The following is a 216,363-nucleotide window of genomic DNA, read 5'->3' on the forward strand; positions in this document are numbered from 1 at the left end:
GTTGTACGGAACAGGCACATTTGTATCCAGTAGAGGGTGCTAATCTGTCATGGTTCCACTTTTGTTTCATGGCTTTCTCTTCCTTCCAAGGATTCCATAATGATTTTGAAAATTTCACACAGGACATCTTTGATCACCACTCCTAAATGTGGCTACCTGACATGCATGGGTAGGTCCATGGTCATTTTGAAAATCATTGCCTCTTTCTAGGCAACTGGTATTCCAGTTTACATGCCTGGCAGTAGTAAGTCAGAACTATTGTATTTTTTAAAAAATAACTGATGTAATTTATACTAGAGACTCATTTAGATCATATTCTTCATGGAAATCTGTCTCATCATACTGTATGTACTTGGGCAAGTTCAGGCACGCCCAAGCATGTCTTAAAGACATTGGTTCCCGGGCAGAAGAATGTTGCACATGAGCCACTGGTTGATCCGCAGAAAATATTTCTTCCACTTTTGCATCAAACTTGGGCTAATGAAAAACTTTGTTAAGGCAATGAATAAGCCAGGCAAAGCCTTTGCGCACTTGCGACCTACTGGATGGTTGTACGGAACAGGCACATTTGTATCCAGTAGAGGGTGCTAATCTGTCATGGTTCCACTTTTGTTTCATGGCTTTCTCTTCCTTCCAAGGATTCCATAATGATTTTGAAAATTTCACACAGGACATCTTTGATCACCACTCCTAAATGTGGCTACCTGACATGCATGGGTAGGTCCATGGTCATTTTGAAAATCATTGCCTCTTTCTAGGCCCTTCAATTGGGATAAATACCTACAAACCTTTATTACACCTCTCTGGAGACAATCATGCAATTCTTTATTAGGATTTTGGTACACGGTGCTGAAAGAATGATGCATGAGCAAAATTCACAAGCGTTTGTTCCAGTCATGTTACAGATGATGGTGGCCATCCATTTTGTTAACTGTTAAAAACAACAGTAAACCACAGTGTTAGACAAGTACCTACCTGTATTTGTATCTCTGCCAGTTTGTCAAAACTTAAAGGTCTTGCCTTGTCAAACAATTTAGTTAAATTGGCTCAACTTTAACATTTTCAGATCCATGTGGTTTATGTTAGTAAGTATATCAATGTTATATTGATTCATTACATTTGTTTTAGTAAACTAAAGATTAAACCAATCAACCATATTATATATGGTCTGACAGTCCATTGCTGAAATGCTCAAGCATCGAGGAGAGTGAAGATCATACTCATCTGTCAGGTGGACGATGAATCTGCAGGGGGCTGGAACGATCATCTGTGGCCCAGAACCTGGAAATTCCACTGAGTTACAGGGTTCTAACTTCTCAGTGTTGCAGGTGTAGATAATTCAGAATATGTTTTGGTAAAATAAAATGCTTTACATCTTTTTAACCAACAGTTTTTGGAGGAACATACTGTACAGTTGGATAGAGCCTACTCAGTGTATACATCCTGATTTCCTCATTTATGGGAAATTATTGGGCGGAGAAGCCATCAGATCAGTCTTTCTAATTATTAAAGGCTAATTTTGCATAAATAGTTGCAATTTTTAAATCCATAATTCTGTAATGAAAAATGAAGGAAGAGCGATTATCCTGTATCAGCATAGAATCCTTTCAGAGTACTTTCTGAAAATGTGGAAGGCACCAAAATCAACTTTAAATTATGGGTTTATTTTAATTTAACATAAAGTACAAATATCCACAGTAAAAGTGTAAACAAAATACACGGCTGAGCAAAATGTAAGAAAAAGGAAGTCGACATTAATGTTTGTGAAAAGTCAGGTTTCATAGCTTACTGTTAACAAGGGAAACATCAAGTAGACAATACATTCAGCTACTCTTAAAAAATGATATTTGTATTGAAAATACAAATATTGTGAAGAACTTCAAAAAGTGTATCGAATTAGAAAAGGGAATCGACTTATACAATTCTACCTTCATTAGCTTGCTAAGTCAGTGCTCCCTCGTAAGATAGTGCCCTAAGCAGCTGCCTATGTCACCTAACCGATTGATCGGCACTGTTACAACAACCAGAAGAGCTGCATTGTTATATATTCTGTTTATTACCATATAAAATGAGCTGAAAAATCTGTTCTTCTATTTGTATAATACTATGTTTTTTTTTTACTGCTTATAGCTTTATTTTAAGCGTACAGTTGTATAAAACCACATAACGTGAATTATGCTATAAAATATGTTCACCTTATAGGCCTATGTATGATTTTACATAAGGGAAATAAACAGGCAGACTCAAGTCTACACTTTTAAAAATAAGCGTGGTTTATAAAACCCAGATATGACAGGATCACCAAAGTGTTTACAGAAATACAAATTAGACCATCAGTAAAACCATCATAAGCGCAAAACACTCAACATTTACAAACTACTCTGTAAAAGGGGGGGAGGGGGGGTTCGTAAGACATTTTGTTTCAATTTTTAATCTTCATGTCTTTTAAAACACCTAACCACATAATTAGCATCTGTTTTTTTAACGTCTTTAAATACAGATTTCAAAGTACAACCATCTATAAACTACAGACACTGTCACGTAATCTATCTTCCAAAGGAAATTGTAAAAAGGGCACACTAATTAAAGCGGAGGAGGGATGCAAACAGATATCGAGCACTTAGCAAGCAGGAAAAGCAACAAATCTGATCACATAAAAATGTTAGGTCAGGACTTGCGTGTCGACCAAATCTCTTAATATCAAAACAAGAGCCATTTACAAAACTACCCTCAAGTTCCAAGCATGAGGAATTATGCCACCAATAACCCCATAGGGTTAATCTGGCCAGCTATGCTGTAATCATTCCACCTGTTTTTAAGCTATTCTACTCATGAAGCATCCCAGTGTTCCCCATTCTCCAGCCTGCCCCCTCACCACAAACTATATCAATACACCCCACTATGAGCCTCTAACCCCCTCCCATCATTGGCCTTAGACACAAGCCCTGGGGATGAAGGAGCCAATAAAAAAATCAGTTTTTCACCTACAAGAGGACCAATCACAATCCATTTTACTTATTGTCACTTCTCAAAGTTTTACTCACACAAATTGACAGGTTTTACAGTTAAAATGGAGGATTGTGAAAAATAAAAATGCTCCGCATCACCTAAATAAAATATAACAAAAGCATGATTATCACAATTGTATCTTGGACTGTTTTTCCCACATAATGAAAAATATTTCTATTTACACAATGGTATCTAAAACTGCATGCAGGCAAGACAGCTGTTAAAAACAATTGGGCTGTTTTAAGAGAAAAGGGGGTGGGGATTTCTGCTTGTAGGTTTGGGTGTGATTGGTCACAGAATTGTGGGGCTTATTGGGTGAAGAGACTGGTGTATTAATGGTAGTGATGGCCAAATGAACCATTTTCTGTATTTTTGACTCCACTAGATGGTGCTTTTGGTTTGCTTTGGGGCATGAATTGAGCCCTTTTTTGAATGGAGAGCACCATCTAGTGGTGTCACAAAATACAGCAATTGGTTCATGAAGCTTTGCCCACCACTAGTGAGTGGGGATTGGGCCTGATGTCTGGGGGGGGGGGGGGGGGGAGCTTCCGAAGGCCTCAGAGGGGCTAAATGAAATGTAAGCAGGGTGATCTTTGGTGATATTCAGTAACTTTAGTAAATGTGGTGCCCTGCGCCAAAGGCTCCCCAGCAAACATTCCTCAGCTGTACACTGAACATGTTTCTGTAGGCGTGTCAGTCAGCGCTGGGGTCTTGCTGCGGAGATCCTGGACATGGTCACGCATTCAAGGGTCTCGGAATGGATTTAAAAATCGGTGTTGTGCTTCTGACTGAGGAAAGCCATTTCTTCATCCACAATCAGTAGAAAAATATTCTCCTTCTAAGTTGACCTGGTTTAAGAGATGTTTTTACATTTCAGATGGTCTAGCAAGAGGATGTCACTCACGTGTCTCCACCCCGTTTTCGCAAGGTTTACTACAGTAAAAGCACATGTAATACCACCAAATAAAAACGATCATAGACCACCACTGATACACAGACTGTTCACTGTACATCTATCCCATGACATTACAACCAAAACAACACTCTGGCACAGAGCGGACAATAGAAATGCAGTTACACAGAGCAGGCAGTAACAGAGAGTGCAGTACAGTAAACCTTTCTTTGAAAAGAAGTCCAGCTACCTAAAGGGAGGCAGCGGGCAGGGGGGTGGGGGGGCGGCCACTTTCAAAGTTACAGCTGAACAAGATTGTGCTCGCAAGGTGTGGTTGGCTGCGTTTTCCTGTGCGGTTATGATTGCAGGTTTTTACAGGTTCATCGTGTGTTTGAGGAGATCGATTCCAATAAGACAACAGAACCAAACGGCAGATGCCAGCCATACGTTACTCATTTTCGTGTTAATAATATGAGGAAATAAGGCTTCAATACTGCCAAAAGGAATAGCAACAGCCAATCAAAATAATTCCCCTAAAATCTATGAGAAATCGATGCAGGGAAATGCTCTCAGAGTAGCAGGAGTGCTCTCTGCACCTCCGCTGTGTCGTTAATGGTATGTCTATGGTGATCAACGTTAAGGGCGGGTCAGGAGGACTGGAGGGACGTCACCGTATGGGCGAGGACGACGCATAGCACCAGGCAGAAAGAGATCTGCAGTCCGAGGATCCCAGCTGAGAACAGGAAGCCCACTCAGGAGCCTGGTGTTGTGGCACAGCCTTATCTGTGTCACTGGTAAAAAAGGATGGTTCATGTCCTGCTTCTCAAAAGCTGTGGATCTTAGTGGCAGCCGGATGCTGGAATAGGAATCCTTCTGAGAGACGGCGTCGTCTGCCTAGCTGTCATGCGGACACTGGTATGGAGGACACGATTCCTTTGGTCCTCCCCCATCACTGCTTGTAGGTCATTTAATTTTCTCTCAGCACTGATGTCACCATGCACCTCATGCCCCTAATCCATTTCTGTACAACCTAGGAGAAGTCTGACCTAAGAGATCGCTTCACAGGACAATCAGCAGAACGAAGGGGTCGTATTTGCTTCAAGAAAACTATTTTGATAATTATGAAAAGCTACTGGAAGAAGAAGTAGGATACAAAAACGAAAACTGTGTTTGAAGTCTTCCTTAGGAGGCATGGAGGACCTGGCGTTGGCGCTGTGTTCAGGATGCTAACGGGACTTTCTACCAATTAGGAGCACAGCAGGTCCTTGTGAATTTCATTCCGGGGACTGTCAAGTGCTCCGCTAATCGAATCACAACAGGCAAATTGTTTCTAATTGACAGAAGACGATTAAACTGGGGAAATTAATTCCCTCTCTACCTCCATTTCTGTCCATGCCCCTGCCAGCGCGTTTTTAAAATGCCTCAGGCTAAGCTATTGCAGCCCTGGACAGCAGATCACTGCAGCATTTAGACGGTACCTGTGGATCCCGACAAATCAGGAAGTTTCCCACAATGCATTGCTAGAACCCAGAGTTTAAAGAGAAGATGACCAGTTTTCCTTTGCTGCAAGCATGAGTCTCCTCCCATGGCCCATCAAAACAAGACTACACTGGGATGCTGGACACCATGTGTTACTTCCTTTACAAACAATCCCCTCCAACTATGAAATTTACATTAAACTCTCCTGCCCAAATCAATGTAATGTGTTCTTTATTAACAGTATCTTAAAGGATGGTGACAGGCCTAATTAAGGTGGTCAGGACTGATTTTGCCTATGATCATATTTTTATCAGCTGAAATATTGAATATTGATGCCAATAATGCAAACCAAAGGCTGAGGAAAGCTTGTAGACTGTAGAGGATAGAAAAACACCAATCCTGCAAAGCCTGACATCAAATTTACCCTCCTCCCCTCACATTCAGGGGAACAGTTTTGAAGTTCCTTCAATGACTTTGGTCAAGCATAAGTAACTCACACCAAAGATGGAGACGTGGTAAGCCATGTCAGTGAAACATACGGCAGATTTCTGCTTTCTGTGCTTATTTTCCTCTGGCGAGAAGGATGATGGCTAAGATGGACTACAGTAAACGTACTTCGGGGGAATTCTATGATTGTTCTCATAAGGTACAGCTAGTTACATTGATTTAAGACAGAGGACTTGTGGTAAGCAGTGCAGTATCTATGGCAAAAATTCTTAAAACAGTATAAAAAGACAACAGCCGTTTTTTCATCATCACAGGAAGAAGAAAGAATCTGAGAGGTACCTCTGTGACTATTGTCATCTGTCTCCAGTCTGTCCCAAGCAGTTTGCAGTCTAGATCTTTTGAAGAATGCAAAAGGATTTTTTTTATTGCTGTTGCTGAAATGTGATTCTACCTTATGTCTTTAGCTTGTGGTAGGAGTGCTTGACAACCAGACACTGAGTTTTGGGAAGAACGGGCACGATACGGGTGCCCACCATCGAGCCCTCAGCTTCAGATGAGACATCAATCTGACAGTAGCTGTACCAGCTGTGTTCATGGAAACATACCAGGACCAATGGCTGGAGAAGAACGACTTCCTTCGGTGTTTAAAAGCTCTTACGGTGGCATCAGTTGACAGGCTCGTTTCGGGGACAGAGCCTTCTTATTCAATGCTTCAAAATCTTCAGCATTGTCCGCAGAGTGGAAAAATCATAGAAAAGATCCTAAAAGTGAATGTTTCAACAAAGAGAAGTGTCCTGAGTGTTTTAAGACAATACAAAACAGAAAAGCATATTTCAAACACTTCCCATCCAATGGGTTCCTCAGCCTTTTGCCCTGTACAGCCTGGGATTGGTTACAGGCCCCTCCCCCTGGGACCCTAACCAGTGGATAGATGATGAATGGATAGATGGATGGATATTATAAAGACCAGTAAAGCCAACTTGAGGGAACAACGTCAGGAATAACCCATCTTATATACCCTCCTCTAGGTCATAGTTTGGTCCCCTTTTCAATCATTTGTATAAATTCAATAAAAACATTGAAAACTCAGACATGCAGCATGCCTGTGCCCTGATTTAAGAAAAAACTGGTCATAGCAAAAGCAGATAGAGTCTGTTATTCAAAAATCAAACTGTTGACGAAAGGATGATGAGAACTACAATGCAACAATCAAGTGAATCAATCAGTTGAATAATTTCCTATGCAGAAATGATTCATATCCACAGCTACACGTTTGGTCCGTGATGCTACACTTTCAGGAACAGTGGCCACGGTTGTAGGGGAAAACACAAGGCATCCCCGGATGCGACAACGTACAACAATGACAAACATCTGAGTCTTCAAACGCTGGCAGCCTGTTCAGACCTGCCTGTAGCTCATAGACAGACAGCATCTCCTTGGCCACTGTGGACTGGCAAAGATGTCAGACCTTTAAAAAGAGCAACCATTTTTCAATGGGAAAAACCTTATTAAAAAGTGTTTTAGCAACCAGACAAACAACATTCTAAGCAGAATGCACCATAAACAGGTAAGGTCTACTGAAGTCTGAGCACAGAGTAAGCTAGCCACTCTTCTAAGGCAACTTAAATGTACAGACTAATGAGTCATCTGACATCACAGGGCCCGGTAATGCCTCTCTGAAGAGTGCTACCCTGACTCGTTTGATAGTAGTCATGAAGAAGAGATGTCAAAAACATCATCGTCATTCAGCACCAATCTTCTGAAGGCCTGACCAAGGGTGAGCTTCCTCAAGCCTTCTTAACTCGTTCGTAAGTAAAACATCTCTTAACATAGAAATTACGAACATCGTAGCGTTAAGAAGGCTTTGGGAAACTCACCCCAAAGTGAATACAATGCTTTAGCAAACGTTTGTCTTTAAATCTTCATTAAAAGGAAGTGAACGCCCTTTTCCAGTTATTTTTAAACTTTAGCAAAATTAGCTGTTTTCCCATTCCAATTCTCAACAAGGAATATTATGAAATTCTATTTGTTACTAATTGAGGTGACAGCCATTTTAAAATCTAATGGTCTTAAAGAAATGGATTCCTCAAGGAGTGAAGCCTGACCCATCTTTGGTTTAGAGGAGCGACGGGTTTGTTCCAGAAGGAATCGCTTTCTGGGACTGGCGTTAACCGGCACCACGTAAAAGCTTTTAAACACCTGAACAGGAAAGGTACCCACTTCCTGAGAAGTGTGGCAGGAGAGTGTACTCCACAGCGCCACCTTCTCAGCTCGACGTCGGTGCAGACGCTATAGATCAAGATGTTTCACAGAGGCTATAGCTTTCATAAATAACAACAAAAATGTCTAGAAAATTAACAAAATGTACATTAAAAAAATAAAAATAAAGCACCTTCACATATGAAGTACATATATAGCTTTTTTTGATTGTTTTTTTTCTTTTTTTTTTAATCTAAAGCGCACTTTTCCTGCAAGTGCAGCCAGAGCTGTACACTGACTTGATAGCAACTTACCCAAGACATTTAACAAAATTGATAGAAAAAAAGACTTAAACCAGTATGAACCAGTGTTTTGTCTGTAAGAGCCTTGGTTGTTGTCCAGCTTCTGAGTCCATGCTTGGGGTTCTGTTAATATCAGTCCTTCGGTTATTGAATGCCTCTTCCTTCTTGATCCTGATGCTTAGAAATGTTTGTAAACAATCACTTGATTTATACCGACACATGTTAAAATAATTCGTCTGATAAATAAACCGGAGATGTGAAACTGAAGAAACCAAAGAGCATCCCAGAAAATCGAGGCCTTTCTGAGTGTTTCTCTGTGTGTGCCTTTTGTGTGTTAGTTTTGTTTATGTCTCCCTGCGATGTCTGTCTGGGGGGGTGTTTGGGTGTCTGTGTTGACGTCTCGTGTGCGAGACGGAGCAGTATGTCTGCTGCGCTGAGGGTGTGTATGTCGGGGTGTCTGTCGCTGTGTGTGTAAGGTGCAGAGAGGCTGCTTAGTGATTGGACAGCTGGAGAGGAGGCGTGGCCCTGCGGGGCAGACAGGTGCCGGGGTGCTCATGTGAAGGCCTCGTCGTCGGTGTCCTCTATCAGCACCTTGGTGTCTCGGATCTTTGATCTGTGAGAGAAAGATCCAAAGCGACTTAGGTTATCATCTGTCCAGGGAGTCCCAGGGAGCCTCCAGCCAATCCCTAAAAGCACAGGGTACAAGGATGGGGACAACACACACACTGGGATGCCAGTCATACACACACACACTCACACACAATGTCACACCGCGGGCAGTTTAGAGACAGCAGTACACATAGCCTCCACGTCTGGACTGCAGCGAAAATCCAGAGTCCTTGGAGAAAACCCACGCAAACATGGGGACAGGCAAACATATGGCACTTTTCTACTGCTACCAGGAACCGAGCCGTATCCAAGCCGCACCGTGAGCTGGTGCTTTTCCACTGCAAAGTATGTGAGCCATACCCGAGCTGTAACCATGCCGACATGGGCCTGCTTTAATGGCAGGGCCGAAAGCGTGACTAAACTGAGCTGGCTGCATCACCACCATGTGATTGGTCGAAATGCACAGATACCCGTGTTCTGCACATGGATTGTTTGAAATAAAAAGCATATATTCTATATATTATTCATTATTAGTAGTATCCCACATTACGATGCAGGGGACAGGAGCTGACCCCTGAGGTTACTACCCACCATTTAAGACGCTCACACTTCATAACAGACCAAAGTTCTCTGAAACCCCCTGTACTAAAGCTACGGCACCGTCTCCAAGAAGCAGAATCATCACACTCGTACTGTGAGGACAGCAGCGGGCGCCTCAGGGACAGGCTGTAGCTCCGCTTCCAGCTTTTCTTGCCCTGCCGGTTGCGCACTCCGTCCTCCTGGTCCATCATCTGCTCCAGCAGTGTCTGGTCGTCCGCGTTCAGCGGCGCCACCGAGATGTCGCGAACCGCCCGGAACTCGCCACAGTTGTTCAGGTGTTCGTTCTCCAGGCGGAAGAAGTTCCACACGAAGCGCCTGTTGACCGGGGGAATTTTGGTCAAGGACCAGACGAAGGATCACCCAAAACTTTACCGTTGTTTAGCTGCTTGGCAGCTTAAAACTTTATACTTCACCCTTTCACACAAGTGGCTGCTTTGCTTCAATGTTTCCTGCTAACTACATGCTATTATTATTTCACACAAATACGATGTTTTCAGTCTCATATCACTGGTTACCATGAGATGCTCCGTCTCACCTGAAGACCTCCAGGGGGGCCAGGATGGTGGCCAGCATTTCTGAAGAGGAGGGGATGATATTCATGGTGGTCAGGGAGATCTGAATGGTCCAGGCAAAGCGCAGTATGACATCCTCTACTATGGCGCAATAGTAATAGGCCTGCAGAAAGCCAAAGAGAAGAGGTTACCCCAACAGCTGCAAGTCATGTCACTTGTGTGCAAGAAGATCACTGCAGCTTGAATCTGTCCAGGAGATGTGGACTTTGCCAAGGACCAATCAGTGGCTGCAGGTCAAGGAGCTGGGATGGGTCTAACAAGGGGGCGGGGCTGAATCTCACCTTCTGTGGGTAAACAATCTCCTCTCGCAGGAAGGTGTTCTCCCCAGCATTGCGGTCAAACAGACCCCAGTCCATCTTGAGGTCCCAGATAAGTGTGTACAATGAGCTGATCACCGAGAAGACGATGAGCAGGTAGAAGAAAATCTCAGCGTCTGAGTGTCCTTGGTCTGAGGGGATACAAGCAAAAGGGTCCTTTCATCCTCATATACATATCAGGATGATGAGCCTCATTGTTTAAGATGGGACTTTATACATCATGGGACTTTGCACGTCATGGGACTTTGCACGTCATGGGACTTTACACACATGCATGTTAATTTACACGTTTGACAAGGAACCCTGCTGACTTCATGAGGACTTAGATTCCTGTGGATTCAAAAAGTTGTATCCATGCAGAGATTTAACCAGCATGTTAGAAAGATTTCCTCTTTGGTGAAGCCTCTTCACCAATGATGGCCAAAAACAACTACTTTGAGCAGACAATTATGTGTACTTTCTTTGCAAAGTGATACCTATAACATACAGATTAAAAGCGTGAGTGTGCTATCAGTCTGGTTTCAAAGGGCTGAACCCTCACCAAACACATGAGTCCCCTTAAGTGTCCCCTTTGATGGTCATGCTTGGATTGTTTCATGCTTGGATGAACAGAAGGAAATACAGGGGAAACAGACAAAGGCTACACAGCATGAGCTTATCTGACAGCCTAGGAACCTTAGGGACAGTGTTATCCTCTAAAACCTATTGCTCTTCACTCCACTAGAGGGAGAAGGTCCACCATGAAAATTCTTTGCAATACTTAAAATTGTCAGCTTAAGGGATAACTCTTAGCTATTAAATCTAAGAAGAAAATATTGACCACAATCCATTTAAGACTCTCTCCATCTTTTTTTTTTTATCTGCATAAATACAATAACAAATCTCAAGAATAAGCTAGAATATGTGGATTTCTGCATCTGTGCAAAAATGACACACAGGTTAATTAAGCCAGTGTATGCCCAGAGATCTCCTGGCGAGCCGAAAATGGGGCATTTGGAGGTTAAAGGTTAATTTCCTGGCAAAAAAAGTCACACGTATCTTTGTATACGCCAAGTGATTCAGCCGATCCCTGCCGGACTATTTGGCTATCAGCACACAATTCACGTATTTTACAGTGACAGCTATTAGAATATCCATGTGTATTGAATAATTTCCTCTTGATTATCCATACAGAAATAATGTAACTGCCTGTATTACTCAGGGTGGTTATTGAAATCCAATGACAAAATTAGAGGAATATGGTAATATTTAAAGTGAAAAACTCTTCTAAGGTGGATCTCTCTATCTGTCCATTACAGATGCCTTTATAACGCTAATCCATGCTGCACCGCAGCGGCATTGAGTCTCCGTATTCGTACCATGACTCACCAAACTTAACATTTCTTAAATGAGCGATTTGTGACTCAGTTATACTTTGCTGACTGTGTGTAACAGAATATGCAGAACACCAGTACAGGAGACCAGTGGCTACAGCACATTCCCGGGTACTTAACCGCTCTGATTTGTGGTTTATGCCAAGAATGTGATCAGAAACCGAGCTACAGGAACAGTTCTGTCTGCCCCATTACTTCACCTGTTTTGCCAGAACCCACCACCCAGGAAGCACCCTTTTTGTTCTCTGTTTGTATTCTATGACTGAATTTTTGTTTGAAAGGGTGTTTTTGGGTAAACTCATTTATATTCATGAGAGAAGCTACCTGATTGGCCAGTGAATGTGCTCCCATCTCAGGGTAGTAGGAAAACTCATTAATATTCATTATATTGAATATTGGTAAACTCTAAGGCATTCACTGGCCAATCAGGTAGTGCTTCTCTCACGAATATAAAATAGCTTCCCACAACCACCCTGTAGAACAAAAATTCACTCTGTGGCTCAGTTGTTAGCATGGCTACTGTGAGTTTCAATATGGCCGCCAATATGGTCACCCTGGGCACTGTGCCTTCGCCCTATGATGAGCGTTTCACTCGAACTGCTAGCATTATAATGCCTTTAGCTCCAGTATGTGTGGGTACGGCCGCTCAAGCTGGACCCGCATACTCTTCAGCTCTAAACTCCTCAGGTTAGACTCAGACTCTCCGTGGCTATTATCAAATTTTGTGGTTGGTGGTTACAGTTCCAGGGGTGACATCTGGTACAGTTGTTGGGCAGCACACAGTATGAGCAGCATTTGCGTCTGTAGTAGGATTTGAGTTGGTTTTTATTGTGGAGTCAGTGACGAACAGCCAGACAGGCCGGATCCTAGCTACCACCTGCCACCTGGTTTCGGCAGCACAGATCTGTGTAACCCTGTGTAGTCAAAGTTTCTGCAATAGTTGTAATAAATATTCCTATTTTATTACACCGATTTGTAACTGTTGAAATCAGAAACAAATGAGTCTGAAATGTTTGGGCACATCAGTGGAGGTAACGTTTACCAACACAGTGTGACCCCGTCAGATAATGGAGGGTAAAGCAGAATAGAGGAGACGCCCATCCTGTTTGGGGTGTTTTCCTCCGTCAGGCTGCTCATCGGCACTGTGAGGCAGCAGAGGGCCCAGGGGTCCAGGCAGGGTACAGATTACGATTCTCCCCCCAGGAGCGGCAGTGTTCCTGGCCTGGAGAGCCGAGCTATGTGAGCATCAGAAATCGTACCCAGTCACGCTTGCAGCTCATTGCTATTCTTGTAGCGTTGTGAGGTGTGTTCACAGTATGCTGGCAATTACAGCCCGGCCTCGTCCGGAAAGTCCATTTTCCCTCCTATCCCCCATCGCCCCCCCCGTCTCTGATCTCTCAATCTCCCCCCACCCCCTCTCCTTCCCTCCCTCTCTCTTTCTCTCTCTCCCTCTCTTTCCCTTTCTCTCTCTCTCACACATACACACTCGCTTCATAAATACAGCCTCTATCTACGCTTTGCAGTCTCCATTCCTGGTTTTCGTTTTCCCTCTTATAATCCCCCCCCCCTTCCCCTCCATGTATCATGATCCATTTACTGCTTGTCATTTTATTTTTTCCAACATCGAACCTATTCCTGACATCCGGTACATCTGGATCCATCTGCCCTATATTCCCGTTTTCCATTGCCTTTAGATCCATCCGATCTCACACACTGAATCTCTCCCAGAGCTCCCATTTACATTCATACCTAACCTATTCCCAGACATCCTAGAGCTGGGAAAACTTTGACATATACCTAGTTTATCACCATTAGTATACAAAGACTGAACAAAGGCCACCATATCCTCAGACTTACATCCGTTCCTGGCCCAATGCCTGAGCAAAGTGCACTCAATACATACATTTTCACATACAACCTCAGCATCATATGACCTGTGGCAACCTTTTTTCCAATCACTCCCCACTATTCCCATGAGGAGAATGTCCGCCCCCCCCCAGCAGGAGGCGGTGTGGAGCCGGCAGGCCAATCGGCCCTTATAATCAGTCTGCTGACAGTGCCCCTGATTGCTCGGTCCCCCATTAGCATGTGCTTCCGGCTGAGGTTGATCCATCTGCTTCCCAGCTGCCTAACAGAGAAGCTGCATACATGCAACGTGCAAGTTGCAAGGGAGCAGACATGCGACAGGAGCAGACGTGACCCATTACTCATATAAAGTGCACCACCATGGCGATTAAAATTATGCACTTATTCTCTTCTTGTTTCACCAGTATCAAAAGGTCATCTTTTCTTACAATAAAAAAGAACAAGTATTTTCAGAAATATAAAATGTGGACTGACGGCTATGTTAAATAACCTAAGATAAACATGGAATACTGTCATGCGTCAAACGTTTGATTGTCTCATAAGATCACAATGCAGCTGAAATATTCCTATCGCCTGGCTGTTGTAGCCGTCCTAAGGTCATAGTGTAATGCATTACTCACGTGTTTGTGGTGATGCTGGTGTAAGCAAACCTACTGCATTGCCAGTATATATATAAATATAATAGTATAGCACGTACAATTATGTACAGCACACAATGCTTGATAATGATAATAACTAGGCTATGTTACTGATACTGTACTTTTTATCGTTATGTAGGCTATACTACACTCAGTGACCAAAAAAGTTAAGCATCAAGAAGTAATGGTCTGATTTGGATGTAATTTGGCACACGTGCAGACCAGTGATGGGCAGGTAAATGATTCGATTTGGAAGGAGCTGGCATGTCTAGTCACCAGACACAGAGGATGCCTCGTAGACGCATTAGACAGCTTTACCAGCACTTGACGGAGTTTGATAGGGGTCACATGGTGGGTCTTCATGAGGCCGGGTGGTCTAATCAATTGCCTGACATGTGGGGCATGCAGATGTCAGAGTCGCCTGATATTGGAACCAATGGGCACATGAGGGCACCCACACACGTCATGAAGGATCCCGTTGCCCAAGACAGAGCACACCTAGGGAGGATCGTCTGATTGTGCACCAAGCATTACAGAGCCCCATGACATCTGCGCCTGCCAATCGGACACAGATATTGGACTCTCTACAGCACCCTGTCATCCAGCACTGTGTCTCGATGACTGGCATCAGCCGCACTACAGGTTCACCATCCCTTGTGTAGCCGTCCACATGTCTTACCCCTCCTGAGACAGTGCCCTGCTACAGTCTTTCAACAAGCCAACGCCCGTCCACACACAGCATGTGTGTCTATGGATTGCCTGCGTCATGTCCTCCCGTGACCAGCCAGGTCCCCCGATCTTTCCCCAATCGAACACGTGTGGGATCAGCTTGGACGTCAACTCAGACCCAGTGCCAATCTGCAGGATCTCAAGGGCCAGTTACAACAGCTGTGGGCCGCAGGAGAGGATACAACGGCTGTACGACTCCCTTCTCTGCCGTATTGCCACATGTATCCTGGGGGGGGGGTTGGAGGGTGCTGCACCCTACTGACATGGGACCAGCAGCCCATACTGCCTCTGTTTGATCTTATATTATAATCATTGCGATACAGTCACATGACCTTTCACCACGTGCAGATTCATTTCATTTCTACCACTTTAGCCCCCCCAAATAAATGTAAACTAATTAGTTTAAATAATGTGAGGCATTTCCATCAGACCCCCCCTAATAAAGGCTTAGCCCCCCTTGCAGAAATCTCTAGTGACGCTCCTGGTCAGAATGTTTTCCTGTTATTGAGTGACACATAACTGTAAACGTCAATACACCACCATCTCACTTTGAAGGGAACAGAATCACATGGACGGTAACATGCAACTTCCGGGACCCGCACAGCCCCCCCCCCAGCTGTGTTCGGCTGTGCACGTCTCCATTACCCGCAGAAATGCGGTGCATTTTCAGGCAGCATCTCAAATGATCTGGAAGCATCTAACAGAATGGCTACTAAAGTCGATAACAGCACAGCAAATGAAAAAAATCACATCCTGTTAACCTAACCTAATCTCCGGAGTGGGTGAGCTTCAAAATTGGCTTGTTACAAGAAAAAAAACCTTCATCATTAATAGATTAATGGAAGCTATCAAAGGAATAACAGGAAATAAAATGTAGCTTGGAAGTATATTGGTTATGCAAGTAAATGACTTCGCTGATGTGCAATTAAATCAATTTCTGGCATCAGGCAAGTAGAAATAATAAAATATCAAACACTTTATGAGACTACATTGTAATAATTGAGTGAAAGATTCATTTCAACAAAGATAATAACTGTCACCAAGCCTGTGTGTTGTGGGAGTAGATTTTAGCTGATATCTTGAAAAAGGGCAGCCTTCTTAAACATTAACTGACGGCTGATATCTAATGTTAGTCTTTCCTATTGTTTTGGGCCTTTATGAAGGTTTTCTATTGTTTAACCCAGGTCCTCACAGGCTTCAATTTTAAAAACTAGGATACTGATATAGGGAATGTATTAGCTGCCTCTCCCAGCTCAATTGGCCTGTTTTTCAGTTTTCTCCTAGTCTTCTAAGTCAAAAGTAGCCCCATTTCAGGTCCACACTGTCCTTCTTAAGCAAAGGATATATGACTAACATTGTCAAATTCTGTTAGGTTCAAGAAAACCAGCATGACTTGGTCGGATTCCTAACAACTCCAACCACAGAAATATCATTACTGACTGGCCTCATCTGATGATATCACACCCTGACACACTCACGTTGGTTCTTCACGCACTGCTCCGCGGTCTCACCTTTGTGGGTGTGGTAGAGGGCCATGAAGGTGACCACGAAGAAGGTGGTGGAGTACTTGCCGGCGTTGACCAGGTGGGGGAAGGCGCGCTTGGTGTCACGGTAACGGCGCAGGCACTGCACGAACCGGAGCCAGGCCGGGAGACACTGGATGATGGCGCGCACTCCATACGCATCGCTGTAACACACTGTTTCTTCTGGAGGGACAATGGGATGCAAGTTAACCCATAATCTGGGAGTAAGTGGCATTTATCACTGGCTAGCAGCCGAAACAACCATGAAGCCAGGGGGCAAACTTTGCAGAATGTAAGAATGAAAAGGAGGCTGTCGGCCATCTTGAATAGCTCTAAATAATAATAATAACATGAAAGAGTTTGCGTATGTCCCTCAGCCTCCAGTCCCCTTAACTTTAGACCCAGTATCTGTCTGTTTTTAGCTTTTTATTCTTGGTCCACCCACCATAGCCCTCCTTTTGTCTCCAGTGCCAGTGTCATGTAGACCCATTTGCCTGGAGGAAGACCTACTCAGCGCTTGTTTACTTACTTACAACTTTATGATTTTGTCATTAAAATTTGATCTTTCATTGATTGCATCCTGAAAGCCATTACAGCTTACCCCGCTGAATGAATTCACTGGGCTCAGAGGTGAGGTGAATTCAGCAGTTTATGAAGATTTATGATCAGGTCTGATACCGCTGCCTGATAGACGCAACAGGCAGAATGAGAACGGCAAACACACCAAACATGGACCGCAGAAGGGGGGGGGTAGCAACCTGGCCCGTGACTGCGTAACTTTTGGATTCCATTAAGAATGATAAATAATCACAAAAACATTATCACAAATAATTTAATGCAAAACTATATTAATAAAAGCCTGAATTATATCCATGTTTTTGTGATTTTTAGTTACAGCAAATGATACCCTGTTACTCACTGGGTGTTACAGTTTGATATCTATCAATCAACTATATTTTTACACTATATTTTTTGTGTTGCCTCATCACCAGCATTAGCCAAATCTCAGCATGCATCACGGCCAAAAAAGTGTATCATGAGGTGAGCAGGCTTTGATAATTTAGAAAAAAACTTGGGGGCAGAAGGTTATATCTGAGCGTTTCCAAAGCAAACAGCCAGGTGTACATCACATTCAAGCACATTCTGTGGTCTATGTCACCAAAACTGGAACCTGGACTGATGCAAGGATCAAACCAGCCGTGTGTCCAAATCATTCACATAGCAAACAAACAGCACACAGAACACACCGCTCACTGTGTGCTGGTACTATGCTGTTATCAGTCAGCTGCATGCTCAGCCATGCATAATCACATTCAACTGATTTCTAATGGGTGGGGTTTAATGGCTGTAGACAGGAAGGCAGGATGCACAAAGGGTGTAACATATAGCCGGTACATGGCAGATACCAGACAGGGCACAATGTGGCGTTACAGGTGTGTACAACCCTGACAGCCGCCCCAGCGGCCTGCATTTATGGCTGCCAGCCTAAAGTCCTCTTCCACACCAATACAAGGGTCCAGAGTGGGAACACAGCCGAAAACCCCACAAATCCATCACGTAGATGCTGCTAAGAGCAGCAATTCCCTATTTAAAGGGGGGCGGGGGGAGTGATCGTTTTCCTGGTACGGATGATTTGGGCTTTTCTATTCCTCTACGGTAAATGGCCATGAATCATCGTTGACTACTTGGTGATGGAGCTGCCTGCAGAAGTGCTCTGTTTTGAATAAAATCTGACTTGTCGATCGAGGGATCAATCACCCGGTTGTGAGGCGCAAGCTGAAATCCAGTATCTAATGCCCCGCCCCCGCCCCCCCCCCCCCCCCATGATGGAGACCCTCGGCTTGCGGCCCCATCTGCCGCGGGGGTGTTTACCCTCTGGATGTTCTCCGAGTTCTTGGGAAGCTGGGCTGCAGCCAGCGATGCCACCGCGAGGAGGAGGGGGGGAGTATGAGGGGGCAGAGACCACGGTCACCTTCATTATGAGCCGTGGTGGCTGTGGGTCTAAACCTCACCTCAAGGTCACTGGACTTCCTGTTGGACTTTCGAGGGTCTAAATTGATTTACTGTAAGACTCTCTAGGTGCATAAATGTGTGTAATGATGAATGTGCCATTTACGTTTCCTTCGATGAAACAGTGATTATGAATAAAGCAAAATAACAATACTAACAGTTCCCACAATGAGAGAGCAGTGAGTTGACTGGGCGTGGGGCCAGCAAAGCAGCCTCTCCCCAGTCCCAGTCCCTTACCGGAGCCCCTGGGCAGCAGGCCAGTCTTCTCGCCCCAGTTGAGCTCGAAGCTGTAGAAGCAGACCAGGTACTCCAGGTCCATCAGCACAAACACCAGGGAGTTGAGCTGGTCTGCCAGCCAGAAGTCAGCAAACTCCACCCTGTGGAACGGAGCCGTGAAGACGCGGAACTGGAATAGGAAGACATGGGGGGAGCAAAAAGACCCAGAATCAGAGTTTCAATCAGTCCCTAAATTATATTCTGCCACTTGTCTTGGGCTGCTGGTCTTGCCACTCGCGATTCTGCTTGATTTAATCCTTCACCGAATCAGCAAATCACTTCCCCGTCGGCCACAGTGGGATTCTCTCCCACTGGCCGGTTTCTCCGACCATCTGAGTGGGCGTAACCAAAAAGCCACCTCAGAGCCCCCAGGGCTGCTAGGGGTCGTATGAAATGCAGGCCTCACACGATATTTTACTTTTTATTAATAACGCTTCCCTCCTTTCATGGAGGGACCCTCCTGGCACCTCAGGCCTCTGCAGCGTGGCACGTGATCAAGGAAACGATGAGAAATAAGTGGGTTAATTTAATGACTACCCAACAAACGAGCCGGTAATGCCATGCTTGGACCGGTGAGCACGTACGCCGGATTATGCCGCATAGGGACACCGCCTACCGCAACGGAACTCGCCCGCTTTCTAACACTGTCATTTACATCATTACCGATCCTCCGTGGGGGGGAGATGAGGCAAGAAATGGTGCAGAAAATGGGCCAGAACGGGGCCCAGAGGCCCGCTACAAGGCCAGCTTCTTAAACGGCCTGATGTGTGCACCCCAGCGTATCCTAACGACGGCTTAATAAGAGCCCCGGAGCACCGCTAGAAAAGCCACACCCCCATCAGAATGCAAACGGCAAATTTACTAGATATCTGTCATTTTCTGCCAGTCTGCTGAAACATGCCCCTTTATGGCAGTAAGAGAGAACCATCGCTGACACTGTTTAAGACACTTAATCTTGAATGAGATTTTAATAAGGGCACACAGATGCACTGCTCTCTTGTCTCTTTCCGATGAATTAATCAGATGAGTTAATTAGCGGCGGTGGGCACAAAGGCAACTGACGATGCCTGAGTGTCTCTGGTTCGAGTCTCTGGGGCATGGCGCCCCCTGCTGTGCATTCAGTGTGCCGCCCGCTCGCCTCTGATAGCCCGCTGCAGCTTGACGGGTGGCCGGGCGGTGGGGGCTTCACGTAGACGCCGGCCCGCCTGTCATGCCCTCGGGGCACGGCTGACATTTGTGAGCTGTGGCAGTTTGCATGTGCACGCTGGCGAGGGCCGACCAGTGCCGCGAAAGGCCAGCGGGTATCGATTCGGCTTCCAGGATGTGTGCATTAATTAGTGGCACCCCACTGTGGACCCCGCCTGACCCCCCCCCCCACAAGGCCCGCCTACCTATGGCCAGTGTAAGGAGCGACCCTGTTTGTCACAGGGAAGGACAGGCGTGTCAGCATGAGGCCACCACAGGGCAGTGCACACCCAGGGACCTGCCCGTCCATGTGGACCTCAGAGCTGTCTGCAGCATGGTCCCCACCCTGACTAAACCTGATTTAGGGCTGGGGGGGGGGGGGGGGGCTGACTCACAGCTGATCCCGGTAATGATTGCACGATCATGGTCCCTGGATGGGAAAGGCGCTTGGCTGCTGTGTATCTTTGGGTGGGTGGGTGTAGGGAGGGGGGGGGGGCGGGAGACACGTTATCTGAAGTGGCGTCTGGCTGCAACCTAACAAGGACCAGATTATAATATCAGTCTGCGATAAGCAGATATCAAATTCATAATAGCTGTCATAATAATACCCCCCGCACCAGCAAAGGCCCCGGAAGGCTGCGCTGCTCTTACACGTAACGGCACAGCCTCATCCCGATCCAGGAAGGCTGCGCTGCTCTTACCCGCAACGGCACAGCCTCGTTTCGACCCCGGAAGGCTGCGCTGCTCTTACCCGCAACGGCACAGCCTCGTTCCGGCCTCGGACGCAAGCCCCAGGCTCTGCTAATATACATACTGGTTATACCTTGTTAGGGCTGACAGGCGTTCACACTTGGCTAGCAACTGCTCGCAAACGTAGACAGAATTAAGCTCCATAATTCCCAATTAAAGGAAACCAGCATTAGCGGCACCCAGTTGCTGTCTCTGGGCAGACAATGCTGAGCAAACTGCACATTTTACACAAAACAGCTGATTGAGAAGCTTCCGAGTCAAACCATGGTTTGGGAGGTAATTACCTGACATGACAGCATTTTTTTCTTCTGTTACACAGTGTGGGGATTTCCTCCAAAATGTAAGCACATACAGGCTGGTTTAAGGACAAAAATAAGGAACATAAAGCCACCCTGTAGCCAAAGGTCGATTAATTTGACTCCACAGACTCAGTGTTTTTACAGCCAGTGAGTAAGTCAGTCACAGCTTTATCATACCCTGACCAGTATCTACATCCTGGGTGTAATGTTTTGCGCAAAAGGTTTCTGTTTTGAGATTAATTCCAAATATCTGTGGCAGGTGCAGCCTAGCAGGGATATTATTACAGATAGGAAGGCAGAGACTCGCAATCATAGCTCAGTCCTGTCCCGATGCGGAAGGCTGACCGGAGGGCGGATCCTGGATCCGTCTGCTTTCTCCTCCAGAGACGTGGCTGCGCTGATCTGCCTTATTACTGTGGGTATAACTGGCTGCCTACTGAGTGATGCTACAGTCTGCCTCCTACTGATTGGACAGCATCCAATTCAATTTACTTTTATAGAGCACCTATCCTAACATGGTTATCCCAGAGCATCTAACATAAAATCAAGGAATTATGGTACAATGTTAACAATAAACTGGTAAGGCAGTAGAGGGGCAGCATGTGGCTTGGAATCTGGGTTAGCACTCTGTGATCAGAAGGTTGTTGGCTCAAATCCCATGGCTGGCAGAGGGATGTCACTGTTTCACTGTTGAATAAGGCCCTTAATCCCAGTTGCTCTGGAGATTGTCTGACCTGTTTTGGATAAAAGTCACTGCTAAATAAATGTAATGTGACGTGCAGTGAAGAGCCGGCTGCTGGGCAGGACTCACCAGCAGCTTCAGTAGCCAGAAGCGGGACTTGTAGTAACCGGTCTTGAGGGGGTTGACAAGGAAGAGGAGCATGAAGCCGTACAGAATCAGCGGGTTGACTTGCATGGGGAGCGAGGTGTACTCCGAGTAGAGGCAGGACAGGATGCTGATGCACCATAGCACCCCAAGGAACCCTGCGATCTGCAGGGAGCAGGTCAGACAGGTCACATGGTGCGACTCCTGCTGGGCTAATAGAGAAACCCCTGGTTTCCAGGTGTGTCCAAGCAACTAGAGGAGGTGGGACCGACCAATTAGATGCTGTGGTCCCATCTTCTCTAGTTGTTTGGACATACCTCTTCTGCAATCTGATTGGTTATGTCTCTGAATCAATCATTTTTCCTTCTGCCCTCAGAACATTATTGCGTAAGTAAAACTCCCACAAGTGAAAAAAACCTACCGCCAAGCTCTAAGGAAGGATTACCACTTTAAGAGGGCTCTGTGTGCGTAACAGGGGTGTAATAAGCGTATAAAGTAGGCCTTTTGGTCCGGAAGAACCCACTGCACTGTAGTGTGCTATGCTAACTGCCGTAATCGTCTCAATTTCTGGGTTATAAGCAGCTAAACACTTACTTGTGGTGCCTGACTGTGTGCTGTCAAGAAACCCTGTGCTGTACCTCCCCACAAACCGCCTCAAGTTGTCCACTGATGACTCAGCCAATCCCTAATCTGTGGATTGACGCCGCCTTCTTTTACCTCAAAGAGATGCTGATGGGACAGGTTGCTGCGAGGGTTCAGCTCGAAAATGAGCACGTGGTTGACCCCAGCCTGCCTCCAGCCGTAGGTGTTAATGCCCAGCAGGAAGAGGAACTCGATAAGCAGGAAGCCGCCGCGGTAAAGGCGAACCAGGGGCCAGATGTTACTGTTCTTAATCAGCACAACGCCTGGGTGAGAACGAGGCCATTTCAACAGTCAGTCCAAGCCATAGTCGGCATCCGCGTGAAGGTGATATAAAGAGAGAGATCGGCCATACCTGTAAGGATGAAGGACACCGCCAGGACGATGAAGACTCCACAGTACAGCCCAACGCGGAAGGTAGTCCAAGATGGTGCCGGCTGGAAGGGTAACAGAAGCGGTTGTAAGAGGACCGTCCCTGAGGGTCAAGCACTGCGAAGCTCAGAACAGGGCAGCTCCCGGAAAGATCCGGAACGTTACACTGGAACAGCAACTATCTGATTAATTTGTTTTCTTTGATACTGATCTTGAGATAAATAAAATGATGTCATTTATAGAGATGTCCACTGCAAAAAATTCTCCTCTGAAAGGTGCTACCCATTTTTACCCATATCTGAAGGGTTCTATTACTCTGCAGTGTGGAGCTGAGCACTTCACCAAAAACAGGAACACATGTACAGGCCTGATCCCCCCGATTCACACCTGCAGTGTTGGAGTGAGAGGGAAAACAACATCAATGGAAGGTTTGTAAGAGCTCCCTGTACCAGGTGTGCCTCACAATCGCCCCTTTGATACACGGTCCGACCCCGTGTGACAAAGACACCATGGCAACCTCAGAACTGCTGGCTATTGTCCCTCCTTACCGGACTAGCAGAAAAAAAACATCTCCACAGCAACTGGGTCCTCTACTCCATTATCTTGGACACAATGAAATCCTCACAGAGCTTTGAAAGTGAAATACAACTCATAGACCCAACAATGTAGCTGCCATAGACTCCGATTGGGACACCATGGCCGGAAATTAGAGCACTAGTACTCATCAGTCCATCCTCATCAACGTGCACATCCCATGGAGAGTCACATCCCAAGATGTGCAGGCCACACTGGGGTAGGAGGTCAGGCAATCGTAGGACACACATCCACACACTATGGACAGTTTGGAGATGCCAATGAGTCTGAGGACATTTTTGGACTTTAGAAGGAAGCCTGAACAACACGGAAACCCCCGACTCAGGAAGCGTGAGGCCCAGAAAAAAATATTAGCTGCAGACCTTGAACACGAACGGCTGCATGATAAGCAGCCTTTTAGATACAGTCTCAGCTTCAGGCCAAACAATTAGCTAAGCACTCAAGTGAATATTTACCGCCACGCCTATGCAGAGATTTCAAGATACACATCGGGCACAGGAAATTGCCTGAAGTGACACCAGAGAGAACCGGAGCTAAAGGAAGATCATGGAGACGGGAGACGGAGACTGAGCATGTCCAACCAAGGAAGCTACTTAGTGAGCCAGATAAATCTGGATAAATTTGGGCCTCGAACTCTAATGGAATGAACGTGTCTGAGGTAGGAGCCCCATCCTGTGATTAATCCAGCGACTGAAACGCAACAACAAGCACAATTGGTCATGTCTCTGGAAGAGGAACGAGCACATTGGCTAGATACACATCTAATTTTGCTCCAAGCTGACTTATTAACCAAGAAATTGTTCTGGACAACTAAGAAGTTCCAACTACATAAAGAGCCAAATTGTTTGGATAACATTTGGCAGTTAGCGGTGATAATTGTGAACAGATATGCAATCGCTGCTCTCTGGTTGGACAACAGTTAGGCGGAACGGGGTGCAGCTACCTCTGGAATGGAATCATGTGACTATGGTTGTTGATTCATTGCAAATGTCCCTTATGGATAATGTGTAAGTTGATAGGCCTCCTAGTAAACCCAATCTGACCCAGACACATACACCTCTGACACCAACACTAGATTATATTTCTGTCAAGTTCTTCTCGTTATTGCTCTTTTAGTCATCGTGGCCAGTGGCGTCAGAGGGGCACTGACACCCTGGAAGATTCAGGGGGGGGCAGCACTTCACAGGGATCCTTGGTATGGTGGTGTCCCACCCCTCACCAGCTACATTGTGATGACCAGCTTGGGAAAACCTTGATCCTGAACACGTGTCCTGGTTCGCTGTCCCAACATTGGGTACGTCTCCCAAAAGCATAGTTGCTAACAACAATAGCAACTTACATAGCCGGAACCTTGCAAGTGAATGATTCGAACTGTGTAAGTTGCTAACTTTTGGGAAATGTGCCCCAGAGCGATTCTCGCACTAACATACCCGGTCAATAGAGTAATTACTGTCATAAACAGCTAGCAATTTGACCCATATTCTTGCCTACATTTTGTACCCCCTACTTGGCAAACTTTATCATGATGGGCCTTCCCACTTTGCAGATTTAAATGGGGGGGGGGGTTAAGTGGGATCCCTTCTTTATTCAGAGGGCCAAGCCCCCTTGCTTGAATCACCCCGGACAGATGGGCTAAGTGATTTTTTTTGTCTAATCCTACCCACTTTGTTGAATGTCTTTTACCTGGGGCACTTACAATAATGATGCCCCTTTGATGTGTTTACATCCTGAACCCACAGCCCTAACCTCTTAATTTAACAGAAAATGTGAGCAGCTTAGTAGTAGCACGGGAACATAGGCCATAGTGTCTGGGGGGACCCCATGACTAAGCAAAGGTGGCATGACAGTGATATAGACGCTGCAGTAAGTTTGAAAGATATGCTGATGTGATGTAGAGCACTCCTCCCTCCCAGCTCCTCCCAGCTCCTCCCAGCTCCTCCCAGCTCCTCCCAGCTCCCCGGCTGAGCTTAGCTGGCGCACATTCAGCAGGCTGCAGGAGCCTCCGATTAGACGATCGATACGACGCTGGCACTGTCCGCAGACAGAGAAAGAGGAGATGTGCAGGAAAGGAGATAGACCATGGCCCAGTAGGAGCCTCCCGGGGGAACTGCAGAGGAACCTGCGAGACCCTCACTGGGCCTAAAACCCAGAAATGGGTTTCTTCACAATTGCTGGTTTGCTCCCACAATTGCTCCCACCTGAGCAGCTCCCAGTGGGGGGACTCGCAGCCTCTTCATGGCCTTCTGCCGATCGCCACCCTCCAGCTCTGTGGTCACCAGGGCCTGCAGGCCGAAAAACAAAGCAGGCGTTAGATTATGGCCTCATACCTTGGCCAAAACACTGCATTTTCCTATATTTACAAAACAAAAAGGCAGAGACAAATACAGATCAAGATTTTGTTTCAGCCAACCAGTTGAGTGTTCTGTGACTGTGACTCTTTATACTCAGCTGGTTGGTTGGAACAAAATCTTGGTCTGGATTTTTACTTTCTGAACCTGAACCTTTGCAAAAAGGCTAAAGTAAGGTGCAGGGGTGTGTAGTTCAGTGTTTTGGGGTCTATGTGAAGAAGGGCCTTTGGGTGGATGGAGGCCTCATCACCTAACCTCAGCCAATGCCAGGATGTCAGTGCTGCGGAGCAGTACCTCGGTCTCAGAGATCAGCTGTGTGATCTTCTTGCAGGTGTAAAAGGGGGCCACCTCCACGTGGGCCACGCGCCAGTCGGCGCCCCGCTGCGTCTCCAGGATCTTGTCATGCTTCTTCAGGATCTTCCGGAAACCAGTGAAATTCAGGTTCTGGAGGACAAGTTGAATAGACTTGGAACCATATGCACAACAGAAGAGGGGAGATTTTGCGAGTTTGGAACATCGAGCGAACCTGGTAGTTCTGTAGGAGGATCAGGCTGAGGTAGAACTCGCTGAAGGCCAGCTGGAGGTCCTTGATGTTGCGGTGCTTGACGCGCTCCTCGTGCGACAGGTGGAACACGGTCTTGCGTCGCCGCCGCAGGCCCGGTGCACTGCTTTCCCGCTGGGCGTCCAGAGAAGACTGAAGCTCATTCTGAAGCGTGGCGAACCTCCTCTGGGCCTCCGCCAGCTTCTCTGTGGAGGAGAACCAGCCGCACGTTCATGGACGTCATTAACCAACCACTGCTCAGTTTACTGCTAAGGTTCTAACCAACCGTGCCTGCTGGACAAATGTACACACAGTAACATGTCGATGAAATCCATCCTGCTTATCTGTAAGTGGGTCACGTTTAGCCTGGATTGCATCCAGAGGGAGCTCAGGGCTCATGGCACCTTGGAAAGGGATGCCAGTCCATCAGGCGAGACACAACGCACAAAATTTATAAGGAATGTGGGAGAAAACCCAGAAGACATCCACACAAGCGCACAGAAAACACACGAACTCCACACAAACAGAACCCGGGGGCCAGATTCTAACCCCCAGCTCTGGAGGTGTGAGGCTGCCGCACTGGGCCATCAAATTAAATTCTGATTACAAATTTCACAGATGTGATCTAGTGTTTAAAAAAAACCCATCAACAAAATGTTCATGTGGAAAACCAGTGTAACTATGCAAACTCATAAATGCAAAAGTACCAGAACTGCATTTGAATCCTGAAGCCCCACAGTCCTTTTCCCATGAGCAAATAAACTATTTTGGGACTAGGGAGACAGACATTGGTATAGTTTTACTCTACTTTGACTGCTTGGGGGGGGGGGCAGCCAGCCAATGACAGTGCCTTGGACTCCACGCTGTCAGGGTGATAGGGCCCCCGGTGTGAGTTTCTGACAGGGGTAAATGGGTTCCCCCTCGTAAAAGCAGCAGCGGGATCCTTTATTACATGGAAACGGAAAGGGCATATTGGCTTTTTCAGCCCCCCCCTCCCCCAGCGCGTCTCCGGTGACACATTCCTAGACACTCACAGGGCTGCCTCAGCAAGCCTATCGGCACACCCCCCCCCCCCAATCGCCACCCCCCCTGCCAGAAATCCGTGCCCTCCATCCCAATGGCCCAGCTCACTGTGCAACCAGCTCTATTCATAGGTCGACTGCTGGAGAACTCTCTGGAAGAGCAGCGCATTTACCAGAGAAACAGACCCAGCACATGAAAAACACCAGCAAGAAAACAGATTCAGCATTAATCCAAATTCAATGTGAATCCAAATTCACATTCACATTGGAATGACTATGAAGACCCATCAAACAGTACATGGCAAACTTAGAAGTCCTCCTACATTTATAATGACATCTCAAGAGCAAAATGAATCCACTAGTACAAAAAATACAACAGCAAACAGGGCGGTAACTCTTCTCAGCAGAACGGGGTGATAATATGCTAGGCAATAGTACAGGAACTTCAGATGGGGCTGGCCCTTTCCTCAGCATGTGGAGCGAGAGAGAGAGAGAGAGAGAGAGAGAGCAGCAACAGCCTCGCGCTTCAGACAGGGATGGCTGGGGCACGGAGATGCAGACAGAGATGCGAGTGGCACAGGATTAACTGTCTGGGATGTCGGTCCAGTTTCTTTGAAACGTCAGCATTAATAAAACAGCCTCCAGATCACACACCCGGCAAGGGGGCATACATTTTTATCTTTTAAAAAACCAGGGATACATTTTAAATTTCACTTGTAGAGGATGTATTAACGGGGTCGTCGACCCCTTTCAGACACAGAAAACTGCCGGAGACCCATTTGTCGTGAGAGGTGAATCTCACTCTGAAATTGGCAAATGATCAAAAAGGAGAAGCTATTGTGCAAAATCAGGCAATATAATTACTATAATTGTAAATTGCCAGAGATTTTAATACATTGATGTCTGTGATCTAGGTGACAAATAGGTATCGGGATTTATTGCAGATCTCTGGTGTCATGTAGTACATGGAGACCTAAAACAGCCAGAGACTCAGTTGCCACCAAACTGTCCCCTAAAGAGGAGCCGGGAGGGCTGCTGGTTTAAGACTCTCCTTGGGCCCGATCCTCTTGGGCAGACCGCAACATCGGCAGTGATTTCTGACAACAGCTGCTGAAAATGCTATCTCACACACGGCCAGTCGTTCGTCACTGCTGTTGATGAGATAGACAGTGTGTGTGTGTGTGTGTGTGTGTGCGTGCGTGTGCGCATCAAGGGTGAACACAGAATAAATCCCCGGACAGGAAACTGGACAAATCCATTACTGATTTCAGCCCTGTGGTTGGCCAACTGACCACAGCCTTTGCCGGATTAGTTACGAGAGAGAGAACAAATTGCAGTTTTATTACTTTTTTCTAGCTCCCATCTTCAGTAGTACAGCGAACGCATACATCGTGTCGCGCTTGATGTACGGGGGACATTGAGCAGGGGGGCACCAATGTTTGCTAAAACTCCATAAAGATCAGGTTCACCTCAAGAATGTCCCAAACGTAGCACTAGGGCTATCGACTTCAGAATAATGTCTTTCCATCAGTCGCCCTAAAATCAAATGACCTCAGTCTGCATAAAATACACCTGCCTGGCATGGTGAAAATCACCTCCATGATTTGGGTGGATCTGCTGTCAAGAGAAACTGAAACCATCCCCCCTGACACTCCCTACAGTGTCATAAATGTCACTGTGATATTTCCACTGGGGCATATTAGTCACACATATCAGAAAGTCCCCCAGTTAAGGTTTTATCCAGATCCATCCACTGGTTTCATCACTGATGTATCTACTAAACAAAATAATGATTTTTGAAACACTTTGATGAATACTCATTACTCAATACTAATTACCTGAATAAAACGTGTTGATTTTGGAAAGTTCCTTCTCACATGTCTGGAAAAACTTCTCTTCAAATTTAGCATAGTACCTCTTGACAGTGTCTTCATCTGTGACTGCAGAGAGAAAGAGAGAGAGAAAGAGAGAGAGAGGGGGAGAGAGGGAGGAGAGAGAAAGAGAGGACGAGAGGTAGCAGAGAGTGAGAGAGGGAGGAGACAGAGAGGATGAGAGGGAGGAAAGAGGAAGAGGAGAGAGAATAAGTGGTTAATAGGTGGTCAGGAAGCCAACATAACAGCATAACAGTCTTCTTATAGCCACATCTAAATCACATGACATTACATCTATTGTACCCAAAATGCAGTATTTCCTCTGGTATGTACTGAAAGGATCTAATTGGCTTTTTGAAGGCCTCCCCCACGCTACCCCATCAGACATGCATTACATGTACTCTGATTTGCCCACGCACAGTAAAACTATGTAATTTTCAAAGCATTGATATTCTCAGTCTCAGTGCCCATCGATGTTTAAAAAACATCATGTATTTATACTGCATGTGAACTGGTTTAAAACTGGTTTTCAATACTTAAATTTCCTGAATCCTAGAGCAACTGGCTCACTGGAAATGGTTTGTAATAAGGTAAATACAGACAGGTCCACCATGAAAAATAATAAATATTCAGAGGTGCAAATTTGTATATATAGTGAAATCTCCCGTAGTGTGTGATCATATGTGTCCTGTGATGGACTGACATCCCATCCTGGGTGTTTTCCTGTGCTTCCTGCAGTCGGCTCCAAGCTCCCCCCCCCCCCAACTCTACCCCATCACCCTGTACTGGATAAGTGGCTGGAAGATGGATGGATGGATGGATTTTTTTGTGCACTGGCCATTTTTAGCTGCTAATTTTAATGGCAGATTCACCTGGCAGTGATCCAGCCTTCAGCATCTATGTAAACCTGTGCGATCCATCGCTGGCACTGAACTCGCCACTTGAAGGGCATCCCCCCCCCCGCCGACACCTCGGCCATTCGCTTGGAGTGACCGCCAAAGCCACCACTGTCTGACTGGAGCCAACACGCAGGCTAGCGTTAGCGGAAGGCCTACCAGGACGCCACACGCCTTCACACACATTCTGCTTTGGGTCCTGCCCCCTGCCCCCCACTGACGAGGACCATTATGAGAAAAACTGGGGGGGGCAGGGGGCATCTCTAGGGAATGGGGGTGCCTTCTCAGCATTGTACTGGAGCCATTATTCTTATCCCACGACAAAGCAGTACAAGAAATACCGAAACCAGAGATTAGTGTGTCGACAGACAGGCTTTCTGATCAGCGGCGGCTTGGCTCTCGCTCTCGTCTGAGACACCCCTGACCATCCTTCCTGCCTTCGGGGGCATGAGACTGACAAACAAGGCCGGTTACCTTATCTGCAGGCCCTAGGCTGACATCAGCATGGACGCTCAGGTATTCCTGATTTCACTAACCATTCCCCTTATCCTGATGATTGTCACAGCCCTAGGCTACAGCCTAAATGGCCTATTTGTGCCATCTGCCCCTGCTGACAAACCGGCACAGGCTTATGGCATGGGTGGCACAATGACTCTTAAAGCCACGGTGCCAATGGAAGGGAAGCAAACACAGAAAAAAACACTCATGGGAGTTTTGCTTACACAAAAATGTTCTGAGGGCAGAAGGAAAAATGATTAGTTCAGAGAGACAACCAATCAGATTGTAGAGGAGGTGGGTCCAAGCAACTAGAGGAGACGAAACCAACCAATCAGATGTCTTGGTCGGTCCCACCTCCTCTAGCTGCTTGGACCCACTTCCTCTACAATCTGATTGGTAATGGTAAAAACCCTATACCTATACCGAGCTCTAAGGAAGGATTACCACTGTGTGCATAACAGGGGTGTAATAAGCGTATAAAGTAGGCCTTTTGGTCCGGAAGAACCCACTGCACTGCAGTGTGCTATGCTAACTGCCGTAACGCATGACCGAGTCACAGTTTCAGGGTCATAAGCAACCAAGCACTCATTTGTGGTCCCTGACTGTGTGCTAGAGACGTAAACACCGGAGGTCTCCTTACACTGGGGGGGGGGGACAGCCAAGTAAGCTGCTGAAACTTTAATGAGGACATTCTGGGAGTGCAGGCCAAGGGAGGCATTGACTGTAGCCCACTTTCCAGATAAGCCCATCATACTCTGCCTACCTCCTCTGCTGCCCCATGAGTGAAAACCCGAGGAATTAAGGAAAAACAGAATAGCTTCTTCATCTAAATGGGTGGGGGGGGGGTCTAAAAAATGATTATGGACATTAATTTAGCTATGGCAGTAATTCTGTAATTTGTAGCGATTAGCATGATAACTGCATTCGTTATTATTGGAAGCTAAAGAAAACCTGCCATTCTATTTCCACAGTTTAATTTCCATTTAATGATGTGATAACATGAATTATATGACACAATAACATTAACTTTAAATGTGCATCATTGAGTCTCCAGCCATAACTGGGGTGATTATGCGAATTGTAGAGGGCTGTGATGCCGTTATTGACCTGCAGGGGGCAGCTATGAGCATCAACCCATACAAACGCACCTTTGTGAAGTCTGACAGTGACCTTAACGTGAGGGGAAGCGGGTGGAGTAAACACAGACCGGCTGAAGCGGGACGTGGGCCGGGTGGCTCCGCAGGTGTTAGCGGCCCCGCCCCACCCCCACTGGGGGCGTGAGGAGCCAGACGTTCTGTTTGTAAACAAGTTCTGGGGTGGCGCGAGGTGGGAGACAATAGGCACGGAGAAGCAGGGTGGGCGGGAAGCAGATATCGGAGGGGAGGGGGGCAAACGGTGGAGGAATGAAAGGAGAGAGGGAGTGGCAGCCTCAGTCCCCGTGGCGGCAGCGGCACAGAAAAGCGGCTCGCAGCCTCGCAGGCGGCTAGACAGTGAGGAGGAGGCCCCTGCAGGGAGTCACAGCCCACAGTGGCCATTAAGAGCCTCCTGCAGCCAAGCAACCTGTGACCTTCCCCAAAGCCCCGCCTTCATTAACATTCGCATACCGAGGCACCAATCGGATTGGAGCGGCAGCTGGCAGGTCGATGGCTTCCTAGCCGAGGGAGGGAGTCTGGCCCCAGGTTGGCGTGTGGGACTCGCCTCACCTCGCTGAGCACATTCCGGTTTTCCTCGAGGTTCTCCGGTTCCCACACGTCACACGGACCGCTCCCCGGCGACCCCGCACCTCTGAAATCCGACCTATTGGTCTCCTTGGCTGCCTGCCTCGTCCTTCCCGTGGCCGTGAAGTCCCAGATGCCCTGGTGCACTGTCACCACGGTGACACTGGTGTCGGTGGCGGGGTGGCTGAGGAGGGCTGACTTCTCTCTCTTAATCAGATTTCTATGCGGGGGGGGGGGGGCAGGGGGGGATGAAGGGCTTTCACTATATGACCAAACTGCTGGTTTCGCGGCTTAAAAAACAGTTCTGTGGATGGATATCCTCAGCCTGGATGTTTGCCTTTGTTCTGCCCACCTGTGACTCCCCAACCCCCACCCCCACCCCCCCACCACCATTACTTCGCCCCCCCCCCCCCACTCCATCTGTAGTCAAAGAAAAGACTGCAGGGGTTTCACCCCGACCGCAAATCCTGTGTGAGAGTCTGCCGTTCCGGCTGCTGGGGGAGGGGGGGTTTATTTCACCTATATTGCTTCCAAACCCTCCCTCCCCCTCCCCACCCCCAACCCCGATATGTGGGCCGGCTGCCTTCTTAAATAAGTCAAAGCTGAACGAGACTGACTGCAGCCTTCAAGAGGAGGGAGGCCTTCTGGGATTTGGCTGTTCTCTGTGCGCTTCACCCCCCAGTCTCGTTATTGCTTTTCTGTGTTTCGACCTGTCGGCTGTGATGGCCGACACAGCCTGGTCGGGATGTGAGAGGCACGTTCGCGTTCAGAGGCAGCGGCAAACGCTTCTTTGTGTGAGTGTGTAAGACAAACACACCCGGGTTAACAAAAGAGTGGGAATCAGGGAGCAGGAACGCAGCCCGGGCCCAAAATCCACAGCGCGGGTAACGGCCCACGGGGCTGCTTCAGCACCGCGGACAGCTCCACACCGCCACACCGCCATAACCCTCAGACCCCTCCCTCGGTAGCGGGGGCCAGAAGCTCGAACCAGAGCTCGATGGGCCCTCAGAACGAACCACCACGACTGCTCTGCGAGAAAGAGGAGCACTGGGGGTCACTACTCATGCTCGATAAAAGGTCACAACCCTGGGGAGGCTTTTTACAATGGGAGGGGGGCAACAGCTACGTTACAGCAACATGATATGAAGACATGCTAGAGATCACACCATCATCTAATTAATAAAAACGTCCAACAACAAACCCGGCAGATATTTCCAACAGGATGTGCAATAGCTCCACATCCCTTCCATAAATAAGGGATGAGGAGGCAGAGCACACTTTCCTGACCGGCCTGAACCCCCCCGACCTCAGCGGGTGTTCCATTGAGGGCGGGGCTTTTTCAGCCATCCCTGTCACTCGCCCAGTCCTCCCCCATGTGGGACTGAAGTGGGATGGGAAGCAGTGCCTTGCACACACTCCATCAAGGCTGGTATGTGCGGGGGGGGGGGGGGGGGGGGGTCAACACTCAGAATTCAGAAACAGATAAATTCAATCCCTCCCCCCCACAAAACACAATTGTTCCCAGCATTTTATTTATTATTCATTTAGCAGATATTCAGTAGATTTAGTAAAATTCATTTAGTATGGCATTTTATTATTTAAAAAACGAATACATAATTTTATATCTGACTTTTTTATTTTATAATTAATAATTTATCTATCCATCACCCAGGCATTTATCCAGTCCATGTAGGTTGTTTATAATTTTTTTTACTTAAAAACAATTTAATAATATTACCTTTTTCATTTTTTTATAATTTTATTGTGTAGTGTTTATGATCCTCTCTGGCTTTGTTTCTTGGCATGACAGAGGTGCAGGTTAAAGGTCATTACCCAGCATCCTCTAGGATAACAGGCAGGGCTTTCAGATATATTCACAGGCTGTAGATGAATCTGACCAAGGAGCTGGAATGCCATAACACAAATGACTGTTCTTATCGCAAGGCTCTGTCTGTTTGTGAGGCCATTTTCTTCATAAACATTCTTTCGGCTATGGATTTCATAGCGACAGGATGCAGACCTGCAGCTTGAAGTCAGCAGTGAATAATTAATCAGAGTAATAATTTGATTGGTGCCTGGGGCTGTATGTTGAAAGAGCAGGACTCATCCCTGCACAGGCGAGCAGTGTCCCGCCCACCTGCCTGGCTGTGAGGATGGGCGGGGCCGGGCCAAATCTGCGCATCCGCACCACCACCCCACCCTCACACCCCCAATCCAATGCAGACATAAGAAAAGGGAACAAAGACCAGGCCCCCACCTCCCGTTCATCCCCCCCCCCCCCTCCATTCACCCTCCGGCCACAATTAATTCCAACAATCATCCAGCTCTGGGGGGTGGGGGGGTGGCTTGGGGGTCCATTAAAAATGTACATTTAATAGGCAAGCAGACCCTGAGCACAAATAACTATGATGGACTGAAACCACCACCACCACAAACTGCACCCTGCACAGGCACGCGAGGGGCACTGTGTGAATGCGGGGGGCACTGTGTGACCCCGGGCACGTGTGACCCTGGGCGCGTGTGTGTGTGTGTGACAGAAGTCCGCAGCCACGCACCAGATGAACACATTAATGGCAGGAAGACACGCTCGCTCCAGAAAGGGTACCAAACGGACTTCAAAAGCGGGCCAGAAAGGGGGGGGGGATAGCGTGGGGGTGCACTGGGGATATTAAACTGACTACGCGGCTCAGGCAACGTTATAAAAGATTCAGCAGTTCGCTACTCAATAAAACCCATCACCCCACAGCGCATTCATCTGCGGAAAGTTATAAATAAGGCATGGATTAACCACCATACACATCGTGTGTGAGAGTCCTATCTGAGGGGGGCTCTGTGCATCTACCTGAATGAGGCAATGTGCGCAATATGCAAGACTGCAAAGATTAGCCGTGATTTTAATTTTTTTTTTTTATTTTGTTTATTAGTAAGCCAAGATAACATAAATAAATACATATAAACATAAATTTGCCCAATTTTAAAAGTTGTCTAATTTAACAGCAGCATTGTTGCTCTGTTGGTAGCGATGCGTCGTTAGTTGCGGGTTCGAACCTCGCCCGCCCGTTCTGTGGATTGCGAGTGTTCTCCGAGTATCGTTTGGATTTCGTCTCCAGTTTCTGCTGCACTCCAAAAGCATGCGCTTAGGCAAACTGGTGTTTCTAAATGCTCCGCAGTGTGTTTGCATGTGCCCTGTGGTGAGCTGGCGTCCCATCCTGGGTTTTCCTGCATCCTCCCCTTCCTGGCATTACTTCCAGGCTCACCGTGGCCCAGCACTGGATAACCAGTATGGAAGCTGGATGATATCTGAGTTTTTTCATGCCTAAAATCCATCCATCCACCCATCTTCCAACCGATTATCTAGCATCGGGTCGCAGGGGGAACTGGAACGTATCCCAGGCAACACAGAGCAGGAGCGTGGGGACGAGCCAAACAAGATACCTCTACATGTATAACTTCTATATGCTTTAAATCAGTGTTTCCCAATTCGGGTGGGTCCACATTTTTGCTCCCTCCAAGCTCTGAAGGAAGCAAAAACATGAATTGTCTGTGGGTCCCTGAGGACCGGATTGGAAAACACTGCTTTAGATAGATCACAGCCCGTAAGTGACAGGTTGCTTAGAGGTTGGTGGTCCTTCATGGGGACCTTGATCTTAAGCCACTGCCCATCCTGCTGCAGCACACAGGAGGGCTGTTTGGAATGGCCGAAATGCACACCGGTCCCGAGGGCATGCTGGGAACACCCAGGCAATGAAAGTGCCTTCCGGGACAGTGATGCCACTTGCCTCCCCCCGAGCCACGCTCCCGGTCACGGCTGGCCGACAGAGCATGAGCACAAGTTGGCCCGGACCCACACCCGGGAAGAGCTACTCGGCATGCAGACGCTCCCTTAAAGGGACAGCAGCAGGTCCAATGGAACTGAACTGCATGCCGTGACATTGGCGACACTGCTCCCAGGGGTATTGGGACGGCTTCGACGATCCTGAATATCTGAGAAGAGTCACGACTGATGAAAGACCTGGAGTCAACGGCAGCTTCAGCCATCAGTGAGCTGGCTGATGTGGGGGTGTGGGGTGGCTGTGGGAGTCTGACTAGGATAGGATCATATCACATATCAGCGAAGTTCTAATGAACATCTGTACCTTAATTACTGCACAAGCTCACACTTTCATGAGTCATTAAAAATTCATTTTTGTGTGTGTGTGTGTGTGTATATATATATATATATTTCCATGAATCTGCCATCTGTTAGTCGCACTGAAAAAAATGTACAGTGTATAAAATTGCTTATATACAAAACTGCGCAAAACTCTTAGGCAATCAAAGAAAATATTTAAAGTCTTTTTCCTGGGTATTAACTGTGTGTTTGCAAAAAAAAACACGCAATTTAACCATAGAAAATATGCAAGCAGTAAGACAAGTATTTCATCTGCTCTCCAAAAAGTTACTAATATCTTGCTGGATGGCTAGATGAACACCGCTTTGGTTCCCAAATTTCTTCCTAGGGGTAACTCAGCCATTCCATGTATATGATGAATTTCACCACCAGCTCAATTAATTAATTAGGCTAATTTAATTACTTATATAACTCAATGAGGTATTGATTAGTCAAACAAGGTGGGGCAGTTTTCAAGTCAAAAAATATATTGGTGTATTGGATGGTTGCTGAAAATACTGGGTGACATTACTGTAGGAGAGGTTTTGAAATGTTTAAGCTAACACACTTTGACAAACATAATATCATAATTTTATGCCAACATGGAAAATATTTAAACACTGTTTTCTTTGCCTAAGACTTTTGGACAGTATTGTATATACAATTATTTTTCTATTGGTAAAGACAAAAAAATGATTAAACAGGAAATTATATCATACTGTTAGCTCAAGGAAAGATGTACAAATCAGGGACAGTAAAAATGTCTAAAATATTATTTACTGATTGAGTGTGTTATTAATCACTTGGATTGCTTCCAAAGGAAAGTTTGCTATTTCCTTGCTATGGTAAGCCAGTCTTTTAATTTGAATGCGACTTAAGCTGTTTTAGTCTTTGCAAAACCCGTTTCCCGGAAAACCACAAAGTGAGGTTCCTTGAGTCCATGAATGCTCAGATAAAACCCTCTTTTTCTGACAAACCCTAACAGAGCAGCAGCCTAATAAGATGAAGAATCACATTAAGGGGAACATAACGGGTTGGTGCATCTTCGCTAAAGGCAGCCCAAAGCTCAAGCCACGCTGTGTGTCTCCTCAGACGGGGCGGCTTTTATCTGGGACGCACCAGGAACACTGTCTCATATAAAGGAAAGTTCAGAGCCAATTATGCACAAGAAACTCTCTGGAAATCCCGGAATACACAATCTTCTGCTTGTTCATCTCTACCCACTCTATAGTAGACCCCCTGCAAAAAAAAAAAAAAATGTAGCATTTGTAGCATAATCTGTTATCCGATGTTCATCATTAGTGCGTTCTCCATAAAGTCGGAGATGCCGCTGTTATCGTTTTCGGAATTCCGGCAGGAGAATAACGAGATCGTAAAATGCTGACCCTACATGTTGGCCGATCCCCACATTTCCGTCTGCTGATGCCACTGTCCGGGCTTCCTGACAGCTGCCAGGACCGGGGAGATTCGAGAGGTCGGGCCTGTGACCCCGTGTTCAAACAAACAGACAGACCAAACACAGGTAGGAAAGGGGGGGACGTACCAGGGCATAAACAGAGCTGTTACTTGGGGTGCTGTCGCTCTTATACCTGGATCAGTTACACCCCCCCCCCAGTTAGAATTCACCGGTTCTCTTCCTGGGTGTCCACAGATATCCCAAGCGCAGAAGAGCAGCACAACAGATGCACTAAGTTGGCTGCCCCTGTGGACTCTGTCAAAATCCCTGCTGTTCCTCACACTACTCAAGCGCCATGTGACTACAGGAATGTCTACAGATGCAGCTGCCCGCAGGTCATATTCCTACTTGTGTTCCCCCATGTTGGCCATGTGGTTGCAGGTCACTCTTGCTCCCTGGCGTAACGCCCCCCCCCCCAACTCGCAGATGCTGAAACTCTTGATTTCAGAGATAAGCTTAACATCCATCGTCAAATCTTGGCAGTATGAGACACCCAGTCCTGCACGCGATAACAGCCCCCAACCAGACAAGAAACAGACCCGAGTTCCGTACAGTGCAGATATGGAGCAGGGCGGGGCGCCTCCCCCCTCCCACCCATATTCTGATTATCTGGAGGCTAAAGCTCGGCTAAGTCAGACCGTCTGGCCTCCCCAGGAGGAAACGGCAAACCAAAAAGCTGTGCGGTGAAGCGTTATCAGCAGGCCGCACAGTGCGGGGGGGATGGGGGGGTCAGCGGCGGTGTGCGGGCGCTTCTCTGTGGCTCCACATGCCGCTATTGAAGTTCCCGCCCTGCCTGTGCACTGCATAAAGTTTCCCGAAAAGTCAGGCTGATAACAGCCCACACTTGAAGTTCTAATCCCCTTCAATCACTCAGCTCCAGATCCCGGGCCGTTTCAGCTGGACGGACAGAAATGAGATTCCCGGCTTCTGCCATGTCCATCCTCATTCCGCTCTCGTTTATCCGCTTTCAAAGGGCCTTTGAAACTATTTGTGTTATCATACGGAATATGCCGGAGATATTAAATGGTAAAAGAGCAGACGCCGGTACCTCTAGTTTAAAAAACCACCTTGTGTGTGTGTGTGTGTGTGTGTGTGTGTGTGTGTGTGTGTGTGTGTGTGTGTGTGTGGGTCAGATAAACATTACATTGTGGGGCCAAATGATAAAAACATGATAAAACCCTGTTATTTTGACATTGTGGGGACCATTTTTTTCAGTCCCCACAAGGGGAAACTCAATTTTATAAAAATCAGTAACTGCAATCAAAAAACTTATGGTTAAGGTTAGGGCTGGGTTGGAGTTAAGGTTGTCCTAGTTGGGATTAGGGTTTTTCCCATGGAGATGAATGGATGGTCCCCAAAAAGATATGACTACACACACGTGTGTGTGTGTGTGTGTGTGTGTGAATGTTCTCCCCATCTTGTGTGGTGTTTCTCTTGCTGTCCAAAAACATGTGACTAGGCGAATTGACTTCTCTAAAATTCCTGTGGTGTGTTCTGTGTGAGTCTGCGCCCTGCAATTGACTGGCATCCCATCCAGGGCGTCCCCTGCCTTGCGTCCTTTGTTATTTGGAGTTGGCCCCAGGCTCACCATGATCCTGTACAGGATAAGCGCTTTTGGATGAAGAACAACAAGGCAAAAACACCATCGTCATAATCTGAAAAAAAATGTGAATAGGAACCCAAAGCTTGTTCCTGTTGTTTTGGTGCTGTTCTGTGTAACTGGCACTGGAAATAGTGTCAAATTAACACATTGCTTGCTGTAGATGAGGGGCACGTCACCCTGAATCATCATGATGCCTCATTCAGTGACATTTCCAAGGTGGATGGGGGGGGGGGAGATGTACCACCCACACCCCCAGCTCTGATGTCAAAACAGGGGAGATTTACGTCTCAGATGGAGGTTCTCATTTCTAAGGAGCCGCCACAGCTGAGGCAGTGAGGCGAGGCTGCTGGGAATGAGGCGCCTGCCTCCGATGGCGCGTGCGGCGGCCGGCTGCGCGTGAGTCAGCGCGGCTTCTCGCTGGTACAGGGAGTATCACTGAGGGAAAGTCACAGACGAGTCACTGCCTGGCCCCGAGGAAACTTCAAAATGATGGCATATTTAGTATCTGCATCCCAGGACCTGAGGTGAAATGTCTGATTCAACTCCTTGTGCTAATTACCACACAGCTCTTGAGCTGAATCATTCGTGGTGGAACAGGGAAAGAACTAAGCTACACAGGGCTACAGCCCCCCAGGACTGGAGTTTGACATCCCTGTTTTAAAGCATTTTCCTCCACCTCATTTCTAGGTACTCTGAATCGTGGAAAAGGCCATCCCATCGGATGGAGACCAGCTCGCCTGTTTCCCAGCATGCCTCTCTGTCAGATCCGGTCTGCGGTCGGCTTGCTCACTCCATTTCTCTCCTCAGGCATCGTTTACATCCGCCCACGAGGCCAAAAGACCTAGAGTATCGACTTTACAGACATGGGTGCGGGGAAATGTATCACGGCAACTCGGCAGGAGCTGGGGGGGGGGGGACCCTCAGCGTCAGTGTGCTTCCAGCAGATGTCCATAGTGTGAGATTGCCAGCACGTGGGGGGGGGGGGGGGGGGGGGATGTGACATGGCTCTGCCAGCCGCTGCGAGTGTGACAGACACCTGAGTCTGCTTACACACGGCTGTCAGGCGCTAATACGTTTGAAAATGGCCCGGCTGCCGATACCTGACTCTGTACCTCTGCTGGGATTCCCGTGATCTCGGTGTGAAGCTGCACCTGCTCAGCCCTGCTCCAGAGCAGTGTCCCCCCCCCCCCAAGGAAGCACCGTTTCAGGACTCCGACCGTCCAAATCTAGAACCTTCCATTACCATACAAGTCCGGCTATGTGATGTGGAGAGATGAAATAACCCTCGAAAAACACACTGGGACAGTCATACTATTTCATAATTTCACACAAAAAAACTATAATGTAAATTTAAAAGGCTTTTCCTTGAGGGAGCAGGGCAGTCTCACGCTCTTAGGGTTGTGGGTTCGAGTGCAGGTTTTGTCATTGGAAACGTACCCATACTGTCACTGATGACCAAAGACCCACGGATTAGCTGACTGAGCCTTGTTAAAAAAGCACCCCCCCCCCCCTCCATTAATAAGGGCACCGTCACCCGTACCTCAATATCAAACAGTAACACAGAGCAGAGGACACCTCGCGTCTCTGAGCGCTAAGCACTGTCTCATGCTCTTGATGTCTTCATGAGCATATGGGCGAGGGGGGGTGAGGGTTGGGGGGTGGGATCGAGCCCCCACCCAACTCCATCCCTCCGTCTCCTTGCCAGCGCACTGGAGCGGAAGGAGAACCTGTCGCTGATTCGGGATGAAAAACACGTGACCGTGAGGCCTGGGGGGAGAGCGGAGGGCAGGGACAGCGTGTGTGTGTGTGTGTGGGGGGGGGGGGGGGGGTTATGTGTCTGTATGACACCAGGAAAGTGGGCTCGCTAACACTCCAGAAAGTGACAAACTCTTCACACCTTTACAGAAAGTTTCAATCATGGCCTCTGATGAAAGGAGCAGCCAGCTGCCTGGAGGCTTAAACCAGCTGGGAATAAACAGCACAGTCTACAGACCAGTTATCGGGATTTAGGCCGTAAACGCGGAAGGGCGGTTCGGTCCCTCTTATCGGTACAAGAAAGAGCGGGGGACACGGGAGGGGGGATGCCGATAAGCGCGACCACCCCCCCCACCTTGCGCCGTGGAAACAGTGAGCAAGCACACTGTTGGAAAGGTCCTTCCACCTCATCGTTAGCCGGAGACATTTAAGATGAAGGAAGGCACATTAAAATCAAAACCCACAAGTGCCATCAGCCGTTCAGAAACATGCCCTTGATGGACGACCAGTTTTCCCAATTTCCCGGCACGTCTGAACGTGCCCATCCAAAGGCCCCGCTTCCCGTTTAACAGGTAACGTGAACCTCTGAACAAGGGCTTTGTTTTCCTCCTAAGAGCAGCACCGTCTGCGAGGACAGCCTGCTCCGCGGTCCCCTGGACCCTGTAGCCATTAGCAACCGTCTCCGAGCGATTTCTCTCTGAGGCGGCCAATCGCTTTCGGATGAGTGTGTGCGCATGCATGCGAATGAGCAGGTGTCTGTGGTCTGAGTGTGTGTGTGAGTGTGTGTGCGTGAGTGTGTGTGTGTGTGTGTGGGGGGGGGGGTTTTGCATGTGGAGGTGGAGTTCTGCATGTCGTATAAATTCATGATTTAAATTTTATCGTACTCTGTGAAAGCGAGGACAGAAACACCGACTTCAACACAAAAGAGAACCTTGATAAAGAAAAGACTTATTTGTATTCCTACAGCCTCTCAGGAAAATGACTGAGCGGCCGAACCAGCCGATAAACCAAGGCGCAATCGTTACCCGGACATCAAAAAGCAATCGATGGCGCTTTCATTAGACATTTCGCATTGACAGACACCCCTGCGATGCAGCCCGAAATCGATAAACTTCCATTGTGGAGAATTAAAATATGAACCCCAGAGGAAAAGCCTGCGGGGACAGAACTGGGGCATTTTACATTTCGCGCCAAAATGAAAAAGTGATGATCAGCAAATGATAAACCCATAAAGACAATACATGATTCTTAGTGCTACCCATCATGCTTAGAGTATGACTTAGGCAGTCAAAGGAAATGGAAATGTGAAAAGCTATTTATCTGGGTAGTAAGTGTATATTTGTACAGGAAAAAAAAAACGACTTTACCATATGAGCATATGCAACAGTAACTGATAAAGTTTCGGATATCCTGCTGGTTAACCAAACTTTCCTCAGGGGCATCTCAGTCATTCCATGTGTCCGTTACCATTCTCATTCAGCTCAATTCATTAATTACTAATGTAATTAGTTAACTAACAAAAATAAATAATACAGTTAAATAAGGTATTGATTCACCGAACAAGGTGGGGTAGTGGTCGAGTCAAAAAATCCACTGATGTATTGGACGGTTGCTGCAAATACTGGGGTGATTTTAGGGGAGGCTTTGAAATGGCTCAGCCAAGACACTTTGACAGGCATAATATCATTTACATTAAAATGAAGATCATTTAAACATTATTGACTGCCTAAGATTTTTGCGCAGTGCTGTATTTATGCATAATAAAATAGATCGTAGTTGAATAATTAAAAAATTACAGGTGTTATCTTTTACTTACTATGTGCTCTTAGCTGGGTTGTACCATTAAACTGCAAGTACAAACAATGTGACCAGTGTCATTAGATTACAGGTAAGACTTTCAGAATCACACACAACCAACGTGACCCTGAACACAGAGCCATTAAACTGTAGATAAGACTTGCTGAGTCACAAACCACCAATGTGTCAGAGTTATGCATGACCAAATGGACTCTGGGAGTCATTAAACTATAGATTAGACTCACACATGTAGATTAAAATCACACATGGGCAACGTGACGCGGATTAGAGTCACATGAAATGGCAAAAAATACTCTCAGAGTCTCACATGATTAACGTGACCCTGACAATAGTTACAATGAATTGTAAATATGACTCTCAGAGTCACATATGGCTAATGTATCCCTGATCAAAGCTGCAATCACACACGGCCAATATGACCACAAGAAAAGTGTCATTAAACTGCAGGTAAGACTCTTGGAGTTACACACGGCCAATGTAACCCTGAACAGAGTCTCATTAAACCCTGGATAAGAGTCACATGGGGCCAATGTGATGCTAACGAGTGATGCTAACGAGTGATGCTAACCAGCAGCTTATAATTACAGTGTCAGATGGGCCCTCGATAGCCACAGATGTCTCTGTCACCAGTACTGGGGGCTACAAAGCTCCATCCTGACACCAATGGGGGGGGTGGGGTGGAGGGGGGCGATCCTGGCACTTGTACTTGGTGTTTTTCATTGGAGCGTAAGCACACGCGTGTGTTTGTGTGTGTGTGTGTGTGTGTGTGTGTGTATGAGAGAGAGAGAGAGACAGAGAGAGAGAGAGAAAGAAATGTGGGGGCAGTGATGAGGTCCCCTCCTAAAACACATCTCTAAATAAAAATCGATGAGGCAGCAGAGCGCCCCCCCAGAGGGAAGTACAAACCCTATAAACCCTGTGATCTATGACACAGACTTGCCGGGGTCACGGCAGTACTGCGACCGGGGCTGTGAATACCCCTCCCTGAGCACAGCCTGTTATGAATGCTCGCTAATAAAAAAGGTCCAGGCATTGAGAGATATCAGACTGCTAACCAAACCCTTAAATTAGCAAAGTACATTATCAGAATAAAACACAAAGAGTTCACATGAAATATTCACCTCTAATGCAGAATCCGTTATGTTAGCTTGCTGTTTCGCTTCCCAAAGTGCTGTTAATTAATACTTAACACACACTGAAAAATCATCAGTATGCTTATTACTGAAATGTAATACTTATGTGTCCATATGTATTTCGGGGTTTTTATGCATTAGGGTCACATATCAGGACAGAAACTGAGCCTGGGACCATGCGGCCAGTGCAGCCAGTGCAGGGAAGACAGGTCCTGAATGGGATGCCAGTCCAACCATGGGCTCATACAATCACATTATCTGGGCCAATAAGAGATGCCAATTCATCTAGCAGCATGTTTTTGGACGGCAGGAGGGAGCCGGAGTGTGCGCGCCCAGCGATAGCAGAGAGGGGGGACCCTGGCGGGGCTGAGAATGTGCCGGAAATGGAAGGCTGACCTGGCGTTTTGTGCGGCTCGCGGCCGTTACGATTTACAACGTCATCCATTACGGTACGCCCTTGGTGAAGCCGTTTTTGAATAGAGCAGTTCTGCTGCACGCGCTGAATTTCTGTGGGCTTATGAGAGAGGGGGAGAGAGAGAGGGAGGGAGGGAGAGAGAGAGAGAGGGAGAGGGGGAGAGAGAGAGTGAGGGGGAGAGAGAGGGAGGGTGGGAGAGAGAGACAGAGAGAGAGTGAGGGAGAGAGAGAGAAGGAGAGGGGGAGAGAGTGAGAGAGGAAGGGAGGGAGGGAGGTATAGGCAAAGGGATAAACTCTCGAAGTGCCTTTGAGCCCCTGTGTGGTGTCACCAGCCGCCATTAATCCCACTGACGTCCACCAGCCCCATCTCTCTCCCCACCAGACTGCCCCCATCTCTCAGTGGCGCCCCCTGCCTCCCACCAGCAATGTGCCTGACTACTCACTTACACTTGGTTCCGTCCTGCTTGTGTTAAAACCTACCCTGTGACTGCGGCGTAATTTCCCTGGGGTCCTCGTGAAAAACCCCACTGGCTTGTGGGATTTCTGTCTGCCACCTTAAAACACACATTGGATACGTCCTCCCCGTCGCCATGGCTACTGTCGTCATTCCAATCACCGGACCCCTGATTATCGATTTAGTCTACTCCCCCCCACCACCCCCCAATTAAAAATCTTGACCTCCTGAGCGATTCCAAGTGACCCCTTGTCCTCGCTACAAGGCAGCGCTGAAACAGGGGCAGCCGGGGGGGGGGGGTGGGGGCAGCTGAGTCTTCTCAGTCTTCTCGGCAGTTTATTACCCCACATCACCCCGGCTGCAAGTCACAGTGGCGTTTGTAAGGGCTGCCGTGGTCGAGATCACAAGCGCTCACTCTGACTCACTCTGCTTCACGTTTCTACTTCATTACAGGCCAGTAGTGAAATGGAGCCGCACGTCCACAACGTGTTTACTCTGTGTGCCCCGCAGCACTGCTTCAACCCATCACTTTACTCTCACACAAGAGCTTCTTCCCTTCTACGCTCATTACCCAAGTCTTCGTGCATAACAGCTCTATCATGTTCCGCGTTCAGACTCCACGTTATAAACCAATAATCTGCTCAGAAGATATAGCATCCATAGCAACGGCGATCCCATGGGCAGTAGCTTACGATAACCGTCTTCCCTGCGCCGTATATCGCTATAAGCTTTGCTTGGTACCTTAAACATGTATTACGATTTTAATGAATCGCTCCTGCGCACATCACTGCATGCTAAACCGCTTATCCTTTCATAACCCTGAATGAATACTCAGGGCGGGGGATGGGCATGTGCCCATTAAATAACAGCAACCCCCGTGACCCCTATAATGAAGCCGTCACAGTGAAGGGGAGGGGCCAGGGAAGGGTGTCACTCACACACACTCACACACACAGAAGATGAAAGTGTGCCCAGGATATGCAGACATAAAGTGACACCAAAGAGCAGTCCGGCTCGGAAGTTCAAAGAACCTCTTTCAACTCCACATCAATGAGCACCCCATCAGCAGTAGGAATACATCACCCCCCCAACTCATAAGATCTGTCGGCCCATTGGTCCAAAGCATACACTCATGTGGTATGGAAGCCAGTCTGGCTTAGCCAATATGGAGTCAGTCCTCCTGACTCCCACAGAAATGGACTGAGGCTCAGTCTTCTCCCAGGGAAAGCAGGAGATAAACGTTCTGTAGGACAGACCAGCAGGAGGCACTGGCGTGCATGTCCCCAAAGGCGCCGCTTTCCCCCTCCCACATACTCTGGATCCATGATTAGTGGCGATTAGATGCATTGCATGTTTTTCAGAGCTACTAATGAGAGTCTCTCTCCTCCCTCCCCTTCCCTTTCTCCCCCCACCTGTCTCCCCATCGATACCCCCCCTCACTCAGCCAGTACCTCATCAGTCTAGACACTGCAATGTATGCTGAGCCTTATATAAGTCTTACTACTCGAAACAAGGGATGCAGGTTTTGGAATGCATCTCTATACAACACAAGAGAGGAGTCTCGTTCCACTACCGGGACTAACCGGAGCCTCGGAGTGAACACTTCTGCAAGGAGGAGACGGGCAACCGTGTCCGGCAAGCCAGCGTCCGCCAGCCAGACAAAATAGGCGCCCCAGACTGGCGGGGAGAAAATCGATTCTTGAATAACATAGCAACAGTGCATCCAATGAAATGCGTTGATAGGGGCTGTAAGAGCGTGCAGTCCAAGGCGCCCGAAGGACGTGTGGGCTGTGCTCTGAGCAGCAAAGGCATTCGGCAAAGCAAAGCACTCCATCTGGCTTTGTACGGGAATGTGAGCACCGTCTCCAGAGTACCCAGATTCATTGCTCCTACATCACAGGTCACCATGGCCCACAGTGAATTCGACAACAAACTGGACAGAACCAGAGACGTTCATCACTGTCACCTTCCCTCGACAGAAATCAAATGTTAATTGACTTGTGAGACACAGTGTAGATGTTTTGGGCACGACTGTAGTCTGTAATGAAATGATGACTATACAAAGGTATAGTCAGGGAAAAGTGGCCAGGCTCTAGATAGTTTACATTTTGCTTGTTTTTGAAGAGAAAACTGCTATTTTGGTTCACTAACTCATTATATATCTTGAAGGCCCCAATAAAACCACCCAGAGATGCCCCCTTTTCCTGTGGATCTTCAAAAGTTTTTTACAGGTTCATTGTCAACATGTTTGCCAATGTGGGTCCTTGTAGTGAATTTCTCCCAGTGTACCTTTTATGGTCGTATTTCTTGTGACTTGTCCTGTCGTCTTGGCAACACAAAAAAGGCTAAAGAACTTCACACACTTAATGGCAGCTACCTTGCTGTGACCTTCCCTGTTGTCCCCCTCCCCCAAAGAGCGTCCCCTGAACTTGAGGAGGGGGGTGGCACAGTGTTCCCAGAGATCTGTCTCTGAATTTGCCTCATATTTTGGGTATGAGGTTGTAAGCATTCAACCGGGGACATAAACATGTATCCGTGACTAAATTAAGCCGAACAGGATTGTACCGCAGGCGAGTTGTGCCTGGACATGAAAGAACTGATTTAAATACATGCATATTGAAATGTGCAGCAGAGAAGTGTCACGTTTCATCATGTTTTAAAAGGTCAGCATCTGCCGGGACTATCGAGGCTGTGCCAGAGGATAGAGGAGGTGCAAGTCACACTGGAAGGAGTAACACACAATGGACATAAGACCAGGAAAGCTTCAGCGGGTCTCACTAAGACCTGGCACCCGCCGCATTGCGCTATGCTTCTTTCACAGGCTCTGTTTGTATGCTGTTTGCATGTTCTCCCCAAGTTTCCATGGGTTCCCTGTTGGTTCCTGGATTTCTTCCCAAAGATATGTGGTTTACGTGCGTTGGAGTCCTCTTCGGTGTGCTTGTTTTGTGCATCCTGTGATGGTCCTGGGTGTTCCTGAAATACACTCCATGCCCTCTGTGACTCTAGGCTGCATAAGCAATTCCAGGAAAATGGGTGGAATGATACGGGAGGATATAAACTGACACCTTGTCAAGATGTAGCAGCAGATAATCTAAAGAGCCAAAGCAAATCCACGTGCCTATGCTTCTGAGAAATGGCTGCGGCTCGACAGAGGTGGACCAGACCCAATCATTGCTACAGGGCTGCCCAAGCGGCAGCACAGGTAATGTATGAGTTGGAAGGACCAGCCACACTGGAAGGCACCACAAACATCTAGTAAATCTGATGGTTTTTAACATGTTTTTGCGCTACCACTTTGCTAAATGTTTCTTTGGCAAACCAGGGGACTTTTATATATTTATGGACATGTGAACATATATATGCATCAGAAAGAGTCACTTGATGCATATCGAGTTTTGGAACAGGTGCTGTAAGCATCGAAGGGCACGATGTCGACCAGGAGCCCAGAAACAGACAAGGCGGAGCGCTGAACAATCTGATGAGTGCTGTGGACACGCTGATCGGGCAATTTTCGGGAAAAAAAACACTTAGGCTGGGAGACATTAGCATAATTACTCCACTTATCGCCACTTTATAGAATGTAAATTGGGCGGTGTTTTGTGGGGCCGTTGCCATGGTGACCGCGACAAAGGGTCCCCAACACAATGTGTCAGAGACCTTGGGAGTGAGGAGAGGAAAGAGAGAGAGATGGAGGGAAGAGGAGAGAGGCTAGATAATACTGTGAGAGAGCAGCACCGGGGCAGGGCAATGCCCTGTAATGAGCGAAACTTTCAGCTTTAATGGCATCAGTAAATAGGCACCCAGTGAAAATAACTCAGCAGGCGGATCTGGAGAATAACTTAATTAATTAAGCGGTCAGTTCTTAATAAAATGAGACGACTAGAGCGCTGGTAATCTGGCTGCGGCAGTCAGATGAGCCTGCAACTTGAAGACAACATGCTGTCTGTCTTGGGTCAAACAAAGATCAGCCTGTTCAGGGATCCTGTTGGCTATTTAGAAGGTACCAGCCCATAAGAGTGAGATCAGTGACTGATCTTCAGTCAGGAGCTGCCAGGCCCCTTACGGGAGACACGCTTCCATTGTTTTCCCCTTGTCTTGCCAGCTAGGAAGAGGAGGAAAGATGGGGCAGGCGGGCACAGAAGAGTGAGAGCTAAGAGATCTTAGAGAGTGGCTGTAGGGTGTCCTGCTAGCTGTCAACTGACAGCGGAGCATGTGGTTTAATGTGGTGCCCCTATGGACTGAGTGATGCACCTGGCATGGTAGCGGGGGTGAGAGGATTTGGCGGGATGAGCTAAGGGCAGAGTCGGAGATTCCATTGGAGGACAATAAGAAGGCTGGCACTAGGTTACTGCCCAATGGCTTCGGTCGGGATGGTCCATACCCCACTCCGAAGAAGCCGTCGCGCCTATATCCGGAGGGGAATGTCACCGGCTGCAGGGGCAGGCTGCTCGGGTCAAGGCAGCAGAGCCAGCATAGCCCACATGGGATTCTGGTCTCGACTCATGAAGGCCAATCACAACCACTTGCACGGGAAAACGTCACCTGTCGCTGGGACTTTGCCTACCGCCCCCTTCAGTTTCTGTCTTTAGATCCTTCACAGTCTGAAATCAATCGAGTGAAACGGAGTGCCGGAATGAAGCCAGAAAGGCAGAAACGATTTAGTTCAGCCTCTGCGGAATTCAAAATTACGACCCGCTAATTTGTTTGCAAAGGGAGCTGCTGTTCCCGACGACGGTCTGGGACGCTGGCAGCCTGTGTTTACTATGCCAAGGGCTCTGCCGCGGCGACTGCAACATCATCCCGCTGAGCTACCTCGAAATTACAAACATGGTATCACATGAAAGTCCATTAGATGCTGCAATTTTCACTATGCTAACAAATATGTGCTTGAGCGGGCTTTTAAAACAAGGTCAGGGCCATGTGTGTGTGCCCGGTAGCCGGCCCATCTGGGAGGTTAATCAGCCCCGTTAGTGATCACCGAGGAGCGGCGTTTACACGGAGGACCGCAGCAAGGCGGGGGAGCCAGATGCTTCCGCAGAGCACTTAGCACGTCAGTCATTCTCAAGGCCAGCTGTACAATGAGGGCTGGCGCTGTATCCAGGCAACACGCTGAATCGTTTCAGCCTCGCTCACCTTACCTGCCTTCTCTGCATGTAAGAGGTCCATTAGTGCTTCAGCTGTCAATTCCTGATTTTCCAGGACAGTGTGCATCCGGATCTCTTGTGTCTAACCAAGTATCAGCTCCTATTGTCTCCATCTGCCGAACTATTGACAAGTCTGTTGATGAGAAACACCAATCTACCACGGTTCAGGCTGTGGATAGTTCTGTCCTGCTATGACCATCTGAAATCGGGTATCGATGTCTGAATGCCCGAATTACAAACTAACACAGGGCAGAACGCATTTTTAAAATACTTAATCTTTCATCCGAGAGAACAGATTGAGGATCTGAATTATTGATGAAAATCACTTTAAACTACTTTAACATGCACAGCAATGGATTAATAATTGGTTTGGATGCCAGAGGGGGTCCAGGGAAGATCCATCGCAGTGTGTTGAAACCAATGTGCAACAGGATGTTTGAAAAATAAGGCCATGCTCCTGTGATCAGCACTGTTCTGTCCAGGGAGCCACAGGTATGCAATCCTACACAGACAGTCACAATCCATCCGTCTACTCATCCATTCTTTCCTTTTCTCGCATCACCCCACTCCTCCCCTCCCTCCGTGACAAAGACAACATAATCAGTTAGCAAAATGCTCTCCGACAGGTGCCAAGCTGCGAAATTCACCGAGCGTTTGATCCGGCAGGTAACAGGGAGTAAAAAGGCCTCAGGCTGGATTTTTATGTATTTCATTTATTTTTACATCTGGCTGCTGCTCCACTTGGTCGTCACACGGTCTGAGCTTCGCCCGCTGACACGTTGGCCCGTTCCAGCCCTGGAAGCGCAGCCCGGACGTTAAGGAGGCATGATTCTCCGACAGAGAATCAGACTGGGCTGCCTCCGCCTGGGGCTGAGACCTGAGGACAGTCGTCGGATCTGATCTTCAGTCTTAGAAGCAAAGCAGCTGTTTACTCAGTTCAGCTTCTAAAACATCGCTCCTACATTATCAGAATTAGAATTAGACGCTATTCCGATAAAGCTGGTCGAAAATCCGAAAAACCTCACAAGAGCTGATGCTGGGTAAACATGAAATTAAATACTGCCGTGATTCTCATAATAATGGTACAACCCAGGTTTTAATGATCACGTATCGTGTGAGAACAGAGAACAAAGTGTTTGTGAGACTGACGAGAGCAGCCTTCAGCGCAAACTGGAGGTGGATTCTAAGCACCCCTGTCGTCGGAGACAAAGGCCCGAACTCGCAGACGCGAGCAGACACTCCCCCGCTGACCCGGCTGCGCAGGCACTCCCCCGCTGACCCGGCTGTGGAGGCGCGATAAGGGGCCTCCCTTTGATGACAATTATAAGGTGAATTAGCAGCTCACTCGCTCCAGAAACAATGAACTGCCGATAAGCTGGAGCCATCCCACAAAGAGCGTAATTACCGGGCGCCTCATCTGGACAGGAAACAAGCTGATGTCTAAACTAAGAGGGACAATTCTCCGCAGTGTCATCTTTTCAAGGACACGCAAAAAATCTTTAATTTTGTTTTATTTTGTACCATACTTTGCACTTCCCATGTACCGGTGGACCGCCTCAAACTATCACCGTCAATTTTGTACTATACTGTCCTAATTATTTCAGACATAATTGCATAACTGCAAAGATATTACTATTTTCGTATTCAGTGCAATCGGAGGTCATCAATAACTGCTGATCCAATTAGCGTCCAGGAGATCCGGCGCCTGTGCAGGAAGGGACATGGCCTGGGCAGGGGACTCTGCCTGCTCGGTGTCAGCTCTGTCACACAGCTAATCCACCTCGGACACCAAAGGATCACCCAGACTAGGAGGCGCCAGTACACCTGGACTGTTTGGCATTGGGCCGAGGGAAGTCAGTGGGGTACCTGGAAGAAACAAGCATGGAAAACATGCAACCATGCAGGGCTGGGATGGATGTCAGGCGCCGCCCTGCAGGTAGGAGGGACAAACAACAACGCAATAGTGAAACCCTGGAAAACAAAATAGGTGGGTTTGGGGTGAAGCAAGAGACTATAAAGAGCCCACAGGAAACTCAAGGCTATTCCAGCCAAAGGGGGGACCTCATGGTACTGAATCACAGCTCACTGTAACACAACGAATGAACAATTACACAGCAAATTAACTGTCTGTTACTTGTCACATGAGGTTACATTTAATTACTGTTTGAACTCGATGATGACCAGAATAAGGTCAGATATGTCACAGAACTTCAGGGAATGCACTATATATACACATAGGGTATTTGCGTGTGTGTATTCATATATACACACACTGTATACTAACATACAAACCTTTTCCATATAAAATATTAAAAGGCTACATATACGGGCAGAGAAAGTGAGACATGGAGACTGTAACAAACTTGGAGACAAACATGTCTATACAGTAATAACCATCAATATAAAAATAGGACTTACACTGTCCACCATTACAGGGAGATGTCTCAGAACCAATGAGGAGCCTAATCAGCTGTCTGCATTCCAGAGAAGCAGCGAATGGAAAGGCATGTGATCCAGGGGGGCGGAGCCTCACGGGAGGGGTGGCTCTGCCCACTGGACCAAGGGGACACATATACACTGCGGATTCCAGGGCTCGTTGGCCATGCCTGTGTGTGTGTGTGTGAGTGTGTGTGTGTGTGTGTGTGTGTGTGTGTGAGTGAGTGAGTGGGGAGGGGTTCAATCCAAAATCCACTAAATCAGGTTCTGAGATCGTCAGAGGAATGTGTCCGGATTAAATACCACCGTACCTCCTGATGGTTCAGATCAGAGCGATTGAATATGCTTTTGAATTAGGGCCTTCGCTCAATTTCCAATCTAAAAAAGACAAGCAGAGCTCTGCAGGTCGGACGCGACCATAATTTCAATGCAATCACAAATTGATCAAAAGAGGGAGTGGGGCTATGTGTGTGTGTGTGTGTGTGTGTGTGTGTGTGTGTGTGTGTGTGTGTGTGTGCGGCACTGAGCAGGAAGGGGGGGCGCTGCAGTATTTAACCCAGGCAGTTAGAGAGCTCACACAGGTCTTCACTCCCCTCAGCTGTCCCTCCCCGACCCTCACCATAATCACCAAACAGGTCCCCCATCTCCAAAAAGCCTGCTGACGTCTGGCTACAAGCAGCCCGATGCGAGAGGCCGCAGGAGAGCAGGCCGTATAAATTATAAGCGGAGGAATTCCTTGGGGGTGTCATCTTTACGAGCCGCTCAGCAGCAATAACGAGGCCGCGGGTAATCGAAAGCACACGGCCGCCACCGCCGCATTGGCCATCTCCGCGGGGAGAAATGAAAGGGCCCCCTACTCAATCAGGAGATGAAACAGACATTAAAGACGGTAAATTACTGCAGGAATATGGGGGCAGACAAATACCGCGCAAGAGTATCAAGACATAAAACAGGCGAGACACTCATTTTTACAGACATGGCTCTTGTTCCAACGCTAACCGGCTGCACTTGTACCTACAGTATACGACTCCTGCCAGCCATCTGCCTGTAATGGGCTGTCTGCTTCACTCGTACGTCGCTTTGGATGAAAGCGACTGCTGAATAAGTAAATGTAAATGCAAGCAATTACTGCCTAGGCCACGTGTAAGAGCACAGGTACCATACGTGCAGCCCACACACACGGGTGGTTTGGAGGTAATCGCGTACTGCCTTTCCGTAAGCAGTTATGCGGTTACGTGAATTTAGGTGAATTACGATCAGTCTGCATCTCAGTTTAAGCCATGTGCTGCTGCTGAACATCTGCCGTCCCGTGAAGTATATGTCACACAAAAGCACGTTATGTAACGCGTAATGGTGAAAAATGGTGACTTTTAATTTCTTTCTCGAGGGGATAGGTTTCAGGTCCACCAGACATTAACCTCCATGCCGTTTCTTCCCCTGGAAGTGGCGCAACTTCGTTCTGCATGTGAAATGGTTATGTTTTTTTTTTTGGGGGGGGGGGGGGGGGGGGTCAAAAAGGGTGTGCTCATTGCTCCCCTCACACATGGGGAGGAACAGGCCAGTAGAACCCTTTTACCCATCAGCAAGTTGCTGAGAACAAGATATATAATCCCAAAAAAAACACAATGAAAAAATTTCAAATCCCCTAAAGACTTGTGTGGGAAGCACAGCCAGTGTGTGGAGGGTGTGGGGGCAGTGAGCTGCCACCAGGCTGCATGCAGGGGGCCTTTGTGATGGAGAAGGATGGGCGCGGCCTCTGTACGAGCCAGCAGGGGGCGCTCATACCCATAAACACAACCCATGCATCACTGTCAGGATGCACACGAGCCCAGTCGCTAACTACCCATTCATTACTGCCGTGTGCCCCCCCCCGAGGAAATACTACATCTGCTGGAGGATTAGGACTGACAGCTGCGAATCAATCTTATGTCCATGTAGAGATTAAATAAAAGCTCAATCATTTATCTAGCACATTTTCTGTGGTGTCGCTACATAACACTGACTGTGTAGCTGCTCATAAAATAAAGTATCATACAGCATATGTCTTTGTCTCAAGTAAGTCCAATCAGACACCAGCATTTGTAAGGAGACCATTCAGTGGAGCAGAACATAATTTTTCATCAAACAATCCACCCAAGGACACTTGCATCGCTTAGCAACCATTCGCTTTATCTGGATACGGTCGGATATTTACTAAAGCCATGTATCTGAAGCATTTATCTTCATTGGGTCTAACAGTGTCTTTCTGCAGTTCTCTTGTAGCTGGTCCTGTTTGCTGCGCCCCATATTTCATTCCCAAGTCCAGTTCACCAGGCTAATTTAACAGATCATTCCTTAAGAAGTTCCAGTAAGCAAGCCTTTTATTAAGTTCCAGAGGGAGACAGGGTAAATGTTAATAACTGTCAAAGAGCCTAAAAATCTTTTAAGGTTTATTAATGTCACCACAACTTTGTAGAAATGGATAGAAGATGGTTGGATGGATGTTTTATGAATAATTCTCATGAAAATATCAAAACAAAAACACAAAAACAAGAGTGAACAGTAAGTTCTAATATAACAGGGAAGCTTGCATTAAAGAAAAAAGGTATATATCTCTGCATATTTACTATCTTAATAACTAATAGTAATAGTGATACTTTATTTCTCCCTGTAGGGAAATTGGGTACCTCTCGGATATCCCATCTTACTCCCGTGAGACACGCAGACATTTACATAAGCGAGAGCACGTTATGTCAGCATGCGTCTAAAGCCTCTTCACGACAGTATTTCTGAGAACAGGTTCCACTGCAGGCTCCAAGTTCTGTACTTTAAACACTACAAACAATCACTTTGCGGGAATGCCAGGGCGGTAATGCCTGCTCTTGGCCGTCTCTGCCGCTGCACAGTTCCCACGGTGAGCGTACAGAAGTCATTCAGTCACTGGAAAAAGAAACCTTTCATGAGGCAGTCAGAGCTCCCTGCAGGGCCCCGGAGGAGCACCGACGTCGGCTCTCCTGCGTGCATGGAGGTGTTGCGCTTCTCAATAGTCCCGGCCGGCACACTTCCTAGAAATCCCTTGACGGAAGCGTTCCGGTTTCCCCGACGGGCTGGACAGCTTTCAAGACAGGACTGCCATCAACACACCTCTGTTTCTGTCAGTACTGAAGTGACCTGTTGCATCAGTTCTTCCCACTTATCATACTGAAATGACCTTGACTGGCTCAAATCGGGACAGCGATCGAAATTTCAAGGTGTTATGCTACTCCACTGTCCTCTCCAAATTTCCATCCATCCATCCATCCATCCATAACGGCTCATCCATGACAGGGCAGCAGTGAGTCTGGGGGATTATCCCAGGAAACTCAGGGAGCAAGATAGGATGCCACAGAGAAACTGGAGACATGTTATAAAAGTTGACAGCACATTAACAAGAAAAGCCCTTAATTATGAGGTCATTACATGACAGATCAATTGAATTGCAATTGAATTGAATTCAAAAATTATAAAGGGGAAAAAATGAAAGGACGCGTATTTCTGAATGAGAAGGGCAGCCCGATCCCCCATTGGCAAAGCCACTTTGGACCACAGCACTAACCTTCCCTTGCTGGGGAATAAGTGAATCCATAAGGCACCCCACATAGGTACCAAAGCTGCAGCTCCCTCCAGAGTCTAAATATGTATGATGGTAGCTCTCCATTAGCCTGCAACAGCAAAGGACAGCTGATCCCACACATCACACCTGTGTATCACATTAGCCATGATGGGTTGGTGTGTGAGCATACAGAGTAACAAGGTGTCCAGATGTGCACCACTGGGTGCGTTATGATGGACGCTGTGCTGCAGTGATCCCCTGTGTTGAGCTCCTCACGGACCATATCTCCATAAAACCAGCTGTGTGCCTTGAAGTTCATGCTCAATTAAGCTTTAGTTCTATACACATTTGGTTCTAGTGGACCTGTAGTACATCACCGTTTTCATCGTTCGGTGACCTTCCTTCAGAGGACCACCTCGACATGATGTTCTTACAGACCATCAGCTCCTCTATTCAAAAAGGGCTCCCATCAAATTCCTCCAAAAAGCCCCCCTTAAAAATCACTGAGGTCCCCTGTTTCCACTTCTATTACAAGTAATGCTCGTGATTATTACTGGCAACCAGTCCCGTCTGCCAATTATGCACAACGCTAAGTATGCTGGGATGTTATATGCATAATCTATCTGCTGACCACATGCAAGGGAAAAGCCCAACCTGGTACAAAGGCAGCATTCCCCTGTTTTCCATTTTTTCTGTCCTGCTCCCCTATAGTACAACTGCATCACAACTTTGCTGATCACCAGACTGAGCAGGGTCCATGTGACTTTGTTCATAACTGGGAACGAGGGACTTCAGTTTTATTTAGATTGCCCACCAGGCTTTGCTCTGGACCCAGTATTCTATCACAAACATGACTCCAGATCCAATACCAAAAACAGATCACCCTGAACCAGAGCATCCCACTCACAATTCCAGGTTTTCCTACTGGCCAACAGAACTGCAAACCTGGAAACAAGGTACAGTCTATCAGAACCACAAACCTGAAAACAAGGCACAGTCTATCAGAACCACAAACCTGAAAACAAGGTACGGTCTATCAGAACCACAAACCTGAAAACAAGGTACGGGCTAACAGGACTGTGAACCTGGGGTCTGTACCACAAAGCCATTCTTGCTTAGCCGGATAACTTGCCAGATTTAAGGTAGCCCAGTTTAAATCAGATGCCAATTAGCCTAATAGCATGTCAGTGGAACACAGGGAAGACACACAAGCTTCACATTCAGAGCATGGGCAAGATCGGAGGTGTGAGGTAACATTACATCTCAGTCACATGCACTCACACAACAGACAGGCCTATAATAATAGTAATAATAATAATAATAATAACAATAACAATGTGCTATGGCCTTTTTGAAATGCTTGGATAAACTTAAAAATGCATGTTAAATTAGCGAATTACATTTTTAATGTCCATTTCCATGACCGAATATGATATATTTCTAGGGCCATATCTGCACCATGAAAATATTTCTAAAATAAACCCAATTGTAGGCCACTATCGTAAGCCATTTGTGCGGAATAAAGCTGTCCTTTATGTACAAAGGGAATTATGTTGCTGTTTAATGGGCCGAACCGCGCTGGCACTCACCGAAAGCTGCCCTCATAAGGATACCCTCGGTTTTACGGCCGTCTGCACATGAGGCTGCCCTGCGTAGTTCTCTATTAACTGGGCATTATTAATTATGATCATGCGTATATTATCCACAGGCATGTAAAATCAAATATGCATTTCCCCCCGCCTACCATATGGCAGAGATCGTTAGGACTAAATGCCGAAGTTAAGCAGTGTCACAAATTGTATGACAGTGTCATAAATTCGTACAATAAAGATCAGAGCATTTGCGATAAAAACATAGAAGTCGCATGCAAAAATAGCCACTGCCTGCAAAAGCAGAACATAGTGTTGTGTTGATTTTTGGAGTTTTGGATCGTTTCCATGCATCAGTAACTGGTGTGATTTTATCACTGCATAATAGCTGTTCGAAAATACCTCTCGAAATCATTAAAAAAAAAAAGAAAAAAAAGACGACACACAACCCTCAATGACAGCCTACCGTTTAAAATCGCATTTTAATGATGATTGTTATTAATAAGAATAATACATAAAATGTATATACAGCGATTTAATAGCCCATAGTTGCTTATTTCAATTCTTAGATTGTCTACTTCTGATGTTAATAATGGAGCCCCACTCGCTTAAAAATAGATTCAATGACAGCTCAAGGAAAACTATTTTCGCTGGCCTGATTCCAAACACCAAACTATGGCACAAATCCAGCCCAGCAGTATCCACCTATCCGTACAGGCCCACGGACAGCCATGTCTGTGTGTTTAGTTAGGACAACAACAAAGAAGGCAATTTTGGTAACATTTACCTCTATTCTAGACCATGTTACACCTACTATTATTAGCAATTAACGCTACGTTTCAATTTGAAACCTATGTTTGTAATCGGCTTTGAATCTGTGCCTTATAGCCTAAAAACAATTCCGATTAAACGTTTATGAGATTCAATCATTATTCATTTCACTGGTATCAGTATCATTTTTGGCACTCGATCCTGCAACAAGTTACGTGTCTTTAATTGCTGACGTGTTACCTTACCATTCCCATCGCCTTTTAGTGGGTTCCCTTCTTCGTTCGGTCCTCCTCGATATATTTTGCATGATCTTTAGTGACTGGAAAGGGGGATCCAACACGGGGTAGCCGCCCCCACCCCCAGTCCCCTGCCTGGTGTTTTTTTGTTAATGAAGAGTAATATCGAGTAATTTTTTATATGCAGCGACTTTATTTCATACCACTTAGGCTACATATACTTTTCTGAATTGAACCGCTAATGAATGCACAACATTTAGTACGGATCCAAATACGCATCAAAACAAAATACGCCTATTATATACTGAATGTGATGCAGATACAAAAAGTTCTTGCATAGCAAATTTATTGCGCTAGACATGAATGTGTACATTTATGCAAACACACACATACACACACAGTCCATTACAGATGCAACGGGGGCGACTTCGTCTATCCTGAAAATTTCATTAAGGATGCAAATAACATACATGTTGTTATCATTTAAATGATGATATATATATGTTATATCCTTGAATGTAACGCCTGGGAAGTCTGTCTCCATGGGCCCCTTAGTGTTCGGGGGCCCCGGGCGGCTGCCTACCCTTGCCGGATGGTAAGTCCGCCCTTGGTCTGCATCTACTTTGACATATTTTTCCCAGCGGGAAGACCTACATTTTCAGCAGAAAGGCAATATGACAATATACATCAGTTTATAGGCCTGGTACGTTCTATATGATAATATAGCCTAATACACAGAGCAAAGGTCGATTTTGACAAAGGTCGACAAAATTCCCACTAACAAGCAACCTACTGAAATATCGCTAACGTTAATATCAGGTCGGGATAAAGAAAAATTTTACTTTCACAGAATATCCGCATTGGTAGGGAAAGTACCGCTACAGGCCTACGGGACACAAGCTATTTACGACTTCAGGAATATATTAGATATTTAATGAACTCATGATTGTGTCTTCAAGAAAATAGTGCAGTGTATGCGTACGCATAATGAAAGTGCGAATCCAGACCCAATAATGGTTACTTTTAATATTTATCAGGGGCTAAAATTTAATGTAGCCTATGTTCACAAATAAGGGCTAAAATTTTCATGGTACATTATGATATAAAAATTAGGCCTAATAAAAGTAGCGTATTATTAAGACCTATTATTTAATCCATTAAGATCGCAGAGAGCTGATCAGTCGTAAAAGCCTTCCTTCCTCATTGAGAATAGTCATTTAAAATTATGACCGATGTTAGCGTATTATGGGGGGGCGAAAGTAGCCTATTATCGAGGCGACTTGTTGCCAGACTCCGATCATTTGTAATCCCCTCACTTCGCTCCACCGCAATAACATTTACATTGGAGAAAAATAACAGAAAGCAAAAATAAAATGTTTTCTTCATCAGCTTGAAAAAATACAGCACTTGCCCGCTGGGCAAATAATGATTGAACAAGCTTGCTCTTTAGGTACCTGACGACGCACTGGAACAGAGGGGCTGAATCCTGCCAAATGCGTTTACCCGAGGTCGTCCCCATGGTTTTATTCCTTAAAATGGGACCTGTCTGTTGCTGCCAAGGCCATTCTTCACTTCAAATCATAGACATCGCCTTGCTGACGGGGCCCATTAGAATATAAATTAAATGTAAACCCCTGCAGACCATCCACGCCGGCTGCTTGATAGAAAGGGCCTCCAGAGAACGGGGCGGGTCAACCAGCATGTCTGTCGCGGAAACGGGTTCCGAAGGACACGGCTTTCCCAGCTCTCAAACAGGGATCAGACTGAATAAAGATATGCTGCTTGGGAAACAGCTTTTCCACGCCAGCTAATCCGCAAACTGCAACCGGGAGTAGATCCGCCGTTTTCCGCCATCGATGACTCGGGATTTTTCGCTGCACTCTAAATGAACCCCATATCAGACTGCATTTTCCATGCCTGAATATTATAGCAGCATAAAAGTCCAGTTGTTAAACTAAGAGATTTTATTTATAAATGCCGGGGGAGAATGGACGAAGATATTCCTGATTGCATTTTGCGACCCCTGGAAAGGAGCGATCCTTGAAAAACCCGGACATATGGCATCTCCTATAGCCCTCTAATATCACGCCTGCCCCCCCAACCTCACACACGTCGCAATCACACACTGTTTAATTCAGTCCTGCTTGCTCGGGCACCCACTCTGCATAAAATGTACATAATTATATAAAATAACGAATGAACAGCAAGCAGCTCTATGCTGCATGCAGGATCGTTATCACGCAAAGCCGTACAGCGATATTAGGTCAATTTAACAACATATTCAGTACCAAACTGCCCCACGCCTCAGGATTAAATCCTGATTTTGTTACTGATATTCCACATTAAATTATATTACTGCCGTCGTACAGTAACAATCATACCTAATGAAACGGAACAGAAACAGAATAGTTTATTTTATAAATAAAGATAAAACCTAAAAAAAGTCAAAAAGTTGTATTTCCCACTGTAATTTGAAAATTGCTAATCTGATCAAAATGTTGGAAATTATAGTCTGTACCTCTGAATGCACCCCGCATTGTCACCTACTCCTTACCCGCTAATGACAGCAGCATCTACAAGTCGCAGCGTCCGCGCTGCCATACCGGAGCACGCATTACGCTTCGCCTTTATAGCGTGAGTGTAATTGTAAGGGCTGCTTTCCTGCAATTTTCCGTGGCAGCACAAGTGAGGACCGTAATAACGATTAACGACAGACCGCAGCCCGATTTATTTGTGTGCACCTCTAGTAGCAAAGCGGATTTTATCTGGTGCTGACTTAAGTAAATATACACAGTAAAAGTATGTATAGGCCTAGTCCAGATTTCCCTTTTCTCTGATCTCAGATTAGTTTTCATCAGTTAATCTTCAGTTACTCCTTAGAGCTGATCTACCATGGTATTTTTTTACACTAAGACCATGTCGCCTGTATTCAATGTAGGTGAGACTCAGTCCTTCTGATACATCATGTACAGAAATGCATTTCTGACTGAAATCACTCCTTTTGATGTCACTCTGAAGCTGCATTACTCAAATTCTGCGATGGTTATCATAATAATAATAATAATAATAATAAATAATAATAATAATAATAATAATAATCATGGCAGCACCCAGTGCTTATTGGCCTGCAGAATACCACCAATCACACTGGTCCAAACAGAACTGTTGTTAGTCCCTTAAAATGGCACGTTGCTTCTCATTGGCTAGACAATCTTGTATGTGTGAACAGTGTATTCAGTGCATATTATTACCAGCCTTGTTCGTGAAACTTTAGAAAATATATCCAACATCACAAACCACATCATAAGGTTTCTGTCGCATGTCACTTGTCACTCAGACAAAGCCAATAAGTAAGTCACACGGCATCTTCCTTCACCATATTAGTGCAGACTGTCCTTTAACAATTGAGCTTAACAAGTAGCTAATCTGACCCTCCATAACCTTCACCTGTAACACAGTTATATCTAATTGTTCAGTAGCTGGTGGGTGGGGTGGGGGTGGATGTGTGTGTGTGTGTGTGTGTGTGTGTGTGGGGGGGGGGGGGGCACTATATCCCTTTTTATGGACAGCTGCTACATCAGCTGGTTTTCCAGGCTGGAATCTCAAAGGATTTCCGGAGTAAGACAATGATAGGGCAAAGTACAATAACTATAATCGTGTTTAGAACAACTGTGAAATACCAGCAGGCCCAACGGGCTGGGTTAGCTTTAAGATTAGCTGCACCCTGTCGCGCATCTGCTTTCAATATATCAGTATTGCACAATGAAGAAATGGACCCTGCAGTATTCCATTGGTATGTTCATTTGCTACATTCGGTTTGGTCTGGATCTCTGCTACAACAGTATTCAGCTGAATCTGTGTCGCATGGAATTAAAGCTGACTTAGTTCCCACAGTGCAGGACGAGATGCGTGCAGACAGGTGTTTTAGGGATGAGAAACTTCTCCGCAGTGTTACTGATCATATACGGGGGGACCGGAAAGCCTGTTTGTTCTCCGAAAGCAGGGCTTGACATTTTAAGTGGCCCCAACCCCCACTCCGAGAAGCTTGTCCCCCCTGCCACCCAGAAGCCCCTCCCCAAAATTCGTCCAGGCGAGATCTAATTCATAGATGAATAATAGATGGGACACTTTCATCTTGTTGTTTTGTTAGGTGCTTTGTGCACTGCAGCTGGAAAATAACATAGATTGTGCATTAGCCAAGAAACCGGGGAGAGTGGGTAGGGAACCCCCCCCCCCCCCACTACTGATGCTCTGGGCCACTGACCTCAAAGCCTGATCCCCCCAACCCTAACCCCATCCCGTCTCCGGTCTTCAATCACCGCCTGTTACTGTGCAAACCATATCAATCTCCCAAAATTTACAAGGCTCCATGCAGATGCTTTACTTCTTGTCACCCCCCCGTTTAGCAGGCAGTTAGTGCGGGCCGACCCTGACCTGGTGACCCCCACGTCAGCCGAGCCCCACCTTAGGGCCTGTGAATTTTGCCCCCTGAGCTGCTCGCCTGTGCTGCACACGCAACACGTGGACAAAGGAAAAAATACAGATTCGCAAACAAGGAGAAATTAACATTTTGATCCAAACGGGGGGGAGGAGTTTGCAAGGCTGCTCATCAATAATTCAGGCTGGGGGGGGCGGCAATTCAGGCTGCTAGGCTACCAGCCCCTCCCTTGCCGGTGTCCTTGGGCTGCTGGAACCAGGAAAGAGCCCAGATCAGGTGGTACGGGACCTGTGGCCCGGTCCGGCGCAGTACCAGCTGTGGCGGCCGGCAAACACATGCCTGGAATACCAATGTGCGTAATAACGGGGCATCGGCGGCTCGCCCACGCGGCGGAGCGCCAGGCAGCTGAGCGTAACGCACTTTCTTAAAGGGCCAGTTGACAGCGGATAGAAAGTGTAGCTCTTTAATCTGCTTGTTTCTTAATCAGTACAGGTGGTTTTGCATGAGGGGGGCCGTGCGGGGAGAGCTGAGCTGGGGGGCCCTCGCCATGCTCCGCTTCTGACGACCGGCGGGTTAATTACACCAGCGGCTCCCTGGCAGGCGACAAGCTGCTCCCTCTGATAGCGACTCAGTGCCACTCGGGAACACAGACAGCATTCCTTGGGATGCATACGGGTGGGGGGTACGGGACAGAGAATAATAAAGGGAGCACCCTGTCCCCCATTCCCAGGCATCCTCACATCCACGTCCTGCCCAGAATCACGGCTTCTCCAGCTGCCGCGTCTCCCGCTGTCGTCGACCCGGCTGAGGGAGACGCAGAATCGCCGCAGAGGCCAACCTCAAGCCCTTTGTTCCCCTGTTACGAGAACGTGGAGGCCCGAGAGCTTTAGCAGAGCCGGTGTGACCTTCATGGGGGGCCAAACTGGGCAGAGTGGAGCGGGGATTAAGTGGCATGTATACAAGTGGTAAACAGGCCAGTCTGCTGTACCGTTTTGTATTTTTTACTCAAAGACCCTAGTTATGAAAGCATCACTGAGGCCATTATATGCTAACTAATCCTACATATTACATTTTTTAATATTTATATAGAGTAAATAATACTAGGTGGCTTCACCTGCAGAGAAAAGCAAAATTGCAAACAGCAATAGGGATGAATATTCTGTCAGCACTGAATGGTGTCCAAGGTCTATTGCTGCAAACACAGACATTTCTGTTATCAGTGTTAAAATAGCCTTGGATAGGAATAAACTGCAGACTGTTGATTGGACAGTGGTCTCACCAGCAGCCCCACCAGAGCTGAGGCTCATGCAGTGGGAGGGGATGGGGGGGTCATGGGGGGGTCACTCCAGGGGGCTGCCAAGGGCAAGTGCGGTGCTGTGGTTCCAAAATAATGGTATGCAGCAGTGTGCCTTTAGAAATACAGGGGGTGGGTGTTAGAGGGAAACATGGGGAGAGAGAAAGAGAGAAGGAGGGGGAGAGGGGGAAGGGGGAGAGGAAAGAAGGAGAGGAGGGGAAAGAAAAATAGGAGGAGAAAGAGGGAGGGAGGGGGAGGAGAGAGGGAGAGGTGAGAAGAGAGAAAGGGAGACAGACCAGAGTAGAGAGAGATGAGAGAAAGAGGGAAGAGAAGAATGAGAAAGAGGGAAACAGAAAGAAAAGAGAGATAAAGTGGAGAGAACGAGAGAGTGCAAAATGGGTAGAGAAAGACAGAAAGTAGAATGGGTAAGGAAAGAGAAAGAGGAGAAAGGGGAGAAGGAGACAGAGAAAAGGAAATAATGGGGAGAAGAACAGAAAGAGCGAGGAGGCAGAGAGGAGGTAGGGAATGGTGGGAAATCAGGGAGCAGGGGGACCCAAGGCCAGCGGGGCGCTCCCATCGGCCCAGGGACCGGCAGCTACTCTCTCTAAATCACCAATAATCTAATTAGGCTACATTGCAGCCCATGTTCCGGCCGGAGGGGGGTCTGCGGGGTTGGCTCTCAGGACGCTGCCCCCATTTCTGAGGTGGGGGGGCGGGGCTCTGCCGCGGGTCACCACAAGCACCTCGGATTTGACCGGAGCTGCCGTGTCTCAGCTGTTGCCATGGCGCCTTGACGGATGTTGTACGGCAGCCGCAGCGTCGGCCGCCCATGCGTCAGTTTGGTCAGACTCCCAAAGGCCACACTGACAGAATAACGCGACGTGCGCGGAAACCGCTCCGTACTGCCAGGTCTCTGGGCTGCCACCGTTTTAAGGACTTTTGGGGCCATTTTAAAAAACAAACTGCTTGTCAGTGACCTGCCGTGGTTGAAGCATCACCACCCGTGCCTTTGATCCACCTGCATGGCTGCCCATGTGGGACAATGGGTCAGACAGGCAGATGTAGTTGGCAACCCTACCTGCAGGAGGTGCTCAAATTCTCACAGTAAAATGAACCAGATCATACCCCAGAGCAGGATACTGCCACTACAAATTCAATCCCAATTAATTAGTCTCTTATTGGATATATTCACTAAAATGGACCCTTTTAAATCGAACTGGATTGGCTGAAATGAAATACCCTGTTAAAGAGTAGGGAGTTTGAATTTTCTTTCGAGTGACACTAAAAGAAAGTGTGCTTTTGGCTGCTTAAAAACGGCAGATACGTTTAATTGGCTCCATTTAAACCTCCATGGTTCTGCAGTGCCCATCTTGGTAATGAGAAAAGCGGTGGGTGATGGTGGTGGGGGGGGGGGGGCTGTTTCACGCCGTGGGAGGGCTCTGAGCGAGGCTGGAGCCCCAAGAGGCTGGTTTTCAGCAGAGGGGACAGAGCTCTGAATGTGAGGGGCTTTTGCCAGATTGAAATAAATGTCTGCTTTTCCTGGGAGAGGGAGGGAGATTCACAGTTGGAAAAATACTTATATACAGGAGAGAAAATGTAGCAGACAGCAGGCTGCTTTTTTAATAATATCCCTCCCTTCTGGCTCCTTTCAGTCGGCAAAGAGCACAGTTCTAATATATTAAAGACAAACACGAGGGCTCCCAGGATGAGGCCTTGTCCGCCCAGAGCTTTAAAAGCCACTGAAGCTTCATGCCATGAAGTGAACCTCTGGCTTTGTACGCCCAGCAGTTTGTACAGCCTTTTTTCTGTCATTTTTCCTGGTAGCTATGAATCTCTGCTGTAACGGTAAGCCAGCCTCTGAGGACGGAACTCCTGTGGTGTCCATGCCAACAGGAACTTCCCATTGAGATCATGTGATGTGAGATCACAGGATGTGATGTCACAGGAAAGAGTGGAAATAATAACCAAACTTGTTAAAAGGCAATACAGGAAAAACAATCACTCTAAGCATATATGTATGATTGAGACAGAGGACACCACACCACGCTGAGAAATGCACTAGATGACTCTTGGTTATGACTCCTTGCAAAAGAAATTGGTTTGGCTAAGAAAAATTGTTTTGAAATATAAATGAATCCACATTCACACATAAGTTCATATCTGGAAGCCATTTTCCCAATGACCATTTACAGGAGACAGATACACTTCTGAGCTTTAGACACCCACATCCAGCATCCTCTAAGATATGCTTACAGTGGGGTAAGTGCGTGTAACCTAACCGCACGTGATATGCAGGAGATGCCCTCAGCTTAAGGTCTCAAATATCGGTAACAGTCTGAAAAGTGTTAGTGATAGACTGCAAAGATCTGCAAAGATGGAGGCCTGAGTGATGCCTTGACAAACTGCTCTGCATTCTTTTGAAGCTTTTCTGCTGAAGACACTTGTCTCATCTTCCTTTTCAATGGAGATCTGAGGTGACATGGGGTGAGGATCAGACTGATGGCCTCACCACCCAGGTAGGTGCTGTTTCATAAGAGGAAGGTGGCCCTCATGCCATGATAGAAAGGTGTGCAGTGGGGGAGGGGGGTGGTAGCTTGGGGGGGCTGGATCTGGGCCCTTCCTGATGTTCCTGAACCACATGTGACAAACTCAGACACCGAGATGCTCAGGTCCATTTGTATCTCTCATATTTCAGTCTTATCAGTCATATTCTACACAGTGGAATATTTTTCTGTCTCCACAACAGTGTATGGCAAACAACGAGGAAGATAACATGATGCCAGACCACATAGCATCAGGTAAACAGCCTAAGCAGACCAGCCCTCACATTTACAGACAATAAAAGCTTGAATAAACACCCATAGGCATGTCTCGGTTAAACTTGTCACAGGTTGAGGCGTGGGAATCGCGTTGGCCTGGGTATCACCATCCCGCCATAGAGCAGTAATTATAGCCGGGGGCTGAGCACGGTCACTGGCATGGGGTGGGGGGCCATTCCTGCTATATTTAGCCACAGTTTATTCCGGGGGCCCATAGACCAACACAGCATGACGCGCCATGAATCCTGTGTGGGCACTGGGCTAGGGTGTGTGCATGCTTGTGGGGGTGGGGGTCCATACCTTCTATGGAGGGGGCCTGGTCCTGGGCCGCATACAGCATCTCCTTGAATGCCTGAGAGAGAAGACAGGATCTGATTTCAGTGGATTAACACACAGAGACGGGAAATACGGGATCTCTCCTTAACATGTGTGAGAAAGCCCATTACACACACTCATCTTTAAATAGCATACACACTCATCCTTAAAGGGCTTGCATACTCATCCTTAAGGGCCATGCACACTCATCCCTAAAGGGTATGCACACTCATCCTTAAAGGCCTTGCACACTCATCCTTAATGGGTGTACACACTCATCCTTAATGGGTGTACACACTCATCCTTAAAGGGTATACACACTCAACCTTAAAGGCCATACACACTCATCCTATAGGGGCATGCACACTCATCCTTAAAGGGTGTACACATTCATCCTTAAATGGCATGCACACTCATCCTTAAGCGCCATGCACACTCATCCAAAAATGGCATGCACACTCATCCTTAAAGGGCTTGCACACTCATCCTTAAAGGGCTTGCACACTCATCCTTAAAGGTTGTACACACTCATCCTTAAATGGCATGCACACTCATCCTTAAACGTCATGCTCACTCATCCTAAAAGGGCATGCACACTCATCCTTAAATGGATTGCACACTCATCTTTAGAGGGTGTACACACTCATCCTTAAAGGGTATACACACTCAACCTAAAAGGCCATGTACACTCATCCTTAATGGGCATGCATACTCATTCTTAAAGGGTGTGCACACTCATCCTTAAACGGCATGCACACTCATCCTTAAAAGGTGTACACACCCATTCTTAAAGGGTGTACACACACATCCTTAAAGGGAATGCACGCTAATGTTTAAAAGGTGTACACAGAAGAGGCAGACAGATCTAAGGGGTACAAGCAGACAGCTCAATCTAGGCTGGGTCAAGCCCGCCACCAGTGTACACTGCTGACCCACAAAACACCCATAATGCAGTAAACTATAAGATAGAAAGTCATCATGTCCAAGTCTAGAAGCTGTTTCTATGTATCATGAGATAGCCGCTGTTGAATAATTTATATTGTGAACTAGCAAACGTAGAATCAAACTTGCAATGGAGATAGTAAAGTGCAAATCATGAATTGTCAGGTTTAAGGCAGTGATGAGACAAATGAGGCTTTCAGACAAGGAGTAGGGGGGATCGCTGGGCGCCGCCAATCACAGACCCATTTAGACCTACAGAACCCAGACAGAGGATTACTGAAAATAGTTGGTTTGGAAGCATAATTTCCCCATCACTAGACTTTGGAGAACAATAATAACAGCAACAACAACAAAAATAGTACTAAGAAAACTGGTTGTCATCACATGAACAATCTGGAACAATTTGGGACAAACAAGTTAAATCTGGGACACAAGGTAGCCTGGATGCTGAAACCCCAGTCAGATTGAAAGGGCTTAATTCTGAAGGAATACAGCTGCTTCTGGGGTGGAGGACAGGAGAGCTTTCCTCAGGGACCAGCCAGAAGCCCAGGCTGCACTTTCCACATGGAATATTCCTTAAGATAAAAAGGCTCTTCCTTCCAGTGACCGCACACATAGTACACGGCCCACACCCTGATTAATACACCAGCTAGTCTCCAGATTAAGGAAAGGGGGGGGGGGGTGATGGCATGATTGAGGAGGGGGGATGACGGCATGATTGAGCTGTCATCAGCACCTCAGCGGAATGGCCACATCGCCATGGCAATGATGCATCTGAGCAGAATCGAGACATCGCCATGGTAATAGCGGGCACCAGAGAGGGGAGGCATCGCCGTGGCAATTTTTAGCTTTTTGCCACTGAAAAGGCAAACCACGTCACGGTTCGGGTGCGAGGCCCCACCCTCCGTTGGCTCGCCCGGCACCCTGTGCCTTCTGCCTGTCCTGGCGGACTCCCGTCAGCTCGTTTCCCAGGCGGCCGGAGGAGATCCGCCCAGACAGCGGGGGGGTCGAGGGGGAGCAGATGCCGTCCCAGCGGGATGGGGGGAAGGGGTGGGGGTGTGCCATGTCCTCAGCCTATCTGCTCGCTGGACGTCTATATAAGGAACACAGGCCCTCATTGCCGACCACAGGAACGACTTTAACTGCAGCTATTCATCATGATGCTTGTTTTTATTAGCGTATAAAACATCTCCGCTGTTATCTCTGCAAATGGCCTCGCTGGGGGAGGGGGGGCGCTGTTGTCCATGTAGGCCTACAGTGTCCGCAAGGTTTTTGGGTTAACTTCCGGTTGCCAGATGATTTACACCTGGGCCAGCAGGTGAAGCAGGTCCTCTCATAATAACAGCTGCAACAAAGCAATTAATAACTGCAATACTGTGAAAAGCAGTGAACTCCTGCACCCACCCTCCACTGACATAAACAAAAGGGAAACTGGGGTAAATGTGCTTCATTTTTTTATATGTGCTTATACTGCTCTGGTACAGCATATTCAAAAACAGAACGCAGACATGCATGTCCAGTGACTTTTGGTATTAAATGCATTTAAAATTTTGACAATATTTCCATATATCCATCAATTCAGCCACCCGTCTGCTAATCCTGGTCAGGGTCGCAGAATAATGTCACACATCTTCAAACACGTTTTTCTTTATATGACTCAAACTCAAAATAAAGTCTGCATTGTCACACCATTTTTCATGTGATGCAAATGCCATTTTGGTTTATTCTAAAAAGCATTTACTCTAGGTACTTTTTATTGTCAAAAATGCTTCTTGAATGTAGATGTAAACAGAACGGAACAATGCCTGACAATAGCAACAGTTTTAATATATTCTGAAAGAAATACTTTGTTCCACGTTATTATGTAGATAGCCGTTTTTGAACATTCAATATCATAAATGACTCTAAACAGAAATGTGTTGTATTTGTTGCTTTAAGAAAGAGACATAGTTACATGTTAATGTATAAACCCTTGTTTGAAATTACTTTGGCAACTCTCTCATTCATTGAAATGGTGAGTGCATGTACAGTATCTGCCCATATTTCTTTAGAAGCTGCTGCATTTGCCTCTTAAAGCTGTTTTTTGTACACAAGTGTTTCCAGCAGGACCCTCCAGTGTAGTCCAGCATTCATCAGCATGGTCGCTGTTTGAGGATCACTTGTCATATGTCTGAGCCCATTGCCCATGCTTCTCTTTCAGCCTTGGGGAGGGGCGACTGACATGTCGGTCTACACACAGCCGCCAGCCACTGGAACAGCGTTTCCCAGTCTGGCTCCCTGCCAGACAGTCCAGAACATGGACAAAAACATGGACCGTCTGGGGGTTCGCAGGGACCGGATCAGAAACACTTCTCTGGACGATCCTGCATTGAGATGTTCTGGAATTTCAGGGACACCATTAGTTTCAAAATTTATTTGCTGCCCAACAGTGGATTTTTTTGCCGCTGTGCTTTTCCTAAGATTCATTTGCTGGCTAAAACGTTCTATAATAATCCTTTATCATTTCATGAGGCATGAAAATGAACAAAAAACAAGAAGATCATAGTAATTTTGTATTGTGCAGAAAAGGTTACTGATATGTCACTTCCGCAATAATTTGGAACCCCTTGTATTTGTATTGCGGGGGGATCAAGAGCGAAATCAAGGGAAAGAAATTATTGACCAAAATAAGAATAAGAGAGAACTTTTCCAGCTAACAGGACCACCCCCATTAAATGGAGTCAAAAGATTGAGTGGTTATTATTTTTAAAAAATGTTACACATAAAATTGGTTCCCATCACACTGGGACACTGGCGTTCTTGTGTTTACTTGGGGAACGTGACCTGCTTTTGGACACTGTAATGAATTACAGCAAAAGGTCCGCAGGGTCCTGGTTGACAATAATGGGGCTTTTGTCCTGCCACAAAACAATGACGCACGTGAGAAGCCCCCCCCCCCGCCTCGCGTCTGTGTTCCCACTAGCTGCGCTCAGCCTCCTCCTGCCCTCATAGCCCTTTCCTGAGACCCAAATCAGGCTTGAGACTGCAATACAGTTTTGGTTCTTCACTTAAACTAGAGGCCAAAATTGTGAAACACTTCCAGTTTTTAGAGATCGTAGAACTTTATCCCAGTTACTCTAGTTACTTCTTTAATCATCCAGTATATGATATTTATAACATTCTTTGAGTGCTTATAAACATTTCCGCCAATATTCGTGCAGTAATTATTTATGCATAATACCAAAAATGCTAGGTGTTTCCACAATTTTGGCCACTAGTGCACATGTGTAACACAGAAATGCCACAGTAGCCGTTCCTAGTTCCCCAATGATGTGTCATCATGTACAGTGACACTGGGTCCGCGGGGGGGGGGGGGTGTTTATAGTTAATGGAGACACACCCCCTCCAGACCTTTATGCAAAGATCAATCTATCACGTTTAAACATTCCCAATAGGCCAAGGACCTTCCTTCCCAGTTGTCTCTCTGGTTTTCAATAAACACAAATGACATTTGGCTTCACAGGCCTTAGGTTTTACTGTCTGTCCAGGCGATTTGCTCGCCATGGCATCTGACTCCATTTTATGGTCCCTAGCAGACTGGTCATCACAGCATCCCTAGACCCTAAGGACACCAAGAGCGATGAAAGGAGGCCATTAAGAGGCGGGCTGATTTCTAAAGAGGGTGTAGTAACCCCGCAGTCTTTGGGACCGTCACAGTGGCTCTGCAGTTTGCTTTTGTTTCTTTCGCCTCATAACACCTCAGCAGTGACAGTCTGTGTGACGGGGGCAGCGCTGATCACTCAGTGCCGAAGCGTGAGCTGCCATCCCAGAGCAGAGTGTCTACATCATGTAGATGTAAAGCGGGAGTCGGCATGCGTGCGCACGCCTGACGCCCCGGGGCAGTGGGTAATTAGGGGCCCACGGCGACCACACAAAGCCCTCACGCAGACCCCCCAGGTCTGCCCCCCTCCCCAACCCCCACATCGGCTTCTGCTGAAGGGCGAAGGCTGAGCAACGTGGCCTCTGAGGCAGATGAGAGTGTCCTCCCTGTGGGCAGTGGGCTCCGGCATCCCCAGACCCGGGTCTCGGGAGTTGGGGGGCTGCCAGCCTCAATGCATCAGTCCAGACCACCGCGCTGGGTGTCTTCACCGGCATAATAACCTGACTAATCGCAATCTAATCACCTGCTCGACTTTGCGCCAAACCTCCACACCTGCGCCCCCCCCCCCCACAACACAGCCTAATCTAAAAGCTAAATGTTTTTAAAGCCGTCAGACCTGCATGCTGATGCATTAATTACATGCAGTCAATGACGGTCTTGCTGCTGATCAGCGGTACCTTCTGGGACTGCTCATATCAGCATATCCATCCTCACCAGACCCCCCCCCCCCCCCCACCACCAGACCGTGCCCCATTTTAGCATCCATATGGTTATTGTTTAAAACCGCGGATTCCGTCCTGCCATTTATCTAAAAACCATTTATGGGCAGCAGACGACAGACTGAGAAGTAGGGGCCACTTACAGGTTGCAGGTATTGACAAACTCCTTAAAGCCTTTAAAGAAAGACGGAAGCTAGGGAGCTGTTTATTTATGGAGGCTTTCCTCGCCTTTCGTTGCCCGTTCATACCTATGTGACCCTTGTCCATCAATTCACATCAACCCGTGCTTGTTCGGGTGATGCAGATGTGTGATGTATGAGCACCGTGAATATCTTCAGTATGCGTGATATCCATCATGAGCACTGTTGGGTTACATGTTGGTGAGTAACCTCTGCGACGCCTCATCTTGTCTCCACTGCGTTCGCTGTACAGTGGCCCAGCGAGGTGTATCTTCCACTGCTCGGGTGTGGCGGGTGTGACCAGATCCCACAGGGTCGCTAAGTCAGTTATGCAGGGTTTTAATTAGTCGAGCCTCCCAGTGGAGCAGTGTGGGGTACTGGAGGGGGGGCTGTGTGTGTGGGGGGGGGGAGGGTGTGGGGTGTCAGTGGTCCTTCACAGCCTGACCCAGGTCCGCACGCGTGTCACTGTCCTGTCAAATTCACATCAGCACCTCGTACACGCTGCCTCTCATTGTGCTCTGTCTGCACACACTGCACACACTGCAGACACTGCACACACTGCAGACACTGCGGGATCTAAGAAAGTTTCGATTCTCCCTGCCTGCCCTGGAGTGCAGATCACACAACCCTCACTGCTGCCATTGCTGAACACAAGAAAGCTACTGAAGGGTATTTTTTACCTAAATAAAATACACAAAAAAAGGCTAAACACCAGACAATCCCAGAACAGACCATTTTTACACTTTACAAAAATGTCTCCAGAGTGATTAAAAAGAAAAAAGAATCAGAACAGGTGTGTGTTCAATGGCTCAACTGTTCATGATTATCATGATAATGAAATTATCAAATATCAAGCAGATTACAGCTGTGCTGCAAGCGTCCTGTTTCGCTTGGCATTCCTCATCTCGAGGCACAAAGCGGCAGGACTGAGGACAGCCACTGAATCCTTGCATTTCACCTGAAGGCTGATCTTTAACAAACAGTTATCAGCACTGATATTTTTATTGGAATCCACTTGCATATTACAGCTTGGATTAATAACTTAATATAAGCAGATTATATTAATTATATGCAAACTTTCACTTAGACTGAGAGCTAACCATAAACAAAGGAGGCATTATATAAATTATTAAATTTAACGTCCTCGCCGATATCGTCCTCAATTAAATTAAAGTGATAACAGCCCAGGTAAGTGTCAGAGATACCTGGAAATGGAGGAATCAAAGAAGCCATCCTTTGTAAAGAAGCCTCACATGCAACGTCCCTCCTTTGTCCCTCAATACTCAGTACTATTAATAATAATAATAATAATAATAGTAATAATAATAATAATAATAATAATAATAACATGCACATAGCATTTTATGTGCTTCAGTAAAACAACCAGGGCTCATGTATATCTCGCGCCAAAATGGAGAAACACAAAAACGAATCACAAAGACTCTGTAATGGACCTAAAATAACTCATACAGAATAAATGTAAAATCTCAAACCGTGCATTAGTTTCCCTATTAAGAGATACTGTAAAAAAAAATAAGAGGAAAAAAAATTAAATAAGAGATCCTGCTTAACTTAGGTATGTCAAAGGTATTAATAATTTGGATTGCGGTGATAAAAAAAATACAATCATGTTTCTGCTTTGATGCTTTCATACATCCACTGTAATAGAGAAGACGATTTAATCAGACCCAAGGTTTAGTCAATCATAATGACAGAAATACATCTAGATTTTGAAATTACTTTAACTGACTAGAATAAAACGCCTATATAACGTACAGTAAGTACTTGAAGTGGGGGGGAAAAAATCAATATTAAGCTTGCTAATAACAATAATTCCATTAACAAAAGAAAAGAAAAGGTAACGCTATGCAGTCATAAAAAGTTACAATACATTTCTATAATCGTGAATTCACTTTAAAAGGTGGTTTATATGGCGATAAAACACTAACATTGATGCAATTAAAGGGCGAAATTCATGGACTGACTTGGAAATTAAAAAATATGATCCATCAGTATTATTGATGAAACGGACAAAAGCTTCTTCGGATAAGCTTAAACTAATTAAATCTGAGTGAATCACAATTTGCACAACTATTACAAATGACATTTTATAAAAATGACTTTTATAAGAACCCACTAGTCCAAATTAATCTATAAGCGTAAACTCGTGTATGAACCAGACAAACAAAAAGACAAAAAAAAACCTTGTTGTAACATAATCTGTCCTGAATTAATAGCAGAACTTATATGTATATCAAACAATGGGCGATCATGTTGACAAACCCCTAAACACTGTTTAGCGGTCCTATAGCATGCAAACGACCTATTCTGCAGGGAACCGTCGGGGTCCGGAGGCTGGCAGGCTGCACTTCGGACAACTGCTCCGATCTGCTCTTAGTCAGGCTGCACAGAAATCTCACCCTGCCTTCACATACGCATTACTTTAATAAATCTCTCAAAGCCGCATTTCCACCGTCACAGAGCAATCAGTGTCCTGTCAATGTGCGCAGACAACTGCCGCCGATCGTACTTATGATCAAGCCGCTGTAGCGCACGCTTTTCTCGCACGGTGTCCATCCGTAGCCTCTTCTAACATTTACCTCATACTGGATGTACTGCTTCCTCCACTCCGGAGTGATATGAGCCGAGAGGTGCTCCGCGAATTTCATCCTTACTCTTCGCCTTGTTTAATCCGTGGCCCCGGTCGCTCTCTGGTTATTTCGGGCAAGATGATTACTGTGGCGGCGGATGCCTCGGTGCTTTAACAGTAGTGATCGTTGCCTGACTCGTTATCGTCCCGGTTACGGTGCTCCCCGTCCCGCATATTATTTCACGGGTTATGAGGACGTTTAAAATGCACGTACAACAGGACGCTCCCCCCGATCACACCGCTATATGGCACTGTAACGGTACGGGCACAGCTGATCTGCCGATCCGTCCCTGCAAGTCGTCTGTCTCTTAGTGGTGGGGACACCGACCGCCATCGTATCCCGTAAACAGCCGCTGCGTCACGGCTCAGACACACTTTAACACCGCCTTCCCCGAGATCCCATCGGCGCTGCCAAGATCGGGCAACAAAATAACAAACACACTGCAATTTAATAAGCAAAAAGCAGTTTATTCAAAGCATATCATTTTACAGACGAATAAAAACTTGACTGTTTTTGTTTACATTGTCCACAAGTGACTATCTTTGATGATTGATAGTGATCATGAACAGGATCTACTAGTGAAACATTTAAGTCTTGTTGTACACAGACTTGTTTTAGCCTACCCTAGATTTTTCATATAGAAAGAAATTGTATAATATTTTATGTACAAAATTAAATTCCGTACCTTGCTTAAGGTGAAACATAAATATTGTGTAACTACATAGCCACACCCATTGTTTTAAGAAATTCGGAACAACAGAGATAACCGTTATTTAATAACCAAAATAGAATTACGTCATGAGGTGGTCAGAAATAAAGTCATTATTCGCCAAAAAAAACCTCGTGTTTCTTTTGCTTGAATTGTTATAAGTGGAATTTTCTTTAATGTTATAAAAGTTTCCACACATAGGCCTACTTCAAATCGCTTAAATATAATATTGGCACCATCACTGCTGAGAATGACAATGCGAAAGATAATATTTCCAGCCTAATCTGAATATACCTGAATCTGCCCACACTGCCAACACCCTTCGACTAAATACCGAGACCACTGTCAAACATTAACTGCTGAATCAGATACCTGTTTTTTATTGTTTATCTTTAATTTTGGAAACAGTACCCCACATCACACACATACATACACACTAATTTCCATGAGTATAACGACCTTAACCCCTACCCAACCCTAATCTTAACCATAAGTAACCAAACAAAATACAAGTCTTTTGGCATTTTTAGTTTTTTGATAGATTTTAATAAAAAACTAATTTAATTTAAAAAATGGTCCCCACAGCATCGAAATAACATGCTTTTGTCACACTGTAGGGACCAACTGTCCCCACAATGTAATGTATATCTGACCAACACACACACACATATCGATAATTGAGAGTTAGATTAAATAACACAGCCTTAGTTAAAGTCTGGCCCGTTTAACGACGCTGAGACGCGGTCTACCAGACGCTCGATTAAGCAAGAGTAAACATTTATAAATACAACAGCGCTCCTAGCGGTCTGACAGTTAAAAATATTTGAAATACAGCAGTACCTAGGCAAGCATCACTGCCAGCGCCCCCCACTTGTGGCAAAGTGAAATAGGCTGGCAAGTCGGCGCCCCCTCAGAAGGTGGTGCCCTAGGTGGCTGCCTATCATGCTTATAGGATTGACAAGCCCTGGAAGACCATAAAGCATATTCTATATTTATTCAGAATAGACATGCATATTTTCATATTTATAAAGGCATTGTTTGTACTTCTTAAAAATAAATAATCTTCTGTAACATCATAAAAATGCAGGATGACACCTACTTTTCTAAGTGCATGTTTGGAGAGGATGGAGGGGGCATGCCAGTGCCTTAGTGTTTTAATATAGCAGAATGGCTCTTTTCAAAGCAGTTATTTCATTGCTTTCCTTTGTTGTAAAATGTTAATTTTGTTGTTCATTTTTTGTCATTTTGCTAAAGCCGCTCACCTGGATGGTCTAGCTCAACTACAAACAGCAAACGCCACAGAAATTATTAAACCGTGACCTCAGTCCTTGCTTTTATAAAAGCAGGCCCATTTTCTGTTTCTCCTCTCCCATGTTGTCATCTGGTGTTTTCTTTCTTTCTTTGATGTATTTAAACGTGGACAGTGCATATTACATTGAATTCTGCTGACCTGCAATCTCAACATGCACATAGATTGCTAGCTAACGCCGACTGTCTGATATTTTCAGTGCTACTTTCGCTGAAATCTTCAGTGAAATAAACCTTCGTAAATATCACCACCTGCTGTACATATTGTGAATTACAACTTGCACAAACTCCCCAGTTTTCCCCCCACAATCCACCTGGAAGTGTTTCACATCCATCCATCCATTTTCGGAAAACACTTATCCTATTCAGAGTCAAGGGGGTGCAGAATCTATGGGCACAAGGAAGGGAACAACCCAGGATGGGGCACCAACCCATCACAGGGCACATTCACACCTACGGGCAATTTGGCAACTCCAATTAACCTCTGCATGTTTTTGGACTGTTAGGGGAAACTGGAGCACCCAGAGAAAACCCCACGGGGGGAAACCTGCAAACTGCACACACATGGAGCCAAGGTGGAGACTCAAACCCTGGTCCCAGAGAATTGAGACGACAGTACTAACCACTGGACCACCATGCCACTCAAGGGCTTTACAGATGTGTTGAATTAAAATGCTGCTACTTATTTCAAAAGTTCCTTCAATATATATTCAGTTCTTTTAGTTAGTTCTAAGTTCATACTGCCTTTAACAAAAGAAATTAAATCAAGTGTGGGTAACAATATTGCTTCCAAAAGCAGGCCATCCTTTTTGCTTCAGAAGTCAGTGTAACTCATTTTATTAACTCAACATATGATTAAAATGTATCACCCTGAATCAAGCTGCCCTACCCAACTGTAAAACAGTCTCTGGAAAAGACACCGGAGGAAGCAGGAAACCTGTGGGTCCTGAGACTTACATTTACTGATTAAGCATGTTGCTTTTCTCCAAAGCCAATTCCATTTGAGAAATCAGGGTCAGCCCCTTCCTGGAGCAATTGGGGTTAAGGGCCTCGCTCAAGGTCCCAATGGTGACATCACCTGCCAACTATAGGATTTGAAGTGGCACCCTACTCATCACAAACACAGCATCCTACCCACTGAGTCACACACTGCCCTTCAAACTGGGATTTTTATCTGGGTGGACATGTCCAGAATGAGATATAAAGAAGAAGGACTGGAATGCTCAGGATTGATGAAAGAATGTGGCTGAAACTGCCCAAGGGACAGGAATTATAAGGCATTAACTGGGAAATAGGGGGCACTGGGAATCTGACTGACTTTTTCTAATCAAGAAAAAACAGCAGAAAACATAGACACAATTCAGAAAAAAATTAACCAAGACAAAGAGAGTGCAAGCAGAAGCTTGCAATAAAAGACCAAGACTAAGAATATTACTGGTATCAGAAAAAAACAGCATGACCTGCATCACAGAACTGAACAGTGAACAAGACCTGCTGCTCTGCTTATACAGCCTTTGGACACAACATTGGGAGCCATTTTCTTCCTTAACAAAATGGCAGTGCTCATGGTGAGCTAGTAGTGGGGGTATTAAACTTAAACGTATTCATATGCATATTTCATAACACCGTAGACCTACTGGGACATAACAGATCAAATGTCCATCCATCCTTTTTCAAAATGCTTATCTTAGTCAGTGTCTCTAAGTAACTGATTACATTAGGCCTACATTTACCAAATGTTGTGAAAATTATTTAGTTAGACATATGACTTTATATAAACATCATATCATTGTTTGCAATCCCACTTCTCCTTAATATAATATAAATACCTAGAGAGCCCTGTACTTCTTTGGATATGCTTTTGGCAAAGTTGAGACCCTGGATGGATGGATGGATGGATGGGTTAAGAAAGTCTAACTCGTGCAGTACATTTTTATAAATTAATGGAGCACAATGCCACAAGAGGGTAGGCCTATTTCTTATGGTCTTCATAGATTGCAGAAAACCCACAGAAAGTTGTAAAGGTCAAATAAATATTATTGCAAAAAAGATGGAATATTAAATATTACTGAATTGAATTAGAAATATGTCTTCAATTAATTTCTACAATACTTTTCATGTACAATAAATATATTTTAAAAAATAGGCTATGGAAAAATATTGCGTGCTGTTGTCCGGGCTCTTTCCTTTCAGTCTAAGTTGTAGGCCGGGCGTTTTAGAGAAGCGTACCACAGACGGACCATTGTAGTTTAAATTCCGACTACAGCAGAGCCTAGTGGGGAGTGTTACGGGGAAGTATATCTCACAAATTGCTAACCGAACAGTACCTCGAGGCAGCAGAATTCAGTATTATCGTACAGAAAGGAATTTAATTTTGATCATTAAATATACAACAGAAAATATAATCTAAGAACATGGCTTCCCGGTCGCCATCGTCTTCCCCTGACTCCGCCACAGGCTCAGGTACCGATCCCGCTCGGCCCGACACTGGGGAGCCGCTCGGAGGGGGATCGGATTCTGATTCTGACATGGGGCTGAGGGACCTAGATTGTGGGGCTGTGGGTCTGGGACATCGGTTGGAAGGGGAGGAGCTAGAGGAAGAATTTGAAGCAGCAGCCGATCGAGTACCGGGTCTTTTACAGACGGCGAGTCGGGATCAGCTACTGTACCTGTACGCCAGGTACAAGCAGGTATGGAACGGCCGCCGGATCACCTGGCATCGTATTCTTTGCATATTGCATTCAGTTCACCTTAAATAGTCCTATAATATTTTTTAACGGTAGCAAATATAGGTATTTCCCCAAAACATTGTTTTGTCAGTTTAAACATGCCTTGCTTACGTACTGTTACGTGACTTTGAAAAAATGTATGTGTATAACAGGGACGTAACCTCTGTTTTCTTGTTTTTTTCCAATTTGTATTGGGCAACCTGGGAATAAAGTCTAACTATTATTTACTTTTTCGGGCATAGTTCCCAACCTTTAAACTTTAGTTGCATCGAATACTTCACATTTTGTTGTAGGAGGCAGCATTCCCAAGAAAATATATTTATATCAGTGTGCATTGCTGCTTTGACATTAAAATAGTGTTACAGTGTCATTGATAATAGGTTAGTCTATGTATAGGTAGGCTGCTAGATGTGATAGGCCTATAGGTAATCCCAATGTTTAAAAATACATAAGCAATAAACGTCCATTAACACCCTTCTGTGACAGCAGTACAAATGTCTACTGCAGTACTCCATAGGCTATGGCTGCAACTGCCTGCATTAATGCGGTTGTCATTTTCGGCCAGGCACCAAGTAGTATTTGTCTGGTTTCGATCAAGATTATCTCAGTGCCGAAGATGTGTAAGGGGTTTACATAAAGGTGGATTAACGAGTCTGTCGCCTCATACGGTTGTGTAACTCAGTGACGTTATTCGGGATGGAATCCGTGTCATGTTTAGACACAGCAGTTTCGGAGACTATTTGGTTTTTTGGTTGTAATAAAATCATTGATTTTAATTAATTTATTTATTTTCTTACCTCTGCATAGTCAGAAAATTGATTGCTTTGTATGCGTTGTATATCAATTATAAACTTAAAAAATAACTATGAATTATCGCTGCTGATTATTTCCACTGAGTTAAGTGCTTAGCACAGCTTCTTTCCTAGAAATGTTCCCTGATTTAAAAAGACAAAATAGAAAAAAAAATCTGTTGTAATTATATATTACCAAAAAGAGTTAATCTGTACCTTAAAACACAGTTGTCCCCTAGAGTTCCATTTATTGCATTTAATTTATTATGTTTACTGAAGGGGGAGAGTCTGCCCTTAGTGAAGGAGATAAAGCACATTGGGTGATGCTGAGAGGGAGTGTGAGACTGGAAGCCACGTCGTGTCGGTGACGACAGTTTTGTGGGCACTGAGGAGCCCTGGGGTGGGTGATGCGAGGGGTGAATTGCTTACCCTGCTCTTCCCTTTGCTCATGAGCTGTGGGTAATGAACTACAGAACAAGGTCATGAGTACAACTGGCCAAAATGAGGTTTCTCCACAGGGTGACTGCGCTCATGTCCCGTGACAGGGTGAGGAGTTCAGAGAATGAAAGGGACTTCAAAATAGCTGCTCCCTTAGATCGAGAGGAGTCAGCCAAGGTGGGTCGGCCATCTTATAAGGATGCTGGCTCCCAGGGGAGCTGTTCCAGACACCCCCACTGGGCGGAGGCCCTGGGGAGACCCTGGACACCCAGGAGGGCTTATATAACCCAGCTGGCTTAGGGACTCCTGGGGATCCCCCAGAATGAGATAGTCTGTGGCCTTGGTAAGGGAGGTCTGCTCTGACCTGCTCAGCATGCTGCAACCATGACACTCATGAGGAGAAGCACGATGATGATGATGATGAAGATGATTATGAAGGACACATTTTGACAAGGGAAAAATGGCTGCTGGAGAATACTGGCAGAAGTTTAGCTGTGGTAAAGTAGAATGATTTGAAATTCTTCAGAAGTATTTAGCTTTAGTTTTGGATGACCTCAATTTATTTAGTATTTTAAGTAAATTAACAGGCTGTTTAGTGATCTAACTTCCTTTTGGATTTTTTATTTGCTACAACGGTCTATAGTGTTGATTTTATTCTATTTTTTAAGGTAAAGGTCGGGAAATGCAATACACCGAAGCCAGGATTCTTTGATTTTGAAGGGCAGAAGAAGTGGTGAGTCCTCCAGTCACTGTGTTTTACTGTCATTTATGTGCCATTGAAAGTTTGTGTTCAAAATGAATTAGCCGTTTCATGTAGGTTTCTTTGTATATTTCTCGATAGAGCTGCAAAAAAACGATTACTTTAATAATCAGTTCATCATGCGATCAGCTAGTTGATATTTAAGTCACAGTTGTAATAAAATTTTTACATACTAGACACTTAATAATTATATGAATTAATATAGGCTAGTTATTTTTCAGTGACGTTACTTTTTTTTTTGCTGTTACTAATTAAGTCCTCAACAGTTTTCCCGTCTCCATTGCTTCACTCAGCAACATAACAGCCTAATTGTGTGTGTGACTTAGGCTGTGTGCAGTGCAGTTAGGCTAACTGTGTGTGTGACTCAGCCTAACTGCACTGCACACAGCCTAACTGTGTGTGTGACTCAGCCTAACTGCACTGCACACAGCCTAACTGTGTGTGACTCAGCCTAACTGCACTGCACACAGCCTAACTGTGTGTGACTCAGCCTAACTGCACTGCACACAGCCTGTGTGTGTGACTCAGCCTAACTACACTGCACACAGCCTAACTGTGTGTGACTCAGCCTAACTGCACTGCACACAGCCTAACTGTGTGTGACTCAGCCTAACTGCACTGCACACAGCCTGTGTGTGTGACTCAGCCTAACTACACTGCACACAGCCTAACTGTGTGTGTGACTCAGCCTAACTGCACTGCACACAGCCTAACTGTGTGTGTGACTCAGCCTAACTGCACTGCACACAGCCTAACTGTGTGTGTGACTCAGTCAAACTTAGCGGGTGTGCTGTGGGAAGTGAGTCTCTCCTGGTGTGTGTCCAGATGTATGTATCAGGTAAAAACAACACAGGATGTATAATAAATTCTCGTTTCCACTCAGTCTTCCATGACGGTAAAGTAAGGGGGTTGTCAGTGCAGTGAATAAAGGGGGAGACGCCCCTCCCCCATCCTTCTGGAACACGGTAATCTGTTACAGTTTCGCATTCGCACTGGAACCATGTCAGAAAGTTACCGGTAAAGTTACTAGGTTGCCGGGGGTTAGATTATCTGGTAGCCTGCTGTTCCCATTCCCACACGGCACCAAAGCGGCAAAATAGGGATGTGTAAGCGGGTTGAGTGTGTGGATGGGGTACAGGAGCCAGCAGAGAGATGTTGTTGGCCTCCCCACCTAACTAAATGCTTGCTCTGTGTACCTACCTCATCTGTTTTTCTTTTCCTTGGAAAATACCTAAGTAAACTCATTTTATTAGAGCTTTGTAAATGAAAGTGTAATATAGCCTGTTAACCAACAGAATTCCATAATGTGTTGCACTGGGGGCGGGAATCGGGCTCCCCGGGTGAGTCACCAAGGTGTTGGCTTAGATGGAGAAATGTCACCAGCGGGAGCACTTACCTAATTCAACCTCCAGCTGACTTAATCCATAATCCATTCTCAGTTAGCACTTGTCTAGTTATCTATTCCTAGTGATCTGGAGTCTCTTTCTGGAACTAAAAGTCATGGAGAATGAGTGTGGATTAAACTCCTATCTGCCACAGTGCAAACATAAACTTATTGCAAACTTTAAACATATCATCCATAGTTTGATAAGTTTAGGTTGTGGCCACCAGAGGTGGCAAGTTCAGGTTCTTTTCCAATCAACCACTTGATTACTCTGTGAATGTGATTCTTTATACTCAACTGCTTGGTTGTAATAAAATCTTGGTCTGGATTTGTACTTTCTGGACCTGAACTTTCCACTGCTGGTGGCAACCTAGTCTTCCAAAGGATTTCTGTAATATCATGTCATAATGTCTGTATCAGTATCAGGGCTGCAGATTTCGTTCTGATTCACACCCGTCTTCTGCTGTAGAAAGACGTGTAATATTCAGAAGATTATTTCACGAAGCTGAGGTGATCTAACCAGTAGCCCAGTTACTATATGAACTTTTTAGAAATCCAGTAAATATCACTAAATGAGTATTTTTGTGTGGTACTTGGATGGCGTTCAGGGGCCTTTCCTGAGAGAATTTAGAAGTGACACTTTTGATTGCGTTACTCTTTGCCAGTCAGGACAGATTACGTGACATTACATGCGTTGTCATCAACACAGGCATGTGGAATTCCTTATGCTCCATAGCGAAATCTGAAGTTTAAGCTATTTATCGGAGTTACAAATAAACATAAAGCATGTTGGGTTAATTCTTACCCTAAAGGGCGCAGTGTGGCAGCGAAGTGACACCCTCCCCGCTGTGTGTCGCCCCCTGCAGGCAGGCATGGAAGCAGCTCGGGGACATGAGTGCGACTCAGGCCATGCAGGAGTATGTGCTGTGTGTGCAGGGGCTGGACCCGGACAGCAGCAATAAGGTGAGAAGTCTCCTCGTGCAGTGCTGCTTAAAAACATATTCTGCTAATTAAAAGTATTTAAGAGGCCCTGCCAGAGCAAAGCTTTGTAGTTCGGATCCATAATTTAAAACATTACCATACTCACCAGCAGGGGGCAGTGAGACACTAAGCAGCACTGAGGTCTTTGCGTCCACATTTTTTATTTTAGTCTATGTTATCTCCGGAGATTCTTTCGGCGTCTCCCAGAGGTTTTCCCAGGCGTCAGGCGCGGTGTCTTTTTTAGCCTTCCTGTTAATGTTCAGAGTCTAAATGACTGTAATTCCCTGCATACAGAACGATTAGGGCATGTCAAATATAATTAGCGTTTCCCGTATAGTTATCTGCACATCCCTCACCGCTTTCCACTTACACAAATACGGGTTCGTGAGAAGAATCGACACGATTGTTATATATAAAATCGTTATGTATTTTTCACATAGTCTAGTTCTAATTTAAAATACACGATGGTCCTACATCAGCACCTGTTGATTATAATTTTTGTTTTTCCCCACTTCTCTTTATATGTTGTTTTAAAAATGTTTGTATGTTGGTTTCGTTATTTTATTCTGCGTATTACACATTTCCTGTTTAGCGCAATTCTGATAGCAGCTGAAAGGCATGTCAATGCGCAGATGTAAAGTGCATGTAACAAATCAAACTTGAAACTGTGGTCCGACCAGAGGGAACCGGATAATCAGACGGTCAACAGACGGTGTGTTAAGTAAACGTGGAGGACGCCTGCCTGTGGAGGTGATGGATTTGGGTTTGGGGCGCGTGACGCGCGTCAGGGAGCGCGTGCGTGCCTGGGCGCAGGGCGGCCGGGGAGTCTGTCATTCGCTAAATGAGACCCAATTACAATGGCATGTCTTTCGGGAAGGGGGGGGGCACTCTCACAGCTGATAGGAACCCCCCTCCCCTGGGACGCTCGGCACTCGGAGTGTAATGAAAGAAGCAACACGGCAAAGGAGCAACCCTGACAAAAAAAATATGCATAAATATGGTATTAAATGGTAAAGAACATTAATGGATTATTAAAAAAAAAAAAAAAAAACCTGCAGGGGCAGACCATATTGGGAGAGTTAATGTCTGAATGCAGCAAGCAGTGATGTAAATGCACAGAACGATACAGGTTCATTGCTGAGCTCTATGCTGTGCTAAGGGACTCAGCCTGAATCCTACTGTAAAATATCCTGGCCTATAAATGGATATAAAATGTAAGTTGGGTAAAAGCACCAAGCAAGTAAAATAAATCACTTTAAATTACAATATATCATCCATTAAATTAACTTTTAAAGTGGGTTTATTACACCATAGCTTTATTATCATTATTATTATTATTATTTAGTAGTTGTAGTAGTAGCAGCAGTAGTAATAGTATTGAGGTTAAAATATAAAAGACACTTTTTAAGTAATAGTCTTCTGCTCAGATGTTAGTGTTATCTTTCAATTTAAAATCCTTTAATATTGGTTTGATTGGCGCAGACAGATTGAGTTTACAGCAGTGTATTAGAATGGCCACCAAGGGAATATGATTCAGCGTCCCCTGTTCTTTAGTGTTTCTTTTTAACTGACAGAAGGTACACGATGGAGATACAGATTTTTTTTTTATAGGTTATTGTTTGGGGGGGGGGTCGCGTTTCTTGCCATGAATAAGAGTGACGTTGGGTTCCGCGGCATAAAAGCCTGTCAGATCGGGTGTCTCTGGTCCGTCCCTGGCCTCCAGCATATCCCACAATGCACCTGTCAGTGCCTATCAAGCAGCCAGTGGACGCTTCGGGTTTAAAAGAATAAAAAGAAATAAAATCATGCGTCAGCGTTAACAAAGCCCGTCACTGTGTGGGGAAACGCGGTTAAGGAGCGGACGTGGGAATAATGGGCCGCCCAGCCATCCCCCCGTGTCGCTGGCCGCTACGCAGCGCTTCAATAACACAAAGTGCCCTATAGAAAAGAGAATTACACTTCAAAAAGTACTCGAATCGTCAGCTTCCACCCGCATTGAAAACACGACGGTTTTCGCCGTCCTTTCGTGGGTAACGGGAAGCGGGAGAGGGGATATTAATGCACGAGTGTGTGTGCTTCTAAAACATGTTAAAAAGGGAAATATTTGCGGTGACCGCAGAAAAAGTAGAGGCAATACTGCAATCCTTCATTTACAGAATGGAGCCACCGAGTAGAATATTATCCATATACATAACTCTCAAACTGGTGCACAAAGGAAATTGATTCTCTCTCAGAAAAGGGCTGTGTTATGAATAGTGAGCGGTCATTGCATTTTTAAGTCTTAGATGATTTCTGTGGTGGGGTGAAAGGGCGTCAGAAAGAGCTGCATTATATTGATATACACTTCATTTTGTTGGCTCTTAGTGATTTTGGATGAAAAACAGCAAGAGAAAAATGTGGATATGGTTTAATACATATCACACTATATGTAATTGAGTGAGATGAATGCAAACCGATTTTCTGGGCACGTCCTCTGTGTCCTGGTTGACACTGAATGTCTGCACACTTCAGCCCGCACTGTTAGATTAAACCCCATGCTTTTCTGTTGGCTGCTGTCCTTTACTGCTCATACAGTTTTATTACCTTGGTGCAGCAGTTTCACATGCTGGAAGCATGTGGGGTCATACTTATGTCCCTTGGCTGTCGGGTTCGGGGCTGGGGGGTTTGTTTGGGAGAGAAGGCGCCTATCCGCCTGGACACCTCACGGGGGGGTGTGAAGAACGACATCCTCCTAATCGCACCTTTTCTCTGCCCCAGGCTCTGGACAGACGGGGAAAGGAGCCCAGGACGGGATTCGGGGGTCCGGCGGTCAGCTCGCTGTACCAGGAGGAGACGATCAGGTGACTGTGCAGCGATGTCACGGCGTGACGCAAGGCTGGCTTCCCTCCCATCATGATGTCACTGGGCAGCTGCCGCCCTGAGCTGTGTTTGGGTCTCTGTTGTTGTTATTTATTGCAGATTTTTGTCATTTATCTGTAGAATCCGACTTTAAAATTACAGATACGACATGGGGTTTTTTTGTACCTCCTGGATCAAATGAATCCAAGTCAGTTTGAACAAGGGAGCCCCACTGCCTTCTGGGAATGTCGGCAAAGCAATTAGCGCACGCTTGCCGTTCCATTCTGGCACTCAGCCCTTCCTGGGCCCGCCTGCCTGCCCGCCTGCCTGACTGGTTCACTGAATTTCAATTTTCCGCTTGATATGGAGAATCCTCCTCCATATTAAAAAAAAAAAAAAAAGAAAATCATCTGTTGAGCACCTGGCTTTGGAAGTATAATTGCTCATTTATTGTTCCGCTAAGGATATGTATAGAATATATATCAGTGTGAGCCGAGAACAAACAGTTCTCCCAGAACAAAGCGTGGGGTCTAGCCTTTGCTGTGCAGCTTCAGAGGCTGCAGTGTCTGGTGTTCAATTGAAGAGAGGTGGTCATTTTATTTAACCTGACGTGCCTGTAGAAATTGTGCCATGTATGAGAGTGATTGTGGCCCAGATTGAGTGTTTGTCAAAACCAGTGTGGTCTCGTGTTCAGCTAGAGAAGAATGACCCACCCCCCCAGCAGAAGACACGGCGGTGGATTGCATTTGGGTTGTAATTCAGGGACTATGACGCAGAGGCCAGTGGATTAGGCCCCGTTATAAGGGAAACTGAGCCGTGTTCTAGGCCCAAAGAACCTGCCCTAAGCACAGAATATCGGATGATGGTGCTGTTACACCACTCTTAAAATAAAATATTATCCTACAATTCACACACCTTCAGTTCTAATGTCAGTCTTGTCTTTAAACTCCTCTGAGTGATTTTGCAGAGCATCAGGAGTCTCACATGCTGTTGATTCACTGGTGCACCCAAAAACACCAGAGTGCACCAGTGCCCCAGTGCTTGTGCAGTAGGTCAGGGTGATGGAGTACCCAGTGACCTTCCCAGAATGCTGCACGGCAGTGGCAGGTGCCATTCGTCAGCCGTCGCATTAATCGCGGCCCTGCCTGTCAGCTGACTGGCCCGGCAGAGGTGGGCGGAGCCATGCGCGTGACCGCGGCCTGAGTGATGAGCCCTGCAATCGATTAGTTGTTCCAGAAGACGTATGATGCCGACGTGGCAGGGTCATCACACGTCACCTGGAGAGGGGGAGGGGGCATGCCTTGTTCAGAGAATCGTCAAACGGCGCGGGTTACGTGGACAACATCGATCTAATGGGCAGAACTATTTAGAAAAGCAGAAGAGATGTTGTGATCTGTCCTGATGTCCAGGGTCCCTCCATGAAGCTTTCAGGCCTTAATGGTAACCCAGAGTGACATGCCTGCAGTGACTGGTATCACTGCGAGACATATGAAAGCTGGCCCTCAGTAAATTAATATATATTTTTCTATGTGTGTGTGTGTATAGCACCATGCAGTAAGAGGGTTAGGGATCTCTGCAAATGCCCGGAAGGTCATGGGTTCAAATCCCATAGCGGGCGGAGTGATCATATCGCTGTTGAGCCTTTCAGTAAGGCCCTTAATCCCACCTGCTCCAGGGATACTGGCTGACCTGTTTCATGACCCCAAAACTCACTGTCACCCGTACATATGCCTGACTGTCTCTCATGGAGAGCAGGATGGAAAATATGTGAAAAATACCCAATTCTGACTCTGGGATGAATGAAGTGTCCCAATTCTATTACATTCTACACCCACTCATGGGCTCAGGTGTCGGCCAGTGTCCTGTCAGCCTGAGCCGGGTTGGTGGGGTGGTTGGTTGGTTGGTTGGGGGGGTGGCATACACTTAGGCTTTGCTAAATAAGACCTCCCCCCGTTTCTCCCTGTCTGGTCCACCCCCCAGTGCCAAGAAGTGATTACAGTCAGGATATAATTAGAGCTTGTGTGGCATGGGGCTGGCTCCCCAAGGACAGCTGGGGGGGGGACGGAGACGGAGACGGATCCTCTTGGGCTCTCCTGACACAGACGGCACATTCCCATCCCGCTCACCTGTACAGCCTGCGCTCTGCTGGGAGGGCGCCAGTATGGATGCAGAGCATCCCCAACTTCAGCGCCCAGACTCTGCATGTGTACAGTGTGCCAGCTCTCATTAACAGTGAATGTTTCTGTATGCTGCACTTAGTGTATTACACACACACCGCATTCTTCATACCCAGTCCTGCTGCTTTACGTATAAAGGCTGCATGCTGTTGGCTTCAGCCATGTGGGCCGCGATCTACGTCAGCATTTCAAGGGGATGTTGGTTGTGGTCCTTGCTCGGGTAAAAATCTCCTTTAATAGCTGTGTACACACATCTATGTAGTGAATAATTTTTCATATGTCTTTGCCAACCACACGCGGCACACCCTGGCATGACAAACCTGTGCGCAGTACAGTGTACCTCTCTCTTGCATGAATGGGACGTTTACATTCCAGATGTGTAACTAGGCTGTTGTTACCCTCCTAGCCAGGAAGAACCGGCGTCACATGACCTGTAGCATTTCTGTTTAACATCCTCTGTCTTTTTCTTGAATTTCTCCCCCAAGGGAAGAAGACAAGAACATATTTGATTACTGCAGGGAGAACAACATCGAGCACGTCACTGGGGCACTGACATCCAACGCGGTGGACGTCAACGCCAAGGATGAAGAAGTGGGTACAAAAGTGTCCCGTCTGTCCAGAATGCTACATGCTGTAGTGCTCTAGATAACAGCGGTGTACACAAGTCATATTTGTGAACATTCATCAATTAATGAAGGATAAAATTAAGATAATTGTGTTCTTAATATTAGGGTATAGCCAGTAAAGGAAGGTTTGTACAGAAGATCCACCTTTGGCAGCTGACTGTGGTCGTTGAAGTCTTCACCTTTGATGCCTCATTTCCCAAAACATGTCTTGGGTTCCACAACATCCAGTTTTCACTCTCCGTTTAATCAAACCATTCATTTGTTGACTGGTTACCTGGTGTAACGAGAACAGGGACAAAGGCTGACATTGTGGTTTCAATTTTGTTATAGACCGGTGCAGTGCAGTGGTCTGGCCATCAGAGGGCAGAAGTGAACCTTTGACTGGTTTTCTGTCAGCGTTGGGCCATTCCCCGCTAACAGTGCCTCTCTTCTGTGTGTTCAGGCCGTGTGTGACAGGGCAGCCTGCCACCTCGTTCTTGAGTAGGGCAAACCAATAACGCTTAGTGCGTGTGCAGCCCAACTGAGTGTGTAAGAGGTTGCCGGTTCAAGTGACAGCAGAGACCCCCCTGATGTGTCCTTGAACCATATACAACATCAAAAAATCGCAGGTACATCAAGTACCCCCCCCCCACTGCACTGTTTATGTCACAATTTGAAGTTTAATGCATTTAAAAGGCTATTTAAATACTCAACACTTGATGAGACATAATTTACAGTGAAATAACACTTAAGGGGAAATAAAAACGAAATGTGTTTGTCAGAAAAAAACACCCAGCAAGTTGGTAAATGGAGCGTAATTCACTCTGGCTGAGCAGTGATTGTCGGCCAGTACTGATCCATAGTACAATCCGGGCTTTACTGCTCCAGTGTCTCTTCAGATGGGCTTTTTGGGTCGATATCCTTCTAGAAGGTGAATCTGTATCTATTAAGCACCTGTTTCTCCTTCCCCCATCTGTCACCCAGGCCAGTTTTGTGTTTCGCCATTAAAGAAACTCTTTCAGCTGTAAAATGTTTTTTGGACTCCTGCATGGAGTGTTTTGAGAGAGCCTGCAGTTAGTTGATCATTACCATGTGCTTAACTACACTGGTTGTGGGTGTGACTGTTATGCTGTGTCTTCTGTGATCTGTTACTCAGACAGACAGACAGACAGACAGACTACAGCTAACTGTATGAAGCAAGAAAACATTTTGTCGCCCTAGAGGTAATTTATGTTTTATATCAATATAACAGTCAGTCAAGATATTTCCAAGGCGTTATGGTCAAATAGGCTTTTTTTTCTCTTGGCCCAAATTCCCGTTTACACCGGAACATATTGTGTAGATCAGAGGGGAAATATCAATTTTATTGCATTAAAATGTAATGATTTATTACACCAAAAAGTTCAAGGGGATATTGGTTGTGGTCCTTGTTCAGGTAAAAATCATTTTACTCACCTTCAAATAACTGTGTTCGCACATCTATGTAGTGAATAATTTTTCATATGTCTTTGCCATGGAACTAAACTATAAATGGGATTTCAGCTATCAATCTTCTTAGATAATCTCTAGTGCTTCTAGTATAGGGTGCGATGAAGGGATCTCCTGTAATTAGGATTCACCAGTATCTGGATGTGCACCAGTTTTCGTGCAATTTCCTGTGATTGTTTAGCCTTGCTTTCTGGAGAAGCCACTGTTTGCTTCAGAGTGAGGTCATGCAAGATTGATGGAGGACGAACATCCATGTTGCATTCACATGTCTCCTCAGCTCGACGAGGGGTGTGATGCAAGCATGCAATCCTTACGTTCAGGTCAGCCCTGATGCGTGTTTGTCTTCATTTACCTAGACATTGGTTGGCTACCATGTTACATCACAGTAAAAGACGCGGTCTTCCTAGGAGTGGTGTGGTGACATGTTCATCCAAGCGGCATCTTCACCTGAGTCGCCATGGTACCGCTTAATAAATTTCCCGACAGTGAGCTAATGACCTCAGTGGTCCTCCTTGGACACATGGACCCTGTTGGCAGGTTCTTTATATCATATGGAGATCACCTGTGTAAATCCTAAGTGAATGAATTACTGCGGGCAATGAACTTCAAAGCCTTTTGGGACCGAAAAGTCAACATCATGTATATCATTAAGTGACGTGTAAGGCTTGCCATATAGCTCGCTGGACTGTCTAGCGCAGGGACGGTGAGTAGATGTTTTCATCAGTGGCCCGCTTTAGACTTCAATTCTGCATGATGTGAGCTTCTGTGTGACCTTTGGCCCCTGGGGGTGACTCCCACTCTCGAGGCCAACCGCGTTAGCCGCTACTGTACAGTTCGCCCTGAGTGAAATGGGAAAACCATCATAAGGATAATAATAGATCAAGGCGCTCTTGGCTGCCAGCACTTGCGGGGGGGGGCGAGGATATCAGCAAAGACCCACCTTCAGCCATCCATGTGGGACCGTAGGGTCAGATTAAAGATAGAGGTCAATCTTTAATCTGACCCGATGGTCCCAGTTGAAATCATGGCATATTTAGAAGTCCAGGTGAAAGGCAGCGTGCAGAGTAATGATGGTTTAACTTATGATCGGTTGATATTTGGTTCTGTGCCCTTTGTAATGGGCAAGTCGGGTTCCCTGGTTGAGGGTGTGATTCGCACCGGCCCGCAGTGACACCCCTGTGTATCACCCTGACACCCCACGTCCTGCAGCCTCTTCACTCTGCTCCTGTCTGTCTTTGTGCACTTCTGTCCCCTGGCAGAATCTTCCTGTCAATTAGTGCCAATTTGACCAATAGGCCCCCTCTCCCTGAAGCCTGGGGACGAGGACGACGGTGTCCGGCGCACGGCAGCCGCTCGTCGGTGCCGCCTTGAAGCTGCTAATCCCCTGCGGCACCCTGGCCGGGGGGGCAGGGGGGCTTTTAAGAGCCCCGCTTTCCTGGCAATTCGATTGCAAAAAGGCTGCGGGGAGGCTGAGATCTTCGGGCTTCCTTCCAAGGGCCGTTTCCACTCGTTTCATCTGAGGAAACATTAAAAGGCGGCGCACTCCCTGCCAAACAGCAACTTTTGACCGTATTTCTGTTTTATTCACCTTTTCCTGTTTCATTTGCCGTTCCCAGTTCCAAGGTGCACACTCTATAGTGCAAGGCGCGGTGCGGGGGCAGAACCCAGTTCCAAGGTGCACACTCTATAGTGCAAGGCGGGGTGCGGGGGCAGAACCTCGGCCGGACATCAGTCGGGGATGCTGGGCTGAAGCAGGACACTGCAGCAGTTCTTATCAAAACAGACCGGCTGGGGACCCCCTACCAAAGGGGGGTTCCCCTTGGATATCTTAGTGATGCGTACACCGGCTGTTAATACCCGCATTTGTTCGATTTCTGAAGCATTTTTACAGTCTGCCCTGCAGCTGCTCCATAGACTCCAGGCTGAAAACTTCTAGTCTGAACTTCCATTTTCATTTCATTTTAACTGTTTCAGTACTAATGCAATATAAATCCCATCCATCCATGTTTAATAACTGCTTATTCTATATTAGTAATGGAGATCAACAGCTGTCCTGACACAGGGTATGTAACAGAAAGGACAACAAAACAAAAATAGCATGTTTAATAGAGCTCTGTGTGTGTGTGTGTAAGTCAGATATACATTACTTTGTGGGGACATTTGGTTATTTTGATGTTGTGACCATTTTTTTGGTCCCCACAAGGGGAAATTCAGTTTTATAAAAATCTGTGACTGCAATCGAAAAAGTAAAAATTCCAAAAGACTTTGGTGACTTATGGTTAAGGTTAGTGCTGGGTAGGAGTTAAGGTTGTCATTGTTGGGATTAGGGTTTTGCCCATAGAAATGAATGGTCGGTCCCCACAAAGATATGAGCACAGGTCTGTGTGTGTGTGTATGTGTGTTTTCTTTAAACATTATCCTCGCATCTTAATACTCCAGCGTTGTGTTTCACATATAAAATCCTTGCAGGTCCAATGATAAGGAATATTTTCAGTGATGAAAATGTGACGGACCACCTTCGGTAGGGGCCTGCAATCCGTATCAATCCGAACATGCAGCACAGCCGATCGATACAATTTAAGCTGTAGAACTGAGCTTAAGCAGTTGGCTTTACTTAATTGGAACAGAGTGAAAAATTATGTCCCCGGTTGGTGGATTTTTAAGCTGCAGAAGGGAGGTTCTGCATGCGGAAGGACGGGGGAACGTTCCATCAATCAGGGCGAGGGGGTCTGCCGCGAGTCTCTCGGACCCCTCGGAAAGCCCCCCCGGGCAGCAGCGGCCCGTGGATGTCCAGCAGAGCGTTCCCGCTGTCACCACATTGTTATACTTCTGTGATCCAGAGGCTTCTACGTTATAAATTGATGCGCATAATTTATTGTTTCTTAAGCAGGAATCTATTGTGAAGTTAACTTTATGGAGTTCTGCATAATGGGGAGGCAGCAAATTGATCTGCTGGAGGTGAGGAGCGAGCGGTAGCCCAATGCCTCACCGGGGGGGGGGGCCTCTGTCAGGCCCACTGACCACCGCTGGCCTGGCTCTTCAGGTCAGACCGGTAAATTCAGCACAGTGCCGAACCTGGGCCAAGTCCGGCCGTATCAGAGCTTACAATGTTTCTAAGAAGAATGGGGATCATGGCACAAAGTCAAATGTGCGCCGCAAATTTTATATGGTTTGGACAAATTCAGTGTTATTCCCAAAAATGCATAATTACCGGATCCTGTTGAAATACAGGTGTTCATAAATTACAGCATTTTATAAATTTAACATTTTTCAAATCTGTGTACGTTTTTAATAACAATGAACTGCAGCCTCTCAGTTTGGCCGTTAAACATGATTTAATGTAAGGAGTGTCCTCCGGGCGTCTTTCAGGGCCGGGCCCTGCTGCACTGGGCCTGCGATCGGGGACACAAGGAGCTGGTGGCCATACTCCTGAAGAACAAGGCAGACATCAACAGCCAGGTGAGTCATACGCTCTCCACCGGGGTCAAAGGGTAAAGGTCCAGCGGTTCAGATGGGGTGGGGGCGGCGCCGTACGCATGATTGGATTATTTTACCTGCACTACTGATGTATTAACTAGTTCTTGAAACAATGAAAGGCGTTACTGGGATGTTGTTTGTGACATTTCATCCTAGGTTCAACCTCAGCGCCGCAATGGGAAATCTGTTTATGGTTCCTGTATGAGGCCAGTAAGCGCTGTGTGTTTGCATCGAGAAACTGTCTTATGGGGAAAGTATTTTTTTGTAGGTTATTGATGAGTCTCGTCACTCTCAGTGAGATCCTGAAGCAGGTCAATCCTGCCTCTCAGGTTTACAGGATTCGACTGTATCTAAATCTGGCCAAAAGGCACTTGGGGGGGTGGGGGGGGTGAATACTGCGGGTTACAGAGCCATAGCTGTGCTTTGCTGTTTCGGAGTAAGACGAATCAATTGGAAGTAATCAGGCAAATTGTGTGCATTATACAAGCGGAATAATCAGAACATTTACAAATCACTTTCATTTTTGTGGTCATAAACCTCCTTTTCCTCCCCCACGGATGAACGTCAGGGACTGCCTGGCCTGGAATTTTCTATGCATTATTATATTCTTTTTGAAATTTAACGCAATTAACTTCAGCTATTTGATATGGAAGGACAATGTGTATTCATTAATCCCCCTAAATGCCGATCTCGCCTGTCATTATGGTTATTGGTATGCGCCCGCCATGCCGGTAACCAATAGACTATGAAGGTTTGTCATTAAGTTCTTGAAACGTTAAGTCCTGCTATTTTTTTGCACGTTTCAATTAACCGCCTGACAGACTTTAAAAAGGGGGTAATCCTCAGGTGCCCCCCCCCCTCCATTTTGGAGATTGAAAATTTTACTGTAGTATGACTGGCATGCGAGTCTTGTTTGCGTGACTTTATTAGTTGTGTTCGAGTTAAACAAACACTGGATCTTAAGAATAGTACTAGCAGGACTTCAGTAGTAAATTTTTACCAAATCGCCTGTATTCATATATCAGAGTTTCTCTCCTCTAATTACAAACTGCAAACTTGCCTGTAACTCAAACTGAGCTACAGGTAAATCAAAATCACAATGGCGGAATCTGTAAGATGCAAGGATTCCTGGGTAGCCGTGAGGTTGGGTATGTCTCCCATAATTCTCTCTTGATCTGCATGTGAAGAAGCAGGTGGGGTGGGGTGGGGGCTGTACTTATTAACCAGGTAGCAGGTCTGGGTCCGTCACATGAGGAGCGGCACCATCAGCTCTGTATTTATTGAATGTTAGTTTAATCGGTACAGAGTCCCGAAATCTGAATGAATATTTCTTCTTAAATGTGTTGCTCTGCTTTTTCAGACTATATCAAGTAATATTAGGAAAATAAGAGCAAAAAAAACATTCTGATACTAGGGCATCAAAAATGCAGCCGGTCTCCTTGGTGAAGGGCATGGGGTGGGGCTGCATTGCATTGTGGGTACCATCAGATTCATAATCTACATTGACCCTACCAACTGTCAGTGAATAATGGTGATTTATTTTTAATTTGTTGATTAAACATTGACCTCCCCCATTTATATTAGAAAATTATTTGAATTAATCAACTGATTGTTTGTTTTACTGATTTGTTCAGCCCCATAAACTCTATTGCTGACTCTTTCATTCACTTACACATCAACTGTAATCCCGGATCAGGATGGGCTACAATAGGGTCCCACCGTCATGGATATGCAGATCAAACTCTTCACCAGCTGTCGAAGGGACGGCGCACAGGGCTGGGGGACCTAGACGCCCCTGGTCTCGTTCGGCCCACTCATAACCCCTCCAGGGGGGTCACCTGCCCTCCCCATTACCGCTGACCGGTCTGGTGTTGCCCCCCAAGAAAGATGTACATAGGCGAGCTGAGGACGTCAGGTCAGTAATGATGATGAAACGATGATCCCTGTAGACACTAAATCAAGACAAAAGTCATTTTACTGCACTTGCTCCTGCAGGGAGACCTACTCAGGCGCATCAGGGTAATTTATGATTATTAAAATCTATGAAATGTATTCACTTTTCCAGCGTACACTTTTATAGCTAGCAGTTTCATGTAACTTAAAATGTTAGGTTTTGTTTGCCCAGCTGAGCATAATTGTGACTCTGGGGTGTGGGGGGCGACAGCTGAAAGGCCCACCCAGTTTTTCTTTTTGGCCAGAAGTCTGGTTTCTTTAACATGGTTTGACAGTCGCCTTGTCAGTTGCTCTGCGGTCAGTCGTCCATTCACGCTTGTCCCATAGCTTGCAGACGGGGCAGCACTAGCCTGTATCCGAGGTTCTCCAGCTTCAGATGTTCCATCCAGCCATCTAGTTCTTGAGTTTGCAGATTGAGTGATATTTTGCTTCTGAACGCCTTCGGAAGGCCAGCAGAGCAAAATGCCTGGCGACCGGATCGTACCAAGCATGGACTGGGGGGGGGGGGGTAAAGGGGCATAAACTGGGTAAGGCTGCAATTGACACTGGCAGGTACTAAATTCAGTTCTTGTGGGGGGTGGGGATGGGTGAGGCTTTCCTGAAATGTCCCCCCACCCCATCCCTTGCCGATGGCTCTTTATTTTTTATTAAAACAGCATGATCCATGAGGCTGAGTGGGTGACTGCGACGTCACTAATTCTAATTAATCCGCTGCGGGGCCCGGGAGCGGCGGCCGAGAGCGCCCACAGTCTATCAGATTGAAATTCATAACTTAATTGAGGTCAGAGTCTTGTGCCGGAGAACAACAGTCCTCTGGCTGGGACCAGGTAGATCAATAGTAATAAATATCGGGCCGGGCTACCAGTAGTTCATGGTGACAAATTGTGTGGGACAGAGGCTGGGTCCCCACCCCACAGGGTACTGGTGTAGTTTGGGGATGCCTGACGGGGAGAGGTGTCGCCTTGGAGGGCGTTTTTGGCCGTGCGGCAGAAGCTCGAGGCGCGAAGCGTCGAACGGCGCGTCCTGTTTTCGTCGCGGGCCGGTCTGAAGCGTGTCTGTAGGTGCACTGGGCGCGGACGATCAGAGTTATTTCGCTATCTTGTTTCTCAGTTTGGTGTATCATACATCTGGGTGACCAGCGTCTGCATACTGTGCTCTAAGCCGGCAGCGGTTCGAGGATTCGCTTAAGAGCGGCTGCGTGACTCTGAAGTGTTTTGTTTGGGCCCGATGCAGACGATGCTTGGACATAGACCGGCCAAAATAGGCTGGATTCAGAGCGTCATTACTCCTTAATTTGACAGCAGGATGCTCCTGCAGAAAGGCTTCTGAAGACAGTCCAAGCTTACTTTTGCTTTTTATATATATATTTGCTTTTTATATATGAGTGTATATATACACTCACCTAAAGGATTATTAGGAACACCTGTTCAATTTCTCATTAATGCAATTATCTAATCAACCAATCACATGGCAGTTGCTTCAATGCATTTAGGGGTGTGGTCCTGGTCAAGACAATCTCCTGAACTCCAAACTGAATGTCAGAATGGGAAAGAAAGGTGATTTAAGCAATTTTGAGCGTGGCATGGTTGTTGGTGCCAGACGGTCTGAGTATTTCACAGTCTGCTCAGTTACTGGGATTTTCACGCACAACCATTTCTAGGGTTTACAAAGAATGGTGTGCAAAGGGAAAAACATCCAGTATGCGGCAATCCTGTGGGCGAAAATGCCTTGTTGATGCTAGAGGTCAGAGGAGAATGGGCCGACTGATTCAAGCTGATACAAGAGCAACTTTGACTGAAATAACCACTCGTTACAACCGAGGTATGCAGCAAAGCATTTGTGAAGCCACAACACACACAACCTTGAGGCGGATGGGCTACAACAGCAGAAGACCCTACCGGGTACCACTCATCTCCACTACAAATAGGAAAAAGAGGCTACAATTTGCACGAGCTCACCAAAATTGGACAGTTGAAGACTGGAAAAATGTTGCCTGGTCTGATGAGTCTCGATTTCTGTTGAGACATTCAAATGGTAGAGTCAGAATTTGGCGTAAACAGAATGAGAACATGGATCCATCATGCCTTGTTACCACTGTGCAGGCTGGTGGTGGTGGTGTAATGGTGTGGGGGATGTTTTCTTGGCACACTTTAGGCCCCTTAGTGCCAATTGGGCATCGTTTACATGCCACGTTACTCAGCATTGTTTCTGATCATGTCCATCCCTTTATGACCACCATGTACCCATCCTCTGATGGCTACTTCCAGCAGGATAATGCACCATGTCACAAAGCTCGAATCATTTCAAATTGGTTTCTTGAACATGACAATGAGTTCACTGTACTAAAATGGCCCCCACAGTCACCAGATCTCAACCCAATAGAGCATCTTTGGGATGTGGTGGAACGGGAGCTTCGTGCCCTGGATGTGTATCCCACAAATCTCCATCAACTGCAAGATGCTATTCTATCAATATGGGCCAACATTTCTAAAGAATGCTTTCAGCACCTTGTTGAATCAATGCCACGTAGAATTAAGGCAGTTCTGAAGGCGAAAGGAGGTCAAACACCGTATTAGTATGGTGTTCCTAATAATCCTTTAGGTGAGTGTATATATATATATATAAATAAAAAATCAGTAGTTTCCCCTACCATTATATTAGGGACCGCCTGCACCTCCCACCCCCCCTTGAAGGTCAAGTTAATTTTATTTAATTTTATTTTCTATAAAGTGCCAGATCACAACAGAAGTCAGTTAAGGTTACCTTTCCTATAGATCAGGTCTATACATTGTCCTTTTATTAAACAAACTAAATATTTTATTTGTATGTTATTTTATATGTTATTTATCTTATTTACACAACAGCTTGTCATTTTTGTCTCTACACGGTCACGCGTTTACAATCCTCCTGTGCTTTCTGTATCGCGCATGGCGGAGTTCCGTCCCGATGCGCGCACACACAGGTGAGCACACTCCCACCAGTGGACAGAGAGCGCACGTCGGGAAATATGTAGTGTCAATCACATGAAAAGCAGACGAAAATATCTGCGTTTTTCGACTGCTGTCATTAAAAGTCACATATGAACACGATGAATCCTGTCGGTTTCCATCTGCCTCCCCCCCCTCCCCCCCAAGCTGTAAACCTAGTGTTTGTGTGTCTGTATATGTGTGTGTATATATATGTATATAATATATATAAAACATATATAATATATACTATATTGTGGGGAATAAAATGTCCCCCCCAGTGTGATAAAAACCTGTTTCGATATTGAGGACCATTTTTTCGGTCCCCACAGGGAGAAATTGTATTTTATTAAAATCTGTGACTGCCGTCAAAAATGTAAAAATGCCAAAAGTCTTGTATTTTGTTTGGTTACTTATCGTTAATGTTAGGGCTGGGTTGGGGTTATGGTTGTCATTGCTGGTATTGGGGATTTTCCCGTAGAAGTGAATGAACGGTCCCCACAAAGATTTGGATACTGTCTGTCTGTGTGTTTATGTATACATGCTTGTATAAAGAAAGAAGAGCAGCTGATTGAAATTCAGAGGTGGCCGTGTTACTACGCTCTCTGCTTAGTATCCTTCCTAGCAAAGCCTCATAATAAATGGCCCAGTCATCTCAGTCATAACAAATATGTCGCGGTATTTGTCATGAGTCCTGGGGGGTGGAGGTCCTGTTGCCAGCTGCATGACGAGAGGTCCCAGGTGACCCCCATCTCCGGCTGCGTGGCAGGGCCACCTAGAACTCCACCATCTACCTCGACGTTGGTGGGGATGTTGGAGTAACCCGACCTTGTAAAAATTAGGCCTCTTCATTAGGGGTGAATCCATCACCAGTGAGCTGAGTTTGTGGCCCTCTCCAAATGGTTGGGGGTCTGAACACCTGCACTGGATTACAGTGAAACTAATTTTTTGGTCAGTCTAATGTGCTCAGTGCCCGGGTCTGCCTCAGTTAGGACCACGATGCCCGTCTGTCTGCCCGCACCTGCTTGCTGAGCGTGGAGGCCCTCCTGTTATCCCGCTAATTCTCCCCGGCTGCCAGTGTACTCTCTCACCCTTTTATTTGTTTAGTTTTACTGTCTGTCCTCCCTACACCTTCTCCTTAAAGCTGTCAGCCCCGCCTCGCGGGCAGCACACTGACCGTTCCGGCTCCACAGCCCACCCTGCTTCTTTATGGATTCCCGTCTGCAAACACTTTAGCCTCGTCTGGCCCATTGATTTTCATATTACACCTCTTGATGTGTTTATTTATTTTATATATTTCTTTTTAAACATCACTGATGAGCTGCACAGTTTGGAGCCGCTGTTATTTTATTTTCCCACGTTAAATTACTTAATGGATCCTGAGGGGTCCCCAGAGATGGATAGAGCAATGGAAGGAGAGAGGGAGGGAGGGAGAGATTGAGTGAGTGAGTGTAGTGAGGACCTGGGGATGCCTGACTTTTTTGTTTCTTTTTTTTATTTCTGGGGGCGCCCCCCTCGTGACACAAAACCAAGCGGATGATTGTGGTGTAACTATGCCGTGTGACAGTGCCACATGTTGGTGTAGTGTGACAGTGCTGGGTGATGGTGCTGAGTGACAGTGCCGTGTGACAATATGGTGCGACGGTGCACTGTGATGTGTGTTACAGTGAAGCATGATGATACAGTGTAACAGTACCGCGTGACGGTGTGGTGTGACAGTATCTCGTGACGGCATGGCATTACAGTGCAGCATGATGATGCAGTGTGACAGTGACAGTGCACTATGACAGTGCTGCTTGATGTTGCAGTGTAACAGTACTGTATGATGGGGAGGCGTGACAGTGTGGTATGACGGAGCGGTGTGATAGTACCATTTGGCAGTGCAGGGTGACAGTGCGATGTAATGGTGTTCTGTGACAGTGCCATGTGATGGTGCAGTGTGACAGCATGATGTGATGCAGCCCCGTGACACTGGGGTGAGACAGTGCCATGTGACGGTGCTCTGTGGCAATGTGGCGTGACAGTGCAGTGTGACTGTACAGTGTGGCATGATGGTGCAGCGTGATCGTATGATGTGATGGGGCTGTGTGACAGTGTACTGTGACAGTGGCTTATAACAGTACGGTGGGGGTGGGCTGTTATCCCAAAAGCACCTGTCGGAGTAAGCTTGTAAGTTGGAATTTCCCCATTAAATAAGGAAGTGGCCTTATGGCTATTTGTGGGGCGACAGGTAGGACGCGCAGTAGACAGCTGGGGGGTGCCACTCAGACATTCCCAAGGTGTCCTTGAAGTTCACTGGCGGCCGTCTCACATTCAATTAGGGCCGTGCCTCTTCTCTGATCATTTTAACACCATATACCCCATCCCACATCTGTCCATGTGGACCGGCCCTGCGGGGAATCGCATTATGGAACCGGCCACTACCATGGTTAGTCGGGGGAGAGCGGGGATTGGATGATGGCTCTGGTGTGGGGGACCGTGGCGGCCCTCTTTTGTGGGGTGCCTTTGTTGTGACGGCCAGTATCAGCCACTCTCTCATCATGCTCAGGTCCTGGCAGGTGCGTAGAGCGGCCAGCCTCCAAAACACCTCCATGCTAATTAATCTCCCGCTGTCTGCTCGGTGGCATCTGCTCATCATAAGCGCATCTGCATATGAATCGGCCAGTAGCTTGTCGATCTCCCTCCTGTAGCCCCCCATTGTCATTATAATAGAGTCGGCTGCAGCTGTATGCATTGATCATCAGTCATAATCGATTGTCCGCTTTCTGCCGGGGGACAAGCAAGGGGGCGAGAGAGAGGAGGGTAGCGGATGGTGTCGGACAGACGTCCCGCCGGCGGCTGTCAGGATTCCAGCCGCTGAGGTTCAGCATAGCTGCGAGGGCCCACATAGAAATGCCTCCCAGTACGCAGCGTCTGTGTCATCATATCGCACTTTGAATTTCCAATTTGAAGAATTTCCACACGGCTGACATCTTGATAGTTTGCAGCTTCAAGCCGTGTATCTTCAGCTTACTGCAGCGAGTGACGGAACCTTGCAATCTGTGCAACTGATGCAAATGAGGCGGACGTGGGATATTAAAAAGATTTGAGCTTTGGATCAGGCTCTGGTAGCCTACACTGATCAATTAGAAATGCCTGGACTGGTCTCAGTTCTGGTCTTTGATAGCAGCTCGAAAAATCACTGATTTGGTCCATAGGATACCACATGCCAACTACGGGTCCTTCAGTATTCACAGCGGCTGTGGAAACGTCCCACAACTGACATGAACCTCTGTCTGTTGCTTGCCGCCTTTGTTGAGTTTTGTGACCTTTCACTCTCCGTGGTGCGTTTTAGCTACATACATCTAATGTGTCCGGAAAGGACCCAAGTCTCATTATTTGCATTCAACATTAAATTAGGTTTCTCCTTTCTATTGTGCTTCTCTTACCAGCGCATGTGGGTCTGTAATTTTTTTCCAGGGTCCAGAAAAGTTCTGATGTTTCTAAAGACGTTCCCATAATGGGATGAGTGGGGTCCCACTGCCCAGACAGTCCTACTTGCCTCCACAACCAAATGGGACTCAATCCAATTTTCCCACTGATTCCATCAGGTTCCTTTCTGGAGAATTAGAAGGGGGGTCGAGTTGCTGACCCCTCGGCCTGTAGCCCCGGGAGCATCCGCTGCCCCCCCAGGGGCTCCTCAGGTCCAGGTTCCAGCCGGGGTTTGTTTCCAGATGTGCTCCAGGGGGCGCTGTTGTGACCTCAGTCTGGTGGCTGTCATCTGTCTGTCCGATCCATAACTTTGTATGCACCCCCTCTCCACCCAGGACCCGCAGATTAGCGAAAGCAGATTAGGCCCCTAAACCCCTCACAGTTTAATTACGCTTGCATGTGTTGCCGTGCATCACAAACTGACCGCTTCTCTACTTTCGGAAAACATCTGGCGCTCTTCCATGAGGGCGAAGCCCCTTGTCCAGTGCGCAGTGACACCCCTGATTCACGCTACACGCCGCTGCAGGGTGTATCTGCACAGGGCACCATTACCAAACCTTTGCTATTTATTACGACTCAATGACATTGTTTGCGGATGAAAATGTAGCTTAGACCTACATTGCTAACCAAGTGAAGAAAATACCAGAAGGAAAAGATACATTTCAATAGGCTCCTTATAGTTTACTATTATTTACTTAGCAGTTTTTTGTAATTATTTTTCATGTTTTTTTCAATGGCAAGTTCAATTGCAGTCAACACGTTTTCTGTGCATTGTGATTTTTTTTTGCTGTTATTCTGAATGGCTGCAGTCTGAAAACACCTGACTGGTTATACGGCTGATCTCTGGGGCCGGTTTCTGCAGAGATGAAATCTCCATCAGCGGTCTGTCCGCCCGCTGGGAATTAAACACTCTAATCCAATCAGTCAGCTTCCCGAGAAGCCGTCCTCCGGGAAAATGGCGGGATCTCTCTCCGGGCCCCTTAAAAGCGTGGCTGTGAGTGCCTGCCGGGATGTGAGCAGGGAACAATGGGCTCCTGGGGTGAGTGTGTCTGGCAGTAGATGGGGTACCATCTGTGGGGCTGGGAGGGGGCACCGTGGTCACCCGCCATGCGACGTGGCCCAGGTTAACACATCAGAAAAACAACAAATAGATTTGGATACAACCGCAGGTGAAACCTCCCATCTAACCTTCATGTGTCTGGGTTTGAGGGACATCAAAAAAGGAGACCACCCGCCCCCCTCCCCAAAATGAGATTGCCCAGATCTTTGTAATCTTCGTAAAATCTCACGCTGCAGCCGGCAGCAACAATATCAGCATTTGTCATCATTATGGGGTTGAAAAGCTGTGATCAAGTGGTAATTAGAAGACAACACCCAGATGAAATGTACGTATCACACCACGAGGGGTGACCCCCCCCCCCCCCCCCCCCCCCCCAAAGCTTAGCATGGGATTTATGCCTTGGGTGACCCCTGTCCCAACCACAGCCCTCCCCCCCCATCACAGCCTTTTCCGTGGGTCGACATCAATCTGAATTGGACTATGGGGGCGTCGGAAGCGCACTGCCCCCTTAGTCTGTCTCCGGTAATTTGTTTTGCGCAATGTGGCCTCTTGGAAATCCTCTTAGACTCCCTCCCAACAGAGACCATCTCACCTTTTTGTGCCCAGAGACCTGGGAGGCCTCTTTGGGCCTGATTATCCCATTGGTCACGCTGCCGTGACTCGGCCTGGGAGTGCCTTCCCCATAATGTCTGCGATTTCACGCTCGCCCCACACTCGGGGTCTATCCTCGCCTTTCAGTAGGTTCAGTTGCTCTTTCTAGTGGGAAGTAAATCAATATTTAATCTTTTCACATAAGTCCCGAATCACGGTGGCTTTGTTTGTTAAGGTGTATATTTACACGTTTTATGTTTCTGTGTTTCAGGACAATGAAGGCCAGACAGCGTTACACTACGGTAAGTGTTTGGCACAGCTTTGAGGGACAATCAGAGATTGTGTGGTGTGAAAATACATAACCGCACCACTGTCTGATTACAGAATCCTGTATAATAGATTTTTTTATCATTTATAATTTTATAAAAAAGAATTTAACACATTAAGAACATAAGAAATATACAAACGAGAGGAGGCCATTCGGCCCATCAAGCTCGCTTGGGGAGAACTTAACTAATAGCTCAGAGTTGTTAAAATCTTATCTAGCTCTGATTTAAAGGAACCCAAGGATTCAGCTTGCACTACGTTATCAGGAAGACTATTCCATACTCTGACTACACGCTGTGTAAAGAAGTGCTTCCTTAAATCCAGTTTGAAATGTTCTCCCGCTAATTTCCACCTATGGCCACAAGTTCTTGTATTTGAACTAATGCTGAAGTAACTATTCGGTTGAACAGCATCCAAACCTGTTAGAATCTTATAGACCTGGATCATGTCCCCCCTCAGTCTCCTTTGCTTGAGGCTGAACAGATTTAGCTCAAATAACCTTTCCTCGTATGACATTCCTCTAAGACCAGGAATCATTCTTGTGGCCCTACGCTGCACCTTTTCTAAGGCCGCTATGTCCTTTTTAAGATATGGTGACCAAACCTGTACACAATATTGTAGGTGAGGTCTCACCAAGGAATTGTATAATCTTAGCATTACCTCCCTTGACTTAAACTCCACACACCTGGAGATATACCCCAACATCCTATTGGCCTTTTTTATTGCTTCCCTGCACTGGCGAGAATGAGACATGGAAGCATCAACATACACACCAAGGTCTTTCTCATAATCAGCTACCTTTATTTCAGCTGATTTATCTGATTATCAATGACATATATAACATGACGATATTTTGCTAGCCAGCTTGGTTTCCATGCCAACTCTGGTTGGTTTCCTGGCTAATTCGGTCTGTTTCCAGGTGGATCGGGTCAGTTTCTTGGCCGTTTGTGTCGGTTTCCAGGTGGATCGGGTCAGTTTCCTGGCCGTTTGTGTCGGTTTCCAGGTGGATCCGGTCAGTTTCCTGGCCAATTGTGTTGGTTTCTGGCCCAATTGGGTCCATTTCTTGGCCATTTGTGTTGGTTTCTGAGCTGATCAGGTCAGTTTCTTGCCCGCTTGTGTCAGTTTCCAGGCCGAATGAGTCTGGGCTTCAGTGCCGGCCTGCAGCTCTGGCCTTGCCCGCATAATGTCACTGAGCATCGCTTCATTATCAGCGGCTCCTGTGTCCCGTCTGTGTCTGTCCGCGTCTCCTGGGGGCCACAGCCATGCGCCACCCCTCCCCCACCCCCGCAAAAGCCACCATGGCTCCCAGAGGAAATCAGCCGCCCTCCACGGGGGCCGTGGGACAGAACGAGGGCAGGTCCGCCCGTGTCCCCCGAGCGAGGATGCCATCTGTCGCTGGGATGGCACGCTGGCAGGGGCCGGGCACACGGGGCGGTGCCGCTGCGAGGAAACGACTCATAAACATAAGCGATGAAGTCCGGGCAGCGGCGGCGAAGAATGAGAATTCATCCCCCTTCTTGTGCCGGGGCCACCACCGATGCCGAGTGATTAATTGAAGGTTTACTGTGCACCGTAAATTGTTCTCCTCCTCAAGGGCTCCCAGGGGGCCGGGGAGGACCAGGGCGTTTTTACAGGCCGCGGGCCGGCACACCGAGCTCAGAAAATAAAACACAATTTAAAAAAAATCAAGAAACTGACATAAGTACACCCGCCCTCCCCACCACACACACACACACACACACACACACACACACACACACATACACCCTTCGATGAATTCAAGGCTACCTGGAATCCCCTGGTGGGAGGCAGATTAAAAGACGTCCCTGTCGCTCAGGAATTCCTGCTAGCATCAGCCTGTCAGTGAGGGGTGGGTGTGTTTTTTCTTTTAATGAAGAGGATTGACACTCTGGTGAAAAAGCACTCAGAGTGCAGGAATCTGGACGCATCAGCGCAGTGGCTCGCTAACTCGGTTATGAAAGATGGGCAGCTAAGCGAACCCTGATAGCAACTCTGCACGGGCCCCGCGGGGCGGACCCTGATAGCGGCTCGGAACGGGCCCCGAAGGCTGGACCATACTAGCGGCTCGGAATGGGCCACGAAGGCTGGACCCTACCAGCAGCTCGGAACGGGCCCCGTGGGGCGGACCCTACTAGCAGCTCGGAGCGGGCCCCGAAGGCCGGACCCTGATATCTGCTTGGCGAGGCCCAACATAGACCAGACCATGATAAAACCTATGTCCTCCAGCAGGGGGTGTGATTATTTGTATCTCTCTACTTGGTTTTAAACCAATTTTTACCTGACTTTGGTCAGATAAAAGGAAGCACTTGCCTTTAGCTGAAACTCTCATCCCGTGGGTAAAAATGCAAATGAACTCTAGTGCTATAAAAATGCTTCATTTGGATGTGTGTGGCCAATAAAAATGCTCGTTCTGAGCAGAGAGGAAACTTGTAACCTAGATATGCATTTACACTACCGCGTTAGCTGCCTGATTTTGGACATTCTCTTCATAACCCACCTGCTGCGAATGTGTCACATGTCAATGGCCCTTCAGCAGCTCAGGTCACATGACCCAGGACCCCCTGCCTTCTCATCACTGGCCCTCTCTCACCTTTCTGAGTGTGGAATTACGTCCCTAATGGGTTTTTTTGGTCCCCTCAGCGTCTGCCTGCGAGTTTGCTGACATCGTAGAGCTGCTTCTCCAAGCCGGCGCTGACCCCTCCATCAAAGACCAGGAGGGCTCCCTTCCAGAAGAGGTCACAGACTCCAAGGACATCTCCACTCTCCTTCGCCAGTACGCTGCTACCAAAGGCTAGACCAAGGCATCCGTCAGTCCCCTACGAGACAACCCTCCCCTCTACCCATGAGAAAAGCAACCCGCCCCCCTTTCAGAAAGATCAATAATTCCATGGGCTGCATTTACCATTGTTATTAAAAACAAAAACCTCACAAATATGGCCTCTTTTGGTCCTTCAGTATTTTACATGAGAATGTATGTAGCCAGGGACTGGCAGGACTTTTGGTCTCTCCATCTTGACTTTACATATGATTCGGCTCTTAGCTTAGCAACCACTGGCTTTAGTCTTTCCCAGGTGTTATTTATAATTTACTGTGACGTTTTCTTGTCAGTGGATCAGTGAGTTTGAGGGTGGTGTTCATCTCGTCTTTCCGGCATCCAGTAAGATTTACGCACATTTTATTTGATCGATCAAAACTTGATGACATCCAAGCTGCAGTCTTCAGATTTCTGCATACATATGATTTGACTTTACTTGGTTATTTGAAAAGTATTATCATTTGTATTTCTTTTTCCAGATATACATTTGAATGCTAGGGCCGACATTATGTGAGACAACCACAAACTTGAGGTTTGGATTAACAGCACTGGTACAAGGAAGCCACTCTGCTTTGATTCCTGGCTTCCTTGGGTTGTAAAATATGAATGTATAAATCTGCAGAAGGCTGATGCTTTAGCCAGTGACCTTCTGACTCGTGCCCTCGACTGTCCCCATCACATTCAGATGAGTTCTCTGATCTTGATGGATCTTTGGAAATAAACGTGGAACTTGCAGACAGTTTCGCGGGTGTGTGTTTCTTAGTATCTGGTATAAGAAAGAATCTTTGGGAATGACAGACAAGGACTATGTTCATAACCTTGCCCCATCTGAGACTACATCTCCTAGTCAAGTGCAAGGCTACAAAAATAACCGTTAAAATGTTTTAATGTGGTTTGTTTCCATACATCTATCTTGCAACAGCTTATCCTGGCCAGTTTATTTTCAGTCAATTAATATATTAAATTTGTAAAATATTTATAATACTCTGCCTCCCTGACCAGGATAAGCGGTTGCAAGATGGATAGATGGAATATATATATTACATTAAATTAAAATACTCTGGCCCGAACTAAATTGTTTGAACAGTGATGTACAGTAGGCAAGAATCCAAACATGGTACTTAACTTTGATTGACTTTGGTCAGCATGACTCCAATTAATCAGTTAATTACCAAAAATTAAGTGTCATTTTAATAAAATGGCTTGGGCCCCACGTCAATGTACAGTGAGGTTCACAGTGACTGTTCTGCTGAGTGACATCGCCTGATCTTTTTCATGTTTTTGTAGGTATCTTCTGCTCAGGTTGGTCTTCCAAGTACTGCTTATCTGTCAGAGCTGCGGTGAGGGCTGAGCAATTAATCAAATTTTAATTTGTTACGATTTTGACTTACAATGATTACCAAAACAAAATAAGATAAAACTAGTATTGTTAAAGATAAAACAGGCATTGTGAGTATTGTTAAAATAGGACACTTTGAAAATTTGCTTTCTGGAAAAATCATGTCAATGTCTTGAATCCCAACTAAATACATGAATGCCCCTTGAACACTTAACTGTCCCATTTGTCAGCTGTCCCATTTTCATAATACTCACGTATTGTGCCATATTTCGGTTTGCAGTGATGCTGCTGTTTTGTTTTGTTATAAATTAAACTGTAGTGAAATTATATTTAGAGTTAAAGGAAATAAAATGTTAAAAAAATACATTTTAAGTTCAATAAATTTATGATATTTCCTAAGTCAATGAGTAATCATGTTAAATAATCCTAATTATGATTTTTACCATAATCAAGCAGCCCATCTCAGAAAACACAGGACTCGAGACTATATAAGGACACCCAAGACAGGTTGACCGTCCACTCAGGCTCCACACTCACACATACGCAATATGCAGGGAGACCAGAGTGAATGGGAAAACTGGAAAGGTAATGGCTGTCAGCAGTGGGAAAGCTGTCATGGTGACAATCCAGCACAACTGAGGGGCCATTTTTCGGGACGCTACAATACACTTAGAGAAAGTGCGTTCCGCCTAACCCAACGATCCCACATTCCCGCCCTGAAGCTCTTCTCCTACGATCACTCCATGTACCAGATATTATGTCACTTACAGTATATTCAGGCGCTCCTCAGCACATGCGGCTGCCTACAAATCAGCTTTAGATCTGTAAAAGCCCCCCCCCCCCCCAATCTCTCACACACGCACAAATCCAGCAACCCTCACTAAATGAAAATTCAAAATCCAAATCTCTGCTCCTAACTACATCTTATTAAAGAACCTAATGCATATCTGACCAAACAATGGGGACATACTGTAATCCTCCTCCGGCAAAATCCCGCTTAATATGAAGCATTAAATAACGCGCACAAAACAGACCTGTCAGCTGCTCTCTGTCTCCCGCGAAAACTCCTATGTGTGGTGTTATATTTAACAAAATGGTTTGGTGGCCAATAGTCATTCATCTTCATACATTCCCTCCCTGAGCAGGAAAGGTTAGGTCTGTATGTTTCACAAAGGCGCTCACCTCCCTTTTTCAGATGCCTGACTTCCCCGGCGGGAGGGGCTCAGCCCCGGTGACGGCGCGCTCCCGGTGCGCGTCTCCGCAGCTGTGACACTAAGCCCATTATATTTCCATTATGGCTCTCAATTTTCCCTGAGCTCTTCACTCCTGACACTGCCTCCTCTCAAATCATGTCCCATATTGCTTAACCTTCTTTACTTAACGTTTATGCATTTTTACAAGTTCCCCCACTCTCTGTTTCCCTAACACCATTAGAGACAGATGGCAGACGTTTGTAAACGGGATGAGTATGGCCGCTCTCTCCCCTCTCTCGGGGTTGACTATTGTATCGGGCACAGCTTAATGTGAGGCTTTATTCCTAGACGGAGTACTCAAAGACAAGCGAAATCCCCTAGTTGAAGCAGAGTGAAAACCTCTCATATGGGCATTAGGCACTGTGCTCGGGTTGGAAATGCACAGCAATACTCTTCTGTACACGGTGAAGCCATATTTCAGCCAGCTGTTACTTAAGGTCTGAAGTGTTTGCAGAGCCCGCAACCCATTAACTACACGCAGCATAGATTCACACGGCCTCCCTTCTGCGCGGGAAGTCATCCAAGGATTTTATTCTCAAATCATCTGCTCTTATAACTAAATAACATTAAATAAAGTTAATTTTGCTTGACAAAATAAAATCTGCGCAAGCCTCGATCTGCATGAACTTCAATTCGTCATGTCATACCGCATGGCCGAAAAAAAAGATCATTTGAGGGAAAAATAAGATTTCTACTTCACAGTGGCATCTTATATTTAATACTTTATCGGTTTATAAATTCATTGTCTACTGTTGCATTCGGGAAGTTTGTAATAAAAGCCGCAGATCGATGAAAATGGCCATTTGTGTTTGTGTTTGTCATCTTTGCAAAAGCAACAGTGCGGGAATTCCCCAGATTTATTTGTATACTAGTGCTGTAAGTGGCGTGTAAATTATCCCAACTGTCTTTGTCGCAATTTATCTTTGTTATGCGGTACTATTAATGGTTACCCGCTAATGGCCAAAGCTTGTCTGATCAATGGCAGAAAGAAATCACCCAGTTTTCTGGCATTATTTTATAAGCGGGTAGATCACATTTGGCCACCCCGGAAGCCGCAATTCAGTTGTAGATATTTGTACAGCAGTGGTACATTTCTGCTAGGTTTGTATATACGATCTTAAAATCAATCTTGCATAAAGAAGCAATTCAATGAGTGCTAACAATCGCGAAAGCATGGCGGTGCCATATTCCCCGCATTTTGTCTCCGGTTATGATTTATTTCCTAGTTAGAACTGGGTTCGCCGGTAACGTCTGCCCATCCATTTAACTCGTTACGCATCAGACAGGCGCGGAGCCTTTTATTTACTGTGCATGATTTTGTGCGGACATGTTTCCGCCGTTTTAAGCAAAGATCCCTCTTTCGTGTCCACACAGCACATTTATTCACATTTCAGCGGTTTTCAATTACTTAGCCCTGAGTGGATTAAGAAAACATCTATGCAACACTACAGTAATGCGCGGCTCTGAGTGGACACCCTGCCACCTTGTCATTTCTAAATGTAGAATAATGCTTCATTTATTTCCAGATCTATTTTTAAAATCTCGTTCGCAATCGTCACAACAGAGGTTGGATTTTCGAGATGGATGTCTTAAAGTCATCGAAAAAACAAAGAAACTCGGCACAGCGGAGCCTACTTAACCCAAAGACGATTCAACTTTATTTCTTTATATAGATTTTGCTATACACAGTTCATGCCGTCACACAGAAGGCATATGCGAATAGATTCAGTGCTTTCTTTTTAAATCCTTTTTCAAAGACACATGGCAATAAATAGTGCTTATGAAATGAGACTCTTGACACCTTTGAAACTGTACAAAATTTACAACAAAACCCCAGGGGTTAGAGGCAATAACAGTTTGAACAGAAAGTGTTTTAATACGTATATTGTTTTGTTTGATTATATATCCGTTTGCATGTCACAGCTGGGTTGCTGTGTTTCGGCTCGTCTTTCCAGATCGGGTCCATTACTTTGCAGCTGACATTAAAACAAACGCAAATAAATATTGAACTCACAGACCTTCCTCGGTTTCCATTCATCTTCGCTTGCGTCGTTTCCGTTTTTAATTGTTACACTGAGTACGTCTCATAGTGCTTCATGTTCTTTTATAGGTACCTCTATGTACACATAAGTCATGAAGTTATGAAATGTCATGTGGATACTGACAAAAATAGTAAAAACACAAGGGTTCATAAAAAAAACAAACCTTGCTTATTATACTCAGAAGCAGCTTGCAGTCCCCAGAAACCGACTGTAGAAATCATTACAAAATGTTAGAGTAACATCACATTCACAACATTAACTGCCTTATTATCTTGTTTGCATTAATTCATTATGATATTATTGACACAAAAGCTTCTGGAAGAGCAGTCCAGATACAGCCAAGTGTAACAGTTTATGAGAAGGACAATCTTCTTTCCTTACATTTTAATTCAATCGACTTCTAGATCAACCGAAAACATAGCAGAAGTTTCAGGACCTGAAATTTGAAAAGCATACATACAGAGTTCACGCTGCAAGCACATCCTGTAAGCTGAAAAGCCCTTTTTAGCGACCGAGTGTTACTTCCTTGTTACTGGGGCAGCCACGGTAGCATCTGAACCCCCTTGCTAGGCTGGATCACGTTAGCATGATGATCACATGTTAGCATGATGATCACATGTTAGCATGATGAATGCTCGCAGTATCAGGAATCAACACCAGACATGTTCAGGTATAATCAGGTGAGCCAGGCCAGCACTTTGCTCCTGTGATCTGTTTGGCTTTATTGGAAATCAGGCCTATTAGGCGCTGATACTCAATCATCTCACTCCTTTAAGTCCTCTGAGGGGAGACTGGGAATGCTGGAGAATCCCCAGTGCAACAAAACCGCTTAAGCTCCAAGATAGAGCCTGCATGCCTAAACACCGTGGTCTACCACAAGTTACTTCCTCACTCAGAACACGCTTTGACTTCACAACCATCTCCAGATGCGTTTGGGGTTTCAAGCAATAACTGAACGTAAGCCTGAACAGAACAGAAAGCACTGTTACACGGCCAGGGGGGGGGGCGTGAGGTACCTTTGTGGATGTCAGGGATCACGCTGAGATCTCTTTCTCTCTCCAGTGATTTAACACTCTACCGTGATGCAGCGTGACTCTGTACGCTGCATTGTGCACTCGCCTCTCACTCTTACTCACTGTGCAAAAAGAGTGTAAAGTGCATTGCCGCCGTAGAGACTTTGATGCCGGTACTGATCTTCCCAGAAGCATGCAGAGAGCCTTGTTGTGATTGTGCTCTAGTAGAGCTGAAACATGTTTGAGAAATACCCTATGTTCTGTCCTCATGAACCCATGCTGGAATTTATACATGTAAAATGGTCAAAAAACAAACAAACGGAACGAAACAGAATCACTGACAGACAGTACTTTGTTGGGGGTAGGCGTTAAACCTGCTGATTGGCCTCTTGTTGGACCTGACAGGTTTTCTCGTCTGCAGACATCCTGCTGTACGTAGGACACCCTACCCCCAACCCCACCGCTGACCGCTGTCCCACTCTTCCAGTCCTCAGTGGCCCTAAGTGGGGGCATCGGGCCTGGGGAGTTCCTTTTAGTTTCCATACCCTGCTCCTCCTTGCCCCTTTTTTTAAAAAAGCAAATGTCATGTCTGGGAGACAGAAAAAAGGCTGCTTGATGTTTCCTCATCCCTCCTCCAGATACTGCGTGTACCAGGCGGCCGGGCCCCGTGCTTTAAAACTGGGAGTGGTCCATCTCGTCCAGCCAGGAGCCGGGGCTGGTGGGGAAGTCTGGGTAACCCGTGCTGCTCTCTGTGGAGAGGTCAGAGGTGGGCCCCCCCGCCATGGATCGCGTCGCCTGGCCCGTAGCGCCTTGGGCTCCCTGCCCCACCAAGCTGTCCATGTTGAAGGCCAAGCTGCCTAAGAGTGGGGTGTGGCTGGGCAGGGAGGCGATGGAGGACGGTGACTGGGGGAGGCCGTAGGGGCTGCCTGCCCGTAGCTCGTGGTACGGCTGCCCGCCGCCGTCCAGAGAAAAGCCCCCGTTTAAGAGGCTTGTGCTTCCGACGTCGCCCACGCTCCCGTAGAGCCCGTTGGAGTGTCCCAGGTCGGGCAGGATCTGATCTTCTGCAGAGAGTGGAAAGACAATCGTTTGGAAGGTTATGCAGGGCGGCTGGGTGTGTAACCAAAGCATCATGGGATATCACAACGCATCACGTGATGATACAAATCGTGCATGTTTTATTGAAGCTGCATTCATAGGCATAATCCACAGATGCTGCCCCGCTTCAGTGAGGAGTTGACGAAGGAGCTGTGATTTACAAGTGTCATGTACCGAAGTCCCTGCAGGGGGCGCAAAACACTTCTGCTCAGTCCCTCAAGTGTTGTTCGGATGGAAATAACACCCTGGACCGCGTTCACGCTAATCGGCTAAAAGCCTGGCCCGCTTTATAGAGTTTTCAAGACAGCCTTCTCATTTCTAATAAAAAGGTTCCTTTTAAAAGAGGCCCGGAGGGGCAGTGTTTATGAGCCCCCAAAACGTGTAGCAGGAAGCTGCAGCCCGCAGGGCGGCCCTCCCGTGCACTGCAAATGAATTTGGGAGGACTGTGGGGGAGGGCCTCGGGGGGGCCTAAGTGGGGGGTGGGGGATCGCACACTGACCTCTGAAGCTTAGCTCGCTGTCACTGAGCCCCCCGTCCTCTGCAGAGCTCTCCTTCTCCGCCTTGCCGGCCCGGTTCCGTTTGACGTTTTTGTAGAACTGGCCCCAGCGGTGCCGCCCGGCGTCCTTCTTCAGACGCTTCTCCTTTGCGCGTCGGTTCTGGAACCACACCTGCAGGCCAGGCGGATGGCCAGTGACGCATTTATCAAGCTGCAGTGTAGCGTGATTATAAATCCCACCTTCCAGGTACCATGAGGACTCTATGGGTGCATTGATGAGCAGCTATAGAACACAGTCCTGTATCTGGTTTCCCTTTACTGTGGAAGTTCATTTCAGTATCTTCACTAAATATCTAACTGTTTAAATGAGTGATATAAAAATGTGTTTTTTTCTCTCGGGATGATGATGATCCCAGTGGATCTTAATTGTAAATATAATTTAGCTGTCCACTTGTGTGACAGACTGAAACGATATTGAGGCAGCCAATAGCTCCATGCTGAGACCCATGAGGTCCGCTGAAGTTCCAGCCTCTGATGTTTATTTCCTTGAGTCATTATTTGAGGAGGACATCACCTCAGCTGGTGTTTTGGGTTGGAATCGAGGACTCATTAATCGCATACATTGCCCCCCGTAGGACGGGAGGACCTGTGGTACAGCTCCAGAGTGACCCACCGACGGTGCATGAAGAATGACATACCTGCACCACCCGCATGTCCAGGCCTGTCTCCGAGGAGAGCTGCTCGCGAACATGGCGCGCCGGTTTTGGCGAGTTCTTGTAGGCACTCTTGAGGGTCTCCAGCTGCTTGGCGGTGATGGTGGTCCGTGGTCGCTTGGCTCCAGCCTCTGAGTCATCTTCAAGAGAAGCAAGAGGGTCATTGGAAGGAAGAGTGACGGCAATACAAGGAGACGCATGGAAGGAACGAGCCTAGCCCTTTAAGAACGGTGCTCTTAAAGTTTCTGCAGATGTTTCGGGAAGGGGAAATATCTCTTTAAGAAGAGTATGTGAGAGGTGTGCTTAGTACAAAGAGCTACTGCAATGTGACAAGGCAGTTAGAAGGAGATACAGAGTTCAATGCCTTTGAGATGCTCAGTCAGTACCACTCCAGCTGAAGAGGACATAAATCTCCCAAGAGGATTCTGGGAATGGGGAGTTATTGAGGGCCTACCATAAATGTGCATTACATCACTTAGCATAATCAATGGGCATTGCATGGAAATCTCCATAAACACGAAGCCAGGGCTTTCAGCATTCCGATCCATAAAAGGTCACGTCAACTCAAGATTTAATGAGCAGGATGCCAAGATCCTGAGATATTTTTATTATGATTTTGTTTCTTCAATACCCTCCCCCTTCTCGTATCACCTCTCTGTGTCTCTCTTACTGTATATTACAGTCAGGTGTGCCCTCTTGGATGCTAAACCCTGCTGTTTAAATGCTTCTGAATGGCCTATATTAGCTTGCCCTTGGTTAGCAGCCTCAGCAAGTTCAGGATGATTGTAGGTCAGTGTTTCCCAATCTGGTCCTCGGGTCCCCCAGACGGTCCATGTTTTTGCTCCCTTCCAGGGAGGGAGCGGAAATGTGGACCATCTGGGGGACCGGAGGACCAGATCGGGAAACACTGCCGTAGAGGAACCAAAGGGTCCTGCTTAGTGGACCAGGTGGCCAGATACAGGTTTTACTGTCCCTATGTCATACGCCCAGCAAGCATGATCAGCTTTGAGTTTGTTATTAATTATAATAACATCACCATTACTTCATTAAGACATTGTTACTAATATTGGTATCAGTAGAAGCAGAAGCGGCGCTGGTATGTTTGTAATCGGTGAAGTAGTTATAATAATCATAATGATCACCTATAAAGGACACTATACTCACAATCTAACACTACAGTTTTGCGTGTATGTTTGAAGTATGTAGCATGTGCTTAAAATCCTCAATGTCAATATACCTGGTCAAAGTTATATTGGTTTATTGGGAAAGACATTTTGTCCATGATGTGCTTTTGGGTTGAACTACAGTAATGATTTCTGAAGAAATGAATAGATGTCAGAAAGCCGCAATGTGGAGGAGGAAAGGCCTGGCGGAGGGGGTGGGGCCGGCATACCGTTCTGCTTGGCCGTCTCGTAGTCCTCCTTGCACACCAGCCTGCCGTCCTCCATCAGGTAGAACTCGTCACCGGTGGCCAGCTGCCGGCTGCACATGACGCAGGCGAAGCAGTGCAGGTGATACACAAAGTCCTGCGCCTTGCGCACCACCTGGGTGGGTGGGATGCCTTGCTGGCAGGAGGCGCACTTGGTCCCGAAGCGCCTGCAAGCAGACGCACGGTTAAGCAAGTGGGATGACGGCTGCATTCCAGCATGTAAAACCACCAGACGTTGAGCCGTAAATAAAGCATGGTGGCCAGGCGCTGGGGATGGTGCCCTGGAGGATCCTCATTATGTAAGAGTGCTTGGGGCTGGGCGCTGCGGCTCGAGGGCAACTCTTTGTTAATTCGCAGCTTGAGTAAATGCAGCAACTGCCCAGGGATGCAGTGAAGCAGCCAGAGTGAAGGTTGCAGCTGCCCAGAGATGCAGTGAAGCAGCCAGAGTGAATTCAGCAGCTGCCCAGGGATGTAGTGAAGCAGCCAGAGTGAATGCAGCGTTGCCCAGGGATGCAGTGAAGCGGCCAGAGTGAATGCGACAGAAGCTCAGGGATGCAGAGAAGCAGTTAGAGTGAATGCAACAGCTCCCCAGGGATGCAGTGAAGCAGCCAGAGTGAATGCAGCAGCTGCCCAGGGATGCAGTGAAGCAGCCAGAGTGAATGCAGCAGTTGCCCAGGGATGCAGTGAAGCAGCCAGAGTGAATGCGACAGAAGCCCAGGGATGCAGTGAAGTGTCCGCAGTGAATGCATCAGCTGCCCGGGATGCAGTGAATTGGCCAGAGTGAATGTTAGAGCTGCCCAAGGATACAGTGAAACAGCCAGAGTGAATGCGGCAGATGCCCAGGGTTGCAGTGAAGCAGTTAGAGTGAATGAGGCAGCTGCCCAGGGCTGCCGTGAAGCAGCCATAGTGAATGCGACAGCTGCCCAGGGATGCAGTGAAACAGCCAGAGTGAATTCAGCAGCTGCCAGGGATGCAGTGAAACAGTTAGAGTGAATACAGCAGTTGCCCAGGGATGCAGTGAAGCAGCCAGAGTGAATGCGGCAGCTGCCCAGGGATGCAGTGAAGTGACCAGAGTGAATGCAGCAGTTGCCCAGGGATGCAGTGAAGCAGCCAGAGTGAATGTGGCAGCTGCCCAGGGATGCAGTGAAGTGACCAGAGTGAATGCAGCAGCTGCCCAGGGATGCAGTGAAGCAGTTAGAGTGAATGCAGCTGCTTCCCAGGGATGCAGTGAAGCAGCCAGAGTGAAGGCAGTAGCTGCCCAGGGATGCAGTGAAGCAGCCAGAGTGAATGCGGCAGCTGCCCAGGGATGCAGTGAAGCGGCCAGAGTGAATGCAGCAGTTGCCCAGGGATGCAGTGAAGCAGCCAGAGTGAATGCGGCAGCTGCCCAGGGATGCAGTGAAGTGACCAGAGTGAATGCAGCAGCTGCCCAGGGATGCAGAGAAGCAATTACAGTGAATGCAGCAGCTGCCCAGGGATGCAGTGAAGCAGCCAGAGTGAAGGTAGTAGCTGCCCAGGGATGCAGTGAAGCAGCCAGAGTGAATGCGGCAGCTGCCCAGGGATGCAGTGAAGCGGCCAGAGTGAATGCAGCAGCTGCCCAGGGATGCAGTGAAGCAGTCAAAGTAAATGTGCAGAAGGGAAACTATAAAGGAGAGACTGGGGAAGGCTGTAAATCAGTAACTGTAAACGGCAAAATAAACCCCTTCCTCTGAAGCAAGGTTAAGCTGTGAGGCCCGCCCCCACCTCTGAGCTCCCCTTACTCCATCCCCCAGCATACCCCCCTCCTGCACGCCACTACAGTTCTAACATTAAACTGCCTCCAGCCCCTCTGTCCCCCCGGGCCCCCTAATAAAGTTAGCTACCAGCATCTGACTTGTGAGCTTTTTAGGTCTCATTGAAGCCTCTGACATTAAAACCTCTCAAACATGATTTAGTAAAAGCCAGTACTGATCCTGTTTTGGATAAAAGTCAAACCTAATTTTCTTCTTTAATGCCTCTGAAATTAAATCGCAAAAAAAAAAAAAAAACAAGGGGAAGAGGATGTGAAGAGAAGGAAGAAAAGGAACGTAGTTGCCATTTCTGTGGCCAGCGAGCAGTGCTGGGAGTGTTTTAATGTCCTCCATTGTGGAGCGGCAGCAAACAGCGGTGCCTTGTATTGCCCAGTAATGCATATCACTTGTTGGATCCAAGACAAACTCACGGCGCTTCCAGATTAATCTCTCAGTGCTTCTCCAAAAGCTGAGTCATGACAGATGCCTCTCCCTTCACACATCCATTACGGGTTACCATCATCAGAGCCCGGCCCCAGCCCAGGAGAGTGCAATTAAACGCTTTAAAGTCCCCGCTCGCGCATTTCCTTCTCCATTTAATAAGAAAACAAATGTCTAATAGCCGAACTTCTTTCGCTGGGTGGTGCTGAGAGATGTAATAAAACTGTGTCAAGCATCAGTTGACCTGGAATAGCTATGATTCCAGAACACTGCAATGTGAGTAGTTGGGAGCACGAGTGTGGCAAGGACACGCAGTGCTTTAGGGGAAAGTCCTAGACTAGGCACAGTGTTACACTCAGACAAGCATCGTCACGAAAGTCCCGCCTTAGCGCCGAATGAAAATGGCAGCTACCTTAGACAGGTGCTGTCACTGGTATGCTCTGGGGAGTATACTGATAATACCCCACCGCTTCAATTCAGACAGAATGTCTGATCTTCTTATATCATTGGCATTCTTTGGCAACAAATTATTTTGCAGTTAAACGCTGACAAGGATGTCTTATGCACCAGGTAGCCAAAGAGTATCTGGTATTCCTGCACCCACAACCAGACAGCCATAAAATCCTGGGGTCATGAATATAATGCAGGAAACGTGGGTGATGTCAAAAGCATATTTACTAGTGTATTTATAGGTTCTGCTGTATTCTTGACGAATGTAAAAGGTATGTGCTTTATTATTATATACTGCATTTTCTATTGTTTACTTATTTGAACACCTGGATGTGTTTTTATTTGTGCAGCTCAGGTATAGTACCATGATTCAGCCTTGGATTCCCTCAATGGATGTACGCTTGACACCTTTTCCTCCTCAGTTCGGCTCCTTAATCATTGTGAGGTTTGCTTGTCAGATCACATGACCTGCTGTGAAAGGCCCAGGGACACGGGCTTCTATGAGGGCCAGCAGGGGCTTCCTGGACCTCAGTCTGTCCTGCCTGATGCTGTAACTGCTCCAGCCTGCATGTCTGAAGGTAATTTACATGTTTCTGGCCTTCAAACAATACTTTTAATAAAGGATTATTCATGAAATTCAACTGAATTTCATTTAATTTAGCTGCAACATACACCTGCTTACATTGATCATATTGGTATTTGTCTCCTTCTTTGTTAACAAATCTATGGATATTTTATAATATTGCAAAAAAAAAAAAACATGTCACAAAAGTATTTCTAGGTTTATAGTCAGGGCGAATATTCTATCATTTGCCAACATAATAAAACATACCACAACTAAAATCAATTTAATTGCAATAAATAGTTCAGATGATTAAATGTTTGAAAGTCTAGCTATTACACTAGTGCGGTGTGTTGTCGCATGTGATTTCTTTGTACACTTGCTCTGGCACTGTACAATGACAATAAAGTGGAATTAAACTGATTCCCTAAAAATTAGGCGCACTGAATGGAAAAAAATATATAAAATTGAGAAAGACGAGGGTAAATGTTTCTCCCAACGTATAATATATGCGTATAAGACGTAACTGTTTGTTTAAAGACAGATCGATGACACTATTGTATTGGAACAATAGCGGGTAGATTGAAAGCTGCCATATTTCACATGTTTTTTAGGTAACAAAAAATATCAATAAAAGTATTAGCTCTCACTTGAAGAAATCTTCCTTGCAGTAGACATTTCCCGCGCGTGCGAAGCACTTGTCCGCCAGCAGCGCCTGACAATCGGCGCACTTCAGGCACTTCGAGTGCCAGTGCCGGTCCAGCACCTTCAGGATGAACTTGTCCAGGATATGCTGGCTGCAGCCGGCGCACTGGGGGATTTCTATCGGAACAGATGACACACATCAAGCTGCTGTATACCCGGAATCGTAAAGTAGTTCGCAGAGTAACGAAAAGTTCCACTTACAGTAATGTACCGATGGCTTACAAAGCATTCTACTTTTACTAGACGATAATCACAAACACAAATTTCCATTGCATGGCATGATACGCACAATTAATAATAGTAATATCTGATTAAAAGATTTACAGGCCTCATCTTAATAGCATTTTATTACGGGCAACGCGCGTAGCCTGGAAATATAACATGAATATCACATTTAAATAAACCGGGATTTACTTGAAAGATTAATAATTAATAGTAGATCTCCATAATATGAGTGATAAAAAGACAGCAATACTGTAATACAGCTATTTCTCAATAACGTACTTCACATTAAAAAAAAATTAAATGAATAAACCGATTAGGAACCCTCAACCACAACATTGCGATTATATGATGACATTTAAACGAAAAACCATAATAATTGTAGAGCACAGAATAAAATTAAACTTTTAAAAAATATATATTTATAATGCATATCATATAATGAATGGATAGGTATTTAAATAATAGTAAGTAATGAAAACCATGACAGACCAAAGAAAACGACACGTTAATTAACTAAATCTATAAATTTGAGGATACACCTTATCACTGATTTACGAATTATTGTACGTATACCGCTACCATAGAGGTTTTAAAATGACCCCACGTAGCTAAGCGACAAAGACGGCCACATGCCTATACTTACTTGAGCGAATATAATTTTTACCGTATAGCAAGAAATTCCTTGCCAACATAAAGATTGTCATTGTAAAAATGTATTACACAGAATCAAAGATATCCCGCATATATCAGAATGAAATTCATTAAAATGTTTATGCTATTAATGGATTGATTTTATTTTGCAATCTTCTTAGCTGTCTGCTATAGCGCAGCAAAAAATCCTATGTAGATTTTTCTTCAGTGGGTTTGCTGTATGTATTAAGACAGACTTCAATTCATTATCAAATAGTCGAATGATTTTCGAGAGATTATTCATGGGTGAAACATTGTTTCTTGCTAAGAACAAACCAATTGAGCAGTCAGTTTTCATGGGTTTAAGAGCCTGCAGTCAAGCTAGGTTTTAATATGAAATATTAAATAATCTAATACTGAAAATCAAAATGACAATAGAAGCACTAATCGTTATAATCTACTAATGTTTATATATTACCTGTCTCACTCGTACGTCACTTTAAATTACACAAATGCTTTAGATAGTAACAGTGTCTACAAAGTAATCATGAATGCGAATATTTTATTTCAGTAAGGTTTGTATGATTTTGAAATTGATTTAAACTGAGACAGTTATTATCAGAGAGAGAAACTGTACATTTCCACTTCCAAGTTAATCTGAATGTTACTATATAGTGGACTGAAAAAACGAACATTTTCGCATAAACATGAAAAAGTAGTGATTCTAGTTTTTCGCTATCTCGTACTTACAGAAATTGCAACACAATGGAGGCGTACTGAGGGACGAGGTCGTACAGAGGGTGCAAATCGGAGGATATACCGCTATTTCTATATCAGTACACTCTGTATAATCGTTCAAAAATTGAATTGCATAAATATCTGGATGAGGTCTTGACCGTGTAATCGCCGTCCTAATTCGAGGCGCTGTGTCTGTCACAAATTTGTTTAGTTCGTACAATTGCCACTATTCCCAGATTCCAAAATGAACAATTCCAGGCTAAAAATCCCCAGGAATCATTTAATATCCTTTTTTAACTGGCTAAATAGCCCAGTAATCGTCATCGAAATATTTAAGGAAAAAAAACAATTTTTGTTTCTACACCTGTGACCCTGTGTGTAAAACATTATGTTGCTAATATTGTCTTCATTCGGTATCATAATTCAAAATTTTGACAAAATAGATTGATGCCAACTTATTAAGGTGTGCAAAAACCCGTGCTGGCTTTTGTAACAATGCCACGACGCTGACATGATTTATCAAACGTTTGCCCTAGTAACTAAGTCACATATTACTTCATTTGAATCAAGTTATAGCAGAATTATAATGTATCCCATGTTGTGGTAGCATAGCTGTGTATCAGTAAAAATACACAGCGTGAAACAACTACAATGTCAAACAATATTTTTGCATTATATAGTTAAAATTAGGGAATTGATTCGGGGAAACCGAGCACTGCGACTTTAAGAAGCTCTGAAAGTTGGCAGCGACTGTTCTGGTCCAAGGTACTTTGGCACGCCGTATTGCAATAAGTGCAGCCGTGGATTCAATGGAATAAATTAAAACACTGATGGCATAAACGGAGCCGCGTGTCAGCGCGCCCGTTGCTGATGATTCTGCAGAACCCATTAACAGGCAGCCTCGAATAAGACGAAAGATTAAATAAACGAAACAGTGATGTAGAGAACAGCAGCTGAAAGACACACACAGGGTGCTGAACGGACAGCGCCGTGATTCTTTCCATTAAGGCCGCAGCCTTGGCTACCTTTCCGCCATAACCTTAACAATTCCCCTTGGCGCATTGGCTTGAAGATGCATTAGAATATTCCATTTCTTCAGTCATAACTGCTCTCATTAGAACATAGCTTTAGGTATATTTCCGTTGACCTCGCATTCCAGACCTTGAAAAAAATCAATTCTACCTTTTAATTAATTTTCTTGTTTTAAATTTCCTTTTTTTTGTAAGGTACAAATACATTAAAATGGGACACGTTCAATAACTCAGTAGTTCAGTGAATTATTATTATTATTCAGATAAATAGAGGCCCACATTTTGATCCAGAAAAATCCACGCTTACTAATTCAGCAATTCAAGCTAATCAGTAAGGTATTTAAAAGATACTAAAGTTACCACCTAGAATGAAAATAAATGTTATCTGTTAGTAAAAATATCAGTGATGTGAAGATAGTACACAACCAGTTGCGGCAAGTGATACAACGATTTAGAACTTGGATAAAAGCCGCATATTAAAATTTCATGTGAGGGTTAGTCTCTGTTTGCTAATGATATTCTGTAATATTATTAATATAGTGTTATATTTTAAAACCCTATTCTTCTTATTACAGTAGTAGCCTAGTGGTAGTAGTAGTAACAAAGTAACAACAATAAATAATAATAATAACAATTACTTCGTTGTTATTTTTAATTGTGGTTAATTATTATTGCTATTGTCAATTAATATCATAATAATCTGTTGAAAAATTCTGCGAGCGTAACCATTTGCTTGACATTTATCGAGGAATTTAGCGCAGTCTATCAAAGGAAATATGACTTTGAAACGTAATAACTGGGTCGCATGTGCTGTCAGGTAGCCTTGACATGAATAATTAGGTCAGGAATTTATCCAGTTCAGGTTCCACCCTGATTTTGCCATCAGATTATATAGGCCTAGTAGAGATTAACATGCTGGAGATGAAGACCAGATGCGATGATAATAGGTAATTTAATACTGTGATGCTGATAACCACTCAAATACTAAATTTATACATTTTTCAAAATTAAGAATTGTGTATAATAAAACCGAAACATTTTAAATTTTATTGGCGCAGAGCATATGAACTTTTTTCTCATAGAAATACATTTCGTGAAAAAACACTAGATTATGAAGTACTATTTTATCACAGGTAATGTTAAATACAGAATTGTAGTGAATACAAGCACGGTGTTTTTCGGCACTCTATAAAATATATGCGTTTATTTTTCACATACTAAGAAGCAAAGATACGTTTCATGGTAAGCTCACGCCAACATAAACAGACACAAAATGTGCAGAACAAACTCATAACACTGACCGACAGTGAGCACGGCCGCATTCCTTAAAAGTCCAACCATCTTGTTAGAATCGTGACATAGTGAAAGGCCGTTTGATATACAGGCCTACCGTTTGTAAAAGTAAGTAAAGTTTTGAGGGTTTTTGCAGCATAATTGTAAAAGAACATATGCATGTATGATATATATGTATGGGAAATTTAGCGGAGTGTTTTTAGTGTCTAAATGTCGCAACGCCATCGTAGCATGTTCAGAAATACTGAGTCACAGAGCAAATGCCAAGCGTAGCATTAAATTCTTGCCATGTACCAAATTCACTATCTAGGTACCCCGAAAAGGACAAATGTTGCGTACAATGAAAAAGACATGTTGCACTTCCGCATAGCTCACTGCTTTTAGGTAAAGCGCTCAATGACTCTGAGGACACCGTGAATGGTTATCATACACAAAAACGCGCGCACGCACACACATGCATACACACGCGCGCGTGCACACAAGCGCACACACACATACACACACACACATACGAGGAATAGTCTAACAGCCGATGAAATAGCTTTTTAGACTATCTCAGTACTTCTTGTCTCACTCTCCGTGTTTAAGTTACAGGATGCGCATATCGTGACAGCGAGCTCCTGCAGCATTCCAAAGCATGCTCGCCAATTACTTTATGAAATAATCGATAGAAGAGGTAGAAACAGCCTTACGTTGCATTGGCACTCCGAGAATTTCTGGTAGACTCTTTACCGGGCTTTCTGTCGGTATAACAGCAGCACTTTGCATCATTGTGATCCAATAATATAAAAATTCACACACGGGCACACTCACAAAGTAGAGGACTGAAGATCTCCCGGTCTTATATTATATAAAACATAAAAATATATACAAAAAGGACGATCCGTCTTTTTTCGGGTCAACGTCCCTCTGGCCGTTTCGGTCCTACTGGCCCTTCGTTTATCCGGGAAAATTGTCCGAGCCTGCGGGATTTCGTCGTGCTCTTTTGGCGTGGATAAGACGGGCAGCTTGATTCATTCACACTGCAGGGGTAGCCATGACGTCACCGCTAGCAAAGGCCCCGCCCGAGAGCCAATGGGATCGGTGACCGGCTGAGAGCGGGCGGAAACACATGCACAACAGGTAAGCGCGGAGGAGGACCTCGGGAACGGGGACGGGATGCGCTCAAAGAGGTGGGACTTCATCTTAGTCAAAAAGGCTGTAAATACGGACTAAAAAGTATTCTAGGCCTATATGAGCCATCAGATGCGCAATACGACGGTGTTTTTCATCACCCAGCTGTTCTTATAAATTTTAGACCACCCATACTATTTTTCTAATAATTCATAATTTGTTAAAAAATTATATTGTGCCAAAGAGCTATTTTCGATTGTATTTAAGTATCATACTTAAAAATGATCGTTTTTGGATTAACATGTAAATAATCGAAATGACACGTTTTACGATACGCGTTCCCTGAAAGTAAGATAGGAAAGTGCAGCAGAATGTAATTGCTGGGAAGTGGTTAGGTGTTTACTTTGACAGGCGAAGTCCACGCAGGGTCTCTCTCCACTGACAGTATTCATTTCAATCCAGTTGTCGAGGGACTGGTCTCAGATAAAATATTCCCCCAGGAGAGTTCGTAGTTCAGGCAAGATGAACTCAATCTTCCAATCCAATTCTTTTCAAGGATACAATAAAACGTGGCTGTTTGCTCTGCCTTCTGGACAGATTAAAAATAATACTGCTCAGGCTGCGAAGGAAAAACCAAGTTCTCTCAAGTACTGTATTTGCCTACTGACGAGTAAGACATAATAATAACAATAACAATAACAATAACAACAATAATAATAACAACAACAACATCAATAATAATAATAGTTAATAATAATGATATTTTAAGTAGTAGTGGTAATAGCAGTAGTAGTAGTTGTTTGTACAGAATTATCACTTCAGATAAGTTTAAACATTTCGGTTATTGGTTATTCGGTTATTAGATGGCCATGAGATTTATATTAAGCTCTACACAAATTTGCCACTCAGATTGGTGCATTTGTTCACTTAAACATGGATTAATTCACATTTGCTTGTGAAAATAAATTATTAGAAACCTTTAATTTCATAGTCCCGACTCTTCCCGTTTCCCGCTGTGCTCTTTATCTGGCTAAATTAAACGTACAAGTACATCTTTAATTAGAGACCAAAGAGATTTTAAAATGCCAAATATACAGCGCTCTCTCGCCACAGTAGATTACTAACCCCGAAACAACAACACAAAATAATAAAAAGGTATTTATCCATTTAATGTTGGAAAGTTGTATTGTGATAGCTGGGGTTCACGCATTGCTTACTATCAAAGTAATGATGAGGAAATGTACTGAAATACATATCAATTTGACAGGTACACGTTCTCAGATATTTGCTTGAATAAACATGCAGTTTGATATTAGTAACACAATGAAGAAATTTAAAATAAAGCCGCAAAACCTGAATTTGAAACATTGCCCACAGTTTTAATTATCTCACCATTTATAATTTCGAGTTTGATGTAACTGCACATTAAAAAGACTTTAAACTATAAACTGAAATGTAATTGCCTTATGGACGGTCAGAGCTATCATTGTTAATTTACGGGGTTTCTGCCTATGCACGAGCTGGACACTTGTCATCCCCAATATGTGCTTTTATGAACTACATATCTCAATAAAAGCAAGGATTGTTCGTCTTCCGGATAATGAAAATGTAATAGAGAATAAACAACGAAAACGAAGATATATAACATCTGAAAAATTATCTTCGGCGTAACTAAGAACAATTATTTATTCTATTAATGCCAGTTCACTATAAAATCGGACAAGGAAGATACACGTTTCGTTTGTATTAAAGTATATTTTACAAGACGCCTCACTAGATTCACTGTAAGTTTTAAGACTTGTTATGATTCCAACATTCCAACAGAATCGAAAAATGACATAATATTAACCCATCTGTGAAGCACCGACACAAAGTAACTTCTGAACAGGATTACAGGCCGAAAGTACGTATATATGATGAAGCGATGGATGTGCTCTCTTTATTCGTGCCTAATTATTTTCTGAATACTGTCATATATATATATATATATATATATATCCTTCATCAGTGAAGGTAATACGACTGACTCCAAGATTCTCCATTTTGTGGGAAATTACACTTCGTGTCGTTGCTTGCAAAATATATACCCACCGCTGGGCTGGCGTGCAAAAATCATCATGCTGCCCCGTTTGGCTTATTTTAGAAAGTATTACATATTTCTTACAGTTTAATTTTGTCAGAAACCTCTCAAGCTGATTACCTTCGACCAGCTGCAGTTTGGCCCAAACGTGAACTCTGCGCCGTGTGTGTGCAGCTAGGTACAGCGGTGCTGGCCACACATTAATCTGAGTTTCGATTATTTGATTTTTATAATTTTCTCCCCCTAAGATCTTTCAATCATGCTGATTGAAAGGTAGCTTTAAAAATCCATTTGGATTTCAAATGCGCTGAAAGGTAAATGTTCTTAAAGTATTAACTTATCTAAACAGGTTCATTAATAAGCAAGTAATGTTTATTTCAAAATTGATGTGATCTTATATTCCAGGAAGACAAAAAACAAGTGTACAAAATCAAAAGCGAAATATTAAAAAAATCAAGCGAAAATAAGCATAAACCTAGTAGTCCTATTGAAGTTTTAACATAGGAAATACTTTTATGAAATTAAATTCGAAGTGTCTATTCGTTATTGCCCTGTAAATTTTGATTGAGTTTGATATTTACATTTTTTTTTTAGATTTTAATTTCTGTTTGGTCTTCCGGTACCCTAACGAGATTCTGATAGTAAAAGGTAAGGTTTCCACATGTTATGTAACAGCTTGCAGAAAACATTGATGCGTGTGTAAGGTATAATTTATATCAGTAGCGAGTTGGAGAATTTTCACTAGGAGAGTTGACCTATTCACCTTTAATTATACCTAATGCTTCAATGCAGGAGTTCATTGATGTTTCTGACTCACGGTCGCCCTGTGGCTCACAAATCCATCACGTAGGTGTATTTTCCTACCCCGATCGTTCCCCGACTTATACTAAGGCGGATGCCAAGAGCATCAATTGCACTAAGACGTGTTGAGGTTAAACCGCTGTTAAGAGCAGGGCGGGTTCGTAATAACAGCAGAAACAACAGCAAAGTGCCTTTGCAACGAGTTGGTGATGCCGAGAAAGAGCGCATCTTTTGGAGAACCCGGAAAAAAAATTACTGATGCACGCAATTCAATGAAAAGTAAAATGCCAGTGAACATTCTTATGCAATGTCAGCAGAAGTGGCAAGCAGCGTCACATCACTGGGTCTGTTTATTTCTCTCGATCGCTCACTGCCTGCAACGGCCGCTGAGATTCGGTCGACCGTCTTAATGCAAAGCAGGCGCAGCTTTAATCATCGCTACCGTCTTGGAATAGAAGGCCAACAAGTGATCCCTCTGAGATTTCTCAATGATAGGCTCCGTGTTATCTTCGGGGGCATCAATTTATATATGCTGTCTGATTCCCCCGCCCTCCATACGATCCCTATTGCCCCAGCCTCCCTTCGGAAGCATGTTAGCGTCCCTGACAGAAAGGACAAAAGGGAACCTAAACCCCCGAAAAGCAGCCTGGTTTCCCGCTTAATTCATTTTGTCCCATAACATTGAAACAGATGTGTGTTTTCCTATTCTTACCTGTCTGACTCTGTAAGATAATTAATGGTATGCTTTAGAATAAGTCGATTGCTTAAATGACTGTTTGCATGTAGGCTACTGTGTTCCGCATCTTCATTGAAAAGCTAGATGCCACATACTGCACTGTAGTTATGCATGGTAAGTGTCCCTTTCCAGTCCCATATGCAATTATGAAATCATTCATGAGAGGAAGCTAAATTATTTAAATAAGGAGCGAGTCTAACTCCGTTGTCCATGTATAAAATTTAAACGGCACTTTCAGAAGGTACATACATTAGCATAGGCCGAAATAAACAGCAGTTGTAACTTTATCGTCTAGCTGCTGAAATCGCTGTTGTTGTTTACTAAATCTTTGACTTGACGATTCAATGCTTTTTGAACCTGCTCATTAAAACATTGTTATTGTAAAAGAAAACATTGCAGAGTAAGCAGATGTCATACCGTCCCGCAGGTCCACAGCTTCGTGGGCAGCTGCCACGCAAACCTACCTACTCAGGTGACTCTGGAGTCAGTTTATTTCAGCACCGCTTGCAGTGGACAGCCGTTCACGCCGAGTAATGGCGCCTTTCCGTATTGTTTGGCTTGGATTCCGCAGGGAAAAACGGAGTTGCCCCCGATCTTCCTAACTCTGCCCTGTGTATTTTTATTTGTCGATAAATGTACAAATCCAAAAAAGAAAGAAAGAAAAAAACTGGTCGAGGCCGAAGCATCAATGACAGAGCTCTATACTCCAATTCCCGGCAAGAAAGGCGCCGAGATAGAGACGGGGACCTTAGGAGAGGGCACGGAGAAAATTAAATTGCACTTGGGGGCAAATTCTATTAGGGAATAGTTATTGTCTCTTGACAGGTCCTGTCCATTTACGTAATTAGTTAAAGGACGAGATTATGCATTGTTTGAATCAACAAAACAGTTATGTTCCAGAATGAAATGGTTTTCTCTTGCATTGAGGGTTTCGTCTCATTTTATTTATATTTGTTCAAACAATTCCATGTACACAATCTGTTTGAATAAAGTATGTTAATATCAACGTTTTTATTTGCCCATAACTGCAACTTATGTAAAAAAATAAGCAAGCAAGCAAACAAACAAACACATTCTTAAGACCTACAAAGGGGATTTTAGTTTACATGGGTTTTATCGATATTTATCTCCTATCTGCCAATATGTTTTATGTTTTCCCCCCAAACAAAAAATTGAAGTATTTTATTGAATTTCTTAAAGTTAACCAAAAACAGCTGCGTAGAAAATCACGATAGTTATTTAATAATTCTTCAAATATAGTTGATGAATAATTATATGAGCTATTTAAAAATAGAGGAAAATATTAAAAGGAACGCTGACCGACTTATGAACGTCCATATTCCCATTAAATTAACGAAGTAATAGGCTATTTAATAGGCTGGTAAACAGATTATGCACCAAAATATTTTTTGCCCTGATAATGGAACATCTACTAGTACTTTGAAAAGATCAGGATTTGATATTTTGAGCCCTTTTTCTTTTACTGTAGTCGATAATTGATCTTGGACCTAATTTTTCTAATTATACTTCATAAATGAGTTCAAGAAGAATCTTTCCAAATGTAAATTTTATAGTGAGAAGAATCCAATCAAAATAAGGGAACGCATTAAGATACTAAAGCCTTTAACACAATCGCTGCATTGAGTGGTAGCTCGTAATTAGAAAAATGAATTTCTTTTATCCATCCATCCATCCATCCATCCTATTTTCAATAAACCCTGTGAGTGCAGTGAACAGAAGCGACATCCTGGCCGCCTCTAATGAACGCTTTCTAAATTCAGGCTATTTAAACGTGCATCTCAGAAAAATCGTTTACAAAAACAAGGAACAGAACAAATGCAAATAAAACAAATAAGTGAAATAAGATTTAAGCCAAGTAAAATGTTTGTTTAAAGGACCGTCCAAAGGCGCTCTGAAAACATTAGCAAACTGCTGATTGACATGCCTGGGATGTGGCCCGAGTTTGTACTGAGGATAGCGAGGCCCGTTGCAGATAGAGAGCTGCCCGTTTCCAAATGTCAGGAGAACCCAGTCTAAAAGGTACAAGACCTTCTTCAGAGTTATGGTATGATCAGATTCGATACTGTTAATGCACTGACATTATTTATCAAACATCAGAAAGTTTAGTGGTCCATATGGTTCAGGAGTCATTTTAAGTGAAGTTGATGGATTGTAAGGTATTAGCTTAGAGTTATTGATGGCTGAGGATGATGACTGTGTCATTCAGATGGGGTGAGCAGCTGGGCTGCATCCTGTCATATGGCAGGACGGGGTTAGCGCTAAAAAAATGCCAAAGATGGGTGCTTAAACGCCTTTCGCCTTCATTATAAACCGACCCTGAAGCCATTTTTACTAATTCTTCCTTTTTTACTATATGAGGCATTTATTACAATGGTGTAATTTCAACCTCAAGCTTAATACACCCAAAAGGCTGGAGAACAAATGATCAGTTATTCAATTAGCGAGAAGCTAAATGTACTCGGTGTGAGAAACACACCATTAATCCCTATTGGAAACGCCTGAAGCCAAGATGTTTCAGTGAGTTTAGCCTTTGAACAACAGTAAATAAACGGAGTGGATAGCTAATTTAATCTGGTAATTAAACTATTATACAATGCACAATAAAAACTAAACATCACATTCAGACATGGAAGTCATTGTCATTAAAATGGATGTTCTTGTTGAAGATAATTATAATCCCTTTGTAGAATAAATATGGTGCATACATCAATCAATTAATCAGTCACTTTATTGGTATTATATGTCATATATTTGATGGCTTCTATAATCAATTTGATATTTGAGCACTGCGTAAATACAGGGATATTTCAATATTTTCATAGCCCATCCTTTTAGTGTAAATTTTCACCTCACTTCAGGCCATTGTGTTTTTTTCCTATTTATTGGGTTACAGACAAAGATATTATTGAGCATATAGACCAGTCAGGCCTGCTGAAGGCTTGAGGCAAAGGCAAGTTTCTCCTCAAGTTGGTCTCCTTGGTGAGCTATGGCCCCTTAGCATAATACATACGGCACATCCCACAGTAACTGGGCTCCACTTTTAGCTCTGGAAGCTACGGCTAGCTTGCTGGAGCTGCAGATGAGCCAACACAAAGCCAGTGATATTGCTGGCTCCAAAGCAGCCCAGGTAACACAAACAACACTGCATCACCCTCACACAACTGGGGCTTTAACAAGTACAGAGAATTCTGCTGAGAAAAAGTCAAATCCAGCGGGAGGATCCTGGCACGTCTGCTTTTCACCTAAATAATCGATGGTAATGTGCTCAGACCCAGTGACGTCCAGCACGCCGGGCATGAGCAGTGTGCACTGGGGTCGATACTCCCCTTTAATTATCAATACTCCCCTTTAATTATCTCCCGTCGGTCAACTGCAACTCTCCGCATCTTGATTTATGCAGCTGTACATGACAACTAGCAGAGAGACCAATGGTGTTTCCAAGAGTTAATGTTACCCTATGACACTTTGTTTATTTTACAAATAAATAAAACTCTAAACAATGTGGTACTTTTAGCTTGAACTTTCCTAAAACTGTTTATTTTATGTGTGTAATCATCATTATAGCTGGAAAACATTCGGCATCATTCAGAGCTCATCCAGCAACTGTAATTAAATTGATGCTGGATGTCTGTACACTAGTGAGTGTGCATATTTTTATTATAGTTTTTTTTCAGTAATTACTGGTTCAGTCCCATAATTCCCAATCTAATGCCCTCACTGGAACATTCTCTGGAGCAAGCATTCCACCATCATTAATGTTACCATACATTTATTATTCTGACAAACGAGTATATCAAACGAACAGGGGATGTTGATACAAACACATAAGCTGGAAAGGTTTTGACAGTGTCCTGCATAAAAATCCCAGGAGGACAGCTGTTTCTGAGGTGATGGAACCAGCCGGTCTGGCACCAGCAATCATAACACATATGGCATATGATCTCTTATATCAGGCATCATAGCAGTAAGTTGACCTGCTGTGTGTATTTAGTTGCAGCCACATGAATCACTGTTTGCTGGAGCAGGCTGTTTGCGGTAACGTGGAGGGCTATCTAATAAATTGCCCCCAGAGTTTAAGACAAACACCTAAAAAATATTTCAAAACAAATATTTGACAATAGTCCCAGAGCGTGGTAAATCTATTCAGCTATTGAATTATAATTTAATAAACTTGTTTTGATCATGTATCGATACATATTTTTGCTCTCAGATGTAATCTTCGAATCTACTGTGCAGAAAAAGTTAGCAAGAGGTACAATATGACCCCATGTAAAGTCATTTCAAATCCACCACGATCGTAATTATGTACTCCACACTACAGCACACAAGCAGAGAGGATCGCTAACTGGATCAAATTAAATTCCAGCATGTGCATATTGATGAATTATTTTCTAACAAGACTGCCTCCCTTCACCCCCACAAGGGGCTTCAGATCAGCATAAACTACAGGGGGCGCCAGTCGTAACTTAGGGCAGACAGGAAGTGAGCAGAGATGCTGGTCTAGGTAAGCACTTCATTAGCTGCAAACGAGGAGCATGGAACTGAGGGCACTGAGAAATCAGGAAGAGCTCCAAGCACTGGCTGTTGAGTGTGGTGAACTCGGGGGGGGCTTTTCCCCAGGGCTTTCATAGGAACACAAAGCTTAGCTGGTCAATAATAATCTACACACTCAAAACAAAAACCACCAGGGAGACATTAGGATGTAGCCACATCTACTGATCATTCTGAGGCTTTAATTGATTTGAAATGTTGTCTTGCGTCTTAAAATATCATATGAATATGAATTAGCAATACATCATGCAGCATGTAATACTGGTAGGCTTGTCTACATAAATTAGCTTTAATTTATATATCTATATATACTTAACAGCTATGTTAAGAAAGAACGGAATTTAAGGGAATACTGCAACAGCCATACAGATGTTCTGGGCAATCCTCAGTAATAAATTTAAATGTTCAACAGTGATTTATACTGTTTATAACCAACCAGGAAGATTGGTACCCCATTATTAAAAAAGCAGATTAATAATTGATCCTGGGGAGTGTATTCACCCTGCCCTTCTCTCTGTTGTGGCTGTAATGTTATTTAGGTCTATGTGTCAGCATGACAACACATGTAAAGAAAACGGTCTTTCAGTACAAAGGCTGCCCTCTGTTACACTTAAAGAGCCACTTGGATTAGCCAACTGAAATGCTTGGTTATAAATGAAACAGCCTTAAGTTCCACCTAATATCTCCTTTTCCTAATTAACAACAACAACAGCAACAACAATAATAAAGAGGAAAATAAGGAGTATGTGGAAATGGGTCGCAATAATTCAAAGAACAGCGAATGTTTTTGTCTTGCATAAGTACATAATCAGTCATTTCCTTGTAACTAAGACTTAGTTTGTGGTTAATTAATACATTAACTGTTGGTATATTAACTGTTGGTTCATGAATAATTATGAGCATAATGGTATATTATTTGTGCCCTCAAGTAAAGTGTTACCAATTTGACTGACACCAAAAGGTTTTAAATCAAGCAAACGGGCATCTAAGTCATTTAAAATACTGTTTTACCGTTGGACCATAATTCAGGTTTTACATGACTTGACGTATCTTTCATTAACCTTCATTAACCCTAATCAATTTCCTGCTCTTCTAAATTAAAACTGTGTGTGGAATTACAGCGGTGAGTTTCCTTTGCTCTGAGGTTTCAGTGTCTGTGACTCACCTGGGATGTTTCCACGTCGCCTACATAAGTGGAGGTGACTGATGGTCTGGGTCCTGGGACAGTGAACACTTGGTTTGGGATGTGATTCGGGTTGTGGGAAAGTGAGAGGAAGCTGTGAAAGTGAAGATCAAGATTAATCTGAGCCTGCTTGACTCTCCAGCTTCAGGGCTCGATCTAGAATCTGAAGGTCAGGGACAAGTGGAGTATCATATATTAACAGTATTTTTTTTTTCCATTTTAATTTATTCCCTGTGTTTCCCCACACTATGCCTCCATAGGAGAGCTTTATAGTATTATTAACGTCAGGGAGAAGATGACAGAAAATGTATCAAACCTGTCCAGCATTTTAATACTAGCAGAAGATGGGTCATAAACAATGAGATGGTGAACACAGGAGAACTCACCAATAAAACTGAACATTGTCAAATTTATGGAAGATGACACAAGGGCTACAAGGTGATTTTTTTTACCCTTGAGATGTGCGCTAGGATATTGAAATATTCCCCATATTATCCTGTACACCAGACACACAGGTACGGCACCTACACATCGGAGATGATGGGTATGCAGGTCTGGAACAAATTTACATCCTGAAGTTTCTCTTCCTTTGGTGACTGGCTTCCATTTTTTTGATGTTTCGACAGCAAAATCAATATCTGCATGATCCTGTTAATTGTACTTGGCAGAAATGAACTGCTCAGAGGTCTAAAGGTTTGTGAGCCAAAGAGCTCCAGTAAAAAATCTACATTCTGAGCTTGAGATTGAGGGTATCGTGATTAGATCTTATCTCCTTTTTCACCCTTGTGGTACAAAGGGTATTGTCATAATGCATTATTCTTTGCTAACGGCCTTCTTATGAAGCTCTACAGGAACCATAAACCTGGATGCTGGAGAATGAGGTAGGAACAACGCTGTTCATCTCTAGAACTTATAATTGTTTCCCTGCGTGAGCTGTTGGCTGGGGTGGGTGAATCTCATTAAAATGGATAACTATTCCACCATTTCAATTATGCTACAGTACGTTATTCGCAGTCCATGACAGAAGGTGGAGTTTATGGGGTGCCACTGTGGAGCTTGTTTTTCTGTCAAGGAGTCATGGAACGTGACTGAAAAAGTGTGACGTTTAGCTGTGTGACACATACACTTGATGAAAGATGCTCTTCTGACTCTTGGTACTGCTAATGAGCTGGTCTACATCTAATATCTTCTCGGCATCGTACTAAGATGGATTGACAAGCTTTTACCAGGAGAGAAGGACAGCTAAGGCACTGCAGGGCTTGGGATCAGACGCTGATACTCCTCAGGTGGGTCTGTAATCTGCGCCGCATCAAACCTCCTACTTTCCAAGGCGCCTTTCATTGGTCTGCCACAAGCCCCAGGAGCGTGAAGGAAAGCCGATTGTGTTTTAATAAAGTTTATTATCGGGGGGAGGCTAATCCTGGCGGTAATCTGCCGCAGCTCTAAGGAAAGCTGGATTACTCGCTCACCGTAATCCGCATGAAAATGTCAGGATTTAGCTGCTGCAGCAGAGCAGATGGCAACAGGCCTGCTCTTCAACCACTTACACCCACTCTTCCTAAAACCCCCAGCAAGGAACATATTTAAATTAAGAGCCACATAATAATAAATGATGAAAATGCTAAGTTTTGTTTCCTTTAAAACATCTTAAAATGGGTAGGTTGTGTAAGAAACACATAACATCTCCTATGCTCTTAAAGGATGAACCAAGTGGGCAACCATCGAAGATCTACTCGCTCAAAATGGTCAAAAGAGAGTCGTATCCTCCTGAGACCCCACCCATTCATTTATGTCCATTGCAGTGGACATTTTGTTTTTGCATCTATCTTTTCACTAATGTAAGGAAACATATTTATTCCTGTTGTACACTAAAGAGGACATGCTGTGAAATTAAAAATAAATTTGAAAAAAGATGTCTTATTATCTCCAAAGACACAGAAAATCACAATTAACCTAAAACTGAAGGACACTTTTTTTCCTTGGGTCTCAGGAGGATATGGTCAGCCGGCGGCTGTGTCACTCTCTACTGGACCAAAGATTATACCGGGTACCTGAATGGATCCTCTCAGGGAAACCCAGGTACTTTTCATTAAACTGGAAACATCTTCAAGGACTTTAACTAGTTAAATTTCGGTCAAAACCATGTTATACATGCCAAACAAGTCAGCTTCTTAGCAAAAATAATTTTATTGGGTTATTTCATACATCTAGAATCTGAAGTTCAGGGACAAGTGGGGACACAAGTGGAGTATCATATATTAACAGTATTTTAATTTATTCCTTCTTATGAAAAATTTGCATGAAACTGGAAAGTTAGGTGTGAGAACAGGTCAACTCTATTCTCCCATGTTTTTACCCAGGCTTACAGGCCACTGTGTAACAACACTCTGATTTTACCATCATCATCGTGCAAAGCTTTGGGCAACACACCAGGGCCTATGTCAACAAAGAAATTAAATGTCGGTATTTAACATGATGACTGGAATTATGGATATATTTTTGATCCTTGCAGAGGAAATCAAAGGGCTGAGAGTCCAAACAGGGCAGACAATCAAACCGTTACCACACACACACAAATGTCAATGTCTGCAGCCGAATTTTACTGCACAGGTATGAGTAGGTTGAGAATTCATTTTTCACCAGTTAAACATTTTGCACACACAGTTAATTCACATATTAAAATAAAAATAAATTAAAATTACAATCACAGTTAAGAATGGGAATTCCTTTTTCTAAAGTTTGTTAGGTCACACGTGGTAAAAGGGAAACACCTCTCAGCTGGACTGACAACAGGAAGAAAGCTCTGCGCACCTCCCCCAACCGCCCTGCGGATGAGCACGGAGGAAATAGGTCCTCAGGAGAAGTGGCTGGTGGCGCGGCAGCGGAGGCTCAGGGCAGCGGAGGCTCAGGGCAGCGGAGGCTCAGGGCAGCGGAGGCTCAGGGCAGCGCAGGCTCAGGGCAGCGGAGGCTCAGGGCAGCGCCAGCTTGGCGCGGTACAGACGCCCGCGCCCCTTGGAGCAGCGGTACATGGCCAGCAGACACAGGGAGGACAGGACGTAGAGCAGGGCGCACAGGCTGACGTCCAGGCGGGAGAAGCCGAGGGCCAGGACCGAGATCCAGGGGCGACGTGCCCCCTGCCTGCCTTCACCCTCCAGCTCCGCATACCTCCCCGTCAGACCCCGCTTCTGGAGACGCCTCTGTTCCCCGGGGAGGTCGTCAGGCTCCACGGGCAGCAAGGCCACCTCGGGTGCCGGTCGGTGGCCCCGCAGCGCCCTCTTCCTGCGGCTAGACCGAAGGTCCTTCGACTGATAGAGGCGGCTGACGAAGGAGTCCAGGTCCACAATGTCCTCCTGCGGCTCCCGGGGCCTCAGGCCCACAATGCTGGGCCGGCGCTCCCACTCCTTCTCCTGGGATGGAGGAAGCTCCAAGGCAGCGGCCTCCTCTCCCTCTCTGCCTCCAGGCTCCTGCTCCCCTACCACCAGCACCTCCTTATCCTCCTCCACCTCTGAAGTGGGCTCATCCCCTTCCTTTGCCTCCATCCTTCCCCGGGTGTCATGCCCTGCCTGCGCCGCCCGGTCCTCTGTCCCCTGGGCCCGGCCTGCCTCCTGGGGACGCACGTCCTGCAGGTAGTTGTCCAGGATCTTGCTGGAAGAGTAGTAGTCCATGAGGAAGGACAGCACCTCAGGCTCCTGCCAGCTGTGCTCCCCGTTGTCTATGCCGTGACATTTGGGACACAACTCTGGGGGGGGCCACTGAATCTTGGGGAAGTTGGGGTCTTCACTTAGATCACCTGAGGAGAAAAAAAATTAGCCAAACCAGGAGCAAAATGATAGACAGGACAGACTGGAGTAGATCTCTGAACAACAGGCAGATAAAAACCGAACACCTGCAGCACAGCTGCATGTGTTTACAGTTACATGATGGTCTTCCTGTCCTTGTTAATATCTGATTATCTAGTTAAGGTGACAGCAAGCTAGAGCTAAACCCAAGACAAACTCGGACCAGGACAGCAGTCCGGGCTCAGGACACTCGAATGTGCAAAGGTGAGTCGCGACCATCCTGTCATCTGACCGGCACGTGAGAGGAAACTGGGGCAGCAAAAAGCGACAGAGAGGAGAGCTGGGAATTTTTAAAAAGCACCTTCCGATTGTCCTCCCACAAAACATCCGCAGCTGGATATCCATAAAGCCTCTCAGGGGGGCAGGCGGGGGGTTGGGGGGACTTGCCCTGTGGGGAACAGGTTGGTGGGATGTCCAGTGGGGAGGGACTGAGAGATAAAAGATGTGGCGAGGTGGCCCAGGGCCCCCGCCCCCGGGCCTCATCTCGCCACCGCTGTCGAGAGAGCCCCACCCCCATCTCCAAATTGAATATGAAAGCAGGGACCTCCAAGGGAGCTGCTTTTAATGAATTAGAATTTTTGCCTGCCTCCCCCCTCCCCCAAATGGAGGCATCTGTTAATAAATTGCTTGTCGCCGCTGATGCAGTGGGTGGGGGAGGGGGGATGGAGTCAAAGCTGCAGCAATTCTGTCACTTTACCATGCTGTCAATTTACATCCCCCCCCCATCTCACCAGCAGCTTAATCTCAGGCTCACGCGTCCGTCTGCTCCTATGCCGCATACATCACTTCCCATAGCAGATACATCACTTTTATTGGCCCCCGCTGCTCTCCGCGTTTCCCCGGCTTGCCGTCCGTACCTCTGCTTGGCGTCTCCCTTGCATTTCCACACCCCAGCTAAAATCCAGCTAATTTCACAAAAAGCTCCAAGCACAGGACTCTGCCCCCGAGGACATGTGTCGCTCTTTTAGCTCGCGACACTGCCCCTAGTGGCAGCACCCCCACGCAGCTGCAGCGTCTAGTCTAGCTCGCTCACCCCAGCCGGCCTGCGCAGACACACGCTAATGGCCTCTTTAGTGGTGACAAGTGGCAGTCACATCCTCCTTTGTGCCACGACGGAAGGCCTCCTGTCTGGGGTCTCAGGACACAGCGCACCGACCTCCCTGTGCTGGAGGGGGGTGTTACAGCTCCTGCTGCCCTGTTGCTGTTGGGGGGGGGGGGGGGGGGAGATGCGCTTTCACAGGCTCTTTGTACTGGGTAAATGAATTGTCCGGCTCCTTTACAAATAGCTCACTTCATGCGTCGTTGCCCCTCAAAGGAGGGGGGTGGAGGTGGATTTGCTAAAGAGACACAGTTTAAGAAGGGGGGCTGTTCCCTAGGGGGGGTACAAATGAGAAGCAGCAGCAGCAGAGGGTGGGAGGGATATTGGTACTCATTGCCAAAACCCGACATCACCCCCCTCCCCAACCACAAAACACCACCACACATCACCCTGCCATGTTAACCTCTGCCGGGGGGAGTTTACAATGTCCATGTGGGCGGGAACGAGGCCCGGTGACTCAGCGCGTGCCACCTGCCGTCACAGGCATCCTGGGAATTCAGCCCTCGCCCCACGCCACTCCGCTCCCGTCTGTGTCAATTGTCGAGTGAGAAAATGGCCGCCTTGGGAGGGGGAGACAGAGCAGGCCTAATAGATCGGGGTGTCAGGGGACCGGGGACAATAAAGCGGCTCGCCGACGACCCCTAGGCCTCACTTATTCATGATTACGACCCTCCAGCAGATTGGTTCTAGGCACGGCCCCGCCGCCTATCACGGCAGTCAAAGAAACCAATCAAGCCATTAGACAAAGTAGTGTGATGATGACTGAGCAGTAAACACCTCCAGAGGACAGCCAGCCGAAAGCATCGCGACACCGGGATCCCTCAGTGGCGAAGGGGCTCTCCCGGTCTGCTAGCGACACACAGAACCTCATGGACCAAGCGAGGCTCACAGCCAGGGGGCGCTGATGGTAAAGGCCAAAAAGCAGAAGCCCGGAGCTGCGGAACCCGGAGCCCGCTGCCGCTGGAGAAGGCCCCGGGGCCCCGACGCGCGGACCAGCGGCAGCCCTCCTGCTGAAGTGTCCCGCGAGCTGCAGATGGGCTAGCAGGAGAGTCTCAGCCTAATCCCGGGGTAGAGGAGATGGGACGAGGGGCAGCTGGTGTCTGGCCAGGGGATCGACAAACTTAAAGGGATTTAAGGGGTGAGGCGCAAGCCAGGCTGTTCAGAAGCGGGAGGGGAAAAAAAATAAATAACAAGCACAGGTTCCATTTGCTGCCGTACGTATCCTGGACTTAAATGCCATTTCGGGGGACATTACGCAAGAAACGAACGATGCTAAGTAGGCAACTAAGTAAATAAATAAGCAGGAAACATATAATGATTCCTACAACTCATAGCTGCTTTCATGGCAGCACTCAGACAGTAAAATATAGCGACCTGATGTCGGAATGAAATATCTGCATTGCCACGGCAGAGAAAAGCCAGCAGTGACCTGCGCTCCCTTGCTTATAGTGGACGAGCAGACTCAAGGAACTTCAACGCGAAAGGAAACATCGATAGCGAGTTCTCGTTAATTGTTGCTACGTGGTGGTTTGTTTGAGAAAAGATCCACAATTAAGTTTCAGTCACATGACTTGCCTAGTCCGAACGGGAGTCCAGTAAAACACCCCCCCCCCCCCCCCACACTAGCTCCACCATCCCCTCAAGGTGAATTATGAACATTTTTTCATCTGTGGCTTCAGCAACAGCAGTGAAACAACACTATCACAGCTGTGTGGCAAAGCGCACACCTTGCTATACTCCGGTAAATCTCAAGCTAGCAACACAAAACTTTTTCCTTCACGCTCACATATTAACGTGGGCCAGACACCTTCCAGAAAGAAAGCCGGGCTCAAATGGGTGGGAACCGCACCGCACTCACCTGCCAGCCGGTTGTTGACGCGGTTGTGCCGGGACCAGAGCCAGAGCACGGCCTCCGACTGCGTCTTCACCTGGTTCATGCTCTCCTGGGCCATGCCCTCGAAGTGGCTGGCACACTCGTGGCAGCCAAAGAACTTTTTGACGTAGATCCTCATCGCCTGCAGTACCTCCTGAGGCCCTGCGCGAGGGGGGGGGCGCCAAACACACCATCAGCTGACAGAGAACAACAGTTATTTACACAAACTCATTACCTGTATAGTTATCTACAGGGAGGTGGAAAAGACCATACGCTTACATCAAACCCAACCACACTAAATGTTTGCAAAAAACAAAGTGCCCTGAGTGAAACAAGAATCTGGGAGCCTAGATATAGAATCACATGGCAGGACGCGAGTCTACCGGAGGAGATCAATATTAGGGAAACTTTCCCTGTGGGAAAATTCATGAGTTTGACCTCAGGCTTTCCTGGGGCTCAAGTTGACCCCACAAATTAACCAAATGCCACAGGAGTTTGAGAACCTTCTATAGCCCCGGATGTGAGGCTTTGTTCTTCAGGCCTCCCCCCCACCCCCATCTGTGTAGCTAGCAGTAATCCAGCAGTCTGTTAGGGGCAGATGGACATCCCCCCCCCCCATAAGCCCCAGAATAAACCCTGGAGAAAGAGGTGCACTGGAGAGCCACCCCTTTCATTAACCACTCAAATTCCACTAATCTCACTAAAATCCCAACACAACAGAACTCTTCCGGCACGTGAAGGACAGTAAATCAGGAAAAGAAACAAACCAACACCGTCTAAACCTGAGAGAATTAACAACAAGCACAGGGAGTGCAGGCGAGACTGGAAGCTACTGAGAACTTTACAGGTTAAATGACTAGCTACAAACCTTAAAACCCAACAGGCATCTCTTGGCCACTGGGATAGGGGGTCTGTTCAGATTATAGTGATCTTCAGGAAAACACCCAAGTACTCTGTCAGAGCCCAGTGATTGGGTAGGCAGTGATCTGGTAGGCACAAACAGGGTGGGCAGTGATCTGCTGGGCACTAAAAGGGCACGCAGTGATCAGGCGGGCACTAACAGGGCAGGCACTGATCTGGTGGGCAGTGATCAGTTAGGCAGTAAGAGGGCAGGCAGTGACTGGGTGGGCAGTAAGAGGGCGGGCAGTGACAGGGTGGGCAGTAAGAGGGCGGGCAGTGACTGGGTGGGCAGTAAAAGGGCGGGCAGTGACTGGGTGGGCAGTAAGAGGGCGGGCAGTGACTGGGCGGGCAGTGACTGGGCGGGCAGTAAGAGGGCGGGCAGTGACTGGGTGGACAGTGATCAGTTAGGCAGTAAGAGGGCGGGCAGTGACTGGGTGGGCAGTAAGAGGACGGGCAGTGATTGGGTAAAGCAAACTGGCTCGATAACAGTGAACTGAACACTGGACATGCACAAGGATGCCGGGACAGGATGCAAATATGCTCACTGGAGTCAGAGGCGCTGTTGGCTGCCACAGTCAGCGCGTGGAAGAGAGTCCACATGGAGCAGGGGTACTTCCTGAAGTGCGGCTGGGATCCCTGGCAGCCTACCCACCTCTCGCCGTGGGGCAGGACCGCATCCTGAATGGAAGCACAGGGATAAGAAGGGGGTGCTAGGGGGGGGGGGGGTCACTGAGCACTGGCTAGGAGCTAACAGGGACGCTAAGGGAGCGGCCCGGCTTGCTGGTGTGTCTGGGCAGGTGCCCATCCCTCAAAGGCGACGACCATGTGCAGCGGGGGCAGCCCGCCTCCCTCACCTTAAACAGGAACTCAACCATAACTATATTCTACAGGTTATTTGAAAAAAATATTGCTGTTTTTAAAGCTTCCAAACCACCAGGGGGCGGTGTGGAGCACAGAGGGTTAGAGATTGATGCTCGTATCCTGAAGGATGTGGTTCAAATCCATGGCTCTCAGAGTAATTATATCACTGTTGAGCCCTTGAGCAACTGATAATTACTCAACTGCTCCATGGACCTGCTCACTGGTGCATTGCAAAAGTGGACAACAGTAAGCTGTTAAATAAGCAGTCTGTTTGTCATACATCTCTTCTTCCTATGTTTTTTGTTTCTGATTTGGGCAACCCCTCCCCACCCCCTCCACCAAGGAGCACAGTGCTGGGCTGGTGCCAGTCACCAGCGCCCGCTCCTTGTGGCAGGGCGCCTCTCACCTCTGTCGCATTGTTCAGCACCTCCAGGAAAGAGTTGTACTGCAGTTCCGAGTCCTGAAGTCCATTCAGCCATGCGTTGGCGGTTTGCAGCAGATTCCTCACCACCGGTCGGCCTGGGAAGTACTGTGACAGGGAGGCGGAACATGGTACTGATGTGTGGGGGGAGGGGCGGCAGGGCCCGGGGGCACCCAAAACACACACAGCACTATTTATGGACAATGTGACCTCAAAGAATTTTACTAGGAGTGACGGGACCCAACATCCCGGCATCCAGGCTGCCTCTACAGCCAGCTCTGGGAAGCAAACGCGACAGGCCGTACTGGGGGCTCACAGGCCGCACTGGGGGCTCACAGCCCAGCGGCTCCACACAGCTGAGAACATGGTCTGCCATGATTTAAGACATTAGAGTGTGAACACCATCAGCTGTAAAGTACAAATGTGGTACGCTCACCCCCCGCAGCTGAATGTCCATGTTGCTCAGCAGAAGGGCTGTAGGCTCCATATCCATTATTCACTCAGCCCCCCCCCCCCCCCAATCCTGTCAGCATACTCAGTCTTAGTAAACAGGGAAATCTATACTATATCCAGTGTTTCCCAATCTAGTGTTCGGGGACCCGCAGACAGTCTGGCAGGGGCCTCAGAAGGAGCAAACTCATGGACCGACTGTAGTTCCCCGAGGACCGGGTAGGGAAACACTGCGATATGCTGTATATATACACGCCTTTTTTAGGATGGAATGCCTTATCTTATTCAACTATTCTGTTAACATAAAATCTGGGTAGTTTCTCCTCTAGAGACATAGATTCTTAAGTTTCAAGTGACTCACTTTCAGCAACAGTTTAAAAGCCAAGTGAGCATCCAAACGTTACCTCATGGGGCTGATTAGCAGTAACACACATGTATTTACTCAAGCGCCAGTCAGTTAAGAGGCATTTTAAACTGACCCGATGACTCATTCCTCACAGATCAGCCTGTCTGGCAAATTTAAGCACCCATGTTTACAGCGGGGTACTCAGTGAGAATGGGTCCCCGGCAGCTTAACACACAAGAGTCAGCTAATGCTAACGGGTGGGTGGTTGTGATGATATCTGAATCCAACATTTATCCGAGTTCCATTGGCACTGACGTCTCAGATAAGAAAGATGGGCCGGGACCTCCCAGAGCAGCGGTGCAGAAACAAGCCTGGATAGAGGCCAGAGACGCCTCCCCTCTCCCCGGAGCTCCGGGGCCCCAGCCGGGACCCAGCCGGGACCCCAGCGGGCCGCCTTTCCGCTGATTTGTGTGCAGCGTTTTCAATTTGCTCTCACCATCTGTTCAGCGGCGCTGAGTCCAGAGTCTCTCCCATTCATCACAGTCTAACGGGATGGGCGATAAAGGCGGCCGGCTAAAGAGACCCTCAGTATGAGGCTAACCCCTTCACCTTGCTCTCACCTGCCCCCTGGCCTACAATTAACAGGCACCGCAAGCCCCCCATAAAAAGGCTAAACAAAAATGCCCAAGACGCCTGGCCGCTGCAGACAGACGGCAAACACACTCGGACCAAATTGCGGGGATCAGTCATTGTCACGGTGAGGAAAGCTCGTTAGAAAATGTTTCGATCAAACTAAACCAGAAGCACCGGACACTTACGCTGACGCGCAGCCTGGCTTCCCAGTTACCGAAGCGCCCGGCCTTGTTTTCCCAGAAAAATGCTCCTCAGGACAACAGTAATGATTCAGAAGGAGGTTAAAGTTGAGGCAGGAAAATGAAACCAGAAGCCTTTGAGACCGACAGGTTTCAAGCTGACACACATGCATGCATGTATATGTACACACACACACACACACACACACACAAATATTTGTATTCTTATCATTATGAGGACCGTCTATTCATTTTTATGGTAAAAACCCTAATCCCAGCAAAACCCCATGGCATTTTCAGTTTTTTATTGCAGTAACAGATTTTTAAAAATTGAGTTGACTTTTGGTTCCCCCAATGTAACATATACATAGTATGCACACACACACACACACACACACACACACACACAGTAAAGATGTTATTCTGTGGTTTTGGCATCAAGTGCGACCCGTTTGCCATACTGACGGAATCTCACAGCTCGCCCCGGTGCCCTCGGGCCCCTCCCCCTCTCTGGGGCCACTGCAGCCCACTTCCTCAGGACAATATGTCATCCTCAATCCGATTAGCATCAGCGTTTGGGAAACTGCAGCCCCCCCGGGGAGGGACAGAGTGTGTCTGTGGGGCCAGAGCAGGGGGGCCCCGTGTAATCAGGCCCCGCAGGGCCCCAGGGAGCCATGCGTGTGTCAGAACCGGACGACGCCAAACGACTCCCCCGCCCCCAAACCTACACCTGCCTGTGGCTCCCTCACACATACTTGTGAGAGGCTTTTGTGTGCTGGAAATTTCCTGCCAAAGAGGGACAGCGGCCAGGTCCCTAGACCGGCATTGCTGCTCCGTGTATGTGTGTGTGTGGAGGGGAGACTCGTAATTCACCAAGATGGTACCAAGATGTCTCCTCTTAAGCCTGAAGTTTACAGAGCCAGCCTCTGTCGGGAGACGTGGCGCACTGGGCAGCAACACAGCACTGAGAAAAGCACTTCAAATGCATCTCTCACAGTTCTCTATTTCCTCCTGGGGGGCTCTAATCGCATGCATTTTGTGGAGCCCCCCCCAGCAGGATTAAATGTTGGTCCTTTGTTTAGGGAGCATTTAGTATCCTCAGCATATGCTGATAAAACCGAGTAAAGCAGAAGCTTACAGTCCCCCCCCCACAACCCAACTCTTAATGGGGGGGGGAGGTTAAATTCCTCAGGTCAAGGATATCAGCCAAACAAACTGGGGTTAATTTCCCCCCTGCCCATCCATCCCCACCCAGTCCTACACACCATCACTGATTAATGGTGGGGGAGTTCCTGGCAGGTCACTGTCTGCAGCCTGGGGAGGCACACGCTTGGCACGTGCCTCTGGGGGAGTAACATGAGGCCCCCTGGGGGCTGAACCAGCCGCCACCAGGTGCCCAATCAGCCGGCTTCACAAAGGCTCTGCCCCCGTGGCCGTCGCGGCATTCAGCACCAGTGGCAGGCTGTTGATAATACGGCATGTGAGGAAGCTTGGGTTTGCTGTTAAAGAATGAGCAGTGTGTATCCAACGAGGTGCTGTGTGTGAATGTGAATGTGCGTGTGTGTCATTTGTAAAATGCACATATACATACATATATGAAACTACAACATTTTGGCAATGCTAGTCAATAATTTAAAATGCTGATATTGTTAAAAACACTGTATAAAACTCATTAAACTGTCATACCACCAAAACAAACATTTATACAACAGCTTTGTATAACTGTTATGGAAAAGACAAGTAGCGACGTCAGGTTTGTCTCCCCCTGGTGGAGAAGCTTCATAACTGCAGCATGCCAACCAAAGAATGACCAAATGCAGACTACCAAACGAGCTGGAACACTAACTGAACGACTCACCTTGGCCAGCACTGAGACGTAGCGTTTGAGCGCAGTCAGGGCCCCTTTGTTTATCGTGGCATGTGACGCTAACTCCACACGCAGCGAGAAGTGCAGTGCGGACTCCAGGTCGGACATGTACACGTTTGTTCTGGGAACACACAGGAGGTCCGGGAATTTTAGGGGAAATCACAAATGCAGCACATCTGACCTCCACTGCCCACCTTGATAAACAGCTATGCTCAGCTTGACACAAAATATTAATCCAGTTATCTTTCAGCACAAACCGACATAGCATTTCATGATGTACTTCACCACACAAATATATGGAAGAAAAACAGAAAGCAGCATGCTAATTAACACAGCTAAATGCAGAGACTCCATTGCAAGTTTTAAACAACATTATCTCTGAATTATGCAGGACAGGCAGTCCGCAGGTTATGAACAACATCCGCCCCCTAAATCTGTCCTTAAGTCAAATTTATAGGCAAGTCAGAAAAATAATAATACATGCAATACAAAAATAATACATAACACGGTAATTAAAGTAACTACATATGTTACTGTACTGCACCTCAAGCTGTCGAACTCCTGAAATCTCACAGCGTTTGCATGAGTGTCACAAAATAGTGCATGCGTTCGTTAGGGCAAGCTATTGTACTTAACCCAATTGTTTTTATATAACAGGCTTTATAGAAAGTCCCATCGTAAGTAGGAGTCGTCCATAAGATGGACGTTCTTAACCTGGCGCCTGCCTGTAATCCAGCCCCTTATTGGTTTCTTATGAACAAAACCTCAGAACTCGGTGTGATAATGCCAGCGCCAATCCGCCCGTCAGGCTCCTCACCTGTTAAACTCCCTCCATGGATGTTCGGTTACGTTGCGAATCAAATCGAGGGCCACAGGCTTCGGCCTACTTGTCCGCACTACCCTTGGCAGCCTTTGGAGGGCGTATGAGTAGAAGGTACGAGCCTCAAAGGGCCTGGAAGAGGAAAGAAAAATAGTCTTTGATACTAAACACAGGATGAGGCCCAACTGTCAGATGGAGAAATTAGAACATACAAGAAGAGAGGTTCTAACATTGTTTTAAAAGTAATAGTTTAAGAGCTAATAGCTCTTTAGAGTTAATAGGCTGTTAATAGTTATACAATTTATTTAATGACGGAAGATCTCAGAAGGCTAGTTTGAACTTTTAAAAATCCCCACAGTCAGAGGTCTGAGTCACACGCTGGCCCGGTAGGTCATGTGATCATCACTGCCAGGTCTGAGTGACAGCCTATGGGCATAAGGGGTTAACAGGCACCCCGCCCCACGGAGGACCTCATTGGCCAGGTACGGGCCGCTCCTCCAGTACAGAGAGAAAACAGTCCAACCCTTTTTCACTGATGAGCAGATGGGGCAAAATGGGGCACCCCCCCCTCCATCCTGTTTGCTAACCACAGCAGAAGAACAAAAGGACTACTGTCATATTTCCCCACTGGCAGCCCTTTGGAGAAGTCAACAGAGAAATGGGGGGGTGCGTAGCCGGGGCAGGAACCCGACAGCGTCTGACTGGAGCCTATTCATCTTCGCGGGCTCCTGAGAGCCAAAGCACGCATCCCTGGGTGGGGGTCTTCACCTACCACAGGGACACGGTGGGGGTAGGGGGCAACTGTCACTGAGAAGCATGGACGCCCCCCCCAGGTGAGGCTTAGGAAAGGGCGGCTGTTGTTTCGACAACAAGGATTAATAACCCCATCCCTCACTGGTGGCAGGTTGGGGGGGGTGGTTTAAAACAATCACCATGTTTGTCAAGACCTACATGCAAATCCAATTTATCAAAAAAAAATGTGAAAAATAAAAAATACTGAAATAGAAGCTACAGAGGATATTTTGATAATTATACATACACACGATACTTGCGGGGCCGGTTTAAAATGCCTCTGTCCCTTTAAAAGACGTCATACCACCATCTTGGAGCGGAGAGAGAACTCTCCGGAGAAATGCAGCTTGTGTGGTCGCAAGGACACTGCTCCCCCCCCCCCCCCCAGTGGGTTTATGACACCTTAAAGACGTGGAGATGGTGGAAGGAGCGGCCGCTCACACATTCAGGCGGGAGAAGTTGCCTCCCTGGTAGAGGTAGCAGGACGGGAAGTCTGTGACGGCCATCTTGGAAACCAGCTCATCCTCTGTGTTCAGGACTCTCCGCACAGTTATGTTGTCAAACTGGAGCAAATCAAGGATTACCTGCAAGAAATAAACAATATATATAAAATAAACTATAAAATGGGGGGGGGGGGGGGCATGAAATGCCATCACTAAAATAACCATGCTGTTAAGATCCACCCATGTCTGTATGATTTGTTTTCTGCTGGACTGTCAGCAGGGAGCCAAAGTCTGAGGTCGATGCCCCCAGGCCCTCACCTCCCTGCCCACGTACGAGCTGGCTGTCTCAAACACCAGCGCCAGGAGCTCCACGCCGCTGGACTCCAAGAGGCTGTCGATCTCGGCTTTGCTGCGGAGCGGGACACGGAAGGCCAGAAGCAGGTGAATCACAAGGCCCTGCTGAGGCAGATGCTGGGTTCTGGACCCGCCTGAGATGGCACAGAACCAGTAGGACAAGCGCAACCCTGCCCCGAAAGTACAGAACACGTCCCTGAAACTAAAGCCTAAAAGAAAATAATGAAGGAGAAAGGAGCAGCGCATGTGAGGTACGTCACTGGGTCCGTGTTGGTTTAGAGGCCAGCGATGCCTCAGGCAACCGGATCATTTTACAGAAAAGCTCCAAATGCACAGACTCAGTCCAAACATCTTCAGCCAACATGCCTGTGTCTATCGAGCCCAATCCCTCACACTCCACACAAAAAACTGTGTTTACTGATATTTTAAAACATCCTTTTATCAGTTATGCACCAAAGAGTGAATTACGTAAGACCTGCCGCATGACAACCTAGACAATCGATGTGAAAATAAAAACTTAGCAGCAGTCCTAAATCAAATATTTGCTTATCACCACTGATGATGTTGGTTTGGTGGCAGCCTGGCAACAAACCTGGATGGGGTTGGGACCACAGCTGAGCCAGGAGAGGCAGAGTGATTTAAGCAGGAGCTGAATGACTCACCTGGCAGCCTCGAGGGGGGGGCACGCCGGGGGCCAGTGCTCTTTGTGTTTCTCGATCATGCTGATCATCTGCCGCCGAAGGTGGCTCACATCCTGCGTGTGCACTGTAGGTGGGGAGAAGACGGAGAGAGACACCTACAGACCACCGTCTGTTTCCAGGCAAGGACAGACCGCCGTCTGTTTCCAGGCAAGGACAGACCACCACAAACCTACATTAGTTTGCTCCCATTTGGTTACACACAAGTTAGTCTCTTAAACTAAATGCATCCATCTTTTCTACTCCTTATCTTGGTCGGGGCCTAGAGCATGGGGGGGGGGGGTGGGGTCACCCTGCATGGGATGCCAGCCCATCATGTGTATGTGGCCACATTATACGTCACACTGCGCATAACTTAGAGACCCCTATTAGCCTAAATGCGAGTTTTTGGACTGCGGTAGGGGTGACCATGCAAACTTCACACACACACACAGAGGGGGGATTAAAACCTACAACCCTGTGGGTCAGAGGCAGCAGTGAGGCCCCCCAGTGAGCCACCATGCCGCCCTTTATGGGACGTGAAGCTAAAAGGTCATGTTAATATACTGTCTGCCCACATGCAGGTTAGTTTGATCGCTGCCTCCATGATAAGCTGCACGATAACCCACCCCCCCCCCCACGTGGAGGAAAGGGCGGCGCACAAAGGGCGGTGGGGAGAGGCAGTGGTGACCTCCGCTTCCCTCAAACATGGGGGGCCCAGGCTGGCAAAGCGCGCAGTACAGAGCCGCGGGGGAGGGGAGCCGTCGCTTACCTGGGAACGAAGCACCGGTGGAGTCCTTCTCAGAATAAGCGTGGAAGAACTGTGAGGGAGGAGGAGAGCGTCAAATGGCTGAAGGGGAATATGATGCCAAAGACGAAAAACAGAGTGAAACACACAATAACCAAACAACAGGTAAGTTCTCTTACATAAGGGAAAGACAGGGGCACCGTGTCATTTAAGCTGAATATTGGTCTCTGGTATATATACCACCAAACAGTGCTGCTTCCCTGATCATGCACTTAAGCAGGGGGTTAAGAATAGCAGAAATACTATAGGTATTTAACAGAGTACTGCACTATGGTAAAAGCCAATATTTTTCTATTTGTATTAAATGCTGAATTTGTCCAGAATTTCATTAATCACTCATGCATTATAACACTTCATGACATTATTATTGTTATTGATGATGATAATGATAAACAACAACAATAATAATAATGATGATGATTTTAAAAATTAAACAGTCAGACATTTCACAAAAATAAAAGCCTTCCGTTCCCAAAGAGTGAAGTTTAATGGTGCCGAATCACATTTTTAAACTGTATCCAATATAGTCCTTAACCTTTTCAGCTGTTATCGGAAAACACACTGATTAGGCCAAGCACCAAGTCAAATGTTCAAGATAAACAAGTTAGGAAAGAGGACCAGACAGACAAACAATCTTAAAAGTAGAATGAGGGTTAGAGTAGCGACACTGGCATCCTGGGGTGCCGGCGCAGCTCACCTTCACGGTGGGGTACCCCCTGATGCCAAAGTGAACGCAGGTCTTTCGGTTTTCTTCAGCTGCGCAGTCAATGGCCACCAGATCCACAGCAGGCTTCCATTCTGTCATAGCAGACGGAGAAACCGCATGTTACACGCCAAGCACCAATGCACACACACGCACACACGCACATGAACCTGCACTCATATCTTTGTGGCGACCGTCCATTCATTTCTATGGGCAAAACTCTAATCCCAACAATGACAACCTTAACCCCAACCCAGCCCTAAACTTAACCATAAGTAACCACTGCAAAGTTCAGCTCCGCAGCCAGGAGTAAATCTCATGGGGTCTCCAACAACCCCACCGCTGGGGGGTCCTCCTGCTACATTTCGGCATTTCACTCCAAAGTGGTTATTTTAGTACCTGGGTAGCTGCCTGCTGAGCTCATGCAAACAGGCAGCCCTGATGCCATACCTGCAGTTAAACACTTCTGTCTGGACAGATCCTTCCAAAATCATAAAAATCATTAAAATTAATGAAAACACTTGTAATCCTGAAAAACAAAATGTGCTAAAACTATATTAGAACAAGTTCTAAACTGTACATTTAACCCCATAAATCCAATGTGTTTGTTTAGTTAACGTTTAATTTATAGCACTTGCATATGAAGTCCACCTCCTGCCACAGTTAACTGTCTTAAGCGCTACTTTTAAAACACCAAGTAGGACTATGACAAGTATGAAATTTCTCTGCTCCTTTTGCCAGAAATGTTCTCCCGGCCTACATATTGACTAAATTTACCCAGCAATACTTCTTGCTAATTTAATTCCTACTGACCTAATAATCTGCCTTAAGAGGGTGTAAAACTGTCTATTTAAATCCGCGGGCAGACGATAAAGGCCACGAAAGAAAGTATCCCCGCTTATTTGGGGCGATGTGCCGGAACACTCTGTCCTGCGGGTCCGATGAAAGAAATTTCACATCAGTGATCGGGCCATCCAACATCCCACGGAGGAGACCTAATAGCCATGCAGACAGTCTTATGAGGGAACCCGGCTCCTTGCTGACAACTTATAGCGTTTACGTTCAAACCTGTGATGTATAAAACTCTGGAGTCATTTGCCCTAAAATCATATGGACGGAGAGAAAGGGATCACCTCTCAACTGTCATTTTTGGCTTACTTAAAGCGAAAGATCCCCTATACCCCCGTAAGGTGCGCTACGGTGCAGACCTGCCCATAAACATGCTGCACCTGCACGTACGACCGGCTGCGTCTGAATAATAATTAGTCAGGGTGCCAGACCGATCATGTCCCAGCTGTTTCAGTGCTCCTTTCTCTTTACCCTGAATACTCAAGACTTTTTAACAGCCTGTTTCTGGGAGTCTTGAGCTCTTTTGAAGATAAAATATAGGCTATATATGTATATGAATAAAAATATAAATATAAATATATATATACGCAGCGCTTTGTAAGCGATTGTTATACATGATGTTATTGTATAGGGAAACTACTATGCAAAGTCACACGAATAACTCGTTTCCGGGATATTCAGCATCTGTACCCTTTCGCATGAACTCCCTGCACGAACTTAAGCGATTTACAAACCTTTGGTATCCATGGCTAGGTTCTTCCATACCGGGGAAAACGCCACGCAATGCCCGCACCAGGACGCGTAAAACTCCACAACCAGAGCAGCGGAAGAGTTGAAGAGCACCGACTCCACATTGTCGGGGTTTAATAGCACGATCTGATCAGACTGAGAATAAAGTCCAGTTTCGGCCGAAGGCAGAAGACCCGAAAAGAGGACCAAAGTGCAGAACAAGCAATGTTTCAAGGCGCCCCTCGCAGTTAACGGAGACGTGGCACAGCGCCGATACTGCGCCATCTTCCTATCGCACCGCTGGCCGACGGCTACTGTATGCGAAAGTGACAGAAACTTTTCTTCTTCTAACTCTCTCACTCCCCTCTTGCTCAGAATTCGACGCAGAGAGGAGGAGGGGCTATATTTTATTTACCGTACTCTCCAAGTCCTGGTGTTCCCGGCAATTGTTCGGCTTATTGTGTTTTAAACAAATGGATGACAGTCAACTTTATTTACTGCAAATAATATTATTATTCTTTTGTGAATAAAAATGCCGCAGGACTGTCATAGTCACTTCTGTCCTCTCTACAAATTTCTCATATCCTTTTACTAAACCAGAAAACAATATTAATTAATAAACCATTGGACTAACAATATTAATGTGGTGATTACCAAGGACATGCAGAGGGGACGAGGGGCTGGGGGTGCTTCAGTCCTGAGTTCCCCTTTTCGATCACCGACGATCAAGCAATATGTAAAAAGGGGCTCCCCCCAGTCCCCTCCCCCTAGCCGGGAAATTATTTACCGAGTGCCCCTTTTCATCACCGAAGATTGCGCAATTTTTAACGAGGAGGGAGGTAGGAGGGACGCTCCTGTCAAGCAGCTGCCCCTGTGCATTAGATTTACAGGATTAGGTAATTTAATATATACAAAGAAATCACAGCTTAGGTGAGAAAGAGAAAGGCGCGAACCCAGTGTTTGCAGCACTCAAATCACGCTTTTGCATGACGCCCCAACCGGCCACAGTCACTACCCCAAAGATACATAAACCAGGTCCTTACCCTACAGACAAGGTAATAAAGCGGTTACATACATATACATGCATGTGCAGACTTGTCTCGGATTGATCATCTCACGCTAGCCAGCTGACCAAAGCTAACAACGCTATAGTAATTTACTGTTTGAAACATTATATAGTGCGTTATGATAAGGTGTGACTCCTGTCGGTGGCTTTGGACGAAAGCAAAGCAACATTCAATAACACTACTTTTCCCTGTTATGTGCATTTTGTGTATTCTGCACATAAAGGCTGCACCAGTTTCAACAGGTGACTGAAAGACAAACAGTGACACTGTTCATGAGAACGTGTGAAGGAAGAGGAAATAAGATCCAGCAAAATACCACCCGTTACCGGGAAATGGAAAAGACGCCAAACACTGCGACATGCTAGCGTATGAGTCGCCGCTATGTAAAACATTTCACATGGCTTTTTATTTTTGTTAACAGTCCGTGGCGTTATTTCATCCATCCATCCTCTTGTTCTAACCACTTACCCTGGACAACGTTGGGTGGGGGGGGCACAGAGGCTGGGGTACAGATTCCTGTATGGGACACCCATCCATCACGGGGTACACACGCACACTGACACTATGGAGAATTTATAGACGTCTACTTGCTTGGTCTGTGTTTTTCTTGAGGACGTGGAGGCAATTCTCAGGAAACTGAGAGATCTAGCAAAGTCATCACACAGAGCAGTGATGGGATTTGAGCCAATCCACACAGCAAACACGTAAAGGGGTGGAAGTATTTAAGATCGTTTAAGTTTACCAAAATGAATTTGGAAATAAGAGGGTCGACATACGAATAAATGCATATGTACCAGAGGCTGTAGCAGGAGCATTTCTAGCTATTGAAAAGTTCAGGGGGTAAGTCAAGTTTACCTGGGGCTTGACTTTTTGTTTTTGAAGGAAGATTGGCATCAGGGCCAAAATACTCGGGGCCTAATGATGCTCAGGGGCAGTAGGAAAGCGAGCTAATTAGGATTTCATAACATCCGAATCAGGACACGAGCTGCAATGAGTGTAAAATGCAGTATATAAACCGTTCACCCCAAACAAAATAATCAAATACTGCATTTTAAACAATTAGCACAAAATGGATATTCATATAAAAGTACCGGTAAGACAAAAAGAATCAAGTTTAATAACAATCGTCACATTCTTCTGGTCATTAGGCACAGGGCTTGTTTTTACACCTGAAGCAGTCTGTCATTTATAGGACGAGAAATCGAGATTTAGACATATGAACCCCTTTATTTACAATTTCAAAGCTGAATTTATTCAAATAGATATGTATACTATATACATATTTGCATTCACAAAGAAAACCTGATTTTACAACTTTACAACCTTATTGGTGAGCTTAACCGAACTAGAGAGAATGGTATATTATACACACCTCCAAGTCTCACTCACAGTACATTGTCCTTATAAATAGTTACACGTTTCTGAATTACAACACGCCTTTAAACTACGCATCAGAGAAATCGACCATTTGTGTTCAAATGGGGGGGGGAGGGGGTGTCAAACATTTCAGGTCCAGTCAGGAAACATTTCCACAAGGCTCGGGTGCACCTGCTACAATTAGATTAAGGTTATATTACGTACCTAGCAGGTATTCAGAAGGTGCCTTCATCATCATTTATTTATTTAACACTGAGCTTACTCCTCTGAGGTCATATGCAAAGTCTACCATAAATATCTAAACCCGGTGGCTCTAATTTGCCTACAGATACAGAAATGCTGCATAGCTAGGCAGAGCGACACTGCAGAGTGCAGCAGCCTATGGCCGGCAGAGTCCCGTCAGTAACCGTTAATATCACAGTGGTGTGCGTGAGAGCGTCACAGCTCTCGGTAGGTACAGGTATCCAGAATGAGGCTGAGCAGATGAGAAAGCCAAACCCCAGATCTCCATCCGCCTTTCCCAAGACCTTTACATGTCATACAAATTATTTACTTGACAATATCCAGGTGACCATGAGCAAAAAAAGGCAAAAGAGACATAAAATTGTGCAAAATTTCCTGCAATCTAAGGACACTTATGTTCAATGACCTGTGAAGTTGACTGATGAACAGGGTAATTCTTTGCCCCCTTGGAAGTATTAACGTGTAGCTAGGACGTGGAGCACACTGTTAGAGAGGCAGGGGAGGTGATGAGAGGACAAGCCCTCGTACTGAACCAAAGTGACTCACTCGTCAGGAAGCCGCCATGCCCTTTGTGTACATGACGGAGCAGAGAGCTCTCATTAACACAACATTAGAAGTATTGCTGAAATTCTTTCACGGAAATCTGAAAAGATTTACTTTGAAAAGGCAACAGGCTTGAGAGTGTTTTTAAGGTTGGTAGCATTCACCAATAATACAGAGTAAAAGAGTACTGCAGTAGGCTTTCAGAGGGAACTCGGTGGTGGCAAATATCACTCTGACTTGTCATAGGCAAAGTGTTATTTGCAGTCAGCTGAGTATAGCAAAAGAGCCCAACCCATTTGTAAATGGAAATAATACCAGGACAAATAAAGTTACGTGTAAATTAACCTGTTTTAGGTGTGTGTATACGTGTCAATATTAGAGCAATCATTGAAGTGCTGACAGGATACGCTTAGAATAAAAGTAAAGCAGACTCCTCCCAATGAGGCACTTGAACACAACTAAAATGCAAACAGATGTTCAGCATGACCAGGAACAGCTAAAAGCACCAGGCTGTTTGAGCGTCTCCAACCACTCAGCATAAAAACAAATGTTCAGTCCGCTTTGTTGATCTCACCGCTGACTGACGTGACTCTCTTCTAAGCCAGCACTCCTTCCCAGATTTTTAGGAAAATCTATTACATAATTTTGAACTTTGGAGGACGTGGGGTTTTCTTCGTTATTAGAATTCCACCGATCATCGTGTAAGTCACTTGCATATTTAAAAAGTTTGAGCAATCGAAGTGAATTTAAAAGACAGTCCAGTGGACACAGGTAGTGTCTTACCCAATGGAAAACATGCATCTCCTGTACAATATAATACAATTTCAAGGCTTTCCCCCTATTCCCAAAAGAACAGTGCTCCATTTGAGATCTTTTCACCATTCATTGAGTAAAATGGCTGGCTACGCTGGATACCTCTCTCTTTAATCTTAAGTCCTACTGGAGATCAGCCAGGAGAGTATCTCCCTGATAAAATTACGAGACTATTTAGCAGCGTTGATCAAAGAGGTCAACTACACAGGTCATTCAAACTGAGCCCCACTGCAGAAACAAGAGTACAGCATCATGATATATTGGAGGTCAGATGAGCAGGTCATGTAGACCAAAAATGCACTTTAAAACTGACCAAGAAGCTGAATTCAATTTGTTGATGATTTCCAGTGGAAAAAAGGCATGTACTGCTTTAAAAAAAATTTGGACAAGGTCTTCAAGTTGTCTGGCCGAAGGCAACAGGAGATTAATGGCACGTAAGGTGCAGAAGTTTGAAGGAGTGCCTGACATGTTTAAAAGAGGATTACGTTTAAGAAAGGGATGTTTTTGCTTGCTTTTCCTGAATTTGGATGAAGATGTCGACAGTGTCCTTCAGTAAGGTGTCGAAGATGCCATCAGCCAACTGCATCTTGACAAAAAGCTCATCCTTGTCATAGTTGACCCACAGAGACTCCTCTTCATGTAGCTCCTGGACCTGAAAATAACAGAGGTTTGGTACTTTAGAACAAATTGTTCTGCTTAAGAAAATATATTCTTTACATGTCTTGCTCATGAGGAACTGAAGGTATAGCCATGACATTGTCTGAAGTGGCCTATAAGCGTTAATCTCAAAACAATAGCTAATTACCAGAATATGATCCACTCTGTCACGCTTCTTCCGCCCAAATTTCAGCATTTTTTGCCAGTCTGTTTTCTGGTTCTGGTCTTTCATTAAACCCAACAGTTTTAATACTTCAGCGGTGACAAAGGCCTGCATGAAGGGGGACAATGTAGTTTAACATGACAAACAAGTGAACGGACAGATGGCCACAACAGGGCAAAATAGGCAGATCAAGTGACACACACCTGGACTTCTGCCATGTCGGCAGGACATTTCACCCGGCGGAAGTACAAGGAATTCAGACGTCTTGGTTTTGCCCATTGAGGTGGATGGACATCTATATTCTCTGAGAAGATCTCCTGGATGATCTCCCACGTCAGGTCAAACACAGTCTAAAGAAAGAAAATTAGTTTTTTTTTTTTTTTTTTATTGGGATACTTGTCTACCAATTCATTTACATCCCACATATATCTGGCCTCAAGCACAAGGTGTTTGCCTAGAGGCTCTTGTAGTGTGGGGTAAATTATTTTTCATCTTAGGCAGTGGGACTGACACTTAATTCTATGACTATTATACATTTGACTAGTGACAAACGTCCAATATCAGTAGAGACTCATGGTCAATAAAATGACAAAATGGTCATTGACCAATTGCTGATGGGTAGAGAACAGAATGACCACTTAAGGGCTTCCCAAGACCAGCAGGCCTCACCTGTCTATAGCTGCGTTTGCTGAGATGCACCATGTCCTGCTCCTGGTTACTACAGCCTAGGAAATCTTCAGGGGCATGTGGTGGAGCTATTCCAACCAGACTCTGCAGACCGCAGCCCAGGTCACAGCTGCTCCAAATCACCTGAGTGGCAGCGCTCACGAGCTGCTCCACCTCAGGAGCGCTGTGTGATACCACCATGGCCGGCTCCTCCTGGAGCTTGGCTTGCTGGGGGGGCTCGGATTTGGCCGGGACCTTGGCCTGCTCCGTTCCCTCGAGGCCTGGAGGTGCCGGCTCCTGCCGCTGCCGCTTCTGCTGTTCCTTGCGGGAACTGAGGCCAAAATCCTCATCAAACCAGTCCTGCTCTTCCCCAAAATCATCCAGTATCTCCCGGTTCAGCTCCAATACTGCCAGACGTTTGGCCAGCTCCTCTTTACCACTAATACCCAACACAGGGCTTTCCTGTGGGGTGGGGTGGGGGGGGGGAGTGGGGAGATTTTATTGGAGGCTTTTATGCATCAAGCATGTGAAGAACAGTTGGAATCCAACACAAGGTGACCAAATACTGAAGCCAAACAGTATAAATTTATCTTCAAACGTGCATGTAATCAACAAGCAATGAATTTGTTCACTAACAGCAAAGACAATGACCAGACAATTTAACAACTGCCTCTGCAAGGATGAAAAATGCTTTGGATTTGCTTAACCTTTGTACTTTGATATCAGACCATAGGAAATCTAAACAGAGGTCTTTGGATACGTGTCAATATCACTGAGGGAAAAAAAACTGATGGCTCTTGCAGAGGTTTGTTATTGGGCCATTGGTTTATTCATTGAAAGGTGAGGGAAACAGAAAAGGCCCAAATTGATGGCCCAAACCATACATGTTTCGAAACTAACACAGTCTATAAGTGATTTTTCTCCCTTTGTTTATCTAGACAGCAAAGATTAGGAGATGGATGAGGATCTAGACTCACCGGACGAAAGCAGAGTTCTGGGGAGGAAAGCTCCTCCTGCCCATCTTCTATGAAACTGGGTAAATTCTCCAGTTGAGCAATGCAGGTGGTGATATGGTTTAGGGACAACTCTTTCAGGTCACATCTGCCCTCGTCATTTCCTTTTGACTGATTGGCAGCCAATATCTTCTCATTTTTATCGTTTCTGATCTTTTGGAACTGCCTAATGGCATCAGACACAAAGTTGCTGAGCAGTTTATCAGTGAGAGAGCTAAAGTTTTGCTTGTCAAACCTTTTCTCTGCATCAAACTTTTCATTTTGTTGGGCTTCCAAAGTCTCTTTCTCTTTAGTCAGAAGATCCAGTAATGGGGTGGAGGCCTTCTCGATTTCTTGCTTTCCTACTTCTGTAATTAACAGGTCAAAGTCACCGGTTGTGGCATCCTCCAGCTCCAAGATGATATTCCTGCTTGTTCCGTTAGGTGTCAGATGCTGCGTCCCATTAATTTTCTTATTAGTATTTAATTTGAAGTCACTCAGTTCAAATTTATCGGACTGTAAAATTGGGTCTTTATCGTATACATCTTGTTTTTTCAAGCATTCAACTAAGGCTTCACTGGAGTCGGGGGATGCCCCATTTCCTGACTCACTGCTTCCCCTGGACTGTCTTGTGACCTGCGAAGTTCTCAGCTTAGACAGATCTTCGGCTTCTGTGTGCTTCTTCTTGGACTCGTCATCAAACTGGTCATCAAAGGAGGAGTCTTCATCTTCAGTGATGTCCACATATACCTCAAATTTCTCAGACAGCAGTGATACCTTATCAGGTGGAGCAAAGATGCCATGGCCTTCCTCGCACTCAAAGTACACCACCCCATCATAGGTCCCATTATTACTTCCCTCAGACTTGTCCAGTTCCACGCCTGCCCAGAAGCCCTTTGCAAAGCTGGTTGGCCCTTTGAACCTAAGTGTTCCAGGTTGCACGTTGCTCACCAGGACCCGGTCTCCAATGTTAAAATCAAGCATCGTATCCACAGTTTCTGAGGGGGGAGGAGAACTTGGTGGGAACAGGTCAGGACTTCGGGTCCCATCCTTAACCTCTGGCACTATTTCTTTGGAGTCCTCTACTTGGGCCTGTAAACCCAGAAGCTTCTCAGAATGGAAAGTTTCACTGGCAGAGGTGAGTTTTGCAAGAAGCTCTTCACTAATTTCTTCCTCGCTGCTAAATGTGGGAGATTTGCTATAAAGATACTTCTCTGGATCTGCAGAGCCCATGTAACCTTCCTGAGGTGCGGACTCCACCGATGATTCAAAATCATCATGATAGCTGTCCACACACACCTCCGCTGTAGTACTTAGATCCTCCTCCACTGGTGACAAATGATGGGGGGTGTACAAATCTTCCTTGTTAGAAGTCTCTTTCTCAGGCAGCTGCTGGTCCTTGGGCTCCTCAGCAGCAGATCTATTAGGCTTCCAACTGTTAGACATAAGGTCTTCGTCCTCAAGGGTCTCTCTTCCCTTCATTTCTTCACTGATGTGGAGGCCCTTCTCATGCTCACTGCATTTTACAGAGTGATCTTCCTTCAGTGAGTCCTGCTGTTGATCAGTAGGTGAGATCTCTTGGTCCAGTTTCAGGGAGTGAAAACTTCTACCCGCTGACTCGTCTGAATTCAGTTGTTCCAGCTCTTCTTCCACCTCTGACCTTTGACTGGAAACAACACTCACAACGCTCTCCTCTCCAGAGTCCGTGGGCAGCAGCCTGGCAGCTTGGACAGATGTCGACAGGAGTTCAGATGAAACATGGTCCTTTAAGCTATCGTGGTGCTCAGGACTTCCCAGCACTGGAGTTGGAGTCAATGCTGGGGGACCTTCATCCAGGGAGCTCCCTTTCGGGATAGGTGTAAATTTATTATGGTCAGATTGTGTGAAGTCATCTAAAGTTTTGGGGGGGAAAAAAAAAAAAATCAAATACTGTTAAATGACAACACACTGCATAAACAAATATACCAAAACGCTTCATTCTTCCCGTTAGTGAAAATATGAGGGAAACGCAAGTCTTAAAACAGCAGCTGGAATAAAATCATGCTCGTTGGGAGGCCTGACCTTTCTTTTCCTTCTCGGATTCTTTGACAATGTTCCAGTTTTTCCTTGTTTCCGGCCTGTAGGGGGACGATGAAATATAATGACCTGTCAGGCTCACGGTCATATACAAACACATGGCAGGAGCCCGGCTTCGGGCCTGTTACCTCTGCATGTGTGGGGGTTTGATGCGCGGCTTCTCTGTGGCTGAAGTGGGGGCTTTAATCTGAGGTTTCGCTGTGGGCGTCGCCTCCAGGTCTTTACTGAGGTCGGCTTTGGTCTTCTGAATGAAGTCATTGTAGCACTAAAAACAATATGAGAAACAAAACAAACCAATCTAACTGCAAAAATGTCCCTGATGCGGGGTGGGCGGGGTGGGTAGCGAGGTAGAGGGGACCGCAGAGGCTGCTTATGTTCTATGCCATCACCCAGAGGGGAACATACCTCCAGTTGCTTGAGCAGGCTGGCCTCTTGTGCTTTCAGCCGCTCCTTGTGACGCTTCTTCTGCTCTTTCTTCAGCTGGTAGACGATGGACTTGCGTTTGCGCAGCTCCTCCTTCAGAGCGCGGACGCGGCTCTCGATGTCACTCTGATCAGAGGTTGGTTCTACATGGGGGTGGGGCGGAGGCATATTAAAAAAACCTGGATCTAAACCAGGCCACACAGATCATCCAGCAGAGGACACACTATATACACGGTCAGTGAGGGTCCTACAGCATCCTTCCCAGGTTTCTCCCCACTGCTACTGACCGGACTGTTGGGCTGAGCGGGACTCGCTGGGAGCGGGCCGGTCCGTCCAGGATCCGGAGTGGTTATGCGATTTCCCCCTGCTGCCGTTCTCGGTGTGTCTGGAAGTGCCGGTCTTTGATGGTGGAGACTGATGGACAACGAGCAGAATGGGCAGGTGAGGGGACGCTTGGTGTGGTGTCAAGGTGCAGAGAAGAACAGACCCTTCATACGGTCCAATCAGACGGCAATTTATGACCAAAAAAAATCAGAATGGACGATGTCTCGTTAAGTTTCCGAAATCAAAATGACATGAACTATCGGAAAATATTACTGCGCGTAACCAAAGGCCAGTACTGTGCACAAATGTGGATAGTTAGGCATTATGTTGTATATGTGAAAAACAAATACAGAAACGCAGAGACCTAAATTGTTTCCAGCTAATGTTGCAGTGTTTCCAAGCTAAAATCAAACCCTCTACAAAAACTCACACTACACTGCTAGCAATTATTAAGCACTAAAGCAGATCAGGCATTTCAAACGACGACAACTTCCATACTGCCACACTTAAAACAAATCTAAATAACAGCTTGAGGAATGTTACTGGGGGGGATCCCTTCCCCAGAGCAACCTACCAGCTTGCTCTCCGAGTCAAAGTCCTCGGAGTAGATGGAGGTTTCCTCCTGGCTGAGGTCCTTGTGGGGGGAGGACAGCTCAGAGTCGGGGTGCCCGGCAGGACTGCCCAGCTCCTCGGGCACAGAGGGCTCAGTGGGCTGGCTGGAGACTGTCTCAGCTGGAGATTGATCTCCATCTTGCCCTGTAAGGTCAGGTATTATTAACCATGCAGAAGAGAAGCCATTTCATGTAACTAATGCAGAAGAGAAAACCCAATAAATCAGACATCAGTGTTTTGTGGGATGACCGGGCTGATCTCTCCTGTACCTTTCGGCGTCCTTCCATCGCAGCTGCTGGCAGGGGCACCACCGGGCCCCACCCTGTGGGGGCGCTCTCCTCCCCAGGCGGCCAGGGCACGCTGCTCCATGCTGCGTACCTCAGCCTCCTCCACGTCCAGACGCTGCTTCCACTGCAGCAGCTCCTCCGCATGGCGCCGCCGGCGCATCAGCTGCTGCTCACGTTTGGTGAGGAACCTGCGGGCAGGGTGGGTGCAGGGGTGGGGCGGGCGACAGGGAACAGTTGGAGAAGATACGAGAGGCAGGCGGCCGGAGAGGGAGAGCGACGGGTCGGGCTCAGAACCGCACTGGGAGGCCGAGCTGGGCTGGCGGTGTCACACTGCACACGGTACACACGCTTACCTCGGCGGGGCCGACCCAGACCCCAGCAGGAAGGCCAAAGGGGCATTAGATGACAGCGAGGGGACACCGGCCACCGTGAGTGTGGACATGCCGCTTATTTACCGGCCATTTCATTCATGCATTGATTGAGCAGGAGGAGGTTTTAAAAGGCAAGACACCTCTGAAATGAATTCACAAGCAAATCCACCCAGAATTAACACACGGTGCATAACGCACCAGCATGTCTGAGGGGTGCGGCTTCGGGATTTCCAAAATGTTGCAGACACGTAGCTATTCTGGCTAGAAAATGAACAGTTTGCATCTCCTTGTGCTACACAAAAGGCAACAGAATCTATAAAATGGGGGGAAAAAAATGCTGACTGGGCCTGGAGAGGGTGTTACATCACAATCCGGGCCCTTTCGGTGTCTATGTGAGAAGCTAGAGTCAAACCTGAAATTTAACTAATAAAAAAAAATAAAAAACAGCTCCTGGCTACGGCAATAATATTACAATAGCTAATACTCCACTCAGACACACAGACTGTTATCCCTGCTAACTTCATCACAAGCCACACTCACTTAAGGGCATTTAGCCAAGATTCACGGCACCATTAACCAGATAAAATGCACCATTTATACCATTTTATCATCATTAAATAATTTATCAATTAAGTAGAGAAACGTGTGCTTTAGCCCTGCACCTTTATTTACTCCGGCTCCCCTGTTAGCCATTTCCATTACCTGCTGATAAATCATCTACTTGATAACGCCTGAAGTCACACAGAGGTTTGATTTTCTCCAGCGCCTGTTTAAGATCGAGGGGTCGTGGGGTCTCGGGTACAGGCGCGTCAATCAGTCTTAATAAACGACAATCAAAGAGTGGCCTTGGGGAGCTGCTCTCTGGATGGCAGGGTAACAGTGACAGGAAATGCAAGGAGATTCATTCTGTGCCGGAGGAAGGTCTCTGTCCCAAACTGAAAGTGCTGCAATGGGCCCCAAGCCGTACCCCTGAGACACACGAGGGCTCTGCACACGGCCCGGGAGGGGAGCCTTGTACAAACAGCACAGCCATATCAAAGCGAGCACAACCTTTGGCCATCAAACGGTAAACAGTGCCTGTGACCTTCTGCACTTTAGCCTGGTTCACTCGGCCTACGCCGATGATTGTTTTAAGATGTCAATATATTCCCATATGCTACACACTGACGTTCACATTCTTTTGTTATTGTCACCAAGACTAGCAGGCGGGAATTCTACATTTTTACATGATCTGAGAATGGGGACTGGATAAGCAGAAAGCATGAAGGGTCACAGAAATGAGAAAATAGTGTGCAGGTGCTCTGTGTTCACGCTGTGGCCAAAACGCCAGCTCGTTTGAACAAGGCAGCATCCACCCCCCCCCAACTCCCCTGGGAGCTCCCCAGCACCACCCCTCCCTCCCGCCACTCCCACCCGCCGTCCCCGCGGGGGCAGAATGAGAGCATGCTCCATGGGACAGCGGACAGGAGCCGGCAAGGCACCAGAAGAGGCGTGGGCACTGTACCTGACCAACTGGCTGTAGATAAACTGCTGGAATTTGGGATGGAGGTTGGGGAAACAGACACTGAGAGAGGCCCAGTGGTGAGCCGTAAAGACAGAGAAGAAGTAGTGGACAGGAGAGCAGTGTCTACAAAATAAAGCAGGGGAGAGGGGGGGTTTGTTTTAAAAACATGAGGAGCAGAAACCGATGGGGGACAGAAGGGTCAAGGATGGTGTGAAAACCACAGAGAACAGGGGAGGGGAGAGAAGAGTGAGTAAACATGAGATTTACTGCATTTGAACGTTTCACTTTTCACCACACGGCGTGACTCAGGGAAGATGGCACCACAATGCACATGTGTGTGTGCACCGTTAACCCGGTATGTAGCATGTGTGATAAAAGTTTGATTAGCACATCTAACTGAGGCACACAGCACATTCAAGTCCTGAACAGGCAGTAACAGCAGCTTAGTTTCACCCTCAACCAACTTAAAATGGACTGGAATTAAAATGAAAAAAGAGCTTAAGCAGATTTGAACCATACTATTTTAAGGATGGAATGAGACGCCCAGAGAGGGGAAGGCATGCCCTTTCACCACAGGAACGCTGCCGTTTCTCCTGATCCTTGTCTAAGTAAGACCAGGACAAACGGCTAAAAGCAGGTCGCGAGTGATGTACAGCAGGAAATGCAGGTTATGAGGACGCCTGAGCTCTGCAAGGAACCTGCAGAGTTACAGTCACGCCCCCTGCTGGTCGCTGGTGTAAAAATGAACAAATTATCAATGGACATGAATAGGCACAGTGCAGGTTCATGGCAGTGTTAGGTACACACAGAGTCCCATTAAAATGACCAGGACCAGAGCCACCCCCGTGAAACCTGCGGAAAGGCTCCGGGAGCCGCATGGAGCATGCTCGTATCCGCAGGCGTGGTCCCGCCCATCCCCCCCCCCCGGCCCGCAGCGGGCTCTGCGCCCTGTTTCTGCGGCAAACAATGGGGCTTTGAGAGCACGATGAGAGCGCTGAGGACGGCACGGCGTTGGTCCCGCTCTCCACGAGCGGCAAGCCGTGGTGCTTTATAATTAAGGCTGAGGTGACCTGCCAGCGTGTCACCGCGCCGGCACCCAGGGCGAGAGGCCTGCCTTTCGGTTAATAACACACCAGCCACTGGGCCCTGCTCTGTCGACTGTGTGATGTCAGATGTAAACATTGCCTCGTGCTAATTGTGGAGCGTGAATTAAACCCTAAAAGAAGTATTAAACCTGCCAATTGTGGGATCCCTTAGTCAGGGGAATCCCGAAGTTAGGACATTTATGAATAATAGATTTCCTACTGATGTGAGGAGCATTCTTTCTGTTTACTGACTGATCACTGCGAAGTGTTTATGCCCCAAAAGAGCCCCAACGACTATGGCACCAGTAAAACCACCCTGAGAATAGGCAGGCCCCCACGCACATGCCCAGAGCGCCCAGCATGCCGGCCCATCCCCCATGGTGCCGCACAGCGTTACATACGCTATCCTGCCAGCGCTCTGGCGCCTCCTACTGCCAGTCCAACTTTAATGTTGTATTGTCATCTCAGCCTTACTTATAAGGAAATGACATCCTTGCTGCCAGTGTTTGAATTGGAGAAAGGCTGTCACTCCCAAGTAGCCCTTATATCAGTGCAATTAGACTTTAATTGGAGAAGCACAGCTGTAAGTCTGTAATGACATGGAGATTATGGGTGTTAGTTGGGAATGATACTAAGGATTAGGGTTAGTGACAGTAATCCCACAAAGCTGAGGAAAGGCGCACAGCAGCATTACAGCCTTCCTGAGAGACACACGGACATAAGAGCTACTGGGCGACCCCAAGGACCAGTCAGGCAGGGCCGCCGCGGTGGACACAGCAGTTTGGGGGGGGGGGCGGGGGGCTTACTTCTCATCCATGTGACATCGCATTTTCTTCAGCTTCTGCATGATGCTGCTGGTCTCGCTGCCTGAGACGGAGACCGGGGAGGGGCTGCGTGTGTCCAGGTCCGTCACACTCAGGTTGGGGACGGCCGTCTCGTCGGCTGTCTCTGAGACGGTGGCGTCCTGTGCATGGGGGGGAAAGGGAAGGTGGTAGGGTCTTAACTTCCACACCAGGGGTGTCAGACTCCAGTCCTGGAGCCCAGTGTAGCTCAGTTATTTCTCTGTTCCACCATAAATGATTAAATGATTCAGCTCAAGAGCTGTGCTGTAATTAGCACAAGGAGTTGAATCAGGTGTGTTAAATGAGGGTAGCCCAAAAACTGTGCAGGGCTCCGGCCCCCCAGGACTGGAGTTTGACACCCCTGCTGTACATCAGGAGAGAATGACGGCTCTCCCATCTCGTGTATATGTCTTTGTGAACCGTACCCCCAATGCTGGCCGCCAGCAGACACTTACCTCGTTGGCCTCCCCCGCGGACTTGAGGCGCTCCCTCAAACGCATGGTGCTGTGCCGCATCCTCTCGATCTCCTCCTGCTGCTTCAGGAGCAGCTGCCTCTCCCTCCGTGCCGCCCTGTTGGCCTCCTGCAGTCGCTTGATCTCCGCCTGTGGGCCGAGGGGCCGTGAGCACGGAGGGGGGTGGAGCCGGGGGTGGGGGTGGGGGTGTGGGTGGGGGTGGGGGTGGGGGTGGCGCGCACCTACCTGCTCCTGCTGCAGTTTCAGCAGAAGGCCCCTCTGCCGCTTACGCAGGGGTGGCATCATGTCATCCTCCCCCTTATCCCTCAGCCTCCTGGGGTAAGAGAATGATCTTACAAACGTCCAACTAAACAGCATGTGGTATTAAATCACACTCAGTCTTAATCCATCAGTTTGCCTGTTTTCAGTAAAACCAGCCTGGGAGCCAATCCCAGAACCTGGGGAGACATTACAGGTCGGCAGACACTCCCTGTCTGTCTCTCACTCGCAGAGACAGACAGGCAGAGGCAGACAGACAGGCAGAGGCAGACAGACAGGCAGAGGCAGACAGACAGGCACAGACAGAGACAGACACGCAGACAGACAGGCAGAGGCAGACAGACACAGGCAGGCAGAGACAGGCAGGCAGAGACAGGCAGACAGACACAGGCAGGCAGAGACAGACAGCGTGCCTCTTCTGGTGCTCCAGCCAGGCCAGCTCGGCCCTGGTCTTGTCCTTGAGTGCCTTCTCGCGGAGCCGCAGCAGGGAGCTCTGGTGCTGTGCCCGCACCTCCTCCTCTGTCATGTACTGCCGCACCATGTCCATGGTGAAGCGGGAGAAGCTGTTCTGGCCGCTGGAAAAGGGCTTGACACCATCCTGCGAGGAGGAGCGACAGTGAGTTACTGACACACGGCCCACTCTGGTGCTGCCTTTCTACACCACGCTGTGTATTTATTACGCCTATTACATAAACTCAGTCACTTTGGATTAAATTATATAAATTAACTTAAATGGCTGCCCGAGCTCTTTAACAGGGGACGCACTGGGGGCAGGGGTGGGGACAGGGTGCAATACAGGCTCCCATTTCCCTCCCGGAGTGAGCCAGCACATTTCCAGGGTGTTTAGGAGAGGCATCCTCTGAACGGAGATGGCTGGAAGGACAGGTGGGTGGATCCTGGTGGAGCCGGTTTTAAGTGACCATCATTACAGTTTAATTAGTGACGGACACGCACCCAAAACATCAGCCTCAATGACTCACTGTCTGAATAAGCGTAGCACATAGTAAACAACACCCAGCGGCACCTCACTGGAACAGAGCGAGAACTACCTGGCGCTGTCCTTAAACCTGGTACTTAGGGCAAAGGTCCGCACCGTTCAGAGCTGTGAGAGACACAGAGGCTTTAGATGACATAGGCTGCAGGGTGGGTTAGGGGAGCGAGGGGGGGGCAGCCACCTTGCTGGTGTCCAGCTCACTGGATTTCTCCCGGTTGGCCTCCTCCTCAGATTCCTCGTGGAAACCACGCTTCTGCTCCATGGTGACACGGCGATGCGATTCGGAGGGCAGCAATGAGCGGAAGGAACGCTCCTCGATGTCGTCCTCTGTCATGGACTCCTCAAACTTCAGTGAGTACTCGGTGGCGACGGAGGTGTTGTCTGCTGGGGGGGGGGGGGTAGGGGTTTGTCAGTAAGAGTTAACACAGCCAGGGGACATGGACCCTAAGGGATCCTAAACCTAACCCACTGACCCTTCTCGTCCAGCAGAGAGGGGGCGCTGTTGCTGCACAGCGAATCGTCCGCAGCCGTGTGAGCCTCCTCCTCCACTGAGCTGCTGTTCTTCTCCTCCCTGACTGGGTTGACGATTGCCAACTTGTCACATGACGACAGGGATGGACTAACCTGCGTGCTGCTGCCCCTGCTGGTGACAGAGGGGACATGAAGACAGCTCAGATGAAGATGAAGATGAAGATGTAAGTTAAAGGATGCAGAGACAAGGTGGGGACCGGTGGACGCTACCTGAGGCCCGGCGTCCCAGAAGCGAGGGACTCCAAGGGGCTGTTGAGAGATAAGGCAGCGTCCTCCATCCGACGTCTCTCAGGAGAGCTCTCACGCCTCCTGCTGGAGAAGGACCTCATGTCAGCTGGCTGTGCACTGAAGCACTAAGGCTTTGCCTGGGAAACACCAGCTATCAGCAGTCACCTGTCAGAGGCGGGGCGAGGCGGCAGCGACCTGCTCGCTGCTGGGTGCTGCTGTCGCTGCTCCCTCTGCTGGCCAGGCAGTGAAGCGGAAGGCGTGGAGGGTACGTTGAGAGCCTGCGCGATCTGCGAGCGTGCCAGCTCGGTCATCTGCAAGACAGCAGAGGCCCGGTTGCTGTGCCTATCAGAGGCAGGCCGGAGAGGCCCACAGAGGTATGCGGGATGAGAGGCAGGTGGCACCTCTCTGATGTGGCGCGCTGCCTCTGCTGTGTGCCGCGCTGCGTCCGCCTGCTGGCCCATCATCCTCCTGGCCGAATCCTGCAGGCCCTCCAGTGACACCTGCTGTGATCTCGCCATGTCCTCCTGCAGCTCGGTGTGGGCCTGGGAGGGGGAGGACAGGGGACAGTGAGCATGGCGGCCTCGGACACCCATGGACGGCGGGGGGGGGGGGGGGGTGGCGGCTCGCCGGCGTACCCGTGCGGCTCGCTGCCGCGTCTCCTCCAGCTGCCTCCTGCTCTCCAGCTCCTCCTGCTCAGCCTTCAGCTTCAGCCGGAGGAGCTCGTGTTCGTGCCTCTGCTGCTGAGTCTGTGGACGTGTGGATTTTAAAGAGGAGCGAGAGGAACGACGGGCAAAGGGCGGCGTGCAGAGAGAGTCCGGCAGGTGGTGCCCACCTTGAGGATGTGGGACAGCGACACGCCCTCCTGCTGGGCCAGGCCCACGGCCCTCAGGCGCTCCGCCGCGGCGAGCTGCCCCACCGACTCCTCCATGGCCTCCAGGTAGTTGAGTTCGGCAGACAAGCGCTGCTGCAGTGCAGCTGGGGGGTACTGAGGCTCGCTGGGGGAGGTGGCTGGGGAGAGGAGAACGAGGCGGGAGCAGTTAGTGGGCACCTGGCGGGTCGGGGGTGATGCAAAAGCACAAAACAATTCTAATGCGACTAAAACTAACTGCATGGAGCAAGACAGTGCCATCATGGCCGCTTCATTTAGGCAGCAAACATCATTCCATCCAGCTTTCATTTTCACTCAATATTCTAATAATCCTAATTAGATGAAAGATTAAATTTTCACTTTAGTCATATTTTTAGCTTTCAATAGTATCACCCCTACCAGTGCAACCTCTCAAAACAAACCAGAGTACCATCAGAACACATACAGCAGAACCATAAATCCCAATATCACAGCACAGGCTATTTTTGCTGTAATAAAACTTATATGTAACTTAACCTGATGTGTGAGCAAAATACCCAGCGTGACCGCAAGTGACATGGACACCCCCACCAGACCCTACCTGTGACCCCAGGCTCCACACTGGCCCCCGCCCCAGGCCGAGTGGACCGGCCCGAGTGAGGGGATGGCGCTGAAGGCCAGCCGGCGGCGGAGGGCTGTGGCGAGGAGGCCTTGCGGCAGTCGATGTGAGCAGAGGCGATGGCGTCCGGCGTCGTCTTCTGCGGAGACGTGGATGAGGACGGTGCCGGGCTCCTGGGGGCCCCCGTGCTGTCGGAGGCCGAACTGCAGACACAGAAAGAGCACTGACATCACTAAGGGCGTGAAGGTGAAGAGATGCAGAGCACAGAGACCACGGTATCACAACGGGGAGGACCTGCAGCTGCAAACGGTGAATGAAACAAGAAGTCAAACTGAATACTGATGGCACACGACTGATGGCGAAAATGCTGAAAACCAAATGGGAAAAGGATTCAAAATGCCCAAAGGTGGGGAGCCAAGCAGGAGATGCCATAAGGAGGATCAGCAGGAACAAGCATGGGGTCCTGGACTGGGAAACACCAGGAAGAGGCAGAGGCCTCAGGCTCCCAGTACGCACAGGTCACAGCAGAGTGGGTGAGCACCGTGGTTTAGTGACAGCCTGGGAGTCACACAGGTTACCTTAACCAAAGCGTGAGCTGCTCAGATAAAAAATAAAGCAGCATATTTGACAGACAGTAAAGAATGACAAGAACTTGTACCCAAGTCCCAAACGCAGTCACAGGTAAACAAACCCCCTGCTGGCGTGAGGCCAGAACTGCAGCGTTAGAGAGCCTGAGTGCCTGGCATTAAATACAATGGAGCCTGTGTTTCTCCCCCCACTGCCCAGCCCACCCCCAGCTCTCCTCCCACACCTAGCATGGAAGCCTGGACCACATCAATTACAACACAAGTGTTTTCACTCATAAGTGCTGATCCCAACAAATTGGTTCTTAACTCTTTACCTAAACCTCTTCAGCACAATCAGGCTTTACAAATGACTTTTCCCTGAGAAGAAAACAAAGGCTCATGACAATCAGTAAACAAAGTACTTCTTACTATAGCAGATAAAATGAACTACATTTTGCTGTTAAATGTAGTAAAATAATAAAGTACATCATGTACAACAACCTGATCTTGTACAACAACGCATCTCCCTTAAACATTTTCTGCAGCATCCAAATACAGAATGTACATCATTCTCAATAGAAGGGGACACAGCAATATAAAGTCACGATTTATCAAGTAATGCAGCTAAGGTGTGAAGGGCGCAAGGTGCATTAAGCCAGAATGGCTGTGTGTAAATGTTTAAAATTGATAATACAATTGTGAAAATCACATAGCATTTGTAAAGCGTGAGGTACAATAACTTCCTTGAAATTAATTTAACACACCGCTGCTTTTAAAACTTACCAAAACCTCTTGATAGCAGCTCATCCTTAAAGTGGTGTCTTTTAATGCACGACACGGGATATGGGGAGAAGTGAGCACAGCTCACAATAGAGAAATTGCACACGTGCCTGCTTGGTGGTTTCTGTGACGGCTGCTCAAAATACTGTTAAGAGCAACACCAGCACTGGCAGAGAATAAAGCGTTAAACTGGGGACCTCCCCCCTTGAGCAGGACCCCGGTCCTGGTCCCAGCGAGCCCCAGCACCCCCACCTGAGCGGGGACAGGCCAGAGAAGCTGCACAGAGTGCCGTCCGAGTCCACGCTGTGCCCCACACCCGGGGCCGAGCCCCGTCCCGGGGATCCCCTGCTGGAGCCCTGCGACTGATTCTCGGAGAGATCGGAGGACTGTCTCTGCTTCTCCACCAGGGTCCGCTCCAGAGCGCTCTCTTCAGGACCAGAGGAGGGGAACCATAGCTTAGTGCACAGAAAGGACCATATACTGCACCTATAGTATAGCAGAGGACTAATACGTGTTTTCACAGTCATGCACAACCTGTCAGAGTGCAGGGAGTCACCTCTCTTGTGGACAGAAGCTGCTGAGCATGGTGATGACAGTGGCGTGGAGCCCAGGGAGCGGTGAGACTGTGAGCCCGGGGTCCGGATGTCAAAGGGAGACCTCCGGCTCAGAGGCTCATCGTGGGGACTGTGGATCCCGCTGATGCTGCTGGAAATGACAACCTGGTGTCAGTCCATTAGCCAAACAAGGACGCAAATCAAAGGGATCATTAAAGAAGACAACAGATCCACCTGGTGGAAAAGCCAGGATAACAACCCCCAGAGTTGCAGCGCAGATTCTTTCAGATCTTTGATGCCGTGGTCACTACTCCCCCCCCCCAGCAGAACACATGTCCCTCCCCGAGAGAGGTCCCCCCACCTGAGCCCCGAGTTTGCTCTCTTCCCAGACCGGCTGCTGCCCCCGCTGCAAGGGCCGGAGACAAAGTCGTCCTCATACCCGGCAGATGCAGTGGGAAGTGAAGGTGAGGAGGTCCTCTCTACCTTCTCCTCAAAGGCTGCAGTAAGGAGGGAAGAATGGTAGAAAAGATGCAGCTGGCTGGTGTAACCAGCAGTGACTCAAAACGAATAAAATGGCAAGTGTAACAAACAGTATGTGTTCAGCAGGTTTAAAAAGCGTTTTGGAATCCCCCCCCCCCCCCCACCAAAGGCCTTGCAGAGACTGACCTTTGCTGTGGCCCCATAGCTGCTTGGTGAAGATGTTGATGACGCTGTGGGGGCTGCCGCGGGCCAGCTCCTCCCAGGGACCCCTGCTCTCCTTGCCCATGTTCAGAGAGCGGCAGGAGTGCTGCTTCTGGGTCTCTCTCCTGAGGTGACCCAGCGTCTCCATGGCGTCCACCTCCGCTGCACAGAAGTCTTGGAAGGCGAGGTGGGACGCGGCCCTGGGGCTGCCCTCGCTCCCGTGGCCCTCGGACAGGCTGCCCTCGCTAAGCAATGGGCCCTCGCTGATGGAGCCGTCGCTGGAGGCGCGGGGGCTCGCCGGCTGCCCGGGGCCGGGCACCTGCCAGTGCGTGCCCGCCAGAGGCCTGCTGCTCTCGCCGGAGAGCCTGCTGCTCTCGCCGACCTTCTCGCCCACGTTCATGAAGTCGTGCAGATTGCCCACACCGGGGAGAGCGCCATCAGGGACATCGAGCCCGGCTCCCAGCGGCGGCTCTCCGCCGTCACGGACGGGCGGGCTCACCGGCTTGGCCCAGCGTTCGCCGGTCTGTCCCGGCGGCCCCACATCCGCATCCTTGCCGGAGCCGTAGGCTGCCCCAGCCAGGGCCAGCTTGCGGGCTTCCGTCTCGATGCGGGTGGACAGGGAGGCTGCCGTGGCCTTAAGGGCTTCGATGCGGCTCTGCTTGCTCTGGGTCAGCCCATCAATTAGGGTGGGATGCTGGTTGTGCCTCTTCTGCCCCGACATGCCTGCTTCCAAGCCCAGCAGCTGGCTGAGGAGGTGCCCCGTAGGCTCTGTGGGGGGGGGCAGTGAGCCGCCGCCTTTGAGAGTCGCTCTCATGCCGTCTTGCTGCATCCAAGCCACTCCGACCCCCAAGTCCTCCCTGAGAAAGAAGATGCAGGAACACAAGTAATGGCATTATTCCTATTGAGCCCAATTTTCTTTCAGTAAAGACCAAACATGACAATAAAGGCAATAAACAGAAATAAAAACATTCCAACATCAAACAATCAGTAAAGTTACTGTTTCAGGGCCACTCCTGCAGCACACATTCCCTGCTCACTTCACACTGAAGTCCTGACGTGTTTCATGCACCGAAGCATACCCACAGCATGCTCGTGCAGTTTCCATTGAAATACACAAGCTCCACGGGCTAAGGCTGCCAGATCAGCAAGATGTCACATAACTTCACAACCTCCTGCGTCTTTCTGTTTCGAATCTTACCCTTGTTTTGCACACGCGTGTAAGTCACTCGCCAATAAAATGGCCATGTCTTGTGCTAAGACCACAGATTCCCTCTAATGCCACTTGTTGTGTGACTCTCAGTCTTTAAGGGTTTCAGGCTGACGACTTCAAAAACCCACAAAAACATCCTTAACAGATCAGCACCTAACACAGCTTCCTGCACACAACAGTCACCTCAGAGAAAATCCACTGTTATATGCTCTGGATCATAAAAGGAAATGTAACCCCCCACCCCTCCAACTATTACTCATGTGTTCACAAAAAGCATTGCCTCAATCACAGAGTTAACTCACTTTCACAATAAATGGCACGCATGACCCAGCATGCATTGTAATTGACATAGCGGAGAGCAAACTCACAGGTGCAGCTTTCACGTGCTAACCCCCTCTACTTCCTCAAGCATTTCCTGCCTGTGACTGCAGGTCTAACAGAACAAGTACCTGGACAAGGTTAAACTCAGAGGCCTTGGTGGGCTGAATGTTAGGGACTTTATAAAAAAAACATCAGGCGTATAACATACATCACAGATATTCAGCCAGAAAAGACGGCAACGCAACGTTTATGCGAGCGGCAGGGCTGTAAACGCATTTGCATTCATAGTGAAGCCATCAAAGTGGAAATGACCTGGAAATGCGTCTCCCGCAAGAAGACCCTGGAGCTTTGCTTTCATATCACTTTAAATGTTCTCCGCAATGTTCCTGTAACGTTACCTCACACCTAAAACGCACACCCGCAGGAGTTTCAAAAACACCCACAATACACAAACTACAGTGCAGACCATAAGGATTTGGACAGTGACATTATTATAATTTTGGCTCTGTACACAATGACTATGAAATGAAACAAACATACGTTTAAAGTGCAGACTATCAAATTGAATTAGCTATACTGGGTGAACTGTACAGGAATTACAACCAAATTTACATACATAGATGCCCCACTTTAAGGGACCTGAGTGTTTCACTTCGAATACATTGTGACGGGTTACAGAGCCACAATAAACACTGTCCAAATGCGTATGGATGGCACTGTATTTCAGGACAGTTGCTGCTCAGCAAATACACAAAATTTTATGAAACCAAAAAGAGAGCGGGCCGATCTCACCTGGAGAGAGGAGGGGCCGGAGGCTCCGACAAAGAAAGGTCACTGCTGGAGGAGGCGCTCTGTGGCCTGTCCAGACGCTTATTCTCCTTGTCAGACTCCCCCGAGGGCTGGTACGGCGGCTTCGGCTGAAGGACAAAAAGCGAGAGTTAGCGATGATCACCTGACCGGAGCAATGATCACCTCAGCCAGAACCTCAGGAGAGGTTTTTATTTTTTAACATGACCACTAAACAGGCTGCCCACGGGAACCTAAAAGATGAGTCCAGATTGCACTGCGACTTATCAGATATATCCATCTTTTTTTAATAAGCAGCCTGGGGATGGTGTCCTTGGTTAAGTGGACAGCAGCCTCCCTGGTGCCACGCTACTCTCGCAGTATTGAGTTAAGTGTACAGAAGCCCTGTGATCGGCTATCACGCCCACCCGCAGGCCGCCGCCCACCCACAGGCCGCCGCCCACCCACAGGCCGCCGCCCACCCACAGGCCGCCGCCCACCCACAGGCCGCCGCCCACCTGCGAGCCGCTGCTCTCCGGCCCGGCCTGCTCCCGCAGAAGCTCGGTGTAGGTCTCCCTCAGACGCCGGTGCACGGGAGCCTCGGGGGCCCGGGACGTGCCCCCCCGCTGCCGCTGGTACAGTTCATGCAGCCTCCTGTTTCTGCACTCTGCCTCCTCCCTGGCGACGCGCTTCTCCTCCTGCTGTCGCTTGCGGCGCTCCTCCTGCTGCCGGGCGATGTAACGCCGCACCACCTCGGCGTCGTAGTGCCTGCGCTTCGGCGCCGCCGCCTCAGCCCGAGCCGGGCTGTTGCTGCGGGCACGGCGGCCAGGGGCCCCCGGCGCCGACCTGGCCCGCGCTTTTGCCCCCCGCGTGCTGGCCGTGGCAGGGACCTGCTCCATGGTCTCCAGCTGCAGGTCATCCAGGAGCCCTCTGATTTCGGCGGGCAGCACGTCCCCGGCCGCCGCCCTCTGGGCCCTCTCCTCCAGATCTGCCTTCGGCCGGCCCTGGTTCTGCTCTGTGCTGCTCGCCCTTTGCCTCCTGTTGGACTCGGGCCGTGGGTCAGATTTTGCCCGAGGGGGAGGACCTACTAAGAGAGAGGACACATATTTAAAAGAAACGCCATTCCGGGTAAAAGGTAAGGGTTTATGTAGCTGTGACAGACAGACAGCCAGCTGTAGGCATACGTGAGGCACGGTAGTAACAATAATGCAGCATCCTTAACCTCAGTGGAGAGGAAAACCCGACACAGTAACACCAACCGCAGCTTTAAGGGCAGGAAAAGAACACGAAGCACTTTGTCACAAGAAGCCCGTACTTGTACGTCAGCATCACACAATGTAAACAACACCCCCAAACCACTTCCCTTGTGTGCATGGCAGTCTAGAACATGCCACCTGGGGCAGGCCAGAGTAATGCAGCCCGACAAGCTGTGCTTGCGAGTCAGAAAGAGGGAATCTAACACTGCTTTTTACAATCAGTGGACGAGGCAACCAACATGCATCTAGAGGCTCTACATTCCTGCAGGGGGGTGTCAATAAGAATGTCTGTTAAATAAGAAGCCTGAACCTCTGCTGTTCTAATATCAGTTGCGATATCTGAGGAAGGACTGAAAGTAAGAGGCTGGGTAAGACTGTAGTTGCTGTTGCCATGATGATGACATTCAGGCCTCACCCACCTCTGCTCTCCCCAAAGTTGGTGGTCTCTGGTTCACACTGGCGGGGGACACGGGGCGCCGGGCCGAGAATCATTTTCACCAGCTTCTGACCCTCCCGCCAGGATGCTGTGTTGATCACTGAGGCTGCTGAGGAAGAGGACAGAGAGCGATCAGAGGTGGTGTCGCCGAACAACACACGGCCCACCCCAGACCCTACGCTGGGGAGATCCAGAACATTCCACTACAGAGTCATTGAGAGCACGGGGCAGGATGAGATGCCAATCCCTCACAGGGCACATGGGGGATCCCAGGATGAAACAGGAGACGCTGAAGTTAAAGACCCCATAACTGTGATGGGGAGAGGCTAGTGCTTACCAGCATCACAGAGTTAAGATACAATTAGAGATCTATAAAAATCTGGCCAATACCTGACAAAAACTGACACTAATACCGATTGTTTGGGGGAGTTCTGCTTAAATAAGCTGAAGGACACTCCACCCAAATAAATAAATTACTTTTTTGAATTATATTTATTTAAAAAGAAATATATTTATTTTTTGGTATGAAAACACCAACTATACAACATCAGTTTCAAAGTACTATATTTTATAACTGTACACATATTGTATATTTACAACATTAACTACTGTCAGTTATTGGGAAGAAAGCTATGAAACCAAGAGACTCCTCCCCATTGAACCGCTCTACACAGGCAGGTGCATCCTAAGCATTTAAGCATTTCAGTCTGACTTATACTCAGCAAGACGGAGGGGAATATTTTGCAGTGTTTGCACTCAGTCAAAAAAAAAGATTTTGTTTGTGGAAAGGCTGATCAATTCCAGTTAAAACTCGACTGATGAAACCAGTCCTCTGTGTGCAGCACCAATCAGGCTGCGCTCAGAGCAGCAGATCCACACGGAAAAGCAGCTGATGGACGATGGATGTAACTGTAGATTTCACAGCACTATTTTTATCACGGTCTGCAGGAGCAAGGCCAGCCTGAAACGCCATCATGAGGGGAGGAGGCCCGGCATTCCCATGCTACACATAGCGACCGTTTCTGCAAAACGCACCGGGTCCATTTTCAATGGTACCGAGACGAATCGAGGCTTGCTGTACATTGCTGGACAGGATGGGCATTAAGGGGCATCTGTACTATGCTGAAACATGCAGGACAGCACAGGCACGCTACATTAACGCCTTCACAGAACCCCTGGCGTGACACACAACATAAATAACAGGCTTTGCCCCGTTAAAATTTTTCCAAAAAGTATCCAAGTGCCAAGAGTCAAATTTCCCCCTGCATATCAGACAAGGAAACACACCAAATCCAAAACCATCATATGATACAGAGGAACAGGAGCCGACAGCAGGGGGGCCACACCTGGATTGGAATCTGCCTTGTGGGTTTTTCTCACGGGCTTGGAGCTCGGCCTGTCCTTCTCCGTGACTGTAGGCTTTGGCTTGATCTCTCTGCTTTCTATGAGAGAGAAACAAAACCCTCCATTAAAGCAGATAATCACCAGACACTGAGGTGTTAGCACTACACCGCTAACCTTTAGGAAACCCTAAGAACCTCTGCAATGGGAACCGAAGTTCAATCGTACTTTACAAGAAAGAAAAGTAAGAATAGTATATAGAAGGGAAAATGCATAAAAACTAACTTGGTAGCGGCTCAAGTTTCCAAATTTGTCTACAGGAAGTTTGGAGTGGTAAAAATATAACCAGGACTCGATAAATGGATACTTTGTTCATTTTTTTTCTATTTCCATTATGTGATTCAACAACTGAATAAATTGCAGGGCAGAAAAACAATAAAATGTGGCACCAAAAACTATGCATTACTTAGTGTTTCAGCGATGCAACTGCAGACCGGCACAGACACCAGCACACAAGTATAAATGCCTGCGTAGGTAAGGGTGTAGAGGTAGGTGCGACACATCAGCCTTAAGGACGAGAGTAAGAAAGAGGGAGAGATAGAGAGGGAGAGAGAGGAAGAGCCAGGAAAGGGGGGGGGGGGGTTGAGAGAGGGGCATCCATCTACTCCAGTTTCTCTCTGGTGCCCAGCTGTCCCTGCTAGGGCTTGAATTTGAACATTTGCCCCCCCACCAGTTCTCCCACTGAGTTCGCTGGCACATTCCCGTTTCCTCAGCCAGCGCCTACCTGACGGCTGCAGCGGCAGCTCCCTGTGGATCTCGCCGGTCGCCTTTCTGAGCTCCCCCTCCTGCCACACTTTCCCGTCGGGCGTGCGGATCCTCATCTCACTGGGGTTGAACCCTAAGTGCAGGCAGAATCCTTTCAGTTCAGGTGAGGGGGCTTCCCCTGATTTTGCGTCCGGCCAAAAGGCCTCCGTACGATGCCTGTACCTTTGTAGACGGGTGCGGGAGGGGCAGCAGCCACCTTGCGTACTTTAGCGGTGGGGACGGCCAGTGTGCTCTCGAGGCCATTGGCGACCAGCAGGGGGCGCTCAAGGTGGCCCATCCTCGCCTCTACCGCCACAGCCTCCTCCAGGTGCTCACGCTGCCTCCGGATCCTCTCCTTCAGTTTCTCCAGCTTGTCGTCAGGCTGCCTGCGCCTCAAGCCCTCCAGACGGCGGGAGGCTGAGCCGGGGCTGGAGGACTGGGGAGCCTCTGGGGACCCCTCCCACCGAGGCTGGCGCAGGGCATCAAGGGCAGACCGGTCGTTGAGGTAGCGCACCACTGTGCTGTCCAGCGCCGAAGACAGGATGCTCTCTGAGTGACGGGTCTGCTCGTCGCGGGTGTCCCGCAGGTACACCAGCCTGCTGAGCTGGGCATCGTGAGAACAAAGGTAGGGGAGCTCCGAGAGCAAAGTCTGGGCTTCGAGCTGGGACGGGGTCAGCAAGGGCGGGGTTGGTTCCCTGAAGGGGAAACGCCACATGGTAACTGCTACTGAACACACACTCACACAGCACAGACACAGCAGCAGGAACTGACAGGCACCAAAACAATAGTGGCAGAATTACCCCCTTGTCAGAAACCTGCAAGTTGACCATCTGCAGTTTGGAAGGTCACATTTAAAGTTGATTGGAAACTAATGCTTATACAGGATTACTACATGTTTACTCAACAGCAGCAGAAAGTCAACCTCTCAAGCCTTTAGTCTTACATACACTACCTGTCAATACACACCTTGTGAAAATTATCACCACATGATGACCGTAAGTGCACCCCGAGATTATGTAGTATTATCTTGTGAACAAAACAAAAAAAAAAAAAAAGATGGATAGACAGATGATCTGGCTTACCGGGGTAACTTGTCAGATTTAAGGTACCACAGTTTAAATGGACTTCATATTCATTCACTTACATTCTGCCCAGACTACCTTAAATCTGACAAGCTACCCCGATAAGCCAGTAACCCCGCTTCGTAGTACAGGCCACTGGTCTGAGATGAGTTGGATCGAAGAGTGAGAGCATGGCAGCCAACTTGCATCCAGAACCAGTGGAAACTCCTACAGGACTGTTGGATAAGCATTCCAGGTGGCTACATCTGGAAGCTGGTTGAAAGAATGCCAAGAGCCTGCAATGCTGTCATCGAAGCAAAAAGGAGCTGTTTGGAAGGGTCTAAAACTTTGAGATGGTCTCTTGGGTGTTGCAATATTTGATATATATTACTTCATTGCCTCAGAGCCTTTTCCGGAAAGGTGAATAAAATAGGTGAAATAGAGAAATGCATTAAAAGCAGGTGTTTTTCAATAACATTATTTTACTAAGGCTGAAAGCACGCATTAAAATATTATTGTTTATTTTAAGCCTCAAGTAATGCCTAAATGTCTATTTTTTTAAATGTGTGTATTCTACTACCACAAACCTGCAATTTCCTTCAAGATTATTTCTCTGTCTGTCAGTTTGTCATATAGACCCTAACACTAGATGTGAGGAAAGAGATGTGATCTTTGGATAAAAGCCATTGACAAAGAACTCCAGATAATTGCAAAGGGCTCATAAACTCTCTCGCAAGCACACTACTGACCTGTAAGAAGCAAGCGGCTCCCTGAACTCCACGCAGTTGGGTCTCCTGACATTGCTGTCCAGCGTGGTGGCCCTCAGGGGACTGCGGGAGCTCTTCTCTGGGCTGCGGCGGCTGTGAGCTCCAGGCTTAGAGAGAGCGGGGTCAGCCATTCGCCCATCTGCCAGGGAACATAACAGGAAGCAAAGGTTATAGCTTTTGCAGAGGATATCCAATGCAAGCTGAGTTATAACAGAAATAAAACACCGTAACATAACTTTACTGAGACTGCCGCTGACTGATAAAGTTGCATGCAGCTTACGCTTTCATTTCAGTCTTCTGGATAAACAGCACCTTAACACCACATTGTCAAAAACACCTCAGCAAACAACCTGTAGCAGCACCTATTACTGGCATCACAGACCACAAATGCTTTCTCTCACCTCTGCGGCTGACCTTCCTGGAGCGGCTGCTGGGGGCCTTCTTCAAGTCCATGAGCGAATCTAAAGCCACGGTGGTGCCGGGGGCGGCCTCCAGTCGGTTTTCGATGTGCCGTAACTGAGGAGAGATGGCAGCCCATCCTGGATTACGTTCGCAAGCATTTATTGAAAGCGAGTCACGGAGCTTGCAGTGTATGGCCGACCGCTTACTGACACAATGACTGAAGGGCCAGAAGGCTGGACAAGGTCACTTAACTGTCAAATATCAAAGCATTTAGGCAATGAACTCATACCACACAAAACACAGCACGTGCTGCTCAGCCAAGCAATCAAACATCTTTACTCACAGCCGCTTTGGTCTGACTCAGACTCTTCCAGGCAGACGACAGCTCTGAAACAGCAAGGGTGGGGAAATCATCTAACTATTGAACCTTCTGAACCTTTACTGTAGGAAAGCTATCAGCACTTAAGCACGTGCAAGAATGTAACTAACGCCATAAATATATAAGCTATCTGACTGTAAACATCCTCTGCAGGTATAGTGGTTTCCTCCCACAGACTGCGTCACAGTGGAACAGGACACAGTGACCCGTGCCAAGGGATGTCTGTCTCACAATGGCAACGTAACACCAGCAGTGTCCCATTTCTTAACAACACGCATGCACGTATCGCAGAAAGCACATGCTGCAGCACTGTGCCTGACACTCTGCTCCTTGTTGCAGTAGCAGCTTTTTAGCTCACTTTCAGTTTCACATTCCCAGTGCTGACACTGGATGTTTTTGCATATATGGTTTAGTTGGAAATGGAATGTTTGGAAGCCCCAGCAGTGTCTGTAATGCAGACACAGCACATACACCCACCAACCCCACAGGATGCTCTTAAAGAGGGGTTTCCTAAAACCTCGGTGTAAAGCAGTGACTACACCCTATAGGTAAGAAATAAGCCAACGTGACAGCAACTGTGCACATTCTGGAAGCTCACGACTGACCCATTTTGAGCCTCCAAAGTACACTAAGACCTATGCAAGCAGAAAGCTGCAGAAGCTGAACTGTGCGTGCAAGACCAACGCCTGCATGGAGGACGCATGAGAAGGGTCTGACCTCCCCCGGTGTCCGCTCCAACAGCCTGCGTCGCCGTCGGACAGGACACTCCAGCTAACTTGCGGTTCCACATTGCTCCTATACACCTAGGTGGCGGTGGGGGGTGGGGGCAGGAGAGGCAAGGAAGCTGTTTTTAGGTCATTCGGGTGGGCTCCAGTGATCTCAACCTTTTCATACAAATCTGTGCAGCCAACATACACAAATTTTAAGTCTTGAGCAAATAATGCATGTGTGTTGTATTTAACACACTCAGGCGCACACACACACACACACACACACACACACACACAAACACATATATATATATAAGGGGAGTGGGAAAGGGAAAGAGGCTGACGGTGCACCTGCGTCTTCCTAAAAGAATGCTGACTGGGGTTATTTTGCTCCCCACATGAGGCCAAGCTGCCCGTTATGAAACAGGCATGGGCGTTCATGCAGTGCAGAAAGAAAAGTAGTGGGAAAGGGGAGGGCGGCCAAAACAAAGAGGCCCATTTCTCCATATGACAATCGGCAGGTCGAAGTGAGTGAAAAATGACAAGATAGCAGGCAGCACAACCGGAAAATGCCTCCCGTGTGCCGTTATCTTCAATACACCGATAAGCAAACATGCGGTATGAAGGCTCTGTTCCTTATTCCTGGGAGAAAAGAGTCTGTATTTTGGAGCAGTATAATTCACCCTGAGGCATTCCAGTCTTATCAATGCAGTTTTTCTTCTAACAAACATGACACAGCGCTGAGAACCCCACCCCACCCAATCTGAAACCAAAACAATGAAAATTGTTGTGTTTTCAGAAGAGGCTTTGAGACTTAAGCAGAAGTTATCCTCAAGAAATGTAAAAATAAATACAGATAAAAAAATACAAGATATTATATTACAAGTAAATTTAAACTGCATAATTAGGCTATATTTCATCACTATAAACACATAACCTCTTTATAGCATTGGGAAAAAAAGACAATGCTTAAAAAAGCAAAAATTAAATCTGCTTTGCGCTCATATTTCACAGAACCACAGAAAGCTGGAGCGTTTCCTTGCCTGAAAAATCCATCAACCACAAAATCACGTGAGAGACCTACTTAACACCCGAGCAGCAAAACAGAGAATGCACTTCTCCTCATACCTCCTTTCCATTGAATGCCACAAGGCCAACACCCATGGCAGCGCAACTATGACAACGATGTGGAACTGTACACAAAAAGAGCCCAGGCAGACATGCAAGCTCCATTCTGATCCAATGACGAAGACAGATTCACCCTCACGCCACATCAATTCAAATAAAACTTCCAATTAATTCTTATATTAACAACTGACCAATAAACAATGCCTCTTAACATCCAGTGCAGGAGTACATTCATGAAAATATTTACTGAAAATGCCACACTTACGTGATCTTATAAAACAGGCAACCCAGTTACTTAATACCAAAACAAGTCAAGGACCTTACATTCCACAACCTGCCCCAAAGCACATACCAGACTGACAATACAACCATCCATTTAGCACTTAAATACACTGGCTTGGAAATGTTGCATACTTAAGATTCACCTTTCACATACGAGACAGAAATTCCCACACTTTATAATTTCAGACTATTTGACAGAAGACATGCCATCTAGGTATCAGAACCCTAAAATAACCATGAACTGCAAGTAAGACACAGATAGCTATGTCCCTATCAAGTTGATTAATATTAAATAAGAGACCATTAAAATATCAGTTTTAGCCACCATAATACTTCACAAATCCAAATTCCATTTTAAAGATGAAAGCAGGCATGACTTTTGTTGCAGTTGTGAAATGCAGATTTTTTTGCTAGTGAAGATTATACAACTGTAAGAACCTCTCATTTCACACTAGTAGAAATCTAAATGTGCAACAGACATACAGCCATGCACAACTACAGCAGCAATACAAGAGCCTGCAGAATCAAAACCCAAACAGGCTACCATTATGTACCAAATTATAACAGTTTTTCTTACTTTCAAAGCCTTTCAGTGATGTAACAATAATAAAACTGCCTCAGGTTGATACCTGCCTTGCACAGCTGAATTACCTCCACTTCACTGAGAAGCAACCTATTTTATCAAGATGATTTCAGATGTCCAAAGATCATGGCAGCTGACTGACTGCAACAGCCACACATCTATTAAATAATAATAATTAAAAAAAACTCTCAGTGCTTCTAAATTTGAGTTCCAAAGGGAAACGGTCAGGGAAACTTGGGAGGTGTTTAGTAAAGACGTATACACAAGACTGAGCACAGTATGAACCGGTAAGCTGCAGGTCATCCACTATAAGGGTGCAAGTGGAACAAATAAATAATGTATGTTTCTAGTAAAGACATTTCTGTAAAGGGTGAGTCAAGCAACTGACGTGCCAAAGTCCAGGAGAAGCTACTTGCCTGCAATGGAACTGATCACACAGACTTCATAGCACTAACATGATGCCGGATCCAATGTCTTGATAACCATTTTACCACCTGCCCTTCGCTCATGGGGCGCTAACTAGGGTACAGAACGCGAAGAATCCAAAATGTATGTGAGAATTAGCAATTTCAATGTGACTGAACGAGGAAAACGAACTTCCTAGTGAATGCAACGTTCCCTGCACCCAGTTATCAGTTAAACAATTAAACAGAATTCGTGGTGGATCCCCTCATCTAACCATAAATAAAGTAAATTATCGCTTGACTAGGCTCACACTTCCGATGCAAACTATGACTAATGAACTGCAGGCTTTTCGATAGTTAACCAGGAGTCACTGATACAGGCGTCCCTGGTGACAGGTCACCTGACAAAACACTCGACAGAAGGCGATCCTGTCCTTTCAGAACAGACAAGATCACGTAAAAACCATACAACAGTCATACACTGAATACGACCAAGAATAACACGCAAAACTTTACTGCAGCTATTTTAAAGTATCCATCCCACATAACCGGGCTAATAAAACCATCCTATAATAACTGTAATCAAACTACTCACAGCGAAAAAATACCACGCTGAACAAAGAGTTTAATTTTCGATATGGTCCCATTTTATTTAATTTCCAGAAGACAAACAAAAATAATTACCATGACCGGGGACACTAACCTTGGGGCGGCGTCATTCAGTCACACAGCTTCTACGCCCAAAGTGTCATCGGTGGCCGGACCGCATCGGGCTGAATAACCGGCCGGGGAAGCCACCAAGGAGAGGGAAATATCAGAACGTCCTTTTATCCTTTAAAACCGAGGCGGAAAACAAGGGAGCATCCGCGTTACTAGCCGGCTTGCCTTGACAGCACGGTAGTTCTCTCTCTCTCTACAGCCGGCTAAGCAAACAAACTCGCTGCAAGCGAATTAATCAGCTCGGCCAGATATCTACGGTCATTCTCATGCTTTCCCAGCCACAAGTATATGTGCAAAACCTATCCGTACATCTCAAGAGGCAGGAACGACAACATGTCCGGTGAGCTGCATGGCTACCCGGCGTCTCCAGGCCGCCGACCCAGATAACGTAACGGTCGCCGGCGCGGCTAGCGCGGAGGCTACGGAGAAGACAACTTCAGGAGCCGAGTCAAAATGAGACTGTCCCTTCGAGAATTTCTTCCCAGGGGTTAGATTAAGTTCCCGTCGCCGAAACGGTCCCCTTTTTGCCAGTCGAGAGCGAAAAAAGCCGTAGATAACCGTTCACTGTCCGCCATTAACTAAACAACTGGGAAGGACAGGAAAGAGGGAGGTGGGAGAGGCGCGTCGAATCGCGGGAGTAGCGAAATATCGCGAGATCTTGGAAGTAAACTCTCACGAGGTCCCAAGAAGAAAGTTCAGGTTTCGTGTATATAGGAAGCCGACTGTCAGAAGGACCCTGTAGCTGTGCGATACAAAAATGTAAAGAAAGCAGGGGCATATGAAGAAAGGGGACTTGTATTCCCCAGAATTTAATTTAGCTTCCTTCGCCCCCCCCACCAATAAACAGACCTTTGTCTTTACATTATTTCGTTGTGTCGCCAAATGTAAAAATTTCTCCTGCGTTATTGAAAGTGAGCTCTCATTAGTACATTTTTAAAAACTTAATTTAATTTAACGTTAAATCCTACCTTGGACAAAAACACTTTCAAAATGTTTTATTCCAAGACAGGTCACTGTGTCGTGCATCGCAAAATCCATCTGAGACTGTAGGTAACGGATCACAAGATCCTAAGATGAAGAAATACTACAGAAATATGCGGGTGTTTTAATTCGCGATGGATTTTTTTTATTTTTTACTTTTTGTCTTTTGGCCACTGTCCTTGTAAGTATGAGTCGGGTTTGGGGATTTGAATATACACAGGGGCACAATGCTGCTACTCCATTGAAAAATCAACAATATGCAATATATCACAATTATTTATAAACCACTACTGCTTCAAACCTCTAGGGTTGGGGTCTTAAATCCCACCATCACTGTGTGTGTGTAGAGTTTGGATGTTCTTCCCATGTCATTTGAATTCTCGCCTGCAGCCACCACTCCCCATTCTCACCATGTTCTACACATCCACAGTGTCTTGACCATACTGCATCACTTTCTGGTTTGGGAACTGCAACGTCTCTGACCATAAGAACCTACAAGATATGGTGCATGCAGCCAAGAAGATCATTGGAACGTCACCTTTATGAAACGGTGCACCTATAAGGCCGCCGGCATCGTGGAGGCCGCCCCACCCCTCCCCTTAGTCTTTTTATCCCCCTTCCATCTGGCAGGAGGTACCGAAGCATCCAAGCTGGTTCTGCTAGACTCGGTAACAGCTTCTTTCTCATGACTATCCGGACTCTGATCTCCTTGCTGTCCTTATGCCCACCGATTTGAACTATACACTAACTGCTGTACACCAGTAATTTTCTGCCATGTACACTGTTACTGCATTGTTACAAGTACTCTTTATTTATCTGTGATACTTTATGTATTTGTTTGTTTATTTGCACTACATCCTGCTGCTTGCATTATTGCATTCTATACATTCCATCGTTGCTTGCTTTTACACTGTCCGTGCGTTAGTGTTGTTAAACTGTGCACCTTGTTTATGCCGTTTATGTATACACTTCTAGAAAAAAGGGTACCGCCGTGGTACAGTTTTGTTCCCCAAGGTACTAGCAATGTTAATGTACTCCAAATGGTACAAAAATGTTCTTCAGAGTCCATTTCTGTACCTTTAATTAGATTAAAAGGTACATTTATCTAGAATTAGGGTACAGTTGGCAGGCTCTTGAGGGTTCATCCGCAGTGACAAGTAACTGTATCCTCAAAGGTACAAATTGGCACTTTTTTGTTCTGACTATGTAGGCCTATAGGTAGCGCTGTGGTCTGGGAAACCTTATGTTGCGAGTAAATGACCCTTACAGAGTAGGCCAACTCAGAGATCTTTTTTTTCAGCATGATCACTCATTATAAGGGCGAAGATCTGGACCTATCTGGATCTTTGAGACAAATTGCACCAAAAATGAAGCAACGGCCCTTAGTGACATGAAAGAGAAGCTCAAGATGATTAGAGGCTTATTCTTGTGAACAGGATCATGTAGACTCAGAGCAAATGAGACAAGACTTTAAAATACTTTTTTATAATTTTGATTTATTAATCCCATGATAATTTTTATTCCGTTTATTTTTTGTGCAAAAGGAACATGTCAGTGTATTTGTGCAAGAAGATCTTTTCGGAAATGTGAGCTTTACATTCAGTTTTGCTACATTACATTGCAACACAAACACACAACAAAAGTCAAAACATCGTCATATCAGGCAAGCACATCTATAGTTTCCATTGCTGTCAGGGTTTTTATTAAAGTACATTTCTGTTTATTTAACAGATGCTTTTATCCAAAGTGATGTACTTTTAATTTGAGAAATGGTCAGTCAATCCTTGGGGTAACTGGGGGCTAAGAGCCTTGCTCAAGGGTTACACAGTGACATCACTCTGCCAGTCCTGAGTTTGAAACCAGCAACCTTTTGATCACAGACACACTGCCCCCAGTCCCTTAAATGCCTGCTCCTGATGACTCAAGAATTAAATCTTATTAATCAGCCTTTTCAGTATCTCATGGTTTTTCATCACCAAGGCAAAAAAGAAAACCAAAAGCACAAAAATTGGGTAATTCTTACTAACTCATTACTGTAACATATCAATTTTCTTTACTTTTTAAAATTGGTTCGACTACAGACACAATTTTTTAAAGTGATTTTTTTATCACAGAAAAGCTGAAGTTTTGAAGTAAATAATCAAAAACTGAGTGGCACTATCATTATTCTTGCAGGTGAGCCAGAAGTAACACCGCCCCCTTCCTGTCTGGAGTGGCATCGCGGGTCCTGACATGCCTACAGCTGCTGCACTCTCTCTCAGATTCCTCCCTCCCCCCAGAGGGCGCTGGGTAAGTGAGATGGGGGAGGAGCAGCTCACAGGGGAGAGACTAGTGATGGAATGACCTGTCCTCAGCCCACCTGAGGTCTGCCTCAGAAAAAAACCTGACTCGATTTTTATTTTATTGAAACTGCTGACACACATGGCCTGTGTTTGCCCTTCAAAAATCTGGCGGGAAAATTGAGTGCATTTTCAAATCAGTGCTATAAAACACCTCTGATGTTAATGGCCTCTCAGTGTCTGCCTAGGGAATGCTCAAGGCAAATGATAAAAATAGCCGTAATCTGTAACATCTGAGATCACTCAGGCTATCGGTCACTGTCACTGAGTGGTGACAGTGCTGTAAGTTCAGCAATGAAGCCTCCTTTAGTGTTTGCCAAAAGGCTTCCCCTGCCCAATGCAGTCTGGGAAAGACTCCAGCCCCCCTGGAATCCTGGACTGCATGCGTGGTTGAAAGATGGATGGTTCTAATGTTGACTGTCAGATGGTCTTTCCTTTAAGTACCGATTGTAGCATTTGCTTATTTGATGGGAATAGACCACTATATTCAATGATAAAATTTTACAGAAACTTCACTGTTTTTGGGGCCATAACCTATTAATCTGGATCGAGGATCCAGGATTTTTATTTGTCATTGTGCAAGTGGATTACATAAGTGCTATCTCCAGTCTGTTAAAGAGATTATGTGTTTTCTGTTGTTCTTACAGAATTTTAAAGTTTTACATTTTACAGGTAAGTGACTGAAGCCATGGGGGCTTGTGAAGTGGGGGCCACAGTGGGTGTGCAATGCGGTTCTGACTTCCAGGGTTCAGGAATAAAAAAGTTGTATTTAATGAGCAAAACCAGGACTGCTGCCCTTTGAGGTCAAAGGAAATGGTGAAAGTGAAACAACAGAGAGAACAGGGAGGGTTGGGCTGTTATCGGGGCACAAATGCCACAGGCCAGAAAAACAGTCAGACACAGAGGAGGCCGATTTGCCTCATGGCCTCTCTGCCCTCAGCCCGCTTATTGAAATGCGGTGTTTACCAGTCCATTCACACAAACCTGTTGGGTTAAATATGGGTTCAAAGTCATAAAGAGCTGGTAATTACAGTTAATAGCAACAAAAGCCAGCGATCAGTAACGCTGGGTTCCCTACTGCCCCATGAAAAATGGTTAATGTACCCTGCAGCAGTACAGAGGGAAAACTCACAGCATTGGAGGTGTGATGCAACAGTCCTGTTAATTGCATATAGTCTGTAAAACATGTCTGTGTTAATATCAGCATAACTGTACCCGTGCAACATCAATCCTAGAGCAACATAACGAACTGTTAACTTAAGATCCAGTAGGCTAATGCTACCTTCTAAAATATTACTCATATTGAAATTAAAACAGGAACTTATGACTAAACTGGTGAATCTGATTTCCTGGTGCCTGTGGCTAAGCACTCCATCAGATGACCACGAATCTGGTCACTACTGCCACCCAGTGGTTGATCTGTATAATACAAACTTTAGTGTTTTTATCAGACGGCTGTTTGCATTTTAACAGTTTATATACAGATGTTTAACGGGCATGCTTTCCAGACGTACAGAGGCTTGTCATTAAATGTTTATGATCTCCGAATTTGTTTTTCACTAAAATAAAATAAGTAATTGTGATTGTCTCCATGACGCTGTACTGAATAACTCGTTATGGAAGATGGGTGAGTGAATGGAATTGGAATTGTGTAACTCAGGGGTGCCCACACTTTTTCGGCTTGGGAGCTACTTTTAAATTGAGCAGGTCAAAAAGATCTACCTACATGAAATATCATGCAGTGATATATATATATATATACAGCTATATATATATATAGAGGGAAGTCTGGGTCTCCCTGCTTGGACTGCTGCCCCCGCAACCCGACCCAGAAAAGCGGTAGATGATGGATGGATGGATATATATATATATATATATATATATATATATATATGTGTGTGTGTGTGTGTGTGTGTGTGTGTGTGTGTACACAATACTGTATATACACATACATACACATATACATAGGCACTGATTATCCTTTATATATAGCGTACATGTCTGCGAACCTTGCATTACTGCATGAACCCTCACAGCACAATACAATCCAATACATTGACGGTTTATTACTTTGTCCGGCTCCCCCACTCATTTTTTTATATCCCTTTTTCAGTATATATAAATTGGAAGGCTAACTGGGACACTTTCATTGCTTGCTGGAGTTTTGCATCAGCTCGCGATACAGAGTTTTGTTTCGGTAACCTAATATAATAAAGTTTTAATACAACAAAGTTTCAAGTGGCGAATGCCAAAGGGGTTGACAGATGATATAGGCTAACATCTAAAACATTTTTTTTGAATGTCGCGCGATCTACATGCACTACCTTTGCAATCTACTGGTCAGTCGCGATCAACGTATTGGGCACCCCTTGTGTAACTGGTTTCAGGTCCAAGTGCAGAATCTATATGGTAATATTTGTTCTATTTATTAATAAGTATAACCTACGTATGATCATAACAATGGGAAATCATTGGCTCTGTATTTAGTACAGAATACACATTTATGGAGGCTGACACTTACAAATCATGCTGATCAAACTATGACCAAACATGTTTTTAAAGTGTTCTGGTGAGGTAGCCTCAATTCTAGATAGTACAAGATAATTTTACAGTCTCTGAGATGGATCTGTGGTGATGATTACATTTGTTTGGTCAGAACTTAATCTACCCCTGTTACGACAGGCATGATGAAGGACAAAGAGATGATCCATGGAGTGACTCTCAGGTAGAAGGGGGTTTATTAGAAGAACAAACAAATAAGAAAACAAGACAAACCATGAGGGTCCTAAACACCAGCTGGTAGAAAACAGAAATTAAAGCAGGAAGTAACACAGGAACAAACACAGTGCATACATCTAATCATACACAAATACAACCACACTGACCAACTAAGGAACAGAATGAGGTCAGGCACTTATATACAACGATAACGAGGGCTACATGATGGACAGGTGCAGACTAAAACAATTATCCAAACATTACAGCTGGGAACAAGACACAGGTGAGGGTTATTAACAAATACTTAAGGGTTCAAACACTAGGAGAAACTAGGACAACAAGACTTACAAAGAGGGGCACAAGCAGGAATAAACAAAACTACAAAACAAGGAGCCATGCAAAGATACACCAATATATAACAGGAATGAAGCAAGAAATAAAAATGAAAGAAAAAATACAAACATGGTGATCCTGATCTCTGGGCTGTTCCGGACACAGTAGAAGGAAAACCTGGAAAACTGCCACCTGCTTAACCCATTAACACACGGTGCTCTAGGGAACCCAGAAACACACTAGAACTGGGGTAACCAACCTTTTTGAAACTGAGAGCTACTTCACGGGTACTGAGCCATACGAAGGGCTAGCAGTTTGAAATACCCTCTTAAACTTATCTAAACTTCATGTATAATAAACATGTTTTAAATGCTTTTTTTAAATATATATTGTCATTTTCAAATCTATATAAATGCAAATGTGATTAAAGAAGAATAGCAACAGGATAAAATTAAATTTTAGACACTGCTCACTGGTGAGTTGTGCTATTTTTAGAACAAGTCCACAGGTGACTCATGTGGTCCTTGGGGGTATCCTGGTGCCCATAGGCACCATGTTGGTGACCCCTGCACTAGAAGCTAAGAACACAGGATGGCGACATCTGCTGGCCAAACAGGGAAGGAACAAACTGAAGGGTGCAAGACAAGGACCGATCCTGACAACCCCATTCTGTGCTGGAATAACAAACAATTTAAAATGCTTGGGAAAAATGGCTTACTTAAAAAATAATTTGGTATTCATCTCTGTTACACGGTGGCACCGTGGGTCTCGCTATTGCCACACATCTCTCAGGTGGGGGTTCACATGCCATGACCGGCTCTATATGTAGCTTACATTCCCTGGGTTGTGTGAGATTCCATCCAGTCCTTTTCTTTCCTCCTGCAGTTCCAACACATATGAGTAGAATAAGTCTCTCTAAATTGCCAACAGTGGCTATATGTGAACCATGGCGTCCTGTCCGGAGTGCATCCATGCCTTATGCCCTGAGACTGAGATTAAAAATCCCCCACAGTGAATTTCTTTTAGTGGGGTGGGGGGATCCCCGGGATGCATTTTGCAGATCCACATACCAATCGGCCCACTGGGAAATGCCCAATATGCCACTTGGCCAGTCCTGCCCTGCTTGTGCCCTGGGCTGCCTGGCATAGACTGCACGTCCTCCTGCTACCCAACACTGGATAACTGGCTGGACTAAGTAGTACTTAAAAGAGCAGTTACAATAAAAGCATCTAATTTTGGGTTAATTATCTTCCTACGCCCAGAATTGTTACTTAGGATATTAGATTTAATTGTGAGTCTTGTGAATCTTGAAAAAAGCATGTTATTCAAATCTATTTCACAATCACAGAGTATGTCAAACATAGTTGTTCCAACTGTAAGCCACCCTACAAGATGCACACATTCAAAGGTCTTCATGGATGTTTGTGCATAGAAAGACCCAAAATGAAAATTTGAAGCTATAGGTGAACACAAAGATCTGCTTTGTATGGACCTGCAGCTTAATACAAATAATACCAGTGAAATGTGTCCCAAAGACGACTGGATAAAACATAAATTATTTTTTTGCCATGAATTCAAGGCTGCAGGATTTCCCAGATCAATCAAATATAATAGGTTTCAGAACATTTTCGGCCCACGATTAACAATTCTTTCCGACTGTATTCATTTTCTGAAACCAAGCACTGTTGGCCACCTTGTATATTTGACCTACAAAGCTGGAAATTTAATTAATCTTCAATCCGGCAGGTATTCCCCATTCAATGGATCACCTGCTCTCATTGTTTGAGGAGATGTTTTTCTTAATCAATAGCCCTGAGACCACAAGGCCCCTAAGGGGACAGTAATTGCTCCAGTCATACTAAATGACTTCATTAGAGCGGTCTAACTCCTTGCTTTATAATGTGGTTTGACTGTACCTTATGTCCAATTGGCTGTGGGTTTTTAAACAATGGTATGTCATCATATCAGTTGCAAAGAAACAGAAGATCTCCTGCCTGAATGATGACAGACGAATGGCTGTAACATCTGCAGTCATGAAGTGTTTCAAGCAACTCCTACTCCAGCATCTCAAAGTCAGGACCGATGCCGTCCAGGACCATTTGCAGTTTGCATACTGAGCTAATAGGTCTATTGATGATGCCATTAACTTGGCTCCAAAATCTATCCTGCAACACTGGGATAGCACTGACATTTATGTACATGTTGTTTCAGGATTTTAGCTCGGCTTTTAACACTACCATTCCTGACCTGCTACTGGACAAACTTTGGCAGCTCAGTGTCCCCTAGGGTGACCACCTAATCCATGTCAGGAGGGACACTATGAGCTACAACAAGATTTATAAACTACCATTTCATACATTTCAATTAAAAGGACCAGGATTTCACTTAAGCACTGGGTTCTTGCCATATGCTGATTGGTCAGTCTCCTATAATCATGCATACAGTATGTGTCAGTAATGTTAATGCGAAACAGCTGGATGAGTCTTTCAATCTAGGAACTAACCAAACATTTTAGCAGAGCACAGAACCCTTTCAGCTTTAAAGTAGTTCGTAAAAGCTGAAGTAGCTCATAGTGTCCCTCCTGACATGGATTAGGTGGTCACCCTAGTGTCCCCACATCTGTCTGCTACTGGACCCACAACTTTTTGTACATCAGGGTTGGTGACCACATTTCTGACGCCCTTTGCCTTAGTGCCAGGGCTCCACAGGGCTGTGTGCTCTCTCCGCTATCCTACTCAATCTACACTGATAACTGCACTTCTGACAGTGACTCTAACTGTTAAACTTATTAAGTTTGCAAATAACACCACCCTAGTAGATCTTATCTCAAGCAACAAAGAGCCCATGTACCAAAAGAAAGTATCATGACTGGTGCCATGGTGCGGATCTGACAATCTGCAGCTAAACAGATGTAAAACAGTGGAGCTGATTTTTGATATTAGGAAGAACTCCACCCAACTGCCTCCACTGGAAATGCAGGGCTCTACTGTCAGCAGAGCAGGCTCACAAATTATTGGGCGCTTCATTATGAAGAAGGGCCAGTAGCACTTGTATTTCTTGCGACAAGAAACTTGGGCTTCGTCAAGCACCGCTGATCCAGTTCTACATTGCTTTAATGGAATACACCATCATAACCTCCATTACTGTCTGGAGGTACGTTTCCCAATAGCACAGTTGCTAACAATGTTAGCGACTTACATAAATGCAAACATGCGACTGAGTGGTTCCAACTATGTAAGCTGTTAATGCGAGATTTGGGAATCTCGCATTAATCACCACGGCGAAAGCTGCAGTTTTCGGTGCAATGTGCAGAGAAAATTATCAGCTGTCAACTCTCCACCGTCAAAGACCTCTAGTCATCCAGAATGAAGAAGGGGCGGGGGACATCGTGGCCGGCCCCTCACAGCCCACTTACTCTCATTTCCAGCATCTCCCATTTCAGCAAAGACCAGGAACGATTGCCCTAAATACTGGGACGAACCACCAGCTCCACAGCTTCTCTCCTCAGGCCACCATCCGTCTGAACAAGGATCTTTCTGACATCCCTCTGCCTTAAACTGCTGCACATGCATTTTATTACAGGCATTGTAATACACACAACTACTGTCCATCCCATACCATGCCAGCATCCTTCTGAGTAAGAACTTTTCCCAATTCCACTATTGCTTTAAGGGCACATACACAGAGATGCACTTTAACTTGTACACTGTGACATTGCACATCCTTTCATTTGCAGTTTTCTTGTGTATAGTCTATTTATCTTTTTATATATCTTAGTGTATATATTTTATTTTCTGTCTTTATCTTTTTCTACACTTTTGGTTGGATTGACATTATGTTGACACTTGCCCCAAGAGGAATACTTCAGGTCATGCACTCAAGACAGATTCTGATTCGTATGATGTGTCACTTTATTGTCTTAATGGAGGAATGTGTAAAGTACATTTACATCTATTTGTTCCAAAAGGTTCAGCACCAGAAAACAATACTTGATGTTTGCTGTTACTAAGAAACCATGCTGTCCAATAGCAGAGACCTAATTAAAACTTTTCATTTTCTTTTTATTTATTGCTTTTATTTTGATTTTACCTATCACCAACAACAAATAAAGAAGAGAGGGAGCTGAAAGATCATCACCAGAATAATAAATGATTTTTTTTTTACATCTTTTGGAATTTGGTTATTTATTTAATAAGCCAACACAGCAGGCTAACAATGAAAAACCATGATTTCGGAAGCATGATAATGCTTGCGTCAAATGCGGAACATGGGTGAGCGGACTATAAAAAGCTGTACAAATATCCTATGTCTATTTATAGTTTCTGTTTTAGGGCCGATTCGTCGTGTATGGTTTACAGAACCTGCAGCGTTCGGAATCAGAACAAACGGGGTTTAATGATTCACAGCGAGGACAGACAAGCGAGAAAACATAACGAGAGAGTCATAAACAAAACACACACTGGTTTCAGAAATAATCTGGAGGAAGATAAAACAGGAGCGTTTTTGGAAAACGCTAGAATCCAGAAATCAGAAAAAAAAATCACTGTGCATAGCAGAAGACGATGGAATTGATTCATTTCGTCTCTGATGTTTATCCAGTTGTTACAAACATATTTGCTTGTTTAAAGAACGTAATCATCGGTAATGTGTTTAAAAATTAATTTGCATGTATAGGCCTATGTAAATACATTCGGTAATTCTGCTAGCAAAATAACTGATTATAAGACATTGCAAGCGCTCATGACTGGGTATATTCATGTAGCATACATGTCTTTAAAAGATAGTAAGGATGCAAGGATTTGATACCCAGCGCAGAATTTTTTTCTACTGCGGACTGCCAGATGTGCTGCCTATGAGAGGTTATGATTCATAGATTTTGCTCTCATTCACACTGAACATATAGCCTACTATTGCTTTTCTGAGTCACACCTTGTCAGTATTACACACGTCCCCTTTTCGCGTCTTGATATTTGGAGGCATTCAGTCGTGTACAATTAATAATTCATCATGATTTTTTCAAATGCAAACCAAAAGCGGTTCCCATTGGTATAAAAGTAAAATATTTTGTGATCGTTTTGTGGCTCATTTTATCTCTGGTTTATCTTAAAAGCTTTATTGGGTTTAATTGTAAATGGTAATTACATTATTTTTACAATTCCCCCGTGTCGTCGGTCAACATAATGAAATTGACTTGGAGAAAAGTTTAGTAGGCCTATTGATCTACTGTAATGTGAAGTTTCTTAATGCTATGTAGGCCCATGAAACCTTTAATTCGTATTACTTAAAATACCAGGAATAGCATCCAGTGCTATAAACTCAATCCAAAAAACTAGCGCAGTATTTACAGAAATTTAAACTATCCATAATAATAAAGGCCATAAACACATTTATTAGTACGTTCCTTGTATAAGTTTAGTTAAGATTTATTGCACTACCTGTGGACCTATAGAGAAAAACAATCAGTTTTACCAACTTTTTATTCACACAGTACCCGTAGCAACAAGTAACTATAAGCTTTCTAAAAATGCTATTACTTACAGTATACTGTTTGAATAAAACCCAAGCATAACGCAGCGGGTAGCTGCATATACCTCAAAGTATTTTGGGTAACGATACAGAAATCCACAATGAATAAGAATGAAAATAGGCCTACATGAATATTATCTGTCCATTTTCTGTAAATGCTTGTCCTGTTCAGGATCACGGGGGTCCGGAGCCTATCCCAGAGGCTACGGGCACAAGGCAGGAAACAACCCAGGATGGGACGCCAACCCAACACAGGGGACACTCACACGCCAGTCATTCACACATGCACACCTATGGGCAATTTGGTAACTTCAAAAAACCTTATGTGTTTGGGCTGCGGTGGGAAACTGATACACCCGGAGAAAACTCCACGACAACACGGGGAGAACATGGAAACTCCATGGAGCCATGGCGGAGACTCGAACCCAGGTCCCATAGGTATGAGGTAACAGCCCTATCCACTACGCTCCTACATGAATATTAATGTAAAACAATTGCTGACACCTGTAAGAGCACAATATATAGCACCCTTAATTTGGGTGGGGTTATAAATTGTGAAAGTTATTCAAGCAAAACAGTCCTCTATACTTGAATGAAGAGGCTTCAGCAGAAATAAAATCGTTCGAGGACTTTCTGAATCATTACGTTACAGTTGGCGTTGGGTCGGTAATTGGGATTATTCTGACCACTACCATTTTTTTTTCAAAACTCATATAATAATTTGTTTACAAAAATTATTTAGCCTACATAATTTGTAGGCTGCCATCGATCTTGAGTACTAATCATGCTTTTACAGCTTCAGTAAGCGGACGTAATTGCAGAAGCTGGCACTTTGTTTTGTGCTAGCCTTTGTGTCACACCACCGTGCAGATTAATTATTTATATAGGCTACTATAATTGCGTCGGGGGTCTCTGCCCCCCCTCTGGCTTTCTAAACCTGCCTTCGTCAACCGCAACCCGGCGGTCGACCGAGGGGAAATTCGCCGGAGAGGAGAGACAGAATTGCCTACTGCATATCAAGCTTTAGTATTGGAGGGGAGGAAGTACAACGATGGGCGAACGCAATTCACTTTGGGGTAAATTCATGTGTAATAAGTATCTGTTCATTTGATTGTAGATGATTTAATTCAAAATATGGAGTTTATGCTGAAAGACCAGCACCTGTAGCGTTGCTTTGCACCTTCGTGTCTATATATGCACGTCTACCCTAAAGCTTAAGCAGATGTTTCCGGGGGTAATGTATTAATATTCATTATTTTCGTAATCAGTTGTGTTGAAATGTGCCCAGACTACGTAGTGCTTATTGCTTGCATTATGGTAATTGAATCGGAAACTTTCGCATTTTGCATTTCTTGCATGCTTAAGTGCAATTTTCTTTTTAGTACACTTGGTATAAAGACTAGAAAGGAGGTTTTTTGCAACAATGTCAGACAACCTGTTTGCTTGTGAGAGACGGGTCTGGTACAGCTGTGTTACTTATTGTATAGTAACTGGCCATTTGTTAATGTATAGCTTAACTTTAAATCGCTATCAATTACATTTTCTTTCGATGTTTGGTGCGCAGAAGCCTTTATTTATAAGCCCTAGTTATTGATAAACGGGTGTCATTGAAATTCATTGCATGTATAACTGTCTAGTTCTCACCTGCTTTTTAAATATAGCAAGGGATCAACCCCACGCTAAGTTTTTTTTTCCCAGTAAATTTTCAGCGTGGTATATAACATTTTCTCATTCCTGTTGGCTTTAATGACTGCGCATTTCCTCACTGTACAATTATAAAGAAACAGAAGCACTGGGAACTCGGTACTGGCCAAAGAGGGCTGTTTCCCAGGGGATGCGAATTTAGTTTTAGTTTAGTTTAACAAAGAGATATTCATTATATATAATGTACAGCTTAATTTGTATATGGTCTAAGCGATCAGGAAAGTGAGTGTGCGTAGATTAGCTTCTACATATCCATTTAAGTGTTTCGTTATTGCACTACCGGACCAGTCATTGTTTCTGTATATAAACATGGAATACCTAGGAGACAGCCAGCCCGTATTGGTTCCTTCCAGAGCTGCATCTCCAGCCCAGAAGGCGTCTGAAGGTTATTACCGCAGCACCAATCTAGCGTTTTCCAGTCACCAGATACGGATCCATCAGATCTTTATCTCATTATACGGAAAGGAAACCTAATTGGTGGATTCGCGCAGTTCGTTTTAGAATCAGCAAGAAAACGCCGTCCGTTTATTAAATGCCAAATTTGCATCATACACTGATGAATTAAAATGAAATTATAAGAAAACATAGATAATAGTAATGAAATACTGATGGAATTGTTTAAAGCGTAAATTAGTCTATAGGCCAATCTCCCATCATCAAAGAATGTTTTTTTAGGGTTTTGAAGTCGCCCCATTCTTATAAAACATATGAGAGGTATTACTGCGTTTATGCAGTTTATATTCTTTGTAAGAAATAACATGTATAGCCTGTCTGATTCAGTTAATCCCCGATCACCAATCATTGTATATAGGTATATTTACAAAGTCATCCATTTATAAATATGTTAGATGGGCTGGCCTCCTGTCCTGGGTTGTTCCCTGCCTCGTGCCCATAGCTCCCGGGATAGGCTCCGGACCCCCCGGCACCCAGAAGGATAAGCGGTTTGGAAAATGGATGGATGGATGGATGAATAGACTTCACTTAAACTCCTTATTACTTTACCTGGCATCGGACCTTTTTTGGTCACGTGGTTTACGGGTTCTGAAACGTGGTTGTGATTGGATCGATCATCACGTTCAGATGCTCCACTAGGCATAAGTCTTCTAAGCGTGTGCCTTTAATGTGCCTCTTTGATTACTATCAGGATTGAGGGGGTAGAGGCCATGATATTTTCATGTCTCATCGGGATAGAAGTGAGAGGACTTTGGTTGAAACAGCTACGCAAATAAAACGTAATCATTCCTCGTAGTACTGGTTTGGTAAAGGGAATTTTTCTGTCATTAAAGGACTTTTATGCAGCACTAACTTAGTGATTGCAGCATTAAAATATTAATCTTTAGATTTTGGTTCCCCTTTACTCTTTGTATCAGTTTGTATGCTATTATTTCAATTATTTTGGATCTGGTGTCTTTATGCTGTCACAGCCCAGCGCGAAATTATCCGATTTCCGGGTCTTTGTTCTGTCAGTTTGTCAGACGCTCGATTCCTTGTCAGCTCCGGTGTCATCTGTGATTAAGCAGTGCATTGTTAACTGAATACCGTCATTCACATCCTTCAACGCCTGACAAGGCTTACAGATGCGAAATAGATATCTATATCCGTTTCAAATTACTCTGTTTTTAACTTTTTGTGAAAAGTCCTAATTGCTTACTGTTATAAAAATGTAATGGTTAAGGATGTGTGACAGTCTGATGTTTTACTCCGTGGCTTTAGTTTTCATGGCTAGTTATGGTCTAATTGGCTTCCTGCACAAAGTTCGTTATACAGCTGAAAATTCTCTAATGCTTACTGTTGATTATCCTGTTGATTATTGCCCTACGTGAAATGGGTAATGTGGGGATACTTGCTGCACATTGTTTTTTTTCGTGGTTTATTTCATGACTCAGTGATCATGGTCCATAAGTGGCTTAGGGTACAGGCAATATCCCAATAATATGACAGTGCTTGTTGTAGAGCAGAAACCCAAAATGGAAAGCAAGTCCAAAAAAAGATCAGCCTTTGAATGTGGATGGTATGTGGCTCAGCGAGTTAGGCTGCTGGGCCTGTGATTGGAAGATTGCCGCTGTGTGTCCTGTGTTCTGCAGAACAGTCGCGTAGCCACTGGGCTCTTGAGTAAGACCCTTATCCCCTGAGGAAATGCTCCCTGGTGCTTCATAAATGACCCCGAGCCTGGCTCTCACCTGTATATATCTGTACACGAGACAGAATATGTGCCAGCTCAGCATGTCAGTGCACACGTGCAAATAGTGTATCATTATTTGATGTTGCTATGTGACATGTCAACATGACAGGGATCCATCCAACCATTTTCTATAAGCACATGTCCTATTTGATTTTGTTGGACTTTTATTGAAGCTTTCCTTTTTGGAATGCATTTTGTGGAATTATAATCTAAAAATGTTGAGCTGATGATTGCTTTGCGTACGGGCTGTGCAGTGAGTGTTTCACGCGCATCTGCTTTTCAGATTTCTAATGGATTTATTGAGATCTTTGGTCACATGAGAGGAAACGTCAGGTGCGTTTATAGATCCAGGTTTGCAGTTGACATTTATCTCACACAGTGCACCTGGGGCCTCGTTTGCATGCTCTAATGGATTATACTACCCTGGGGGTGAATTTCATTTCCACGCGATCTGTGACCAGTGGCCAGACACCCATGTCAGGTCAAAAGGATTGGTTGAAGGAAAACAATAAGAGATGAAGACTTAGGACTCACACCTCCAGGGATGTGAGTATAAATCCCACCTCTGGCCTTTATGTGTGTAGCAGTTGCATGTTCTCCCTGTGCCATACAGCTTTCCTCTGGATGCTCTGGTTTCCTCCCAGAGTCCAATGATATGGTGCTATGCTAATTGGTGTCTCAAAATTGCCCATATTGTGTGTGTCGTGCAATGACCGGGCATCCGGGTCAGGGTGTACCCCTGCCCTGTGCTGCCTAGGATTGGCTCAACTTTGACCCTGAAAAGCAGGTGAAATATTTAAAGGTGGAATTAGTGCATCTAGAGTGGTTCAGTGGCTTAGTGGGTTGCCCTCACTCTTCCCGAGTTTGTGTAGTTGTGGATTTTTCACGTTCCTATGTGCTTCCTCCCACTGGCAAATGACATCTCAGTCTCTGAATTGTTGATGGGGTGTCCAGCGATCCACTGGAATCCCATCTAAGGTGTTGCCCTCCCTTGTGCCCTGTGTTTCCTGGGGCAACATCCAGGCTGATGCATTCACCCTGTAACCTTGTTAGCAATTATGGAAGCTAAATGGATATAATGCATATTGTTTCTTTAGATCTTGGGTCTGTCGGAAACGTTCACCAACCCTGTGGATGATCCTCCCCCGGCGTGTTGTCAAAAAGCAATGGAAAATGAGTAAAAGAACTGCTAAAATTACATCATCCTTATTCTCAAAAGCGACAGGAAGTGTGTGTGGCTCTCAGTCAGTTTGAGTCCACAGCAACAGTCCTTGGTAAACGCTTGACGCATGCATTAGGGTTTGTTAACTGCACTAGCAGTGCCTTGAACAAAATACACGGCAACAACAAATAATCATAATTATAAGCTCTGAAAATGAAGCTGGTTCAGTGATATACACCTTTAATCATTCACTAGCTAAGGAGTCCTGCTTTGTTGCCATGGAGATGAGTCAGATCTCCATATTTTTATCTTTAGTGTATTGTTAACCTAGAAAACTTGCATTATCGTCGTCCTCTTGAAGTATATTAGTCAAGTAGATGTGGTTGCGTATTTGGCAGGATATAGATTCATATTGGATGTTCATTGACTGTCCTCAGTTGTCCTCATGTGTTATTGCATTATACTTACATCGTTCAGCCACTGTCTTTGATTTTGATTATTATTATAATAAGCACCATATTTTGTTTTTTTGTAACTCTTCAAGGTGGCGGAAAACACATTTACTGTTTGCTTTGTTTTAAACCAAAATGGGACTTGAAGCTACATTGACTGCCTCCCATGAGTCTGACCAAGTCAAGCAGATGGATGGATAGAATTAGAAGATCAGTGATGACACACCACAGCGCACAACTAAGAAATGTGTCCCCTGCATTTAACCCATATGTGATATAATGACATAGCAGGGGGCAGCTAATTCAGCACCCAGAGAGCAGTACCTTGCTTAGGGTACCTCAGGGGTGCCTTGCTGGTCAGGGATTCAAACCAGCAATCTTTCAATCAGTGCACTTCCCTAACCATTAGGCCACCAGTGCCCACAATAGGAGTGGAAGGAGAGTAGAGTCTGAATTGGTTTCTGGAGTGGAGGGCTATCTGGGCTATCTGGGCTGTCTGGGCTGTCTGGGCTATCTGGGCTATCTGGGCTGTCTGGGCTATCTGGGCTGTCTGGGCTATCTGGGCTATCTGGGCTGTCTGGGCTATCTGGGCTATCTGGGCTGTCTGGGCTATCTGGGCTATCTGGGCTGTCTGGGCTATCTGGGCTGTCTGGGCTATCTGGGCTATCTGGGCTATCTGGGCTGTCTGGCCTCTTCAAGCATTTAGAGGAGGAAGGTATATTCAATACAGCAGCAACTGGCATACATCATACAGTACTAACAAAATGTGTGTTGTTTAACTGAACATATTTATAAGTAGGTTAAATGTTGAAGGGGAGTTTTTTGAGTCTAACAGGTGGTTTTTGGTTGGCATCTCAATGGAAGACTGAGCTCCTCCCAAGGGGAGCAGAGAATGGGAAATCCAGGATGCAGGTATTGAACTTTAGAAAAATGTGGATGGTCTGGGGTTCCCTGAAAACACTGCCCTGCACAATAATATGCGTAGCAAATTTGCATGGAGCCCACCTGGGCTTAAGTGAGAAATTAATTTCTAATCCGTACCCACAGATTAGCAATCCATTCCCATGGTTTAGCAATCCCTGCACGTGGTTTTGCAATCCAATCCGACCCAATTAACGTTAGCATCTCAGACTTTATTGTTAAACAAACTTTGTGCCTCTCGAGACTTCCATTTACTGTGTGAATGATTGTTCACTTATAACATATCAAATCAGGTGAAGACAATTTTGAGTTTCCAATTACTCTGTCTGGCTTGTGACCAGATTTTCAAAACTAAAAATCAGGACACTAGGTGCCATGTACATTTCATGCACATGTGTATGTAATCTCCATCAGTGTCACAGTGTTAACATTCCAGTGCTTTGCACTTTAAGCTGTAGCACTAATGCTAGTACTGTACTGTAAAAACTTTAGTAGCACAAAGGAAAAAGCACAGCAAGCAGAGTACAAATTGCTAAACCGTGCGAATGGATTGCAAAACCGTGGGCACAGATTATGAATTTATTTCTGTCCTGAACTAAGGCAGGTTCCCTAAGTTTGAGAAAAGCTTTGGAAAATTTGCATCATTATGATCTTCATTTGTGGAATAAAGAAATTAATTTAATGAATGTAGCTGTCTATGCGGCACTTGTTTCCCTTATTTTTGAATGAGTAATTCCTAATTTGGAGAAACTCCAGGTCACATTGTGTGTGTGTGTGTGTGTGTGTATATCTATATATCTATATATACATACATGTAGGTCACATGTGGTTGCATTGCAGTAACGCTGTGGTTGTCACACTTTCTGGGTGATGGACATGTCAGCAATTTAGTCATTTTCTCTTAGTCCTAAAATCCTTTCTGGCCTCCCCAAAAAAATAATTTGTCACTTGATATTTGCACATGTTTCAGTCCCACCATTTAGAGCTTTGGGTTTAGAGAGCTGCTGGGAGTATGGGCTTCCAGGTGGAGGGTCGAGGTTTCATATACAATTCCTCTGGCCCTTTATTGAGCTCACAGTGCAGCACACCCTGAGGGAATGATGAAACTGAGAGGTAAACCCAGGCTCCAGCCTAATGCACAGCTAACCAGCTATTAGAAATTTCACACCATTTGTAAAACGACAGTGTAGAACATGAATACAGTTCATTGTGAATTGTCTTGATATCGGGCAGATGGGTACATCAGTATAGTTAATATATATTCTAGTTCTGTTCTTGGTTAATCAGAACTTTGCTGTGAAGTTCAGAACCAAGCATCCTGAAGTGATTTCTGAAAAGCATCGTCCCTGTCAGTGAGCCAGCCAAAGGCAGCATGTAAGTGTTCTAAGTGTTAGTCCCGAAGTCCTGCCACTAACACTGCAGAAAAGCCTTTTGAATGTCAGGAGTTGTATCCCTGTCTGGACCTATTCCTATTCTGTCCAACCCCTGCTGATACACACACTGAGTGATCCTTCTCCTAGCATCACTAAAGCTACTTTATTTTATTTTCTCCGCACCCTTAAATGATTCCCTTAAAGGCATGAATATGGTGCAGATTGAACATCTCTTGCCTTAAAGAGCACAGACCAGCTGTAATTCTTTGTCTAAGAGTGTTATAATCTTCAAATTATTATTGCCTGTTATTTTTTATTATTCATATGATTTGGTTTGCTGTCATTAAGAAACTGGAGGGATTCAGATCAGCCAGCTTTTCCTTGTATAAATTAGTTCTTTCATTTCTGAAATCGACATTGTTCACATCATTGGTCAAATCAAATTCATATGAATTAAATTACTTCTAATAAAATTTCTATAACAGAACTGGCAATATCCTAAATGAAATTACCTAGAAGGAGATCAAGATATTATGAACAAAAATTATGAAAATAATGATGTAGATTTTACAAATTACAATTGCATTTATTGGCAATAGTTACAGATAATAACAACTGAAATTGGCTCTCAACTGATATGTAAGAAAAATAAAACCTTATATTAAGACTTGGCAGAATGATTGCTGTTTGTGGTGGCAATTCCACTGGAGAACCAGAGATCACTGTTCAGTTCAGTTTATTAGACTGTGAGCTCAGTAGAGGAAGTGAAGCTCATGGGATTGAACGTCAGACGGCACAGGAGAGGAGCTTGGGTGGAGCACTGCACTGGATCCTCATCTCATTCGCCATGTGCTCTGGATCTTCATGTCCGCTGTCATACGCTGTGGATCCTCATCTCATTCACCATGTGCTCTGGATCCTCATGTCAGTTGTCGTCTGTTCCCCAGTAGTTGGGAAGGCTTCAGCTACTGCAAAGTCACTGGACTGTAATCATCATGAAAAAGAGAACTCCCTGCCGGAAGGGTGCTTATTATTTTGGCGTTAACAAATTTAGAAGGGTCTACACTATTGTATCGATCCTGTGTTTTGCTGTGGGTGAACAAAACAACTATGATGAATGTCTCTAAGATGTGGCCTGTGCTGTTAATGTTGTTGCAAACCTTAAAGCACTTTGCCCTGTAACTAAAATGGCACCATAAATGTCAATGGGGGGAACCATATCATTCATTATGTTTCATACTGTTAAAACAAGCAGCATTTTATGGCACTGCTTTTCAACATGCCCAGTTCAGAGAGTCCCACTGTCTCATAGGACAGGCCCCAGGGTGTCTGTCCTCCTACACTGCATAAGTCACTAGGGGAAACTGATGGGCAGATGGATGTTTTTTCAGCAGTTCCATGTTTTCCCTGAATTCCAGGAAGGCAGACGCGCTCTGTGTTCTGATCAAAGATGGCCGACCTCTGAGTGCTATCCGCATAAATATCACTCCATACAGCTTAGTGCCGTAACCAGGACCCTTCCGTGCAGCTCCTTTGAAGTCTGAACATGTGCCAGAATTTAGGATGAGAGTGAATGCTTTTATATTTATGAACTGGGCTTGGCAATACCTGATGCCAATCGAAGGACTAATCTTACTGCCATCGTAATATAGTAAGCAGATTTATGCTACCAATGCAGTGAATAAAATTCTAAATCATATCTGCAGACAAACATGCCCCTTTCTGAAGCTCCATCTTAGCTGGTGTCCCATGGTTTGCACTACATTCCAAATTTCTATACCTTTAGCCTGTTCCTTAAACATGGGGGGGGGGGTCCTCCTGCCCCTAATTAAAGGTCACTGATTACTTCAGTCTCTGATAGTCGCTGTGTCACCAGGTCCTGTTTTTGCATTGTTGTTCCTTGCGTTGCCGGGGTTTCTGGTGACCATGCTGACCACAGATGAGACGTGCTGACTAGCTTGCGAGGGTCACCCTTAACGTGTAACAGATCCTCTCCATGGTGTTCATGGTATGTTAAATCTGGTCATGGTCGCTGAGGACACAGCAAACACTTGTCTTCGGTCAGTTGGATGTAGGAGAAATCTTGAACTAGCAGTTGATGGTTTTGTGAGAAATGCCTTTTGCAAGTCCCCCCCCCCCCAAATAAATTAACCACCATCTAAATATGAAAATGTTCCTTTTTAAGTGTTCGACATGAAGGCTTTCATTATGCCTTTTAATAAGAAAGCTCAGTGGGATCTTAGTATCCCAGGGAGACGGTGAAAGCCTTTTAAATGAACCGCAATTCTGGCTTTATTCTCAACAATCAAAGTGTTACTAGGGGCCTAATTACTATTACAGTTGTGCTTTATTCATCTGCTCATAAACTGATTCTTAATTGGCGTTTATTTCTCTTTTTTGCATTATAGACTTTGTGTTTCTGTATTACCCTTGAAATATGTACAGTTTTTCCTGTATTTGGACCAAGCAAAGGATTACCATGGAAAGCAATAGACCACAAAGCTCTTTCAGAAACATTTACTGTAAGCACGTGGCCCCGGTCACATGGCGCCATAGCGGGGCTGCGATAAGCCGGTGTAGGGTTTACATGGGTATACCTGTTTTGATTACGACCTTGTTTGAGAAGGGGGAGTCGGCTTAGGATAACTCAGTCCTTGGGATGGTCTCTGTTTGTCCCACCTGATTCATTCTCACGTGTCTCTGTTTGTAAACCCCGGAGCAGAGGTCTGACGTGTCGGGCCTGATGTACCATGTTGTGTTTGTTCCACCACCCTTAACCAGTTCTAGGTTCCCCGTTCCTTCTCTGCTGTCCTTCGCTTCCCTACAGCTTTGCTCTTGTCAGAACGGACCGCTGATGCCCCTAAAGCAGTGTTTCCCAACCCGGTCCTCGGGGACCCACAGTCAGTCCATATTCTTGCTCCTTCCCAGCTCCTGGTAGGAAGGTGCAAGGGAGCAAAAACGTGGACTATTTGGCAGCGAGCTGGGAGGGGGTGAAAAACGTGGACTGTCTGCGGGTCCCTGGGAACTGCGTTGGGAAATGTTGCCCTAAAGAAATGAGGTCAGACCAATGACTGGGCGGCAGTGGAGGCATCTTTCTGAACATGTGCTGTGGCCTGAGCTGAGGACCTGCCTCTCATTCGGGGCCACAGACCCCGCAGACAGGGATGCTATCTGCATGTAAGGCACTGGTTTCTCTGGAGGAGTGCTGAGAGCTGAGAGGCAGCGCCGGCTTCCTGGCCGAGGGAGCAGAGACGTGTCCCGTGTCTGAGCACATTCTGCACCACGTAGCCGGTCTGAGGTTCTGTGGTTTCACGGCCCTGAACAGAGCAGATCGCAGTCATTTTTGGGTCTATACAGTGATTTCCACCAGAGTCTACACACAAAGCACATTAACATAAATTTTTTTTATGTTCCATAAAATCACAATTTGGGTATCAAAAATGCTGCTGAGTGCTGTTCTCTCTTTGTGTTCATCCGTCACTGTGTGTCTCATTCAGTATTTTTAAATATAAAGGAGTTTGTGACACAAAACCCTTTTCACTGCCTAAAAACCATCATGCGCCCTTGTTAGTTTTCAGTTCATTAACGCAGTTTTTTCCCCAGGACTCTCTCTCCCAGGCCTCCTTGCTCATTGTTCTCTGCCTGCAGCGGGAACAAGGGAGCAAAATAACACAGCACTGCTGTTAAGAGCTACGTGTGCAGGATGCGCTTGATGAGGCTGGATGGTCTGGAGCCTTCAGCCTGGTTTCGACCCCATCAGGTCCCGATGCATTCGCTTCTGACCCCACAATCCCCGGTTGTCTTCAGCACCAGGGATGATTCTAGGATTTGACCCTTAGGAGGGGGCTCCGACCCCTGAAGAAATATGTGACGTCACCCCCCAACCCATGATTAAATTTAAAGAGGAGGAGGGATAAAGTTTGCTGAGTGGGGGGTATTGTATACTAATTGTATACGAAAATCCGGGATAAATCGCTAAGTGGTTTTAGAAACTATTTTTCAAGGGAGTTGAGACATAAAATAGGGGGGGCTGAAGCCCCTCTAAATTGGGTCTAGAACCGCAGCTATTCTGCACATTAATTCTGGTTATACTGAATGCAGGAAAGACTCACTCATTAGCTTTAAAGCCGTTTGTGTTGTATTTTATTGTTTTAATCACAATCGTACAGTCAGTATAGTTTTTTGAGAGAGGATGCAGACCAGAAGAACAACCTAAGATGCATGAAAAAGTTTTATTAATGTTTCACCTCGTCCCGCTCAACTGAGCAGGCTACAAGAAATTAGAAGGAAGGGGTCATATCCTCAGCGATTCAAGCTTTAAGGAAAGCGGGAGAAAAACAGATTTATTTTCAAAGACTTTGAGGACATCAAAGTGCACAGTTTTCTGGCCAGCTAAGGATGCGCATGGTGGGTTTGTCTGAAATTGGTGTTTAAGGCATGTTGAGATCAGCGGGCTTTGGTGTGTGTCTGACTTTGTTGTGGAGTTTCACTGGAAACCTGATAGCTACTGAGGCGACGTTATTAAAAGATGATCAAAATCCTCAAAAAAACAGAACGAAACATAATTATGTAACTGTTTTAACTGCGCAGATTGGGTGAGGCTGTGTCCTTCACGGCAAATGAATTGCATAAAGCCAGCTTGAAGGAACTTTGTCTTCTTTTTTAACCTCTCCGTATCCCTGATGAATCCAGAAGCACCCAAAACATCCGTTCCTCATTTTCTCCGAAGAAAAAGTGAAATCCAAGGCATTTTTTCTGAAGGCTAATTTTCACAAAAAGCGGCTTCACTGAAGACATCCTGGAGAAGGTCACAGTATTCAGACCTATTATGTTTAATTTATTATAGATATGTTAGTTCAGGGCTCTTCCTTGCTGTTCCCTAGTGAGAGCCTGCTGTATTTTTCCCCTTTTGTTTGTGTACTCTGAATTTCTTAAGCTTTCCTAATCTCAGCTGGGTTTTTAGCTAATTGCTGTGTGGGTCACATATCAGTGCTAACAGTAATTAGGCATTAATAACCTCACTGGTGTGTGGCTAGTTAGCATGTGATGCCTTTTTTTTTTTTACATTATGGACGTCATCATTAAATATTCCTTTGCTTTGATTTGAATCATTACATTTTAACTCTGAAAGTTCTCTGCTCGCTGTAGTGTGAAAGCTAGAAAATATGGTCACTTGTAAGCTTCTCCATTACATATTTCTTGAACAGGGCCCCTGTCCCCAGTAGGGTGAGAAACACACGTGGCTGTTAATCAGAGAAATCACCGGGTGCAGGTGCCTGAAGAGGTCATTTGCCACACGGCTCTCCGATTTAATCCTCGCTAATTAGCCTCTCGGGCATGCAAGTGAAACTCTCATCTGGAGAGCATGGAAATGAGCTCTGTGTGATTCTTATCTCCAGTGGCTGAGATGTGGTGAAACTTTCTTGGGGGACGATTCTGTGATGGACCTGCTCACTGAGTACGGGACTCAGATGACCTGCTTCCTTCCTTCCTTTCTTCCTTCCTTCCTTTCTTTCTTTCTCATCTTGTTCTTCTTGCATTACACCTCCTTCTTCTTGCCTCGTGACTCCAGCTTTGTGGACTTGAATCCCGCCTCTGATCCGTCTGTGAAGTTTCATGTTCTCCCCGTGTCGCTCTTGCTTTCTCAGGTACCCTAAAAAGTCACAGTGGGACTGACTGGTGTGTTTAAATTGCCCATAGTGTATGACTGCGTTTTTATGGACTGGCATCCCATACAGGATGTGCGTCTGCCTTGCATCCTGTGCTGCCTGGGATATGCGCACGGCCCCATCTCAATCCTTAACAAGATGAGCAGTTAGAAGACGGATGGAATATTATTATTGTTGTTGTTCTTACGCAAAGCACACGTTTCCCTTTTTATTCTGAGTTCTCTTAAAGCTGATTTCAGTCCTCAGCCATACAGTCAAACTGTGCAGAATTTCTCCCTGATCCTGGCGCATGTTCTCCTTCTATGTTCTCCTTCCATGTTCTCCTTCCATGTTCTGCTGTGCTGCCCTCCCACCAAATGTCTTCGGCTTCTCCTTGTCACCGCAGACTGACTTTTCTCCTAAATACACGCGATTCTGGCTCATGGCCCTCAGGGTGAGTCCAGGATGTCTGATTCCTGTCCTGGCAGTGAAGCGAGGTGACCCTCCTGTCACTCGTGCTGCGGTGTGAGAGGCAGGCAGTAGGGGGGGGTGGCACCAGCTGGTTGCTGAGTCGGTGCCCCTACATGGCCACTTGTGTCACCTATTGGGTTGACCGGCATTGACATGGATTATATGCAGCCTTGTTCGCATTGCGAATGTCACCGATGACTTCTGGGTCATCATCCTACACTGACTCATCAACTCGTTACTGAAAAAAGAAACCTAACCCTTTCCTTTGAAATAAATCAGTAGTAGTCAGCATGTTGTAGTTTTTATAAATAATTTATATTATCATTATTATAGTTGTTTTATTGTCATATTATATTATATTGCTTTACTTTATTATCCTTAAGCAGTGATTTTGCAGCATGTTCCGGCAGGTATCTTTTATCCCCTGGGCGACTTGCCAGTACCTGCTGTGCACTGAGGTAGATATTTTAAAATATAATTTCCAAATGGACTCATTATGTTTGTGATCAATAGACCCTTTCTTTGGCCTCTCTGTGCCTTAATCCTATTGGTTGGGTCAAATGTACATTTATTTACTAGTGTTTCCAAATCCGGTCCTCGGGGGCCCACCCCCAGTCCATGTTTTTGCTCCCTACTGGGAGCAAAAATGCGGACTGTCTGCTAGGGAGCTGGGCAAAAACGTGAACCGGCTGTGGCCCCCGAGGACTGGATTGGAAAACAGTGCGCTACAGCAGTCATCAATTTCATTCAGCTGTATGCAGCCCTGAGAGCCTAATTAAAGCCCCTGACCGGCGTGTCTAAAGCTGGGGAGAAAGTGTTCTGAAATTTTGATTCCGGAACGCTCTGCTGTCCCCCTTAGATCCCGTGTGTAAGGAACCTGCATTCTGCCTACTGCTGTCCTTATGAGTTACTTACAGATTATCTCCCTCTATGGTCATTCGGTTAAACATTTGATGAATAATGTGGAATCACTCGTGACATACGAGATATATGAGACCCCGGGAATTTTGTGTAGGGGGACGGACAGCTGCACAGGGCAGCGTCATTAAGGAATGTATGGATGTGAATCCGCAGAGAGGGGGTGTCCTCACGAGGGCGGGGAAGGTACACAGTAGTAACAGGGCAAAGGGCTTTGCGTGAATCTTCTTCGTGAATCTCACTGAGCCCTGGAGGGTAGAACTACAGACCACAAACAGGGCAGATCCAAGTCCCTCCGTAACATAAGCAGAGCAAACGCATACACAGAATTAATATCTGAGACTGGGCTGCTCGTGTCTGTTCATGCGAAGGCCTCATTCGTCGAGTGTAAATCATCAGTGGCTCTACTGATTTACGCTCCTCCGTGTCTTGGGTTTGGTAAATCATAAAGCAGGGTGTTTATGACTTCGTACTGAAAGCGGGGAGCTCGTGAATGAAAATGTGCAGGATGGTTCCAACCTCCTGATCTTCTCTGATGTGTTGCACAACATAGGGGCTGGTAAAATGACTTTTTTTTCCATATTTATTTCCGAGTAAACTAATGCATTTCACATTATAATTCGCAAATCGTTTATATTCCAGTCACTGTGAGCATCACATTAAGATTCTGTAAAGTGCACATTTCACATGGTATAGTAGCTTATTGGATGGTATCTTCCTCCTTCAAGGATGTTTTTTCAGATAATTTAGGTCAATTTAAAAGTTTTTTTTAGCCTGAAACTGTGACTTCTCATAAACAAAATAAGTCACGTGCGTAAATAAAAAACATAAATTTAGCTGAGTACTGGTTTTGTGTCATTGCCCTGGGTAGTATATTTATTTTTAATGCATTCAGAGAAATGAGAATTTTACATGGAAATAAAGAAATCTCACAGCACAGTTACTGACCCATAATTTATATTGATTGCTACTTATCAGAACTGAAGGAAGAGCTGGGTCTCTTACACAGATGACTGTGTGTGGCTGGCAGTGCGATGTGGGTAAGAGGAGGAGGACCAACAGCGGTGCTCTAATCATCGTCATCGTCGCGGCAGTGGGCCGTGTCCCCATCGGGGGGGCACCCATTGCTGCCACCCTCAGCCATGCACTACACTTTAGCTGTTTCTGTAAAAATACCCCACATTATAAACGGTTAGAGCATAAAACCATAAAATGCAGGAATAGCTTTGTGAACACAGGGTTCTCTAAGCAACTGAATAATTTAGGCTTGAGTTGGTCGGCCCTGCTGGTCTTGGTGGGGGTGG

The 216,363-nt window shown here is 46.1% G+C and overlaps 5 protein-coding genes and 2 long non-coding RNA genes across 10 annotated transcripts; 3 read left to right on the forward strand and 4 right to left on the reverse strand.

The window, feature by feature from the left end:
- Nucleotides 1–1,643: 1,643 nt before the first annotated feature.
- On the reverse strand, nt 1,644–76,278 carry xpr1a (xenotropic and polytropic retrovirus receptor 1a). Its single transcript, XM_023813312.2, has 15 exons — nt 75,877–76,278; nt 67,782–67,833; nt 29,256–29,357; nt 26,381–26,601; nt 26,149–26,298; nt 25,705–25,788; nt 22,896–22,977; nt 22,619–22,806; nt 21,887–22,066; nt 18,803–18,971; nt 16,544–16,738; nt 10,391–10,557; nt 10,073–10,212; nt 9,631–9,852; nt 1,644–8,941 (listed from the first exon to the last, which is right to left on the reverse strand). Exons 1-15 carry the CDS (start codon nt 75,943–75,945, stop codon nt 8,881–8,883), a joined length of 2,082 nt encoding a protein of 693 aa, XP_023669080.1. The 5' UTR covers nt 75,946–76,278; the 3' UTR covers nt 1,644–8,880.
- LOC111844653 (uncharacterized) lies at nt 67,153–71,437 on the forward strand. Its single transcript, XR_002838444.2, has 3 exons — nt 67,153–67,178; nt 67,409–67,460; nt 70,939–71,437. It is a non-coding gene; the product is annotated as an uncharacterized lncRNA (long non-coding RNA).
- A 3,881-nt stretch (nt 76,279–80,159) lies between the features above and the next one.
- On the forward strand, nt 80,160–109,555 carry acbd6 (acyl-CoA binding domain containing 6). Its single transcript, XM_023813267.2, has 8 exons — nt 80,160–80,634; nt 82,571–82,635; nt 84,913–85,009; nt 87,785–87,867; nt 90,528–90,633; nt 95,505–95,594; nt 105,925–105,955; nt 108,642–109,555. Exons 1-8 carry the CDS (start codon nt 80,359–80,361, stop codon nt 108,794–108,796), a joined length of 903 nt encoding a protein of 300 aa, XP_023669035.1. The 5' UTR covers nt 80,160–80,358; the 3' UTR covers nt 108,797–109,555.
- A 3,592-nt stretch (nt 109,556–113,147) lies between these two features.
- lhx4 (LIM homeobox 4) lies at nt 113,148–131,244 on the reverse strand. Its single transcript, XM_023813266.2, has 6 exons — nt 131,232–131,244; nt 122,066–122,237; nt 118,161–118,363; nt 116,753–116,907; nt 116,058–116,226; nt 113,148–115,524 (listed from the first exon to the last, which is right to left on the reverse strand). The coding sequence occupies exons 3-6, from the start codon at nt 118,255–118,257 to the stop codon at nt 115,136–115,138; spliced, it is 810 nt and encodes a 269-aa protein (XP_023669034.2). The 5' UTR covers nt 118,258–118,363; nt 122,066–122,237; nt 131,232–131,244; the 3' UTR covers nt 113,148–115,135.
- Nucleotides 131,245–138,690: 7,446 nt separating this feature from the next.
- qsox1 (quiescin Q6 sulfhydryl oxidase 1) lies at nt 138,691–155,525 on the reverse strand. Of its 3 annotated transcripts, none has more exons than XM_072699679.1 (13): nt 155,171–155,525; nt 153,582–153,682; nt 152,849–152,897; nt 152,062–152,164; nt 151,364–151,454; nt 151,044–151,186; nt 149,808–149,942; nt 148,982–149,111; nt 145,501–145,623; nt 144,779–144,911; nt 143,319–143,495; nt 139,490–140,312; nt 138,691–139,409 (listed from the first exon to the last, which is right to left on the reverse strand). In XM_072699679.1, exons 1-12 carry the CDS (start codon nt 155,448–155,450, stop codon nt 139,492–139,494), a joined length of 2,286 nt encoding a protein of 761 aa, XP_072555780.1. In that variant the 5' UTR covers nt 155,451–155,525; the 3' UTR covers nt 138,691–139,409; nt 139,490–139,491. The 3 variants fall into 3 exon arrangements, with proteins under 3 accessions (XP_072555780.1, XP_072555779.1, XP_023669081.2); XM_072699678.1 differs by having other exon boundaries at nt 138,691–139,441; nt 139,474–140,312; XM_023813313.2 differs by having other exon boundaries at nt 138,691–140,312.
- Nucleotides 155,526–157,439: 1,914 nt separating this feature from the next.
- Nucleotides 157,440–188,948, reverse strand: cep350 (centrosomal protein 350). Its single transcript, XM_072699680.1, has 39 exons — nt 188,315–188,948; nt 185,222–185,307; nt 184,469–184,512; nt 184,125–184,239; nt 183,706–183,862; nt 182,079–182,590; nt 181,876–181,989; nt 181,097–181,192; nt 179,734–179,859; nt 178,577–179,145; nt 178,065–178,189; nt 175,727–176,598; nt 175,422–175,557; nt 175,063–175,211; nt 174,759–174,933; nt 173,143–173,363; nt 172,527–172,702; nt 172,330–172,440; nt 172,096–172,236; nt 171,860–172,005; nt 171,677–171,778; nt 171,409–171,578; nt 171,117–171,319; nt 170,355–170,539; nt 169,909–169,996; nt 169,666–169,812; nt 169,175–169,332; nt 167,284–167,406; nt 165,391–165,596; nt 165,084–165,265; nt 164,473–164,599; nt 164,168–164,328; nt 163,891–164,027; nt 163,748–163,803; nt 161,672–163,578; nt 160,698–161,156; nt 160,232–160,378; nt 160,014–160,136; nt 157,440–159,860 (listed from the first exon to the last, which is right to left on the reverse strand). Exons 2-39 carry the CDS (start codon nt 185,292–185,294, stop codon nt 159,696–159,698), a joined length of 8,904 nt encoding a protein of 2,967 aa, XP_072555781.1. The 5' UTR covers nt 185,295–185,307; nt 188,315–188,948; the 3' UTR covers nt 157,440–159,695.
- Nucleotides 188,949–188,960: 12 nt separating this feature from the next.
- On the forward strand, nt 188,961–193,191 carry LOC140578477 (uncharacterized). 2 transcript variants are annotated; one of them, XR_011982660.1, is made up of 4 exons: nt 188,961–189,493; nt 189,743–189,980; nt 191,488–191,601; nt 192,299–193,191. It is a non-coding gene; the product is annotated as an uncharacterized lncRNA (long non-coding RNA). The 2 variants fall into 2 exon arrangements; XR_011982659.1 differs by having other exon boundaries at nt 191,488–193,191.
- Nucleotides 193,192–216,363: the final 23,172 nt, after the last annotated feature.

This window comes from Paramormyrops kingsleyae, chromosome 15 (genome assembly GCF_048594095.1).
Source record: "Paramormyrops kingsleyae isolate MSU_618 chromosome 15, PKINGS_0.4, whole genome shotgun sequence".
Classification (NCBI taxonomy): Eukaryota; Metazoa; Chordata; class Actinopteri; order Osteoglossiformes; family Mormyridae; genus Paramormyrops; species Paramormyrops kingsleyae.

Coding starts and splice junctions, on each gene's coding strand:
- xpr1a (XM_023813312.2), bottom strand. CDS start 75,945: ATGAAATTCGCGGAGCACCTCTCGGCTCATATCACTCCGGAGTGGAGG. Junction 22,807..22,895: donor GGTGTCCTTCATCCTTACAG/GTATGGCCGATC, acceptor GTTCTCACCCAG/GCGTTGTGCTGATTAAGAAC. Junction 16,739..18,802: donor CCTGCTGCCCAGGGGCTCCG/GTAAGGGACTGG, acceptor TTGTCCCTCCAG/AAGAAACAGTGTGTTACAGC.
- acbd6 (XM_023813267.2), top strand. CDS start 80,359: ATGGCTTCCCGGTCGCCATCGTCTTCCCCTGACTCCGCCACAGGCTCA. Junction 82,636..84,912: donor TTTGAAGGGCAGAAGAAGTG/GTGAGTCCTCCA, acceptor CGCCCCCTGCAG/GCAGGCATGGAAGCAGCTCG. Junction 87,868..90,527: donor TACCAGGAGGAGACGATCAG/GTGACTGTGCAG, acceptor TTCTCCCCCAAG/GGAAGAAGACAAGAACATAT.
- lhx4 (XM_023813266.2), bottom strand. CDS start 118,257: ATGTGCAGCCGGCAGCTGGCCACCGGTGACGAGTTCTACCTGATGGAG. Junction 116,908..118,160: donor CGAGACGGCCAAGCAGAACG/GTATGCCGGCCC, acceptor CTTCTCTTGAAG/ATGACTCAGAGGCTGGAGCC. Junction 116,227..116,752: donor TGGACATGCGGGTGGTGCAG/GTATGTCATTCT, acceptor CCTGGCCTGCAG/GTGTGGTTCCAGAACCGACG.
- qsox1 (XM_072699679.1), bottom strand. CDS start 155,450: ATGGCGCAGTATCGGCGCTGTGCCACGTCTCCGTTAACTGCGAGGGGC. Junction 151,455..152,061: donor CCCCCCCTCGAGGCTGCCAG/GTGAGTCATTCA, acceptor CCCGCTCCGCAG/CAAAGCCGAGATCGACAGCC. Junction 143,496..144,778: donor CAACAGCGCCTCTGACTCCA/GTGAGCATATTT, acceptor CCCCTCGCGCAG/GGCCTCAGGAGGTACTGCAG.
- cep350 (XM_072699680.1), bottom strand. CDS start 185,294: ATGTGGAACCGCAAGTTAGCTGGAGTGTCCTGTCCGACGGCGACGCAG. Junction 171,320..171,408: donor CTCTCTGCTGGACGAGAAGG/GTCAGTGGGTTA, acceptor CCCCCCCCCCAG/CAGACAACACCTCCGTCGCC. Junction 160,379..160,697: donor GCAAACGCAGCTATAGACAG/GTGAGGCCTGCT, acceptor TTCTTTCTTTAG/ACTGTGTTTGACCTGACGTG.